Source organism: Argopecten irradians, chromosome 3, assembly GCF_041381155.1.
Source record: "Argopecten irradians isolate NY chromosome 3, Ai_NY, whole genome shotgun sequence".
NCBI lineage: Eukaryota > Metazoa > Mollusca > Bivalvia > Pectinida > Pectinidae > Argopecten > Argopecten irradians.
Genome location: NC_091136.1, coordinates 30,553,629 through 30,827,352, shown reverse-complemented (window position 1 = coordinate 30,827,352; position 273,724 = coordinate 30,553,629). Strand labels below are relative to the sequence as shown.

The 273,724-nt window shown below is 36.5% G+C and overlaps 7 protein-coding genes across 12 annotated transcripts; 6 read left to right on the top strand and 1 right to left on the bottom strand.

Moving 5' to 3' along the window:
• Positions 1–37,053: 37,053 nt before the first annotated feature.
• LOC138318175 (uncharacterized) lies at positions 37,054–111,918 on the bottom strand. Of its 4 annotated transcripts, XM_069260335.1 has the most exons (23): positions 111,748–111,918; positions 110,248–110,504; positions 109,087–110,048; positions 108,551–108,747; positions 107,967–108,073; positions 107,424–107,520; positions 100,941–101,007; positions 100,424–100,558; positions 99,988–100,032; positions 98,331–98,435; positions 96,096–96,221; positions 94,044–94,220; positions 90,712–90,868; positions 90,056–90,164; positions 89,529–89,687; positions 86,629–86,757; positions 86,181–86,249; positions 85,569–85,657; positions 85,194–85,334; positions 63,024–63,105; positions 56,899–57,050; positions 56,216–56,303; positions 37,054–41,649 (listed from the first exon to the last, which is right to left on the bottom strand). In XM_069260335.1, the coding sequence occupies exons 2-23, from the start codon at positions 110,487–110,489 to the stop codon at positions 41,542–41,544; spliced, it is 3,543 nt and encodes a 1,180-aa protein (XP_069116436.1). In that variant the 5' UTR covers positions 110,490–110,504; positions 111,748–111,918; the 3' UTR covers positions 37,054–41,541. The 4 variants fall into 4 exon arrangements, with proteins under 4 accessions (XP_069116436.1, XP_069116438.1, XP_069116437.1 ...); XM_069260337.1 differs by lacking the exons at positions 96,096–96,221; positions 98,331–98,435 and adding an exon at positions 99,724–99,765; XM_069260336.1 differs by lacking the exon at positions 98,331–98,435.
• Positions 111,916–114,501, top strand: LOC138319620 (cyclin-dependent kinase inhibitor 3-like). The gene is made up of 6 exons (XM_069262769.1): positions 111,916–112,104; positions 112,597–112,652; positions 112,945–112,989; positions 113,360–113,582; positions 114,247–114,278; positions 114,485–114,501. Exons 1-6 carry the CDS (start codon positions 112,001–112,003, stop codon positions 114,499–114,501), a joined length of 477 nt encoding a protein of 158 aa, XP_069118870.1. The 5' UTR covers positions 111,916–112,000.
• A 588-nt stretch (positions 114,502–115,089) lies between these two features.
• LOC138319619 (cyclin-dependent kinase inhibitor 3-like) lies at positions 115,090–152,081 on the top strand. Its single transcript, XM_069262767.1, has 6 exons — positions 115,090–115,337; positions 115,993–116,024; positions 116,237–116,340; positions 116,906–119,433; positions 122,338–122,435; positions 150,162–152,081. Exons 1-4 carry the CDS (start codon positions 115,090–115,092, stop codon positions 116,990–116,992), a joined length of 471 nt encoding a protein of 156 aa, XP_069118868.1. The 3' UTR covers positions 116,993–119,433; positions 122,338–122,435; positions 150,162–152,081.
• Positions 152,082–169,188: 17,107 nt separating this feature from the next.
• LOC138318174 (alpha-actinin, sarcomeric-like) lies at positions 169,189–197,024 on the top strand. 2 transcript variants are annotated; one of them, XM_069260334.1, is made up of 23 exons: positions 169,189–169,416; positions 175,884–176,118; positions 176,693–176,779; positions 177,324–177,411; positions 181,866–181,944; positions 182,872–182,953; positions 183,202–183,287; positions 183,537–183,629; positions 184,078–184,308; positions 184,817–184,893; positions 185,235–185,364; positions 185,735–185,826; positions 186,147–186,192; positions 186,773–186,835; positions 187,199–187,261; positions 187,679–187,756; positions 188,184–188,339; positions 192,051–192,335; positions 192,926–192,979; positions 193,187–193,255; positions 193,485–193,643; positions 194,053–194,211; positions 195,198–197,024. In XM_069260334.1, the coding sequence occupies exons 1-23, from the start codon at positions 169,318–169,320 to the stop codon at positions 195,354–195,356; spliced, it is 2,670 nt and encodes an 889-aa protein (XP_069116435.1). In that variant the 5' UTR covers positions 169,189–169,317; the 3' UTR covers positions 195,357–197,024. The 2 variants fall into 2 exon arrangements, with proteins under 2 accessions (XP_069116435.1, XP_069116434.1); XM_069260333.1 differs by lacking the exon at positions 181,866–181,944 and adding an exon at positions 180,371–180,449 and having other exon boundaries at positions 169,190–169,416.
• Positions 197,025–205,717: 8,693 nt separating this feature from the next.
• LOC138319618 (uncharacterized) lies at positions 205,718–222,935 on the top strand. The gene is given in 7 exon segments (XM_069262766.1): positions 205,718–205,730; positions 206,888–206,986; positions 210,326–210,466; positions 211,743–211,912; positions 211,914–211,931; positions 214,473–214,712; positions 218,445–222,935. Coding segments are annotated over 7 exon segments (2,124 nt in total). The 3' UTR covers positions 219,888–222,935.
• Positions 222,936–225,599: 2,664 nt separating this feature from the next.
• LOC138318173 (caspase-7-like) lies at positions 225,600–236,205 on the top strand. Its single transcript, XM_069260332.1, has 6 exons — positions 225,600–225,890; positions 226,365–226,425; positions 233,256–233,599; positions 234,016–234,221; positions 234,493–234,859; positions 235,270–236,205. The coding sequence occupies exons 1-6, from the start codon at positions 225,830–225,832 to the stop codon at positions 235,557–235,559; spliced, it is 1,329 nt and encodes a 442-aa protein (XP_069116433.1). The 5' UTR covers positions 225,600–225,829; the 3' UTR covers positions 235,560–236,205.
• Positions 236,206–243,237: 7,032 nt separating this feature from the next.
• Positions 243,238–257,568, top strand: LOC138318172 (uncharacterized). 2 transcript variants are annotated; one of them, XM_069260329.1, is made up of 6 exons: positions 243,238–243,792; positions 250,360–250,420; positions 250,990–251,390; positions 253,382–253,593; positions 254,044–254,626; positions 255,601–257,568. In XM_069260329.1, exons 1-6 carry the CDS (start codon positions 243,681–243,683, stop codon positions 255,855–255,857), a joined length of 1,626 nt encoding a protein of 541 aa, XP_069116430.1. In that variant the 5' UTR covers positions 243,238–243,680; the 3' UTR covers positions 255,858–257,568. The 2 variants fall into 2 exon arrangements, with proteins under 2 accessions (XP_069116430.1, XP_069116431.1); XM_069260330.1 differs by having other exon boundaries at positions 243,238–243,801.
• The last annotated feature ends 16,156 nt before the right edge of the window (positions 257,569–273,724 follow it).

Below are 273,724 nucleotides of genomic sequence, written 5' to 3'. Positions count from 1 at the left end.
GTTTTCCATCAGCCACTCTCTGCGATAATTTCAATAGATAGTCTTCCATTTATATTTTACGACTTGTGGCTGTAGTAGATATCGCAGACATACAAACAGACATATTACTGTCATGGCGATAAAAAACAATGTTTTCCGACGTTTAACGATTCAAAACACCAACATGACTCGACGGCAAATGCATAAGGTCAGAGTTCAAACGGATGGGTAAGGTGGATGCAGTTAAAACAGGCTACAGGTTATCACGATTTGAGACCTTTATTGTTCTGTCATGCCTTGATGCATTTGTAATTGCTTGTTTGTTTCGATTGACGCAAAATATTGAGCGTATAGGGTCATATGTGAAATGGCAAAATCACGAATTTGCTTTTCTACAGGGTTGCACAGAGGCAGGTAGAGGGAAGGAATTGTTCGCCACTTTCCAACAACAATACATGATCGCAGAAAGGATCAATGCAAGACAGGAAAAAAAATTATCGAAAAAAATGGAAGTTTTTTTAACCAAATGTATAACAGGGAACATGTTTATTAAAGAAACGTATGGAGCATTAACTATCCTTCGTTTTTTGAAGAGAAAAACATAGATTCATATATTATTCTATAAACGAGTGACGCGTCTGAAGCATTATTTGTCACGACTGCTTGAAAAAATTATCAGCATTGCGGAATAACTTTCCGCAATCTAAAATACCAGTAAGGTATTCAATATCGGTCGTGGTGAACAAATGGTTCAAATGTATGACTTTTTATTAATTTCCCACACCTAATTCGAAAATTTGAATGTTCCGTCCGCTAATTGTAATTGGTTGGTCATGGGTCGCTGATTTTTATCTCCATGAGCTCTGATCTCTTCTATCGCAACAATTTTGATAGAACATCCTTTAAATTTATTGGCCCTTTCAGACAAAATAAACTTATTCTAGATAATGAGTATTTTCCATCGTATCATAGCTAAGTACCTCACTTTTAAAGTTATCAAACAAGTTGTAGTTAATGTGATAATTACTTGTTTGGTTTACACACTTTAGACAAACAAACTCTGCGAATTTTTGTATAATACCACTTATATGAAACACTGTGCTTTATCGTCGGGTATCAGAACTCACAAGAAATTGGAAGCCTTTTGGAAACAATGTTAATATCAAAACGTTAAAATATACGATGAATGTATGTTGGAATGTTCTGAAAAATGATTGATTGAATTAGCTTACCTTTTACTGACGATTTAATAATTATACATTGGATGTCCTCGGCTGCCCTTCTTGACCCTCTTCTGATGGATGACTATGTAAACTTAACGGTGATGTCACTCGACAAACCTTTCAGCGTACGATAAGTTACTCAGCGTTATATTTATACTCGGTGAAATATGCTAAGAAGTTGACATAATGAGTTTGTGATGAGATTTAAACCATTTACGTTAAAGATAGGACTCCCCCGCGTCAGTGATAGACTATAAACATTTCCTGTTTAGTTTTGTTTCTATGTTAAAGGTACGTGGATTACCTGAAGGAGTTTACGTAGTAGAAAACATGTGTAAAAACCATAAAACATTCCAATGACATACCGTTAAAAATTAAAAAAAAAATGAAATCATCAGGTAAGATTTAATTTAAATTACCAATGTAGTGAAAGCTTCCACCGTATTGGTGGGACCCATCGCCTGCACGTTATTATATTCAAGTTTTTCTTTATGACCACAATCACCACACATGTCGAAGAATATCATATACGCCCCGAGTGACAAGATCAGAGATGATCCGGTCAAATCGTTAATGTCCTTATGAATATTCATATTGTTTACGTCGACGTCATATATCTTCATCGACAGGAGGATGATTGGACAAGGGGAGTAGTGAAAGAAAAGTGTGTCCTTTTCTAGACGTTGACTGGTGATCCATCTTAACGAAAGAAGAGATGGGCATTGGTTGATGGATTATATATTATATTACAGATTAGCATATCAGATTATTTTCTTACTTTTAACATACTTTTTTTGTATATAAATACAGTAGTATTATTATGCCAACGCTAAACTATTTGAGGCGGACTGTTATAGTAACATCACTATATTCACCGACCTTTGACAGAGTATCGAATATATATTAAAAACAAACACAAGAAAATATGACCCGTTATAAAAGTGACTTGGGTTTTTTCCCCAGAAGTATGGCGCTACCTTAAGACGTATCTGTAAGGACGGGGTACTAATGACTGACTTATAAAGTATTCGTACATCGATATATTAGAATGTAGGGAGAGAAGATTATTTGACTTACGAAAGAGAAAGATGATTTACTTTTCTTATTAAAGCTTTGATTATTTCAGATGTACCGTTTTCTTGACTTTTTTTTCTACTTAGTTAAATAGTACTAGGGATATAATAATTAAGAAATATAAATTACTTACCCCATTGAATCGTTATCTGGGCTATATTCCATTGTGACATGTTACTGTGTATGAAATGGTTATTACACTTTGTTTCCTGAGAAAAACGAGCATAGTAAAATAAATGTAGAGCAAAATTAAAACACATTACATCCATCTCTCTACACTATATCGTGACCCGTTACAATGAAATAATTGTCATCATCACTTGGTTAACAATGCTAGTTACATGATTGGATAATACATAACTTTATGTACTATCTAAATCTCTGCTTTCCATCACTTTTATTTTAATAATAAAACCCACCCATATATGACGAATTATTGTTTATGAATTTTTATTACCAGCGAAATGATATAATTGAATCCTTTATTTACAGTATTTGCTTTATCTTTGAGTCATCTCCATTATAAGATTTAGAAAAAATATAACTGATTGTACACGATTTTTATGTATTTCGTTGCAATATTAAATTAACAGTAAGATGAAGAAAATGTGGGGGCGGTTTTCATTTTTTTGTCCGTTTCATTCCCTTCTTGCCTTGTAAAGGTCACGTGTCTAGTTTGACGAGATTTCGTTTAGATGGTATCAGAATTGACTTAATGACATGAGAACCAGTGTTCGAGTGAATCAGAGGATGAACCGTGAATCAACCGAATTTTATTATCTTTTTTCTTTGTGCGTGTAAAATTATCAACCAGCATACGCAATTAAAAACATATTTATAATGTTTGACAGGACAAGAGGAGGATAGATTTTATTTTACGAAATCTGCATATTTCTGGTCGAGTTTGTTTGAGTGAGTGGTGGGGTGCTCACCGCGACTGATACTATTGATATTATCTACTAATGGTAGGCACACACCCTTTGACATGAGTATTCAGAATGTTTTAAAACATCACTCATCGCAGTGATTACCATACTCCGTCTGATGAGTCGACTAATCCCACTCCTCTCTTCAGCAATAGTTGCTTTATATACATGTTACATATCCCTCACAGTAGATAACATATTGCATCAGCGATGCAGGAAAATAAGTTTTAATACTAAGTATTTCATCGGCGATGTAAGAAAATAAGTTTTATTACCAAATCTTTCATCAGCAGCAACGAAGAAAAATAAGTTTTAGGTTACATCAGAAGAAAATAAGTTACAGATTTCAGAACTCATTTTACATGCGTGAATCAGATAGTGAGCGTAAGGGTTCGGAAATCACTTATATTATAGACATATATTTATTCTAGTCTGAATAGAAAATTTATAATTGGTATTGGGACCAGGGTGCATTTATAAGTACATGTATTAAGTTTCAAGGAAAGATAGGAAATCTAGCATACGGCATAATAGACTGACATTTTCTTCACTGACATCAGTGACATGCAATGCTTTGTGAACAATATATAATTTATGTGCATGCCCAGTTGTACGTTCGGGTAACTGTTTGCTGTTGGCGCGTCTATTGCGACCACAAAAAGTTCCTCTTTCGTGGAATAGCAAAAGAAAAAAATCGACAATCCCGTTTAAACGTATTCATTGATATTGTCAAACACATTTGTTTATAATCGAATTCCCCACTTTCCTTCTGTAACTGGTGACATCACAGACAGCTAGCCAATGAACGTCTATTAGACGGCCTGTTATGTGTTGCGATGTGTGATTGTCTATGTTTTGGGAGGCTGTAGTATATTATAAATAGACGGACCATATATATCCAAGGAAATCTTTCTAATATGGCTGATGCAGTAGGCGATTTTAAAAGCAAGGATAGTAGCAGGAAGTTGTTGTCTAATGGAATACTAGTCTAGCCCAAAACAACTGAAAGTGTTCTCCTCCAGCTACAACAGTCACAAACACACATTGTTGATTGTTGATCGGGGTTTACGGACGACCTCCTCTGTAAACTGTGTGGCTACAGTATCTCCTTGTAATAATGGGACTCTTTATAAAGCTATATTACTGTAGTGTATACCTATTTCCCACCTAGTCATACTATGCTCAGCGCTAAGCAAGACCAGAAACTAACACTTTGATAGACCATGGTGATCTATAGGCCAGACAAAAAATTCTTTCTTACACGTGCAAGCGCTTAACTAAAAGCCTAAAGTGAGGCAATGTCAATGGAGACGTTAAAAAGTGAGTTAGGAAAAATGGAAAAATAAAATCCCATATTTAGTTGCCTTTTATGATCATGCAATGAGAACACAGTAGACAGCAGGGGATACAAATTATAACGCTCTTACTTGTAGAGCCAAATAAAGCCAGTATAACCAACAATTCCCACGTGTCTGCTGTTTTGTATACTGAAGGCCATCTCATCACTCAAAGACACAACACTCATATACCGCAGTCTGCCAATAACACGCACCGCACACTTAATACACGCCGCATACATGGATGGCCGACCGTCCTTACATGACCCTGGCTTGACGTAAATAAATCAAACAAACAAACAAATCCATATTGCATTGTAAAAGGCGACTAAATTTGAGACTTTTTCGTCTTCCTCCCATGACACCTCCCCAACTTTGGTCTGAATAGAGCCCCTGCCAGTAAGGCACCGGCTTTTTCCTCAGGTCGAAACACCGTAATTTATTTTAAAAAGTTCCATGCACAGGTTTCTTCTTCCCTTGACCCGTGCCCGGTGAACTTTAGGTGACTTTCGGGGTTTTTGGTTTTTGGTCGTTTTCCATGAGTACTGTTTGTAATTATCGTGGAAATAGTTTAAAACCGAAATCTAGATGCAAACTACTTTCATAAATGGTATTTGTTATAACCTACTATCAAAATTGAGGTTCGAATACCACCGGCCGTCGAAAGGATTTGTATATTATATGAACGGTACTATCAAAATTGATATAGGAAATATAAAAAAAAAATACCTCAAAAGAATAAATATCCCTATATAATATGTTATCGTGACAATAAAATAATACATCATTCATAAATGACTTGCATTTCACACAAGAACACGCGTACCTAGAAAGAACAAGTCTCTCTTCCTGTTACAGTTAAATTGTGATAATTATTGTACTGGTTAATTAAATGTTGATGTCTTATTTCATTCTGATTGCAATACATATCCTCAATATCACTGCGTTGGATAAGAGGATCTGACAACATTCCATTAGGGGTCATGTCCAGGTGACCTTTGGAAATGGCCAATCAAATTACTGCTGCCAGAATCTTGAACGTGACTGTAAAGGGGCGAAATTGTTTGAAAAAACTTTCAGAATTATTTTCATATGCGAAGTCATCTCGCCCAAACAGCACAACAAAGCTAATTGTGTATGTAAACTGGGACGAAATTGATATAGTAACGTTACGGGTGGTATAAAGGTCAACCGAACATAACCCCTTATGTTGTGTTGTCAGATCCTCTATTGAACGGAGTGGTAATAAGGATCTGTATTTTAATCAGATTGGTCTTATTTGAATTGATATTAATTGAATTCGGTAAACACACACACATTTAAACAAAAAATCGAATTTTGAAGTAGAATGTTGCGATACTTAAGAGGGCGAATAAATCTGAAATATTTTTTATCTTCCTAAATGTCTCCTTTGATATTGTCCTACTTTTGATGAAAGGCGACTAAATTTGGGACACATTTCGTCTTTTTCCCTTGACACCTCAATTTAGGACTTGAGTGGAGCTTGTGCCCCTGCCAGTACATCCCCGTATAATTTTACTATGAGATAGTCCAGGGTGTAGAGATCTTAAGTGATCGGAACCCCTGGAGTATCGAAGATGCTGCCAGTAAGGCAACACACCATAATTTGTAAAACCGTTGGTTTCTATTTCTGCTTAGCGCTCAGCATAGAGGTTTGTTTGTTTGTTTGGTTGATTTATCAACGTCCTATTAACAGCTATGGTCATGTAAGGACGGCCTCCCGTGTATGTGGTGTGTTGCGTGTATGTTGTGTAAGGTGTATGTTTTGGGAGACTTCGGTATATTCATGTTGTCCCTTCTTAGATAGTGGAACTGTTGCTCAGCATAAAAGGAGTGGGACGACTGATTTTCAGTGATATAGTCCTATCAAAATGGGGATTTAAAATAAATTCCCATATATACCACAGCCTCCCAAAACCTACAGACGTTCACACATGCAGCACAGTACACACAAAGGAGGATATTCTCTAATGAGTTTAGATGTCAATAGGAAGTTAATTCTAACCAGATTTACAAACCCAAATCATGGTCGTAAAAATGTGTCTCAATTTGGTATATTATCTTTTCTCTTCTTGATTGAATTTCACTTTCCTACTTCCTTGACACCACCTCAAAATTGGACTTATGGGAAACATTAGAAAAAAGAAAGCCAATATAAAGTAGTAATTAGAAGAAAAAAATGAGATCCAAAATTTAGTCGCCTATTACAATCATTTTGACACCATATTTTAAAGACGACAATTGATTGATGAAACACAATCTATCAGCGTAAAGTTAAAATGGTGGTCGGGGACACACGTATCCATAGCGTGTAGTTAGTGATTTAAGTACAGGGTAATCATCAATAATGAGTGTGAAATTTGTCATGAAAACCGTGAATTTATATGTAAATTATGTGAACGGTAATATCAAAGCTGTTATAGGAAATATAAAATATATATCAAAAGAATAAATATCCATGTATAATTATAATAACAGTAAATCAAGACATACTTCATAAATGTCTTGCATTTCACACAAGGACACGTGCACCTAGAGAGAACATATTTCCCTCAGTGAAAAGTCGGACAAAGGAAGGCTAAAGTCAGTAAAATGGTGTTGATATATCCAGTATAATTTCTTATGAGACAGGAAAATAAAACATCCCATTAAATTCGCTATGCATGCGAAGAAATTAATTTATGTTACAGGAATCCTTGTTGACATTCCCACGCTGCCTCACTTTCAAAATTTATTTTTTAGAACTAGAAATGGACACGGGGCTTTTCCATAATTTCAATGTTCAAACCTGGACAACGAAGTATTTAGACTGGTTTTATTGACCGACTATTCACATTAAGTTATGATAAAAATTGTAGTTGCTAATCAAATTTTGATGTCAAATATAATTAATGATAATTAACTCAATAATCATACCCAACTTTAAACAAATAACCAAATGTTGTGATACTTAAAAAGGCGACTAAATCTGAAACAGCTTTTATCTCCCTAAACATACCCTTTGATTGTCCGTCGCCAGCATATGTTGCGCGTGTGGAGTGCGCCAACAAAACAGAACTTTGAAAGACTTCCAACTTGACACAGAGAGAGTATACAATCATACCGCAATCTCCCAAAACACATTATCTAGGTACACACAACACACCACCTCCTGGGAAGATATTCCTGAAATTACATTGTTGTTGCAGTGCAATGTGATGAGTTTGTGGATGTCTGCTTATTTTGAGAGTCTGTTGCAGATTAATGTTGCGTCTCCTTGTAATAGTGGAACTCTCGCCAATTTTGTAGTGCTATCTCACTGAAGCATACCAAAAAATATAATGAACAACGGGCAGAGCCCGCCTCACTAATGATAACATGCTAAAACTAAACCTTGGTCATCACCATACTTAAGTATAAACTAGTACTGGTGCATTTAGAAATACATATAACACATGCTTCTAAAGCAAGTAAGTATGCACCATACGTAACACATACAAATAATCAATCAAACAATAATCACTTTCCTATTATATGCAAAATAAACGAATGGAAAAGGAATAAAACAAGGAGCCGCAAAGCATGGCATTATCCCCTGCGCCCAGCAGTTGAAATAAAACCCAAATACATCAAGGTCAAAGTAACAATTATTTAATATAACTTTTAAAAGTATGCGGGTATTGTAAAACTGAACAAAATAACAGCAGGTAACAGAAAGAAACTGCAATTTAGTATTTTTGACTGAGTGTCCATGGTAACAGAAAAAAAAATCCAAAAATTGAAGGTCCGCAACAGCAAAAGGCACAACTCATGGAGCTGCGTTGAAAAGTTTTGAAGTTAAAGCCCGGAAACAACAAGAAACAGTAATTTGGTTTAGTTTCCATGCTTACAGGAAAAAAACCCACTTAACATGGAAGGTCGGCAATAGCAAAAGGTACAACTAGGGCAATTGCCCGATATATTCAGAAAACTTCCTGTAGCTGCGTTGAACGGTTTTGGAGCTAAGTCCGGAAACAAAAGGAAACAGAAATTTGTTATTTTACGACTAAGTGTTTCCATGGTAACGAATTTAAAAAAACAACACTACGGAAGTTCCACAATAGCAAAAATCTTATGTCGGATATATTCAGAAAGTTCCAGGAAGTTGCGTTAAACGGTTTTGGAGTTATAGTCCGGAAACAAAAGGAAACAGTAATTGTGTATTTCGACTAAATTTCCATGGTAATAGTAAAAAACCTCAAAATGTAAGGTCTAAAATAGCAAAAGGCACGACTAGGTTACTTGTCTGATTGATTCAGAAAGTTTGAAGGAGCTGCGCAAAATGGTTTTGGAGTTATAGTTCGGAAACAAAAGGAAACAGTCATTTGGTATTTTTGGGTTTCCATGGTAATGGAAAAAAAATAAAAAAAAAATGTAAGGTTTGCAATAGCAAAGGCACAACTAGGGCACTTGTCTGATGTATACAGAAAGTTTTAGGGAGCTGCGTTGATCGATTTTTGAGTTATAGCCCGGAAAAGATCTCGGACGGACGGACGGAGCACAAAACAATATCCCCGAAAACGCTTTTCGCAGGTGATAAAAAGACGTATACAGAACACGATATTACAAGCATTAGATAATGATTTTATTTGAGCCTGACTGACGACATCGCACGAAGTGAAGATGCTGTGTGCGTATACTCTGTCAAAGACATTGTCCACACGTGCTCATGCTGAATTATGGGATTGACTTCTTATTTGAATGTCATCAATTGAAGTATTTCAAACCCTAAAACAAAAGTAATTATGAATATGTGTTGCTGTCACGCCATAGCTTCGTTAGGCGGAGCAAGCCGCACGGGATCACGTCATCAGACGCCCAGCTGTAACGTGTCCGTTCAGCCATACCCGATTGTATCAATCTCTCCAATTGTTTTTTCGCTAATAGACATTACACAGTGATTGAGGACATGATCAGACAGCCGGTTTTTGTCAGGGCATATTCAGATATCTAGTCATTTACACAGTACATGCATTCGTCATTTTTTTTGAAAATGTGTTACACAAGAAATCGTATTCATATATTCATGTTTTTTTTTTTCAAAAAGAAATAGGACGTCTGGTAAAAACTAGTTTTTTAGGTACAAATTTTGCTATAATAGACAAATCTGTTGCAAACTTCTTTATTGTAATGCGAAGTGGATCGGACTGGTTAAACTTGCTTACTTTGTGTCGCTCTGCATATAGTGCTTAAGAATTGTATCTGCTGTTCTGGATTCAAGATAGTAAAAGTCGACTAAATGTAGGATATCACCGTCTATTCTATGAAAGGCTTCCTTATAACTGTTTTATACCGCTGCTCCATTTTTGTTTGGCCATGGATTTAAGCAATTCCTGCACTAGCAGGACTGTGGTCTCTCTCCTCTGGCAAAAACAAAGACTGAAAATCGGTTTTGTATAAGGAACTACTAGTACCATCACAAGAAGATATAGAACAAATTTACCTCAATCTCCACAAGAACCATAACAAGAAGACACAGAACAAGGGAGGCATTAGGAAAGATAAAGTCAGTTAGGAAGAAGAGAAAAGATAAGATCCTAAATTTTGGTCGCCTTTTACGATCTTTCCTAATGCCTCCCTTGGCACCGCCTCACTTTTGGCCTTGATTTGAGCGTTCGCCCCTGTGAGGAAGGCTCTGGGTTCTGTCCCCTGGCCGAGACACACCAAAGTCTATAAAAGTGGTAGTTTCTGCTCCTGCTTAGCGCTCAGCATACAGGGAGTGGGACGACTGGTTCGCCCGTTGTCAGTATAATGTGACCGGGTGGAGGCTTCAGTGATATAGCACTATTAAAAGGCAACAGTTCCACTATACAAGAAGACACAACATGAATATACCGCAGTCTCCCAACACACGCACCTCGCACAACATACACACTGCGCACCGCATACATGGGAGGGCGTCCTTGCATGACCATAGCTGTTAATAGGACGTTAAGTAATCAAACAAACAAACAAACAAACCACAGTTTCCACTAATACCATCACAAGAAGATATAGAACAAATATACCAGTCACCATTAGTACCATTACAAGAAGACACAGAACAAATATACCACAGTCTTCATTAGTACCATCACAAGAAGACACAGAACAAATATACCTCAGTCTCCAATAGTACCATTACAAGAAGATATAGAACAAATATACCACATTTTCCCCTAATACCATCACAAGAAGATATAGAACAAATATACCACAGTCTCTACAAGTACCATCACAAGGAGATATAGAACAAATATACCACAGTCTCCATTAGTACCATCACAAGAAGACACAAAAAGAATATACCACAGTCTCCCAATACCCACATATACACTACCTGATGCATGCTTCATTAAATGACACTTGTTGTTGATTTGAAATTGAGGAATACATTTTACAAGTAAAAAGAATTGGGATATGTGAATGTTGTTACATGACCTACATTTGGGATCTAACATCCGTTAAGGTAGACATTTGGAATCAGTTTACTAATGATTAAAAAAAACGGGAAGCGGGGGTCCTTTAACCACGATTCTTTCTGCGTTCTAAGCCGAAATTGGAGTGTTGGTATTGTGCTCGCTCTGCACGTAGGACGTAAAACTTGTACCTGCTGTCTCTATTGCATGAACGGAAAAGCGAGTTGAGGATCTTTTCTTTCTTCCTTCCATACTTTCTTCTTCCTAACATCTCCCTGGACACCTCTTCACTTTTTGGGCTTTGGTTGAGCGTTCGAACTTGTGAGAAAGGCTATGAGTTCTGTCCCCTGGCCGAGATACACCTTAGTCTATAAAAGTGGTAGTTTCTAATGCTATAAAGGGCTCAACATAAAAAGAGTGGGACGACTGGTTTATTGTCATATTGTGAGTTGCTTGGAGACTTCGGCGACATTCCTCACTGATATAGCACTATAAGGACAAGAGTTTTACCATATAAGAAGATACACAATGAATATACTGCAGTCTCCCAAAACACTCACCCACACTTCACTCACGCAAAACATCGCATACATGGGATGCCATCCTTACATGACCTTTGTTGTTAATAGGACGTTAATTTGATCAATCAAATAAACACATAATGGTATTGTGTCTGCTGCCCCCATTGTATATCATAGAAGGTGACTAAATTTGAGATTTTACATAGCCTTAGTGATGGTATGGAGTTGAGAAGGTGAAAGCTATGACTTCTCTTCTCTGGTCATAGTCTTCATAGTCTATAAAATTGTTGTTTCTGCTCCTACATAGCGACTAACATAAGGGGGTCAGTTAGACCATTTCTTTGTCCGTCATCAGTACAGCTTGACCGGGTAGAGTGTGCTGTTCACTGTCTTGATGGTATGCTTCAATAAGATGGTACTATTATAAATAGTTATAAAAAGGCGAGAGTTCCACTATTACAGAAAGATACACAACATGAATAAATCACAGCCTCCCAAAAAACATAGACATTCACACATACAGGGGACGCTTGTCTTAAAGAAACCTTAGTTGTTATTAGGATTTTAAGGTCAACCAAATACTACGGGTACGTCAATGAGTTCTGCCTGCTAGAACTTTTTTGTTCTACCCCAAATATCAAAATGACCCCAGCTGTTGATAGGATACAAAACCAAAACGAACGTAAAAACAACAAACATGATATGATCATCTGGGTCTTGAAAATGTTTGTCCTGAACAGGTTTATCTATTGACGATTGTTCAAAGCTGTTGCCAAACGGATGCACTCAAGCACACCAGGTCTGTTTCGCCTCACCTTCATCACGCGTATTCAAATATTAATGCACGTATTCTGTTTACAGTTATATAAACCTTTGCACCGTAATAATTTAATTTATTCTCCTGGAAGCTGACATACCAATGACACAAGCGCGCATGAAGGTGTCGGCGTAGTAAAAGCATATCCTAAAATAGTCCGGGAACCGGATGCTCCTTCTCTGGGTGAACAGGCCAACCCTGGCATCGCACCCATTGATGTCTTCGGTAAAGGTGTTTGCTTGGTAACTGCTTTAGCCATAAAAATTCCATCAAACAATATCGCATATTACTCTAGGTCTTTAATGTGTTCACCTGGCACTGTTTAAAATAGCATTTGAGCAGACGGCCATGTGCAGAGCGCGGGAAACCACCTGCGGGTCGCTATTCTGGAGTTCGCATGATGCAGTATTTTGACATCCAATGGCCAAGAGGATAAAATCACAGATGAAACGCCAAAAAGGAGAAAAGATTGCTTTTTAAAGTAAACAATTTCGTTTGTAAGATTGACTGCAGGTGTTTTAACACAAGTTAAAAGTCGTTTTGGAACATACGGTAAACAGCTCCCATCCCCCAACACGTGTACGCTGCCTAGTTGTTTTATTTTCTGGCTACACCATTCGAATCAGGAATTCTGGCCTATCGAGAGAGAAACAACAGATTGTCATCGAACCACTGTGTTCTCATAAACAAGAATTATTCACATACTCAGACACGCACGTTTGTCAATTTCGTGTTGAGATGATTTATTTTAAAAGTTACTTCCTAGTAGCACTTGACCTGTTTTATTCTGTACTACCAGATTCTTTGATGAACTAGTTCAAGGAGACATAATTGCAATCAAACATACATTTGTACCTATATTTGCACTTCCAATAAAGGTAAAGCTGTCATTATATTTGTTCAATCATTAGTACTTGTTTGGTGCCTTTGGCTCCGTGCTACAACGAGATAACACTATAAAAAGGAAAAATGTTTCCACTATTGCACAGGGACACAACACGAATATACCACAGCCTCACAATACATAAGACATTCACATATAACACGCACAGGCCGTCCTAATTTACCATAGCTGTTAATAGGACGTTAAGTCAACCAACCATCAATCATTAGCCAAGGCATTGATGTCATATAATACCAAATAACGTAAACAGCTCATAATATGACATTACTTGTAATATCCAGGTATGTATGAGCGTTTGTGGGGGATATTAAAGGCACCGTCTGTCCGAGGTTCTTTTAGGGATTATAACTGAAAAACCGTTCGACACAGTTTCTGTAAACATCAGACAAGTGCCCTAGTTGTGCCTTTTGCTATTGCGGACCTTCCATTTTGTGATTTTTTTCCCATTACCATGGAAATTTTGTCAAAAATATCAAATATCTTTTTTCTTTTCGTTTCCGGACCATAACTCCAAAACCGTTTAACGCAGGTCCATGAAACTTTCTGTATATATCAGACAAAAGCCCTAGTTGTGTCTTTTGCTATTGCGGACCTTCCATATTAGGAATTATTTCCGTTACCATGGAAATTTAGTCAAAAATACCAAATATCTGTTACTTTTTTGTTTCCAGGCAATAACTTCAAAACCGTTCAACGCAGCTCCATGAAACTTTTTTTTATATATATATCAGACAAGTGCCTTAGTTGTGGCTTTTGCTGTTGCGGACCTTCAAATTTTGTTAACATGAAAACTATGAAAAGTGCCAAATTACAGGTTTTTTTTTTGTTATTTGCTGTTCTTTTACAGTTTTACAATACTCGCATACATTTAAAGTTATACTTGAGTAATTGTTCCTTTGACCTTGATGTATTTTGGTTTTAATTCAACTGTGGGGCGCGGGGGATAATGCCACGCTTTGCGTCTCCTTGTTATTATGATAGAAAGGGAATTAATCGGATCAGATTTGCTCTATATTGTCTTCGAAGCTTCGTTCGTAGATGTGAGTGAGATTTTCCAATTGCATGGAATATACAAATAACCAGAACATCGTTGCAATTTGAAAGAAACCACTCAGCGATCCAGTTACTACGTACATGTATTTTCAATCTGATGGAAGCATAGGAAATTCCTTTATGTATTGCACAGATGGGAGGCCGTCCTTAAATAACCCTGAATATTAAACCTAATAAAACAAACAAATGTGTACGAGTAGCCGTACAATGTTGACTTGATAAACTAGTGAATATGCTACCGAATCAAACATACTGCAGTCTTCCAAAACACGCACGCTCTTCATACATAACAAAATGGGCAAGACTTAGACACAACACGTACCTTTTACTTCACACACATAAGACACTACCAACACAAAAGGCCGTCCTTACATGACCTTAGGTGCTAGTCTGCTTGTTAATCTATCAACCAAACTGAACAAGCAAAATACAATGTAGTAAATAAGCGATCAAATATCGCACGTCCTGTTCGTTTTCCCTTTGAAAAATGTAGAAAAAAACCTTGACGATTAGTACAAACATTGAAACAACGAATAGTAAATCTCCATGGATCTAATTCATTCACACAAATTAATTTTCATTGTAATTGTATTCCAATTTGAATTCTGTTCTGCTGAAAGAAATATCAGTATTCGAATTTGATTCTGGTGCGAAAATTGCTTAACAAAAATCTACTTTAACAAAATATTATCAATAATTGCATGACAAGAAGGGGTGGACTTGTTTGGCAGTTACTACGTACGCAGTTTCATAGAAAAGTGTACCGAGATATATTTATTTCTACATCTTTCTTCTCTCCGAGTTTGTTTGTTTATTACATTAGATAGTTTACATAGTGTGTGTCAATTATTTAGCTGCCATGCTGTTTTGAGCCGTTTCTCCTGACGAATTCCAACGGAGCAGTTACTGAATGTACAGTCAACAGTTGTTTCTCTCGTGATTCCGGCATCAATGGGAAAATCCTACCTTCACCAACAGACACGATGTGTGTTTAACGAGGAAACCCGTTTAATAAAAACGTAAGGCGTTTCCAGTATTCTGTTAAGCTAATTATCTCACACGTTTACCTGAAGGAATGGTTCGATGGCAGGTACTTTGACAAGGTTGTACCTAGCGACACCATGTCAATGTCAGGGTGTAGAAAGGCCCAACAGGTGGCGCGCAGGTCGAACGAAGTTCCGGTTCTACGTAAACAAGGGCAGATAATCACACATGTTTGGTTACCACACGTTTATGAATTCCTAACAATTTAATCATTGTAAACGATTCTGGGATAGTTAATATATTACACGAGGTAACGCATTTTCTTCGATAAAAAAAAACCCTGGCAATCTACGTATGTTATTGTATTGTAATGTAAACAACTCTCATGCCAAATCTGTGTTCAACACACAACAACATGCATGAAAAGGGGAGACATATAAGATGAGTGTCAATATATCAACTCATTGAGTTAAAAACTTTCATATTCCGTCTTTTCATATTAAATATTTACCTCCCTTGCGGGTAGGTATCGATTGTGACGTCATTATTTTGTGAGCGAAACTTACGTCGTTTTCTCTGAAAAATATGACTTTATGGTCGCAAAAAATGATGTCACAATCAATACCTACTCGCAAGGGCAGATAACTCTGTAATATGCAAAGAAGGAATGCTGAATTAATGAGATAATTATTAACGCTTATATAAATTTCGTACACCCACTGAGTAATGCCATACTCAGCATTGCTTTAAATATAGATTCTGTAAACCAACTTATTTTCGTGTGCGATCAAATTTCGCGTATTTTGCGAGTGATAAGGAACCCGAGTTATCGCTGTGAAAATGTTCAGATCATAGGTAACATACTCAACCAACTGTAAAATGCGAAATCAATTCTCTGTGAAAATGTTAGACATGAAAACGCGAAATTAAGTCACCGAGACAATAAGTTCGTTTACAATGTTGTTGACACAAATAAGAAAGCTTGTTTTATTCAAATAAAATAATTTTTAAATATTCATGTTTCATAAACTCAACTTAACACAGGACTATCATTCTCCCTCGTCGCTGCCCAGCCCAGTATATAATGAAAATGGTCCCTTGACAAGGTAAGTTATCAAATCAATGAAAAATCAGGCCTGACAACTATTTGGTATATTCGTCCAGAAGTTTTGCGTGTAAAGAAAAGATCGATTTAGATCAAAGGAAGATCAGGTTTAGGGCATTAAAATTGCCTAATTTGGTGATGTTGATAACATAAATAATCATCCCAATAGTGTTAGCCTTGAGCGGACAATGCGCTACATGTTATTTAGCATTCTTGTTATGGGTGGAGATCTTGCTGACCCGATCACGCCCTAACTCCCCTTTGTTGCCTAATAGATAAAACTTTGTCCGTGTAAGTGTTTGAAACCTTAATTATTCAGCATTTTACCGAGCAGTTAGCGGGTGTTATCAGCACATAATTAAGTCATATAGACCTATGAAGACGTACCGTACAAAAGGTGTCGGCAAACACCATTGCTGTCCCTTTCAGGGAGTTCGCGGGGTCAATCAGCCTATAAACGACTCTGATTAGGCTATCAACTCGGCCGTCTACCAAACCTGACAGATTTTGTGAAATTTGGAAGAATTTTAATCATAACAATTTGACAGCTGTTTGGTGTGTCTCGCTACTACTAGGTACAGATAGACAAACAGATTTGTCATTAAAAGAAAAGCTGGGCCAGATAAAATCTCTCTTCCTGCGTCATTGTTTCCAATTATAAGTGTATATAGATAGGCTGAATACAACCTTACAGAATTAGCCTAATAGTATTGGGCGTATAAAGAGCGCTCATTTCCTTAGTACAAGTTGTTTTGAAATATTTTTGTCCTCGATAAGTATATGTATATCTGTGTATATATATGCGGAAGTCATTGGGGCCATCCCTTTTTGAGTAAAAGGGAAATAAAATGTTAATCAGTAGCAATATATTTCCTCTGGTTGTCTGCTCATTTGATTTGATTCTTTCTTTTCTTTCCTTTCTTTTCTTTTCTTTGCTTTCTTTCTTTTCTTTTCTTTCTTTTCTTTCTGTTTGTTAATATAAACTAACGACAACGGATACTACTATAAACCAACTACTAAATTAAAGATTAACATTCGAATGGAAAATCTTTTCAATATGAAAGATGTTCATGATAATTCGCAGAAATAAAGTTCTCGGTACGGATTACTGAACTTAAACTAAGGTTTTCACATACGTGGCAATAACACAAATGGTCGACGTCTGCTTTATTCACGATGAAAAATTATTGAAATGATTTTATATTTATCGAAATTAAGGTAGATATTTAGAAGTTTCATGCAAAATTTGTGTACAAACGGCGTTGATTGCTGTATCCCACGCTCTTGTGTGTTCTGATACAATCAACACAATACACTTTGGGAAATAGAGATAAGTAGCCATGGTGATCTGGGTAAACACCTGTTACTGTATCGGTGGTCTAGACGCTTATATGGTAATACATAGTCTTGCTTTATTACAAACATATGCAAGTCCATGATGATGTGTAACTTTGAGAGAAGGTTTTAACTAGACTATGTAATTAAGCAGATACCATCTACTTTATCTTTCTGGGTGGTTTCCACTTTTAAACCATATAACTAAGCACTATGAGCATGAATTCATCTTATACTTGAGCTTTTGTTTAGGCCATTGAAAATGACTTGATGTATAGTTTGTACAAGGCGGATGAAGAATGTGTATTTTCTATATTGGTACAGCATGTATTTCAACTGTATCATCATAAGTTTACATCAGTCTGCGCCATGACCAAAAATCTCGTTCTTGTAGACATATGGTAATATACCGATATAGTACAAAGGCCATTTCGTCAACCGGAATGCTAACTCGGGCATCGCCATAGTCCGTCGTCATGGAGACTTCGCTTGGACTTGGCTAATTTATGTTTTCCCATTTACATCGAGTTTTGGGATTATGTCTTTTGGTGGTGTCACTTTTCCATTGGCAGTATAATGTGTTCGGGTGGGTGCATTTTCGGGTTCTTTGGCGGTATTCTCCGGTGAAATAGCACTATAAAAAGAGTAAGAGTTCCACTATTACAAAGAGCTCTGACACAAACATACAGCAGTCTCCCAAAATCACTTTCGTTTGGTTTGGTTTAATACATTTGCATCCTATTAACAGCCAGATACACGTATGGACTGATGAATGCGGTGTATTACGTGTTTGGAGTACGTGGTGCGTGATTTGGTAGATTTATACTTATATAGTGGAACTATTGGCCTTTTTGCTATATCACTGAAGCATACCGCCGAAGACACTAAGCAACACACCCCTACCGGTCACATTATACTGACAACGGGAGAACCATTCGTCCAACTCCCTTAATGCTGAGCGCTAAGCAGGAGCAGAAACTACCACTTTTATAGACTATGGTGTGTCTCGTCCCAAAACAAAACACACATGCACTCTAAATAAGTAAAGTACTATACGTACAAGATGCCGTAATTAAATGCCCCTGGCTATTAATAAGATGTTACTCTTATTAACCAGCCAACTAATTATACTGGGTTTTTTTCTTTATTAATTCTTCTCATAAAGTTCAATAAAAATGATATACTATATATATTGTATTAGCGAAATTTTCGAGTTGAATTGCAGGAATTTAGGACTATAAAATAGTTTTCGACTTTCACATTTGTTGATGCAAAAACACGCACGTACACATGCCATAACTGTGACGTTTGTGACGTCATATAAGCATACGCTCACGATGTGCAGTGAGGCACAACCACCAGATCCTCAGATTCAAGAACGACCTTGATCATTCACATCCAAGGTCACAAAGGTATTTACACATACTGTAAGAAAAGCACGAGTATTCTATTTACGTACAGGCCAATTAAAACCACATTAACAGATATCGAATAACCTTGTTATGGGATGTACAGGATTAAAATACGTAAGATTCCTTGCCATGGCAAGTGTTCTGGGGTACATTTTACACTAGAATAGTGAGTTGCTCGCAATTTGACCTCTTATACTCTTCAGTTCTACAGGTATCTTTCTGATGCTGCATTAAAAAGTTATCATTGATAATGTATAACTCTTTCTTTCAAATCAAGAATACAAATCTTTGTTTTTCAGCCAAATTCTCACTTAGATGGGATTTTATTTGTGGAAAACGGACGCACATTTTACATGACTTTCATAATTGATTTCGGAAGCTTCAAGAAGTTCTTGATTTCCTAACATGCTTGTTTTCGAAATCCGAATTAAGATATTATAGCGTTAATTACAGAGTGAAGTGAGAGGAATTACGATACTCTGCTTTGCCAAATGTCTTGATATAGGGGTTAAAATGTTTGAGATTGTTTGCTTTAGTGATTGAAACAGGTGATAGGAAAAACTCTTCCGGTGTTTTGTTTCTTGACTTCTTGTAGCATGTGATACCTGAGACTCCCACTCGTAAAATTGGAAGAGAGTAACTATCGGAATAATCTGATGAATTCAAAGTGTTGAGGGTTTGTAGATGGTATCGACACCGCTGTTTTCTTGTTCTACAAAGGTACGCATCTCTTTAAACGTGGTGGAAATAGCACATGCATGGATTAAGGGGATTACCACCATGGTAAAGCAGGACTTACTCCTTAATCCCTCCACAGATCGACCCAAACTATAGGTGTCGCTACACCTGCCACTTTAGCACTACCGGGATTACCCGGATGTATCAGAGGGATTACCCGGATGACAGAGAAGCCTGTCCCCACCACTTAATGGCGGCATATCATTACATCTCGCGGTTTTGAACATTGTTTTTGGCATCCAGGAACACAGAGTGTTTGAGAATTATGTTTCTTTTGAGCTTAGTCCACATTGTTGTGATAGTACGATATTGTGTAGAACAGAAAGGTCTTACACGTGATCTCGCCATTGTTACGTACGAGATAACGCGAGATAACGCAAGATACTAATTATAAGTACCATTACGCGAAGGTTGTGCACCAGCGCCAATATGATATAAATTTTATCAGTTTGTTTTGTTTCATACAGCTTGCAAAGGGAAGCCATATCTGGTATCCACCCATTTTACAATCGCGGGCTTCTTTGCGTTTTCAAAGGGATATAACTTGTAACTACTCTTTATGTATGGTGTAGATTGAAGAAGATAAACATTTACTATACAGTAGGGTCATTATGGAGTTTGAAAGGAATCCGACTTAACAATTCTATAACAAAGCATTGTTAATGTAACACTGTTGGCCGTATTCAATTATCAATATCATCGGTTATACCGGAAATGAAATTCTTCAAGTAAGAAAGTTGATGGCAATAAAATCATTAAAATTTAGCCAAAGTTGAAGAATTGTAGACAGTTTGAGTAACATTTGAGTAACTTGTTTAGCCCGTTTAAGGTGACCATCTTTCCTCTAACGCTGTATTGGAACTTGTTTTCATATATCGTTAATGGATGGGGGACCCATGTGTTTATAGAGGTCAGTGCATGCCGTGTCCTCATCAGAGCGAGTTCAGCATATCTCTGCTTGTTACTCACCTGTTTTCATTCTTTAGCCGCCCATACCTGACCAGGGCACGCAGGTGACCGCACTGGAAACGATCGAACAGATTGTATATTGTAAAGTAAAGGCCAGAAGACTAGCGAGGACTTTTTAATGGTTCGGATGAGCTAAATATACATGATGTTCAAAGCGTATACAGATTGGATACCCAGATCGCCCGCGCTAAAACACGTGCTGGCACGGCCCGGCGGTGCGCGTGTGTGGTGCAGGGGCTGGCAAACCCGACTTGGCATGAGCGCTAGTATAGCACCTGTTGCGTAGTGCTAGACGTGCGATCGATCACCGGCCGTGGGTTATGTGTGACATGTTGTTCCCCCTCCCTGGGGTTAGGGAAAACGGAGGGGATGGGGGTTACACCGCCGACAGGTGGCCGTGTCCCGTGTTAACACTTGTTTTGCAGCCCAGGACCCCACTGGAGTATTTTAAGACATGAAACATTCCATGAAACGTCCGTATTCATTTGTCTTGTACTTTGAATTGCTTCTACGACGATATCCAGATTGCTTGAACAGAAGCCAAGACAAAAACTTTGGACGACTGCTTTCATTGCACACAATGGGAACAGATGTACACTAAAGTGAACGTGTAATTCTCCCTGACTGCTATCGGCAGCTGGGAGAATAGCTTGCGTTTCGGATGCCAAGTCTACTTGAGACACAATGATATTACCACGACTAATTTTACTTTTACTTGATGGCTTCTGCAGCCCTTACCATCCCATTCTTCACGTACTTTTTCTGCGATGCTGTCAGGCGGTGTAGAACTCTTGTAGGTGGTACGGTATATAAGAAACCTTCAAACGAGCTCTTGAACGTAAAACAAGAAGATGTTTATGCACTATATTGTTAACAAACAGAGATATGGCGTAAATCAAACAAATTCTCAATCGTCTTCGTTTAGTTCTCGAAATAGATATACGATGCAGTTACCGGAAGTACTGTTTTACACATAATTTGATTACGTGTCAAAGAAGCAATATTGATTACGTTACACACGCGCTTTGCTACGTTTATCGCTAGTGACGTATTTGATGATTTTATTGTGTATTGCTTTTCCCACACTTATACGAGTAATTACACTTCACTAGAAAGATGGCGATTACCCAACCCTCAATAAACCTCATTTCACATCCTCTGCTCCATTGTATGCCTCCTTCGTCAGCATTTCTATCATTGTATATCGTGCAACCTACACATAACATGTAGTGCAGGAGCCAGAAACACATTTGTAAATGACTTAAATTTATGTATATATAGTGATGAACTGGTAACATTTCTCATCATCATTCTAGTGATGTTGGAGTTACATATAACATTAAACTGTTACATAGACAAACAGTGATGTCAATCAGATTTATGTGGTGGTTGGTAGCCCTTGACCAAGTTAACAGTGAAATCCTCGTAAACCACAATCTCCTTAAAACAAAAGACAGCTTTTCTCTCAACACATGTTGCCTTGTAAACTTTTGATTTTTGTATGGGCAATTCGCTATTCATATGGTACACCACTTACTCTACGATCGGCATGCTTTCACTCTTCTTATTACACAAGTTTCTTCCTGATATGACACACATTTCCTCTTGGTATAAATTCGTCGTTTGTACGTCATATTCCTTATTTTTCTATTCCTCCTATCTGACTCTCTTCTTCCTAACGTCTCCCTTGCCACCGCCGCATATTTGACCTTCTATTGAGGTCTAGTCCTTGTACGGAAGGCGTTGGTTTCTATTCCCTAGTCGAGACATCCATAGTCAACAAAAGTGGCAGTTTCTTCTCCCATCTAACACTCGGCTTACTGTCAGTTGATTGACAGTTTCGCCCGTTGTCAGCATAATTGGAGCGGGTGGGATGTGTTGCTTGGTGTCTTCGGCGGCATATTTCAGTGCGAAAGCGTTACAAAAAAAAAGGCACGAATCCCACTGTTACAAGGAGACACAACACGCAGTCCTATAGATATTCACACACACACCAGACTTTATACATGAGAGGATGTCCTGATATAACCTTAGCTTTCAAGAGGACGTTCAGCTAACCAAAATTTGTCTTCGCACGACAAACTCTCATTAGGCGATGGTATACAAACGTTTGCTAGTTTCCCTCGACAGTTTTGTGCTCTTCGAAATGCACGAGTCTTTCGATATAGTCAGCTCATCACACGACACAATATATACTACGACTCGAATACAGTGATAATTTCAATAGTGCGATGTAGCTCTTTTAAAGGAATAATGTCTTCATTTGATGGATTGTTGCTCTTAAAATGCTGTTTTCACATGCCATTCGCATTCGCAGGTACGTAACGGGAACCAAATTAGTCTCTGCGATGCCACTACATTGGACGTTTTTGGACCTATGTTACGGACTTTTGTCTTGTATCCCAATCCATAAAATAAATACCAGTTGATTGTTATAATTCAATTTACTATCTCGTGCAATTCAGCGAAGATATTCTATCTAAGCCCTAGTGTCGATATACCAGTCAATGATGACCCTTTTTACAAACGGCGATGCCATTATTTTACGTTTTGTTATGTAATATGACATTCATTCCAAAGGAACTGAATGTTCCTCACATACAAGATTAAATAATAGACACGCAATAGTCTTCAACTTCTGAAATGTAAGACTTGTGATTAAAGGGGTCGCTAGCACTTTAAACACAAAAAAAAATTAATTATAATTTATTTCGTGTTACAAAACCAATTAACTAACAAGTGTCATTTTTTGCCTTTTCAAGCTTGTAATCGTATCAGAAGCTACGTGATCTACATCTAAGCCACCCGGACGTTTGACAGTCAAATGCACTATACACGACATTCGCCATCACCGAATGGTACGCACGCCACTCACGATGACAAGGCTTTCGTGATTTGATCATGATGAGAAGTCAGGTGAGTGTCACAGAGAAGAAGGGTAGTTGTGTTACAAGTGTCTATATGGCAAAGAAGTCACCACGGACACAATAACGTGAACGTATGATAACAGCGCACAATATAGCAATATTTCAGTTAAACCGGGCTAGTTGTGCATCTTATAGTAATATAATAATATTGCTTTAAGATAAGTGTCCTGTAAGGAAAGCTCTGGCTTCTGTCGTTGGCTGAGACATACCATGTTTGTTTTAGTTACTGCTGCTGTTTAACCTTCCTAATAATGAGAATGGGGACGACTGGTTCGTAAAACATTATTCTTCCAAACCAATCCTTGCTTATTAATGCGTTGCGTTTTGCTGCCGGTACCATGAGTTAATTGTGTTATTGACGTTATTGTGGATAAGGTATTTACATAAAGCATACGAAAAATAACGATTTGTGGGATTCTTTACACCTTATTTAGTAGTAAATGTATTCCAGGTACTATGAATTCTTGTTGCTGCATTCGTTACCAATACATGCATCAGTGATATACACGTTTCATTAAAGTTGCTCCACCATTGACGAATGGCATATTTTTCTCTATCGAAAACAGGAGCAGACGATTAATATTTTTCTTCAGTTAAAAAAGTTACTTACTTTACACCATTACCATTATTGAAAAGTGTGAGCATCTTGTTTTACTTCAAGATAGAAATATGAAAATAATTTATTGCATCCTGAACAAAAATCCACGGCACTATGCTCTACATTGTATATGGAATTAAGTACTGAAGTTGTGCATTCAGCAAATTCAAAATATATTATTTCATATGCATTTTCGTATTAAAATGGTGAGTATCGTTTATGCACTATCAGAGGTGGAGCATCTATTATGATCACCTGCGAAATTCCACACAATGTTTCAAATACGTTCTGTAAGAGTTTTAAAAACCTAGATCCATCATGGGGTAGATCTTGCTCAATTATGCGCTTGATGCCGTCAGTTGCTCGTGTCATTTAGCACAGAACGTCTGGAGCGACCGGGGTGTGAAACCACAAAATGTAAACTCTTACGATGTGTCAGCTTCAATCTGAATAAACGAAAAAGTAGTTTGGAATCCTAAATTCATATGGTCTGTAGTCCCTTTCAGTTCTTAAGTACCGATGTGTGAATCAAAGTTTAAACCGCTCGTGTATGCATGCAACTGATATCAAAAGATGGAATGTATGATATTTGTGATTTACCTGATGTAGTTAAAGTGTGATGAACCTGTCCACCTCCAACGATAATGTTAGATGATACTACACACTAGTACGGAATAATTACCTTAACATAGCCTCACTGAAAAGTGAGAAGGCCCACAATAACAATACTAAATACTTAATGAAATGTTGAGAAAGTTGACTCCGGTATTTTCGTTGATGTCAACCTTCATTTTATCACTATTTTTTCAATTATATTTTAAAACGCTCGCGGACCTCCCTCGTGTGAAAGGATTGGAAGTATTATATTTAAAGTATTCGGGGAATACAGAGAGCACGGTTTGGATTGTGTTTCCACAGAAATTGACAGTTTACTGATTAAATTACGTGTCGATTTTTGCAATATACACATGTGTTTTATCATCTTACAACATTGCACCATTAAAGTGTGTTATTTCAAGAGTTTTGAATCAAATAGTTTAAAAAAAATAAAAAGTGAATATTTCTAATCTAGCTCCCATTGCATATAAATGGTTAAAAGTTTGTATTTTTGTAACGAATAAAACATTTTTAGAATTATTGTAATAGATTCTATATAATCACAGATTTGCAAAGTCATTGTAAAGCTGGAATCGCATTCATGAAATTATGTTGCATTGGATATCTGTTTATTCCTTTAAAGAAAGACGCCTATAAATAAAGATAAAGACATATTAAAAGATATTGTCGAACTATCCAAAGTTGCCCTTGTGTTTGGTAAGATAATTGTAACCATAGTTCGTTTAAATCTATGTAAAGGGTGGAATCGAGATATCAATTGCTCAGTTACGACAGCAGTGAAGAAATCAATACAAAGGGAACCAGTTGTTTGAAATTAAAACGCACAGTGAATTAATTTCGAATTACTTTGCTCTGAAGCCAAGTAGACAGTTTTAAACAAACATCATTCAATGGATAAGTTTGCAGTTGGTCGTCTTTGAGGTCTGATTCAGCGGAACAAGGGCACGCATGTTTCGTTACCTAATTTGGATATAGGTGGCGCCAGACGTCGTGTCAAAGGTCATAGTGATGCCCCGTAGTTCCGTATCCCGAGACGCCATAGACATTTGGAAGCTTCATTGGCCATCAAAGGAAATCTCAAACAATGCCGACGACTTGTCAATCAAGGTAAACTATGAAGTCGACAAAAACATATTTGTCATCGTCAATTTGTACTTTATTTGTAGCAATACCAATAAAAGTGTAGTAATCAGTGTACTTTTCACTCAAGATCAGTTTGTTGTGGACGTCTGACAGACGTTGAATGTGCCCACCCTGTCTCTTTGGCCTTATATCAGTGGTATTATAACGAAAGAGATACATTTACTTAAATGTAATTATAATCATCACTTCAAGCGGAAATAATTTTAAAATATAATAAATCATAATTTTCGAAGCCGGCATGACGATGGGACAAAACTCTGTCAAAACACGTTCTGACCAAGGCCATATTGAAATAAGGACTAATTCATTAAAGCTAGAAGTACAAGTCACCAAGAAGTGTCTTTCTCTTTACCTTACATATAATATCATACATGTGTTTAATATTTTTATTTTCAGCACGACGCTCGTGTCACATTCGGCCCCTTTGCACCAAGATTAATAAATTATGGTGAGTAGAAATTTGGATTAAGAACCGGAAACTCTGTATTTTTGCCTTTAGCATTCCTGCAGCTGTGACTGTATAATGTCTATATGTTTTATATTGCATATGTACCGGAAGTGTTTTTGTTAAGCACGTGTGGTGAAATGCCTTACCCCCGGGCACGGCACTCCGCGATTTTACTGTCAACATTCTGTGGGCGAACCTCTTGGTCGTGCAAATTGCTGACACTACCGCAACAAGATGAGATAGTTTTCACCGTTTAAAAATGATAAAACGCGAGATAAATATGATGTACATTTAAAAACACCAATACATTCATGGTTAATCTAAACAAATGTGTATTTGGTACTTTTTTTAAAATTCTAAATATTTTCAGAACTTTTAGAAAAAAGAAAGATGTGCTAAACTAACAAGTCTGCTCACATCAATCGCTGTCTTGTGAATTATATACATCTTCATATGATCGTTTTCAGTCTAGAAAATAACTAATGTGTACAGGTGTTTAGTATATATATCGCGCTTGTCTCTGTCCACGTGTTGACGTATAAATAACTATAGGTAGCCGGGATACATAGAATCACTAGAAATATATGGTAGTAGGTGAGAGAGGAGAGGCAGACCAGTATCTCCTGCAGGTGTGCAAATACAAGCAGCCAAGGTGTGAGAATCAGCCGACTTATTGGTTTACGTTTGCGTAACAATTTCGCAAAAACGATAGCTGAGTTTTTAATGTAGAATAAATGAGCGCTGTATCACATACTGTATGAGTTAGGTCAATCATCACTTCTGTATCAGGGTAATCAATAAACCGCAAGCGTAAAATGCAGAAAAAAACGTGATAAAAAAGTCGTTATTTCTTGGCGGAGAAATGCTTAGCTGACGTTAACTTTTGTTTCATTCAAAATCTCACAAAAATTGCATGATAATTTATCTCGTATTCTTGTTGAATGAGACAGCGCAGGTAATTTTTCAGCTTCTGCCTTCAGTTTTTAGCTCACCTGGCCCGAAGGGCCGGTGAGCTTATGTCATGGCGCGGCGTCCGTCGTCCGTCGTCCGTCGTCCGTCGTCCGTCCGTCCGTCAACATTTCCTTTAAATTGCTACTAGTCATAGAGTTCTGGATGGATTGTAACCAAATTTGGCCACAAACATCCTTGGGGGAAGGGGAACAGAACTTGTATAAATTTTGGCTCTGACCCCCTGGGGGCAGGAGGGGCGGGGCCCAATAGGGGAAATAGAGGTAAATTCTATAAATCGCTACTTGTCCTTGAGTTCTGCATGGATTGTAACCAAATTTGGCCAGAAACATCCTTGGGGGAAGGGGAACAGAACTTGTATAAATTTTGGCTCTGACCCCAAGGGGGCAAGAGGGGCGGGGCCCAATAGGGGAAATAGAGGTAAATCCTATAAATCGCTACTTGTCCTAGAGTTCTGCATGGATTGTAACCAAATTTGGCCAGAAACATCCTTGGGGGAAGGGGAACAGAACTTGTATAAATTTTGGCTCTGACCCCTCGGGGGCAGGAGGGGCGGGGCCCAATAGGGGAAATGGAGGTAAATCCTATAAATCGCTACTTGTCCTAGAGTTCTGCATGGATTGTAACCAAATTTGGCCAGAAACATCCTTGGGGGAAGGGGACCAGAACTTGTATAAATTTTGGCTCTGACCCCCGGGGGGCAGGAGGGGCGGGGCCCAATAGGGGAAATAGAGGTAAATTCTATAAATCGCTACTTGTCCTAGAGTTCTGCATGGATTGTAACCAAATTTGGCCAGAAACATCCTTGGGGGAAGGGGAACAGAACTTGTATAAATTTTGGCTCTGACCCCTCGGGGGCAGGAGGGGCGGGGCCCAATAGGGGAAATGGAGGTAAATTCTATAAATCGCTACTTGTCCTAGAGTTCTGCATGGATTGTAACCAAATTTGGCCACAAACATCCTTGGGGGAAGGGGAACAGAACTTGTATAAATTTTGGCTCTGACCCCAAGGGGGCAGGAGGGGCGGGGCCCAATAGGGGAAATAGAGGTAAATTCTATAAATCGCTACTTGTCCTAGAGTTCTGCATGGATTGTAACCAAATTTGGCCAGAAACATCCTTGGGGGAAGGGGACCAGAACTTGTATAAATTTTGGCTCTGACCCCCGGGGGGCAGGAGGGGCGGGGCCCAATAGGGGAAATAGAGGTAAATTCTATAAATCGCTACTTGTCCTAGAGTTCTGCATGGATTGTAACCAAATTTGGCCAGAAACATTTTGGGGGAAGGGGACCAGAACTTGTATAAATTTTGGCTCTGACCCCAAGGGGGCAGGAGGGGCGGGGCCCAATAGGGGAAATAGAGGTAAATTCTATAAATCGCTACTTGTCCTAGAGTTCTGCATGGATTGTAACCAAATTTGGCCAGAAACATCCTTGGGGGAAGGGGACCAGAACTTGTATAAATTTTGGCTCTGACCCCCGGGGGGCAGGAGGGGCGGGGCCCAATAGGGGAAATAGAGGTAAATTCTATAAATCGCTACTTGTCCTAGAGTTCTGCATGGATTGTAACCAAATTTGGCCAGAAACATCCTTGGGGGAAGGGGAACAGAACTTGTATAAATTTTGGCTCTGACCCCTCGGGGGCAGGAGGGGCGGGGCCCAATAGGGGAAATGGAGGTAAATTCTATAAATCGCTACTTGTCCTAGAGTTCTGCATGGATTGTAACCAAATTTGGCCACAAACATCCTTGGGGGAAGGGGAACAGAACTTGTATAAATTTTGGCTCTGACCCCAAGGGGGCAGGAGGGGCGGGGCCCAATAGGGGAAATAGAGGTAAATTCTATAAATCGCTACTTGTCCTAGAGTTCTGCATGGATTGTAACCAAATTTGGCCAGAAACATCCTTGGTGGAAGGGGACCAGAACTTGTATAAATTTTGGCTCTGACCCCCGGGGGGCAGGAGGGGCGGGGCCCAATAGGGGAAATAGAGGTAAATTCTATAAATTGCTACTTGTCCTAGAGTTCTGCATGGATTGTAACCAAATTTGGCCAGAAACATCCTTGGGGGAAGGGGACCAGAACTTGTATAAATTTTGGCTCTGACCCCCGGGGGGCAGGAGGGGCGGGGCCCGTTAAGGGAAATAGAGGTAAATCCTAAAAATCGCTACTTGTCCTAGAGTTCTGCATGGATTGTACCACCCAAATTTGGCCAGAAACATCCTTGGGGTTAACAGAATTCGTATAAATTTTGGCTTTGACCCCCTAGAGCAGTGGGGCTCAATACGGGAATTAGAGGTTAATATTCAAATTCCTTCAGAAAATAAACAATGAACTTGTATTCAGAACATTACTTGGCATTACCAACCAGGTGAGCGATACAGGCCCTCTGGGCCTCTTGTTTTAATATCCAGAGTTATCGTTCCTTAAATTCACATTTTAACTTTAAAAGGTCCGCTTTGTGAAAGGATTAAACAAACTTTTAAAACCATACACACAATTAAAAAAACAACACTTTTACGCAATTTGAGCTATGGTCATAGAAATATCTTACTGCATTTTTTTTCTTTTGGCAAATGAAACTTAAAATATCGGTTGTAAAATATATTTTTCAGACGAAATAAATGAATTTCGGAAGTAGATACATTGTGGTAGGCTTGAGATGTATTTCATTAACGATAAATGAAGAGTAAATGTCGATATTTTCTAAAAAAAACCACCGCTCTAATAGTAAAACATGGCACACTTTTATTTGAGCATGTAACGTATTTTCATCGATGTTGCTATTTTATTGATTGAACTACAAGTGTACTTAAATTCCAACTACATGTATATACCAAGTTTAATGTTTCTTTAAACGACTGTTTACTTCAAGGAAATTTTACTTTGTTTTGTTAGTTTCTTAAGTAACACACCTTCTTCATTGTCCTTATAGTAAAGTAGGGACATACATAGTTATGCTTCACTGCTCTATACATAGATAAACCGAATATGATACAGTCAAACTCAGCAGGACATCTCTCTTATGAACTTGAAGACCTAGTCTTTATAGACCCCATATAGAACTGAACGACCAGTGATTAAAACAACGACTTTGTTAAATGTCACTAATCAGGTCATTCAGAATCTTCGTATAAATCAAATTAATGGAAGTACAGCGGGAGGTATTTGAAAGCTAGTAACTTTCGTAACAAGAGATAACAATGTAGCGGCCACACCGCGGCTCGAACTCGGGACCTACAAACACTAATCCAAACACTAGTCGGTCTAACTGTTGCCGATGATCGACCCACACCGGTCCAGTCACGCTACACTTCATCTTATACCATTTTAATTACATTAACTTAATATATGAAGATGGAAGTACATAGAAATTGATGGAACCAAGGGTTAAGTCATTACATCGGGTCTGGAACTTCCCAATATGGGAAACTGAAAATTTGTCCGAGGTGAAAAACACTAATGATCTTCGGATCTAAATCGTTTAGTAAGCGGTGTCTTAGGAAACAGAAGAAAAAGAAGCGTCAGGAGAAAACGATACGGAAACAAACAATCAGCATAAGAAATGCAGTGGTACCGTAGTGTAACTCTTCAGAGACATTTACGGAAATGTATAAATCGAAACAAACGAGTATTATAAGTCGTCGAAGACACGGAAACAAACGAAGATTTAAGTCGTTAAAGAATATGTGGCTAAGTGATATGTGGCCAAACGAAAAGTTTAAATCGTCAAAGACACAGAAACAAACACACAATTTAAATTGCCAAAGGTTACAGAAATATACGAAATGACACCATACGATGTGCATCAATCGACAAATGTACAAGTACGGAAATTAACTATGATTTTGAGTCGTCAATGGATACGGAAACAAATGAAGAGTTTTAAATCGTCAATGGATACGGAAACAAAGGAAGAGTTTTTAAAGCGTCGATGGGTACAGACACAAATAAAGAGTTTTAAATCGTCAATGGATACGGAAACAAACGAAGAGTTTAAACGTCGTCAATGGATACGGAAACAAACGAAGATTTTTTAGAAGTCGTCAATGGATACGGAAACAAACGAAGAGTTTAAAAGTCGTCAATGGATACGGGAAAAAAACACGAAGAGTTTAGAAGTCGTCAATGGATACGGAAACAAACGAAGAGTTTTTAAAGCGTCAATGGATACGGATACAAACGAAGATATTTTAGAAGTCGTCAATGGATACGGAAGCAAACGAAGATTTTAAAAGTCGTCAATGGATACGGAAACAAACGAAGAGTTAAGAAGTCGTCAATGGATACGGAAACAAACGAAGAGTTTGAAAGTCGTCAATGGATACGGAAACAAACGAAGAGTTTAAAAGTCGTCAATGGATACGGAAACAAACGAAGAGTTTAAAAGTCGTCAATGGATACGGAAACAAACGAAGAGTTAAGAAGTCGTCAATGGATACGGAAACAAACGAAGAGTTTAGAAGTCGTCAATGGATACGGAAACAAACGAAGAGTTTGAAAGTCGTCAATGGATACGGAAACAAACGAAGAGTTTAGAAGTCGTCAATGGATACGGAAACAAACGAAGAGTTTGAAAGTCGTCAATGGATACGGAAACAAACGAAGAGTTTAGAAGTCATCAAAAGTACTGATACAAAGAAAGTGTAAAGGTCACAAAAGAAAACTGCAAAATTCCGATACAAACGGGAAAAAAAACCTAATAAGCACAGACCAAATGGTATGAAGTAAACTATCGCAGTGAACAGGAACAAAAGAATAAAAATTATAGCACAGATGAGTATTTTTGGCGTATGAAGCAAACAAAGGAATGCTGATACACGGGGTTTAGTCCTTTGGTACATGTGATATGATGACGTTGACAGTGTCATATCGGTCATAATTATTTTCACTAAGAGGCTGAGTATTAAATTATCGTTATGACAGAGTACACGGACCCCTATTTTTGTACGGGCGCATCATTCACAACCTTACGTCAACACCATAACACAATGGTTTAGAAATAGTCTTCCTTTTGGATATGTTCTCCTATTGAATTATCAAATCCTTTAGCTGTACATGTACTTCTGTACCAGAACCGTTACTGAAAAATACAAGTATCTTCATCTTTCTCCCACCCGAAAAATGAAATAATGCATGCAGTTTTAAAAAGTTGAACACTAGACAAGACTCTATCTACCTAATTGAGAAGTGATTACGTCTGGAATGTCTGGAATGGTCAGTAAGTACGAGAAGTATTTTGAAACTTACGTATCAGAATAATTACAGTCTACAGTAAAAGTCTATTGTTTTCTTACGTCAAGTTGACAAAGCGTGGATACTTGGGATCAGTAGGCCATCATCGGCGTGAGGGTTTGGCGGTGACAACACCCTCCCACAGGAATGTCGGCAGCGGCTCGATCCAATAAAGTCGGCGTCATCGCACATCTTAATTGGCGATTAATTAAAACAGAAAAGGGAAGTTTATTTGTGTTTGCTTTTTTAATCTGTCACATTAGTGCCCTTTTATAGATTAATGATGATTTTATAGGACGGTCGAGGTTTGTCGCGATAAGGGACATAGCCTGTAGGAGAGAGTGCCCCCTGTTGGCAACCGTCCGCCATCAGGTTACCTAGTGGTGAGCGGCGATGGGAAATAGAACTAAAGTTTATGTAAATCATCATTATATCTTAATCAAAGTGCAGACGACACATTTGTTTTGTCTTTGTCTTCTAAACAACGCTAGGCATTCAAAACATCTCTGAAGTATTTGTTTATATTTATCCCCAAATACTATAGATAATAATTAGTGGAAATGAATTAATCAATTTCTCCAGTGAAAAAAGAGGAGTATTCGGTATTTCTCATTCAATAATGGATGGACTGACCTAGAAACACTGAAATTAGTCAGGACAATTAAATTTTGTAAAAAAAACCAATGCCGAGTGCAAACTTCGTGTAAGTATGTTTTATTATCGATTCAAATCATCAGAACTTTGCAAGGTGATAGAAAATTTACTGTGACACGTAAACATAATTTAACGGAACAAAGGAGTTCTAAAAAAAGATGTGCTCGTAGCGTATTTAGATCTTTTTCGATAATTTAGATTTTATTTTAAAGTTTGCTTAAAAGGCCCATAAACGCCAAACATTCCCATTGATTTATTGAAGGACTATCAGTGATATTAGACAGCGAACCCGCTGAAACATTTGGTGATTTTGATAACGACATAGGTTAATTACTCATGATTGCTTTTTTATTTGTTCTTTAAAATGTCATTGTTTTATAAATATCTCATTTTCGTTGTCAATGCTGTGAATGGATTTAAAAATAAGTTGCATAAACCAAATCCTATTTTTGGTGAATAACGCAGAAGCAGCTGACCAATAACTGCCCAGCTTTGGCGCGGAAACGTCATGCGAGTTTCCTTGACGATGTATCACTGCGCAAGAACACGATGGCCACGTGTCTGAAAGTGCTAGGCTGATCAGGGACGCATGTTCGTCTGACAGCTCCAGAAGGAAAGTTAACTCGACTGATCCCAATTAAGCGGACATGTCGCTTGTCATCAGGCGATGTGTTCATAACATCTACCAGCACCCAAACCTTCTGAAGGAAAAGTCATTTGTCACGTATTTTCTGTTTTCTGTCTAAAATGTGAAGGCAAAATTTCAAGAATCTGACTTGGAGCGTTGATTTTTTATGTCTTTATTTTTATCGACATGAACGGTATTGTCTAAAACACTGTTGTAATTTCCATATTTATGTAGATCTAACTGCAGGTGTCATTTGTTTACACGTGGTTTTCTCTCTTTTTTCCCTCTCATTATTTTTTTTTTCATTTCACAACGATTTGTTACACGTTTCACAGATTTCGCTTCATCACCAAAAAACCTTTGTATTGAAATATGTATTTTCCGTGTTTGATTCACAGAAAGAGTTAATCGACAAAATTGACATGTATTTTGTTAGTTGTTCACCTGTCATAACTATCGGGAAGCCAGTGAATTGATTTATATGACGACAATAACTTAACGTGTTCCAGATTTGACCTTTGTTGTTGAGAGGTCAGTGATGACACGTGACATTACAGCAGCTTCTACTGTTCGCAGAGAAACGACAATACGTAATACCTTCAACTTATTTTGGATTACGATGGCGTATTGAAAATAGTATTGCCTTTATGATATTAGCAACAATAAACTCAAACTGATCTTTTATAACTTGGCACTATACACAGTTTAAACCCTCATATATGATGCAGATTTCTCACGCATGTCGCTTCCCTGTGTGGGAATAGGCGGTATACCATTTACAAAATAATTTTGGAAATAACAATTGTCAAAAGTCGTTCGCAGTATTATACGGTTGGCTGGCACGAGGAAGTGCTTCCTCTAAAATTTTAATAAAGTTACAACCAACTATACTCATTATAAAATTTAACCTTTTATAACAGGTCATCGACGTTCTGCTGCTAGCATTCCTAATCAGCCAAATGCAGTAAGCAAAATAGTTTTTTAGTTGGTAAATTAATAATTTGTTGACATTGTGGAATGAAAGAAATGTTACATAAGTTTATGACGTATGTTGTGTTAAGTAATTGGCATACACGGTGACATCAACAAGGCGTATTCACTGTCTGTCGTGTTCCCAGCCTTCAGTGGAGAGATAAACCACCAGTGCAATGATACACTGGATCATGTCGCGATGTTCTGCCGTCTTTCTTTCATAGCCATTATAATTAACACAAAACACTTTTTCTTAATTAACAGGATGGAGAAGACTGGACCGAATGAGATGTGATTTGCACGTGCTAGAGGGCGAAGGAACGACGCAAAAATGTCTTAACAAGATACAGAAATGACGGAACATGCTCACGTGAGAAGTAAGCACGGGCGGAGTGTAAATGTCGCGCGCGTATGTTCGTATTGTAGTAAACTTTGTGGTTATGTACTATGTACTACGTCGTGTGTGAAGTGCCGAAGTCGTAACTTCCACCGATACTCCAACACGTGCTTTGGCACGTACTTCTGTCAACTACAGCGTATTGATAGCGTGTATTGGCCTCCCCAAAACAATCCTCTTGATGCGAAAAGCACGTGTAAAAGATCCCCATCTTTTGTTTTCTGGCCATCAATAAACCTATCAATGGATACACTGGAATCTAGCATGTAGCGCGACGCTGACACCCCAATATCATACAGATGATAATATCAATTTATGGTACCCACGTGCATCCTCACATCCACAGAAAGCTCGCGCGGCTAACTAAATGCACGTCAAACGGCAACACAAGTAGGTTACTAGTGGGTGTTCTCTACCTCTCTCCAGCACGTGCAGCTGGCAAAATACTGCTAATTTATTAATATCTAGACATTCTATTTCTTCAGACATTTTTCATTTTTTGAAGGATATTTATATCGACACGAGTTATATTTAGGACTACACTAACAGTGTTATGCCTATCAATAAGACATATGTCATTAACATGTATAATTAAATAAATGAAAGTAACGCTTCTTGGCCTTCTCTTATCGTCTTTGTTAATATTATGTGAAGTATAAAGCTTACCTGACATCAGTTTTGATTTTTCTTTTCAGGAAAAGTAAGACTCAGCAAAAACAATGTGAAAGTACAACTTTAATTTCAACAACGAAACATTGGGCAAAAGACTAATACCAAAGGAATGTGTAACAAGAACAGGACCAAGTACTCTAAAAGGGTAAGCGTCTTGCTTGTTGTGATAAAAAAAACCATCCCCCCAATTATGTAAAACGAAGTCATGGCCTTAATACAAGAACCAATGTGGTATTTAATAAATAAATCATCATGCGGATAGGTGTCGTGATAAATTGCGAATTTTACTAAGGTTTACGACAGTTGGTTGTTTATACGCCGTCGATATCTGTCTATACGATTATCGTATCTTTCTCGAACTCTAAATCAACTAGCAACCTATTTGATTTGCTAATCATTCTTACAATAGCACGAGTCGTATGATGACCATTGTCAAGGCGACCACAGAAAATCAAAACAAATCATGTTATCTGTATGAAAAAACATCGTGGCTCTGGAAACGTCATAATGAAACTGTTCGGAAACCTAGCGCAAAATGTCACCATACTTTTCGTTCTGATATATGAATATGATATATGATATGTTTTCAATTAAATCTCCATTATCGCCAATTACATGTAGTTTCAATTTTGCACTATGTTTTTCACAAATGAAATTTTCAAATAACACAACACCAATTGTAGCTTTAACGTTTATTTATCAACGTAGTTTGATATTTGTGTAAATATTGTTTACCAACTGTTCCAATTTTTTATTCAATAGCATTTTGACACATGGATATCATACACAATTACATGTAAAGTTAACCTAAACTTATCTTATTCAGTACAAGGTGGAGTTAAATCCGTTATCGTGAACAATCCTATCTAACGGATTTACAGCTTTAGATTTAAAACAATAATACAAAATACTTTTTTATTCTAGTACCTGCTTTACGGTTTGCTTTTCACATTTTTTTTCTTATTTAAAAAATCCATAAAAATTTTTTTTCTTATTTAAAAAATCCATAAAAAATAATATACCAACTAAATTCTTAACTTGTTTCACATACAGGTAATTGTTGTGCTGTTAAACAAATGCACTGTCGTTTCAAACATAAACGATTCAAATTCCGAAATTGGAAATCTTCATGACGCCAGAACATCAGTAACCACTATATTTATCCTTAGAGATCTAACGACTATGTGAGTATATACATTTTCTGTTTTAATTATTTCTAAATTTACATTATTTGCAGTTAATCAATTTACCGGTATTTACTTACAACGCATCTAGATGTATCTAAAACGATTTTAAAAATTAGTGTAGATATATTCGTGTAAACCAACAAAATAAAAGACAAGTGGTTGTGTGAACAACGGAGATTCCAGTCGTCAGTATAAAACACAAAACAGCACATTATATTTGATAAACCAACTGCAGCACAACAACAACTAACACAAATCTTAACAGCAACGCTTAAACTCTCAAACGTGAAAAATAATTCTTAAAACGCATGCAATATAATGTAATGTAATTAATCAGTATTCTGAATGTTGATTGGTCAAAAATAAAGATAAGAGATGGACCTAACATCCTCTGTTCAAAATTTGTATTTGTAGTTAGAAATGAAAAGCAAAATGGTCGAAACAATGAAAAAGAAAGTAGAATGTGACATTACCTATCTTAAATCAAGATTTAAAAATTTCAATTTTCACTTTTGAAGCCAAAACTAAAATAATCAGAATGCTATAATTTTGGTGATTGCATTATGAAGCACAACTAAATGACCCAATAAAGACAAACAATATACACATCTTCGTGTTTATAAACAAAATCAAGTTTAAAGAACGGTTATGTACCCGTATGGACGTATCGTGTGAGAAATGCTTGTGTATCACAAATGGGGAATGCTTTGTATAATGTCAACATATCATCTTCAACAAAGTTTTGACTTCGAATACTGCTTTGAAGTTACATGTACACTATAATCAACGACTTAAAATTTGTTAATAGGAATACAACAGCAGTAATATATATTGTAACTGATGCTTTACCCTCTGAGGAAATTGTCAAAACAAAACAAATCCTATTATCAGGTAAGTGCATGTTCCTTTACTAAAGCTGTATTACGCATCCATGCGTAAAGGCACTGCACAAGTTTCTTGATAAATAAATATACACTTATAAGATATACCCGATTGAAAATATTTCCCAATATGACTAATAAGTTTTAAAATATAATTATATTCCTTATTTGGTTTTCACAAACAACCACTTCAAAACAAGGCACTTGTACACACACCACATATTTCTAAGTAATAAAATTGCATTTATACTAACAATGATTTTAACTATTGTAAAATACTAACATTAACAAAGTAGAAACAATTACCGGATGATAAACCCTCAGTAAAGCTGACAATGCAAGTTAAATGAAAACCGGTTTGAAAAGACTGCTGTATACCCACCAATACCATATCCAACTTCTTCAGATCCGATGACGGATATATACATTGGTCATCTATAAATCATTTGAAAGGGGCCACTTTTGCTCAACACGTTTTCTTAAATTTGCATTTTCAGTTTACAACACAAATGGAATTTATACAAATTGTAAGTGTTGTATTATTTGCCGAAGAGCACTTTCATTTATATAGTGAAGGCGTGTAAAAGTATATAATCATAAAGACAGCATTGATCAAAAATATATCACAGGCAGCAAAAAGCGATAAGATATATGATTTTTAAAAATAGATGCTATATGTAAAATATAATATATATCAAAGTTCTATCGTGAGACAGCAACTGATAGTAATAATATCAAAGTAAGACGAAACTAGACCATGAAAGTTTGAGATATAAATATAACACTTTTTCAACGTCAATTATCCTATCAAAGTAAATTTGCTTAGAAAATTTGTGAACCGAAATTTGGTCCTATTCGTACTTCAAATTATACTGAATATCTTCTCATTATGCACGATGAAAAGATTTTCAGCAAAATTTGCAGAAAGAATAGGACCCCTATTTGGGTCGGAAATTCACTCAGCAATTTTACTTTGACAGGATAATTTACTTAAAAAATAATGTCGCATGAGAATAATTATCTTGATCTGACTTAAATATAGATATCCATGTATTTTTATAAATCGACCCATTATTTGAAAACATATTTTTCGAAGTACCACACTCAAATAAACAAACATAGAGCTAATCAATTAACACAATCACAGCATAGATCACTGAGCAAGACTCGTTTGGTATTTAATCACAAACGTATAACCAACACATAATTGTAGTTATAATAATAATTCCTAGTTGTCTGATGCTTGTCATATATCAAATAACAGTCTTTGTCCATAATGAATAACACAGATTTTTTCGCGTGTGTTCATTGAGTATGAATACTAACGATATCAAAGGCACAATATCATAATTACATTTTATCATAAGGAAAGTACAATATCTAAAATTAAAGAATATTAATGTAACTAAACTAGTATTCTTTGATTTTGCTACTGTCCGCAGGACATTTAATCACATTTATTTACTAAGTAAACAATAACTACTAACAATAACACTGAATTCAGACACACATTCGCTGCTCATTAGAGTAGGCAAAATGAGGCATATCTTCGCACACACATGTACCATGAGATAAATATTTTTACATAAACATTACCTTATCCAATTCTGTGAAACAAACAATAACATAATATATATAAATAACCAGATTATATATGTTTTTATATATGGCAAAATATGCATAGATTCCTAATTGTGAGATTTAAAAAATTTTAAAGCTAGAAGTTTTGAGCGAGACAAGCGTCCATTTTCTTGGCAAGGGGAATCATATTATTAGTCCAACACGATTAAAAATAGATTGAAACAAAACAAACAGATAATAAAAACAGTAATAATTGTAATGGGCTATAGATTAACATATCTGGATTGAAGATACAGAACAAATTACAAACAAATTTGCCTACCACACAGTAAAATAATGTAATAACAGGAAGTTGTGGAGGAGAGAATCTATGGACAAGACATGACTAGAGAAGCCAGCAAAGACGTGATGGATACGTCGTAAATATTATTCACAATGAGACAATTGGCAACGTAAATTCTTTAAGCTGTTTCGAAATAAAATAAAGGTTGTGGGATGCCTAAGGCTTCATTGCCATCCAGGGGCACGATATGCGTCTAATACCAGAGAGGGGCGAGTTTTATACTGGAGAAAATTCCATTGCTGGTTGGTGTCCAATGCACGCAACTAGATCGTAAAATATACAGAGTCTGATGGAACCGTTCTCTTATCTTATCTTTCCACGGCTCTCTGCAGGTATGTCTCAAGTACCCCTTCTAAATGAAGGAATTGAAAATTAATAAAGCTGTTTAATGATATCATAGATAATATAAAAAAGTATATCAAACTAGATAATATTCTGCTTAAATCCTATTCAGTTAAAACGAAAACCACAATTTTTCTATTATATTTTTGATATAATTGACAAACAAAAAATATTGCATGATATACAAGCAACAACGCATATCACACCTTGAATTGGATGGCAAATAATAACATGATAATTAATCAAATAAATAAACAATAAATATAATGATAAATAAATATGTGCATATTCACGAATGTTCATAGTTTTACATAATGAATTTAACAAAAGTTTGAGCAAACAAAGAAATATACAGACTGTATCGGATATCACTTTCTGGAAGCAAGCTATAACGACTTTTCTAGCTGCTTAAATGAATGCCATCAAAATATGTGTTTTAAAACAATATTTGCTGGACTGTATCATTCAAGTTTAATTCTATACGGTTCTCTATATGCTCTAAGCTTATGTTTAAACCAAAATAAATCGGAGACCTTTAAAATCAATGTACAATACAAATTGTCTTGTTAGGCCAACCTTATACCACTCCGTATTTGATATTACTTAATAAATGAAAATAAAAAATCGTACTATGATTCGTCGTATATTTCAATATTTAACTTAATCAAACGCCAAACGCAACGATAGCACGTAGAAAGATACACGAATTAGTAAACGGGAAAGACATGTAGAAAAGAATATATCACAGAATACAGTATGAATTAGGATATATACTGATATGAAACCTCTGAGTACTTGAACGTTTTATTGAGAGAGCTCCTCACACGAGAATGAATCAAAGTGCTAGGACTCTTTACACTGATTACACTGAATCGAGCGATCTATACACTAAAGGCAGATTCTGTGTGTATATACAAAGCTCCTTATTTCGGGTTGTAAATGGCCAGGTGTGTACGAGTCTGGTTAGGGTCCCCGTACTGGCACTGATATTATATCGCACCTCACATCAAAAGAATGGAGTATTACTGCAGAGGTACTATAGCCGTCGGCTACTAGGGGAGATTTTGATCTGATAGTTATTGAACACCTGTGTCGACGAAGAACCGTGTTATTTCAATGGCAATACTATAGTCCTGTCAGCCATTGCCAGTGTACCCGCCGCCGGTCTGTTTCCGGCTGTCATACAGGTCCCAGATTCTGATGGTACCGTCATCACTGCAGCTGACGATCCGGTCCGAGGATACCTGGAACAGTTGAACGTTTGAAACACAATATATTTAAGAGCCCTAAATTAACATTTTTCTTATTAAATTCCGAAAAAAAACTATCGCTTTGCCTTAATAATCGTTTTTACTTCATCGTTTTGAAAAATGAACAATATCACATGAAGGCATTTTCTCATTTATCATTAAACTTACATTTTGGATTTCAACAAACCATGATTTCTTGTCTAACAAAAGATCTTTATTTATCAGCTAAAAAGCAACATTGTGATATTGTTCAAGTCTAACTTTCATCCGAAACTACCCGCTGTGAATCTAGAACAAAGTTTCCTAACCTATTTCAATAATATAATAATAATAAATCATAATGAAAAGTACAAAGCTGGCAATGACTTGAGTGTTTTCTTAAAGACATGAAATGGGACAGGCTTTGGTACGTCTGTTGTCGTGTGTTGGGTTTAAATCTATCAATCATCGTGAAACCTTAGCCGCACCTGTTCCTGTAAATACACGGCCAGTATTGTATACGGGGCACCTGAACGCTGGTATAATCACAGACATGGTCATATTGTCCTCACCAGATGCAAGGTACCGAGGAATCAAACAGCCTTAACACCTGAGCATGATTATACCTTGACAACGGTGTCGGTCCATGTAGAACCCAATATAATGTCAACCTGTCGAACATCTTGTCATACAGCAATCAACAGGTGTAAAACGACAACATCCCCACCTCTAGTCAACAGGTGTAACAATACAATCTACAATCGTTTGATATCTTCTAAGATTAACACATAAAAACTGTACAAATCATCCACATAGAAAATTGGTCGACACTAAAATGCTAAGCATCCTCCCGATATAATCGAATTGTATGTAATCATATGACAAGTAGCTAAGTACAAGGTGCCCTTTCAGCATTTCTTTTGGGGTCTAAGGCTGTAAATGTCAGCTGGGGATAGATATGTACCAACATAGGGACGATTTTATCAGATTTTCATTAGTTAATAGTGTGTAATCGGGTAGGACACCATCTGCAGTCCCGTGTCGGTAGGAAGACGTATAGGACAACATTCTCACACTTGTCTACACCATATTTTCAAATAAATCAAATACAAAATAGAATCCATCCTGTCTTGTCTGTATAGAAATAGATGAATTTATATTGAAGAAGCCATGTTCTTCATATTTTATCAATATAACTTGTGGTATAACATGATAAAACGATCGATTTTTTTCACGCTAGAAATTTTGCGCCAAAATATAATTCCGCCAATTCGATTTTCTACAAGTCTTTGATTACATCATTGTTTGATCCTGTTCAAAATCAAGTTTACGCTAAATCTTGATCACGTCTACAATACTGACTATATTCTAAAATTCCAAAATACAAATTCTTTACCTTTCTACTACTTTGTATTTGTGTTGCACTTCTTAAAACTCTTAATCATTGTGTGACAAGGACACTAACCCCGACTTAATGAAGGGTCTTTACGATTTACTGTTGAATATAATTATATATGTTCAATAATTTGCGGTGACTTGTCATTGTTTAAAACCTAAGCAATACTTCCTGAGTATATGTTGGCGGATAGAAAATAGATACTTGACATTTCACAAACTTTGTTCAAGATGTCTAAATATTGATTTATTACTCAATCGGAAATATTAATAAAGACATCGTCTGATCAATTACCTTGTGTAACAGGTATTTCTCGTCAGTCTTAATATAGTGTTTCATAATAGATAGCACTTGTATTTAGTCTAGGCCACAAAGCCACAAGGAAAGTCAATGACAGTGAACTAGCTCATAGGTATGTGAGAGGAATGAAAGGAATTTCTCAAATAAGTGCTTAAAAAGTTAGAACGTGAATAGAATTGTGGATGTAATTGTTTAAGTCCTTTGACTATTAATTTCATGAACAATTAGGTCTAAATTAAGACTGTTTCAGTAGCAGTAAAGTTTGATTATCTATGTAATCAACCACGACTTCAAAACCATTATGAGTGTTGGCAATGTCACCGTCCATTTGACAAGTATTCTTGAGAGTACCCGGTAGAGGAGAAAGCAGTCACTCCCCGCTCTTGTACACCTGTGTCTCTCAGCGGAAATGATTGACATCTCTATGTATGTCAAATAAAGAATGTTTCCTTGCCTGCATTTATCAGCAAAGTTCAATAGTGTAAACAGTTGTGATCGGCCCGATATACAATAACAATACCTAGAACCGGCTGGTGTCAAAAGCACCACGTTAGGAGGTCAACACTTTGGCACAGGTCAAATTTCACAACCATCTAAAACATATAGTTTACATACAGATAGGATCAAGAATTTTCTACTCTGTCATAAGCTTTGCCAACTGCAACGCATTCTTAAACATGAAATATTTTAAAGGCTGAGGATCAAGATATTTTCTCTTTGTCATTATATAGTAGCCTATCCTTTCACTAATTAACTATCATTTAACGTTGGTTTAATAGACATGTGCTGTTTTACTTGTATGTCATTATAAAGTTAAATGGTACTCCTTTTAAATGACTCAATTTGGATTAATGATTTTTACATATTCAGTTATGTTATTAGTAACAAGTCATTGCTTAACTCTCTGAAAACCCACCAGACTATGAAATATGTCATTCTTCCAATGTTTCTATAGTGAAACATTTTATAATAATTCTTTAGGAATTAAACTGTCATGATTTTAATCTCATATGGGTGCACAATAGAATAACTAAGATAATTAACTGCCTTGAAAGTAAGCATAAATACAGCGAAACGTTTACAGGACATTTCATTGCTTTTTGTGAAAATATAGAAACGCCCAAAAGGTTAAATAAAAGAATGAATTAAGACAACGTGGATTTACAAATCTCAGATCATTTTTCTGCTTTCAAATATGCAACAAAGTTCAATCTCATACGTTTTAGAATTAATTTTCAATTATCACAATGTACCCTGCAATTGCTTTACTTGGTTTAAAAGAATATGTCTAATAATTCAATGATAAGTTATTTAAGCAAAGCTTGATGTCAAAGTTCTTTTATTGTCAATTCTTCCCCAGTCTTAGGAGTAATGCTATGGAGTTTTATATAACTTACATACTTATCACATCTAATATATCGCTAGTATATGACTTAGGTTTTTTATCCAGAATGGCAAAGATCTGTTTATAAACACGTATGGCCTCGAATTAAGTAGGTTTTGTTGAGTGACTTCGTGTTGACTTTGTAACGCGTCTGTGCCATTCTCATTGCATATCTGTATCGATTTACTCCAATATATTATATTTGTTTGTTGACGGTGTTATTGTAAAATAAATGTACAATATCCTCTGTATACGCCTCTATCGATAATTATCTGTAAATTGTCGCATAAAATAAAAAAAAATATTAAGGGCAAACAGTGTTCCAAACAAAACCGAAAATATATCAAATGTATATATGAATGATCTTAAATACATTTATTGAAAGGCATAAAGATATTCTTTGTCATAAAGACTTAATTATGTCTATGGTTAAACAACGTTCTGTTATTTCAAAATGTTTTTATATAAATGAACAAACGTCCTACTTAAGTAATATAAATAACTAACGTTTTAAATATACTCATTTCAAAAGCTGAAAAGCCGATACACAATGTAAGGATATTAAACAAAATACTGCTTCATAATCTATTTTGCCCTTCAGAACACATCCGTAATGATGATCAGAGGTGACTAAATCCGAACTTCAAATAACGCAAAGGTTCGCGGGAATTGATAATGTTTTCGTAGATAGCAGGATATCTATGCAGTGAAATTTTTTCACTGTATTTTGAGATTTAATTTATGATTTAAGCGTTTACAGCCAACTCCTGGCTAATTCGTTGAAGCAAATTATTTTTTATTATCATTTTTACCTACTAAACAAATTACTTAAGCTAAAAGTACATTGTATGTCCCTCTTCTTTTTTTTAATCTTCTTTTTTAAATAAATGATCACCTCGGAAAATCCACATGTGTGACATTAGACTAATAACAATTACAGTGTTTTGTTCTTTACGATATCATTTTATTGTAATTTCTGATTGCTTTATTGGACCGATTTCCGTTGTGATTCACGACATGCTAAAGGAAATAATTTATCTAAACGAAATATTGGTAGTTTTACTTGACACGAAGAACACCTGCACGTACAAAAGCTTAACTTCCTTTCAAACTTTATTGATAATTTATTATGTTGTGCAACACTATAAACAATAAATAGTTATACAATTTCCTGTATTATTACAACGTTTTAATGTGCCCGTCAATTAACTCCAATATAAAGCTCTAATTAACACCTGTTATCGTTGTTGATTTATATGAAATCGCATCGTGTAGCCTATAGAAATAAACGCTTCAAGACCGTCAAAAATAGCTGTAAAAACAAGGAAATAATTTATAAAATAAAACCTGGTAATAACAATTAACATATGATATATCTAAAAGGGTTAATAGTTAGGGTCACTTATATCATGTATATAGCTTTGTAGATGAGTAAAGTCGGAGATCCAGGAGATTAAAACATCGACCAATACCTTGCATAGGCAAGTACCTTTCATAATAGCATTGGGGAGCCCATGGGTGTGAGGCTTCTATTAAAGTCAAACACCTTAACCATTTGGCCTTTTATACTACTATAATACTAGGATGACTAATCAGTTTTACTTACGCACTAAACTATGCCTTAATTACAAGTGTCACGTGCGATTTGAGCAGTGAATAACTATTTGATTTTTTTCAGAATGTGGAACTTGCATCACAGAGAGTATCATATTTATAATAAAAAACTCTGGAAGGACAAAAAGGTGTCGGCAATGCGGGGGCTATCATTTGTACTTCTGTTGAATGGACATATACAAAACACGAATCAAATCGAAACCGTGTGGCCCGGATATTGGTAAGCGAAAAACACAGGTTTTAACTTTTCTTTTATAAGATAATATCTAAATGTCTTATCTACACATAACATTACAAAGTGTATATATGCGAGGTCTGTCACAGATCGAGTAGAGATAGGGAGCTTGAAAATCAATTATCAGATCTGTTTTTCTCTCTTTTGTCAATTGACCTGGTATTAAGCCCAGGCCTCTACTCAGGACCCCATATTGGTAGTGACAATCACACGATACACCACTTGGTCTTGGAAGTTTTCATGTGCCAAGATCTAGAGTCAAGGTGAACCGTTCCTCGTCATACATTCAATTAGTTTGGGTCTGAGGGAAGTCTTTGCACCTGTTCACTGATTATACAACTTCTATGCTTGGCAAAACATATTTACTTAATTGACATGAACTTTTGCATAGGTAATCAGAATTAATCTATCAAAATATGTGCTGATGCATAAACTGGTTTAGCCTAGGCTATTGGTCTTAAAGGTAGGTATGCAAACAACAGGTGTTAGTTAGGGAGGCCCCTATTGCTCACACGTCTAACAAACGCGATTCTCGACTCTGGCAACGCTCATTTTGGCATGGACAGCACACATTTACGTGCATTTTGTACTGCTATATAGCTGGTACACTAAAACTAAACGTTTAGTCGTCCAAACTGTTTAATGCTTTGAATTACGACGACTATGTACTCTTAATGGTTATTGGTTGTAACAATTGCGAGACGTACTTGTCGTAGAAATATATAATATAAATATAGAAAATACTGTTTACATGTTGTGTAAGTTCGTCAACAGTAGAAACGGTGTAATAAATTACAATTACACTGCAACAAGTTATACTTGTTTGTATAAAAACAAAACTTTAATGGCGCTAATTCGTTAGCACGCTAATAAACCGCGTTAATACTTTGTAGCCAGTAAAACTGTATTTATAAGGCGGATTCATTGTTATTGTAGAGAACGCATACACTTATAGAACCCGTGGTCCCACTCTCCGACGCGTGTACAGTTATCCGCACCAACCTATAGCTTGCTATGACGTTTGTATGATTATCCGCAATACTCTCTAGGTCAATCTGACGTTTAGTTTGCTATGACATTTGTATGATAACCCGTATCAATCTATAATTTCCTCTTAAGTTTGTATGATTATCCGCATCAATGAGTAGGTTGCTCTGACGTTTGTATGAGGTTGCTCTAAATTTGTATGATTATCTGCACCAATCTGTATGCTGCTTTGACGTGTTTGTATAATTATCCGCACCAATCTGTAGGCTGCTCTGACGTTTGTTTGATTATCCGCACCATTCTGTAGTTTGCTATGACGTTCGTTTGATTATCCGCACCATTCTGTAGTTTGCTATGACGTTCGTTTGATTATCCGCACCATTCTGTAGTTTGCTATGACGTTTGTTTGATTATCCGCACCATTCTGTAGTTTGCTATGACGTTTGTATGATTATCCGCACCAATCTATAGTTTGCTATGACGTTTATATGATTATCCGCACCAATCTATAGTTTGCTATGACGTTTGTATGATTATCCGCACCAATCTATAGTTTGCTATGACGTTTATATGATTATCCGCACCAATCTATAGTTTGCTATGACGTTTGTATGATTATTCGCACCAATCTATAGTTTGCTCTGACGTTTGTATGATTATTCGCACCAATCTATAGTTTGTTATGACGTTTGTATGATTATTCGCACCAATCTATAGTTTGTTATGACGTTTGTATGATTATTCGCACCAATCTATAGTTTGCTATGACGTTTGTATGATTATTCGCACCAATCTATAGTTTGCTCTGACGTTTATACGATAACCCGTATCAATCTATAAAATGCTCTTAAGTTTGTATGATTATCAGCATTAACCTATAGTGTTTTCTTATGCTTGTATAGTTATTCGGACAAATCTGTTGTTTTTTAAGCTATTTGTTCTATTACAAATGTGAAACGTGCCAATTCTGAAATTATGATATGTGGTGAATTAGTACAAATGATCTTAGCTTGGATCTACACTACAGATAACTACACCGGTACCCTAATCAAACACCTGACAAATTGGTTACGGTTGATATTCTCCTCTCTCAAAGATCTACCTGTTCATGTATCCTATTCCACACAAACGGGTGTATGTACCTAAGACAGAGATAAAATCTACTAAAAGGAGTGTAACATCTAAACACGATAAAACATTGTACATTAGATAAGGTTTTTAAGATGTACATTACAAAATCTGACAAATCTACGTGCATCTCAATTGAGATAACTTTCACTTCAAAATTACCCTGAAGGAGATAAGAATACAGATAGGACTTTCACAAAGATCTATCTCAACAGACCGTTTATCATATCTCTACATGGAAAAAGGGTTACATTGTCCAATACGCATGGTAGGGGAAAAGGAACATATGCAAGCCGCTAACAATATAAAGGTTTGTGAATTCTTAGGTGCAAAATGTCTTTTAACAGGGTGTTTAGATATATTTCAAGTATACGGACATGCTATAATAGCCCAAGGCATGTGTAATATGTAAAGATTGCTTAACTCTTTCTTTGTAATGTAATGTCGAGTGTTTAGGTACAACATAAATGGGTCTATGAAAGTAATGAAAAGATAGCCAAGTCGTAAATTTAAGGTAATTTTATCATTTCTATGCGGCGGTCTATGCTTGTTCCCTCAATAGAGTTTGAAAAGAACACTAGTCCGGATACTGTTTAGAGAAAGACTGCTTACATTCCAATCCAAAATATTTCCTCGCAAATCATAATTGAACGATTGCCAGGCAATCAGCGATCTGTCAATACTGAATTAAATTTAATTTACTTTTTTCCGGTCTTCGGAAAAGGTGAGCTAATATACATTCTGTGATTCATTTAAATTGAAACGCAAAATGATAAAATAAAGATTTGAAGAAAAAAAATTACAAAAATATCCTCGGGAAAATCGAACCCGATCATAGAATTCACTTTCGCTTCACCAATTCTACTACTATGCGAATGAGGTGCAAGTTAAGACTGTAATGCCTGACCATCATGCAGTGTCAGAAAAACGTAAATGAAATTGGTAAACAGTTGTGTGGAATATTGTACCTGATCAGCAATACCAAAACAATGATGTTGTTATTGTGCAAGAGTTAAAAGAAGCGACAATGCATTTCAGATATTGCTTTTACTTTACAAGTAAAGGTATTGGAGTTGTAAAAATCAAGTTCTGGTTAGCTCCTACGATAATCGTTGACATATGCAACTGAAACTCAGTTTCGGCGCTAAAATGACGTCGCATCCCAAAAGGACCTCTAGAAACTTTGAATTTCATTTGGTTAGACTGAATAATAAGGAATTACTTTAAAACTCGGGAGTGTAACCGTGCGTTTAACCGCGCGTTTAGTACGTTCTTATAATATTTGTTTTTGTTATGTTTTTGATTTTTAAGTAAAGTACACCCTGATTGTGATATAGCTCCATACCACAAGAATAAACTCAAGTTAACACTTAATATTATTATGATGGAAAGACGGAAATACGAGAGGATACGTATCATATTACAATGTGAACTGATCTCGTCCCCTGTCTGACAAGGGCAGATTCGCCCCTCAGGATGAAAGTCGGATTTTTTCGAACTATTTGAGCTGTTACAGATGTAAGGTGGTATGTGTATCAAAGACGTTTGATAGGCACGATCCATTAAGAAATACGTGTAGCAGTGGTGTGTAAGATGGTCATATGGGTATTTCTTTTTATATCCGTGTACACAACGGTCCGATACATTTGCATATGTTCATAAAAATGAGTATAGGGAAACAGAATCTCTTTTGAGATTTATCTGTAAGGTATCATAAGATGTTATACGGGTACAAGTATGTGTCCTTTGGGCGTAGACTGATATGACAACCCACCGAATTAACTTTACACGGATAACAGGTTTTATAGGGAAAACTAAATCGCTTCATGAGATGAAATTTGAGATGTTTTTAGCAGTATCTGTGGTATCTGACGATGTTATCGATGAGATTGTTATCATCTATCAGTGCAGTTTACTTAACCATATCCCTATGGTTAGTACACAAGATAAAGAAGAACTTAAACGCATTCAAACTGTATACAGAAACGAGTTGCATGGTTTTCTATCAAAGGCAAGAAAAACGCTGATATGATTTCAACATTCATGCTTTGATCTTCCCTTTCAGGTAGTTCGACAAAACTCTTAAATTTCAAACCATTATTGTCATATATAATCAAAGCTATAAAAACTTACAAGCGCATTTGGCTTCAATATAGAATCAGATCAAAGTAGAAGGTGGATCTGATCGGGCCTCAAGAGAACACTAATGATGTGTAACTCCATAAAGTAAGCCAGGTCTTACACACCTGGCAAGAAGGGGAAGGCTGGGCCGGGTGGGTGACATAATGACCCAGTCAAGGACAAAACACGCTCATCAAATGAAGCAAACAAGCACACAATCTTGTTGAATCGTTTTGATGCTAGCTCCAGAATTAAGATAAGGAAATGGCGTTTAAATAATCACACCACTAAGCGTTTAATTAAACTTTTTGATCGGTTCTGTCAAACAGTCAAAGAAAGCATTCACACTGTAAAACACGGGACTGTACTACCCAGATCATTTGGGTTCTTACATAGGAAACATCAAAGTCTTCATCCAACCACTACCCAATCAAACATTGGGAAAATCACCAAGTGTGAAAGGGTGAAAGCAGCTTTTTACGGCGATATTTTTCATGTAGAATTTCAAAGCTATCACACCGCTCTCACGTTATCCATCATAAGCGTGAAGGGTCACCATTGGGAACCTGTCTTTATTCCCGTACGTCCCTCAATCACCGGAGTCCAAATTTCAGTTGACGATAATGACAGCTAAAAGGCTAGGCAAATGAGTTCCATACACGCTTCTCAAGCATAATATTCATATATCTTTTAACATGTTGACACCAAAAACATGTTTTATTGATAAAGTAACTCAAATGCTTTATTCGAAACGCTTTTGAAATAAAGGTTTTATTATTTAACAGGAGACTTTGGCGCTCTAGACAGATTTATTCGTTTCATTTCAGAGCTATTTTTCGTCTAAATATATTAGACTGCAATGTTTATAAGTAACTCGTCATTCGAAATTTGCATCGCGTTAGAGAAATCATTCTTATCGGTAAGAAATGCAAAGTGAATTGAACTGTTTAGTTTTAAAAATCTATTTATATACGATTTCTATTTCTATTCATTTTTCAGGTCTGAGAATGCAGAAAGGAGGAGGGGAATTGCTCTTTAGTTCCAACAGAACCATTAGAAGGATTCGACACCACACGCCTCTGAGGCGCTGCCAAGTGGACATCTGTGCTGGTATCACACCTGCATGGGATACGGACGTAATGCATACCCACCTTATATTCAACGGCATTCCTCTCTTACACTCTCCTTTCTGACCACTGCTGAACGCATCACACATAACCAAGTAAAAGATCTAATGACTTTTTAATGAGATAAAAAAACGAGAACCTATGGTTAGCGGTTAGTAGATACTAGCACGAGTATATGGGTACATTGTGAACTAAATTATCAAACTTATTTAAATGAGTGATGCTAACGAAAGCATTGACGAGGCCTTTCAGTCACCTAAAGTAGTGGTTGAGGTATGAGTTTCTTAGGCGATCCACCCTTGCACTCGTCCCCCTCCCACTAATGTGAGAAAAAAATCTGGCAGTTGCCCACACAAATGAGTTTGGTGATTAGGGTAGGTCGGTTAACACGTGATCCTCACCTGGCTACTTATGCTAACAAACAGTGTCATTAACCAACATTAGGCCGCAACACCTGTAGCTAGTCTATACAGTCCAGCTCTGCCCCGATAACATCCTAACACACAAACAACGCCGGCCCGATTAACTTTATATAACTACACCAGACAGGGAAATTTACTGTGTGTAATACATTTTAGAGCGCAGACATTATAGAATATTATCATTCATTACATACTAGTATACATTCTCTTGTATACGTATATATTTTCATTAGATCCGAGAAAAGTAGGGTTAATACTACAAACGTATACACTTTATGTTATGATACAGACAAAAGGTCCAGAGGACCTGTATCGTTCACCTGGTTTGTAATGCCAAGTTATGTTCTGAATAGAGGTTCATTATTTCTTTTCTAAAGGAATTTAGATAGTTACTTCTATTCCCCTATAGGGCCCCGCTCCTCCTCTCCTAAAAGGTCAGAGCCAAAATTTATTCAAACCTTATTCCCCTTCCCCCAAGGATAGGATAGGATAGGATGTTTCTGGCCAAATTTGGTTACATGCATGCAGAACTCTATGACAACTTGCGATTTCAAGGATTTACCCATATTCCCCTATTGGGCCCCGCCCCTCCTGCCTCCGGAGGGTCAGAGCCAAAATTTATGCAAACTTTATTATCCTTCCCCTAAGGACCTTTCTTGCCAAATTTGGTTAGAATCCATGCAAAACTCTATGACTCGTAGTGATTTAAAAGGTTGACATTTATTTCCTCTATTGAGCATCACCCCTCGTGCCCCCCGAAAGGTCAGAGCTAAAATTTATACAAACTCTATTACCCTTCCCTCAAAAATGTCTCTGGCCAAATTTGGTTAAAATCCATGCAGAACTCAATGACATGTAGCGTTTTAAAAAGTTTACCTCTATTTCCTCTATTGGGCCCCGCACCTCCTCTCCCCGGGGAGTTCAGAGCCAAAATCCATACAAACTCTTTCCTTTCCCCCGAGGATGTTTCTGACCAAATTTGGTTACAGTCCATGCAGTACTCTATGACTAATAGCGATTTTAAGGATTTACCTCTGTTTCCCCTATTGGGCCCCGCCCCTCCTCCCTACGGGCGGTCAGAGCCAAAATTTATACAAACTCTAATCCCCTACCCCCAAAGATGTTTATGGCCAAATTTGGTTACAATCCATGTACAACTCTATGACTAGTAGCGATTTTAAGGAAATGTTGACGGACGGACGGACGCCGTGCCATGACATAAGCTCACTGGCACTTCGTGTCAGGAGAGCTAATAAAAACCTACCGTACGTTTTATTACTAAAATGATTTTCGTTGGCATTTAAGGGATCAGGGAAAAATCAACAAAATTAGAACTTTTTGCGGAAAACAATAAACTTTGTATAACAATGTATTAGGTACGAAAATAGGGAATGACACTTACATGTAGTATCAAACAGAGCTAATCGCATAAAACGGGACTAGAGCGCCAAACTACGATATAATTTAGACAGGGCAAGGGAGGTAACTCTAGTATCCTAATCGGGGCCGGAAGTATGCACTGTGGTATGTTCATTTTGACGAATATTTTAGCGCTTAATTAAATGCTTACAGTATCGCATCACCATGATTGTGATGGGAACAAGTGTGAAGAATATCGATTATAAATAAAACTAATGTTTATTTAACTTAAAACCATCAAATAAAAATTGCAACTAAAACGTGAATTTTAGAAATAAGTGTAAGTAAATATCATTTCTTCAAGGAGCTGCGAATCGTTTTACTCATTAACATTAGAAACATGAAACTATTGGTAATGACGATTGTTATTTTCTAATTTTAGTTATTAAGTTATTTGAAAGAACTGTATAGTTTATAGAATGAAGCCATGTCATGTCTGAGAAATAACAAAACATCGGAAATTTCTGAATCTGCCAGTTGAAAAGAATGTTAACTTATACGCAAATGAAAGAAAACGGCGTATTTTTCCTTTAATAATTGAAGTTGTGACTAGGTTGACAGATCGACCTGAGATGATAGTGATCATCAGACATAGGCCTATCTAGGCACAACAGCTCAAAGTTTCCCTCTATAAACAGCACAGATAAGCTATCTATCACAAAAATCAAAATACCATCAATCTGGGCCAGAATCTCTAACTTTTATCTAGATAAGAAAATGCTTGTTTTCTCCAGTACACCAAAGCAAGGCCACCTGTTAAAGCACCCGGGCCGTATGTTTCGTCGCAAATTGGGCATTTCATTTTTTAAAACTTTCAAAACCTTTAATAGTATCTTTCTGTGAGATATGAAAAAGCCACAAAATGAAGATTACATTCAAAGCTTTATGTCGTGTAGAGTATTATTTAATGTTACAGAGTAAATTGAGCGTGACTGTCATAAGAATCGTCCCTGCTTTACCTGTAGTATAATCACTTCCTTCCCAGTCTATACAGCCGATGTTAGTCATTAGCACATCTTGTTTACACGCACACAGAATTGTTATTAACAACTTAACATCACTTTTATAACTGCTGTCTTGTTCTGTAGGCAAATATTCTGCTTACCCTTAATATCTCTATTCAACTATTCTGGTGTGTTGCCATTATACTTGGGGTAAGGGCGGAACCCAGACACTTATCTACAGATAACTTTAAATCATTTTACCACTTTAACAAAGGAAACAATAAAATTTGCTATTATAAAGATGGAATAAAGTTAAATGAAGGGTACTAGTCCGAAAGTCCTAAATACACTATTGTCATGGACCTTTGTAGTAGCCAATTTAAAGCCAGAAAACGTGTAATTCATATCTAGATTTATCAGCCAAGCATCAGAATTTGGGTTATCTACAGTTCTGTTATTTGTCTTCATGAAGTAAAATCATAATTAATTTTATAAATCTGGTTTATTCCTCTGTTGGCTACTGTGCAAGGATAGTTCGCTTACATGTTAGCTTTTCCTCTTCAATTTTAACTATACAGTGTATTTGGATAATGACAGAAAGCTAACTAAAACCTTAAAGCTCAGTAAAGCTGCTGTGTTGCATCATTCCAACAGCATTAAAAGAAATTTTCTAAAATATCCAGACAGAATATGAAACTTTACATAAATGACTTAACAACTTGTAAAATCTACATCTGGATCACTTATAACCTAAAACGCATGTGGCCTGTTTAAAAAGCCTTCGCCAGAGTTGTTTGGAAGGAGCTGTTGAAATCAATAAATATTCCTACATCAACATTGCACCTGGTCATGTCAGAAAGTTGTAAAATATAGGTTATGGTGGTAAAACGTTTGACATATTACGTAGCTTTTGATTGCTTCTCTTTCTACATTACACTACGAAAGCAAAAGTGTACAGATTTTGATTCCGCCGACAAGTGTAAGGAGATTCTAGTTTTGAACACCTGACGAGTTCCAGTATGTCTAAGGGTTGTAATATAGAAGTGGGAACTCAAATTCACCTTATCTCACCCAGCTCGGCTCTATAAACGGAATATTTGGATTTTTTGTTCAAACAACTTAAAACAATGATATGGTATGTCAGTTAACATACAAAAGTCAAATCTCTTGGAAAGTTCTTAGAAACCAGACCATGTAAGAATAGTTCAGTGAAATAAAGCACTAACCATGCCCTATACATCTTCCATGCCTTAAACATCTTACCATGTCTGAAACATCTTAATTATGATACTACGAACCACAGTATCTCCCAATTACATTATTGTGGGTATGTGAAATATTCAATCGCTAATACAATAATCCGCGACCAATAGCTCAGACTATTCAAACCTAAGTTACATACAATTATTCTCATACTATTGAAATTCGTGTAGATCTCTCGTGAAATGACGTGAAAATTTGTCTGTTGCGAAAATAAAGTGCACGGACAAAAAGAGTTTCTTACCCTTGCATCTCGCACAGGTCCCTGATGGCCCTGCAGCAGCCGCACGCTTGTCATTGTCATCATGTCCCATTCACGAATCGTTCCGTCCCTGTGGGATAACATTGAGCCATACATGGAATATCAAATAGTAATTATCATATCCTACCAATATACCAATTGTCAAAACAACAATAAAAACAGTACAATAGCACATAAGCCTTAGTTATCTTATTTGGAAATATTTTTAATTGACTAGATTATCGTGCGGGAATCTTTCTTCTATATAACAATGAGAAGTTGTAAGTCATTAGTATTCAATATTTTTGATAAGGAACTTGATTTCTGGTGGAATGATTTTTAAGGAAATTCAAATCGCACTGGAACATTTTGTGGAGTATTCTTGAATGTCGAAATTTTCGTCAGAATTGTCCTAAAGATTTCAATTTGCTTGCGTCCTTTTTCATGACGAGCAAACAGGATATTGAAAACATTTAACGATGTCAAAGCTCTAAATTTCATTTTATTATCTGAATGCAAATCTTATGATTTTAACAGAGCAAAAAATGACTATTTGATCTGATGTGTGGCCAAAAGAATTCATCAAAAGTAAACTGATTTTTTTTTATGTTTTGTGTGTATTGCCAAATTTTATTCTTTTGCAGCAATATCGTTATGAAAACAAGACCTTCCCCGTTGATGCTCACCCTGAAGCTGTGAGGAAGCGACCCTGGTTGTAGTGAACCTTGTAGATGGGCTTTTCGTGAGCTTGAATTGCAGCTTCACTTTCACCGGAAGTCTTGTTCCAAAAATAGACTCGACCTTGTAAGTCTCCACTTAGAATTAGTTCCCCTTGAATCTTTTAAAAAGAAAAAGAAAAAAATAGTGTTGAAATGTATTGTTCATGTAAAACTCTCCACGGGAACACCCACAAACCTCTATTTGTAGAATTATTCGTGGATAAATACAAAACGTATTTTATCAAACACCATCATAGACGTTTCACACTGAGCTTTGACAGGATTAGTTAAAAAAAGGGAAGGAGGGGGGTAGCATTCCAAACACAGCCAACCATCTTCATCATTTTACGAGCATAAAAAAAATCCTATAAGACTATGTCAGATTTTATAAAAGTTGTAGTACATTCACCATACTGCTACCTAAAAACAGACAGAACATATAAAGGTTGAAATGATTTAGGGTTTAAGTTGAAAGCATGTCCGACCATTTAACGCTTGTTCTGTTTTTTTCATGTGGATGGGATTTTAAGTGCTTCAGAATTTATTTTTGCCTGTTTGATTAATGAGGGCTCAGTATTTCTACTAGATAAGATGCCTGCATGAAACTTTGCCTTACTTCATAGTCAATGTTGAAGAGTCCTACGATAAAGTTAATCATAATAAATTTCTTTCTGAAATCAGACACAATTCATCTATCCATTCAATTCATTATGGCATTTTTCTTTCCTCAACACCTTAATTCTTTTAAAGTGGTTCCCGAGTTTGAAAAATGTTTCTTATCAACTCTTTTTTACAAGGTATTTTATCAAAATTTTATCCATTTTCAATCACATTCCACTTGATTTCAAATTGATGTTAAATTAAAAACGAAGGCTAATTACGATGTGGATCATGGATTACACGCCTCCTCATAGCAATGTTCTAAGCCTCCCTTCTATATTTCATTGTCTGATTGCCCTCCGATACTCCCTACAGAAATTCCACATACTTCGTATTCAATACCACGTTTCTGCTGTCCTACATATACGCCTCCCCTTTTCTCACTTCAAATATTATTTCTCTCAAGAATAACATCCTAATTTCTGATTTTTTTCTTCCACACCCAAATATTTTGCAGTTGCCTTGTCTTGTGCATGTCTCATTTACAACTGACTTCAATATTTCAGCTACTTTATTTCTCAGCTGTAGTCTCAAATGCATCCTCCATCTCGTTTTGTTAAATTCCAAGTGTGCCGCCTGCACTCCTTCTGTTTTAGTGACTGATGTTATGCCTCATCCTCCTTCCCACTCTTTATGGTTCTGTATGACAATTCATCTCTTCAACGTCTCTCTCTCTCTTACACTGAAACTATTTAACTCCCTCTATGTAGGCTTTGTTCTCACTACGAAGACCAAATCCCTATCAGGTCTAACCCTACTACTGTTAAACCTATTTGTCACTATAACTGCATATTTTATCTCCCTTTTTTCCTCCTGCCTCCCTTTATCACTGGATCCTTATTAATACTGTTTCCAATATATTTCTTTATCGTCACTTTAAGTTCCCATTTGATATATTTGTCCACCATTTCTTCGTTTCACCTTTTCCTCGTTTTCACATCATGACCCCTGTCTGTTTTCTAATATTGAAGCATTCCCTCTTAATCAACTCCTTTTCTACAGTCCCCACTTATACCAAACACTAGCATACCCCCTCCTGTCAAATTTGCACTCATGTTCTCTCAAAAATCAATCAATATCTGAGAAAACAATTAATCATAATGAAACTGCAAATTTTAAAAACAAGTTCATAATGACTTAATTCTAATTTGGTATTCCAGAGATCTTACCGTATTTATTTCTACTTTTAATTTTGATAGACAGTCGATCAGGATTGATTACTGACCCCGGGGTGATCACCTCTATTCCATCCAGGACTGTTAAGCTATCACATGATAATGGTCGTGCTTGGTACCACTTTTTAAAATCAATTACATTACTTAACAGTATTAAGACATCTCAATCATCGTTTTTAAAAACGAGATATATTTTTGACGAGGAATGCCCCGAGATGATATGATAACATTAATAATATGATGATTACAGTGTTCAGAATGTTAAAAGCCAAACTATTTTGCAAACATTTTAAATGATCTTAAGAAAAATGCTGTCCCTTTAACCCCATGTACGTCATGCAGATTTGGCAAGGAAACCTTATCTACTTGTGGTTTTACACATTAACGTAAATCTTGACAGCCTAATTGGGGCGTCCCTATCTATGGGAGTTAAACATTCACCACTATTGTCTGAAAATAACTAGTACAATACGGTTAAAATGAACAGTTGAGTTTGTCATGCAAACCTCGGTAACACTCTATAATAACATAATCGACAGTTGAATGAAATTCCAGTCAAAGTGACCAGATTGGTGCCTATATGTAGAAACAGATTTGACTAAAAGGGTTAAGGTTGCTAAATGAGTTTGGGCGTGGTAGAGATTTGCAGGTGCTGTGTTGATAATTCATACGACAGAACTAATGTTCCAATTCTACTTAATATCCTTCCCAAGTTCTGAATTTATTCTATCAAATGACAAACTTAATGAATAGGCTATATAACGTGGAAGGACATAGATTGAACAGATTTTTTTTATACTTTCCACTGAAATATGTCTCTCTTTACTTAACAAAAGATGTTCTTGAATTCATTTAGATAACACACAGTGTTGCGCTCACAGCTGTGAAGATAAAATACATCGGTGACAGTGTAAGTCTGTCAGACAAGCTCACAGCATACAGTAAAGCAGATATTAAAACCGAAGAGCTCTTTTCCATCTTTGTGTATATCTGTCATAAAGATACCACCAAGCCCAGGTGTGTTGCCAGAGGTGAGCTGTGACAATTAAACCTTATCATACTATAATCACAGCATCAGTTTAAACATACACTGACCATAAATGTCAATCAAACACCGAAATTCTAAATGAGAAAGTTCTGTAGGAGAATATTTTGATAACGTTGCCGAATGACCTGAATCTATCATATTTTCCATCTTTCACAGCGACAGTTGATCAACATCAACTTTACCTGAATAAGATGGGCATTAGTTTTTTTCCCAAACAATTATAGGTATCTTGTTCACATTTCATATTCAGTTTGAAATGACACTGTAATGATACTTCATAGGTTAAAATACTTGCATTGAGATTTAAATGTCGAGCCAAAGTATTTTAAAATGTTGAAATGGTCTTCCACAAGTGTCATTGCAAATTCTAATTTTAATTACTTAGAATTGTTAATAACATGGTGTACTTTTACACTTAAGCATATCCAATCATTCAATGTCTTACATAGATAACACCATACAAATCCCTACGTGTAAGGAGTAAGAATTGTACCTGCTGCCCCCAAGATAATAAATAATAACTTAACTAGGATCAACTCGAATTGTCTTTTCTCTTTCAGCTTTGCACGGAGGGCGTTTAAACTGTACCCTTGCACTATTGCATGTCAATAAAAAAAACCGACTAAATTTGGAAAGTGATTTCTCTACGTCTCCTTGACATCGCCTAACTTTTTGACCACAAGTCGAGTGTTGGCCTTTGTGAAGAAGGCTCTGGTCTATCCTCTGCCTGAGACATGCCGTTACCCAAAAACAGGAACCACACGAATGACATTATAAACAGTGGTAACTGATGCTGAGCATAATAACCAACCAACTTTTCTCCTCCTTTTAAAGAGCATTACTATTTGTTTTAACTGCCTCACTTTTGACTTGTATTTTGTTTCATCCCCAGACCTAAACCAGACTGTCTACTTTTTTCTGAATACCCAATGTTTCAAGAGTGGGACAACTGTTTTGGTTGTTGATACAGAGTTTGATGTCTTGACAGTATGCTTCAGTGAAGAAACACTATGAAGTGGATAGGAGTTTCTGCTATCACATTGAGACACAAACCACTCCGCATACACAGAACAGAGGACGCTGTACCTAATGACCTTATCTGTTGATATGTCGTTGATATAAAACCAAGTCCAAACCCATCAAGGAAATGAAAACTCATTTTTTATTAACAGGTATTTTTTTGGTCACAACTTTATATTTTTACAAACAGGATAATGTGTTATTATTCATTATGATACCACTAACACATTTAATATTTATCAAAGATGAGAAATACATTTTATACCCTGTTAATATTAGTACCTTACTGTTTTAGAAATATATAATCTTAATGTATAGACTCTAATTGGAATGTGTAAAGATCTAATATACCTTAAACATATTTATATGATTTATTTTAATATCTTTAAAAAAGTTTTCTATTTAAAGACCAATTTCTGTTTGGAAGAATTAGTGGATAAAGCAGAAAGGCACACCTACAATTAATTTGAAAGTGAACACAATCTTGTCTGTATCATTGAGGTCCTATATATACACACACCAAATGAACCCCCGGGGCAGGCCGTCATTTACATAGTAAAACGCTACATGCGTTCATAAACAGATTACGAAAACATAAAACACTTGGACGAAGACCCAATCCTAACGACTTGTTCTGCTAACTTACATTAATGATATACTACTGGGATATTACCTTATAACGCAGATTTGGAAACTTAATATAGATGTATAGTTTCAATTCAATTTCATTCTATTAAAATTCAAATCTTAAAAATCTTATTATTCAGACAGTTTCTATAGTTTTTATAAGGATATTACAACAAAAATGTTGGATCCTAGAGTCAGTGTGGTATTATACAGACAGGGTGGTATCATACAGACAGGGTGGTATCATACAGAAAGGGTGGTATCATACAGAAAGGGTGGTGTGATGCAAAGACAGGGTGGTATCATACAGACAGGGTAGCATTATAAAGACAGTGCTGTATCATACAGACAGGGTGGTATCATACACAGACAGGGAGGTATCATACACAGACAGGATGGTATCATACAGACTGTGGTATCATACAGACAGGGTGGTATCATACACAGACAGGGTGGTATCATACAGACAGGGTGGTATCATACAGAAAGGGTGGTATCATACAAAAAGAGTGGTATCATACAGACAGGGTGATAGAATACAGACAGGGTGGTATCATACAGAAAGGGTGGTATCATACAGAAAGGGTGGTATCATACAGAAAGGGTGGTATCATACAGACAGGGTGGTATCATTCATAGACAGGGAGGTATCATAAACAGACAGGGTGATATCATACAGACAGGGTGGTATCATACACAGACAGTATGGTATCATACAGACAGGGTGGTATCATGCACAGACAGGGTGGTATCATACACAGACAGTATGGTATCATACAGACAGGGTGGTATCATGCACAGACAGGGTGGTATCATACACAGACAGGGTGGTATCATACAGACAGGGTGGTATCATACAGAAAGGGTGGTATCATACACAGACAGGGTGGTATCATTCAGACAGGGTGGTATCATACAGACAGGGAGGTATCATACAGACAGGGTAATAGAATACAGACAGGGTTATATCATTCATAGACAGGGAGGTATCATAAACAGACAGGGTGGTATCATACAGACAGGGTGGTATCATACACAGACAGGGTGGTATCATACACAGACAGTATGGTATCATACAGACAGGGTGGTATCATGCACAGACAGGGTGGTATCATGCACAGACAGGGTGGTATCATACACAGACAGGGTGGTATCATACAGACAGGGTGGTATCATACAGAAAGGGTGGTATCATACGTAAAGGGTGGTATCATACACAGACAGGGTGGTATCATTCAGACAGGGTGGTATCATACGTAAATGGTGGTATCATACACAGACAGGGTGGTATCATTCAGACGGGGTGGTATCATACAGACAGGGCCTGGTGTGACACTGGCAGAAAGTATTCAGACACATACTTATTAACTTTAACACGAAGTACAGAATCTTACAGAATGGATTGAAGATGTCTGTCGTTGGTATTATACATCTATCGGTAGATGTCATTGAGTGGTGTGACGACTTTGTTTGGATGTGGGAGGTAAATCTGACGATGTTTGTTAGTCGTGTTTACTAATTACTCCCTAGAAGAGAGAGTGAAGGGAGCACAACTGACTTACCGACACCGTTAATACTTGGTCCTGGCTTCCATCAAATACATATAAACACTGTTCAGAGTGGATGTTCACCAATCTCAGGGTCCTGAAATAGATACATACACATTGATGCTACATCACAAGTAATCTTCATTCATTATACCAATAATTTAATGCGCTTTTCCTGTGTCTATACTACATATAGCTGTTTCCAAACAGGATAATCAGTGTTGACAGCCTCCTACTGAACTAGAGATGCCCCGAGGAAAGTTTACAAACAACACAAATAGATTTATTATCAGTTTCCACATCCCATTAGTGTAACCTTTGGGATTGTTGCTTACATCAAGGTGCATCCCCCTCCATGCATGATTAGCTTAATCAGGAAAACAAAATCTAAAACAAACCATTATACAACTCCCAAGGAAACAAATTATAATTCCCTCATCTATTATCATATATTAATTTTCAGATAGAAATAATTCCTTGCTTTGTAGATCTATGTTAAAAGCTGTGTCCCTATGGTGCCATTTTAAGCGTCAAGATGACCAGCCATTGGCCGAAATGTCCCTGACGGGGCTAGAACCAGACCCTAGAATGAACCATCCCCTGGTACAGGTGCTCTCTCCCAGACAGCCCAACATTATCCTTTACAAGGAGAAGGCACTTAGAAATTAATTGACCAAAAGCAAATGTATGTGGAACTATTTGACAGGCAATGATTTAACTGTTTGACCCTTGTGTTTGGAAGTAAAGACAGTGTGTAAACATTCCTTGAAATTACTGACTAATGATGAGACTTGAAGGGATTGGAAAATGTAACATGTCAAAATGATTTTAAATCCACCTTCAGGAATCCATGATGGATTCCAAATCTTCCTTGCACTTTAAAGGAGAGCAGTCAAAAAATGAAAAGGAAAAAAAATCAAACCATGTACCGCTTAAATTCCTCTTAGATTCTGGCATTAAATATGAATCTATCAATTAAGAAAGCATTCCGGGGACAATAAAATCAAAATGAAGCACAATTTTAAACAGATATGCGATAAATCTTAAGATGAAACTATAGGCACAGATCTGTCTTAATTTTAATATCTAATTCAAGTGATATAATGCATATTACAAAAAAAATGGAATCTAAGAGCTGTAAATGTGATAGTGATTCAAAGCTATTAATTATGATATTATAATGATTGAGTGGGCAGGTGATGTAGATATTAGGGTATTGATATATGTGGATAAAAGAAGGATATGAGGGGAAGGAAATATACGGATAAAAGAAAGATATGAGGGGAAGGGAGAGATATGTATATAAAAGAAAGATATGAGGGGGAGGGGGAGAGATATGTGAATAAAAGAAGAATATGAGGGAGGGAGAGAAATATGTGGATAAAAGCATAATATTAGGGGGGGGGGAGATATGTGGATAAAAGAAGGATATGAGGGGGAGATATGTGGATAAAAGAAGGATATGAGGGGAGGGGGAGAAATATGTGGATAAAAGAATTATATCGGGGGAGGGAGAAATATGTGGATAAAAGAATGATATGAGGAGGGGAGAGATATGTGGATAAAAGAATGATATGAGGGGGAGATATGTGGATAAAAAAAGGATATGAGGGGGAGGGAGGAGATATGTGGATAAAAAAAGGATATGAGGGGGAGAGATATGTGGATGAAAGAAAGATATGAGGGGGAGGAGATATGTGGATAAAAGAAGAATATTAGGGGGGAGGAGACATGTGGATAAAAGAAGATATGAGGGGGGAGATATGTGGATTAAAGAAGATATGAGGGGAAGGAGATATGTGGATTAAAGAAAATATGAGGGGAAGGATATATGTGGATAAAAGAAGGATATGAGGGGGAGAGATATGTGGATAAAAGAAAGATATGAGGGGGGAGATATGTGGATTAAAGAAGATATGAGGGGAAGGAGATATGTGGATAAAAGAAGGATATGAGGGGGAGATATGTGGATAAAAGAATGATATGAGGGGGGAGATAAGTGGATTAAAGAAGGATATGAGGGGGAGAGATATGTGGATAAAAGGATATGAGGGGGAGGGAGGAGATATGTGGATAAAAGAAGGATATGAGGGGGGAAGAGATATGTTGATAAAAGAAAGAAATGAGGGGGAGGAGATATGTGGATAAAAGAAGGATATGAGGGGGAGGAGATATGTGGATAAAAGAAGGATATGAGGGGGAAATATGTGGATAATGAGGGGGAAATATGTGGATAAAAGAAGGATATGAGGGGATATGTGGATAAAAGAAGGATATGAGAGGAAGATATGTGGATAAAAGAAGGATATGAGGGGGAGGAGATATGTGGATAAAAGAAGGATATGAGGGGGAGGAGATATGTGGGTAAAGAAGGATATGAGGGGGGATATGTGATGATGGGGAATAGTGGATAAAAGAAGGATGAGGGGGAAATATGTGGATAAAAGAAGGATATGAGGGGGATATGTGGATAAAAGAAGGATATGAGAGGAAGATATGTGGATAAAAGAAGGATATGAGGGGGAGATATGTGGATAAAAGAAGGATATGAGGGGGGAAATATGTGGATTAATGAGGGGGAAATATGTGGATAAAAGAAGGATATGAGGGGGGGATATGTGGATAAAAGAAGGATATGAGAGGAAGATATGTGGATAAAAGAAGGATATGAGGGGGAGATATGTGGATAAAAGAAGGATATGAGGGGGGATATGTGGATTAAAGAAGGATAAGGGGGGGGGGAGATATTTGGATAAAAGAAGATATGAGGGGGGGAGGAGATATGTGCTTAAAAGAAGGACATGAGGGTGGGGAGAGATATGTGGATAAAAGAAGGATATGAGGGGAAGGAGATATGTGGATAAAAGAATGATATGAGGGGGAGGAGATATGTGGATAAAAGAAGGATATGAGGGGAAGGAGATATGTGGATAAAAGAAGGATATGAGTGGTAAGGGGAGATATGTTGATAAAAGAAGAATATGAGGGGAGATTTCTATGATCATGCAATTCTAATGCTCTACTACTAAGATTTGATCTACCTCCAAAATCAGTATCCAGTCTTAAAATCTAAAAATTGTAAGAAGCAACAAATTCAAAATTTAATTGTTGAATTTCAAGATGGCCAACAGTCATTGTTTTGAGACTGCCATTTTTTTCCAGATAAACCTAAAAATTCAACATATTAAAATGGCTGTGAATGAACAGTAAACAAGATTCGGAATTACAGACGGAATGGCATATGATATCATACATTAGTTACAGACAGAAAGGATATGATATCATACATAAATTAAAGTTGGAAGGGCATACGAAATCATACATGATTTACAGACGGAAGGGCATATAATATCATACATGATTTAAAGATGAAAGGGCATACGAAATCATACATGATTTACAGACGGAAGGGCATATAATATCATACATGATTTAAAGATGAAAGGGCATATGATATCATACATGATTAAAAGATGGAAGGGCATATGATATCATACATGATTTACAGATGGAAGGGCATATGTTATCATACATGATTTACAGACGGAAGGGCATATGATATCATACATGATTTACAGACGGAAGGGCATATGATATCATACATGATTTACAGACGGAAGGGCATATGATATCATACATGATTTACAGATGGAAGGGCATATGATATCATACATGATTTACAGATGAAAGGGCATATGATATCATACATGATTAAAAGATGGAAGGGCATATGATATCATACATGATTTACAGATGGAAGGGCATATGTTATCATACATTATATACAGATAGAAGGGTATGTGATATCATACACGATTTACAGATGGAAGGGCATATGATATCATACATTATATACAGACGGAAGGGCATATGATATCATACATGATTTACAGATGGAAGGGCATATGATATCATACATGATTTACAGATGGAAGGGCATATGATATCATACATGATTTACAGACGGAAGGGCATATGATATCATACATGATTTACAGATGGAAGGGCATATGATATATACATGATTTACAGATGGAAGGGCATATGATATCATACATGATTTACAGACGGAAGGGCATATGATATCATACATGATTTACAGATGGAAGGGCATATGATATCATACATGATTTACAGACGGAAGGGCATATGATATCATACATGATTTACAGATGGAAGGGCATATGATATCATACATGATTTACAGATGGAAGGGCATATGATATCATACATGATTTACAGATGGAAGGGCATATGATATCATACATGATTTACAGATGGAAGGGCATATGATATCATACATGATTTACAGACGGAAGGGCATATGATATCATACATGATTTACAGACGGAAGGGCATATAATATCATACATGATTTACAGACGGAAGGGCATATGATATCATACATGATTTACACTTCATCTTATCACAAGGAGCAATGAGTGTTTAAACTTCAAAACATCTTAACAACTTTACAGAACATGAAGAAGATGTTTGTGTTCTCTGTTGGATAACCAAAGTGGCTGGTGGATTCTGGGACAAGCATCTATGTGAGTGGTATACTTGTTGAGACAACCTGTACACTTGTAGGTCAGAATTAGATGAAAGGTAACCCCTGTAAGTTAGGAGCATATGAAAGGACCTAGTTACTTAGACACAGCTTATATAACATAACATTAGTGCTATGGTATTACCTACCCATTCTATTGGTGTAAGATTTACTTCCCTTGTCTAAATGAGCTATAAACAATTCACCAACCTTCCAATTACAAAACCTCTAAAGCCAGCAATCACAAACACCAGCATTTTGAATGAAATGTCTTCAAGTGGCATATACAAAAAATGAGATTCTTGCCATGTAACACTGAAATTCCAGAAACCCATAAAGCATTCCCTTATAGTGTTACATAGAAGTATTCCTCAACACTCGGTACAAAACAATCTTACTGATGCACTTCAGAAGCTTACCCGCAAAACATGGACAAGACATTTTTAATTTTATTTCAGCTTTAAATCATTTACTTCCTAGGTCAAGCCATTGCTGCCTAGGTTGAGGCTTTGGGTTCAACAGCAAGTGCAAGCAAGTGTCCCATTAAGATTAGAAGAAGTTGCTGATAGATTTATCAAGTATTTTGTGAAACTGGACATGCCTGGAAGTAGCTTTTTCGTAGTTCAGTAAGTGTCTCTTGCACATTTTACATTTTTATTTTCTATATTTAAGCCTATGATTTTAAAATTTTCAGCAACTTACGGAAGTTTGTATTAAAGAAACATCATCATTGTCACTTAGAATGGATATTGACTGCTTAAGTGTGCAAAGTTTAATTTAGTACCTATTTCCTAAATGATGGATTCAGACAGGAATTTAGGAATTAAGAGTATAATGCCCTTGTAAAAGGCAGGGTCATTAGAGGGCAAGTAAATTGTGTGACAAAACATCGAGAGGATGAAACAGGTCATACAAGGGCATGTAGGAATGAGTGAATGGTGAAACAGAACAGGGGATGAGAGGATAATTATAGGTTGAAACAGATCAAACTAGGATATGTAGGGAATGAATGAATGGTGAAACAAAACAGGGGATGAGAGGATAATTATAGGGTGAAGTAGGTCAGAGGAGAAAGTGTAAGGAAGGAGTGAAAAAGGAAACAGAACAGGGACTAATATCAAGAAGAACAATATGGCTAAGAGACAAAAGGATGGTAAGTCATAACAAAAGGTGTCTAGTGGGACACAACAGTTTGGGTTATACAAGGGTAGGTGTCTATTGAGACATAGCAGTTAGGGGCATAGAAAGATAGGTGTCAAGTGGGACACAACAGTTAGGGATATAGAAAGGTAGGTGTCTAGTGAGGCACAGCAGTTAGGGTTATAGAAAGGTAGGTGTCTAGTGGGACACAACAGTTAGGGTTATAGAAAGGTAGGTGTCTAGTGGGACACAACAGTTAGGGTTATAGAAAGGTAGGTGTCTAGTGGGACACAACAGTTAGGGTTATAGAAAGGTAGGTGTCTAGTGGGACACAACAGTTAGGGTTATAGAAAGGTAGGTGTCTAGTGAGGCACAGCAGTTAGGGTTATAGAAAGGTAGGTGTCTAGTGAGGCACAGCAGTTAGGGTTATAGAAAGGTAGGTGTCTAGTGAGGCACAGCAGTTAGGGTTATAGAAAGGTAGGTGTCTAGTGAGACACAGCAGTTAGGGTTATAGAAAGGTAGGTGTCTAGTGGGACACAACAGTTAGGGTTATAGAAAGGTAGGTGTCTAGTGGGACACAACAGTTAGGTTAGGGTTAGTAGAAAGGGGTAGGTAGTGTCTAGTGGGACACAACAGTTAGGGTTATAGAAAGGTAGGTGTCTAGTGGGACACAACAGTTAGGGTTATAGAAAGGTAGGTGTCTAGTGGGACATATCAGTTAGGGTTATAGAAAGGTAGGTGTCTAGTGGGACACAACAGTTAGGTTATAGAAATGTAGGTGTCTAGTAGGGTTAAGAAAGTGTCTAGCAGTTAGGGTTAGGGTTATAGAAAGGTAGGTGTCTAATGGGACACAACAGTTAGGGTTATAGAAAGGTAGTGTTAGTGGCACACAGTTAGGGTTATAGAAAGGTAGGTGTCTAGTAGTTAGGGTTATAGAAAGGTAGGTGTCTAGTGGGAACAACAGTTAGGGTTATAGAAAGGTAGGTGTCTAGTGGGTAGTGCACAAACAGTTAGGGTTATAGAAAGGTAGGTGTCTAGTGGGACACAACAGTTAGGGTTATAGAAAGGTAGGTGTCTAGTGGGACACAACAGTTAGGGTTATAGAAAGGTAGGTGTCTAGTGGGGCACAAACAGTTAGGGTTATAGAAAGGTAGGTGTCTAGTGGGACACAACAGTTAGGGTTATAGAAAGGTAGGTGTCTAGTGAGGACACAACAGTTAGGGTTATAGAAAGGTAGGTGTCTAGTGGGACACAACAGTTAGGGTTATAGAAAGGTAGGTGTCTAGTGGGACACAACAGTTAGGGTTATAGAAAGGTAGGTGTCTAGTGGGACACAACAGTTAGGGTTATAGAAAGGTAGGTGTCTAGTGAGGCCGCACACAGTTAGGGTTATAGAAAGGTAGGTGTCTAGTGAGGCACAACAGTTAGGGTTATAGAAAGGTAGGTGTCTAGTGGGGACACAACAGTTAGGGTTATAGAAAGGTAGGTGTCTAGTGGGACACAACAGTTAGGGTTATAGAAAGGTAGGTGTCTAGTGGGACACAGCAGTTAGGGTTATAGAAAGGTAGGTGTCTAGTGGGACACAACAGTTAAGGTTATAGAAATGTAGGTGTCTAGTAAGACAAAGCAGTTAGGGTTATAGAAAGGTAAGTGTCTAATGGGAACCAACAGCTAGAGTTATGGAAATGTAGATGTCTAATGAGACAAAGCAGTTAGGGTTATATAAAGGTAGGTGTCTAGTGGGACACAACAGTTAGGATTATAGAAAGGTAGGTGTCTAGTGGGACACAACAGTTAGGGTTATAGAAAGGTAGGTGTCTAGTGGGACACAACAGTTAGGGTTATAGAAAGGTAGGTGTCTAGTGGGACACAACAGTTAGGGTTATAGAAAGGTAGGTGTCTAGTGAGGCACAACAGTTAGGGTTATAGAAAGGAAGGTGTCTAGTGGGACACAACAGTTAGGGATATAGAAAGGTAGGTGTCTAGTGGGACACAACAGTTAGGGTTATAGAAAGGTAGGTGTCTAGTGGGACACAACAGTTAGGGTTATAGAAAGGTAGTGTCTAGTGGGACACAACAGTTAGGGTTATAGAAAGGTAGGTGTCTAGTGGGACACAACAGTTAGGGTTATAGAAAGGTAGGTGTCTAGTGGGACACAACAGTTAGGGTTATAGAAAGGTAGGTGTCTAGTGGGACACAACAGTTAGGGTTATAGAAAGGTAGGTGTCTAGTGAGACACAGCAGTTAGGGTTATAGAAAGGTAGGTGTCTAGTGGGACACAACAGTTAGGGTTATAGAAAGGTAGGTGTCTAGTGGGACACAACAGTTAGGGTTATAGAAAGGTAGGTGTCTAGTGGGACACAACAGTTAGGGTTATAGAAAGGTAGGTGTCTAGTGGGGACACAACAGTTAGGGTTATAGAAAGGTAGGTGTCTAGTGGGACACAACAGTTAGGGTTATAGAAAGGTAGGTGTCTAGTGGGACACAACAGTTAGGGTTATAGAAAGGTAGGTGTCTAGTGGGACACAACAGTTAGGGTTATAGAAAGGTAGGTGTCTAGTGGGACACAACAGTTAGGGTTATAGAAAGGTAGGTGTCTAGTGGTACACAACAGTTAGGGTTATAGAAAGGTAGGTGTCTAGTGGGACACAACAGTTAGGGTTATAGAAAGGTAGGTGTCTAGTGGGACACAACAGTTAGGGTTATAGAAAGGTAGGTGTCTAGTGGGACACAACAGTTAGGGTTATAGAAAGGTAGGTGTCTAGTGGGACACAACAGTAGGGTTATAGAAAGGTAGGTGTCTAGTGTGGACACAACAGTTAGGGTTATAGAAAGGTAGGTGTCTAGTGGGACACAACAGTTAGGGTTATAGAAAGGTAGGTGTCTAGTGAGACACAAGCAGTTAGGGTTATAGAAAGGGTAGGTGTCTAGTGGGACACAACAGTTAGGGTTATAGAAAGGTAGGTGTCTAGTGAGACACAGCAGTTAGGGTTATAGAAAGGTAGGTGTCTAGTGGGACACAACAGCTAGGGTTAGAAATGTAGGTGTCTAGTGGGACACAACAGTTAGGGTTATAGAAAGGTAGGTGTCTAGTGAGGCACAACAGTTAGGGTTATAGAAAGGTAGGTGTCTAGTGGGACACAACAGTTAGGGTTATAGAAAGGTAGGTGTCTAGTGGGACACAACAGTTAGGGTTATAGAAAGGTAGGTGTCTAGTGAGACACAACAGTTAGGGTTATAGAAAGGTAGGTGTCTAGTGGGACACAACAGTTAGGGTTATAGAAAGGTAGGTGTCTAGTGGGACACAACAGTTAGGGTTATAGAAATGTAGGTGTCTAGTGAGACAAAGCAGTTAGGGTTATAGAAAGGTAGGTGTCTAGTGGGACACCAACAGTTAGGGTTATAGAAATGTAGGTGTCAGTTAGGGTTATTAAAATGTAGGTGTTCTAGTGAAAGCAGTTAGGGTTATAGAAAGGTAGGTGTCTAGTGGGACACAACAGTTAGGGTTATAGAAAGGTAGGTGTCTAGTGGGACACAACAGTTAGGGTTATAGAAAGGTAGGTGTCTAGTGGGACACAACAGTTAGGGTTATAGAAAGGTAGGTGTCTAGTGGGACACAACAGTTAGGGTTATAGAAATGGTAGGTGTCTAGTGGGACACAAACAGTTTAGGGTTATAGAAAGGTAGGTGTCTAGTGGGACACAACAGTACAGTTAGGGTTATAGAAAGGTAGGTGTCTAGTGGGACACAACAGTTAGGGTTATAGAAAGGTAGGTGTCTAGTGAGGCACAAAGCAGTTAGGGTTATATAAAGGTAGGTGTCTAGTGGGACACAACAGTTAGGGTTATAGAAAGGTAGGTGTCTAGTGGGACACAACAGTTAGGGTTATAGAAAGGTAGGTGTCTAGTGGGACACAACAGTTAGGGTTATAGAAAGGTAGGTGTCTAGTGGGACACAACAGTTAGGGTTATAGAAAGGTAGGTGTCTAGTGGGACACAACAGTTAGGGTTATAGAAAGGTAGAAAGGTTAGGGTGTCTAGTGGGGACACAACAGTTAGGGTTATAGAAAGGTAGGTGTCTAGTGGGACACAAACAGTTAGGGTTATAGAAAGGTAGGTGTCTAGTGGGAACACAACAGTTAGGGTTATAGAAAGGTAGGTGTCTAGTGGGACACAACAGTTAGGGTTATAGAAAGGTAGGTGTCTAGTGGGACACAACAGTTAGGGTTATAGAAAGGTAGGTGTCTAGTGGGACACAACAGTTAGGGTTATAGAAAGGTAGGTGTCTAGTGGGACACAACAGTTAGGTTAGAAGGTAGAAATAGTAGGTAGGTGTCTAGTGGGACACAACAGTTAGGGTTATAGAAAGGTAGGTGTCTAGTGGGACACAACAGTTAGGGTTATAGAAAGGTAGGTGTCTAGTGGGACACAACAGTTAGGGTTATAGAAAGGTAGGTGTCTAGTGGGACACAACAGTTAGGGTTTATAGAAAGGTTAGGTGTCTAGTGGGACACAACAGTTAGGGTTATAGAAAGGTAGGTGTCTAGTGGGACACAACAGTTAGGGTTATAGAAAGGTAGGTGTCTAGTGGGACACAACAGTTAGGGTTATAGAAAGGTAGGTGTCTAGTGAGGCACAACAGTTTAGGGTTATAGAAAGGTAGGTGTCTAGTGGGACACAACAGTTAGGTTATAGAAAGGTAGGTGTCTAGTGGGACACAACAGTTAGGGTTATAGAAAGGTAGGTGTCTAGTGGGACAACAACAGTTAGGGTTATAGAAAGGTAGGTGTCTAGTGGGACACACAACAGTTAGGGTTATAGAAATGTAGATGTCTAATGAGACAAAGCAGTTAGGGTTATATAAAGGTAGGTGTCTAGTGGGACACAACAGTTAGGGTTATAGAAAGGTAGGTGTCTAGTGGGACACAACAGTTAGGGTTATAGAAAGGTATAAATGTGTCTAGTGAGGACACACAACAGTTAGGGTTATAGAAAGGTAGGAGTGTCTAGTGGGACACAACAGTTAGGGTTATAGAAAGGTAGGTGTCTAGTAACACAACAGTTAGGGTTTATAGAAAGGTAGGTGTCTAGTGGGAACAACAAGTTATGGAAAGGTTAGTGTGGACACAGCATTAGGGTTATAGAAAGGTAGGTGTCTAGTGGGACACAACAGTTAGGGTTATAGAAAGGTAGGTGTCTAGTGGGACACAACAGTTAGGGTTATAGAAAGGAAGGTGTCTAGTGGGACACACAACAGTTAGGGTTATAGAAAGGTAGGTGTCTAGTGAGACACAACAGTTAGGGTTATATAGAAAGGTAGGTGTCTAGTGGGACACAACAGTTAGGGTTATAGAAAGGTAGGTGTCTAGTGGGGACACAACAGTTAGGGTTATAGAAAGGTAGTGTCTAGTGGGACACAACAGTTAGGGTTATAGAAAGGTAGGTGTCTAGTGAGGACACAGCAGTTAGGGTTATAGAAAGGTAGGTGTCTAGTAAGACAAACAGTTAGGGTCAAAACAGGGTAAGTGTCTAATGACGCACAACAATTAGGGTCATAACAGGGTAAGTGTCTAATGACACACAACAGCTAGAGTTATGTGAACAGGGTAATGTCTAATGACACAAGTGCAGTCAGGGTTTATAAAAGTTTAGGTATAAGTGTCTAGTGACACACAACAGTCAGGGTTATAGAAAGGTAAGTGTCTAAGTGGGACACAACAGTTAGGGTTATAGAAAGGATAAGTGTCTAGTGACACACAACAGTTAGGGTCATAGGAAAGGTAGGTGTCTAGTGGGGACACAACAGTCAGGGTAATAGAAAGGGTTAAGGTGTCTAATGACACACAACAGTTAGGGTTATAGAAAGGGTAAGTGTCTAATGGGACACAACAGTCAGGGTCATAACAGGGTAAAATGTCTAATGGGACACACAGCAGTTAGGGTCATAAGCAACGGTAGTGTCTAGTGGGACACAACAGTTACGGTTTATAGTCAGGTTAGTCATAGAAAGGGTAAGTGTCTAATGACGCACAACGTAAGACAGAAACAGTTAGGGTTATAGAAAGGTAAGTGTCTAATGACACAACAGTAGGGTTAGGAAATGTAGATGTCTATGAGGTCACAGCAGTCTAGGGGTAATAGGTGTGTCTAGTGACACACAACAGTTAGGGTCATAGACAGGGAGTAGGTGTCTAATGACACACAACAGTATTGAGTGGTCATAACAGGTAAGTGTCTATGCCACACAACAGTCAGGGTCATAGAAAGGTAGGTGTAAGTGTCTAATGACACACAACAGAAATAGTCAGGTGTCATAGCAGGGTAAGTGTCTAAGACACACAGGGTTATAGTCAGGGTCATAAGGGTAAGTGTCTAATGACACACAACAGTCAGGGTCATGCGCAGGGTCTATGACACAGGGTAAGTGTCATTAACAAAGGTGACACAATACAGTCAGGGTCATAACAGGGTAAGTGTCTAATGACACACAACAGTCAGGGTCATAACAGGGTAAGTGTCTAATGACACAACAGTCAGGGTCATAACAGGGTAAGTGTCTAATGACACACAACAGTCAGGGTCATAACAGGGTAAGTGTCTAATGACACACAACAGTCAGGGTCATAGCAGGGTAAGTGTCTAATGACACACAACAGTCAGGGTCATAGCAGAGTAAGTGTCTAATGACACACAACAGTCAGGGTCATAGCAGGGTAAGTGTCTAATGACACAACAGTCAGGGTCATAGCAGGGTAAGTGTCTAATGACACACAACAGTCAGGGTCATAGCAGGGTAAGTGTCTAATGACACAACAGTCAGGGTCATAACAGGGTAAGTGTCTAATGACACAACAGTCAGGGTCATAACAGGGTAAGTGTCTAATGACACACAACAGTCAGGGTCATAGCAGGGTAAGTGTCTAATGACACACAACAGTCAGGGTCATAGCAGGGTAAGTGTCTAATGACACAACAACAGGGTACAATGACACAAACAGTTAGCAGCAGGGTAAGTGTCTATGACACACAACAGTCAGGGTCATCACAGGGTATAGTGTCTAATGACACACAACAGTCATAGGGTAAGTGTCTAATGACACACAGAGTAAAGTGTCTAATGGGTCACACAATGACACACAGTCAGGGGTCAAGTAGTCAGATAGTAAGTGTCTTTTGACACACAACAGTCAGGGTCATAGCAGGGTAAGTGTCCTTTTGACACACAACAGTCAGGGTCATAGCAGGGTAAGTGTCTTATGAACACACAACAGTCTAGGGTCATAGTAAGTGTCTAATGACACACAACAGTCAGGGTCATAGCAGGGTTAGTGTCTAATGACACAACTGTCAGGGTCATAGCAGGGTAAGTGTCTTAAATGACAAACAACCATAAGGGTCCAAGCAGGGTAAGTGTCTTATGACACACAACAGTTAGGGTCATAGCAGGGTAAATGTCTGATGACACACAACAGTCAAGGTCATAGCAGGGTTAGTGTCTAATGACACACAACAGTCAGGGTCATAGCAGGGTAAGTGTCTAATGACACACAACAGCTGGTTCTTTAACACAAAACAGGGTGGATCATGTACTGTAAAACACATAGCAATTAACTCTAAAGCTCTACTAATGTTCTTATCATACAAAGCCCCATCATCGTTAAGGTAATGGTTTACGAGGGGGAAGCTATTTGTCCATTTGATTACCATCTAGATTTGAAATGTAGGCTTTACACTTAAGTTCATTAAAAAGACCACAGGATTCCCTCCCAGCTCAAGGGGGTTGCCATGTATCCTCTTCCAGCATATTATTCAATAGGAAATTGGCACATAATTCAGATGTTTTGGAGAATTTATTAATTTACAAAGATCCCTCCATCTGATTCACCCACTATGGTATGCTATAAACCTCAATATTAGATTATCACCGAATTTCATCTTTTATTTTTGATTCAGATGCTGACATTGTAGCATCTAATCCTACAGGAACCCCAGCAGACACCCCTGTCCTGTGGTGTTCTCCCTCAACACTACATCAGCTCAAGTCAGATTCACCCAGGTGCTTGAACACTTCAAACATCTCTGGGAGGCAGACTTCATGCACAACAATTTTTGTTTGGCAACTAGAGTTTTCTTTGCTGCAGGTGTGTTGTGGATTACAGTGTACTGAGATAAACTTTGGGTCTAAGATAGCAGTAAGACAACTGATAAATGACATGTTACATATCTAAAATGGTTGTGGCCTTTCTTGGTTCATGCTACGCTTCCAATGCTTTTGCCATTTCATTGCAAACACGACTCATTTTTGAGACCACAGAACGAAAAATACGACACACTTCTCCACACAAATAGTAATTAGATTGCTATCGCCACATGATCATACCTGGATTTAGAAAATATTTATCAAATTAAACCCTCTTGGTTATTTTTAGGATCAAGATTTGTCTGGTTTAGTGGTGAAGAATTATATCAAATTTGCCATACCACGTGCTTATATACATGGAACATGTTGCCTCTGACAAGAGACTGCAGGCTGCACATCCCAGTAGTCGTAACACATTATGGGCCTAATTACAACATCTTCTAAAACCCATTTATCAAAGTCCATATGACAGATGAACATCCCATCATAATATTTGGATAGAGAGTCTGACTTAGAAGCTTTTGTGGAACAAGCAGAACAAAGTTCATCATCTGGAAATACTGAGATAATTGTTGGTGCACGGCAGAATTTAGCCTTTAAATTTGACATATGAACTTTGGTTTTTACAATTATGTTTGGAACTGTCTCCATATCAAGCAGATTATAGAATCTCATGCCGACGAGATCCGCTTCTGTGACCTAATAATGGCCAGGGAATCGGAAATGGATAGAAGTATTTAAACTACTGTGTCAACAACATAATTCATGTAACATGATTTAGTAACAGAAACGATATCACTGGTGAGCTGAACTACACTAATTTGAAATCTCCAACTGCTGAATATACAAAGTAAACTATAAATGAGTTAATCTAGTTATTAACGATTTCAAATAAACTTTCTACTACAAATAAAGGACTTGATTTTGCTACATACACACCAATAACATTATGTTAAGTTGATAAACCCATTAAGTAACAAGAAACCATAAGACATGTAATGTTTGTGGGGGACTTTGTATACTGGTATTGTTTGTGGGGGACTTTGTTTGTGTGGGACTTTGTATACTGGTAATGTTTGTGGGGACTTTGTATACTGGTAATGGTTTTTGTGGGGACTTTGTATACTGGTAATGTTTGTGGGTACTTTGTATACTGGTATACTGGTAATGTGTTGTGGCCTTTGTATACTGGTAATTTGTTTGTGGGGACTTTGTATACTAATGTTTGTAACTGTATTGTGGGGAAACTTTGTATATGGTAATGTTTGTGATGACTTTGTATACTGGTAATGTTTGTGGAATGTATACTGGTAATGTTTGTGATGAACTTGTATACTGGTAATGTTTGTGATGAAACTTGTATACTGGTAATGTTTGTGGATGGACTTTGTATACTGGTAATGTTTGTGATGACTTGTATACTGGTAATGTAATGTTTTGTGATGTATATGGTAATGTTTGTGGATTTGTTTACTGGTAATGTTTTGTGATGACTTGTATACTGGTAATGTTTGTGATGACTTTGTATACTGGTAATGTTTGTGATGACTTGTATACTGGTAATGTTTGTGATGACTTGTATACTGGTAATGTTTGTGATGACTTGTATACTGGTAATGTTTGTGATGACTTGTATACTGGTAATGTTTGTGACTTGTATACTGTATATGACTGGGTAATGTTTGTGGAAACTTTGTATACTGGTAATGTTTGTGATGACTTTGTATACTGGTAATGTTTGTGATGACTTTGTATACTGGTAATGTTTGTGATGACTTGTATACTGGTAATGTTTGTGATTGTACTTGGTATACTGGTAATGTTGTGTTGTGATGACTTGTATACTGGTAATGTTTGTGGATGACTTTGTATACTGGTAATGTTTGTGATGAACTTTGTATATACTGGTAATGTTTGTGGGGAAACTTTGTATACTGGTAATGTTTGTGATGACTTGTATACTGGTAATGTTTGTGATGACTTTGTATACTGGTAATGTTTGTTTTATGGTAATGTATACTGGTAATGTTTGTGGGACTTTGTATACTGGTAATGTTTGTTTGGGTAATGTTTGTGATACTGTATACTGGTAATGTTTGTGATGACTTGTATACTGGTAATGTTTGTGATGACTTGTATACTGGTAATGTTTGTGGATGACTTTGTATACTGGTAATGTTTGTGATGACTTGTATACTGGTAATGTTATGTATGTGGAAACTTTGTTATACTGGTAATGTTTTGTGATGACTTGTATACTGGTAATGTTTGTGGATGACTTTGTATACTGGTAATGTTTTGTGGAAACTTTATACTGGTAATGTTTGTGATGACTTGTATACTGGTAATGTTTGTGGATGACTTTGTATACTGGTAATGTTTGTGATGACTTGTATACTGGTAATGTTTGTGATGACTTGTATACTGGTAATGTTTGTGGAAACTTGTATACTGGTAATGTTTGTGGGGACTTTGTATACTGGTAATGTTTGTGAAGAACTTTGTATAACTGGTAATGTTTGTGGGACTTTGTATACTGGTAATGTTTGTGGAAACTTTGTATACTGGTAATGTTTGTGATGACTTGTATACTGGTACTTGTATACTGGTAATGTTTGTGGAACTTTGTATACTGGTAATGTTTGTGGGGACTTTGTATACTGGTAATGTTTGTGAAACTTTGTATACTGGTAATGTTTGTGGGGACTTTGTATCTGGTAATGTTTGTGGAACTTTGTATACTGGTAATGTTTGTGATGACTTGTATACTGGTAATGTTTTGTGGACTTGTATACTGGTAATGTTTGTGGGGACTTTGTATACTGGTTTGTGATTTGTATGGTAATGTTTGTGGGACTTGTATACTGGTAATGTTTGTGATGACTTGTATACTGGTAATGTTTGTGGGGACTTGTATACTGGTAATGTTTGTGGGACTTTGTATACTGGTAATGTTTGTGTGGGACTTTGTATACTGGTAATGTTTGTGATGACTTGTATACTGGTAATGTTTGTGATTGACTTGTATACTGGTAATGTTTGTGGGACTTTGTATACTGGTAATGTTTGTGGGGACTTTGTATACTGGTAATGTTTGTGAATGACTTGTATACTGGTAATGTTTGTGAGACTTGTATACTGGTAATGTTTGTGGGGACTTTGTATACTGGTAATGTTTGTGATGACTTGTATACTGGTAATGTTTGTGGAAACTTTGTATACTGGTAATGTTTGTGTGGACTTTGTATACTGGTAATGTTTGTGGGTATACTTTGTATACTGGTAATGTTTGTGGGGACTTTGTATACTGGTAATGTTTTGTGTTGAACTTGTATACTGGTAATGTTTGTGATGAAACTTGTATACTGGTAATGTTTGTGGACTTTGTATACTGGTAATGTTTGTGGGGACTTTGTATACTGGTAATGTTTGTGGGGACTTTGTATACTGGTAATGTTTGTGGGGACTTTGTATACTGGTAATGTTTGTGATGACTTGTATACTGGTAATGTTTGTGATGACTTGTATACTGGTAATGTTTGTGATGACTTGTATACTGGTAAATGTTTGTGATGACTTGTATACTGTAATGTTTGTGATGACTTGTATACTGGTAATGTTTGTGATGACTTGTTATACTGGTAATGTTTGTGTTGAACTTTGTATACTGGTAATGTTTGTGTATGACTTGTATACTGGTAATGTTTGTGAGACTTGTTATACTGGTAATGTTTGTGATGACTGTACTTAATTTTGTATTATACTGGTAATGTTTTGTGGAAACTTTGTATACTGGTAATGTTTGTGGGGACTTTGTATACTGGTAATGTTTTTGTGGGGACTTTGTATACTGGTAATGTTTGTGGGGACTTTGTATACTGGTAATGTTTGTGGGGACTTTGTATACTGGTAATGTTTGTGGGGACTTTGTATACTGGTAATGTTTGTGGGGTACTTTGTATACTGGTAATGTTTGTGGGGACTTTGTATACTGGTAATGTTTGTGGGGACTTTGTATACTGGTAATGTTTGTGGGGACTTTGTATACTGGTAATGTTTGTGGGGACTTTGTATACTGGTAATGTTTGTGGGGACTTTGTATACTGGTAATGTTTGTGGGTTTATACTGGTAATGTTTGTGGGGACTTTGTATACTGGTAATGTTTGTGGGACTTTGTATACTGGTAATGTTTGTGGGGACTTTGTATACTGGTAATGTTTGTGGGGACTTTGTATACTGGTAATGTTTGTGGGGACTTTGTATACTGGTAATGTTTGTGGGGACTTTGTATACTGGTAATGTTTGTGGGGACTTTGTATACTGGTAATGTTTGTGGGGACTTTGTATACTGGTAATGTTTGTGGGGACTTTGTATACTGGTAATGTTTGTGGGGACTTTGTATACTGGTAATGTTTGTGGGGACTTTGTATGCTGGTAATGTTTGTGGGGGCTTTGTATACTGGTAATGTCTGTGGGGTATGGAGATTCCAAATTCATTTGGGGATAGAAATATTCATGATTAGCCAATTAAGAATAATACATAAAACAGATTTTGTATTTTCATACTTTTGGTTCTGCAGCAATCATGAAAACAGTCAATGGCAGGCGATTAATAATTCACCAGGTTTTAAATATAAGATGTGACCCCCCCCCCAATATTTACATTTTTATTTTTTTTATGGCAATTGTGGTTTTTTGTATTTTTCTTAATCTGTTACACTGATTTTTTAAAATTGCATTAAAGGTGCACCTTCAGTATTTAAAGTGGTAGCTAATGCCAAGTACATAATACTGATAGCTTGTGTGGGAAGAAAGACAACTCTGCTTTAAGAAAAAGAACATAGTAATTTTTATGTTATATTTACATAAAAAATATCAAAAATAAAAGAAAGTAGTAGTAAAAGGATTATATATGCTTTGTGACCTTTTTGCCCACCCAAAATACATAAAAGGATGTGTTGCATATAGGGTGAAAATCCGCACACGATAACTTTTTGATTTTTGAATTTAAATTACCTGGTAGTTAATTGCATTTATACACATATGTCTATAATACTTAGAACCTGATTGGACCATTATTAGGACTACAGCGCCCCCTACATTAACACTGGTAAATTTAATGTCCATTGGGCCTTTTACCTGGCATAAGTCATAATAAAAACACTTAAATCACGTTTTTCTTGTGATTAAAAAAAACCACATCAAATTTCCTTTTTAACAACATATCACACTTGGCTGTATTCAATATCATTTGATCACAAATCGAACGTAAATATTGGATATGCCACATTTTTTAGGTTTATTTCATCTATTTAGTTATTTAGAATTTCACCTTCTATCTCATTGCATGATCGTAAAAGGCGACTTAATTTGGTATTTTTTTTTTGCTGGCGTCAATCAGACATCAAACGAGGCGCTATTTCTCATTTTACCTTTAGTAACCTATAGGTATCACGAAATAATACCACCAAAAAAGTTTACCAGGTACTGATTACAAGTTATAAGTTTTTCTCATCCAACATCCTTCATGAAAGTGCATGCTTTCTAGCAGCTTCATATTGCTAGATATTTTCGTCTAACTTCTTAGAACAAAAGGAGACCGAAATACCTGTATCAATAAGTTTATATAAGAATTGGTCGGTCAATGTTTATATTAGATTCGCTAATTTCAAAAAAATACTATTGTTACTAAATTAATTATGGAAAAAAATCTTTGATGAAATATCATCGTTCTGTCCTTTGATAGGGCAACACCATAGAATATATGAAAGGACATACACGGGATGCTGTCCTTAAATGACTATAGCTGTAGTAGTGCGTCAGTGAAAATCAGCGAATCAACCAGTTTTCTTTCGTGGTAGACCGATTCCTGTATTCTTGACTTTATAAAATTGTTTTCATATTTTGTTTGATTAAATCAACATCCTATTAACAGCCAGGATCATGTAAGGACGGCATGTATGCAGTGTCTTGAGTGTATGAAATGTGTAATGTGCGATATGGGAGACTGCGGTATATTCATGTTGTGTCTTCTTCTATAGTGGAACTCTTGCCCTTTTCATAGTGCTATATCACTGAAACATGCCGCCAAAGACACCAAGCAACACATTCCCATCCAGTCACATTATACTGACAACAGGCGAACCAGTCGTCCTACTCCCTTAATGCTAAGCGCTAAACAGGGTGTGTCTCGGCCAGGTGACAGAATGCAGAGCCTACCTCAAAGGGGCGAGCTCTCAACCGAAGGCCAAATGTGGGGCAGTGTCAAGGAAGACATTAGGAAGTATAAATTAAGTTAGGAAGAAGAGATGCTATGATACGATCCTAAATTTAGTCGCCTTTTATGATCATGCAATAGGGGCAGTAGGTACAATTCTAACGCCCTACCTGCAGGACCGCATTTTCATCGTTATTTCATTCTAATGTCATAAGGTCATCTAACCCGAAGGGTCAGAATGACCTATAGTCACCATGCTTTGTCCCTTGTCGTGCGCTGTTCGCATTTCGTCGTTCTTATAAACTTTTCATTCAAACAACTTCTTCTCAATAATTGAAAGGCATCGAAACATGATGTTATACCTAACATATTCTTATATAAAGGGCTACAAAGTTGTTTATCAAATTTGATATTGGGTAAGAAATAAAGGGGGTAGAGGTACAAAAGTGCAAAAAAGTCGGCATACCCAGTAATTCATCGACACAATATTTTCATATTGAGTCAATAAATTATATATGAAGATAATTTTGATTGCTAAAATTTTAGGGTACTCAGGGTTTGTCATTGTTATCTAAGGAATTTATTAAAAACTAATGAAATGAAATTCCTCTATTTTCATGAAAAATTAATAGCAAAACTGGAAATTGCAAGAAAACCCCAACAGATCTAATGAAGTATTGTATATCGTTAAAAAGATAATATGAAATGCTATGTTATTACACCAAAATAATTTATCTTTTGGTTTTGTATGCCTTAATATGATACATTAAAGACGCACAAGTAGGAATCGGACATAAAACTTACAAAAGGTGGCTCTGTAGTCGCATGATTAATCTATTCATGGAATAAGTACTGTTCCGATACGTATTATGTGCCGATTGATGTGCATAAATTACGAAAATTTAGAAATTTAAGAATTTTTGGCCATTTTTTGTCTATGAAACTATAGAGTGCATCCTTGAACAAAATTAATATTCAGAGAATATGTATGCACTTCCAATACATTGTTAGGAGAAATATAAAGTTTGTTCAATGATGCGCTCTATGGTTACTAAAATAAAAACCAAGCAAAAAATGGTCAAAATTGTAAAATTTCATCCTTTTCATAATTTCTGCATATTTTGAGTAGTTACCATGGCAACTGAAGCTGAGAAATAAGAAAACTATTTATAAGTTAGGGATGTATTAAATATTTCAAATCCAACAATTTTTAAAAATACTAAATAACAGGTTTGAAAATTTGATGGATTTGGGGGCCAAAAAACCATACATAGTCTGATAATGTTATTTTAAGCATAATATAAGAAATAACATTCAAACAAACAAAAACAATTACCAATACAGAGAGGAAAACATTTAGAAACATACTGTGCAAGTAAAGATATTGAAAGAAAGATAACTCCTGTTGAAATCCAAACATAGCTGTAATAATTTGTTACTACAGCGGACCGGTAAATTTACCAGTCATTTTACCTAGTACCTTGGATTTTATTTCCTGATTTGATGTAATCAGTGCTGATGGAATCAATAAACTGCTTAGCTAGTGTGGCAGTTTACTTTAGGATTTTCTGGCACAAAAGCAAATACATGTTTGACTTGTTCTATGAACAACTTTAGGAATTGGTAACTGGGTTTTAGTAGTGGAGAATTGCCAGAGCTTCAGAGTAACTAGAAACATGTGATACCATATGAACTCTGGATGGGAGATGAGAACTAGTGGTAGAATATCAGTAGATTAACTACATTGTATAACTAAACTTCCTTATCTGCCAGCTGCCCCAAAGTATCATGGATAACCTACCCCTGACAAAATCAGATTTTCAAGACCTTGATTCTGTATCCTCATACAGGAGCCAACAATTGTATTTGACATAAATTTGAAAAACTTGCTTCAAAATGGTTGTAAAAAAGTTGACATTTTACATGTATACAGTCAAACTTGTCTATAAGACCACCCAAAGGACCAAATATAATTGTCTTTATAGCCAAGTATTCTTTATACACAGGTCAAACAAAATTGACCATGTGTGACCCTGATAAAATGATCTCATTAAACAAAGGTGGTCGACAAGGCAGATTTAATTGTATGTTATATTGTCTATGGGTTTGTCCAAAAAGTAATGAACCAGTCTACTTACATGTCACTTGAGCCTGACACCACATTCTCGCCATCAAATGCGACACAGTTGATAAGTCCCTTGTGTCCTCGTAAGACCTTATACTCTTGGTACGTAGGTCGGTACCACACTCTCAGAGAAAGGTCGTGGGAGCCTGATATACTGAAAGAGATAAAAACAACAATAGGATACATGATTCATTGGCTTTTTTCAAGGATATACGATCCTTGAAATATCAAATATTAAATGTTGTACTATTGTCAAAGTTTTCTAAACTAAAATTTAACTAAAATTTCTCCTACACAAAACATTTTGTTAATATATAAACTGTTTTTTCCAGTACACCTTATTATTCCCCATCCTCCAACTCTCTCAAAGAAACAAACAACTACTTACATGTATTCATGGTTCATTGTTACACAGGACACACAGCCTGTATGTTTGGCCATGGTAGCTCTCTTCTCAAAGGAACGCAGGTCCCACACCTAGGTACAAGAAAGTAAAAATGATATACCTCTCAACAAAAACCTAAAATGGAGAATGGGTTTCTTAATTTGACCTCTACTAGAAATCTAAGTCAAGACCTCCAAATTACAGAAAACAATTCATAGTAAAGACATTACATATTCATCAAAGTAAACTATATTTAAGTAGTAATATATAACCTGTCCTCTTTGCAGACTTATCACAAACTTTGGGTTGTAAAAACATGGTCGCTTGTCACGTAACACAGGGAGTCGCTGAATACAGACCCATTCCTTGTATATAGCAAAATAGATTGCGGGCTCTCAAGTCTGTCACATAAGACAGGGAGTCGTTACATACAGGGGGTCGCTCAGACAGTTTCGACTGTAGAATGGTTTTGGGTTGATTAGTTTAGCATCCTATTAACAACCAGAGTAATTTAAGGATGTGACAGGTTTATTGGTGGATGATATCCTGAGTACCAAAAGAAAAACCACCAACCAGCAGGCAGTTCCAGGCTTGTGATACTTTTTTTTTACTTACAATAAGTGTGGTGTCCCAGGATCCAGTAACCAGAGTGTTCTCCTCAAAGTGTAAACATCGGATCCCTCCCTGTACACAACACAATACGGTGTAAATATAGCACCTCCACAATCAAACTGGGTAAATACAATGTACTATGTATTTGATGAAACGGGGACATATTTCTGTTCGAGGCATAAGGGGTATTCAACGAATAGCTGTTTGAGCTATCTGGGGTTTTGTTACATCGGTTATATAGGGACATGGTCGGAACCGTAAGACCAGTTCGACAAATAGGGGGTATATTCGAGGAATCCGGGTTCGAGTTTGGGGTTATACTGTATTTTATTGTGCATGTTTTGTTTATTAAGTGTTTTCTTTATGTCTTATTTTATTATAAATATCAAATCCTCATACATAAACTTTGTAAAAATATCATATCAATCCTTATAAACACTTAAACACTGACCTTATGGCCATACAGCTTGTGGATACTACGGCCACTTCTGATATCCCACACTCGGACAGTCCTGTCCAGTCCAGCTGATATCAGTCGTCGTTTGTCAAACTGGACACATAAAACACCATTCATGTGGCCCTGTGTTAATAAAGAAATCAGATGTGATCATATTCTCAAACTCTGAATCCACATCTCCCCTCTGGTATATCTGTTATCTGACCAAAGTAATCACTGTTATTTAGGGTTTGATATCTGAATAAAATTTAAGTCCCAGTGAACAAATATCCAATGGAAAAAAACAACTTTCAACTCAACAGAAATGTTGTACACATAAAACAGATATTTTCTACATGACAAGTTCTACTTCTTCCTGTTTCTATAATTTAATAAACACAAGACACCTATTTATAGATTACTTTGGCCAAATGACAGATGTAAAAGACAGACAACATTCAATGTTTGTATTATAATGAAAAACCATGAAAATGAAAGCATGCATCATGATCATTATTTCAAGAAACTTATAGACAAAAACCTGTTAACATTTTAAAGCAATATGACAGCCATGCATATTATCAAAAATATATGCTCATGAGATATATGAACATAGTTTACAAAGTGATTTCATGTAGTTATATGGGAGCATGCAATTATTGTAATACTATTGAAAAAATATCATAATAGCCAGTTATTGCCATGCATATTTTGAGTGCTCACATATAATTAAATTGTCATGCTGGTTAGATTCTAACTGTATTTTACAACATTCCCGTTAAATGTTATAGACTACTTTCTGAATTATGATATTAATTTACAAAATAGAGTTGACTGAATTACCCTTTGCTATGAAATCTGAACTATTTCCTGTCATCTGACTATATCCCTCACACCACCCACCAATGTTTTAGTGTTATCTACCAAAATTAACTCCGCATATTTAATGTCTATCATTACCAAAACCAAAATATCTCCCTTTCTTTGCTGTCTACTATCATTTTAAACAAATTATCTCCCCTTCTTTGCTGTCTACCATCACCAAAACCAAATTATCTCCATTCTTTGCAGTCTACTATAACCCAAAACAAATGATCTCTCCTTCTTTATTGTATGCTATAACCTAAAATAAATTATCTCCCCTTCTCTGCTGTCTGCTATCATCACCAAAACCAAATTATCTCCCCTTCTTTTCTGCTTATATTCACCTTATCTCAATTATCTCTCTTTCTTGACTATCTACTGTCACTGTCTACTGTCCATAACATGTATCAATGAAGTCAATTACATAATAATGCTTTGTAAAGAATATTGGCAAAGCAAACATAAAAGCTGCACCCCTTTTGTTAATTACAGACATAAAGTCAGTCCTTTTTGTTCTATATGTAATTGATGTTGGTGTTGGTGTAGTTTTTAATTATCATTCTAACCAAACAAAAATGAGTTTAATATGGTGAAAACATGAATAAACATGAAACAAGTTATCAGCAAACATTTTGCTATTCATTATGTGATAGTTAGAATAACATTGCAAATTAATGATCAAATTAATGAACACATTAACTCGCCAACCACAAGTTAATACATGTATCTAAATCATTAAACTAAAACTGCAACGTTACCATTAAAACATCCATTAGACCTAGATTGTAAACACGTTATGAAGCTATAGTGTTTAGTATGATTTGATCTTATCAATGAATCTCTACCTGTATTTATTTCTACTAGGGCATCACTTTGTAGCGCTTTCTTGGTGGAAGTCATCAACACATCTTTATTCCGTCTTTGCATAATACAGAGTTATCTACCCTTATGGGTAGGTATTAACTGTGACGAAATATGACGTTTTCCTCAAATAATAATGACATTACAATCTTTACCTACCTGAAAAGGCAGATAACTTTGTAATATGCAAATATACCTAATAGGAACACCATTTAGATTTTACATATGTTGAGGGGCTGTCATTAAGACCATTAAACTGGCAGACATTTCAAACATTCTAATGGACTTTTAATGGATCTGTGAAATTTTCCTTTTTTTTTTAATATAGGATACAAATTTCATATCAGTATTCCAGCCACCAAACATGGTTATGAAAATGATGCCACCTTATAAAATATACAAATATAGATACATGTATAGGCTGCTATACCAAACCCCCTACTCCCATAAATGGTAGAAAATAGTGTTACCTAGTAACCACGCAGCCTGCCAGGTGGAAATAAGAACATAAACAATAGTTTACATACCAGTCATATACATACTGTACCTTACACACAAAACATCAACTCTTTTAATCACAATGTTAAAGAAAGTTCTATTAAGCCCCATGGCTCCATGGCTACATGTGAAAAAAGGTAGGAATATTAAACCATGACTGATCACTGTAGAATATATGAGAAGCAAAATCTTAAATGTTTGGAAATATTCCTTGGAAAGTAATTGCAAGGTACCAGATATTAATGATATGGGTATAGGATATAGAGTCATAACAGAGATGACATATCTACAAGCTGAAGAACTGAAGTAACCTATCAAGTAAAATTAGTCAATTATTTACAAATACAACAAAAAAGACAGTGATTCCTGGTATGCTGAATATACAGATGAAAGAACTGATTCATCTTCTGAAATTAAAGGTGAGAATAGCAATCATTGCCAATGAAAAATAGAACAATAAATGGAGGAAATATAAAGCATTTGAAGAATCATTCAACAGATATTAGTTGAGTGTATGTGTAACAATATGAAATAGAAACAATGATCTTAACCATAGTGATTCAATAGAATATCATACACTGCACCCATCCATGATACACGAGTGCACAACTGTATGCACAAAATTATAAACCATTTTGACTCACAATATACAAGTGGAAACAATAACAATAGCATGCTATTGTTTTAATTACCTGTAGTTTTCTGACCCTGCGGACACTCTTGACCACACCAATATAACGGCCAGTCATGCATGAAGATTTGGTCATGGAGGATTTCATCGACTTAATTGAACCTTTATCGTCAAGGTTTGGTTTCTGCCACTCCAACTGCATACTGGGATATGTTTTACCCTTAAAAAATCAAATCAAATCAGTATTCCGACTATTTCCAAATCATGCATATAATATGACAAAAGATATAATTAGCTAACAACATGTCCGTATCAATTATCAAATTTTCAATTAAACATATTGTATTTACATATTTAGGTATTGCCAAAATATGATGTATTTCGATAACCTCCAATTTTTCCTTGCTAACCTGAAGAAGAAAAGAAACTCCCATCTGTGGTATTTAGATAGCAGTTTTTCTACCTACTGTATGAGCATACCAGCAGATTGTAAGCTAGAAGCAGCAATGGCTAAAGTTCCTTACAAAATCAGATTTGATCAATATATTCCAAGTATATCTCAGTAACATGCTGAGTTGTCTCCCTTACCAACAGGTCACTAGCCTGCCGTAGCTCCGTCCTGATGTCATATGCTTTCTCTTTGATCTCAAACTTCTTTTTTACAGGAGATTTTTCTTTCACTTTTGCTGTCAGAAATCTTTAAATAAATAAAAAACACATTAATTACAATATTCATTTAAACAATAAGTTGAAGATCATGGTACAGACAAAGGATGAATATCTTTGTTTAACCTTACATATCAGATGTCAGTTAAGATCAATTATTCATACAGCTACAGCTCTTTTAAAGGCAGGACTTATTACGTAAAATAAAATAACTGACAATATAGAAATGATAAAAGACTTTTCAAGAAACTAATTCATGTTAGGTATAGTATTTACATTTTAATTTAAAAGTATAATAAATTATGGTGGCTACACAGTATGGTTTATAACTAAAAGAAAGGCCATTCATGTTTATGGACATGAGGAGAACAATGCCACCATGTCACTGCTGAAATTGTAATTGTAATTGTGTATTACATAAGATTATAAGTACCGATGTGTATTGGTTATTTACTCGATTTCACCACCATTCTTAATTTCTATAGAAGTTTTTTGGAAACTCATATATAACTTTGAGGTAATGATCAATATGACTATATGACTAAGTCACTTTAAGAAGATTTCATTACAAAACTCACTTGACCCCAGTGTCAGCTCGGGTGATCTGGAACTGCATGTCCTCGGAGCGTACTCTCTCCTTCTTCAGTGGGGTGGCCATTGAGTCTCCTTCCTCATCGATCTGACTGCTGGTCTGCTGTCTCCGCCGCCAATCATAGGGAAGCTTGTTTCTTCGGACTGAGGACATAAGGGGTTAGTAAATATAACTAGGAATTATCTGTAGGAATACAGTAATCCAACTTCTTTCTGCAGCAACTAAATTTTGTGTTTTCATGGCTAACGACATTTACATGGTGACTTAAATACTCACTAACGGGTTGGTCCTCTGTCGACTGGAACACATAATCCCTGTACTGGGACAGATCCTCGGAGATCACACTACTACATACTATATAACATTACTTACTGACGGGTTGGTCCTCTGTCGACTGTAACACATAATCCCTGTACTGGGACAGATCCTCGGATATCACACTACTACATACTATATAACATTACTTATTTACTGATGGGTTGGTCCTCCATCAACTAAAACACATAATCCCTGTACTGGGACAGATCCTCGGAGATCACACTACTACATACTATATAACATTACTTACTGACGGGTTGGTCCTCTGTCAACTGGAACACATAATTCCTGTACTGGGACAGATCCTCGGAGATCACACTACTACATACTATATAACATTACTTACTGACGGGTTGGTCCTCCGTCGACTGGAACATATAATCCCTGTACTGGGACAGATCCTCGGTGATCACACTACTACATACTATATAACATTACTAACTGACGGGTAGGTCCTCTGTCGACTGGAACACATAATTCCTGTACTGGGACAGATCCTCGGTGATCACACTACTACATACTATATAACATTACTAACTGACGGGTAGGTCCTCTGTCGACTGGAACACATAATCCCTGTACTGGGACAGATCCTCGGAGATCACACTACTACATACTATATAACATTACTTACTGACGGGTTGGTCCTCTGTCGACTGGAACACATAATCCCTGTACTGGGACAGATCCTCGGAGATCACACTACTACATACTATATAACATGACTTACTGACGGGTTGGTCCTCTGTCGACTGGAACACATAATTCCTGTACTGGGACAGATCCTCGGAGATCACACTACTACATACTATATAACATTACTTACTGACGGGTTGGTCCTCTGTCGACTGGAACACATAATCCCTGTACTGGGACAGATCCTTGGAGATCACACTACTACATACTATATAACATTACTTACTGACTGGTTGGTCCTCTGTCGACTGGAACACATAATCCCTGTACTGGGACAGATCCTCGGAGATCACACTACTACATACTATATAACATTACTTACTGACGGGTTGGTCCTCTGTCGACTGGAACACATAATCCCTGTACTGGGACAGATCCTCGGAGATCACACTACTACATACTATATAACATGACTTACTGACGGGTTGGTCCTCTGTCGACTGGAACACATAATCCCTGTACTGGGACAGATCCTCGGAGATCACACTACTACATACTATATAACATTACTAACTGACGGGTAGGTCCTCTGTCGACTGGAACACATAATTCCTGTACTGGGACAGATCCTCGGTGATCACACTACTACATACTATATAACATTACTAACTGACGGGTAGGTCCTCTGTCGACTGGAACACATAATTCCTGTACTGGGACAGATCCTCGGTGATCACACTACTACATACTATATAACATTACTAACTGACGGGTAGGTCCTCTGTCGACTGGAACACATAATTCCTGTACTGGGACAGATCCTCAGAGATCACACTACTACATACTATATAACATTACTAACTGACGGGTAGGTCCTCTGTCGACTGGAACACATAATTCCTGTACTGGGACAGATCCTCGGTGATCACACTACTACATACTATATAACATTACTAACTGACGGGTAGGTCCTCTGTCGACTGGAACACATAATCCCTGTACTGGGACAGATTCTCGGAGATCACAACTACTACATACTATATAACATTACTTACTGACTGGTTGGTCCTCTGTCAACTGGAACACATAATCCCTGTACTGGGACAGATCCTCGGAGATCACACTACTACATACTACATAACATTACTAACTGACGGGTAGGTCCTCTGTCGACTGGAACACATAATCCCTGTACTGGGACAGATCCTCGGTGATCACACTACTACATACTATATAACATTACTTACTGACGGGTTGGTCCTCTGTCGACTGGAACACATAATCCCTGTACTGGGACAGATCCTCGGAGATCACACTACTACATACTATATAACATTACTTACTGACGGGTTGGTCCTCTGTCGACTGGAACACATAATCCCTGTACTGGGACAGATCCTCGGAGATCACACTACTACATACTATATAACATTACTTACTGACTGGTTGGTCCTCTGTCGACTGGAACACATAATCCCTGTACTGGGACAGATCCTCGGAGATCACACTACTACATACTATATAACATTACTTACTGACGGGTTGGTCCTCTGTCGACTGGAACACATAATCCCTGTACTGGGACAGATCCTCGGAGATCACACTACTACATACTATATAACATTACTTACTGACGGGTAGGTCCTCCATCTGAAACATAATCCTGTACTGGGACAGATCAGATCACACTACTAAATACTCATTACTTACTGACTGGGTCAGGAACACATCCTGTACTGGGTCAGATCCTCGAGATCACACTACTACATACTATATAACATTACTTACTGACGGGTTGGTCCTCTGTCGACTGGAACACATAATTCCTGTACTGGGACAGATCCTCGGAGATCACACTACTACATACTATATAACATTACTAACTGACTGGTTGGTCCTCTGTCGACTAGAACACATAATCCCTGTACTGGGACAGATCCTCGGAGATCACACTACTACATACTATATAACATTACTTACTGACGGGTTGGTCCTCTGTCGACTGGAACACATAATCCCTGTACTGGGACAGATCCTCGGAGATCACACTACTACATACTATATAACATGACTTACTGACGGGTTGGTCCTCTGTCGACTGGAACACATAATCCCTGTACTGGGACAGATCCTCGGAGATCACACTACTACATACTATATAACATTACTTACTGACAGGTTGGTCCTCTGTCAACTGGAACACATAATCCCTGTACTGGGACAGATCCTCAGAGATCACACTACTACATATTATACAACATTACTAACTGACGGGTAGGTCCTCCGTCGACTAGAACACATAATCCCTGTACTGGGACAGATCCGTGGAGATCACACTACTACATACTATATAACATTACTTACTGACTGGTTGGTCCTCTGTCGACTGGAACACATAATCCCTGTACTGGGACAGATCCTCGGAGATCACACTACTACAAAGGTCGCTGGTCTCCCGTTCTATCTTTTTCCACTGTACCATTTTGTTCTGATCGTCTAGTTTGATACTGGACATGGTACCACACTGTATCTCCAGCTCCTCTGTAAATAACAATCACAAACGTTTCATTTCTACATATTAACCAATGATATGTAACGGGGTATTCGGTGAATGTGTAACACAGGAAAATAATTAAAGACAAACATTACAAGGAGTGATAATCCACATTTTGTGGAAGTGATTCACAATGTGCAGTGAATGATGAATGGAAAGTTTACAATAAATGTAGAAACATTGAAAACTATTAAATTTCTACTTTTGCATCATGATTTAATACAAAATATCAGTTGAAAGTCATATATTGCAAGATTGAAAGTCAATATAAATTCTTTAGTTGATTAGTTTTAGTAAATTGAAAAAAAAAAAACAGAAAAATATGTAAAAAAAATTATCATCTTTGAAGAAGTACCATGGAAAGTTATTTCAGTGAAAAGTGTTGTGATTAGAATAAAGAAAGTGACAGTGAAGAAAATGGTAAAAATATGGGGGGGAAATGGGTATGTCAATTCAACAAGATTTGAAAAGGATTTTGAAAACTGTAAGGCAGTGTTATTGGTGGCATAAGGTCATGGATCAAGGTCGTAGGTCATGGATTCATGCATAGGAAAATACATAAGGAATGACAGATGACTGCCTGCATGCAATTAAATTTAATCATTCTAGTAAAAAGTTGTAAAGGTCAGAGGTCAAAAGTCAACATAAAATATAGAATAGGATTCAAAGGTTAAAGTTCATAATCATGGAAAAATAAAACATTAACCTATATCATATTGGAATCTGGCATATTTCATTACAGCATGCATTTCATGATTAAGTTAACACACTGATATCTAGCCTTCTAATGCTGAAAAAAGAAGGCGTATGATAATGTATCAATGTTATATGGAAGCTAAACTGGTGAAAATCAGGATTCTGTGTGAAATTGCGTCAATTCTGTATCATTCGAAATTTTTTCAAGATTTATTGGTCACTAGATTGGAAAAGTTCCTGGTAACTACAATAGATATATATGCAGAACAGAAAATGTAGATTATAGCAGATGTTTTATTAAATTTTGAAATATTTTCTTAAAATTTCATTAAGAAAATGCATTAAATGCCACAGTCATTGTGTCAAATAAAGCACTAGGTTTTATTGTTTAATACCATTCTGTTTTTATGTTTGTTAATGTTTATATAAAATATTAATCCTTAATGCTTAATAAATAGGGAAAAATATGATTTTAAGCATTATAACCACAATACTCATTTTCAATGTTTAATTTGCTAGTCATGACTATCCTATCAATCTACCTCCATTAAGTACACTAAATACACCTGGTGATATAGAGACAGCTGATGGATCATTGATCAGCGATATATACACAAACCTCTACCTATCTAACCTATATTACAGTACACAAACCTCTACCTATCTAACCTATATCAAAGGTATTTGGTCCACTTTAACTACATGTATGATAGCCCTATCGGTGAGGTCTAATGTAAATTTAACTGCTTTTTAAAAGACGTTCAAATCAAGTAATCAATATCAATATGAGATCAAATAACTCATTGATTCTGCAAATGTACAAAGTCGATCAGAGACACAACTCCACGGTATTGAGAAAGATCATCATCATTATTTAGTTTAGAAAAAGATAACAACATATATCTATTATCTATCAACAGATGTATACTGACTTGACACAACTAATTTTATTTCCTTCCTGAAACTGCAACATTTCTTTCAATCTTAATTATTTTGTTTTGAAATAGGAATTCTGAGCGTAATTTGTGTTTTAATTAATTATGCCTTCTATCATATATTGTACCTGTTCAAATAAAAGAATAAAGCAGAGAACATGCAGGTCAGCGTAGGGTATAATATATACTGAAGCATGCAGAGGTACATAGTAAGCCATGCACACTATATACCTATCCCTTGTCCTGCGGCCCCCTCGCTGGGGGGTGGGGCCCCCTCACTAGGGGGCGGTGGTGTTGGTGGTGATGAGGATGGTAATGGGGATGGAGGTATACTCCCTAAATCACTTGGTGTCGCCGCTACAAACATGGGATCAACACAGTTTTACCATGAACAGTGGCAATCACATGACATAACAATACCAAACGTTATACCTTTAATCACAGTAAAAATGTCTAGGACATAATCCATCGTCTTCTTCAGTGGAATAATAATGTCACGATAAAGACAAACCTAATGCAATGATAACACATGATTTATACTATTTTATCAGCACATAATAGTTGGTTTACAATCTCTCTATCGTAATTATATCAATTACTCTATACCAACTTTCTTCCACATGCAATCTTCTTTTCACAAATTATATAATTAAAGCAAATTTGTAAAAGTTGATCTCCATCAATATATAATTTTTACTTATAGTAATAGGTAATTTCATTTGATTTTTAAATCACTGAAAGTTAATTTAGTATTTTTTTGCGAGCTTGTTTTGAAATCCCAAATTTTTTTATATGTGAAAGTAAGTTGGTTTTCAGCGCATAATGTACATTATGTACTTCACTGTTTTTACTACAGGGTAAAATCAATTGTATGGTAAAGTATTTGTTTTTTTTGTATAACTATTCTATATCATATCAAAAACCAAATTCAGTAAAAATTAAAAAAAACTTTGATATACATTATCATAGATCCACTTCTAAATAAAACTACCTATACCAAAGCGTATACGTAAGATATATGTGGTGATTTATGTATTCATATTTTGGCAGTGTGTAGATAAAAGCTCCTGTTGTGAAACTACCAGAAAGGTTAAAGCATTAGTATGGAAGTCATATTTCTGCTGAAATTTTGATAATCTTCTCAGAATGTCAGATTTAAAAATGGCCATTAGAACCTAGAGTTGGAAGACAACGTCAAAATTAATTACCATTTGGCTACTTTGACCCAGGGGAGGAAAGTTTGTAGAAGAATGTCAGAAACATCAACCACATAGTTATGCTAACCAAAATGTAGTCTAAGTGAAACTAAATTCAAATATAAAGATAAGCTTAATTTGTCTTTGATATACAGGAACAAAGTATTTCTAGACACTAAATGTAGGTCAAAATGCCTCAGGTTGGTACGTGACTGTTCATCTTGATCATCTCAGATAAGAGAAGGAAAAAAAGATGGTAGGATGGACAATCAAAATGTTAATCTACAGATGGATCCACTCAGAACCAATAGGGCTCACTGGTATTATCCCTCTGATGTAGCAAATACAGTCAAACCTATCTATAATGACCACCCAAATGAACCAGACTAATAAAATCTGTTACCTGTAAGTGATCAAGATTGGGTTATCTCAGACGAGGGCTAAAATTTTGTAACATAATTCCTCGCCTTAGTTGGGATGTTACAACATCTTAGCCCGAGATAATCCGATCTTGATTACTTACAGGTAATTTTGAGGCTTAAAAAAACCCATCTATATACGCGTTCAGAGTGTAAAATTAAACCATCTTGGACTTCCTGGTTCAAAGCCAATTAACCATTTCATCTGTGCTTCGTAGTCATTACACCTAAAACTATAGTTTGTTTTTATCCAAAAAAAAACCGATCAATCGGTACATACTGTTTTAATAATTAAAAACAACAAACAAACAATGCATGGTAAATGACTGAATGCACATATTTCTAATAATATTGATTTTCTGAAGCGTATGAAGTCACTGATTTGTGAGTATGACGTCACATGCGCGGACTGTTACATAAATGGCTTAAAATTCCACAAAAATCAAGTATAGGTACCAGACAGATCGGATGAGATAGAAAAAGCTAGCACTGGGTATCATGTGAGATTTCCCTGTCAAAGGTGCGAGAAAAATTTGTCTCTATGGCCTGTATATGTGGTCTTAATACACAGGACAAATTATGTTGAAAATGACCATTTGGGAGCCTGAGAAGTGGTCTAATTAAGCAGATGGTCTTTATACAGAGGTAGTTGCTAAGACATATTTGGCTAAATACTTTTGATTTAAAAAGAAATCAATATTGAGGATTGTGGAATGTAAAATAAAAAAAGTGAAAAACAGTTAGCCGGGAGCTACCGGTAGTTTTTTCGCTGTGTGCGGCAGATACTATAAAAACTGAAACAGTGCTGCTAAGTATCCATGACTGTGGTTTGTTCACAATAGAGTGTGTACCTGTATGTACATGAAACATTGTGTTGTAGACCTGTAGTACCGCCACACTCTGTGATTGGTCCATTAGAGGTGACATTTCTACTCTACTGTCTGTAGGTGTCTCAGCTGAAAAGTGTCATCCAAAATGATTCTGGTCTACACATTTAAATCTAATTTAAATCTACACATTCTAAATTTAGTTCAAGTGCACTTAATCTAGTGCACATGAACTTAATCTAATGTGCAATGTGACTTCAGTTGCATTTTCAATTCGCATCACATAAACTGATGTACGGGGTACCTGGAATGAAGAGTCTTTTTCACTTTGTTATTAAAAAAGACGTACCAATATTATCTCCAAAAACACAACTACAAAACTGCAACATTGTATTAGTCAAAAATTTCAAAGTTTCAAATAAATCACATCTAACACACACAAAATCTCCTTCACCTCCATTGACATTTTTTATTCTTATGTATATGCAGACGTTTCCATTTTAAGCTTAAAGACAAAAAGAATCTCCTATTCCCATCCTATGAAAGTTTAAAAAGATCCAAAAGTATCCATACAAAGGCAAGCAGAGTAATATAGACAATCAGATAACCATGTGACTCAGTTAAATAGTCACATGAGGTCTGTCTGTTCACATATGTTGTTCATACATGCATGTTATATATGTTGCTGCATCGATGCAAGCAGTCAAACATTCATAAATATCACAAGTCATGAGTCTGGTGTGTCCATACAAATAGTCATATATTCAGAAAGGTCACAAGAAAAGGCAATAGACAATATACATTAAATGTATATATCCACATTATGCAATGTCCACTTAGAATGTTCAGTCTGTCCATACAAAGTCACAAAGTCAGAAATGTCACATGATTCTGATCTGTCTATATATAGGCAGAAATATAAGAAGTAAGTATATAATTACCCGAGAGGTCACACTATAAGTTTATACATTGTATTACCTATACACTAGGGACAGGTCTCTGCTGTTTATCTGGCCAATAAAACATAGTTTTCACATCTCTCATGAATATCAAGTCTTTGCATAATACAGAATTATCTCCCTTTTAAGTAGGTATCCATTGTGAATTCATTATTTTGTGAGTGAAACACTATCATATCATTTTCTCTGAAAAGTGACATGTTATGCTCGCGAAAAATTGACATCACAATCAACACCTTCCAACAAGGGAAGATATCTTTCTAAAATGCAAAGTCATAAAAATAGATTGTGGAATAATTAGAAAACTTGGTATTTAATTTAAACAAAATTTTCAGACAACAAACTTAGTTTACGATGATTTATAAAATCCCACTCAAACAGTTAATTTCATTAAATAAAATCAATTCAGACTCAACACCAATCTCACGAACATCAGTATCAATCACTTTGCTACTCACTGATTAAGGTAGGTTGTCGATGCAAAATGTGTCGTTTTCTCTCTAACATGGACATACGTACAGTGACGTTAACAAATTGTGTCAGTTATCTCAGAAAATTAAACAAAAACACTTTCTTTAAAACTAAAATCATGAAACTACTGCCTTAAATTTATCTTCAGATTTTGTGTTTCTAACAGTTAATTAAGACAAATACAACAAGATACTTCATTATACAGTGCTATGTAGATCAGATATCACTGATATAGATATACAATGTATTACCTTCTTCTCTCCTACGCTGTCTCTCCGCTTCATATTCAGCGTCAGCTACAATACCACAAAATACATCCACATTACAAACCTTTTTCAGTATTTCATTTGATATTGTAAGTGCAGTGAAACAGATTTTCAAAAATTTTGAGTTAATGATTTAGAAAAAAGATCTTTGCATCCTTCTTAAGAATTCATCTCTGTTGCATGCAAATAATTAAATCATAAAATTAATGATAAGATTTCAAGGAAACACAATTTCTACAATATTTATTTTGCTAAGAGATTTGAGAATGGTTTTAAAAGTCTACCATAAAAGTAACTAAAACCTACTTGAGTAAACTCCACCCCACAAATTGTATTAATTCATATACATGTACTCAGGGGTACATGTATGTATATGTACTCAGGGGTACATGTATATGCTATGCATTTCGTTTCACCCTACCTCTTTCCTTGGCCTGACGAGTAACACTGGTGATACGACGTAGTTCTATGTAAGCGAGACGCCAATCAATCCCCATCTTGTTGATGTTGGCCTTCACAACAATATCCTCCATATTCTCAATGCCTTCCTCCACACCTAAACACCAGCATACATGTATTAGCTAGGTCTTCATTGAAACTGGATGTTCCCTTACATTAAAATAAGTCATCAATAAATATCGCATTTTAGAAATCCGTTTAGAATTAGAGCTCATTCTTTTATATTTACTGATCGAATAAAAAAAATGAAACAATATCATTTATTTTACTATAGTACATGTGTATTGGATAATATTTTAAACATGATTATGAATCTGTTATCAGATTCCATTCTTCAATTTGTGACAAAAAAATTAAGATATCATGGAGATAAGCATGGAAAATGTAAACCACCACTAAAAAACCTTAAGATAAACATATGATATAGGCCTGCTGTACCTAATACAATGTATCAACCCTATACACTTAAGATTACTTACCGAGCTCGTGACACTTAACCATCCATAAAGAATCTGTAGCACACAAGTATCTCCACCTTCTGCATGCCTACAACATTAACACAAGATAAGAATACAAGTATCTCAACCTTCTGCATGCCTACAACATTAACACAAGATAAGAATACATCTCCACTTTCTGCATGCCTACAACATTAACACAAGATAAGAATACATCTCCACCTTCTGCATGCCTACAACATTAACACAAGATAAGAATACATCTCCACCTTCTGCATGCCTACAACATTAACACAAGATAAGAATACATCTCCACCTTCTGCATGCCTACAACATTAACACAAGATAAGAATACATCTCCACCTTCTGCATGCCTACAACATTAACACAAGATAAGAATACAAGTACCTCCACCTTCTGCATGCCTACAACATTAACACAAGATCTCCACCATCTGCATGCCTACAACATTAACACAAGATAAGAATACAAGTATCTCCATCTTCTGCATGCCTACAACATTAACACAAGATAAGAATACATCTCCACCTTCTGCATGCCTACAACATTAACACAAGATAAGAATACATCTCCACCTTCTGCATGCCTACAACATTAACACAAGATCTCCACCATCTGCATGCCTACAACATTAACACAAGATAAGAATACAAGTATCTCCATCTTCTGCATGCCTACAACATTATCACAAGATAAGAATACATCTCCACCTTCTGCATGCCTACAACATTAACACAAGATAAGAATACATCTCCACCTTCTGTATGCCTACAACATTACCACAAGATAAGAATACAAGTATCTCCATCTTCTGCATGCCTACAACATTAACACAAGATAAGAATACATCTCCACCTTCTGCATGCCTACAACATTAACACAAGATAAGAATACATCTCCACCTTCTGCATGCCTACAACATTAACACAAGATAAGAATACATCTCCACCTTCTGCATGCCTACAACATTAACACAAGATAAGAATACATCTCCACCTTCTGCATGCCTACAACATTAACACAAGATAAGAATACATCTCCACCTTCTGCATGCCTACAACCTTAACACAAGATAAGAATACATCTCCACCTTCTGCATGCCTACAACATTAACACAAGATAAGAATACATCTCCACCTTCTGTATGCCTACAACATTACCACAAGATAAGAATACAAGTATCTCCATCTTCTGCATGCCTACAACATTATCACAAGATAAGAATACATCTCCACCTTCTGCATGCCTACAACATTAACACAAGATAAGAATACATCTCCACCTTCTGCATGCCTACAACATTAACACAAGATAAGAATACATCTCCACCTTCTGCATGCCTACAACATTAACACAAGATAAGAATACATCTCCACCTTCTGCATGCCTACAACATTAACACAAGATAAGAATACATCTCCACATTCTGCATGCCTACAACATTAACACAAGATAAGAATGCAAGTACCTCCACCTTCTGCATACCTACAACAATAACACAAGATAAGAATACAAGTACCTCCACCTTCTGCATGCCTACAACATTACCACAAGATAAGAATACAATTATCTCCATCTTCTGCCTGCCTACAACATTAACACAAGATAAGAATACATCTCCACCTTCTGCATGCCTACAACATTACCACAAGATAAGAATACAAGTATCTCCATCTTCTGCCTGCCTACAACATTAACACAAGATAAGAATACATCTCCACCTTCTGCATGCCTACAACATTAACACAAGATAAGAATACATCTCCACCTTCTGCATGCCTACAACATTAACACAAGATAAGAATACAAGTATCTCAACCTTCTGCATGCCTAAACATTAACACAGGATAAGAATACATCTCCATCTTCTGCATGCCTACAACATTAACACAAGATAAGAATACAAGTATCTCAACCTTCTGCATGCCTACAACATTAACACAAGATAAGAATACAAGTACCTCCACCTTCTGCATGCCTACAACATTAACACAAGATCTCCACCATCTGCATGCCTACAACATTAACACAAGATAAGAATACAAGTATCTCCACCTTCTGCATGCCTACAACATTAACACAAGATAAGAATACATCTCCATCTTCTGCATGCCTACAACATTAACACAGGATAAGAATACATCTCCATCTTCTGCATGCCTACAACATTAACACAAGATAAGAATACATCTCCACCTTCTGCATGCCTACAACATTAACACAAGATAAGAATACAAGTATCTCAACCTTCTGCATGCCTACAACATTAACACAGGATAAGAATACATCTCCATCTTCTGCATGCCTACAACATTAACACAAGATAAGAATACAAGTATCCCCACCTTCTGCATGCCTACAACATTAACACAAGATAAGAATACATCTCCACCTTCTGCATGCCTACAACAATAACACAAGATAAGAATACATCTCCACCTTCTGCATGCCTACAACATTAACACAAGATAAGAATACATCTCCACCTTCTGCATGCCTACAACATTAACACATGATACGAATGCAAGTACCTCCACCTTCTGCATGCCTACAACATTAACACAAGATAAGAATACATCTCCACCTTCTGCATGCCTACAACATTAACACAAGAAAAGAATACATCTCCACCTTCTGCATGCCTACAACATTAACACAAGATAAGAATACAAGTACCTCCACCTTCTGCATGCCTACAACATTAACACAAGTCAAGAATACAAGTATCTCCACCTTCTGCATGCCTACAACATTAACACAAGATAAGAATACATCTCCACCTTCTGCATGCCTACAACATTAACACAAGATAAGAATACATCTCCACCTTCTGCATGCCTACAACATTAACACAAGATAAGAATACAAGTACCTCCACCTTCTGCATGCCTACAACATTAACACAAGATCTCCACCATCTGCATGCCTACAACATTACCACAAGATAAGAATACAAGTATCTCCATCTTCTGCATGTCTACAACATTAACACAAGATAAGAATACATCTCCACCTTCTGCATGCCTACAACATTAACACAAGATAAGAATACATCTCCACCTTCTGCATGCCTACAACATTAACACAGGATAAGAATACATCTCCACCTTCTGCATGCCTACAACATTAACACAAGATAAGAATACATCCCCACCTTCTGCATGCCTACAACATTAACACAAGATAAGAATACATCTCCACCTTCTGCATGCATACAACATTAACACAAGATAAGAATACATCTCCACCTTCTGCATGCCTACAACATTAACACAAGATAAGAATACATCTCCACCTTCTGCATGCCTACAACATAAACACAAGATAAGAATACATCTCCACCTTCTGCATGCCTACAACATTAACACAAGATAAGAATACATCTCCACCTTCTGCATGCCTACAACATTAACACAAGATAATAATACATCTCCACCTTCTGCATGCCTACAACATTAACACAAGATAAGAATACATCTCCACCTTCTGTATGCCTACAACATTACCACAAGATATGAATACAAGTATCTCCATCTTCTGCATACCTACAACATTAACACAAGATAAGAATACATCTCCACCTTTTGCATGCCTACAACATTAACACAAGATAAGAATACATCTCCACATTCTGCATGCCTACAACATTAACACAAGATAAGAATACAAGTATCTCCACCTTCTGCATGCCTACAACATTAACACAAGATAAGAATACATCTCCACCTTCTGCATGCCTACAACATTAACACAAGATAAGAATACATCTCCACCTTCTGCATGCCTACAACATTAACACAAGATAAGAATACATCTCCACCTTCTGCATACCTACAACAATAACACAAGATAAGAATACAAGTACCTCCACCTTCTGCATGCCTACAACATTACCACAAGATAAGAATAGAAGTATCTCCATCTTCTGCCTGCCTACAACATTAACACAAGATAAGAATACATCTCCACCTTCTGCATGCCTACAACATTACCACAAGATAAGAATACAAGTATCTCCATCTTCTGCATGCCTACAACATTAACACAGAATAAGAATACATCTCCACATTCTGCATGCCTACAACATTAACACAAGATAAGAATACATCTCCACCTTCTGCATGCCTACAACATTAACACAAGATAAGAATACAAGTACCTCCACCTTCTGCATGCCTACAACATTAACACAAGATAAGAATACATCTCCACCTTCTGCATGCCTACAACATTAACACAAGATAAGAATACATCTCCACCTTCTGCATGCCTACAACATTAACACAAGATAAGAATACAAGTACCTCCACCTTCTGCATGCCTACAACATTAACACAAGATCTCCACCATCTGCATGCCTACAACATTAACACAAGATAAGAATGCATCTCCACCTTCTGCATGCCTACAACATTAACACAAGATAAGAATACATCTCCACCTTCTGCATGCCTACAACATTATCACAAGATAAGAATACATTTCCACCTTCTGCATGCCTATAACATTAACACAAGATAAGAATACATCTCCACCTTCTTCATGCCTACAACATTAACACAAGATAAGAATACAAGTATCTCAACCTTCTGCATGCCTACAACATTAACACAGGATAAGAAAACATCTCCATCTTCTGCCTGCCTGCCTACAACATTAACACAAGATAAGAATACATCTCCACCTTCTGCATGCCTACAACATTAACACAAGATAAGAATACAAGTACCTCCACCTTCTGCATGCCTACAACATTAACACAAGATCTCCACCATCTGCATGCCTACAACATTAACACAAGATAAGAATACATCTCCACCTTCTGCATGCCTACAACATTAACACAAGATAAGAATACATCTCCACCTTCTGCATGCCTACAACATTAACACAAGATAAGAATACATCTCCACCTTCTGCATGCCTACAACATTAACACAAGATAAGAATACATCTCCACCTTCTGCATGCCTACAACATTAACACAAGATAAGAATACATCTCCACCTTCTGCATGCCTACAACATTAACACAAGATAAGAATACATCTCCACCTTCTGCATGCCTACAACATTAACAAAAGATCTCCACCATCTGCATGCCTACAACATTAACACAAGATAAGAATACAAGTACCTCCACCTTCTGCATGCCTACAACATTAACACAAGATCTCCACCATCTGCATGCCTACAACATTAACACAAGATAAGAATACATCTCCACCTTCTGCATGCCTACAACATTAACACAAGATAAGAATACATCTCCACCTTCTGCATGCCTACAACATTAACACAAGATAAGAATACAAGTACCTCCACCTTCTGCATGCCTACAACATTAACACAAGATCTCCACCTTCTTCATGCCTACAACATTAACACAAGATAAGAATACAAGTATCTCAACCTTCTGCATGCCTACAACATTAACACAGGATAAGAAAACATCTCCATCTTCTGCATGCCTACAACATTAACACAAGATAAGAATACAAGTATCTCAACCTTCTGCATGCCTACAACATTAACACAAGATAAGAATACAAGTACCTCCACCTTCTGCATGCCTACAACATTAACACAAGATCTCCACCATCTGCATGCCTACAACATTAACACAAGATAAGAATACATCTCCACCTTCTGCATGCCTACAACATTAACACAAGATAAGAATACATCTCCACCTTCTGCATGCCTACAACATTAACACAAGATAAGAATACATCTCCACCTTCTGCATGCCTACAACATTAACACAAGATAAGAATACATCTCCACCTTCTGCATGCCTACAACATTACCACAAGATAAGAATACAAGTACCTCCACCTTCTGCATGCCTACAACATTAACACAAGATAAGAATACATCTCCACCTTCTGCATGCCTACAACATTAACAAAAGATCTCCACCATCTGCATGCCTACAACATTAACACAAGATAAGAATACATCTCCACCTTCTGCATGCCTACAACATTAACACAAGATAAGAATACATCTCCACCTTCTGCATGCCTACAACATTAACACAAGATAAGAATACAAGTACCTCCACCTTCTGCATGCCTACAACATTAACACAAGATCTCCACCATCTGCATGCCTACAACATTAACACAAGATAAGAATACATCTCCACCTTCTGCATGCCTACAACATTAACACAAGATAAGAATACATCTCCACCTTCTGCATGCCTACAACATTAACACAAGATAGAATACATCTCCACCTTCTGCATGCCTACAACATTAACACAGGATAAGAATACACTAAGTGATGTAAAATGGAGAGTAAAGTACAAACTAATGCTGGTAGACCTGTTTCTTTGCCAAATGCTTTGAAACTTATTGTCTTAAATTCCTTCAACCGACTTTTGGGTTATTTTCTTTTCTACTTAATTTTTATTGTATTTTTTTTTTCCCTTATTATAATTTTGGTAAGGGTAATCAACATTATTTCCAGCACTTACTTGAGCAGCCAGACAGATGTCTCTCGGCTTGAGATGAGAGAAGATGAAGAGGAGTAACTTGTCAGATAGACGGTTAATGTCACGGGCATCTCGTAACCTACAATCATAACACACACGTGTGGGAATTAAAAACTAAGTAACACAAACCATGAACAACATAATCAACTGGAAATACAGTGAGTATGAGGAATTCACAGAATTTGATCAAGAGTATTATACACATGAAATCTTACACAAGCGTCAGGTAAGAAAATGTGCTGTAACTGAACCTATTGTTTTACGGTTGGTTGATCACAATATAGCATTCCATATAATACTCCTATACAACAATTCCTTCCAAGATAGTGTGGTTTTTGGCCAACATCGATACATAGCGTGGTCCTGGATCTGTCAGTTTTGATGGGATCTGTCAGTTTTGATGCATATGTTACTCTACAAGTGTATTCACAATATCAAGGTGGACTTATACAAGATTTCTCCTAATATGAGAGTGGTAAATCATTTTTACATTGTATTTGAAAATCTCAGATAGTCATGTCTTACTTCTGTTTGATGTAACTCATCAGGAAATTGAGGGCATCTGGGCTGGATATCTTGAGAATCACGTTTAGAAGGTTAATTTTCTCATAATCTTCCCATTCTCCAAGCCACTAGAACAAAGATTAAAAGAGTTACTATTTTCTCAAATTCAACACTGTTTACAAGGTTGATGTAGCATACATTGAAATGCATTTGATATCTCTTTTTCATTCACATTGATATCTCATTTTCATTCACATGAAGTTGTTGAATAAGCTATAAATAAAATAAAATTCATTTATAATCATTTATATTTTGGGATTAAAAACACACCTCATATTCGAGGGTACATGTCTACTACTATAAGAAACATTTTGCAATGAGACAGGCTTTATGTTGGCTAGAAGTCTTCCTCATTCTTGTGATGTAGCTTTATCTTGATACTGTGGTAAGCAAGTGTAAAAATCAAAGTTGAGACGTTCAATAAGAATTACTTTGAAATGAAATTTGTTTTGAAAGAGTGTGATAAAATAGTTAGGGTCAGAGGTAAATGTTAGGGTAGGTAAGGATACCTGAAATTTACATATTTTTGGGGGGTCTACACCTACTGTATAAATTTCTGTTAGTTGTAGTTTGTAGTTGGCGAGGAGATCTCCCTTTGAAGGTTTGTTGTAGTGCATGCCCTCGTGAGGCTGGGCAGGCCACCATTTATAGCCTTTGTACATTCTCTGTAGTGGTACTGGGAGGGAGCCGAGAACGGCCGACTTAGAGTCAGCACTAAACCTTACACCTCTCTGCATCTCACCTACAAATAATAACATCTCAGTACAACAACATCATAAACAAAATATGACATTGTTAGAACAGATGAGTAGCATTGGCATTCCTCCCCACTAACTTTAAACTGGTTAAATACTAATTGAAGACTTCACAATAATAACTAGCACAAATATATTTAAATAGATTTTAGAATAAATTAAATATTAAATTGATTTTTGGTCAATCCACTTAACAAATGTTTGTTACTTAGTCAGAGATGCCTTCCGCCCATACACCAGACATGGACAAGTCTAAAAATCCTAGTCTGGTATCTGGGTTACTAGATACTCAAATCAAACTAAGGTTCCCGTTCCCAACTACTTACCTGACTTTTCCACACCTTCGGTGCTGAAAAAATCTGGAGTACTGACGGTGGTTCTGCCAAACATCTGATGCCTTACAAAACTCACACTCCTTTTGGAAATGTGAGAAATGTCAGAAAATCTTGTGTGTTCTCTCCACATGAAGTCACTACGAGAGAGTGGTGCTAAGGTCACATTCCGACCTTTTGACAACTGTGGCATACCTCCATTTCTCATCCTCTTCACCTTAACTTTAGAATTTTTTGAAGCTGTCTGTGACATTGATTTTGACTTTGACGTCTGAGGTAGAGATCCCTTTGTTGGTTGAGGAAATGATTCAGAAACCTCAGACATTTTCAGGTTTGGCATGGAATGCACCTTTCTTCCTTTTTGAATAGAAAACCCTCCCTGCTGCTGAATCATAGTTTTACTCTTAGCTTTTTGACGTATCTTTTTAATCATATTTTCTTCTGCAACTCGTTGTTTTCTCAAGTCTCCTAAGACACTATCTAGGATAGCATTAGAAAGTTTATCAGCATAGTCTACAACATCTGGTTGAACTGGGGGTGGCTTCAGAGGATTATTGAAGACACCATGTTCGTGAACAACCTCCAAGCGAGGGTACCGACCTCCATATTTTTTAACTGGGACCTCTGACTCCAAAGAAGGTGAGATAGATGGTGTGTAGTTAGTGATGCCACCGTCGGAACTGACAGATTCTGTTTCGTTAAACTGCTTTAGTGGACTAAGTGTCTGGTACTCAGGTGGCTCAAGCTCACTTAATTCATCTGTGTATATGTCAGAAAACTCAGACATGCTGTCATTCAGTGTTTCCTTTGAAGTGTCTTTACCAGGTTTCCCCTGTCTCATCTTTAACGTCCTGAATGGAGTGGACGGATATCGAAGGAGATGAGCTGTGGTGAAATCCCTGTGTTTCACTGGCTCCAGTGATGTTGCCAACATGTCTAACTGTCGAACAGTGCATCTGAAAATACAAGTTTTGAATCAATCTCTGCTAGATCTCAATTCATAAGAACCATGCAGGGTATATGAATATGGGTCTTTTTTATTAGCAAAAAACATTTGCATTAAACCTTTAGTATATACAGGGGTATACATTTTGAAAGTTTGGGACTTTCAAAGGAATAAGTTATTCGAATTATATTCAAGGTACTGTATATTACCTGTCTGCTATCCCACAAAGTAGAACACACTGTTGCCATGGTCGCCATGTTTGATACCATTCAGTCACCTTCCTGTAGATCTGTTGGTTGTTGATCAAGGAGAAGTTCTGCATCCCCACCCTGGGGCCTTGAACCAGTGGTGGCAGGTGAACCACACCCTCAAAGTTGCCATATCTAAGGCCTGTCACTGGCTTCAGGGAATAATCCCTTGTTCTAACAATGGGCACAATGGAGGCTGGCATTGTTTTATTCCACAACTGAAATTGGATAATCAGCTACAGCTAAGGTTTCTTGAACAAATCTGATTTTAAAGAGGTTAAACATTGTCCCCTTTGTCTAATGGTAAAACATCCTTTTATTTAAAAAGTCTCCATGAATTTCATGAAAGTCTAATTTCATAAATTCCTAAAATTTATATACATGCACATGCAGAGTTTATGCTAGTTGTTCCACAAGTGGGGTTCTTCTGAGATAAAATTTGTTATTATATCTGCATACTATATCTTACCTATTAAGAACACCTCCTTAAATGAGAGGGCCCCCAGAAAAAAGGTTAGTCTTTCTTTTCTTTTCTATGCTTAAAACAAATATGGTAATGGCATAAACACTTATATGATTATTTGATATTTTGTTTAAAACAAAATGGAGAATGCCATCTTGTGTATAGAGTATGTTAAAAGTAAGTCATAGCTTTACTGCTTTAGAAAGTTGTTTATTCAAAAAATGATATTATTTACAACAGGGATATTAAGCTTACGGATAATAAATAAGTATAATGTTATGATTATGAGAGTAAGACATTATTAAAAGTTCATAAAGATATCAAGTACAATGTAACCAATATTGAATTAATAACACCTATAAGTATTGTCCTTTTTGGTATGACACACATTATCAAACAGCTGCTATTCATATAAACTTCATGTTAATCAAAATGACTGGTTCCCGTTCATTTAATATAAATGAGTACATTCAGATAGCATTGGTTTGTTTAGTGGGTCATAAATTTAATCTTTTCTGACAACAAATGGTCTATTATGGTCTTGACAGTATCGACCCTACATCAATGATGTGATAATGTCACAACAACAATCAAAGAAATATATCATTTAAAGAATCAGTACTGTGTGATGTAGACTAAGATGACATGCCTGGTTTTCATTATTAGAGAAGAGGCAGTGAAGGTTTCGAAGTTCTATCCATTTTTATATTATGAAATCGATCTGTGATATTTGGCACCAACACATGACCTCATAGATTTTCTTTTGAAACAATATTAATTAAGGAGGTTCGCTTAATCGCAAAGGCACTGGCGGGTCGCCAGTCCGACCCAACCATGCATTTCTTCGGCGTACGACCTGTTGGCTGTTGGCCATCGCACAAAATGTTAACTTAATTATTTTTACAGTTAGGAGCATTTCAACAAAACAGCACTACATCTTAAGGTAAACCGTTAGATTTGGTGTTAAAGTATGGACAAAATTCTGGTGAAATACGAACCTGAACAGTGGAAATGTATTCCTCATCTCTGTAACAAGCGAATGTTTACTATCATTGCCGCCATCTTGTCGGGTTTCTACGGAAGTCGCTTAATAGAAAAGTTCCGAAGTGAAATAAGCGGATGAGTCCAAAGCAATCTCGAAAGCTCGCACTTGGGTAAGTTGACCAATCACTGGACAGTTTACATAAGCGGGAGAATCAAACATAAACAAATTCAGACATGTTCAAAAATGCCAAACGATTTTAGATTACAATGAAAACACCGGAAAAGCAAGACGTCGTATCTTCGAGTTTCGACTCCTCCGACGAAGAAAGTAGCGCTAGTGAATTAGATCTATCTCCATTTAAAATATCATGGTGAGATTTGTTATTTGCATACATTGAAAAAATTACCATAACGGTACTTGCTGTCAATGAGTCAATGCAGATGTCAGTCGATCATGTCCGACTGTTAGTCTACAGTTTCGATCTGTAGGATATCTGACTCCGTTATAAGACATATTGTATTGTTTACATGTTAAAAAAATTGGATAACTACAAGATCGACGTATGAGATCATTAGAAAAACATATATAATGTAGTAATAAATAAAAGCTGCAGATCATTCAGACCCCCACTTTTTTAAGCTTTCTGATTACATCAAAGAGTAACAATAAACTTATTCATATGTACATTATGCGTTAAGATCTAACATCAGGACACCAGACTTCAAAAGAAACAGTCTCTGCTCAGAAAAAAATGTGTTATGTCTCTGATGGAATAGCCTACTCGCCATACTGTATATATTAAATTTAAATTACCTGTGCTATACTTCCTGTTTCATGTAATATTTTTATTAATCATACACAGGTTGGATTTATCGTTTCTGAACTGCAATGCAAAGTTTGGTGTGTGTGCACTTCCAGGTGAGTACGTATAGCATATTGAGATATATATACCGTATTCGACCTAATAAGCACCCAGGGCGTTTAAAAAAATGGCTTTGGGTTTTTTTTTCATTAAAATAAGTATAAGCATGAAAATTGAAGCCCATTTGGCAGTAGTGCTGTCATCGCATAACATCAAACTATTTAATACTTGTATAATAATTATTCTTAAATCATAATTTAATTATTAACTATATATATATGATTTAAGATCAAAATGCCAGGGTATACTGTATATATCAAAAATAACAATTTGAAGAAAAAATTACAGGTTGCAGATTTAAAGACACTTGGAGAAGTTTGGAAAATGACATAAGTAAGTAAATAAGTATGCTTATGCATCATGATCAAGAAATCAGTGGCTAAAAAACAACCACTATATTGTCTAAAATTACATAGCAATGGAATAATTTAACTGCTGGACAGTAAATATACACTAGCTGTCTTTCTCTTTCTTTCTTTTTATACACATGCATGTTATGATTATAGTTTCGTTAAGGTACCTGTGTAGTATGTACATAGCTTGCCGATAAATTAGTGTGAATTTCTTATTTACTCTAGACTTGTGGTAGGAATGGGATATGTTCCATTACGGGTGCATGTATATATTTTAAGATTCAGGCTGTAGCTGCAGCATTATACTATATGACTTCTTTTATTAATGTCACCATTTTGTCATGATGCAGAGGCCATCAAACGAGAAGAGGTGACCGATGTGTTCTGTTTGTGTAGTAAGGGTGAGCTCAACAAATACCGTTCGCCCTGGCTACTACATGAGCTGTCAGCTGCTGAAATCACAGTTCACCATCATGCCTTCCCTGATGGACAGGTACCTAGCTTCCCATTGCTGATGAAGATTGTCGACGAAATTCACACCAACCTCATGAATAATAAGACATCACTTATACAGTAAGTTTTTAAGTTACAAATGGTGATTAGTGATAAAAGATAGACACATATTATATTTTCATTCAGAACTCCTCAGTGTTATTACATTTTTGGAGACCCACCGTTGATTTCACTACATTACACTATACTTTTCACAGGTGTAGTGCAATCAACTATGGGTCTCCAACAATATATATAGTGTTACTGTGACATCTGTGCAAGATGATCCCTTGATTCCATTTGAATGGATGTCGTATATTGGACACTTAAATTGTATTCGAACTATCTTAATTCTATTCATTTTATATGTAAAAGAGGTTTGAAATTGATAATGTGAAGAAAGCAGAGGATATAAATTATACTTGAAGTAGAAAACGGAAAAGCAATTACAGATTGAATCTCTATAAGTTAGAAAAATGAAGTATTGGTATGTAGATATCAATTATTTATATAATTTGCATTCTTCTCAAGCATGAACAAGGTTGGAATTGTTTTAGAAAGTCAAATAAATCAATATTATACTATATAACATAGTTTGGTTTGTTCATAAAACAACTATTTTTTTGTTGTGGGCCTTAGATGCTATTTTTTCCTGAAAAAAAGTCATATTTTCTCTGTTCTTCTCTAATTTCTGAAGTGCTTTTCTCTCCGACTCATTCAATAAATTATATATTCTGTATTACAGTTGTTATGGAGGACTTGGGCGATCATGTCTTGGTAAGTATAGTTTTCATCATAAAAAGAAATGGACTGATAATTTTGCTTCATAATTTGTCTACTTTTGGATACTTTGCATGCTCCTCTTTTTTTTTTGGGGGGGGGGGGATCTCAATACAAATACAACTGCAAAGTATTGAGTGTTGCATAAGTTTGAATATTGTGTTTTATGAATAGTTTAATTGTTACATTAAAATCATGTACAGTGACGGCTGCTTGTTGATGGTGATGGACCCCAGTATGGAGCCTGAATGTAGCCATTCAGAAGATGAGGGATTTACGAGGCCACGCAGCCGTACAGTCTGTCAAGGTATGAATGATTCCTGACAATACATTGGGTTTTTTTTGTTTTTTTTTTTTTTTTAATTACCAAGAAAATATATCTACTCAAAAACAATTTTGCACTAAATCATGAAGGAAAGTAACTTCAAACATTTTTTGTTTAACAGTGTATTGTAAAGGAAGTGTAAATATATTTACTGGTACACTGCTTTTAAAAGATTTTTATATCTGATATAAACAGTTCAAAATAAATATCACAGTATGTAAGAATTTGCTAGAAAAAAATACTTCCTCAAAAAAATTTACTCTCCTTTCTATCTTTCTTTCTTTTTATACACATGCATGTTATGATTATAGTTTCGTTAAGGTACCTGTGTAGTATGTACATAGCTTGCCGATAAATTAGTGTGAATTTCTTATTTACTCTAGACTTGTGGTAGGAATGGGATATGTTCCATTACGGGTGCATGTATATATTTTATGATTCAGGCTGTAGCTGCAGCATTATACTATATGACTTCTTTTATTGATGTCACCATTTTGTCATGATGCAGAGGCCATCAAACGAGAAGAGGTGACCGATGTGTTCTGTTTGTGTAGTAAGGGTGAGCTCAACAAATACCGTTCGCCCTGGCTACTACATGAGCTCTCAGCTGCTGAAATCACAGTTCACCATCATGCCTTCCCTGATGGACAGGTACCTAGCTTCCCATTGCTGATGAAGATTGTCGACGAAATTCACACCAACCTCATGAATAATAAGACATCACTTATACAGTAAGTGTTTTAAGTTACAAATGGTGATTAGTGATAAAAGATAGACACATATTATATTTTCATTCAGAACTCCTCAGTGTTATTACATTTTTGGAGACCCACCGTTGATTTCACTACATTACACTATACTTTTCACAGGTGTAGTGCAATCAACTATGGGTCTCCAACAATATATATAGTGTTACTGTGACATCTGTGCAAGATGATCCCTTGATTCCATTTGAATGGATGTCGTATATTGGACACTTAAATTGTATTCGAACTATCTTAATTCTATTCATTTTATATGTAAAAGAGGTTTGAAATTGATAATGTGAAGAAAGCAGAGGATATAAATTATACTTGAAGTAGAAAACGGAAAAGCAATTACAGATTGAATCTCTATAAGTTAGAAAAATGAAGTATTGGTATGTAGATATCAATTATTTATATAATTTGCATTCTTCTCAAGCATGAACAAGGTTGGAATTGTTTTAGAAAGTCAAATAAATCAATATTATACATGGTTTGGTTTGTTCATAAAACAACTATTTTTTGTTGTGGGCCTTAGATGCTATTTTTTCCTGAAAAAAGTCATATTTTCTCTGTTCTTCTCTAATTTCTGAAGTGCTTTTCTCTCCGACTCATTCAATAAATTATATATTCTGTATTACAGTTGTTATGGAGGACTTGGGCGATCATGTCTTGGTAAGTATAGTTTTCATCATAAAAAGAAATGGACTGATAATTTTGCTTCATAATTTGTCTACTTTTGGATACTTTGCATGCTCCTCTTTTTTTTTTGAGGGGGGGGGAGGGGGGATCTCAATACAAATACAACTGCAAAGTATTGAGTGTTGCATAAGTTTGAATATTGTGTTTTATGAATAGTTTAATTGTTACATTAAAATCATGTACAGTGACAGCCTGCTTGTTGATGGTGATGGACCCCAGTATGGAGCCTGATGTAGCCATTCAGAAGATGAGGGATTTACGAGGCCACGCAGCCGTACAGTCTGTCAAGGTATGAATGATTCCTGACAATACATTGGGTTTTTTTGTTCTGTTTTTTTTTAATTACCAAGAAAATATATCTACTCAAAAACAATTTTGCACTAAATCATGAAGGAAAGTAACTTCAAACATTTTTTGTTTAACAGTGTATTGTAAAGGAAGTGTACATATATTTACTGGTACACTATATAAAATTTAGCTTTTAAAAGATTTTTATATCTGATATAAACAGTTCAAAATAAATATCACAGTATGTATGATTTGGCTAGAAAAAAATACTTCCTCAAAAAAATTACTCTCCAATAATATCATAACAACAAAAATAAACTTCAAACATACCAAAAGAATTCAATTGTCACGATCAGTTGTTTTTAGGTTTAATACCTTTCAGTATAATTTGAAATAACTAGTCAAGTTTTGCTTATCAGTAGTCTGAGTCTTTGTGTACCATTGTTGACAGCTTATTCATAGTTTGGAATAAATGTGGTTTTGATTACTTAGCTTATTGTACCACAACATAGAAGGCAAAGATCACTTGTTATCATAGACTAATGTGTTATTCTATTTCATTTCAGCAATACAACTTTTTACATGATTTCCGCAAATCTCTGGAAGAATACAATAAAGACTCACAAGAAGGAAAACGTTCATTATCACGTTAAGGAAATGATATATTTGGAATATGTCGAAGGGTGCTTGATAACTGAAAAGTATTTTACCGGTGGATTATTCAACAATTATCAACACAATTTCTACCAGAAATACAGTCAAATATATATTTCTAAATCTTTTAAGCTGATTACTGTGTAAATTATGAAATGCTTATTTTTGAAGTACTGATACTACTATAAAGGTTTAATTAGCAGTATAATAATTAATACAATGTTTACCCTGCAACAAGTGCCTGATAAGTGATGATAAAAATAGCTTTTTATAGAATACATTTAGTATATCAAAGGAAAGGAGTTTTTATACATGTGTTAATATTAATTTTACTCGTAAAATTGTATATTGTTTAGCTTACCTGGTCCTTCGGGCGGCATTAATTGCTAGCACAGGGTCTAGTATCATCTCTCAAATTAGTTCTGAAAATAGATGGGTTTTTTTTTTTACATCTTTTTGGGTCTTGATTCTTAATGTATAAGTGTACATTTTATCAACTTTACCAAGAAATGGTAGAGGTAGAGGGACTCCAGAATGGTATGAATGGAAATGAAGAGCTCAGTAAAAGTAGTTTGTTTAACTTTATTTGTCATGGTAGGCAGTAAGTTATTGTATATGGTAAACCACGCTATTTTCAATATTTGATATTTTTGTTATTTTCAACATATTCAGGAAAACATAAATTTGCGATCAAAGCTCTTACTGACAATCATGCATTCAAATGCCCCATAGTATACATTTTATTCATGACAGTAACATTCATATTACATTTGATTTCATGTTCGAGCAACATGGAAATTTGTGTCTCATGTACACTTAACGTAGATCTCATTATCTGTTTCATTTTCATTATTTCATTTCTGTTCATTGTATTATTTTTAACCTAAAGTAAAACATAATTCAGGATTTACAATGTTATACTACAGAGGACTCCATAATGTCATTATTCTTGTCCGCCGGTTGGACTGTGTTTTATGATTTATATGACAGGTAATACTTCATCTATGGTTTTGTTTTAAAATTTGGATAAGAGAGTCTGACAAATGGTTTTGTTTTAAAATTTGAAATCTGACAGAGAATTAATCAAAATGTATTGATATTGTGATTTTTTTTCTGGCAAGACTTGTAGAAAGAAAATATGAAGTTTTTAGCCAAACTTATGTCAGCACATCTTGTTGTGATCTAAATAAAAAAAAAATGTTTTATAGTCTTAGTACAGAATAACATACTTTCCTTTTTTAAGAAAAAAAAAATTAAATAAAATAAGAGAATTCATTAGGTGCTTAATCATTATGAATATTGTTGTTACAGTTGTTTTTTTTATAACGAAGTAAAATGTAATACATTTTGTACCTTTTTAATTGTATTTGTTAAGGTTCATATTCACTAATTACAAACCCCTTGATGTGTTCCGGTTTTATCACTTAGCCAAAATAGAAGTTAAAAATCAGTATGTAGAATTATATATACACGCAAGAAGTTGTAAAACATGAACTAGTAGATTCATTATCAGGATGCATTTGCAATGAAGATGATTAAACTTCATTGCTATTTGAAATACATGTAATTATTATTAATTACACGGGGCATTGCAATACCTGTAACCTTTCAGTTTGATTGAAACATGTAAAAATGATAGATATCTTAATATATAATGCATGTGGACATTTCCATTATACATAATAAATGGAGCAAAAGTGACCTATTATTTCTGTTGTTGTTCTTGATTTATTTCCATTAGTGAATATCAGCTTCATAGTGAGTTAGAACATTTATATTATATATACATATATATCTTTTCGTGATTTAAAATACTTGTATTTATGCCCTGCTTTAAAATTCACCATACATGTAAACATCTTGACTTTGAGAAAAAGATAAATTCCTTAAGATTTTTTACTGGTATTTTGTACAATGAAGAAGAATTCTAAAAATACATTGCAATTGTGAATCGCTACTTTTTATATATGCATTAAAATGTACCTTTGAAATATGTTTTTCATAAAAAAACAATGGGAAATGTTGGTGTTCTGGTTGCTGGATTCAAGATATTTTTTTTTTTAAAGCATTCTGAATTTTGCTGAGGTCTGGATAATTACAAATTGAAAAAAAAACTCTCGCCAAAGAATCATATGTTTGGAAATAAATTATATGTTTAATGGTTTTATATTTATAATGTATATCTACATGTCTATGCGGTGTCTCGAACCATTTTGTCACTTCAGTTCGTTTCAAAGGGGCGATAATTTGTGAGTTACCTCCCCTTCCAATATGGCGGACTTTTAGAGTCACGTTGCTAGAGACGAACTATAGCGAACAAGAAACCATGCCAAAGAGCATACATCACACGTTGTCACGGACACTGTTTGGTCTGTCGATTGTGTTTAGCGTGACCACTGCAGGATATGTCATCTGGAACTACCAATATGCCGAGAGAGCGGTATGAACCTTGTGGTGACATTGCCCCAAAGTTGCATAATCCCAATTATAAATCCGATCTTAGTGGCATTATCCTGCCTTTTACCTGTTTGTGAGATATTGTGGAGAGGTTTAATAAGTGAATAGCTATAACGTTAACTAAAGATCATATTGAAAAAATTCAAATTGGAATCGTGTGATTTGTTGCATTTTTGAAACACCTGAAAACCACTAATATTCAAATGCCAAAATGGCTTTATTTTTGTCAAAGTTTGCAGTTTATTTGACTTCAAGACTTCATTGATTAATACTGAGTTCATATGGAATGGTTTCATTGCAAAATAATACTCAATTATATATCGATACAAAGTCTATGATTACATGCACTATGATTATAGAGCGCTAGGTTTTAATTTTATTTCACTAACATAAATAACTAAGAAAATGCTAAAATGTTTGTAAGTAGGCTAGGCCTAGGTTGCATATTTTTCTGTCTTCTTTGATCAGACTATCGAAAGACGATTATAATTAGCTGTAGGAGTAATGTTGTGGCATTTATAGGCATCTAGTATTGTAATGTAAAGGAGAAGAAGAAATGTAGCTGCTGCCCTGATTTCTCAAAGCAAAATATGAAATTTGTAAAATATTGACTTAAAGTTTGTTTTTGACTTCTCACATTAACTAGCTATATATATAGATGCTTTACTGATAAACAAACTTGTTCACTGATGATTGATTTATGATCAGTCAGATAAACAAACTTGTTCACTGATGATTGATTTATGATCAGTCTGTCCTACTACAGTCCTCCTTTCAGTATCAAAGTCTTTGCAGAAGACCCATATACTGCCACCGCTGGTATTTAGTTCAGGGGGTCACGGTGGCAGAGTGTTTAAGATGTCCCGACATATTACCACAAGCCCTCACCTCTGGGTTCGAGTTCTAATCCAATGTGGGGCAGTTGCCAGGTACTAGCCGCTGGTCAGTGGTTTTTCTCCAGGAACTTCGGCTTTCCTCCGCCAACAAATCTAGCACGTCCTTAAATGACCCTGACTGTTAATAGGACGTTAAACTAAAAAAATAAAAAAAAAACTCGTATTTAGTTCAGTGTCAGAGGAGAAGACACAATGTTGCGACCAGACTGAGGTTCAAACCTGGAACGTTCAAACACTAGCTCGCTGCTCTACCAATATAGCTATAGGATTACAATGGGTGATCCACAGATGTTTGATTCAATAGTTATACAAATGAATACATATAGACCTGTGTCTGATCAGCCCTCTACAATATTGATCATAGTGATTTGACAGAAGAACAAAACAGGATTGACATGATGATTGAATTGTTGACATCTTGTAATAAAAATCTGACCACTGTGTACAGTGATTTCAAGTTTGCTCCTCGAAAACAGGGTGCTTAGAGAAACACTTTGGCTTCCGCTTTGGAAATTCCAGGTTAAGGTGTTGGTGCAAGTGTTGTAATACTGTTATCTGTCACAACTGACATTGATTTCTACATTGATTTTGAATTTTAATTGTTGTGATTGGTATGGACAATCACTTAAAATGCTGAATTTTCAGAATTTCAAGAGGCCAAACGGTCTGAAAAGTTCAGTTATGTAACGGCATTGCTATATTTTTAGCCCACCATCTATTCAAATCACCTTTCATCCGTGGTTCGTGGTCCGTCTGTCCATCCTTCCTTCCGTCCGTCCGTTAACAATTCTTGTTACCGCTATTTCTCAGAAAGTACAAAAGGGATCTTTTTCAAATTTTTATATGTAGGTTCCCCTCAGGCCCTAGTTATTTGAGACTGATCGATCAACAAGATGGCCGACCAGCGGCTATCTTGGATTTATATAACTAAAGTTTGTTACCGCTATTTCTCAGGAAGAACTGAAGGGATCATTCTCAAATTTCACCTGTAGGTTTCCCTAGGGCCCTAGTTGTGCATATTTCATTTTGGGACTTATCGGTCAAAAAGATGGCCACCTGGCCGCCATCTTGGATTTTGATAGTTACCGCTATTTGTCAGAAATTACTGAAGGGATATCTCTCAAATTCCATGCATAGGTTCCCCTTGGGCTTTAGTTGTGCATAGTACCTTTCGGACTGATCAGTCAACAAGATGGCCAACCGGCTGCCATCTTGGATTTCACCACTGTTTCTCAGAAAGTAATGAAGCGATATATCTGAAATTTCATATTTAGTAATTTTGAAAAAGTTTGAAAAGCAGGGAAAAGATCCCTCTTTCCATTGTCAGACATAGATCATTCTTTGGTGGGCGCCAAGATACCTCTGGGATCTCTTGTATAATATTGGTAAATTACAATGAAAACAAAATCCCAGAGGTGAGTTTTGCTCTTTTTCTTGAAGTACTCTGACTTTCCTCCACCATCTTAACCTGATACATCCTTAAATGACCCTATCCTCGATACTCCAGGGGTTCCAATCACTTACGATCTCTACACCCCTGGACTATCTCATAGTAAAACTGGAGGCAACAGAACAGAACAGGTAATTTAGTCATTTGATGTACATCAAAAGAGCCGTATAGCGGTACACTGTAGTTGACTTTGTGACTTCGATGTTGGGCGTCGCTCTCTCTGTAGTCTTCAATGGAAATCTTGGCTGGCCTGTGATTGTTCAAATGTTTTCCGCTGAGCTGCCTTCAATTTCACTACACTGTATAAGATAGTCCAGGGGTGTAGAGATCGTAAGTTATCGGAACCCCTGGAATATCAAGGATAAAATGACCCTGACAATTAAAAGGACTTTAAATTAATTAAACCAGAAACCTCCCAATGATAGCACTCATTGCTAATTCAACTGTCAAACTTTGTCAATGATGAAATTAAATTTTGACCTAGAAACATATTACTCAATTCGCGACAGCCATAGTTTGATTTTTTTGTTTTCTACGACAGGCTATGAGGGCTACAGTGTATCGGGACTATGAGAAACACACACAAGAAATGGGAAAATTGGAACAGATTTACAGAAAACAGGAAGAAGACATTATAAAGTGAGTATTATTGAGGATTTTTCAAATCAATAGGACATGTACAAATGTAGTATTTGTTGCAACAGCCTTTTTTTGCATCTGTTTTCACTTTTGTTTTGAAAAAAGTTTAGATTAGAACCAAACTTAGAATTGAGTTCAGGAGTAAATTGCATATTACTAAATTGAAAGTTTGCATAAATTGTAAATGTTCAAACATGAAGGTTTCATTATCATTCAGGACAGATGGTACAATTGCAATTTCGGGGGTACTTATCTATATTATCCAGGGGTTTCAATATTAGGCAGTACCTGGTACGTTTTGCTGGTTGAACCTGGCTGTGGTACCTCCTGATTTGGTCTAAATTACATTAAATAGCATACAGTATAGAAAATAGTATAGAAAAGTACCCCCTAAAATTGCAATTGTACCGCCTCTCCTGAAAGATGATGAAACCCCTGACTATCTGAGTGCTATCTAATGTAATTTAGCCCAAACCCCTGAATGACATGTATGTTTGAATTATCTGCCAATTTCAGTTAACTAGTTTTACCAAGGTGGTCTTCATAGTTGGCATTTATCTTGTAATAAGCCAAAGTGATATTTGTGAAAAGAACATCTTGATGTGTCATTATTTGTAAAAGAAACATGTTGATGTTGAATTTTCCATTGATAGGAATATCGTGGCTTTCTGTCAAAGTGACAGTAAAATGATAATATTTGTTTTGTTACTTTAACACATCTAGTAATTGCATTCGAAGATATCTACAGCACTTTTAATTTATGATATTGAATTAATAAAAACACATTTACACACATCTGTGTTGTATGTGGTATCTATCCACACCAAGATAGAATTTGTTTGTAACAGTTATTCCCCTTGCCATGGCTAGGGTCTAACATACTGTTATAGTGTGCTTTTCTTTCCTCTTAAGAATTACAGAGTGTGTTTTGAAGTATGTTCTTTCTTTCATGGAAATTTTTACATCAAAAACATCAATCAATTTCACAATTTTATGAAATTAGTTCTTAAGTTTAATTCTTGGAAGACTATATTTTAATGAAAAAGGATCATTAATTAAAGATTTTTTTAAACTTTTTAATACATGACTCACATTTCGATTTATAATAAATTACTTATTCATTTTTCAATTTTCTAATTTAAATTAAGTTTTTCATTCAGTATGAAAACAAAAACAATATGATAAAAAAAATAGTCTTAAAGAGTTTTTTAAAGCCGCTGATGGCTGAGTCAAGAGGCTTTATTAAGATTGGTGCGTGTTGGACCCATCTTTTCTGCTATTGACAATTCGCCAGATCACCAAGCTATACTCAATCATGGCACCAATCTGTTTATTATTATAATCATTACTTGATTTTTTTGCAGTTCACAAATATAAATTGTATTTTCATGATGCATTTGAACTTCTTCTCAAGTTATACCAGTGCGATTTGGCTGAATCTTGCATGAAATGATCCTGACATGGTCCCGACAAAGTGTTGTTACATCTCTGGTTGATCCCAAATCGAAGATGGCTACCATGACACTATATCTAATAATTTCCTATATGATTATTGCCAAGGTAGTCAGGTGACCGTTAAAGCCCTTGTACTGTATCATTAGTATGCTACATGGTCGGTACGTGGCTTCAGACGATGACCTAGTTTAGGTGGCTCACAGTAGATTTTTGAAAATAAGGCAACATTGGTTGTCAGTCACTTTCATGCTATTTCCTGGCCATTTATAGAATATGTATAAACTTATATTTCATCGAAAATACAACAACATGGTTTGACAAAACCCTAGGAAATATGTTACACCAGTTGGCCGATCAACATTCATAGCATCGTTTTATGGTTGCCGGTAAACATTTCTTGCAGATATATTGTTATCTAAATATTACAAATACCTCGTATTTGTTTGGATATTTTACAATTTTTTAAAGTTTAAATTATTTATTTTCACCAACCATCCCACAGAAAAAGAGTTCTCCATTGTGTTGTAATTGTAAACAACCACGCTTCAGTCTGTCAATTTTTCGTGAATTGAAGCAGTTTATGATTGAACATACTTTTGGTACGTAATGACGTTAATTGTTATTATATTTCCAATGCATATTATATCTTCTTTTTTCTGTGATTATTTGGATGTTAAAGTACAAAACTGGCAAGAAATACCTTTTTTTTCTCAAAACATCATCTGATTTTAGTTTTTGTCTAACATGTTGAATACATGATACATGTATATATATATATTCTGCGAAAAAGGTTATACTCAGGAAAATACGGCAGTCATTTAAATGTAAAACATACATGGACAAAAATATATAAAGTACCGGTATAGAATCTATACATGTATAGTTAATCGGCACAATATTTACTTCAATATGATAACATTATTTAGATAAAGATTTGTCAAGTCTTTGCGCTTATTCGTTTCATGCATGTAAAAAATTGTGGTAACTACAGCAAAATGCTTGAAAAACTTCAAAATATCATGAATTTTGACCCATAGTTGCAGAAAATTTGCAGAATGCTTGTCCGACATATGAGTACACTGCAAAGTTTTTTTTCCCTTGCCTTGTACGATGAATTTCAGCATTTTTATAATGAAGCAATTAAAATTTGTTGTTACAGCGGCTTTTGATGTCATACTGACATAATTCTAGTTTAACTTTCCTGAAATCAAAACATAATAAGAATATTATACAATGTTCAATCAACTTCAGATTTTCAAGTATATGATTTTAAAAGGTAAAACATATAAAACACCATAATGAAAAAAAAATCTTGTAGATATATAGCAATTGTATATATCTGTATTGTCTTTAGTGCTTCTGTGAGGTAAATGCAACAGGCAGTCTAGCTATGTAGTACATGTTCAGGTGCCGATGACTAACAGGAGAACAATTCTCCAGGTAATTATGTAACAGATGGAATCCTATAAATATATACCACCATAACCATCTTCAATGTCAGATTGTACATCTAACCCAAGCCTCAAGTAGCCTCTGGCACATGTTTGACCCCCAAGTAGCCATTCAGCATCAGGAAGTGGTCAGACTCAGGATCAATACAGATTTACATTATATAATAATATGTCTGAAGGATGTGGGGATGCATCTTTATTATAAGTTGTATATGTAATGAACAGAGAGGTAATTAATTACCTTAGACATTTACATGTGTTATATGAATTTTCTTATGCATTATGTTTGTGTTTCAATCATCTCATGCATATCTCTAAGCTGGAAACTTGTATAGAATTTTAACACCTGTCAGTAGTGGAGGTATCTGTAGGGTATGGTCTCTATTGATTTATCATACAGTCCAGCATTTGTTCTCCTACAAATTTGTCATATTTCATCTTTATAGATTACCGGGATATTTGTATTTTGTCCACCTGTGTCTGAATCAATACTGAAGTTAAATTGAATATAAGTAATGTGTCAGTTATGTATTTTATATCAACAGTTAAAACTGTTCACCTCAGTGTATTGATACAGGAAACATTTCACCGCAACCAGAGGCTGAGGGAAACTGTTAAAACTGTTTTGACATTGATAACACCCCATTTTGATTTTTTAATGATTTTGAAAGAGAAAAAAAGTTATGAAATTTTGCCTACTAAATTCTACTAATATATTTTAGTAAATTAAAGATTAGGATAAGAAATATAAAAGTGGTCCAATAAGATGCATACAAACATACAAATGTAAATAACTTTCAAATATTTTACCTGACCTACTAGCAATAACCTTTGATAATAGGCACAAATTGTAGCCCTGCAGAAATTCTAAGATAAAAAATTGATTATTGCCCTATTCTGTCAAGGTCACAGAAATAAGTTACTGCAAACATGGATACTATAGTCATAGAATTCTATTGGCATGTAAAAACTTAAACATGTTTATGGGCATTATTTGTGGAATTTTTTACATGAAACAAAAATAAGCCACTTATAATACCACTTTAACATTATCAACTTGCTCCTACATTTTGAATGTAAACAGCAGGGCATTTTAAAATCATCTTTTTTAAAGGATATGTAAATAATAAATTAGAATTTATTACTAATATTTGTCTATTTCTACCTATGAATGGATCGTAAATATAAGGTACCAGCATATGCCTGTCTCTGTCATAAATTTTAATTTATAGGGACAATTAAAAATAAGAGTGACCTGTACATTAATCTCTACAACTAGGTATGTTATACATCCTTGCAAGACTAATGTTAATCTTACAATGATAAAGGTAAGACTTTAAATGTTAATCTTACAATGATAAAGGTAAGACTTTAAATGTTAATCTTACAATGATAAAGGTAAGACTAATGTTAATCTTACAATGATAAAGGTAAGATTTAAATGTAAGACTAATTTTAATCTTACAATGATAAAGGTGAATCAGTAAGACTAATGTTAATCTTACAATGATAAAGGTAAGACTAATGTTAATCTTACAATGATAAAGGTGAATCAGTAAGACTAATGTTAATCTTACAATGATAAAGGTGAATCAGTAAGACTAATGTTAATCTTACAATGATAAAGGTAAGACTAATGTTAATCTTACAATGATAAAGGTCAAAGACTAATGTTAATCTTACAATGATAAAGGTAAGACTAATGTTAATCTTACAATGATAAAGGTAAGACTAATGTTAGTTTTACAATGATTAAGGTGAATCAGTAAGACTAATGTTTATCTTACAAAAATGAAACAGTTACATATTGTATGTCTGTCTACGTCCTCTACTTTTACATATAGAATTAGCTGAAGACATATACTTAGTCACAGTAAACAGTTACTTATGTGCTCTTGTATGATTCGCTGCAGATCTCATTATCTAACTTTTATATAAATCATCCAAATGTGTTATACACATCTACAAAATATAGTCCTGGATTTAAGTTCTGCATTTATCTCACTATGTAGACAAATGAATATGTAATTGTTCAGTATGTGATAATATTTCTATGCATTAAGATTTTTATTTGATTTTGTAAGTACCCTTTCATGACTCTGCATGTGCATACAGTGATGCCATGTCTGTCATGTTTTGTCTTGTTTTATCCAGAAGTGAGTATTAGGTCTTACAGATATTACTAGTCTTCCAAAGGCTGATTGAAAAATAATATCTCAATCAATGTTAAACGAGACACAAGGAAAATAATCAATGAAAGCTCTCATTATTCAAGTTCAAGGTCACAGATCAAATAAATCACGTATTGTTCAAGGTCATAGGAATATTCTTTTCTGAAAGCAATGTATTAGAGGTCCAGGTCACAGAAAACAGTCAATTCTGTCAATTACCAATTATCAAAGGTCAAGGTCAAAGTCAGTGTTTTGAATCAAAGGTCAGGGTCACAGGAGGTGTTTAGAGCTAATCTATTTATTTGGTACAAGTTGTCATCAAAGTCAATCGTTCATAAGTTCCAGTTTAGGTGGATGTTCTATGAAAAATGTGAAATTTCATTTTGAGATTTGTTAGAGTAAGCCAAAGTTTTCATCCTCAAGAAACCTGGTCACCAAGCAAGTATGGATGAAAACGGAAAGTTACATTGATGGAATCACAGGGGAGTCTGTCCTTAGTGTTATCATCACTTCTGTGGCCAGTATATCATTGAAATGCTAGGTAGACAGAAAAAGTCCTTTATGGCTGACATGTGTGTGTTGATGTAGCACACAGACCCGGGAGAGCCAGTGGTAATCACACCCGTCTGTGCCTTATAGTCAGTATGTAATTAGCCCCAGATAATTACTGATGGTCCACAGACCCAGGTACTTCTGTAATTCACACAAGCTGTGCATCGGACAGGTCAGCACCTCAGATGTACACTGACTTTCAAAGACATCCATGATGTCCTTCAATGCTGAGTTAAGTAACAAAGCTTGTTCAGTAGGATCAAAAAGTCACTCATTCTAGTCAATGAGTTACTAAACATTTCAGTAAAAATACAGAAAGACAGGATATTCTTGAGATCTATCTGGTAACAGTTTAAATGTAGCTGGTACACATAACTCCATAATTCTGAATAACTTTTATGATAAGCCATTAACGAGTTTAATATAAAATGGAAAATTGAGAAATTTATATGTCCATGTTCAGCTTTGTTGTCTATTTTTAGTGCTATCTCACTCAAGCTGTACTTGAGACAAACTTACAGCAGTTTCCCAAAACACACATTTACTTACCCAATGTATCATATTGCATACAGGGAGGGAAGACCTTATAAAAATGGCCCTAGATTTTTAAATATTCTGTCAAACTTTATTTTAATACTTCAGAACGTTGATTGCATTTACCTCTAATCTGTTGATAGTGAGGTAGCCAATGGCTACTTCAATCTCACTATTCAACAGTTACTGCTAGCTAGTTTTTGCAGATAATTTAAAGGACCAGTATTTGTCTTTTATGTTGTGCTAGCATGTCAAATTACAAGAGCAGCTATAACATTAGACTGACCACCAGGAATATTAAAAACATCACTAAAATTTGGCTTGATAATTTTTGTCTTTACAACATATTTGATTCCAGAGGTTCAAACTAGGCAGATGATCTGTGACATGTATCAGAATGCTGTTGAGATAATCTTATCATTAACTTAGGGTCTGGTGGCCATTTTTGTGTCGCCTGCAACGCAACAGCAACACTTTGGTATAACTATGTCGGCGTCCGGGAATTTCAACAAAATTTGGTATATTGCTTTATATCAATGAGATCTCGTCTGAGTTCGATAATGGTCAAAATCCGTCAATATTTGCAAGAGTTACGGGACTTTAAAATCGTCAAAACAGATAAATCCATCGTTTCTTGATTACTTAAATATTTATTGTCCAATTTCAAACAAATTTAATAAATTGCTTTTAGGACTTTTTTTCAGCATGATTTGGGGCCGAAATTCGGCCCAATTCCCCATGGCAAAGCTTTATAATTTTTCCCAATTCAAGCCTTAAATTTCCCAAAATCAAAGATTCTTGGTTTAATAAGGATTCAATATTTGTGAATTAGCTTCAGAAAAGTACATTTTTAATAAGGATTCATTATTTGTGAATTAGCTTCAGAAAAGTACATTTTTAATAAGGATTCAATATTTGTGAATTAGCTTCAGAAAAGTACATTTTTAATAAGGATTCATTATTTGTGAATTAGCTTCAGAAAAGTACATTTTTAATAAGGATTCAATATTTGTGAATTAGCTTCAGAAAAGTACATTTTTAATAAGGATTCATTATTTGTGAATTAGCTTCAGAAAAGTACATTTTTAATAAGGATTCATTATTTGTGAATTAGCTTCAGAAAAGTACATTTTTAATAAGGATTCATTATTTGTGAATTAGCTTCAGAAAAGTACATTAACTACACTGAAATAAAAAATCTTATTTGTTATGATTTATTTCCTATTTCATGATTTTCCCAAAATCTTGGTTTTGTTGCACATTTTCCCAAATTCAAAGACACAGGCCCCATTCCCAAAGCAGTGAGATAAAGCTCTGTCTTTATATCAATGAGATCTCAAATGAGTTAAATAATGGTCAAAATTCTTCAATATTTGCAAGAGTTACGGGACTTTAAAATCATCAAAACAGATAAATCCATGGTTTCCGCTCGATAGCTTTAGTATTTATTGTCTGATTTCAAACAAATGTGATTTATTGCTTTATATCAATGAGATCTTAGATAGGTTGGATACTGGTCATAATCCGTTAATATTTGCAAGAGTTACAGGACTTTAAAATCGTCAAAACATGGTTTCCGCTCGATAACTTTAGAATTCATTGTCCAATTTCAACCTAATTTGGTGTTTATATCAATGAGATGTTAGATGAATTCGATACTGGTCAAAATCCATCAATATTTGCAAGAGTTATGGGACTTGATAACTTCCCCTAATTATTAACAATATTTTCAACTGTAAAAAAAACTATTTTTTGTGATGCTGTGCAGGGGACACATCCACTTCCATGGAATTCTTGGACTATAATATCAACGAGAGGATAGTGTTGCTCAAGATGAAACAAGATTTATTTTACATTGAATGTATCAAACACAAGCTAACGGAGCTAGTATTTCATAGGCATATGGTGTAATCCTATAAATAGTGAAAAAATATATTGATAAAAAGAGTCAAATCTGTAATTACTGTAACACAACATGTCCATACATTTAGTTACAAGCATAAAAATACGGTTCTAATGGATGCAATGAACTACAAATAATTACACATAATAGCAAAATAAATCAAATATCAAAGTGCTAATTATCAACAGATAAAGCTTTTATCCTGGAAGTCTATGTATGATGCTTGCCAGTATAATGTTTGTGTGTGTGTGGAATGATAGCTGTAAGGTTTTTAGGTGTCATTATGATTATTAGAATGACTATCATTTATATACTGTATAAAGAGATCTAATCTGGGATACAAAAAAACAGGAAGCTAAGTGACATTTCAGATCAGGAAACAATGGTGGCTACTATTTAATTTCCTGTCTGATACGTACTTCTAATACAGAGAAACTAGTCATGAATTGGAAAACAGGCAATTCAGGAAGAATTGTTTTTATAAACGTACAGTGTACTCTGGTAATGGGTTTGTTCTAAATCAATTTTAGGATATAATATTCTTTTCCAACAAATTTCCAAAACATTTTATTTAATATTATGATGGTGGCCAGGTACATTTGAACTGACACTGGTTGGTGGTTTTTCTCCAAATACTCATGCTTTCTTCCACCAACAAACTTAGCACGTCCTTACTTGACCCTGGCTGTTAAACTAATAAACACTAAAAAAAAAAAAATGATTAAACTTCCATCTTTTAGCTCCCAATTTTTCCAATTAAACATTTGTCACACTTGTAGCATACTAGGATGAATGGCTACAAAGTTTGTTCAAGTGAGTGAAGTACCTTTACCTTCATTTAAGGTTACTTCATGCGTCACTCTATAGGCACCTTCTCATTAATCAAGATGCCCTACTTAGTCATGTTTAGTGATGGCAAAAGGACTACCATATATGTGTAATTGAATTACCTTGACCTTCACTCAAGGTCACCGAGGTCAAATATATAATATCTCCTTCTCATTAACCAAGAGGCCTAGATATCTAAGCATTTACTGTATAATAGAGTTATATGCTTGGATAAAACAAAAAGTTTGATTAGATGAATAACTTTGATGTTCATTGCAAGGTTACAGGAGTCAAGAACTTTTAATAACTACCTAGCAGGCACATGGCATTGGGCATGACGCATACATCAGAATCATCAAATACATTGTAGTTTAAGAGGATTTTGGTCCATTGGACTTTTTTCAATGCTTTAAATGAAAAATACATTGATTGTTACTTCCTATATCAAAATAACATTGTTCACAGCTTTATTGAATGAGTTAAAACTTCATGCCCGAATACCAGACTAAGACATTCTGACAAAGAAATAAATGAGAGGAGGCTTATCTATTTATCAAAATGTCGGAGTTTGGTATCAAGTCAAAGGACAGCCAGGCTATGCATAATTATAGCTTTTTGCACTGTGTAATTGAACAACTATGGACAACATATTATGAACTGTATTAGAATACACACATGTACCATGGATACCAAGGTCCTTGTGCAATAATTACTGTACCTAATACATCTTTTCATCAGGTACTGATTACTGATGGTCAGCAGTGGTCAGTATAATCCAGCTCATGTGACCTTGCGTTTATTGACATTGGCTAGATGATTAATTGTATTAGTGGATTCAGTTATGACATCTAGAGCAGGGCCAAGATAGCAATGACTTGTGTTAACAGGAGCCACAGAGAACCACATAAACAGTGGTATCAGATGTGTGATATTGGCACGACCATGGTATTGGTAAAGCAATGGTAAACATGTCTACTCTTATTGTTCAATATACCTACAATGTACTTCATTAACAGGAGATATCCTTAAATTATCTAAATAACAATAGTTGATAACCTGTAAGCATGATTGCATAAGGAATAGAGTTCAAGTGAATAATTGTATTGAATACATCTGATAACCTTTGAGAAGGTTAATACAATGTTTTATTAACCATTGCACATTTGTCCTCTCTACGGAGAAAATAAACAATGAAACTAATAAACAGGATATTGTTTCGTTAATGAAATAGAAATTATATTGAAGAATAATGTTTTGCTTTGGCTTTTTATTTGTAAATAAAAGAAAGATTTTTTTGTCATGCTGAATAGTTTAGAATATTGTTTTAGCAGTATTTTCTACAGAAAGTAATTAGCAAGTCAAGCATTGTGACAAGTACATTTACTTGCTTTATGATCAGCTGCCCTAACTAGAATTCCTCTTCATTAGCAGTACAGCAAAGAGAATGCTGGAACACCTTAAGTTCTGTAGGTAGGTAGATGTAGAATGTCTATAATGCTTGTAGACCTCTAAAAGATTCTCACGATCAAAGGTCGCTCTGGGGTCAAGGTGATAGAGGAGGCGGAGAGGATTTGAGTTGACATCTGATGCCTGTAAGGGTATGTAACTGCCAGTGGGTATACTCCTCACCACCTCACATAGAGAGGGCAGCTGTGGTAACTGTGGTGTACAAGTACCCTAGGGATAGGGTGCTACAGATTGGTATCTGTGGCTACCCCAAATCCGGCTTGGGCTATACCTATTAGATGGTGGTCAAAGTATACTCTATAGGTGATATACTTACAGATACTAGTTGATAATATTGTCTAATGGCAACTCCAAAAGCTGTTTGAGCTATACCCAGGAGATGGTTGTTAACCTTAACTCGAAGCCAAACCGGAGATGGTTGTTAACCTTAACTCTATGGGTGATGCCTCAGTAGGAGATATGTCTGCTATTCCCCAAGTCTGACCCTGACACCTATGGTGCTCTATCTTCTCCCATCAGTGTTAGGTAATCATCTCCTAATGGAACATACACCATGGTAACCATAGGGCTATATCTGTCTGGTCCATATTATATAATCCCAGTTCATTAATTTTCTGAATTCCATTATTGCAAGTTACCTTTCTTTATTGATGTTTAATCCATATGAATTAGCCACCAGCTACTACAGGGAAATACTACCTTCAAATACTGTACCTTTGCGTGTCACAAGGGTGGTAGAAAATCAAAAAAATGAAATGGTTACTTCCACTTTAATATTAAGTTTTTTTTGTAAAGCAGAATATCAGGTGTATACAGAGGTCCTGCGATAATCCTGACACCAATAGTCTGAAATACAATCTCAACAGAAATGGCATGAAATGGATTTGAGTATTGACTAAGTTGACTGAATTTGGCTGTCCGAAAAATTTGCAATCCAGGTGGGTTGGCCTGGGGACGAATTTGTCTATATTATCAAGGTTCAACAGTGTCCCTGTACTTATTCTCACTACAGATAGTTATTGATATTGCTGTTTGATGATGATTTTGTGATAATGTCTTGTTTGGTTATATACTTTATAGATACTTCACCTACTATTGTGTATTTATACATCACACTTCTATCTAGTGCACTCATAAACAACATCTGTGCCTCTTTCCTGTCTGTGTGATATGATAAGCTGTCCTCAGTGATGGAGTGTCTCTGTACAAGTGTCCTCTTCATCCTCAATTTCATAACTATGTTGGCTCATCCTCTCAAATTAATCACTGCTCCAATCACCTTTTATTTCTATGAATTATTCTATGAATTGCAAACGTCTTAAAATGGGATTGTATATTTTTGTCTTTTTCATTTTGATAGGAAAGTATCATTTTATACAAAGGGAAATAACCTGTTATGCCTTTGAGTAAATGTCTATTTAGTTTTCATTCAAGTTGACTGACCTCACATCAACTATGGTATTATCTAAGGACTTAGTAGGGATATTATAGGTGCCTGACCTCAGATAATATGCTAAGTGAACTACAGGGGGCAGACATCCATTCTTATAGGACCAATTGTGATTGTAATACCTCACATTGGGCAATTAGACAGGCTCATTGGGGGAAACACACTAAGAAGTATAGAACATAATTTCACAGTACCTTAGACAAAGTACCAAAGATATATACAGAATAAAGCTCTTTCACACAATAATGTCCAGTACTCTAGATCAGTGATGCTTTTACCTTATATCTCAGGGGACATAACTCTTGGTGGTCAGCATTGACTGATTTTGGTATATAAATTTAAGTGATTTTGCATAAGGTTAGGTATCTCTGTAGAGTATATATACAATTTATCAGCAGATATGAATTAAGATGTTTTTGTGGGACATCTGATAGTGAGCTCTCAGGCTATTGGTTTCTGGTAGTGACTCATTATTTTGCATTGTGTCCTCTGGGCCAGATAACCTTGTCTAATTTCTTGATCAGAATTTAAATTAATGGTAAAAATCACTGAGATCAGGAATCAAAGACCCAAGCTTACTCACTTTTTACATTCTTGATTATATTAACGCTTGAAACATATCGATTAATCAACAGAAATTTCAAATAACATTGTTTAATATCAAATTCTATGTTGAAGCATTACTTTGAGGAATGAAATTGTATTGTACTTTCTGCCTGTGTATACTGGGCTCCTCACTGTAAATAATTAGTTTAAAACCTTTTTCTAAAGGCCACTTGTCTAAAACGGTCACTTTTTGTGCTTAACTGTTGTACTGCTCTTTCCCATGTTCACCTGTCAATCTTAATCACTTAGATAACAACTCATTATGAGTTAGTCAATGCACTTTTTGTGTGCGTGGTGTGACTCCCAACCTAAATATGAGTAAATGTTCCATCAAATTAACACTAACCTTATATCTTTGATTTGAGTTTGATATCCATTAGATAGAGCAGTTATCAGATATTTACACCTAGGTCAGTGGTTTCCTTGGGATTCCAGCTTTTTTCCTCCTCCCTAAATTGACACATACTAAAATGACCTTGGCTTTTATTAGGATGTTCAACAAAGTAAACCCTAAACCTGAAGTACAGGTTAAGTAGAACCCTGTGGAGAGTACAATAATCTCCCTACCTAACTATGAGTAAGTGTGTACCCTGTGGTATGTGTATTAACTCCCTACCTAACTATGAGTTTGTGAGTGCCCTATGGTGTGTGTATTGACTCCCTACACTAAATATGAGTTTGTGAGTACCCAATGGTGTGTGTATTGACTCCCTACCTAACTATCAGTTTGTGAGTACCCAATGGTGTGTGTATTGACTCCCTACCTAACTATGAGTTTGTGAGTACCCTATGGTGTGTGTATTAACTCCCTACCTAACTATGAGTTAGTGAGTACCCTGTGGTGTGTGTATTGACTCCCTACCTAACTATGAGTTAGTGAGTACCCTGTGGTATGTGTATTAACTCCCTACCTAACTATGAGTTTGTGAGTACCCTATGGTATGTGTATTAACTCCCTACCTAACTATGAGTTAGTGAGTACCCTGTGGTATGTGTATTAACTCCCTACCTAACTATGAGTTAGTGAGTACCCTATGGTATGTGTATTAACTCCCTACCTAACTATGAGTTAGTGAGTACCCTGTGGTATGTATTAACTCCCTACCTAACTATGCGTTAGTGAGTACCCTTGGTAGTGTATTAACTCCCTACCTAAATGAGTTAGTGAGTACCTATGTGTGTGTATTAACTCCCTACCTAAATATGAGTTAGTGAGTACCCTGTGGTGTGTGTATTGACTCCCTACCTAACTATGAGTTAGTGAGTACCCTATGGTGTGTATTAACTCCCTATCTAACTATGAGTTAGTGAGTACCCTGTGGTATGTGTATTAACTCCCTACCTAACTATGAGTTAGTGAGTACCCTATGGTGTGTATTAACTCCCTACCTAACTATGAGTTAGTGAGTACCCTATGGTATGTGTATTAACTCCCTACCTAACTATGAGTTAGTGAGTACCCTGTGGTATGTGTATTAACTCCCTACCTAACTATGAGTTAGTGAGTACCCTGTGGTATGTGTATTGACTCCCTACCTAACTATGAGTTAGTGAGTACCCTGTGGTATGTGTATTAACTCCCTACCTAACTATGAATATGAGTTAGTGAGTACCCTGTGGTATGTGTATTGACTCCCTACCTAACTATGAGTTAGTGAGTACCCTGTGGTATGTGTATTAACTCCCTACCTAACTATGAGTTAGTGAGTACCCTGTGGTATGTGTATTAACTCCCTACCTAACTATGAGTTAGTGAGTACCCTATGGTGTGTGTATTGACTCCCTACCTAACTATGAGTTTGTGAGTACCCTGTGGTATGTGTATTAACTCCCTACCTAACTATGAGTTTGTGAGTACCCTGTGGTATGTGTATTAACTCCCTACCTATCTATGAGTTTGTGAGTACCCTATGGTGTGTGTATTGACTCCCTACACTAAATATGAGTTTGTGAGTACCCTATGGTGTGTGTATTGACTCCCTACCTAACTATGAGTTAGTGAGTACCCTATGGTGTGTGTATTGACTCCCTACCTAACTATGAGTTAGTGAGTACCCTGTGGTATGTGTATTAACTCCCTACCTAACTATGAGTTTGTGAGTACCCTGTGGTATGTGTATTAACTCCCTACCTAACTATGAGTTTGTGAGTACCCTGTGGTATGTGTATTAACTCCCTACCAAACTATGAGTTTGTGAGTATCCTATGTTGTGTGTATTGACTCCCTACACTAAATATGAGTTTGTGAGTACCCTATGGTGTGTGTATTGACTCCCTACCTAACTATGAGTTTGTGAGTACCCTATGTTGTGTGTATTGACTCCCTACACTAAATATGAGTTTGTGAGTACCCTATGGTGTGTGTATTGACTCCCTACCTAACTATGAGTTTGTGAGTACCCTATGGTGTGTGTATTGACTCCCTACCTAACTATGAGTTTGTGAGTACCCTATGTTGTGTGTATTGACTCCCTACACTAAATATGAGTTTGTGAGTACCCTATGGTGTGTGTATTGACTCCCTACCTAACTATGAGTTTGTGAGTACCCTATGGTGTGTGTATTGACTCCCTACACTAAATATGAGTTTGTGAGTACCCTATGGTGTGTGTATTGACTCCCTACCTAACTATGAGTTTGTGAGTACCCTATGTTGTGTGTATTGACTCCCTACACTAAATATGAGTTTGTGAGTACCCTGTGGTGTGTGTATTGACTCCCTACCTAAATATGAGTTAGTGAGTACCCAATGGTGTGTGTATTAACTCCCTACCTAACTATGAGTTAGTGAGTACCCTGTGGTGTGTATTGACTCCCTACCTAAATATGAGTTTGTGAGTACCCTGTGGTGTGTGTATTAACTCCCTACCTAACTATGAGTTAGTGAGTACCCTGTGGTGTGTATTGACTCCCTACCTAACTATGAGTTAGTGAGTACCCTGTGGTATGTGTATTAACTCCCTACCTAACTATGAGTTAGTGAGTACCCTATGGTGTGTATTAACTCCCTACCTAACTATGAGTTAGTGAGTACCCTGTGGTATGTGTATTAACTCCCTACCTAACTATGAGTTAGTGAGTACCCTATGGTGTGTATTAACTCCCTACCTAACTATGAGTTAGTGAGTACCCTATTGTGTGTATTAACTCCCTACCTAAATATGAGTTTGTGAGTACCCTGTGGTATGTGTATTAACTCCCTACCTAACTATGAGTTTGTGAGTACCCTGTGGTATGTGTATTAACTCCCTACCTAACTATGAGTTTGTGAGTACCCTATGTTGTGTGTATTGACTCCCTACCTAAATATGAGTTAGTGAGTACCCTGTGGTATGTGTATTGACTCCCTACCTAACTATGAGTTAGTGAGTACCCTATGGTGTGTATTGACTCCCTACCTAAATATGAGTTTGTGAGTACCCTGTGGTATGTGTATTGACTTCCTACCTAACTATGAGTTAGTGAGTACCCTGTGGTATGTGTATTAACTCCCTACCTAACTATGAGTTAGTGAGTACCCTGTGGTATGTGTATTAACTCCCTACCTAACTATGAGTTAGTGAGTACCCTATGCTGTGACAATGGAGTGGCAGCCTGCTGACAGATGGAGACTATATGAATCACACAGCCCTGATAGTTTATCAGTAATTATAACAAAACCCCAGGTCATCATTCTAAATCATGATTATTCTCAACTCCATGTTGTAGTACATTTCAAATATTTTAAATGCACGCACAAGTAATTAGTACAGCACAATTATACATTTGGGCTTTAAGCTAATTAAAAATTTGAATTACATGCCTGAATTGTCTTTTTGTGTGTAATGTTGGGTTTGTTGGGACTGACTGTATTCAGGGCATATCTGTGGCCATTGTTTAAAAACCTGGTACATAACATTGATCAGTACATAGGCCGTACAATAAACCAGACACTATATTTACACCAGACTTAATCTTACAGAATTACACCCAAAACTAAATTTAACAACAGCCGAGCTGCTCTATTATTCTACAGTTACATCAAATGTTATTCGGTCTTTAAAAGTTTAAAAAAGAAGCATTTTTACTGTGCACCCTTAAATAACTAATTTTGAAGAAAAAAAATATACATGCGATTACATGTACCTACTTTTATAATTGAATACAATGGCGAATAGAATATTAGTGACATGATTATCCACTAACTTAATACAGGTGCAATAATTCTATTGTTTATGGTAACATTTATTTATGTAACATTATATACGGTATTAAGTGATAAATCGTTTTTATGTTGGATAGTCTAAAGCTTCTCTACATTATAACAATCCAACTGTAAACGGATTTAATTATAGAATGCTCAGCGGAATTCAATATGTAACAGTGATATGTGAACCATTGCATTAAAGAAGAAAAATTAACTTGTGTGCCATGTTTTATTAGTTATGTCAAATCTTGGTTGACATGTACCGTGAATTGTCTACGGACACTGTGACACTTGTAAATTCCACAGAATGCAGACGGTGCTGAATTAGTTTAGTATTGACACAAGTAGATTGTACGAGATAGACTATTGGCTTAATGTTTTAAATGGTGTCATGTGTTTCTTTAGTAGAATTTTTCCGTCTGTGAATTTCGTGTCGCATTAGTTTGGGGATAAGATACCCTACAGGTAGCTGGATTTTTACCTGGGAATCTGCATTGTCACCTCAATCTAACCTACATTCGGATTTAGTAATAGCTCGTAATTCAGGAAAAAAACATTAGTTGTAAAACTGTATAGACACTCGTACCCATTATACTTCTATAGAACTGGTTGTGTTGGTATTGAAGATTTTTAAATTCCTTTTGTCAGCGTTAATACTTTAGTATTACGAGATTGTATCTATTGTGTTTGGTAATTTTGATATAGGTATACATATATATATATATCTGAATGAACAGGCTGACCCAGGGTTAACTCATTCACCCCTGAAGACATATTTAGACTCTTCTTAATCAAAGACTAGACCAGTCCATTATGAAATTTCAGGGGTGAATGAGTTAAAACACACTGAAGGTTATACAGGTTGATGATTTAGTGTAGTAACATTGATATGAGGATTAAGCTATATTGCTACACATGGTTGGAGAAGGCCTTGAAGATTTTCTGTCCACATCAGCTATTTGATTGAGCTACTCGGCTAAATTACTTGTAAAGATAAACACAAATAAAAATTCTGGCAGTTTGAGGCTTCTTATCTTTGTAGCTTCTATTAATAAACAATGTATGATACACATGGTATATCTACTTATATACACCACACCACTGACCTTACACTAACAAACCTCACTGATAAAAACCATGTAGGTTTTTCTTAAGGCTGTATGCTACCTCTGTGTGATTGGAGATCTCTTTTCCAAAAGAGTTCCAGACCTTTCAAATGTACTTAAAGCTGTATGCTACCTCTGTGTGATTTAGGTCTCTTTTCCAAAAAAGTTCCAAGCCTTTCCAAAAAAGTTCCAAGCCTTTCGTATTTACTTAGGGCTGTATGCTACCTCTGTGTGATTTAGGTCTCTTTTTCCAAAGGAGGTGCAGACCCTTCAAATGTACTTAAGGCTGTATGCTACCTCTGTGCAATTTAGATCTCTTATCCAATTTACTTCGTCTTAAGCTACTGACTGTTGTATGCTACCTTTGAGATTGAGATCTCTTTTTAAAAAGGATTTACAGGTTAGGCTGTAGGTACAGATAATTCCAATTTCTATAAGGCTGTATGTGTTACAGACCCTTCCAGTATGAATTTTACATGTGTTATCTATAATTATACAACTTTACTGTCCTTCATTGACGGTGGGAGGAGCACTTCTACCATCTCCTTTGATCCTTTGACTGTAGTAATTGTAAGCCATTATGTTTAGAGGTTAACAAAATAAAGGGACACGTACAATATATCTTTAATATGAAAAATAAACAAATTTCCCAGAATAGGTTATCCCTGGGTTAGTTCTAATACAGGGTCCACTATAGAGTATTTAAGGCTCTATACCAGTGATAGATAGCTCGGGGCCATCCTTACATTTCTCATGTTCATTTTATATGAACATGAATATTATGCATGCTATAAATGTTTTAGCATGTAAAGATTATCTTTTAAATATAAGGAAAGGCATGTTAGAGTGTTTAACAAATAATCCCCTTCTTCCATCCCCCTATACGCCAGCTTTTATCTAACAACTTCAGAAGGTGTTCTCCAAGGTAAAAATAAACATCTTAATTAAGTTGTAAGAGCTGTGCGAAGTGGGCGTCTGTTCCTTACATTATTCTTAATTGTAATCTTAAATACCAACATGTTAAGAGTGCAGTGTGGTTGGTACAAAAAGCTTTCAAAATTCACCATATATCATAATAATTATTGTAATGGTTGAAATCTGTTTCAAGATGAAATTATTTACGATGTAATTTCTAGCGTCTGAAGAGTGGCCTATAATACAACCCTTCAGTTGAAATGTAGACTTCCATAGCGCCTGGGGCAGTCATTAGGGAAATTTAGCTGTACGTAAAACATGAAATGTAATTGCTCTGTAATTTGGCAATCGGTATGTTTTAGTTGATATAGAAAAGTTCAAATGAGTGAACTATTTCAGAGATGTCACTTCTTTGACATGTTTTAGAGAATATCTGTATCTAACACAGCATTTCATCAAATAACTGAACCATTTTCACTATGATGTTCACAGTCAACTAAACTTTGAATTGCTTGTTGTTTAAATTCATTTATTAGTTATGTAAATATAGTGACCCTAAGAGTTTAGATTTCTGTCACTCTGCCTTGCTCCTCTACTTCTTGACCATGATTGCTGAATGGTTAAGTTGTATAGTGCTCCATCTCTTGTAGAATTGGCTAGATGGGTAAAGTGTCTTGCGTGCGTGTCTTGTGTACATTCAACAATTAGCCCTACATATCTTGAGTTGCAATGGTTTGGATGTATAACATTCTCTTGTTAGCCTTTAACCTTTTTAAGATGTAAACAAAACCATTCTTTATCTAGTTCCCCTTTTGATTTAACTAACCTTTCAAATAAAAAATTACAATTGGAGAATTTCTTGCTTTTAAAAATTTCATGAATGTTAATAAAATTTGGACTGAGTTCTGAAATGTTTCCCACATGGACAAGTAACGTGTACACAAGGTTGTATGATTGTAGTATTTTGTGTGGTTGCTATGGTGTAATGGTGTGTTGGTGTGGTACAGCACAGTAATGTAGTGCTACCACTCCATTACTAATGAGAACATCCAATCCCTTGTAGATACCTGAGGCAGGACGCCACCAGTTAATTATTTACCATGTAAAGTTCAGAAAGTTGTGCTGCACTCGTACAATAATTGCTGAAAATTTGTTTGAACATTTTTCCTTTGGATTTCAGCCTTTGATCATAGATTTTAGGAGGCATGATGTATGATATATTTCTCTTCATGCTCTGGCCAAAAAAATTGGGAGGGGATAGTGTCCCACTTTCAAATTTTGTGTAAAGGGTTTGTATAGAGGTGAGGAGGAGCAGTGATGTCTTACAATTAATCTAGTTTCAAATAACCTAACATACCTTGATTACGGGTATTCAGTGAGTAAATGTGACCTTGAAATATTTTTGCAGGTGTATATTTTAATGGTATCTTATTTTAGTATTTGAAATACTGTGCTAAAATATGATTTAACTAATTTTATTTTCTGTGTATGATAATTACACAGCCATTGTATGGTGATCGTGCTAATTCTTCACTGGGCTGACTTTTGCACTAAGATTTGATGGCATCAAAATAAGTAAGTGTACAGTATTTTACTAATGTTATAAGAGCTGGAGTAATTTATTTTAAAACTCTGCACTGTAACTTATTTTGTTTTATGTAAAGAGCTTACAACAGTATACTCTCAAACCATAAGTACATGGCCTCATTTGTACTTTTGCACTAGAATAACAGTTTTCCAAACCAAGTACAGTAAAAGGAGCTTACCTAGACATGTACAACAGTAGCTCTCCCAAACCATAAGTACATGGCCTTTGACCACAAGGAACTTTGCAATGTCATGTTGCACCTAGACATGTCTACTGTTTGTACCTTGGACATATTTTTTCCCCGGTGTTGGTGTACGAAAGTTAGATAAATGTAGTAGACTCTGAAGGCCCCTACAGCATTACTTATGTATCAGGGAGCTGTAAATGATTTTTACCACGTTCTTTCATCTCCAACAGTAGTAAGGTATATCCATTACATGTAAACACTGAGAAATAGCTCACCTTCAAAGAAAGGGGTTAGATTGATAAATGTTGTAATGTCTGAAGTACCTGTAGCCAGCGAGGATTTTCACAGACCCGAGAGCAGGATAGCTGTCCGGCCTGTGTTATTTTAGGAAAACTTATCCTCTGGCATAATCTCACTTTAATTGACAGATGAAACTCCAAGCTTGGAAATTATACATACCTGTGCCTGATGAATGAGCCCAGGCTTATAGTGGAGGAATTTTATACTTGGGTATTAAATTTGAATATGTTAACATGTATTGTCTTTTGTCTGTGAGGAGTTTCCCCTGTAATATTTGGTGTAAGTTCAATGTCTAGCTGTCTGTTACCTGTGACATCAGCATGACTGAGGACCAAGGATGGAAAGCTTATCAACGGTAGCTTCTGAAAAAAAGAGAAACCATTATGGTTTATGATTGTTTAAAGGGACAATTCAGTCACGCTAATTCTGTTACATAACTACGAAGCAAAACATAGCATAAATGTATTGTTCTACATTCCTCATGAAACATATAACATAAAATATTGATAAATTCCACGTTATTGTTAAGTAATTTAATTGATACCGTTGAATTCCAAATGGTATAGCAATACGATGAAGAAGGTATAATATGTATGTGGCACCAATACCAGAGCCAATATGACGTACGTTAAATAAATGAAATACTTAACCATTAAGGAGTTGATGAAATGATTTTTTAGGTAAGACAATTTACCTAATAAGGTAAACACACAACTGTAAGAGAGATTTGAGTAGTTTTAGACAAACATTGCATTACTCCATGAGTAAGGGCCAGGGTTAGGCATGCAAGACGTCTGACCACAATGTGTAATGGCATATCACAATAACACCAACTACTCTAACTTCCATAACAACTGGTTTGTTTCCAATATATGTGCAAATTTTAATGTACTTTCACACTGAATTGTCCCTTTAACAAATATATTATTAAAGAGTTTTCTTATACATGATTTATATTTTTTTATTTAAATTTTAAAAAGACAACTCATTAGCTGTTTCTGTATTAGTTCATTTACTAATTCATATTGGATCCTGACTGATCACCTTTTGCAATCAACAGCTTCAGAGTGAAAAATTCTTAAATTTACATATTCATTTACTGTCGACGGGTTTTGCCCTTTCAAGCTTCTTCAGGACAACAAGTACAATTATTTTCTTTTGATTAAGTACTGTACTAAAAGTCCAGATTAAAGTATACCATACAAAATAACGCAATATAAATGATAAACAAAAACTTTTTTTGAATAATTACATATGAAGTAAGATAGATTGATGTTTGTGGTACAATAAATTAGATGTAAATCATACACTATTGACTTGAAATGTCTAAAATATTCCAAAGTCTCGCCCTTTTAACCTGCGCACATTAAGGTGTAATGTATTTGTCGGAGTGACAGATTAACCTTTAAAAGTAGGCTTTTCTGTGGAGATATTCAGGACATCCTGTCAGTTAAGCTTGGGCATCAGCTTGTCTTTGGCTTTCTGAAGGTCAATAGTCCCTCAGTTATCCAAGCTAGGTCCTCGACTTTCCAAAATATCAATAGGTTAATCGGGTATACCAGGAAGATCCCGTGCTTCCAGTTCCCTAAACCTTTGCTTATCAATGAGCTTCCAGTTTCAGTACCTAGGTGCTAAGCTCTTGGTTTCTCCAGTGTCCAACTCTATGACTAGGTCATCAGCTTCCCATATACAACTGTAACATGAAATTTGTATTAAGGTCCCCATGATCAGGCTATGATTTGCTCCTGCTAGCATTATTTGAAGAAAAAATAAATTATATCATCCTGTCCCTCATAGGACTGTATTGTAGACTTAAACTTAACGGTAAACCTGTCCATCATTATGTGGTCCATCCTTTTACTCATCCTTTTTTCCCCCAGTTCATGATAAGACAAGTCTTATCTGTAATGTTGTTTACCTGGCCATCATTTTGCTTTAAGCTATTCATACTGGTCTTTTACTTGTCTTAGGAGAGAGGAGAGAAGAAAATGAAGGGACCAGACAGAGGTTTGAACCCGCAACTTTTGAGCAATAGCCAGATGCTCCAATCCAATTCTGCTACGCTCCCCCCTCCTCTCTCAAAGTCTTTGCCTTCAAACAGACCCTTTTACCAAGTTGGTCGCTAATTCTGTAACAGGAGATGAGAAATTGTAGGGGGCAGATTAGGCTTCAAACCTGGGACCTCTGAACACTTGCCAGATGCTCTACTGGTTGAGGTACCTGGTCACCGCTGATCGACCCAGTCGCGCTACCTTACCTAACCCATCATTTGAACCAGTCTTTGTATACCCATTACTTGGTTGTCCCGCACTGATCATACCACAGGTATGTAGGCTCTTAGAGTGAAAGATAGAGCTACTGTTGTTGTTTTATAAATCATAGGTAAAACGGTAAACAAATCTTATATCACCATGTACAGGTGTAACGGTCAAGGTGTACCACACCTGTAATCACTCTTACCTGTGAAATAGAACTATTGATGGCCGATTATGACTCACTTGTCATTGTTAGATTGCTCCTGACTAGGAGGGGATAGGTCTCTATTCATAGATAGATTTGTATTAATTCTACTATTGCATCATTTCAAATAAAGCTTTTATAATTTCCATTTCATCCGTTCAAAGCTTACTGCTGTTTATGTCCGAGTCTAGTCAACTTCAGATGAATCATACCATGAAGAAAATACATATTTCAATGTATTCTAAAAATTGCTCTGAATTGTTTCTTTAAGCAGGAAATGACACAAAGATGAAAGGAAATATCAAGGTTATATGCTCAAAAGAATTCATTTATAGTGGAGTGTGTAAGGTCTAGGGATGTATAAACTGAGAAGTTATACAGACAGGAAGTCATAACCTGTCACATAGAGGTGGAAAAATTGGACAGAAGTCAGTCCCAGACAAAAACACAATTCCCATATTATCCTGGGATTTGAACCCTATTATTTTTGGTTTCCATGGCAAAATTCCACTTAGAACTGGAGAGTGTTGATTTTGTTGTCACTAAATTCAATAGCGGGCATGTTTTATGTGTGTTGGACCAGAGGAGGTATAATGCTGGACTGCTGGACTTGGTCTGTGACAGTTTGTGTAGCAGATGTTTGACAGGGCAGTGTTTGAGAGTTACAGTACAGCTATGTCTCTCCTGGCACTCACTCTACTCTCTTGTTAGCTACACAGATACACACTATCCTGGCAAGCTCTCCCTATCCTGTAAGCTTCAAACAAACCTCAGGGACAGCTAGCTTGTAACAGTAATCAGACAAGAAAAGTATTTTCTCTGTACAACAATGACAGTTCCCCCACTGGCACCATTATTAAATGATCGTTAAGGAGAATTATGGCAATATTTTATTGGTATTTTTGGAGAACATTAATAATTGATTGACACAACTGAATATAAGTGCAAGGTTTCTTCGTCCTCGATTAGAGAAAAGTAAATCAACTGAGGGAGTACTGTGTAGGTGGAGGGTACATAGTAGACCGTGATGTCTACACTACTGAATACAGAAGGTGTGACTTTTATTCCTGGTCTGTACTATGTTTTACAATGTAGCACTAGTATTCTTTTTACAACTCCTAGTATGAACATAGCATCAGAACACAAAAAGGTCAACGACCAAATATTACGAGAAATGGTAATTCTTAATTGTGTATATGTTTACTAAGCATTTTTAACATGATACCGTATAGCCAGTTATTTGTGCGCGTAAAAGTTTTTGCTGAAAATATCACCTGAGTAAAAATACTGAGTATTACACTGAGCCAGGTACCACTATTGTCTGAGTGTCAAGGTATAGGACGGTGAGATCATACTACACTGCGTGTTAACTCAAGGACAATGGGACACTGTGTCAATATAAAGATATACAATGTTATCTGATATTACGGTGGGATAGAACTATAAACTCTATAGCAAGGAAGGCATGCATAGGGCAGGGATTTTAAATGACTGGAGTGTCACTATAAACTCTATATGATGGTACACAGGCAGTATTTCTTCACGTGAATATCACATGAACAGGGTCAACAAAAGAGAATTTCACGTGAATTTCATGTGAAAGGACCTTCACCACATGAATGTATTGGTAGGTCAGTATATCTGATATTACAGTGGGGTAACACTAGGAAAATGTGTATCCACATTAGGAAACATGTTGCAAGGTATATCAGTACCATATACATGGAAAGGTCATCTGAAAAAATTGTTTTTAATTAGGATTTGATAAAGACAAAATTTAATGGCCAATGTTATTTCATTACCATTTTCAAGACATTTTTAAATAAGCCTGTTGGCAGAATATTAATTTGTATCAGTTTATAATGCTTTATGTAAAAATATACACAAAAAAGTCATAAAAAACCTGTTATACTGTAAGTTATATGTGTTGTGTAGAGTTGTCTGTAGAAATCTTTGTATGTGTATGAATTTCATTCCTCACGCAGATAAATTAAAATTCATGTCTGTTGACAGACACGTATGTGTAAGTGACAAGGTTTGTATTGCACTCTCACTTTCTCAATACAGAATTATTCAACTCATGATAATAAGTCGGCATAATTACTCGCTTGTCTGGCTGTGTCACAGATAGGTTACTTGGTAGTCGACCTTGTGGAGGTCACAGATCCCTCAATTCCATTTAAACTTCCCAAGTATAGTGGGATATATACATCACAATATCAGACTAGTTGTCTTAGGATCTATGATTTATATACAAGGTCATTTATATCTTAGCATCATAGTGTACAGGTTCATATAAATAAAATGCTGTTTTACACATAGTGTCACACATGTGCATGACACATGCAGTTGATACTTGACACATAGTGTCACACATGTGCATGACACATGCAGTTGATACTTGAGTGCACTTTTGCCGATACATCTACAGAAATAAAGTTTAGGAGATTTGTGATACATTGTTCAACCTTTCTGTTACTGTCAAAATACTAAATGTCTTGTTAATTAAAAGTTGCAGTAGTTAATTACATGAATAAAAGTTATGAATATTAATTTGTTGAATATACAGTAAATACACTTATTTAACATCCTTGCAACAAATTCATAGTTTACAACGTAGTTATCTTCATTCTCTTTCAATGTTCCTATAAGGTGTTTGTAATAAGTGTATAATGAACTGTGATTATAATGAAGTAATAGTCCCGAGTGGTTCGTTGTAACCATGCATTTCTGTATTTCATTCAGTTCTCTGTTTTATTCCAAGAAAACATTCAATGAACAATACCCTCCATTATAAATGTATTTTTGCTATATGGTGTTTAATTGCAAACAAGTCTGTCTCCTTAATACATACAGATCTGTCTGGATTACATAGTAAATCCACTTGTGTATGATAAGCTTGTGTGGCTAGTGACCTCCTCTAATATTACATTAGTCATGAGTGGAGACATGGAATGGATACAGATTATAATGAGCATCTCATACTTAGGTTGTTAAGTGTGATAAAATGTGAACAGGAAAAGTATCAAGTGATGTGTTGTGTCTCGAGTGATATGTTAATATCTCAAAGTCACAATAGGATGTAATCACTGCTCCACATCACTAGGGGTTAATCAACTATTACAGGCTTATTAACACCCAAACCAAAACACCCTACCTTGATACACATAAGCCCTACCCTTTACCTTGGTACACATAAGCTCTACCCACTACCTTGATACACATAAGCCCTACCTTAATACACATAAGCCCTACCCACTACCTTGATACACATAAGCCCTACCCACTACCTTGATACACATAAGCCCTACCCACTACCTTGATACACATAAGCCCTACCTTGATGCAGGCATAAACCCTACCCTCTACCTTGATGCAGACATAAGCCCTACCCTCTACCTTGATGCAGATACAAACATGACCCCCTACCTTGATACACATAAGCCCTACCTTGATGCAGGCATAAACCCTACACTCTACTTTGATGCAGACATAAGCCCTACCCTCTACCTTGATGCAGATACAAACATGACCCCTACCTTGATGCACACATAAGCCCTACCTTGATGCACACATAAGCCCTACCCTCTACCTTGATGCAGACATAAGCCCTACCCTCTACCTTGATGCAGGCATAAACCCTACCCTCTACCTTGATGCAGATATAAGCCCTACCCTCTACCTTGATGCAGATACAAACATGACCCCCTACCTTGATGCACACATAAGCCCTACCTTGATGCAGACATAAACCCTACCCTCTACCTTGATGCAGACATAAGCCCTACTCTCTACCTTGATGCAGATACAAACATGACCCCCTCCCTTGATGCTGACATAAGCCTTACCCACTACCTTGATGCACACATAAGCCCTTCCCCCACCTTGATGCACACATAAGCCTTACCCACTACCTTGATGCATACATAATCATCCCTACCCCCTACCTTGATGCACACATAAGCCTACCCCCTTCCTTGATGCAGACATAAGCCCTACCCCCTATCTTGATGTAGACTTAACCCATACCCCCTACCTTGATGCAGACATAAGCCATACTCACTACCTTGATGCAGACATAAGCCTTACCCACTACCTTGATGCACACGTAAGCCCTACCCACTACCTTGATGCACACATAAGTCCTACCCCCTACCTTGATTCACACATAAGCTCTACTCCCTACTTTGATGCAGACATATGCCCTACTCCCTACCTTGATGCACACATAAGCCCTACCCATTACCTTGATGCAGACATAAACCCTACCCACTACCTTGATGCAGACATTAGCTCTACCCTCTACCTTGATGCAGACATTAGCTCTTCCCCCTACCTTGATGCAGACATAAGCCCTACCCCGTTCCTTGATGCAGATACAAACTTGACCCTCTACCTTGATGCAGACATTTGATGCACAAACAAACCTGTGGCATCACGTCATCTCTTCCATCATACAGAACCCAGCCACTACCCCATGTGTGATATTTCATGCCAGCTCTGCTATACTTCCCCTAATGTTGGCCTCCCTCAGCCTGTATTAATCCTGTATTTGATGTGTTTTCAGAGAGAAGAGCTCTAACCAGTAGTGACGGCCCTGGTACACAGACATGTGTGGTGATGGCGAGAAGGATGTAGGGAGAAAGAGGGGAAGAAGGAGAACCTACGTCATCCCTCTGTCTAGAAAATGTTAGGTGAAAGATGAGATACACATAAAACTATTTATATACCTCTCCGTCTTGATTGAACAAGATAAAAACTATCTAGAAAATGTGAAACATTCAAGCTTTATTTTCAAATGTTTCTCTGTGAACTGCACGAGAGCATGTAAACAGGTTTCACTCAACAAAAAACAGCTGACTTTGGGCGATTATGACGTGAGGTTTTTTGATGATTCATGTGAATTTTGGATCTGTGTGGAATGTATATAATATTAAAGTTTCTGGTATTATAACATATAATTTATACCTTATAAGTTCTAATCAATGTTTAACTTATAAATTGATTGACTTGAGTATTCTCTGAGTGTATAAAAAGCAATTGAATCAAGACATTTATATAATTATTTACATTTGTAATTGTACCCTACTTTATCTGATCCGTAAACTGACGACCCTAATAAAGCAGTTCCTGTAGTTTATTAATAGACTGGTGAACCTACAAGGGCACCTGTTGTCAGTGATGAGTCGATATTTGGTTACTTTTTACCAAATTTAAGTGTGAATTGCTGTATGTCCTGATAAGCTATCTTTTGATCAGTTTTAGAAAGTTATCTAAACAGTTGTAAATTGTGTGTGAAAGCATCGTGCCATCTGTTTTTTTTTGTACGATAATGTGACGGAGTGGAATGATGGTTAATGGTATAATGAATGGCAGATTATTCATGTGAGGTAAGACAAGGTTTGTTCACAGATGTTCGCAGGATGGTGTCTTCTCCAAGGTTCTACAGAAACTCATTGTTCTTATAAAAGACCTAAAGGGCCCCATCATTAATTGGCCTGCAAACCCAAATGAGCCCATGAATGTTAAATTTAATAAGTTTTTTTGTTTTTTTTTTTCATTTCTGAAAATTTACGTTTCATGCATTTTAATTCTATGCATTGCAAGGTCTTCAAGTATTAATGCTTTAATAAAGAGGTCTTATACATACATCTACTGATATTTCTGATATCTTCATTATTGGTATACAAACAGACACATGTATAACAAAATGACCAGAGAATGGATATTGGACCCTTCAATATAGAGGTGATAGGAGAACACATTTTATTAAAGAAATAGAACCTTCAAGGTCAACCTTGACCCTACTTCAAGGTCAAAGGCATAAAATGAACCTTAATTTTTTAATGAAAAGGCACAAAAGCTTTATATTAGTATTGTAGACTCTTAGTGTGAAGGACGGCTTGTCCAAATATTGTTTATGACTATCAGTCAACATGTATAAAATAACTTCTACAGTATTGCTAGGTCACCCAGAAAAATAGGTGATCGATACAGGCCTAATGGCCTAATGAGGCCTTTTGTTCTGATACCAGAAGATCATGAAATACAAGGAGTTCTGTATTGTTTCCAGAAGGACATCTATTGTGATGCATGTTTATTCTGCCGACATCTGTTACATCGTATATAGTCTTCATTTGACAATCGACAGTCGTACATCACTGTGCATGCATGAAACCCAGTGGAGAGGGATGCAATCTTTTGAGAATTTTTTGAGGGAGAGGCTGAGCGCTGTCTGAGATATAAATGCATGTGTCTGTGATAGGATACAATATGTGAGTGGGGAGTCTGCTATGTGTATAATGTTTATTGACAGACTGTATAGGTAATGGGTGTTTCTGTGCTGTTGGGTGACTTTAGCACTCCCACATGAAGCTGATATGCATGATTGAAGATAATGTGAAGAGTAATGTACTGAGGTAGTGTAGAACATGCTGTGTTCATTATGTAATGCTTAGTGAATAAAAAAATAAAAAGGTAAATATCATTTCTTATTTTTCTGTTTTTTGTGACAGTTCAGATATTTTCGTGAGTATGATAGACAAAGCTGGTTGGTTTGAAGTATGGATTCCACTTCTACGTACATCACATATACTGTGTCATTTCTTGTATCTTCATAAGAGAATGCAAGAAAATTATGTGTTTTCTTGTCAGATCCTGATGGTATGGCATAATCATTATATATAACAGTACATATGTGTATGATGTTTTGTGTTGTAATGTTGAGAGCTTCTGATGTATTGTGTAATAGTGAGTTGTATGTAATGTTGAGAGATCATGATGTTTTGTAACACAGTATGTGATTATCTGTAATGTTGAAAGATCCTGATGTTGCATGACAATAAGCTGTATGTAATGTTGAGAGATCGTGATGTTGTGTGACAATGAGTTGTATGTAATGTTGAGAGATCCTGATGTTGTGTGACAATGAGTTGTTTGTAATGTTGAGAGATCCTGATGTTGTGTATCACAGTATGTGATTATCTGTAATGTAAAGAGATCTTGATGTTGTGTGACAGTGAGTTGTATTTAATGTTGAGACATCTTGGTGTTGTTTATCACATTTCATGAGTTGTCTTTAATATAGAGAGATCTGATGCTGTGTATAAGTGAGTTGTATGTAATGTTGATAGAGAGATCCTGATGTTGTGTGACAATGAGTTGTATGTAGTGTTGAGAAATCCTGATGTTGTGTATAAGTGAGTTGTATGTAATGTTGAGAGATCCTGATGTTGTGTGACAAGTGAGTTGTATGTAATGTTGATAGATCCTGATGTTGTGTATAAGTGATTGTATGTAATGTTGAGAGATCCTGATGTTGTGTATAAGTGAGTTGTTTGTAGTTTAGAGATCCTGGTGTTGTGTTTCACAGTACATGATTATCTGTAATGTTGAGAGATCCTGACGTTGTGTGACAATGAGTTGTATGTAATGTTGAGAGATCCTGATGTTGTGTGACAATGAGTTGTATGTAATGTTGAGAGATCCTGATGTTGTGTATAAGTGAGTTGTTTGTAATGTTGAGAGATCCTGATGTTGTGTATCACAGTATGTGATTATTTGTAATGTTGAGAGATTCTGATGTTGTGTGACAGTGAGCTGTATGTAATGTTGAGAGATTCTGATGTTGTGTGACAGTGACTTGTTTGTAATGTTGAGAGATCCTAATGTTGTGTGACAGTGAGTTGTATGTAATGTCGTTAGATCCTGATGTTGTGTGACAATGAGTTGTATGTAATGTTGAGAGATCCAGATGTTGTGTGACAATTTGTTGTATGTAATGTTTAGAGATCCTGATGTTGTGTGACAGTGAGTTGTATGTAATGTTGAGAGATCCTGATGTTGTGTGACAATGAGCTGTATGTAATGTTGAGAGATTCTGATGTTGTGTGACAATTTTTTGTATGTAATGTTGAGAGATCCTGATGTTGTGTGACAATGAGCTGTATGTAATGTTGAGAGATCCAGATGTTGTGTGACAATTTGTTGTATGTAATGTTGAGAGATCCTGATGTTGTGTGACAATTTGTTGTATGTAATGTTGAGAGATCCTGATGTTGTGTATCAAGGTATGTGATTATCTGTAATGTTGTGAGATCCTGATGTTGTGTATCACAGTAGTAAGCTGTCTTTAATATTGAGATATCTGATGTTGTGTATAAGTGAGTTGTCTGTAATGTTGAGAAATCCGGATTGTGTAGTGAGTGTAGGTATGTGAGAAATCCTGATCTGTAATGTTGTGAGATTCTGATGTTGTGTATCACAGTACGCAAGTTGTCTTTAATATTGAGATATCTGATGTTGTGTATAAGTGAGTTGTCTGTAATGTTAAGAGATCCTGATCTTGTAAGGCTAAGCTGTACATGTATAATGTTGTGAGATTTTCTGTTGTATTGAGTAGCATGTTGGAATGAAAGGCTAAGATCTGTTCAAATGAATGACATTGACTTTCTGTTATGGTAACAGAACTCTAAATACATACATATGTTAACTATTTAGTTCCTGTTTTTAGAGTCGGTTAAAGCCGTGAGTTCCTCCTTTATATGCAGGGAGTAGAGCCAATCTTGTCCTACGACCTCTATATGGAATATAAGTTACATCACATCACTGTTTTATGTATTTTAATGTCTGATAGGTACAGGTAAAGAGTAATTTACATAAAATTAATGTTGCATGGTCACAGCAAGTACGTTTGCATTTGTTTACAGGTGTTGGCCTATATTTTATATTTCTAAAGAAAATTACTTTTTAAATGTTTCCCAACACATTCTCTTGTAGGTTGTGAAACTTTATTTCTAATGTTTGTACATAAGAAATCTACATCTGTCGTGTACCCACCTGAAACTCAATCTGCTACTTGTTGATATGAAACTCAATATCTGACAAATGTGTTGACATGAAACTCATTATCTGACAATTACTTACTTGAAACTCAATCCCCTAATGTTTGTTAATTAGAAACCCAATTTTCTGTCGGATGCTCACCTTAATTATATCTCTGATGAGTGTTGAATTCAAACTCATGTTTACTTGAAATCAATATCTTATGTATATTGCCTGGAATTTACATGATATCTACTAACTTAAAGGTTGATCAGCATAAATTTAATTCTCTGTCATGAATTAGATTTGAATATCAATCTCTAATGTCTTAGGAGTCAATATATTTCCTATTCCAACTTAATGATTTCTTACTTTAAATATTCAGTTGTGTTCAATTTAAATCTATTCTATGGATCTTTTTGACTTGCAACATCATACATCTTAGAGAAAATAAAACTGAAAATTCGGCTTAAGATCCTATAAATACCTGGAATTGTATGACTGTAAACCGGTACTATTTCATCACCCACGTAAGTAAAAAAAGACTTATACCCCTACTGAACAAATTACATAATAACTCCATAAATAGGGACATTGCAGAACCCTATATAGTTTACTCAACTCCCCTTTATGTCAGAGTTCTCTGTACCAAATTATATCAAAATCTGTCAAGCATTTTAGGAGTTCGCCGGACAAAGTTGTGTCTACGGACAGACAGACGGACAACCCGATTCCAGTAACTTCGTTGCTGGGGATATAACAAGTTTTACCAACTCCACCGAGCACAGCAAGCTCATTATAATCAAGGAAAGGAAAGGGAGTGTTGGTTAACCTAGAGTCAAACTATGTAATATTAACCGTCAGACATCATCATCATCATCATCATCAAGCTTTGTTTCCCCCGTTAGACCAGTTGTGACCTCTGTGTGACCTCTACATAATCAGAGACAAAGGGCTTTGGGTAATAATAGGGAATGTATTAGAGCCTGTAATACGGCAGGCCTGTTAAAGCATTGTCATCTTCTAAGATTCCTGTCAAAGATGGTCCTGGCGGTTTACCGTTAGGGTTTGAAACAGTATTTCAATTAAAATTAAAGATGTTGAGTTGTGAAAAAAGTAGCGAGTGATTAAGCAGATAAAAATGTACTAACTATTATTGAAGTGAAGTATTAAATGGCGATTCCAAAGATCTTCTTAACTACCTTGGTGAACTGGACCATGGATTAGCTACAATTCTGCAGTAAGACCAAGGAAATACTGTAAATGCTTACGTTTTGGTGGTAAAATATTTTCACATGCACTTTCTCCGCTGTAATGCTAATTAAATAACAACTGGCTGTGCTAATCATACTTGAAATGTGCAATAACGCCGTCATAAACCATGTATTGCAGCAGTTGCGCCATCAATAACTAGGGTCATATGTGTTGATTACCAGTGATATTATATTTAAATGTAGAAAATGTTTTCTAGAACCGTTACCGGTATGCACCCCACTTGCCATGCATCTGAAAGGACATTTCAGCCTTTCTGATATAAAATTATACAATTCTCGTAACTATCTAAAGAACCAGTTAGCGCTATTCATTGGTTTCACTAATAATGTACATGGTTAATCTAGCACAGGTGTTGTATTAGCTGCTTCGTGAGGCATGTTATTGAAGCAATCGCTCTCGTGTCTGCCTTGCAGTACAACCAAGTAGCTCACAAGTAATGCTGATTATGGAACTATTGCAAATAATTGTATCCATTAGTTAAAACTAATCGACAGAGTCTGTGTGATAGTTGAAACTAATCGACATGGTTTAGTTACTTGATGTATGTTGAGTAATTGAAATGTTGTGTCTTTATTGCTATTGCGGATTTTTTAAAGCTGCGCTATCTGTACCTTTACATGGGCCTTACTGTGATTGTCTAAGTTATGCAGTATTGATACACAACATATGCACTCTAAACCCCACATACTGAACATGGTATTTCAGAAATTTGACTCTCCATCGCTTGCCCATACACCCTCTTAATAACTTTCCCACATGGAGAAAGATAATAAGCATTCAGATAAAAAAATAAATGCCTGAAATACATTAACAAAGTCAGAGTATTATAGACATCATTACATTGTACATGGTATTTTTAATCTAACACCAATGGAACATTTCAATACCAGAAACATTTATATCAAGTGTTCATATTTTCAATAGTAATTTGCAGCAAAGATGACCAGATGCATAGGACTTTCGGTACAGATCTGCCTAGATTGGCTACCAAACTGAAGTTTTTGGTAGATTTTCTCAGCAGAATGCTAGATTATCTTCCACTAGTTTGACACTTAGGGAATCAGACATGAGAGAAAAATAGAGCAAGCTAAATAGTGATATTTTATATGCTAAAGACTGGTAAAATATCATCTGTCCCCTGTCCTCACTTCTCTACCATTGCCCCACACCCTTGTTGCCCCTGTCGCAATGATCTAAACGATATGAATCCTTTAATTAGTATCCAATCTAGCTCTTAGATCTACTATTTATTATTATTTACTAAGACATGTTGATGACGGATATGGGAGTCTGCTTCCTGTCAATATCTTGACCTTAGTTGTGTAGAGGTCACTGGACTCCGGAAGACTGTATAGAACATCGTGGATATTTCTCACTGAGAAGAGAAAGACGGGAGTTTGTGTGTTCCGGTTTCAGTCCTCTTCCTGTTGTTCACATTACCAGTTTTAGACATAGTAATGTACATTTTATTGCAGCTTTACAGCCTGTGGAGCGTTACCAACATCCTATCTTTGTTTCATCATTAAAGAAAGAAATGTGGTTAATGTTCCGCTAGAAATCACGTACTTGTATCTTTAACTACATGATTGACAATGAATGATATTTAAAGGTTACATATAACATTGGTAGTGAAGGTCACATTATAGACGGGCCTGCAGTTGCAGAGGTCACATTTTACAGGTCTGGGTTATAGAGGTCACGTATATACAGATCTGGGTTATAGAGGTCACATTTTACAGGTCTGGGTTATAGAGGTCACGTATATAGAAGTCTAGGTTATAGAGATCACGTATATACAGGTCTGGGTTATAGAGGTCACGTATATACAGGCCTGGGTTACAGAGGTCACATTTTACAGGTCTGGGTTATAGAGGTCACGTATATAGAGATCTAGGTTACAGAGATCACGTATATACAGGTCTGGGTTATAAAGGTCACGTATATACAGATCTGGGTTATATACATCCTATCTTTGTTTCATCATTAAAGAAAGAAATGTGGTAAATGTTCCGCTAGAAATCGCGTACTTGTATCTTTAACTACATGATTGACAATGAATGATATTAAAAGGTTACATATAACATTGGTAGTGAAGGTCACATTATAGACGGGCAGAGGTCACATTTTACAGGTCTGGGTTATAGAGGTCACGTATATACAGGTCTTTATAGGTTCATAGAGGTAGAAGTCTAGGTTATAGAGGTCACGTATATACAGGTCTGGGTTATAGAGGTCACGTATATACAGGTCTGGGTTATAGAGGTCACGTATATACAGGTCTGGGTTATAGAGGTCACGTATATACAGGTCTGGGTTATAGAGGTCACGTATATACAGGTCTGGGTTATAGAGGTCACGTATATACAGGTCTGGGTTATAGAGGTCACATTTTACAGGTCTGGGTTATAAAGGTCACGTATATAGAGGTCTGGGTTATAGAGGTCACATTTTACAGGTCTGGGTTAAAGATGTCACGTATATACAAGTCTGGGTTATAGATGTCACCTATATACAGGTCACGTATATACAGATCTGAGTTATATACATCACGTATATACAGGTCTGTGTTATAGAGGTCATATTTTACAGGTCTGGGTTATAGAGGTCACCTATATACAGGTCTGGGTAATAGAGGTTACGTATATTCATGTTTTGGTTATAGAGGTCACGTATATACATGTCTTGGTTATAGAGGTCACGTATTTACAGGTCTGGGTTATAGAGGTCACGTATATACAGGTCTGGGTTATAGAGGTTACGTATATACATGTCGTGGTTATAGAGGTCACATATATACAGGTCTGGGTTATAGAGGTCACATTTTACAGGTCTGGGTTATAAAGGTCACGTATATAGAGGTCTGGGTTATAGAGGTCTGGGTTAGAGGTCACATTTTACAGGTCTGGGTTAAAGATGTCACGTATATACAAGTCTGGGTTATAGATGTCACCTATATACAGGTCACGTATATACAGATCTGAGTTATATACATCACGTATATACAGGTCTGTGTTATAGAGGTCATATTTTACAGGTCTGGGTTATAGAGGTCACCTATATACAGGTCTGGGTAATAGAGGTTACGTATATTCATGTTTTGGTTATAGAGGTCACGTATATACATGTCTTGGTTATAGAGGTCATGCATATACAGGTCTGGGTTATAGAGGTCAGTACGTATATACAGGTCTGGGTTATAGAGGTCACGTATATACAGGTCTGTGGTTATAGAGGTTACGTATATACATGTCTTGGTTGTAGAGGACACGTATATACATGTCTTGGTTATAGAGGTCACATTTTACAGGTCTGGGTTATAAAGGTCACGTATATAGAGGTCTAGTCCGCTAAACCTGCCTATATTATTAGGCTTTTTTATTTTTATTTTTTTTTTTTTTTGCCTAATATATAGTCTATATATTAGGCAAAAAAAAAAATAAAAATAAAAAAGCCTAATAATATAGGCAGGTTTAGCGGACTAATAGAGGTCTAGGTTATAGAGATCACGTATACACAGGTCTTGGTTATAGAGGTCACATTTTACAGGCCTGGGTTATAGAAGTCACGTATATACAAATCTGGGTTATAGAGGTCACGTATATACAGGTCTGGGTTATAGAGGTCACGTATATACAGGTCCGGGTTATATAGGTCACGCATATACAGGTCTGGGTTCTATAGGTCACGTATATACAGGTCCGGGTTATATAGGTCACGTATATAATGGTCTGGGTTCTACAGGTAACGTATATACAGATCTGGGTTATATAGGTCACGCATATACAGATCTGGGTTATATAGGTCACGCATATACAGGTCTGGGTTGTAAAGGTCACGTATATACAGGTCTGGGTTATATAGGTCACGTATATACAGGTCTGGGTTATAGAGGTCACATACATACAGATCTTTGTAATGTCATATGCATCTTTGTGGTCAGATTGTATATGATTTACTGTGTATGTCTAATTTTTACTCGGGTTCATTTTTCAAACCATTCACTCGTCCGATTTATCTAAGCTGAGTTCTAACTGTGATTCTGACAGAGGTGACGGTTTCAGTGGCTGGTAAACTTATCGTTCTATCTCTACTTCCGTGTACCAGTGTTATCGTTATGATCCAGTGTGCTACTATTGTTTATCTCCTGAATTATATCCCGAGTTAAAAAAATACCGTATCATATGGTTTGTATACATGTATAGTTGTTCGAATTTCGGGGTCCTGTATGGGCGGTTTGGCTTTCCATTTGGATACGTCTAATTAGTTATTGAATGAAAAGAGTATAGCTTTTATATCTGATAGAAATAATAATTGTCGTTTGTTCCTCTAGTTGCGTTTCATTTCCATTGCATGAAGATTTAAAACATACTAGCATCCATAGAAATATTTTGATACACCTGTATGTTGAGTTTTGAAATCTTCCGTGTAAAGCCGTTTAAGATAACACTGATATATTAGGCCTTTGTACACCTCACAAAATACGGTGATTCATAATCTGAAGTGACCATAGTTGTTGATAATACGTTAAAGACTTGAGTGACCTGACAAAGGTCCTCTACACACAGTAGCTATTCCTGTTAACATTGTTTATCATAACAAACAGTAGGAAATCACGTCGAAACTAAATATCCGTCATAGTCATACAACTTCTAAAAGCATTAGCAAACTTGCACCGGAAATTGGTAAACTTCACAAACAGAAGGCAAACTACACCGGATCTTGGTAACTCTCATAAACTAGAGGCAAAGTATGCAGGGTCTTGGTAACTCTCATAAACTGGAGACAAAGTACACAGGGTCTTGGTAACTCTCATAAACTAGAGACAAAGTATACAGGGTCTTGGTAACTCTCATAAACTAGAGACAAAGTATACAGGGTCTTGGTAACTCTCATAAACTAGAGACAAAGTATACAAGGTCTTGGTAACTCTCATAAACTAGAGACAAAGTACACAGGGTCTTGGTAACTCTCATAAACTAGAGACAAAGTATACAGGGTCTTGGTAACTCTCATAAACTAGAGGCAAAGTATACAGGGTCTTGGTAACTCTCATAAACTAGAGACAAAGTATACAGGGTCTTGGTAACTCCCATAAACTAGAGACAAAGTATACAGGGTCTTGGTAACTCTCATAAACTAGAGACAAAGTACACAGGGTCTTGGTAACTCTCATAAACTAGATACAAAGTACACAGGGTCTTGGTAACTCTCATAAACTAGAGACAAAGTACACAGGGTCTTGGTAACTCTCATAAACTAGAGACAAAGTATACAGGGTCTTGGTAACTCTCATAAACTAGAGACAAAGTACACAGGATCTTGGTAACTCTCATAAACTAGAGACAAAGTATACAGGGTCTTGGTAACTCTCATAAACTAGAGACAAAGTATACAGGGTCTTGGTAACTCTCATAAACTAGAGACAAAGTACACCGGATCTTGGTAACTCTCATAAACTAGAGGCAAAGTACACCGGATCAAAGTATACAGGGTCTTGGTAACTCTCATAAACTAGAGGCAAAGTATACAGGGTCTTGGTAACTCTCATAAACTAGAGGCAAAGTATACAGGGTCTTGGTAACTCTCATAAACTAGATACAAAGTATACAGGGTCTTGGTAACTCTCATAAACTAAAGGCAAAGTATACAGGGTCTTGATAACTCTCATAAACTAGAGGCAAAGTATACAGGGTCTTGGTAACTCTTATGCATTGGAGATAAACTATACAGGAACTTGCATGGTAGTTCTCGTTTAACAGTAATTTTATCTTTTAGCGTCAAATACCTATGTCTTAAATATTGCTGAGTTCACTTATATTCAAATTCAAAGGATTGGTGGAGACTCCTATCGTGTGTCAATGAATCGAGAGACGTAACCACTTCAACTAAAGACAACCTTTTGAGTTCCTGGCAATACGGACAGTAGCAATACTGTTCGACCGATATCGATCCGAACGAACCCATACAGACCAATTGTGTACGAAGACCATCAGATGATTCTCTGCCAGGAACTAGTGACACTATAGAGAACGCTTATAGAATTGCTCTATTACACGGTATGCGGATCTAATTTAGTATCAGAACATCCGGCTTTATTGACACGTGCATTGCATACCACAATGACGTCAGACAGTTGCCGACGTGCGAATCCTCATTGCCAATTTGCACTTTGACGAATATAGCAAGATTTCTACCTGTTCTCGTATGGGAAAGCAATTTACAAAATTGTTGCTTTATCATTGTTGGCGATCGCGACACTCGATGTCTGCTCGTTGATTAGATTTACCATGTCTATTAAGTCAATAAAGAGTTTAAACATTTGCTTCTTTCAAGATCTCTTGTCTTTGGCTGAGTTCGCTTCACTTGGAGGTTGGAAGCAATGCCATTCCTTTATAGAGTCAATATTTCAAATTCATATCGTCATACATGTTTTAGGCTCCGCTCGTAGTGTCGGAGATTATCAAGAAGATCTAGATTCATTTCCTGCTTGGGGTGCGCTCCAGGTAAAATTCATTGTTTCCGGAAACAATATGGTAACCAACAGTAAGTATTCTTGAGTGTTAGTGCAAGTGTACTACACGTGTGTATATGACAAGCTTTGCTGACAAGGTCTCTCGTCCCGGAGATCCTTGTCATGTAACAATTTCATAAAATATTGAAAAACTAAACTGAGTCTTTGTTTATAAAGTTATGTATTTTCGCGTGCGACAGATGCTATGTACTAAACTATAGGTCGGTGTATATTTTCAGGATCGTCTGGCTTTTCCTAACAGAAATGATCAGTGAAAAAGCACCAATCTGAATAAAATTATACCCTTTATATAATCGGAAAGCAAAGACATAGTCTACATTTGTATACTTTTTACTCGTTCCCATCACAGCCTCCCCAATTAGATGGGCATGCAATGTTTACAAGATTAACACTGTTGTCGAGAGTTATCTAAAGCTTTGGGTGAAATTTGTATGCATTTTCAATTATTTGTTTGAAACGGAGTCAAGGTCGTCACAAAAGCATTCTTTTTAGATTCATGAAAAGCCATTTCAAGTCGACCAAATCATGGATCATTGTAGGTAGAGGAGGAGTAAGACTGTTTAATAGGAGAAAAATTGTTTTCGTTGTGATGATGCCAGACTTCTCGTTAGGTTCCTGGCAGTGTGCCTCTGTGAGTGGGAGGAATGTATGCTCAGGGTAAAATAACGAAATATCAGGACAGTGTTTACGGGAAAACCGTACAGTACGTACACCATTATTTCATCATTGTCAGGAAAATTAAATCTAAATCCAAGGTACAGTGTCCGAAATAGTATAGTTTTTGGCAGACGTCGGTTTGATATACGGCAGCGTGCTCGATTGGGTTAAAATACCAAGAAAGTCATGTATATTGTGCTATGAAATAGGTTTATACCATATTCTTTTCGTTTTCCAGTAACATTTCAGACACATGAAAATGAAAAGCAGATTTTGAAAAAAATGTATTGACTACCGCGGAATGTTTTTAGTGATTATAATCTCTAGATCGTGTATTGATCTCGCTGATTATGTTAGAATACTTTGCACTGACCATGAATGACATACTCGTGTGTATTATCTTTATTAGGTACTTGACCAACGGTCACTGGGAGGGTTATGTCACGTATGTTGGCCCGAGTGGAAGCCATGCATCCTGATATTACACTACCCCCGTTCTCGGGGTAGGATCTGTACCCTTATCACCTGACAACTCGACGATGTGTTCGACATATAGTGTCAATTAGGACAAACACGCGATACATGCACTGATACTACCGAAGTCACACCAACGCGAACCCTGTCAATGTACGTGTAACTGTATGTACGTGTAACCGTAACCACTTCAAAGCGTGCCCTGTCAAGTTACGTGTAACTGTAATCACTTCAAAGCGTACCCTATCAAAGTACGTGTAACCGTAATCACTTCAAAGCGAGCCCTGTCAAGTTACGTGTAACTGTAATAACTTCAAAGCGACCCTATCAAGGTACGTGTTACCGTAGTCATTTCCAAGCGTAACATATCCATGTACATGTAACCTAATCACTTCAAAGCGAACACTGTCAAGTTACGTATAACCATAATCACGTCAAAGAGTACCCTGTCCAGGTATTTGTAAACGTAATCACTTCAAGGCGCACCTGTGAAGTTACATGTATCTGTAATCACTTCAAAGCGTATTCTATCAAGGTACGTGTAACTGTAATCACTTCAAAGCGTACCCTGTCCAGGTATTTGTAAATGTAATCACTTCAAGGCGCACCTGTGAAGTTACGTGTAACTGTAATCACTTCAAAGCGTATTCTATCAAGGTACGTGTAACTGTAATCACTTCAAAGCGGCCCTGTCATTGTACGTGTAACCGTTATCACTTCAAAGCGTATCCTGTCATGGTACGTGTAACTGTAATCACTTCAAAGCGGCCCTGTCAATGTACGTGTAACTGTAATCACTTCAAAGCGTATTCTATCAAGGTACTTGTAACTGTAATCACTTCAAAGCGGCCCTGTCAATGTACGTGTAACTGTAATCACTTCAAAGCGTATTCTATCAAGGTACGTGTAACTGTAATCACTTCAAAGCGGCCCTGTCAATGTACGTGTAACCGTAATCACTTCAAAGCGTATTCTATCAAGGTACGTGTAACTGTAATCACTTCAAAGCGGCCCTGTCAATGTACGTGTAACCGTAATCACTTCAAAACGTATTCTATCAAGGTACTTGTAACTGTAATCACTTCAAAGCGGCCCTGTCAATGTACGTGTAACCGTAATCACTTCAAAGCGTACCCTATGAAGGTACGTGTAACCGTAATCACTTCCAAGCGTACCATATCCAAGTACGTGTAACCGTTATCATTTCAATGCGAACCCTGTCCCGGTACGTGTAACCGTAATCATTTAAAAGCGTACCCTGTCCAGGTAGTGTATTCTTGATTATTTTAAAGCGAACCCTTCCCAAGTAGTGTAATCGTAGTCATTTCAAAGAGAATCCTGCTAAGATACGTGTAACCGTAATCATTTCATTTAAAGAGAATCCTGTCCTTGTACGTTTCAAAGCGTACCTTGTCCAGGTATGTCTAAGTTTCAAACTAGGGGAGATGATATAATAAAGAGCTCTGCTGAGAAAGTCTTATCAACAACCAAGGGTCTGCTGGCCAGTCAAAGGAACCATTTTAAAGCGAACCTACCCAGGTACGTGTAACCGTAATCATTTCAAAGCGAACCCTGCCAAGGTACGTGTAACCGTAATTATTTCAAATCGGGTCCTGTCCATTTACATATAACCGTAATTATATCAAAGCGAACCCTGTCCAGGTACGTGTAACCGTAGTCATTTCAAAGCGAACCGTGCCCAGGTACGTGTAACCGTAGTTATTTCAAAGCGAACCCTGCCAATTTACGTGTAACGTTACCGTAATTATATCAAAGCGAACCCTGTCCAGGTACGTGTAGCCGTAATTATATCAAAGCGAACCCTATCCAGGTACGTGTAACCGTTGTCATTTCAAATCGAACTCGGTTCATGTACCTGTAACATTATTCATCTCAAAGTTATCACTGTCCAAGTAAGTGTAACATTATCCATCTTGAAGTTCATAGGTACTTGTTGCCGTAGCCACTGTATAACCCGAGTACTAACCAGGTAATTGTAAATCTAGTCACTACAATTTGCACAAACCCTGTTCAGGTACATCTTTCCGTAATCACCGAACCCTACACAAGAAGGTGTTACCGTAGTTATCCCAATGCTACTCATGCCCAGGTAGACGTCGAAACGCAACGTGAACCATATCCACGTACGCGAAACCGTTGTCACTGCAACGCGACATCTACCCAGATACCGTAGTTACTTCATAGCGAACCCCTTCAATGTGCATGTTTCCGTTATTGTCTCAACGCGAACCCAAGAAGTATATGTCTTATTGTAGTCATCACAAAACAAACTCTGTAGAGATAAATTGCAATTACCTTAGTCAGTATGACGCGAGCTCTGTCTTAGTGATAAACTTATATTGTATTGGTGTTACCGTAGTCAGTCTAATGCAAGTTCTTCTCGGTAAATATACGATGATACTGTTATAAGTTAACCTGGATGCTCGTGGTCCTGCATTTCATCCTCTTAATTCAATAGTAAAGAGCATTTCTATTAATATTTCAATGTTTTATTGCAATAATTACGGTACATCTGAGACTGTATCAATACAACGCTGTATAGACAGGCTATCGTCTTTCTCGTCAGCTATTTTAGATGTAGACGACGAGTATTAGCGATTGTTATATATATAGATAACTGTAGCGTGCGTGGAGTACACCAGGGGAAACATTATTTCTGCAGAATCAGCCGAATAGCCTTTCCCTGATCAGAGACATGTGTTGGTTCCGTCGAATCTTGCGTAGGAGGGGGTGCTTCACCAATAACGTACCCCGAACATGCTGGAGCTGTATGGTGTGCATTAATTACGTTAAATAATATGCACATCAATTAGCATCTCCACTGAAACGTAATGATGATCAATGGTTATACAATATCTTTGTTACTCAAGTTTCAAGTACGATCGTTCAACATATCCTGTTTATTGTCTTGGTTGGTTTCTTCAGATGAATGACCTTGACATTTGTAATGTTTATCAAACAGGAACACCAGTGACATAAATCTTAACTCTTCCGTCACAGGGACCTGTGTAAATAGCAGAGGCACATCTAGATGAAACATCGATAAGGAGAGTCAGACAAATAATAAAATGAGTTAAGATAATTTCTAAATATTTACCAGCCGAAACTGAAAAAGCTAGTGCAGCTTATGATAATGTACTTCCATGTTACCACAAGTCAATGCCGCAAAGGATATCACAATTAATTTCTTGGTTTAGTTACAGTTTACATATTTTGACATGTTCTAATTAAGAGGTGTGATTTTACCTAGACACCCTAAACGTCACAAAATGATCTATGTACACTTAGACTAAAACAAAATGTAACAAATCATCATGTCCCTGTGGCTAATGTAACTTCGCTCTTCGTTATGGTGCATACTCTGTGTCGCAATTTAGAAATCCACGTTTGGCAATTGTCCGCTGCCCTTAGGACGGAGAGTATATATCGTAGGTCGGTGTTTTCTCTCTTGAAAATAATCCCCAACCCCAATTTCATATATGTCTAACAATTCTTTACATTACCCTTGCTGATAAATGAATGCAAAATATACGAAATAATACATCGAAAACGAAACATTTCTCTTGGTCGCGATTTCGAATCATATGTGGGTCAGTTGCCAAGTGTTGACCGCTGATCGGTGGTTTTTATGCGGGTACTGTGACTTTCTTACACTCATAAACCTGGCTGTTAATAGGACGTTTAACTAATCAAACCAGACCAATTATATAAGAATACTTTTTATTCGTAGTTTGGTTCATTATACATTTTAGACGGTCGATTAGCCTCATAATATTAGTGAAATCCTGTCATTAGTAAATTGACGCATCATGTCATAGATTTTTTCAGTAAAGTCGAGATTTATGAAAATCACGCTGGTGGTGACACACGTCTTTAGCAAACGCGGTGTATATAAAAAGCACTTGTAAACTCTTTTTATAGAAAACACTTACTCAAAGTGGTGTCACGCGTTTCTGTAAAGCGATGATATTAGCCAAAGCCTTTATATATGCAGATTATTGGGGTCACGAAAAGGTGTAGAAATGTGCATAATTACTGGAACTGGGTCATAGTCATTAACAAGAATAACAAGAACTGAAATATTAATAATCGCTAATGACCTTTGACACGCGCAGTATCGTTGACACTATCGTAACTATCACTTTGAGAACATGACATTATTATGAATCGGTGAACATCGGGTACAGGTATGGTACATTGCTTGTGAAGTACAGTACCATATTCTACCAACGGTTCTGACTGTTGTCATCATCTATATACTTTAGACGCATGCACTTCTTACTTCGAAACGAGATATTACGTAAGTGAAGTGAATTATTTAGGTTCCTTTTATACACCCATTAAGGTCTTATTCACAGGTAATTCACAGGTAGTTGGCCTCGTTGTAAGTCTGGAGGCTTGTGAAGAGCATCGATGTGGCTCCAAAATTTCGATGCTGATTTTTTATGTGTCAAACAATGTTCTACTGTATTCCTATTGCTAGAAGTCGTGTAATTCGGACGTCACCAAGTACTGTCTTCCTTCCAATGGGTTTTTCGACTCACAGAAAGGACGGACATTACCTATTTTTGAAAACCCGTTAAGATCGACTCCATGTCCTGAGTTCTACTTCTTGTCATAAAATGTGTTCAGTTTGATTCTGTATAGGAAACTCTTCATAATAATGATTGAAAATGAACTATGTATACTTTATGGGTTCTTGGTTACAGGGATCTTGGCACGATTATTATTATTATTATTATTATTATGTATTACAACACACACACACATATATATACTGTTGGTTGAAACCTCGTGAAAACACAGGTCCATGTGTTCTTAAGGAAGTGCAGTAAATGACCTTGTCCGTTTTAATTTCCCCCAATGTTTCCAATATCAGGTAATGCTGAAGCACTCACGTATATGGCTGTTGAAAACATGCTGAATGGTTGTCAACTAGGCTGCACTTTATTCGAACTCTATTACATGGAAATTGATATGATTCATACATGCATATACTCGTGCATTACAAGTCTTTGCTACACAATTGATAGATTGGCTTTGAAGTTACTCATTCTGGCGAATAAATCTACCTTGCGAAAAAAATATATGAAAAAGCATTAAACAATGCACGCATACTGACTGAATCCATGATTTCGCATATGATTAGTAGCTTTTCATGTTTTAAAATATCAGTTAAACATGACTGCCATTTAGCGTGTAACAGTGTACAGTTATAGTTCGTTCCAGGGTCAAGTTTAACTTGCTACGTTTTTTGTTTTTTTGTTTTTGTATTTGAAATGCTTTCGTACGTCCATTGGCTGATTTGGCTTAATATGAAAAATCTCACTAGCCTATTTAGATTAGATAGTTCCACTACAAAATATCACTGCAGAAACATATATGATGGGTTTGTGCTTAATGCATGAAAAGGGAAACCTTATTGGTTAATAGTACCCCATGGATAGTTGAAATAAAACATACAAGTGTATTTCATTTGAACTGAATTGATATTGATTTAGTAATAATCATTTCTTGAAAAATATACGACAATCATATTTTCTACAATCATTTCATATGTACAGTTGAAATTAATACAACGATATAAAGTTAATTATTGATGTGATCCTGCAATATGCGGGCTTTAATGAATATTAGTATTGTTCTTCAATGTAATGATAATTGTTTCGTCTGTAATAGGGCCAGTCTACTACATAGAAAGGGGGAGTGGCTACTACATAGGAAAGATGTGTATAGCACTCAGCATGATACTATCAGAGAGGTTCCGAAAAACATTGTCTCTATGATCAGAGACGATAAACACCGAATATCTCCGGAAGTCGTCACGTGATCGATTACCTCTGGCGGGGTGGAAAGAGAGACCCCGAGAAGATATACCACCTGAATTTTTCTCTCGTTCTCTTCGCTCATTGCCTGTCTAACATCGAAGAGAGGAGCCAAAATGGCGGACGGATACTACGAGGATGGTTACATGGAGGAAGAAGAAGAATGGGATAGAGAAGGCTTATTAGATCCCGCATGGGAAAAGCAACAGAAAAAGGTCAGTTTCCCTGCTGTCATCACCCGGCATTCTACCTATTTATTCTGTAAAGTACGACAGGAATGTAATTCAACTCCCCCTTTACATGCCATGCCAACACATAGGACTGCGCTCTTTTTGGAATAAAGTGGAATTAAATCAGTTCGAGAAAGTTATTTAGCCGAGATGGCACTGTGTTGTGACTAGTGGCAGCCATGTTTTTCAAATATGGTAGCCATATAAGGAAGCGACGTAAATAGGGCGGAGTTAGTGTGTTAATCTCATAATGGATTAATCACCGCGTGTGTATCGAACTTTCTGTTGATGTTTTATCAAAATGTAAAATCTGTGTTGTTTGCTTCATTCGTGCACCATGGATATACACTGTGGATCTGCGTAGCAGTCACAAAACAAGTGCTGTCCTGTTTGTTTTATACAAGGATAGGCGTTCCTTCATTTTGGGATATTACACCGACCTCGGTCATTTAAATTATGTCAGATTTAGTGGCACGCTTCTGGATAAAATATTAGGCATCTCAAATGTGGTTTATTGTCGGTTTAAAGTGATATGTTGATATAAGATACAGGTAGGATTGTTAAAGGTAAGAAACATTTGTGAATGACAGTAGTGAAATATCACACCGGTAGTTTAGTTTACGCATGCCCCGTAGAGTGTAAGATATCGGACATGTGGATAAATATTGCATACCAGAAATAGTTCTGTGAATAGTTCACGTATACAACGTTATTGTTCCAATTTATCTGTACTTTTCCATGTTGTCGATAAGAATACGATGTTATAGTTTAAAGCCCAAAATGTTTTAGTTAGCACAGGGGCTGTAATATTATGTATGTGTAGCAGAAGTAATGGACTAGTCCATGCCCAAACAAGGCTGCAGCCTGGGGGAATCCACACCTCAGGTAGCAGGCAAACCTGTAAGTCATTAGACTAGTGTCATCAGTAGGGTGTTAGGGATCGGATGGTATTTACAGGGGATCAGTGTATACTCGCCTTGATATACTGAGGTGTATTATACTACTTACAATATGTAATTAATGCAAGCCAGAGAAAGGCCAACAGAAGCACTTTTCCCCAGGTGGTCCTACAGCTGACATAGAATACCCCCACCCCATTCCCCTCCCCCTTTATAAAATATAGAATACAAGTAGACACCCAATCTATCTCCACATCAGTAGAATAAAATCTATGATTGTTTCAGTCTTATAATGAATAAATGTGAAATAATAATATTCATTCAATTAATTGACCTATATATATCATTGATCAGACATTCAAACCCATTCTAGGTGGATTATATGACAGAGTAGTGCAGTCATTATATGCATTTGAAGTGCTCTTTAACTCCACATACATTAAAAATTAAAACCTGATTCATTGTGTAATATTACTCATGAAATCAAAGTTTATTAGGTGCACGACAACGCAGATTTTGAGAGAATGATTATGTCTGATATTATTCAACTTTGTTAAAAGCTTAATTGTCAACTGGATACTGTGCTTCCTGGATAATTATTAAAGATACAGTATTTACTCAAAACAATGTAATGAATATTGAATTTTGAACAAAAAAAGGAGAGAATGTGATTTTGTAAACTATTTAGATTTAAATTGAAAAAGTAAAAATTCTACTTTTTCCGATGGTCTTGAACGTTTTATTCATTTATACTCTTCCTTATTTAAAAATTACTTATTTTCTTTGGCCCTGCTAGTAAATAATATGACTTAGTTCAGGAGTTTTCTATTTGTATTATAAAAGCAAAAAGTTTTAAATGTTTCCAGACTTTATATGCTTTAATTGTGAAAATTGTCCATGCGTTTTGATTTTATCATAAGTAGATCTAAGTGAGGCTGTTAATTAGTATCAGTATCAGCTACTGGACAGGGTGTTTGTATGCATTTGCTGTAGGTAAGATGTGATGTAATTCTGTGTATTTTCTGGAGGCTGAGATCATAAACACATGCCACTATCCATACTGAGTGGAACCATACTGCTAAGTCAGCTTATTGCCAATGTATACAGGTTCATGTAGACATGCATACCACAATCAACAGAATAAGCACCCCAGTTCATAAAAGTACCCTTTGATCATTTCCAGACCTCAAGTTCACTGAACAAATTATAAGTTAAGTCGCTGAACTTGGATTTACATTTTAATTTGTTCACTGATTTTATGAGAGATCTGAATTTGGTTCCATTAAGTGTTCAACTGTCCCATCAATGCCATCATATTGTTTTGATTTTTAAATGGCGTCTGCGCTTATTGAGTTGAGTTTCTAGATCCCAAAACGACGTGGGCAAAGTACAATTTACGTTGATTAGTCCCACCATCCAGTTATAATGACGTTATCATTTGACGTTAGCTTCGTGACGTCATAATCACCGGAAGGTGGGACTGATCGACGGTAAATTGTACTTTGCCCACGTCGTTTTGGGATCACGAAACCCCTGTATTAAGTTCCATATGAGGTAAATATTCTAGTATCTAAAGGTGAAAGTTTTACATCCATTTGAGGGATGAAAATTAGAGTAACACATGTATATTACTGGGTATGTTTTTAGCATAGACAGACTGAGAGTCCACAATACCAGTCCTTGACAGAATGGCATTTAACGTACTTACTTTAGTGTGAATGAACAAGTGTAATGAAAATATACAAACAGTAAAATATGTAACAGACACTTGACTGACATTGGTATGCTGAAATAGCTGTAGGTGAATGTTTGAAGTTCCTGTAGCTAGGTAAAATACAGTGACGCAATGGTTATTCACAACAGGATATAGGTATTTAAAATTTTGACGTAATTCTTTGATTGCATTCCGTACATACTTCAAGTAGCTGATCATGTTCCAGGTGTAGGAAGATAAAATTTATCACCGTGAAGGTGTGTCTGATACAAATACTAATGACATCACTTATACCGAAGCTGTTCCAAAAATAGATTTACCATCAGGTATACATTTACTCTATAATAATATGTACAGCCTTGACCTGTTCGGAGGTCTATATATTGACATGTGTGCCCAGTAGTACTGCTGAATGAGGGTGTAGTTTTAGTTAACATTGTTAGTATTCTACTGTTTAACACTGAGTGGGACAACAGTCCTCTGACAGCTGGATCAGACGCTGTAGTATAGTACAATATCCACATGTTAATACACTTAATGTCAGCTGTATGTGTGTCCATGTGTACAGTACATATGCTTACACATTATACACAATTAGTGTTAATTAGCTTATCATGTTTAGAAGATCTCCTCATGGTCATCCTAGATATTAGTATCATATACCATTGATAGTGCAGTCACTAATTATGACATGGCTGTGTGTTAAGTACTGATAACTGTACTTCAGATAAAAGTCATAGTCATAATGATCCAGTTGGTGAGTCCCACAGGAAAATCATGAGTCCAGCACTCATCTAGACGAGTCCGTAAATCACTAAATTAAGGTGAATTCCATGCCAATATTAAGTTATGTAAGTAAAAAAGAACCGTGTCCATGTAATGGTTTCCATATACATAAAAAGAAAACACAACTATAAAACAGTTTTTTCCTCCCTATTTATTTAGTTATGTTGCATTTATAAACACATATACATGGTAATACAGTTGAATATGTAAGTCATGTATATAGATAGAAGCACAGTTTTTAATATGATCATAATAAAATCAATGTCTGCTGTTGGTTTATACTGATCAGTAATTAATTAAAATATAACATATGTTCCAGGAAAGGTAAAAGGTTGATATAATTTCTATTGCTACTCATCATCTCAGCTAGATACTACTCCATATCAGCTGGAAGAGATACATTTTAATTTTGTCAAATTGTGAATGTTTGCACGTTATGAAATTCAGATAATTTAGTGAATGTTATCATGTTAGGAAATTAAGATAATTTAGATGTAAATTCTATATTCCTCGATAAAGCTACAGGTTTCTTGGTTTGCTTAATATGCTATATGCAGTTGACTGGGAATGAATGATTATATTCATGATCTCTGAACATAGCACCTTAAGATGCACATATATTGTTTACTTAACACACATGACATAGGAGTGTTGCCTTTAGTTATGTTGCATTTATAAACACATATACATGGTAATACAGTTGAATATGTACTAGGCCTGGTACATCCAGTTATCAAATTAACATTCAAGATGTTTTTAACTGCTACAAAGGTCTGTTTTCTAAACTATGTGTGTAGAAAACCAGCGAAGCATTATATATAATGGATTATATATATAGATCTAGAGTGGGTTGACTGGGTTTTTAATATATGAGTTTATATATGTGTAAATAAATATGATCCAAAAGAAAAGCTCAAGTTTGTGACTGTTTTACTTGATAATGATATAACAGGATGCTTCTTTATCTATACTACTATATGCTATATAACAAGATTTTATTTGTATAAAAAAAGGGGGCGGGAGGGTCTAAAAAAGTTTTTTTCTATGGGACTATTACATAATTATCACAATAAGACGGTATTCCTGTATCTATAAAATTGATATTCTGCTCTTTAACCTATAGGTATTTATTAATTATATATAAGGCATTATGAGTTTATTGACTGCCTGGTCTTGTGTGTGAAGATGTAATTGTAGTATAGTGAAGACAAATCCATGTATTCATCAACTGATGGTAAACCGTATGATATAATATCAAATGAATGTGATTTTTTGGGGGTTCGAGATTGTCATTATCTGTACATATACCAGCTATTGACCTTTAAAGCTTATATTTCCTGGAAAGTCTCCCTTGGTTTGTGTATATACTACAAACTTTGTACTATATCTGTAAAGCCTTAGGGTAACATTCTAACATGTATAACATACCATACTAGACATATTTTTAGCTGATGCTACATCTTTTGCCCTTAAGATAATACAATCTATGTTTAGAGATTAGAATGAATGAAAATATATCTCAATACACATACCATGACCAGATTTGTGTACAAATGAATATCTGAGATCAACAGGGTTTTATGTATACCTGTAAATAGATTTTTTTTTCTTCAAATTGGATCATACAACATCTCCTACATGCAAATGATCTTGATATAAAAACCCCTGACTTGGAAAAACTATTCTCTATTGTCTATCATGTTAGTGACACTGTGACAGTCATTAAAAAGTCAAAGTAATTGAATTTGTTCACATTAAAAAGGAACTGGATAGTTTAAATTTGCACATCTGATATCTCAGCATTCAAATATTTATCACCTGCGCCTAAAGCTAGATATCAATCTAAAATGCTAAATTCAATATTTGCACATGAACAATGACAGATTCTGTGGAAGCTTGCATCTGCTCTCATTATAGATGCTCTTATTGATTATCTCTCGGGTCTACTTCAGATTTTGGATAAAGTGAAAAAACAATCTTTGTATTGACAAAGTTAAAATTGAATATGAAATGTAAATACAAGAAAGAAATTATAACATCATGTTACGATCTAAAAATTCATATGTTAATTTGAAGACTATATATAGTTAGATGTATACTGCCTCAACTTAATGCATAAATATGATACCAACTTATAGAGTATTTATGTAGTTGTTTTGGTGACAATTAATTTGTCTTCTTTTAAGAATACGAACATGTATGTATAACTCTACTACATGTATACATATGTTACAGATATGGAAATTTGTGTCTAAAAATAACTGATTTATTGTTAGTCCTAGTTAAAATATTATACATGTAACATTACATTGAATGCCCAAGGCTATCCTAGGTGAAATTTCTTGTTGGTACTATTAAGATCTACTTCCTAAAATAACTGCACACCATGTGTTAACTTTGCTAATAGAAGTGATATCATAATCAGAATTTGATTTTGAATGTATGATACTTATTTTGAGTCATATTCCCTTGTATGAAAAAGTAGTCGAATCTAAAAGGTTTTCAAATGAATAAGTAAATAATGATGTTAACAGGATTTCAGATACAGTATATGATGTTTGATCATCCATGTCTCTGTCTAATCTTTGTGTGAATAGACTTGTATTCTGGTAGAACATCACACCTTTATGTCACTGTTTGTACATATCTGTTCAATGTCAATTATACTATCCAGAATTTGTAAAGCCAATCTTTAAGCTTTATCAAACCACTTTTACATTAATGTACTTAAACGAAGTGATGTGTTGAATCCCTTCATAGCTAACTGGAGCATTATACATGATACCAGATTTAGAGGGTGTTTGTTGTATGTAGGTATCGTTAAACATATTACTGTCTCAAACAATGTCTGCTATTAAACATTTACTGAATATGTGTTTTGAGTCTTTTGACCATATTTTTCTCACTGTTTGTGAATAGCCCAATATGTATATGACTTTAAACATTATTTTTTGCTTTTTCGGTTTTGTTTGATTATTGAGCTTTTATAAATATATTACGTAATAGGAACAACACATAGTACTGTAATTAATCTTTTGTCTCTTGTTTTCCAGACATTTACAGCATGGTGCAATTCTCATCTAAGGAAGGCAGGAACTCAAATAGAAAGCATAGAAGAAGATTTTCGAAATGGATTAAAATTAATGTTATTATTAGAAGTTATATCCGGGGAGCAGTTACCTAAACCTGACCGTGGAAAAATGAGGTTTCACAAAATTGCAAATGTCAACAAAGCCCTTGATTATATTGCAAGCAAGGGTGTTCGACTGGTCAGCATTGGCGCTGAAGGTAGGTTATATCCATGGTCAGTCAATATTTGTGATGGTCAGCTGATCATGATCTTGAAGGTACGGTAGGTGGTCTGTCATGACTGTCACTTATTAGTACTGGTATTTGCCATGTACCGTGTGCTGCTGTAGATAAAGTTGCAATGATGAAGAATGACAAGAGTTTACAGCAGTATAAATTATCCCCTTCTCCCTAAAATCTCCTGGGATGAGGGGCTTTTTGTCAGCCTTTTATAGTTAGGAACATGTTAGAATTTAAATTTGTTCCTATGTTTGTTAAATAAAGTTATAAATATAGGCAAAATATAAATCATTTAGACTAAATGGACCTGTATCATCTGAGACCCATGGTTGATTTCAATAGGCTATGTTGCTCTTATCACCATATAATCAACCATGGGTGTCCAACAATGATAGACCTAAGATTTCTGCCTAATGCTTATAACACCATCTTTATATACTTCACACCTCCATAACGTATTAGATTTCCCCAAATAAATGTTATCAATCTTCCATTCTGTTGTTTCATATATATATTTAAGGTCCCTTATATATGTATGCTGTTTGTTTTACAGAAATTGTTGATGGCAATGTAAAGATGACACTGGGTATGATATGGACCATTATTCTGAGGTTTGCCATCCAGGATATTACCGTAGAAGGTACAGTACAGTGACAATATGAAATAAAAATAGCTCTATAAATAAAAGATTAACTCATTCACCCCTGAAATTTCATATTGGACTGGTCTAGTCCTTGATCTAAAAGAGTCTAAATGTTTTAGGACTGAATGAGTTAATTGATTACATCATCAATCGTGAAATTAGAGTAACAATTGTTTTGAGATGATATCACGTCGTGACTTGATAGCCAAGATAACATTATACTGATGATTTAATTGCACAAACTACAGTATAACTAATGTTGTACATTTGTATGTAAACAAATATTTTATTCTAAATGGAACTTCATTCATTACAAATTTGTAACACCTTCAAATGTTATAAAGGTTGCAATGTGTAGCAGATCATGTTGTTTAAATGCAATTTAAAGCATTAACTTGAATGTTGTAACTTTACAGCAACCTCTTTTCACTGGGAGTATGTTCAAATACAAGTATATTTCACATGGTACAAAAAGTATACACATAGTTTTAATTTTTATGATGCCCTGTGTATATTACTTGTAAGTGTTGTTTCCTTGTAGAACTGACAGCAAAGGAGGGTCTGTTGCTGTGGTGTCAGAGGAAGACTGCTCCCTACAAGAACACCAATGTCCAGAACTTCCATCTCAGGTAGATTATCCCACCATCTGAGGCTAAACATGCAAATTGTCTCGTATTACAAAAAAAAAAAAAAAAAAGATGAATGGTGTCATCAAAGATGTTAAAATATGTTAGATGATGTAACAAAGACTTAATTTTGCAAAATTTTCATGTTTGTTTTGTAACCAGTCAAAAAATTTAGAATTTGAATTATGTGATGAAATTACGGTACCCCTATATCATATGTATCTCTAATGATTTAGGTCTGATACCATTATGATCACAATCCATTTCACATCATAAGCTGAAGAAGTTTGTTGTATATGAAATCATAGAAAATAGGGTTTTTATCACAATGTCAGGATGACGATTCTTTTGTCTTTCCTCGTTTATATGTCTTTGTATATGATGTTGTCTATTTGTGCACCAGTTCTCCACTATCACCTTGTTACGTGACCATGACACTGACACTCGATTGTTACATAAAGATATAGCCTTACCATATAACCACCAGTTTGCTGTAGTCAAAACTATGGTTATATAGCCATCCTGGTTATCAATGCACATACCACAGGGAGTAGGTGTTCTGTTCAAGTAGTTAAGATGTCCCGACATATGTTCTGGCCGAGTAGTTAAGATGTCCTGACATATGTTCTAGCCGATAGTTAAGATGTCCGGACATATGTTCTGACCGAGTAGTTAAGATGTCCCGACATATGTTCTGGCCGAGTAGTTAAGATGTCCCGACATATGTTCTGGCTGATAGTTAAGATGTCCCGACATATGTTCTGGCCGATAGTTAAGATGTCCCCGACATATGTTCTGGCCGATAGTTAAGATGTCCCGACATATGTTCTGGCTAATAGTTAAGATGTCCCAACATATGTTCTGGCCGATAGTTAAGATGTCCCGACATATGTTCTGGCTGATAGTTAGATGTCCCGACATATGTTCTGGCCGATAGTTAAGATGTCCCGACATATGTTCTAGCCGAGTAGTTAAGATGTCCCGACATATGTTCTGGCCAATAGTTAAGATGTCCCGACATATGTTCTGGCCGATAGTTAAGATGTCCCGACATATGTTCTGGCCGATAGTTAAGATGTTCCGACATATGTTCTGACCGATAGTTAAGATGTCCCGACATATGTTCTGGCCGATAGTTAAGATGTCCCGACATATGTTTTGGCCGATAGTTAAGATGTTCCGACATATGTTCTGGCCGATAGTTAAGATGTCCCGACATATGTTCTGGCCGATAGTTAAGATGTCCTGCATATGTTCTTGCCGATAGTTAAGATGTCCCGACATATGTTCTGGCCGATAGTTAAGATGTCCCGACATATGTTCTGGCCGATAGTTAAGATGTCCCGACATATGTTCTGGCCGATAGTTAAGATGTTCCGACATATGTTCTGACCGATAGTTAAGATGTCCCGACATATGTTCTGTCCAAGTAGTTAAGATGTCCCGACATATGTTCTGGCCGAGTAGTTAAGATGTCCTGACATATGTTCTGGCCGATAGTTAAGATGTCCGGACATATGTTCTGACCGAGTAGTTAAGATGTCCCGACATATGTTCTGGCCGAGTAGTTAAGATGTCCCGACATATGTTCTGGCTGATAGTTAAGATGTCCCGACATATGTTCTGGCCGATAGTTAAGATGTCCCGACATATGTTCTGGCCGATAGTTAAGATGTCCCGACATATGTTCTGGCCGATAGTTAAGATGTCCCAACATATGTTCTGTCCAAGTAGTTAAGATGTCCCGACATATGTTCTGGCCGAGTAGTTAAGATGTCCTGACATATGTTCTGGCCGATAGTTAAGATGTCCGGACATATGTTCTGACCGAGTAGTTAAGATGTCCCGACATATGTTCTGGCCGAGTAGTTAAGATGTCCCGACATATGTTCTGGCTGATAGTTAAGATGTCCCGACATATGTTCTGGCCGATAGTTAAGATGTCCCGACATATGTTCTGGCCGATAGTTAAGATGTCCCGACATATGTTCTGGCTAATAGTTAAGATGTCCCGACATATGTTCTGGCCGATAGTTAAGATGTCCCGACATATGTTCTGGCCGATAGTTAAGATGTCCCGACATATGTTCTGGCCGATAGTTAAGATGTCCCGACATATGTTCTGGCCGATAGTTAAGATGTCCCGACATATGTTCTGGCCGATAGTTAAGATGTCCCGACATATGTTCTGGCCGATAGTTAAGATGTCCCGACATATGTTCTGGCCGATAGTTAAGATGTTCCGACATATGTTCTGGCCGATAGTTAAGATGTCCCGACATATGTTCTAGCCGAGTAGTTAAGATGTCCCGACATATGTTCTGGCCGAGTAGTTAAGATGTCCCGACATATGTTCTGGCCGATAGTTAAGATGTCCCGACATATGTTCTGGCCGATAGTTAAGATGTCCCGTCATATGTTCTGGCCGATAGTTAAGATGTCCCGACATATGTTCTGGCGAGTAGTTAAGATGTCCCGACATATGTTCTGGCCGATAGTTAAGATGTCCCGACATATGTTCTGGCTGAGTAGTTAAGATGTCCCGACATATGTTCTGGCCGATAGTTAAGATGTCCCGACATATGTTCTGACCGAGTAGTTAAGATGTCCCGACATATGTTCTGGCCGATAGTTAAGATGTCCCGACATATGTTCTGGCCGATAGTTAAGATGTCCCGACATATTACCATAAGCCTTCCACACTTGGTTCATAGATGGCATAATGCTAATATTCATTGACTATTAAAACAGTAAACAAATCATTCTGCTTTCACCCCAACACCTGATATCTGATTTTAGAGCTATTTGACTCGCGAGCTAATGTTATTGACTGAAAGTAATGGTAATTATTTGACAACCAACGCAACGACTATAGGGGCTCAAAGTGATTTGAGGGCTTGTGTGATTAGCCACTATTCCTGAACAGATGAGCCGATATGTAGCCTAATATTGCCTATTTCAGTTGGAAGGACGGCTTGGCCTTCTGTGCCTTGATCCACAGGCATCGACCAGAACTTTTAGATTATTACAAGCTGACCAGGGTAACTTCATCAATCCTTCAGCATCTGCCTGGAATGACCCTGTTTTATACTTTTAATATATATTTCTTTTTTTTGTGCAGATCCACCCCTTTGTAGTGTAACATTATTTTACCTTAATATGTTCTGTATTATTTAGTTTCCTGAATGCAAATGTTTATTGTCACAGCTGGCTGGGAAAAAAATTGAAGTATCAGTCATTTAAAAATGCCTCACCATATAAAGCACTTAACCATCAAATATCAAAATATTTGATTGTAAAGTAGATACTGCTCAGCCAGTGGTGACATGCTTGATATTTGTCCCACTTTGTATATATCTGCTTTAATTCCTTCATTACTACACCCTTCCCTTGTATATGTTACTGTGCATTCTACATTTTAGGTCCTACTACCCTAATACCATATTTACTGTAACCTTTAACCTTCTGACCCTTTGGATGGGTGTTTATGTTGATGTGTGAGGAATTTGTTTGAAACCTTTTAAAACCGAATATTCTAAATTTTCCTAACTTATCCCTGAACTGCGATAAATTCTTTAATTATGTATGTGTGCAATTAATCAGTAATATTTTGTGTGAAAATTTGGCTATTTGCCTTGTCGCATGGCTTTGATTTTCAGTGTTGGATTGTGCGAGTTTATCATCGTTTAAATGATGTACATGTTCACAACTGTGTTTTGACTACAGAATGGATATTGAATGTACTCTTTAGTTTGCAAATATTTTCAGAAAAGAAAAAAATGCAAGTGCCATAGCTATGTTTATGGGTCTTTTTGCTAATCACTAATCAGGAAAGAAATTGATGTTCTATATCAATTCCCAGTTCTGTTTTAATTTGAACTCAGTCACCATATGGTGCTCTATTATATGGCTTTAAAATGGTTATAACCCATATGTTGAATTTTCCACTGGATGCAAATGACAACATGTAGTAGATTTCAATCTTATAGGAACTTCTCTTTATTTACTTATAGAACTTCTTTTTTAAGCTATTTGATTTTGTGTTTTCAAACATTATTATTTAATGTTTATTTATGGGTTTTTTATGTTACCATTTCCTTCAATATATTGTATTACCATTTAAAAGATGAGAAAGATATTAAATATTATCAACCAAAAAGGGATTAATACAAGAAATGAAACTTTGTGTAAACTATCAATGCTAGCAATATCCATTATCCATTCTGTAACTTGTACATATTGTGCAATTAAGTCTATATTGATAGACAAACTAGCTTGTGTTGTGCATGTAACTGCTTGAATGTGGAGAGTGGAGTATGAAGGATTTTTGCCCCTTATCAACATTTAGGTGGAAAATATTTTCCTCTTTTATTGTCACCGTCGGAAAACCTGGCAATGTGTGTGCGAGCGTCTTGCCCATTTCTGCATGTAACCAACTCAACCCTTATTTTCTTCAGCTTTAAAGATGGTTTGGCGTTCTGTGCATTGATACATAGGCATCGCCCTGACTTATTAGATTACCACAAACTGTCTAAGGTGAGTCTAGCCTGGAGCTAGCACAGGGTGATACCACCTGCGGTCTGTACACTTTGTTGTCAACACTAATGATCTCACGTCACTAGCTGTACCACCATCAAGTATAGGTAAAAAATGTAAAAATAAAATAGTCTTAAGGTTTTATATAGGCAAAATGAAAGTAGACCTTTTGTATGTTATATCTATCCATATTTTTTAAAATTTTGTTTGACTTGTGTATTTTCCTTTTTAATGAAGTTGTTCAGACAAATTTGTGTTGTCGAAAAAATGACACATTGAAAGTTATATAGGGAACTTATGCATGCAGTATCATAAATTGTTACGTTTCGAGAATTGCTACAAGTACACCAACGGCAAACCAACCTTTTCATATCCTGTTCATAAATTACTCATTAGCATTTCTGCTATTTACTAATACAGTAAAATTCCTGTATACATATACAATATATAGTAAGATTTCTAAGACCCATTATAAACTTTTAGACTACCCTTAGTTACCCATATATTTCATAATATATACCCCTCAAATATTCACTTTAATAATGTAGATAGATCCTTTTCCATATTAATGCATGTTGTAAAGAATATGTTGATGTTGATCAATTGAAATTTTTTCATTTGGCATGTTTCGATAATCTTTTGTAGCCTTGATATTATTTATGCACAACTTTTTAAAATATCATCTTGATGTTGTGAATGTTGTGTTGTTAACGTTTAATATACAATTTTGTAATGAAATATTATATTTTTAAACTTTTGTTTAAAATTAAAAGTATTTCTTTTGTTTGAAAAGTATTATTTTACATGGTAGGAAATAAAACTTCACCAAATATTGTACATACATGTTGAATGTTTGAATATTATAGAACTAAATTGAAACATAAAGGATTTAGAAGCAATGTAAATGTTGAATGTTTGGCTATTCAGGACAGACCAATGGAAAACTTGAACCTGGCTTTCGATGTCGCTGAACAACACTTGGACATCCCAAGGATGTTGGACGCTGAAGGTAAATTTTGATCTTCAGTTTGTGTTTTGTGTTATTATATGGACATTAAGCAAGTGTCGTAAACTCGAGGGGAAAATCCACTCTGAATTGGATGACTTATCAGTTTTAAGATACAACACGAAAGCACTGAATAGTTGTAATTGAAAAGGCTGTGCATTGAAAAATTAAGGCTAGTAAAGAAAAGAAAAATTAACATAGAAATGAAAGTTTAATTTTGCAATGACATAAGAAATCCTTTCTGTCCACAGATATGGTCAACTCCGCCAAACCTGATGAGAGGTCCGTCATGGCTTATGTATCTTCCTACTATCACGCTTTCTCAGGAGCTCAGCAGGTTAGTGCTATGGACAATCTATTACTGCTGAATTAATGTTTAAATTTGTCTACATAAAAAGCTATGTTGTTGAAATTTTAAGGCAATCTGTTAAACTTCCTAGATTGGTAGTTATCTTTTAAATAATTTTCACAACAGGAGATGAAGACAATGTCAGTAACAGATAAGAACTGATAATTTTCTACCAAGATATTGAAATATTTTCTTTGAAATCGTTTTACTTGTATCAACGTTTTATTTCCTCCACAGGCTGAGACTGCAGCTAACAGAATCTGTAAAGTATTGAAAGTCAACCAGGAGAATGAACGTCTAATGGAAGAATACGAAAGATTAGCAAGTGAAGTAAGTGCCAGTTTAAAAATCAAATGAAGATTTACATGTACTATAGTCCTGGTCATGAAATTAGGCAATTTTACCATGCAGTATTACATTGGCTTAAATATTCTCACCTGAGTAATACCATTGTAAGTACTCTTTATGCTATGACACAGAAGCATCCAATTGGAGCCAGAAGCCCCCTGTCTTCTTTGAAACGTGCCAAATATGAATTTATGAAACTTGTTTAATAATTCAATATACCACTTACCTTAAGGCTTGTGGCTTTAATATCTAATTCAATTAATAATTCCATGCTACACAGCATTGATACTGATTCACAAAATGATGACGCATTCCAAGCATTCACAGATTTCAAATTTCAAAAAGTCTTAAAATAGAATCTTTTGTCTCTATTATACATTAAGGAAAGTATCTCCATAGAAAAACTTCTAAATTTTCATTTTCATTTCAGCTTTTGGAATGGATTGCAAGAACAACTCCCTGGCTGGAAAACCGAACAACTGATAACACACTACCCGGAACACAGAGGAAGTTAGAGGAATTCCGTGACTACAGAAGGAAACACAAACCTCCAAAGCTGCAGGATAAGGCTCGTCTAGAAAACAGCTTTAACACATTACAGACTAGACTCAGGCTGAGCAACAGGCCCGCTTACATGCCAACAAACGGAAAGCTGGTTTCAGTGAGTAATAATCAAACACAAATCTGGAGTTGTTTCTAACAGGTCTTTTAAAAGAATTTTGCAGATCCAGCTAGATTTCTTTTCAGTATCTCATCAGTCCAACATCGTTTTAAAGGCATAATTGACTTATAAAGATATACAGTGATAATTACATAAATAGTTAAAAATGCAACACTGCTAATCAGGATTTGCAAATATCTTGATATATATCTTATTTATCTTAGTATTGATAGGATGTTTAATAAGTATGTTGAAATGTACTTCAAGAATATTTGTATTATTGACAAATATGTATAAAAGTAGCAAGCACAAATCAAAATTAGGCAGTTCAATTAAAGGATGATTGGCTTCCAAATGCACTGTATTTTACAATTCATTTTTGAATTTAAAAAGAATCTTTTTGAAAGTTAGAAAATTAAGTTGAAAGTTATATCATTGAGGTCTTATTAACTATTTCTGTTTTCTTGTACTCCAAAAATTTATTTATATCTACTTTATACTATTTCAGGATATTGCTAATGCATGGAAAGGTCTGGAACGAGCAGAGAAAGGATTCGAAGAATGGCTCCTCTCAGAATTACAAAGGTAAGACTGAACAGAATAGTAAGTAATAATGATAAAACACATATCCTGTTTGGGTAAATCAATATTACAACTGTAAGGTTTTGATGGAGTAATAAATAACAGTGATTAAATTAAACAAAATAAGCTCTGGTTCATGTGGTATTAACACAAACAAGGAGCCAAAGGTGTGCAGAATTCACTTTCTATTTTTGAATGTATTTTTATAGTTGTTTATAATGTTTTTAAACCAGTAATTCTTTCTACAAACAAAAAGCTATTTTTAATTTTGTTATTTTGAAAATCATCTAGCTTTTCTACAATATTTTGAAGATGGTATTATTTGTTTGTGGTTTTGACTTCAGGCTAGAACGGTTAGATCACCTTGCACAGAAGTTCCGCCACAGATGTGAGATCCATGAGGAATGGGCTGTCGGCAAGGAAGACATGCTGCAGAGTCAAGATTACCTTAGGTCAAGTCTCAACGAACTCAAGGTACGTACTTGCTGCAGGTCAGGGCATAGCAAACTCAAGGTCATATCTCAATAAACTCCATTATGAGTTACTTGTAGAGTCAGATTACAGTGAACTCAAGGTCAAGGTTAAGTTTCATTGAACTCAAAATCTCTGAATATGTCTGTATAGGAAACTGCGAAATATTGACCCCACAAATTCAAAGTGATCTACAGTATGTTCATTAGTATATGCACACAAAATACAAAAAAGGTGTTAAAATGATCTAATGAAACTTCAGACAAAAAGTTCCTATGTGTTTTTCCCTCTTAGACTAGTTCGACGTTGTGTTCATGCTTTAATACAGTAGCTAAGAGATTTGTGTTTGACCTATTTATCCTCTGACCATTAGGCTATGAAGAAGAAACATGAAGCGTTTGAGAGCGACTTGGCTGCCCATCAGGACAGAGTAGAACAAATTGCAGCTATTGCCCAAGAACTCAAGTAAGTTATAGTTACATGGCTATACCATAAATGGCCTTAGCTGTTATGAGACGTTAAGCATATTCAATCAACAAACCAAACAAAGATCGGAAGCAAGAAAACAATTTCAAGATAAAATCTCAATTTGTATGATGCTTAATGACCGTATTTTGTAGAAACAGATGTTGTGTTAGACAACCTACTTACTTGTGAAAAACAGAAGATTATCTTATAAGTAGAATGATCAGAGAAAAAGATGGATTTACACATTAAAATTGTGTTTGTATGACTGACTGACAGTTACTAGCGAGATTTTTCAATGTGATGTTTGTATATTACAGCGCCTTAGGTTATCACGATTGCGTCACAGTAAATTCAAGATGTCAGGTAAGTACAGAATCAAATTCTAGATAGAGTCTTTAAATTCATTTTGATCAGTGTTTTCGGCAATGTCTTCAGATAAGTTAAGATTTCCTATGAAAATGGCATTAAATTTCATAAGGTCTCTTTTATTGCAAATATTTAAAGGAAAAGTCAAAGCTGTTATTTTTCTTAAGGGTTATCAGTACCAATATAATTCCAAAACTTCAATTTTCATAACATAGGAAATTATTAAGTCAAAATGTTGCAATAAAACATGATTTTTAAGGAAATACATTCTGAATGAAAAGTCAATGGTAGATTTACACTGTCTTTCTTTTAAACCACTGATACCTGGTATTACCTGTATGTATTGTGTATCACATGTATGTGTTGTGTATTACCTGTATGTGTAGTGTATTACCTGTATGTATTGTGTATTACCTGTATGTGTTGTGTATTACCTGTATATATTGTGTATTACCTGTATGTATTGTGTATTACCTGTATGTATTGTGTATTACCTGTATGTATTGTGTATTACCTGTATGTATTGTATATTACATGTATGTGTTGTGTATTACCTGTATGTATTGTACCTTTCCAGACCATCTGTGACCAGTGGGACAGACTAGGAACTCTGACACAGCAGAGAAGGCTTGGACTAGATGTAAGTTTATACTGATGTACAAAAACTCATCCATACAGTTGTAACCAACTCTTCAAAATCATGAAAAATCATGAATATTTAATTTCATAGAGTATTTCAGTGTGCTGTGATGAAGAATCTAAATAAATCTACAGGAAATAGAGGAGCAAGTTTATTTTGAAACAAAATTACAATCAGAAGAAAAATTGAAGCAAAGATAATAATTAAAATTTCATAATAAAAGCAATTATATATAGAGAGAGCTACGGTCAAACATCTTTATGTTGGATTTAAAAAAAGTAAATTGACCCTGCTACATAGATTTTGAGGTGTTGTACACTCATGAAGATAAATGAAATGTGACTGTCTTACTATTGTTTACAGGAAGCTGAAAAAATTTTAGAGATGATCGACAGATATCATTTAGACTTCGCCAAGAGGGCAGCTGTAAGTAAAGATGATACAGAACAATATGTTGGTAAAGGGCCTTTGTGGCTGGTGCCTACAGTGGGACATCTAGGACATGCAAAAATGTAGTTTTCTGTAACATGATCAAGGCTTCAAAAGTGTCTAGTGCTTGAAATAAACAATACAGAAAAGGATATTTGGCATATCCTGAATGTACCACTATGGGTGCCGATGTAATTTCACAGTCATACTAGTATTATCTCTAATTTTTCTGAAAATAAAAGAATCAAAAGTATTTACTCCAGGAAACAACCTTTTAGATAGCTATTTTTCAAGTTTTGTATAGTTGTACTTAAAAAGTCATATTTTTTTAAATATATATCTAATTAATCTCTTTGTATAAAACACTACTGTTGATTCTAGACTGCCTTAATATATATGATTGTCTATTTACAGCCTTTCAACAACTGGTTGGACGGTGCTAAGGAAGATCTCCTCGACATGTTCATTGTACACACCACAGAGGAGATCCAGGTACAATGATCATGTCATATTGACATGACGACATAACTCACACACTCCTTAAGACACATTAAGACACTTCTAAATCAAAGACTAGACCAGTTCATTATGAAATTTCAGGAGTGAATGAGTTAAAAGTTCTATCTGCACTTGGACTACAAAAAATAATTTATATTTAATTGTTATTCCATTGATACTAAATTAAAATACGGCTATTAAGATCTTCTGGAGACCAACATGATAACTTTGGTATAAGCATAGTTCATTATACAAATATTACAAACATCATATATGAACACTGCTGGGTAATAAAAAATGCTATGTTATTCATTTGTTATCCGAGAAATTTCAATGTATTCTATTGTACAAACAGATTTTTTGTATGTTGTAATGAAACAAACAAGGTTTTGGGATACTCATGCCTTTTATATTCACGCAGGAATTAATGGGAGCTCACGAACAGTTCAAGCAGACTCTGGGTGAAGCTGACAAAGAATTCAACTCGATCATGTCCCTTGCCACAGAGGTACACAAGCTTGCCCGTGATCACGGCATTCAGCTGGGAGAGAACCCCTACACCACAGTGGCAGCACAGGTATGTTACACCCTCTCTACCCTCAAAATGGCTTGGTGTGGAGTTAGAAGAGTCCTGTAGATTTTAAATGCCTGATCATGTAAGCTGGTTCCTCCTGTTGTTTGGAATAACAGTAAACAAGTTGTTAGATTTTGATTTTTGAAGATGTTGAGCGTGTGACAACACAATATTGCTACGGCATGTAGTTTTTCCCTTTACACTGTGACCACTGCATGCTACATTGGATTAGGTCAGCGCATAGGATGGGGCTTCTCACCACTCAATCACACACTTACTTTGTGTGGCACTATAAGCCGCCATTCTGAAGCTTTACTTCAAACAATCATATATTTAAAAATCCATGTATAATTTGTTTTGGGGTTATTGAGAAACAAAGGAAAAAATTCTTTTCAGGTGATCTTGTGGCTATGTTATCATTTAATGAAATCGTATAAGAGATAATAATTGCATGATATCGCTATCCTCTGGGCAAAAGCAGGATGCAAATACTCGAGACAAATCTAATAATGTACATGTAAAACATACAGTAGATTTAAGACAAATCTAAATAATGTATTACATAAAGGAGAAGCTTGATTTAATGGGTCATGATATATATATTAAAAAAAATTCTTTTGAACTTCTGTTTGCATAAAGTAAAGGGTTGAAGTTTGACTATAATTGACATAAGTTATTTTAATGATAATTACTATACTTGACAAGTTATTTTTATGAAAATGGATGAAAGTTGCCACTATAAAAACTACTTATTTTGTATTAGAATGAATATACGTACCCGGCCTACTGTATCTTTCAGCTAAAGAAGACCACAATTTTCTGTCTAAAAGTCTTTAAGCTACAATATTGCAGCTAAGTTTGTGTTGATGATCATTTATAAATGTTAAAGAATTTGGTGAATGTCTAGGATAACATCAGAAAAAAATGTCATAAGTTTTATTGGGGAAAAAATATTAAAAACATCTGAAAGAGTGGGGGGAGTATTGTGTGTCCTGCTTGTAGCCTATCTATATATAATAAATTGCCCACAGCATTAAAACATTAACCCACGACACACATTGCTGGCCTGTGTTTGGGATCGTATGTTCAAGTTTGTGCTCTGTTTTACCACATGCTCTTTGCTGCGGGGCTGTACGGACTTTAGGAGGTTAGTAACGCTCTGTAATAACTTCATGTTGTGGTGATGGTGGCACGTTTTATATTTACCCAGGTGTTTTATGTACTCGGAAACTAATTATATATCTTGTAACACTAATTAGGTTCATTGGAGTTCATTGGTAACTTTTGACAATGATATTATTCAGTATACTTGTGAATGATTGCAATGAGGCATCAAAAAAAAAAAAATTTTTACAATAAAGATATGATTCAGAATGCATTCATAATGGAAATTATTTCATTGAGACATTGCAAATGCAAACTTATGTTCTAAACTTATCTACTAAATACATAATAAAGTTTTCAATTTATTCTGATAATTTATCCATAATTGAACCATAATATTTTCAAACTGATGCTTCTGTCCTTCCAAGCTAAGTTGAATCATATGATTTTTGGCACCAAGTTACCAATGTTGAGGGTTATTTCAGTAAAATGTCTAACCTATCCATGAGATTTCCAAGTTTGCTTTTGGAGAACCATCCACAGACTTCATTTAATAAATCAAAAATAAATATAGTCGATGTGTTTCATATTTCAGTCCATGGGTCTGATTAGACATTTTTCTGGAGTAGCCATGAGATGAAAGTTATTTACGGTAGTTTGTATTTCTTACTCAGTTTTTTTTTTTTATATAACTGGCAAGTACTTAAAGTATTTTTCCCATATTTTTTTTTTTTATATAACTGGCAAGTACTTAAAGTATTTTTCCCATATGTTTGTATTTGTTTTAATCACTCAGATTAAAAAAAATGGTTTATCTATTTTGTTTAAAATAATCTTTTAAAGAGCTCTGATAAAATGTGATTTCCTTAATGAGAATGTTTTCATGCTTTCTAAAGTAGTACAGATATCTCTTGTACATAACAGAACAATGTTTGTATTCAGAAAGCTGTAATCTAACTTCAATGACAGCATTAACGTAACATGTAAAGTAAAGATCTAATATTGCAAATAAAAATTACTGAAGGTTAATTGTAATTCTTCAACTAAGTGATTATTTCTACACAATTTTCTTCTGTCCTCAATAATCGGCATTTTCTGTTATACCTAATCATGTCAGTTTGTCCTTACATATATTGATATAGTTATCTGCCCTTGTGTTAAGGTATCAATTGTGATGTCATTTGCTGTGCTTTCAAATATAATATATTATCTTTCAGAGAAAACAATGTGAAGTTTGCTCACAAAAGTAATGACCTTGCAAAATTGATACCATCATGCAAGGGCGATAACTTTGTACTATGCAAATACAGAATATGTTCTACATCAATTCAGGCACATGAGCATACTGGTGGGTCTTTTATAATGGTCATTTTCGTTTTTATGATTGGACCAAATAGACCATAGATATTTGTTTTGGAAATAACGATGAACCTCTCGATTCTAAAATGTTATCTGATGAGTTTTGACAAAGACTTCCAAGGCCTGTATTCAAATCTGCAGGTCTGTAAGGATTTATACCATAAATTAATTACTTATACGAAAGGTTGTCAGTAGCATCAGATCTGTTACTGTTTCCAGATTATCAGTATTATGTATATTTAAAAAAAAATAGTGGTTCACTCCTTCTTAATGTGTAAAGCTTATTTTCGAAATTGATAAAAAGTGTCAGAAATAATCATTTGAGGACCAAGGTTACCTTTAAATCACTTTTGAGTAAGCTCATTGTTTAGACCAATTAAACCTAGTAAAGAAGCTCCATATACATTGTACAGTGCTTGTTTGTATTGATTTATTGTAATAGACTGTTGTTGTCCAGTGCCTGAATTGATGTTACAATAATGAAATTTAGATTCTATATTTAAATTATGATTGATCCTGTCTGTAAGGGTATTGATGGCTATAACTAACAGTATCTTGGCCATAAATATGGTTCTATCTCTCACAACCAGGATAAGTGGGGTATTCTTGGTGAATTGGAACAATTTGTTTCATATATATGGGAGACTAGCATGTAAGCAGGGTATTGTCTGTGACAGAGCATAAAATGCTTATTGATATGGTAATACTCTGTAACAATATGTGTAACTTGTTTGGCTGGAGATAAAATGTATGATCAATATCATGTGGATCAAGGTGACTTTACATCAATGTGTAGCATTTGTTAATATACAACTAGGAATCACTTGGTCATAATGTCGTGTATGATTAGTGCAAGGTTATGATAGTTGCATCTTACTAGAGATAAGTGAAACCATAACTACTGTTTGAATGAAAAAATACATTGTAATGTGATCTATAGTACCTTAGCAGTAACTGATTATTGATATAGCCATTGTCTGTTAGAGTTTGAAGGTAAGTGTATATAGACACATTTGTTTGGTGTTAACAATATTCTGATGAATAAAATTGTGTTAAAATTTATTTTTGTGATTTACTATGTATCTGTATCAGACTGAAAGTTTAAATTGGTTTATATGTTTGTATAGCTTATTGAAAGTACAAGGTTTTGATCTACAGTACATTACAGGGTAATCACATCAGATCCGGATATAACTTGTTTGACATGACATGTGGTTGAATTTAAGTGTAACATTCTTGTGTACGTACTAGGATATTGCCACCAAATGGAATGAGGTGAAGCGTCTTGTACCCCAGCGTGACAGAACCTTACAGGATGAGATGGTGAAACAGCAGAATAACGAACACCTGAGGCGCCAGTTCGCCTCCAAGGCCAACACCATTGGACCCTGGATCGAGAACCACCTTGACGCCGTTGCATCTATTGGCGTCAACATGAAGGCCTCTCTCGAGGATCAGCTCAACAAACTGAGATCCTATGAGAAGACGACCAACTCATACAAACCTAACATTGATGAGCTTGAGAAAATCAACGAGGTAAAGGGTTATCCTAGAACTTGTGACTTTGGGACATTTAAAGATTTGATCATTCACAGTATTCAACATAATGTTTAGTCCTATGGTGATTTTGGCTGATTGATAAATTCTAGAATTTTGATGATATCATGAATTTTCTTGTTACCTTTGAGTAAATGGCAATGAGAATTCTCTTGTTACCTTTGAGTAAATGGCAATGAATCTCTTTTGTAAAAAGACAACCATAAACACAACCCTCTGACTTTTTATACCTGTAGAAAATAAGTTTCAGTTTATTTTAAGATATGACCAAATGTTAACTAAGCTCTGGTAATAAGTTTGGTCTACTTCTTGGTTACCATATTTATTCCAATAAACGCCCCAGGGTCGAGAAATTTTTCAAAGAGTGTGTCACTCAATTCCCTGAGCTTATGCCTGCAAGTTAGTCCATTGAAATTTAATCATGCTCATAAGCTCATAATGCTCAAGACAAATGCATTGTTATGATTATCAAACTGATTCTCTATTGATTTATCACCTTAATGTGTGAACATTAGACATTTTGATGGGAAGTTTTGTGAATTAGGTTGGTTATTGTTGAATTTTTTCAGGCGGTACAGGAAGCAATGATCTTTGAGAACAAATATACCCAGTACACCATGGAGGTAAGAAATTATTTCAAAATTTTGAAGCAAACCTATTTTGATTTACATTAGTACTCTAAAATTCATAAACAAAGTCTATACATATTTCTGTATAATATTCATCATGAAAATGTAAATCTGGAGAAAATAGTCATTCTTACTGGAAGGGCCTAAAGGTCTAGAGCAAAGATTAAACAAAGTATATAATATGTATGTTTACTGTTTCAGACTCTTCGTGTGGGATGGGAACAGTTGCTGACCGCTATTGCTAGGAACATTAACGAAGTAGAAAACCAGGTATGAGCTATTAAAGAGAATTTTCGTACATTGCAATGAATATATAGTGATAAGTAATTTTATCCCATATCAGTGAGAAGGGCGACACATCGGTTGCACTTTTAACTTTCCAAATTTTTATCACAAATATCCTTTTTTAAATTGTTAAATTTACTTCAGATAGCTGATCCAATGTCGATATACGGTTATTATAGTCAATTTTCTTATGTCTTTTTATAATCTTGTGCAGATTTTGACAAGAGATTCAAAGGGAATCAGCGAAGAACAAATGAACGAGTTCCGTATGTCCTTTAACCACTTTGACAAGGATAGGAGTAGGAGACTTTCACCCAAGGAGTTCAAGGCCTGCCTCGTCAGTCTTGGCTACAACATCCGTGAGGACAAACAGGTCAGTGAGGAGACAGTGGGAAATGTCAAGTATACAGGGATGAGGGTAGAGAAGCAAGGGACCTAGAGTGGGTTTGTTTGGGAGGGGTCATATTCAGTTGAGGACGGGATATGGGATGGGGTCAATAACAGGAATATAGAGTGAATTGGTAATGTTCTGAAAATGTTCTTACTTCGGACACACAATGAGCATCCATTGATAATACTTGATGGTAACTTTGAATGCAGTATTACAGAAACTGCTTTTAAGCAAAGTCAACATATTGCAGAATACTTTTAATGCAAAAATGTCAATAGAAAATTAAACTTTAGAAATACGTTTAAAAAATAAAAATTGACATCAATAGAATTATTGCAATAGTGATAAGAAATATTTATGTTTACAACCATAAAAAATTATTTGTTTCCAGGGAGAAACCGACTTCAATAGAATCATGTCGATAGTGGACCCCAACCATTGCCAGTACATCACATTTGATGCCTTCCTGGACTTCATGACACGTGAGACTGCTGACACAGATACAGCTGAACAAGTGATGAAGTCATTCAAAATTCTGGCCGCAGACAAGGTAACGTTTACTCAACTAGGAGTAGGGAGGAAAACTCACTATAGATTAAAATAAATAATTATACAGAGAAACATGGAATACTATGGAACAGGTTGATTTGCTGAATTTGACATTTTGCCAGATATGATGTTAAAGTTAGTTTATGTCAGCACTGAATCTGGGCAATCAATATCATCCTTCCACTTCTCGATATGTTTGATTCATTGGTGATTGTTAGTTTCTCACATAGCTAGCCATGTAAGATAGAGTTGTCCCATGAAAGACAGCTATGTAAGATAAATCTATCTTACATAGCTGTGACGTCACAATTGCCGAACAATCAGATGACGTCATATCAGCCAAAGTTGACGTCATTTTTCTTCTATTTCGATTGATTTGCCGGATTTATTTACCATTTCATTTGTTTAAATTGCATTTCAAACCGTCTACCTAAGATTTCTTGTTTATATTTATAAATATAAACCAAACTTTGATGAGCTCTTTCGAATGGCGTTCTTATTTTTAAAATCGATCAATTATTTAAGAAGTTAAGATTTTGTAACAAAATGGCTGCCTCACCTTTCGTGCAAGTAACTCGACAAGCAATGTGAGAAAATAACTCTTTCATATGTAAATTATGTAGGATAGAACTATTCCACCCTCGGGTAAAGAACTTTGGGTTGGAAACCTCGGCAAGCCTCGGTTCTGACCCCAAATTCTGTACCCTCGGGTGGAATAGTTCTATCCTACATATGTACATATGAAAGAGTCATATAATCATCTTGTTAGTTCTTTATTTCATGGTACATATATTGAATTACATCGGACACACTATTGTAGGATTATAGGTAACTGACGTAGGATTCTTCTGATATTTAGAAAAAAAATCAAATACGAATTTGCATTCTCCAAATAAATTAATGTTTGCATCATGTGCAGAAGGTGTTATGAAAAACAGAATTATATGAGAATCACTTTATAATATTAACATGTTTGTGTGTTTTCAGCCATACATTACTGCCCAAATCCTACGCCAAGAGCTTCCTCCAGATCAGGCTGAGTACTGCATCCAGAGGATGGCCCCCTACACTGGCAGGGACGGTATTCCCGGCGCCCTTGACTACATGTCATTCTCAACAGCCTTATATGGAGAAAGTGACCTTTGAGAGCTTTGTGTTGACCTCAAATAACACAGAATTAATGACCTTCCATGCAGGACGTGCAGCATAGATATGTCCACTGATACAGCTGACGGCTAGTGCCATCCTCACTGTCTTTTTTATACAAAGAAGTGTTTGTATGCAGTTGTTAATGAGCAGAGTGTACTAGAATTTTTTATGGCATATTTGTTAAAAAAAATACATATTTTATTGAAATTTCTACTCTGACGGCAGATCACGGGGATGTAGAGTAGAACCATATGGGGACAGTTATTTCTGCTGCACGTCTACCACTCATCAGGGGTCACGATGTTCGCCTGTAGGACAAATTGTGTGCCGAGTGCGACGAGACGAAGAGCTGGCAACCAACGCCAGCATTTGTACAAACCAAAATACAAACCCTTTATCTATGCATGGCATTCATGGAGGAAATGCTGTTATGATTGAGCAATAGAGTGTAAAATGTGTGAATGAACAGCCGATACAGCTTTCCTACAACTACACAAAATCCTGGACCTGTAGTGGCGCCACCTGCCTGGAAAGGTTCCCTCACTGCTTGGACTATAATCAAAACATCTTACGGTGGAGTACTTAACAAATAAAACGCGTATCTGGGTGTAGGGACTTTTCCATGACGGGCTGGTGTGATATTTGCAATGATGACTATTATGATGAAATTCACTGCCAGCTGATGTGACCTTGAGAACCTGTGAATGTTAGCAGAGTATGCAACAAAAGGGAGGCAAATCTCTTCCTGTTTTCTGTTCAAGTATGCAGGGAATTTTTCGTGTAGATATATAGACTGTAGAATTTTATTTGAATTATTTCCATTTCTTATATTTATTCCACGAGATATAAGTAAATTATAACTGGGGGCAGTGTCACAGAACTCAAAAATTTAACACTAGCAGCAATCAAAGTCAACATTTAAAGTATTTTATTTGTATAGTTTAATATACCTACAATGTTGACAAAGCCATTCATTTCTGGAGAGTGAGCATTGTTTTTATTATTTATATATATATTGAATGATACACAAAAAAAACACAAGGGGCATAGAATATATTCCAAGTGACCTATGTTTTATGGTCCATGCCCTTTGACCTGTGACATTGCTGTGGCCTTTGCCCTTTGACCTGTGACACTGACTCCATGCTAGCAGATGTTTGGGATGTTATCTGTGAACTTGTTACCCTGTATTTACTTGAGACAAAAAAAACTTATTTAAGTGATGTTTATATATACAATATAAGCCTCGACAGGTCTTTAACCGAATCCTCAGCAGTCTATATGTAGTCTCCTGCAGTTTTATTATCAACTGGCATTGAATATTGTGGTTTTCTATGGGTGTAATTACAGATACTGCTTTTAACTTTTTATACTCGTTTTTATAGAATGCCAAAAGAACTATTATTATAAAAAATAGTCCTACAATTTATTTTCTTTGCCTGCAAATTGTTGTGTTATTTTCTAAGAGACTTTTTGTTAACCACTAACCAGTAAGATAAAATGATGGAGAGGATAAGAGGACAGTTATACATAATTTACATATTTAATGATGTAGGAGCAGCAGATGGAGATACACCAGCATTTGTAGCCTGAACAATATACAAAATACAGATCATGGTCCTGGTTTATACTTCAGATTCCATTAAAGATTTCTACCCAACGAAACCTCGAATTTTCTTGTGATTTTAGTCTGGTTGATTTATTGTCAATTATAAAATTGATGGCTCCATGACACAAGTATTTATTTAAGTATGTAACACTAACACTCATCAACCACAGCGAGAAATCGAGAAATTGAAGTGTCATTTTAATGTGGATGATGTTACAGGCACCTCTTTGTAACAATTTACTGGTGGCTCATTTTATACTAAGTTGGTACATTTAGGGTGTAGTGTCTTTAACAAGAAAGTATTCACAACAGCAAAGGTCAGGCAGATTTTCAACTTCAAAGAAATGCAAAGTATGTTGTTGGAGAGTATGGCTCAATGCACCTCACCTTAGGCCACCACTCAGAGTTATTGAGTTCTTGCAATATATGCAAGGACTGGTTCTGTCAGGTTTGTCTCGAAACACATGCTCAGAGCCCACCTGCATTTGCACTTTTCTACTTCTAGAAAACAAATTTTGTTCATTCGATCTGTAGCTCTTCTGCTTTTGGAAGCTCTTCCATCTATATGCTGGAAGATCTTCTTAAAAGATTCCTAATTAGAAAAGTACAGATGAGTTAGCCTCTATTCTGGTGTAGGGATACCGAGTACTAGCTGCAATATTGTAGCTCAAAAAGCATAGTAGGTTGGGTGTGTATAGATAATTGTTCTATCCGAGTACTTTACCAATATGAATTTGGTTTATTTATGTTTTACATCTATTTTATATGGAGGCTTTGATGGTGATAAGGAAAATTGCAGTACTGTGGAGAAAAACCATATAGTCACTACCTGAAAATTTACCAACACGTGGAACTTAAAAACTACCCAGACACCTTGACGTCTGCATCCCCCTACATTTGAGACTTCATTAATCGGTAGCTGCTTTATTGCTATCGTCCTGTGACAGGAAAGCAATTTGTGACGTGCAAGAGACTATTGAATTAGCTATTTTTAAAAATCACGGTAGGGAGTCCGGAGTATGTGGAAATGATAGGTCCCGCCGGGTAGAATCCTCTATTTTGAACTTCTTCTCAAGTCTAACCGGTAGGCGTATTTGGCCTGGAACTGAGTATTCGGGTTGAGAATCCAAGATGTAGAACATCTTCTCAAATAGTGCGATTTGTGAAACTATGAAATGATCCTGACATGGTTTGACAAAGAAAAAGTGTTGTTATTTTTCGGGTCTCGAGTCCGAAATCCAAGATGTCTGTTGGTCAAAACTTTAACCTGACATGGTCCATCTTAAATCCAAGTGTCATATTCTTCTCAAAGTTTAAACTCCGTGGCGATTTGCTGACTTGTTTAAATATTTATGTGAACCCCCATCTTGAAAATGTTGCTACTAGTGCGATCTCTGTGGTGGCAAAGTGTTGTTATTTTACGGGTCGATCCGATGATGGGCCGCCGCAGCATGTGTCAGTGCGATTTGGCTGAGTCCCGTCGTAAACTTTTCTGCTTTTGAAACTTACATGAAATGATTATGGGCCGACACAAAGTGATTTTTTTCCGAATGGCCGCCACAAGCCGCCATTTTTTTTTCTCAAGTTTGAACATGGTCCGGACAATCAAAATCCATAGAAACAAAGAAACAGCCGCCATAATTTTGAACTTCTTCTCAATAAGTGCGAGGCATGTTGACATACAAAGTGTTGTTATTTTTTCGGGTCGATCCGAAATCCAAGATGGCCGCCGCAGCCGCCATCTTGAAAACACATTTTGAACTTCTTCTCAAGTTCTACCGTGCGATTTGGCTGAAACTATAGTCACATCAATTCGATCCGTCGTCGTGCGCCGTCCGCCGTCCGTAAACTTTTCACATTTCAATCTTCTTCTCAAGTTTGACTATGGGATTGAGCCTTACATGAAATGATCCTGACATGGTCCGACAAAGTGTTGTTATTTTTCGGGTCGATCCGAAATCCAAGATGGCCGCCACAGCCGCCATCTTGAAAACACATTTTGAACTTCTTCTCAAGTTCTACCAGTGCAATTTGGCTGAGACTTGCATGAAATGATCCTGACATGGTCCGACAAAGTGTTGTTATTTTTCGGGTTTGATCCGAAATCCAAGATGGCAGCCGCCAGCCCGGGGGGGGGGGCCCGCCATCTTGAAAACACATTTTTGAACTTCTTCTCAAGTTCTGCAAGTGCGATTTGGCTGAAAACTTGCATAAAAATGATCCTGACATGGTCCCGACAAAGTGTTGTTATTTTTTCCGGTCGATCCGAAATCCAAGATGGCTGCCACAGCCGCCATCTTGAAAACACATTTTGAACTTCTTCTTTCTTCTCAGTTCTAACCGGTGCGATTTGGCTGAAAATTGCATGAAATATGATCCTGACATAGTCCCGACAAAGTGTTGTTATTTTTTCGGGTCGATCCGAAATCCAAGATGGCCGCCAACAGCCGCCATCTTGAAAACACATTTTGAACTTCTTCTCAAGTTCTACTAGTGCGATTTGGCTGAAACTTGCATGAAATGATCCTGACATGGTTGACAAAGTGTTGTTATTTTTCGGGTCGATCCGAAATCCAAGATGGCCGCCACAGCCGCCATCTTGAAAACACATTTTGAACTTCTTCTCAAGTTCTACATGTGCGATTTGGCTGAAACTTGCATGAAATGATCCTGACATGGTCCCGACAAAGTGTTCTTATTTTTCGGGTTGATCCGAAATCCAAGATGGCCGCCACAGCTGCCATCTTGAAAACACATTTTGAACTTCTTCTCAAGTTCTACCGGTTCGATTTGGCTGAAACTTGCATGAAAGGAGCCTGACATGGTCCCCAACAAAGTGTTGTTACATCTCTGGTTGATCCCAATAGAAGATGGCAACCATGACACTATATCATAATTAATTTCCTATATGATTATTGCCAAGGTAAAGGCCCATGGGCCTCTTGTTAAAAATCACGGTAGGGAGTATGTGGTAGGGCCTAGAATCCTTATGGATGAGTATTCAGAATTGTAGAAATGGTGCTACTGACCCCGGGGCTGTTGGTCAATTTAACCCATCTTAGTGTCATATGTTTTACGTTTAAATATTTATGTGAACCCCTAAAATGTTGCTCTCTGTGGTGGCATGAACATGTGTCAGTAGTCCGCTAAACCTGCCATTATTATTAGGATTTTTTTTAATGTTTTTTTTTTGCCTTTTATATTCACAAATCAAAAAAAAATAATGTAATATAGGCATGTTTAGCGGACGACTGTGTCAGGAGAAATAACTCTTGCAGGTGCCCATTTTCATCAATAGTCCACTCAAATGTTGAAGTTTTATTATTATTATTATTCCTTTGGAGAGTTTACTTCAGTAAGGAATATTGATGGAAATGGAGCCAGAATTTAGAAACTTGCTTACACAAACATATAAACGCGAAAACAAGTGGCGGTAGACCTGAAAATAAAGAATTAAGGAAATAAAATAATTCAATAATAGATATCAACGTCTGTTGGTAATTCCTTCGTTTTACTCAGTACTGACGAAATGAAATGAAGTAACTCTGGTAGATCAAGATGGACAATGGTAAATCGATATTCACGAATTAACTAACAAGACAATGCTTCAACTCGTTGAATTACAAAGAAACAGGATATTTACTAACTGGAATTTTACAATGACTAGGTTGTAACATGCATTTTCTGTGTACACTTTATCCATACTACCAATTTATTATAGTCTTGCTTCCTTCAAAGAAGTCCCACGGGAGTCAAATATCCGTCCTTAGGGACTCCACTATTTTTTTCCAACACCAACATGTTATTTGCGTGAACACCAACATGCTATTTGCGTGATGGTTTGATATCTGGGAGTTACAGTTTTCTATGATTATTTGAACCTAACCTATTTGTAGTTACCATTTCAGACGTTTTAAGGGTGTAAATCAAAATTCGATACCTCTTTTGTATCGTATATGAATATAGAAAGAAAATATAACGTATCCGGCCTACTATGCTTTCCGGCATCAGTATATAAGTCATTTGACTGGAAACGATCCTTGAACAATATGAGCTCAAAAATCAAGTATAGAGCGGGGTGGGGGGGACATGTAGCACAGGTACCTGCATCAAAAATAAGTAAAATATATAATCTGACAGGTATCTTGGTCATTCTATCAGACCAATTAAAACGGCATCAGTTGTTATTATTGTTTCTTTAATTTTGTCAAATAATTGATGTTATTTACATTGTCGAATTATCATACCGAAGATCCAGGATTCAGTTGAAAACAAAATGCTAATATTCCGTGTGAAATGAGTTTTCTGCACATTGTTATTAACTCACTGGAAATATAAAAAAAATGCTTTAGAATTATCCTTGTCAAATGCACAACCTTCAGTGTTTCTGTTTTTAAAGTAAATGCCACCATTTCCAGAATTTGTACATGATACTTCAGATCTTTACAGCAGTTCTTAAAGTTGCTCCACCGCTGACAAATGGTATTTTTTCACTATCAAAAACAGTGGCAGACGATTTAGTATTTTTCTTCAGTTACAAAAGTTACTTACTTTACACCATTACCACCATTGAAAAGTTTGAGCTTCTAATTTTACTTCAAGTTAAAAACATGAAATATAATTAATTGCATCCCGAAAAAAATCCGTGTCACTATATCCTATATGGAATGAAGTACTGATTGCGCATGCACCAAAGGCGAAATAGATTATTTTATATTATTTTTTTGTGTTAATTACACATATATATACACGATTAAACACCATTTATTGTTCAAATAATGAATATCATTTATGTTCTGTCGGCGGTGGAGCATCTTTAATGACAGTCGGCAACTATGGTGTTTTAGCAGTTTGGGATTAATTTGTTACGTACCATAGGTGTTTAGCACGCTGCTAAGTCGGTGTTTAGCACGCTGGTAAGTCGGTGTTTAGCACGCTTAAGTCGGTGTTTAGCACGCTGGTAAGTCGGTGTTTAGCACGCTGGTAAGTCGGTGTTTAGCACGCTGGTAAGTCGGTGTTTAGCACGCTGGTAAGTCGGTGTTTAGCACGCTGGTAAGTCGAAGACCCACTGTAGACTAATATATTTTAGTTGACTTACCAGCGTGCTGAACAACTATGGTCCTGGTAGTAAGAAAACTGATCAAAGAACGGCATAGAGCCGGATGGGCTTTTTGGAAAGCCGGAGTACCCTTATCAAACCACCGTCTTACAGTCAATATCTGTTTTCGAACTCGCAACCCGAATTTGGAGGGTAATTAGTTATATGTCGGGACATCGTTTACAGACAGCCACCAAACTAAGTAGCTAGCTATTGAATTATTAATTTCAGGTCTACCGCCATGTACTGGGTGAAATGAGTCATCGTGTATTAGGTTACAGGATTGTTCATTCGTCAAAGTTTTTACAATAAGTATGGCGATAGTTCTAAATGATAAAAACAGAACTCCTAACGTCAAACTCTCTAGTTATATGTGTCGTAACTGGGCAAACATTTTGACATGTTACTTTTTCTTCTTCATTAATTTATAGTAAACTATAAGGTAAGGTTTGATTCGAAGTACGATACCTCCGCCAAATTCTCGTTTCGTTCAAATTATTTCATATTGGAATATATTAAGTAAATATTGTTGTTAATCGCATAGTCAAGATTTATCGACAGAAATGGAACCATCTATTATTTTCTGACAAATAAAGATTCAAATTGTGCCATTTTTGAGTTAGGGATTTCTGCACATGAAACAAATACCGCATTAGGACTACGTACTAAGATCCGCGCTCAGTAAATTGAAATATAATTAAACAAAATGTTCTGACCGATATAATATATTCAGTTTAATTGACGTGTTATATATTATCAGGTCACTTATTTTATTTTAAAAATAGCTTTAGCCCTTCTCGTCACTATATGTTAATTTTCTTCTAGTGATCACTTTTTGGAGGAAATTCAGGTTAAAAAAGACGCAAGTAAATCACCTAAAAAAAACAGTTCTCAACCAAAATGAAAATAAATCGAAAGTTGTGACAAGTTTCCAATCTTTTAATAGAACATGATAACAGACTAAACAGTGACAAAGTTGCCTACGCTAATCAGTTCAATTTTCAAGAAATATGTACAACCACACGAATTTTGACAAGATAGAGCAGTTTTTTGTTATTATTTTTTTTTTATAATTTTTTATTATATTATGTTTTTTTTTTTTTTTTTTTTTATTTTATGAACCAAAAATCCTTTAATTTTTTCATTGAAAAAAAGAGTGGAGTATTCACAATAAGAGTTATCTACCGCTGAAAATTATGAAAGATGTAGACTTCAGATGCGCATTTTAAATGTTTGTTACAATACAGAAAAGAATGCACTGAAATCCTGTGAAAATGTTATTTTTATGTCGTGAAAATGTTGATTTTTTTTTTTAAGTCGTGTGTGTTGGGGGGGGGGGGGGGGGTGCATGTAGAAAACTGTAACACCAGTTGGCTTCAGTACTGTCAAAATCATTTTCAGCTCTTATTTGAACTTGTAAAATTAACACCTATGCGTTGAAATTAGGCTTACTGTAATTCTCAAAATGTTGGTAACTTTTTGGTTTATGAACAAATATAACATATTAAAAGCTCATTTTGATTCGTGAGCATGAAAAATACGGGGACACATATAACTTTTTCAGGTATCTCTCATGTCGTTTTCTTTGGCTTTAGTTTTCATGGCAGTTTTTAACTTTACTATGTAGCTCTAACCCGCAAACCCTGGACTTACTGGTTCAAACTAAGATCAACAAGAAACTAGAAAATCTTATTAGAATTAGACTATAATATTGATTTAAGAAAATTATAATTGCATTGTAAGTTAATGTCAATTTATATTGTTGTCCTATTTTGACAATAAAAAAAAAACCAACAACTTTACCTGTAATAGCTAGGCCGATTGGGTTTAATCACTCTTGGAGATTCATGATAATTAACCTTTTCGAGCTATTTTGGTATTGTTGGAAGTTTTTTCGTAGCCCTACAGAAATTGAATGTTAAATATACATCAATTTGTGCGTCGACTGAACAGGAAATGAGATAAAGTAAATAAATTCATAAACAACTAATTAGACTAGTTGCCGTCGCTAACAGTAAAATGAATAAATACTCTCAATTATTATACAACTCGCCCCCTAGGCCGTCAGCTGATATCAGGAATTGAATTAATTCTATATAATTATCTATACTTAGTACAGACTATACGACATGTGGCGTCTCAGCTCAACATGTGAAATTGAGATAAATATATAGAATATTATACATCTGAAATATCACAGGTGGGCGGTCTGCCTAACAGGAAAGATGAATGATTTATATCCTTATGCTATACATATATGTCCGTTGGGGTGGCTAACTGGAAATGATTGCTTACGCAAATTAGCGTTTCTGAGTTGTGATCCCCCTGTGGAAAAATGGTACTATTTAGGAATGGCTGAAATTATGGGGTATTTTTAGATAACGATGCCTATTTGTAGAGATCTTCATAGCGACAAATGGCGCATGATTTTTGGGAGTATGTGGGATCCCGGGGGGGGGGTCGTCCCCCGATAAAAAAAAATTAAACGATTTAGGAAAGGCTGAGTTGAGTTTCTTTAAACGATTGTTATTTTTTAACTAAAAGTTAATCTTTCTAAGTAGCTAATTTTTGAAAAAAAGTGAATTAACCCCTTTATAAAGGTCAATTTTATTCCAATTTCGTGTGAAATAGAATTTGCATCATTGTAAATGGGGGTGTTGATACATTCTTACAGCGGCATACATACACGCTTTTTAGAAGGAAACGCGTCGCGCAGCACGGTGTCTAAAGATTTCGCTAGAAATTCGAAGTCACACAAAATGTGCAGGGGGGGGGGGCTTTTTTTTTCTATTCAAATGTGTTTTTTTTTTTTAACAACAATTAAATTATAATTACAATGCTATATCAAGTGCCGCGAAAAAGTGTTTTGACCTGCTTGTCCTAGAATAACTTAATTTGGTTCTAAATTCAAAAGATATAAAAAGAAATTTCTAAAAAAACCCGATATAATACTTTAATTAACAAAAGTATAGGAGATATTAACAACCGAAATAGAAAATTAATATGCAATGGATATAAACAGCAAGGTGGACTTATAAAAATAAATGCGCCAAATTTTCACTATTTAAATAAAAAATATTGAAATATTTCTTGTGTTCACAGTAAAGAAACTAATATCAATAAAAGTCAAAATAATATGCACCGATTGTGTGAATCCAAATATTATTTAGTACTATCATGGAAAACAGCAGTGACATAATGAAGACCAATCCAGTTACCATTTAGATGAGAGTCAGAGGAGATATAGATATATGAATTGCATCGAGCGTCACCGTTAAAATACTCCTTGGAACGTACTAGTGCGCATTATTTCTGCCAAAAGTAATCGAGGTCTTGTGATCTTACTTCCTCCGTACCCGTTTCTATTCGTTAGCTTGGCCTACACTGTCTCGATAACAGCGACACCATACTGTCAGATTTTAACGCAGGCTCAAGAATGCATATTATGATTCGCGCCACAGTTGGGAATAATTGAGTTCCAGATTTCATCAAATTACACGATATAATTTTCATCATGTGTATTTGACATAATTTTTTCAAAAACAATGTATATCGCCCAAAGAGTGAGTTTTTGTGGTTATATCTGAAGTTCCGCTTGATAATTTTTCGCGGAAATTTTTATAGGCAAAATAACACAAGCCAACAACAAACATGGCGGACACCCGTGAATGGTGTTTTGGAAATGACGATTGCAAACATGTATTGGGGGCAGGATACCTCTATCGTATCGGCTTGACGGTTTACAAATTGCCCATAAAACGATGTTACCGATGATGATATTTTACAACAAGCATTAGAGAAAGAAGACACATCAGACAATTTAGATGGACACAAGTTTAATTTAACGCATCGCAAGGCCCTGGAAGACGGCAAACTGTTGCAGTAAAACCTTGGCAGATACTGTTATGCAATGATGGGACTTTCGAAACACATCAGAAAGCAACGGTGCGTTTGTCCCCTGCCCGAAGTGACGTTTGATAATGTGACACAATATTTCTGATAAGTTACTGATCTGATTAAAATGTAATTGTATATGCAACCACATCAGTTACGGAGTGTTGGAAAGGAACCGGTCGGGACAGTTTGGTCCCTGAGGATGGGTTCCTCTACATACCAGCAATCGGCACAATGGAAGGAGGGGGATGAAGATTAAATGAGCCTTATGAGGCCACTGTGGGAACACGCTCTATACACTTTACACAAGTCTCAGGTGTTTCTGTTAGACTTGTACCTGTTAATCAAGGGAGTGGGGCACCACTTATTTGTTCCAGAGTCCAAATCCCATACGTATAATTCCACAGGGTAATCTGTATACCCCGTGTACAGCAACCTCACTACATGAACGAGCTATCAAACAGATTATGGCAAGTGTTTCATTAGCCAGCGAGTGGCTAAACGTAACAGGCACAGGATGCGGATTTCAAGTATTCTAATATAACCCTCATACCTAATACTCGAATAGTTATAGCAGAGTTATGTATCCCCCCTTCTGAACTCCACACAAGACAGCAAATAGTTGTACCCCCATAACACTTCAGTCACAGGGAACAACAGACTTGTGCTGCTAAGTCAAAGTAGTTCGCAGAACCTTACAGTAAAGCAAAAAAAAAAACGCAAAATTTAGAAAGAAGATCTAGATGAAACAGGGAATGATGACCTGATTTATTCTACAAGAGGAGAAAAGAACTTAGGAAAAAAGCCTAACACCGGGCCCCCCACCCGCCCGCTTACAAGATCTGGTAGAAATTTCAAAACCACCCAAACACAAGGTTGAAGAGACCTATAAACACATATTCATGTTTTATGGACTGGTTAGCTAAGATTATGATGATTCTGATGGTGGTTACTCTGACTTTAAATACAGTGAAGATGAACGAGAAGAGAGGCAAGGATCTGAGTCTCTATGGGGCATGGAGACAGGTATATAGATTTTTACTGAATCAAATTGTCAACCAATGAGATCAGGCAGGTGGGTGCTATTGTAAATCATTATGATGGGTTAAGCTAGTAACCATACCGTTTTCATAATAAAACACACTTAACTGTGTGTTTGCTTTTAATAGTAGTGCCGCCTGTCCCTCCCCTTATAATAAGCACCCAACCACACTTCTGAAGTAGAGAATTATGAAGTTGTATAAAGAATATTCCCGTGGCCACACACGCCCCATCCCATTGATAATACATTATTTTAACAACTTTGCTTACTTAGTGTTTTATGCTTTAAAACATTGGGCAATATAAAACTAAATTAAAAATTTCAGCCATTGTATCCCATATTACATGAAATTCTCAAGATATAGAGGGGGGGGGCGGGGGGTGTGGGGGGGTGGGGGTCTATGGCATTGTGTGATACAAAAATTCTATTTGGGGTGGAGTCCCATTTTATTTGCATTCGGTCGGGGGGGGGTGTGGGACAATCCACCATAATATTGCATCTCAAAGGAAAAGTGAAAATTCAACATATGTTAAAAAACTAACGAAGGCACACTGGGGTGGTGTTTGGGGGGGGTGGGTGTGTGTGGGGGGGATTTGTAGTGCCAACCTATGACATCAGAATGACAGTGCGTTCCCCGCGTGAACCCAACCTCTCGCTCTCGATGTTGCCAGCAAGAACAACCAATTGAAATATATCAAAAGAAACTGTATCACACGAATAAAAGACCCACCTGTCGTAGCATACAACGGAAAGGAACAAGAAACCCAACCAACCGTATGCCGTATCACTGCAGGCCGGGCCACCACCCCCTCCCCCACGCCAACGCAAACTAACCTACCCCCCCCCACTTTTTGTTTGTGGGTTTATTTTGATATTTTTTTGTAAGTTTGGTGTTATCGTGTGGATATACAAGTTGTCGGGATTTTCAACAAATAACTTCAGAAACTTTTTCCTATTTCTCTAAGCAACGCCCCCGGCCCCCCAGGGATGCTAAACCGAAAAAAAAAAAACAAAAAAAAAAAAAGGAAAAAAAAAAAAAAGAAAAAAAAAAAGAGAAAAAAAAAAAAAGAAATAAAAAAAAAAAAACAAAAAAAAAAAAAAAAAGATTAGGAGACTGCGCCCCCAGAACCACACTATCCCCCCCGACTTCCATCCAGTTACACTCTTCCCCCCGAGCACTTACCCCTGTGTTGGGAGGGATTGAGGTGGGGTGAATGGTTTGGTTAGGGGCCACAACGCAACAAGATCCACCCAGCTTCTTGGTACATGCATATGGCGACAAGCTAGTTAATTGCACTGTGAGAGCCTCAACAAAAATTGTGTCCTCATATATAGTTATTGTAACCGCTGGTTGGATTGGTTTGCACCCGACATCTATGTCTGTAAAATTGAAAAATAATTTACATTTTTAAAGAAGAACAAAAGTGGGGGATCCTTGTATTTTCAATTTCTTGTACTTAAAAAATGATTATGTGGAAGGCTTAATCTCAAACCCTGCTTGATATATAGGGTACCTAGAAAACCTGGTTAAAGAAGTAGCACTGTATTTAGAACAAAAAATGAATCAATTAACATTTTTACATTTTTCACTGTGAAATATAAGGTTTTATGGTGAAAATATAAGTGAGATATTCACTGGAGTGTGTTACGTATCATTTTTGATATTTCACTCACTTTTTGTGACCAATTGGAATGCAGCATCACAAAAATGCTCACAAAAATACAATGTAATAATCACAAGGGCAAATAACTCTATACAATACAATGGCGTATAACCTTTGACGGAACTAGTAGTGGTGGTCTTCTGTAAATGGAAGTGAGAAAACAAATGTAATAAATAGAATATTCCTTGTGTCTTTGTCTTGATAAATACCAGTAATATTTCATCTCGTGGGGTGGAAGCTTTGATATTTTTCACTCGTGCTCGGCGCTTGTGAAAAATTTTTGAAGTTTCCACCTCACTAGATGACTCTCTCTCTTCTCTATATATATATATATATATAGCCACTAGCCAGGAAATTTTAGGTCGGTCTGTGGTATGTGGTACATATTTTACCAACTGTAGAATGTAGTCAATGATGGTTGCACAGGTACTAAATTTTATCCCTGGTTATCCAGATTTTAGTACCCGACCTGTACACTTGACATATATATAGTCTCTATAATGAATTATGAACTTCATGAGTTATGGTACATTTACCGTATTTACATTTACCATATTTGAGAATTATCCTTCAATATTCTAACACTACTTTTCACTGAATTAGTATAGGTAGATGACTGATATTAATCTTGTTTTGGTTAATTCACTAAAAAAAAATTCACACATTAGTAGGTGTGCCATCATTGAACTCATTGTGTATGTAATTCTTTGTTACAACCAGCAAGTAAGTAAAATATTTAATTGCTGTCATTTCCAGATTGTAAATTAAGGATGTTCGATGTTTTACATTTTCAAAAATCTTCAAATAAGAGAAATTTGAAGGTGATATGTTTTTTCCCATAAATTTTCTGACAAATTAGGGAAATCTGAGATGGGCAGGATTTCCAATTGAAACTGGCTGAATGTTTTGTAGTTGCCTGTAAAGGCTAAGCTGATCAATATCTGGTGCAGTGTACGTACAGAGTACTAGTGCAGACAGTATAAGCATCTATAGGTTCTTGTTTTATTTTTTTTTTCAGTCTTTATCATGAGCTTCCTATAATCCAATAAATCATTTTGCACACTGCAGTGTTTAGCAGACCTGGATAATGTATACTGAAATAGAGAATAATATATAACAGTGTGGTGATTAACTTAGCTACTAACACTAAAACAGGCAGTATTTGTGTTTCAATAACATTCAATGAAATTTTTTTGTCCAGTTTTAATTTTTTTGTCCAGTTTTTTGTGAGGGCCAGTGCACATGGCTCCAGGTTGATATTGAATTTTCTGTAATTTATTGGTTCTAAGATGATCATGCACTGTCTATTTTACATTACCCAAGTCCTACTGTGGATGTTCCAGGGTATTGAGTAAGAAGTGCTTAGTGCTATATATTCATAAATGTATACAAGTGTTCTTCATTTTGTAAGCATTGTCATTATCAGTGTAGAAACTTTCTGTTTGGATCAATACTTCAAGGCTATTCCCCTAGTGTTTTGGCAGCCTTTTTACTGTAACAAGTACCTGTAACAAGTCTCTCAGGTCTACTTATTAACTTAAAACTTTCATTTCTCTTGTGAATCTTAATATGCTGATGCATCCTGGAATAAGATCGTATTATTTTTTTACTGAATTTACATTGTGACAATGAAGATGTCTACTTTGTCGTTATCTGTAGGTGTTGGACATCCTCGGCCTAAGAACTGGAAGTGTGAGACCTGTCACAAGTCGTATATTGGACGTGGTGGACTGGGTCGACACTACCGACTCAACCCTGGACATGGATCTGTTGATGATCTGCCGGAGGAAAACCTACACTGTAAGTATGAATATTATAATATTTCATCAAAATTGATATTACAGGTAAGCATTATTTAGAGCTTGGTTACACATCATATAATGCTGAAAAGCTAATGTGAAGCAGTCTTATTGTTTCAAAGATTTAATGTTGCACAAAAGGATGTTAAATCGATTGAATATTTGATAAATTTTTAGTGCGAGTGTACTCGTACTTTTATTATTAGATTCCAACTGCGCATGCGATACCGGAAGTCAATGTCTTATAGCGTTTAAAAGATTTCGCCATGATTTAGTGACACCAAACTTTCAAAACATATATTAAGATATACTTGTCAGCGATTATCTACTATAAATTAACAACAGTGACATTTCACAGTGCTAAACGCATTTGTTTTGTGTAAACTTCAAGCTGCGTATCATACAAATTCTTGCATCGGTCACGATTTTCTAAGCATCTAATCGACTTTGAAAACTTCTGGAACAATACAATGCAATTCAGGTTTTTGTAGTCAATAAAAGAAAGTGATGAAACGGATAACTTTTAGTACCGGCCACATATTTGATTCATTTCACATCATCCTAGGCCCTAGGTGTACGTTGCACTATCGCTTGCTAAACCATGTGACCATAGACAGCATTTTCTGCACTCCTAATTAATATTTATAAAATTACATAGCTTTACATGAGCGAAACAGAATAAAAAAACACATTATAAAATATCATTGAGTGTCTGAGCTCTAGATCTAATGTACCTCAGAAAGGCGTTCAAGTATGACACAGGTAAGTCACCATGCGCACGTGCACAGAGACTGGATGGTGTTCTAGTGGACGACTATTTTGAATAACGAAACAAGTTTATCGTATCAATATCAATATGTATGTAACAAAGAACTTCAAAGTAATTTCCCATTTAAAGTTCTGATGAAGTAAAGGAAAGTATTTATTACAATGCACCAAGGGCGTAAACCATCTCCTTGCAATAGTCCCAAGGATAATGAGCGAAAGTGCTACGTACACCTGTTGCAGAGGATGATTTCATAGTGGAAATTAAGGTTAGGAAGTATTTAGCGAGCACTAAATATCTAACAGACATGTTTCTAATTTTTTTTTTTTTTGAATTCTAAAGAAACCTGAAACCCTTATTATGAAAATTATTTTTGAAATTATTTACAGAACTGCTTCTGCTTCTTTGTAATTTCTAATGTAAGAGTTTAAATAAAATTTATAAGCATGTGAGATTATTTTGCTTTAGTATTTGGTATACATCTATCTAACCATGTAAACGATTGTTTTAGCTTTTGGAAGGTCTTCTCACAATGGATTAGGTAACAATACGGGTAACTTATCGGAGGACAGCAATACTCAAGACTCCATCTCCGGAATTCCTTCTGCTGGAACGCCCAACAAAATGTTCCATTATCGCGGAGGGTATCGGGGACGCAACTTAGAAAATCCAATGAAGAGGAAAAAACAAACTTCGTGATGTATGTAAGATTACTTCATATTTAGTGTAGGTTAATCAAGCCAGATGATTGGTTACCTACAATTTACATGTCTGGACAACTCATAATTATAAACTACTTGATCAATTTCAGTGGAACTTGACAGCTAACTTTGGGAAGCATGTAGATGCTGAAATTTTGGTTGCCATGGCAAGAAGGTCACTGTGCATAGGTTTTGGAAAATGACCTATATTGTTCAAACATATGAATATCTATAATTTGACACATCACATATTCAATTATGGTTACCATGGACATATAATGGGGATATTGGTCATTATGAGTTTCAAAGGAGTAATTGAAGGATCAGTCTTTGTCTTACAATGCATCTGATCTTACTAGAACCAGCTTACTAGAACAGTAGCTCACCTGGCCTGAATTTGGCCAAAAACATCCTTGGTGTAAGGGGAATAGAGTATGTATAAATTTTGGCTCTGACCCCCTGGAGACAGGAGGGGCGGGACCCAATAGGGGAAATAAAGGTTAATCCTTTAAGTTGCTAATAGTCATAGAGTTCTACATTGAATGTAACCAAATTTGGCCAGAAACATCCTTTGGGGGAGAGGAATACAGTTTGTATAAATTTTGGCTCTGATCCTCCAGGGCATAGGGGCGATAGTGGAAATACAGGTGAATCCTTCAGATTGCTGCTAGTCATAGAGTTATGCATGGATTGTTACCTAATTTGGCCAGAAACATGCTCTGGGGAAGGGGAACAAAATTTGTATTAAGTTTGACTTTTACCTACTGCAGAAGAATGAGTGGGACCAAATAGGGAAATTAGAGGTAAATATTTAAATTCCTTCAGAAAAGGATCAATGAACCTGTATTCAGAACATTACTTGCATGGCATTACAATCCAGGTGAGAGATACAGGCCCTCTGGGCCTCTTGTTTTTAGCCCACCATCATCAGATGGTGGGCTATTCAAATCGCCTTTCGTCCGTGGTCTGTGGTCCGTCCGTCCGTCCTTCCGTCCGTCCGTCCGTCCTTCCGTCCGTCCGTCCTTCCGTCCGTCCGTCCTTCCGTCCGTCCTTCCGTCCATCCGTCCGTCCGTTAACAATTCTTGTTTACCGCTATTTCTCAGAAAGTACTGAAGGAATCTTTCTCAAATTTCATATGTAGGTTCCCCTAGGACCCTAGTTGTGCATATTGCATTTTGGGACCAATCAGTCAACAAGATGGCCGACCGACCGCGGCCATCTTGGATTTTGATAGTTAAAGTTTGTTACCGCAATTTCCCAGAAAGTACTGAAGGAATCTTTCTCAAATTTCATATGTAGGTTCCCCTAGGACCCTAGTTGTGCATAGTGCATTTTGGGACCAATCAGTCAACAAGATGGCCGACCGGCGGTCATCTTGGATTTTGATAGTTAAAGTTTGTTACCGCTATTTCCCAGAAAAGTACTGAAGGAATCTTTCTCAAATTTCATATGTAGGTTCCCCTAGGACCCTAGTTGTGCATATTGCATTTTGGGACCAATCAGTCAACAAGATGGCCGACCGGCAGCCATCTTGGATTTTGATAGTTAAAGTTTGTTACTGCTATTTCTCAGGAAGTACTGAAGGGATCTTTCTCAAATTTCATATGTAAGTTTCCCTAGGACCTCGGTTGTGCATATTGCATTTTGGGACCAATCAGTCAACAAGATGGCCGACTGGTGGCCATCTTCGATTTTGATAGATAGAGTTAGAGTAACTTGTGCAGCTTCTATTCCCCAGAAAGAACTGAATGAATCTTGTCTCAAAGTTTCATATGGTAGGATTCCTATTGAACCCTAAGTTTTGTGCATATTTTTCATTTTGGGTGTGAATGGTCCAACAAGATGGGATGGCGACCGCGGCGGCCATCTTGGTTTTTTGGATAGGTTATTGAAGCTTTGGTGTACCGGCTATTTCCTAGAAATTAACTGAAGGAATCCTTTCTTTCTCAAAATGTTCAATATGTCGGTTGCCTCTTGAACCAAGTCAGTTGTGCTTATTGCCATTTTTGGGAGTGAGTCGGTCAATTAGAAGGGGGGTGGGGGGGGGGGGGGTGGGGGGGGGCGGGGGTTGGGGCGCGGGGGGTGGGGGGGGGGGGCCATATTGAATTTTGATAGATTAAAGTTTTGTTTACCGCTATTTCTCAGAAAGTACTGAAGGGATCTTTCTCAAATTTCATGTACAGGTTCCTCAAGGGGTCTAGTGCATTTTCGGTCAGCAAGATGATCGACAGGTAGCCATATTGGATTTTGATAATTGAAGTTTGAAGTTACTGCTACATATCTCAGAAAGTACTGGAAGGATCTTTCTCAAGTTTCATATATATTTATATAGTATGCAGTAAAAGTTTGAAAAGCAGGGAAAAGATCCCTCTTTCTGTTGTCAGACATAGATCATTCTTTGGTGGGCGCCAAGATCCCTCTGGGATCTCTTGTTCTTTTTGTCATGTGGAATTCAACATTACTGTAAAGCTGGTCAGGCGAGACAAATAACTACATGTGTAATTCTGGTTGCTGTAGCCTTGTTGATTCTGTTGTTACAGCTGATCCGACAGTGTGAAGATGAGGAGCTGATGGAAGTGGTCCTACCTCGCCTCGCCCAGGTCATCACTCTATGGGAGTTCCTACTAATGAAAGTGGAGAAGGGCAAACCATCACTACCCCATGTTGACGACATCTACCATGAGTTTGAGGCCCTTTCCAAACAAGTCCAAAAATTCTGCAAACTGTATCTCAATCCATCAAACTCGGAAAATAACATCAGTAATGCTAGAAAATTAAAGGTAAACATCATCATTATACAAAAATCGAAGAAGTGTGAGTTAAGTTTAATGTATGGAGAAATTGAGTTTAATTTACTGTATGGAGAAAGATTTTAGCGATTGTAATGTATGTTTACTAAAAAATATAATAATGATGTAAAAATGATTTATATTATGCATTTGATTTGCATCATCTTAAAGGGACAATTCAATGAAGCCAATTCTGTTACATAACCACGAGGCAAAATATGACATAAATGTATTGTTCAATATTACTTATGAAACGTGTAACATGAAATATTGACAAATTCCACAACATTCTTAAAGATGCTCCACCGCGGACAAAATATGACATAAATGTATTGTTCAATATTACTTATGAAACGTGTAACATGAAATATTGACAAATTCCACAACATTCTTAAAGATGCTCCACCGCGGACAGAGCATAAATGATATTCATCATTTGAACAATAATTGGTGTTTAATCGTGTATATATGACAAATTAACATTAAAATTAATCAGTAATCAGTACTTCATTCCATACAGGATATAGCGCCACAGAATTTTTAGCCCACCATCATCAGATAGTGGGCTATTGAAATCGCCCTGCGTCCGTGGTCCGCCGTCCGTCGTCCTTCCGTAAACAATGCTTGTTATCACTATTTCTTAAAAATTGCTGCAGGGATTTTGTTCAAACTTCACATGGAGGGTCCCCTTGGTCCATATTTGTGCCATACAGATTTTGAGGTTGATCGGAAAAACAAGATGGCCGCCAGGCAGCCATCTTTGATTTTGGCAGTTGAAGTTTGTTATCGATATTTCTTGAGAACTACTGAAGGGATTTTGTTCAAACTTCACATGGAGGTTACCCTTGGTCCCTAGTTGTGCCATACAGATTTTGAGGCTGATCGGAAAAACAAGATGGCCGCCAGGCAGCCATCTTTGATTTTGGCAGTTGAAGTTTGTTATGGATATTTCTTGAGAACTACTGAAGGGATTTTGTTCAAACTTCACATGGAGGTTACCCTTGGTCCCTAGTTGTGCCATACAGATTTTGAGGTTGATCGGAAAAACAAGATGGCCGCCAGGCAGCCATCTTTGATTTTGGCAGTTGAAGTTTGTTATCAATATTTCTTGAGAACTACTGAAGGGATTTTGTTCAAACTTCACATGGAGGTTACCTTTGGTCCCTAGTTGTGCCATACAGATTTTGAGGTTGATCGGAAAAACAAGATGGCCGCCAGGCAGCCATCTTTGATTTTGGCAGTTGAAGTTTGTTATCAATATTTCTTGAGAACTACTGAAGGGATTTTGTTCAAACTTCACATGGAGGTTACCCTTGGTCCCTAGTTGTGCCATACAGATTTTGAGGCTGATTGGAAAAACAAGATAGCCGCCAGGCAGCCATCTTTGATTTTGGCAGTTGAAGTTTGTTATCGATATTTCTTGAGAACTACTGAAGGGATTTTGTTCAAATTCACATGGAGGTTACCCTTGGTCCCTAGTTGTGCCATACAGATTTTGAGGCTGATCGGAAAAACAAGATGGCCGCCAGGCAGCCATCTTTGATTTTGGCAGTTGAAGTTTGTTATCGATATTTCTTGAGAACTACTGAAGGGATTTTGTTCAAATTCACATGGAGGTTACCCTTGGTCCCTAGTTGTGCCATACAGATTTTGAGGCTGATCGGAAAAAGAAGATGGCCGCCATGCATTCATCTTTGATTTTGGCAGTCGAAGTTTGTTATCAATATTTCTTGAGAACTACTGAAGGGATTTTGTTCAAACTTCACATGGAGGTTACCCTTGGTCCCTAGTTGTGCCATACAGATTTTGAGGCTGATCGGAAAAACAAGATGGCCGCCAGACAGCCATCTTTGATTTTGGCAGTTGAAGTTTGTTATCGATATTTCTTGAGAACTACTGAAGGAATTTTGTTCAAACTTCACACGGAGGTTACCCTTGGTCCCTATCTGTGCCATATAGATTTTGAGGCTGATAGGAAAAACAAGATGGCCGCCAGGCGGTCACCTTGGATTTTGATAGTTAAGGTTTGATATCCCCATTTCTCAAAAAGTGCTGAAGAGATTTTTCTCAAATTTAATATGTAGGTTCCCCTAGGGCCCTTGTTGTGCATATTGCATATTTGGACCAATCAGTGGACAAGATGGCCGCCAGGCTGCCATATTGGATTTCGATAGTTAAAGTTTGTTATGGCTATTTCTCAGATAGTACTGAAGGGATCTGTCTCAAATTTCATATGTAGGTTCCCCTAGGGACCTAGTTGTGCATATTGCATTTTGGGACCGATCGGTTAACAAGATGGCCATCAGGCAGCCATCTTGGATTTTGTTATTCAAAGTTTGTTATCGCTATTTCTCAGAAAGTAACTGAAGGGATCTGTCTCAAAATTCATATGTAGGTTTCCCTAGGGCCCTAGTTGTGCATATTATGATTTGGGATCGATCAGTCAACAAAATTGCTGCCAGGCAGCCATCTGTGATTTTTATATGCAAAGTTTGTTATCGCTATTTCTCAGAAAGTATTGAATGGATCTTTCTCAAATTTCACATGTAGGTTCCCCTAGGGCCCTAGTTGTGCATATTGTGATTTGGGACCGATTGATCAACAAGATGGCCGCCAAGGAGTCATCTTGGATTTTGATAGTTGAAGTTTGTTACCGCTATTTCTCAAAAGGTACTGAAGCGATCTGTCTCAAATTTTATATGTAGTATGCTTGAAAAAGTTTAAAAAGTAGAGAAAAGATCCATCTTTCATTTGTGAGATATAGATCATTCTTTGGTGGGCGCCAAGATCCCTCTGGGATCTCTTGTTTCAGGATGCAATTAGTTATTTTTTTATATTTCTAACTTGAAGTAAAATTAGATGCTCAAACTTTTCAATGGTGGTAATGGTGCAAAGTAAGTAACTTTTGTAACTGAAGAAAAATACTAATTCGTCTGCTCCAGTTTTTAATAGTGAAAAAATACAATTTGTAGCGGTGGAGCATCTTTAAGTATTTTGATTGATACTGTTGAAATTCCAAATCGTTGATTAATACGATTAAGCAGGTACAACATGTACGCTGTACCCATACCCAAGCCAAAGTCACGCACTTTAAACAAATGCATTACATAACCACTGAGGAGTTGATGAAATTATTAAAAGAACATGAATCTAATAAAGGTAAACACACTACTGTAAGAGCAATTTGAATAGTTCTAGACAAGCATTTCTTTACTACACTGGCAAGGGCCAGGGTTCGGCATACAAGACATCCGATCACAATGTGTAATGGCAGACAGTAAGCGAGTTTGAATATTTCACATACATTTCACTACAGTGGGCTTTTCTGGCATATCACAGTAAAACCAAGAAATCTAATTTCTATGAGAACTGGTTTGTTTCCGATATATGTGCAAATTTTAATGTACTCTTAGACTGAATTGTACCTTTAAAAATAAACATTGTATCACAATTGCAAAAGGTCAACATAACATGCGCGTAAATCAAAATGTACAGACTTCTGGGATAGCTTTAGATATCAGAAGTATTAGCCAAAACCAGTTGCTCTCATTGAGTTTCCGTTTTATACATACACAACTGTTTAATTGAAGGAAAATCATGGACAGGTCAAGACCTTTGCACTACAGCAATTGCCACTTAAGTGCTGCATTAAAATCATGAAAATTTTGACCCTTGTAAAAAACGGGCTTTACAGCAAATGTTAAACTATTTTCCCTGTTACAGGTGGACAACAAGTACTTGGCAGATATGCTGGGTTTGGAGTTAGATACATACGATGTGAAAGAAATACCTGCCAGTGATTTATCAACATTCCAGTATAGAAAAATACCTGCCGACCCCCCACATATAGACACTAGCATCAAACCACGGGTAAAACGTGTGGAGTATGTCACGCAGAAACAGTTGCTGTCAAAGATGGCTGCTGGCAAACAGCTCACAAGAACTACATTGAGTAGCTCAAGTAAAAACAATTTTGTTTTAGCGACAGGACGGCCTGTTGTTGTGGAGGCAAGTAATGGTAAAACATCTTCCTCTTCAGCAGTGCTTGACAATCAAAAATTAGGTAAGATAGACAGCATCATGGAATCTGTCACACCAGTGTCCTCATCACAGCCGCGGTTTGTGACGGTATCAGCATCACCTAGTCATGTTAACACGGTGCTCACATCCTCAGGTACAAACAATTTGACCCCAGGAGTAAGTAAGCAATCCAATAATGCACCAGTAGTTATCCAGACTGTGGAATCCAAGCAAGGCATTAAACAAAGTGTTGTGGGTGGTATTAGTTTACTACCACCAAATCTAGCCTCCCTAGCAAATGCTCAAAAGGCATCTACGGCACGACCAGTGACTGTGACTGTGAATACAGCGCCAAATTTGAATGTGAATACAGCTTCAAATCTAGTTCAGTCCGGGCCAGCTAATACAATAGTGATTCAACAATCCATGTCCAATCAACCTCTCCCAACTCCTATTATAGAAAATTCAACTCCTGTTGTGGAAAATTCAAATCCGATCGTAGAAAACTTGTTGGACTCTAATTCAATAGACAGATCGACAGTGGACAGCCATGAAAACATTGTTACCTCATTGACTGAATCTCTTCCCACCGTACCGATGTCCGTGGTGACTGGTCTGGTGGTCGAGGAGTCACAACTCCAGTTGTCTGCGCTTCCTACAACTGCTAATGTTCCTGCAGCCATGAATGGGGACAAAAGCACAGATATAGCTGTGGTGGTAGATGAGCAGCAACAAGAAAACTCTTCACAGCAGGAGGTGCAAAAGTCCCTAGATACCGACACAATATTATGTAAATCTGATGTAGGGAGTCTTGAAAACATTATGGACACAAGTGATACAATTGTGGAAGCTACTGGAGACTTTGAGGAAGGGGAAATGGTTCAACTAGTGCAGGATCAGATTCTAGAGGAAGGAGGGGTAGAGGGAATACAAGTACCCTCCGACCACATCATCACTGCCTCAAACATCTATCAAACTCCCGAAGGTATTATAATCATCCAAAACCAGGATGGAAGCACCGTACAACTCCAGGGCGGTGATGGAGAGCCCATTCCTTTAGAGACTGTTCAAGCCTTGTTGGCAATGGACGGGCAGCTGTTGCAGACCACTATGGAGGAAGGGGAACAACTGCAACTGGATCAGTGAATAGGACCAAGGAAACCATATCGTATCACAGCAGTCATAGGATCACAAAGACAGGATGATGATTAAGTTCTGAAATGATAATTCTAGGTCAAACATTTTAGCCAATACATGTAGTTTTAAGTTGTAAGTGTGGTACATATAGTAATATTGACCATTCCACAATTTTTGTTTAAATACACAAACCCACAAATGATGGAAAAAGTATATTGTTTAAATATATTTTACTTATTTCGGTATATCGATAAGTTTATCGATTCCATATGGGCTAATAATGGCAAGTAAGAATATTACAGATGTTTCATCAATTGTAGGTGGTATAGGCCATGGTAGTAGCTTGCATGGTAGAAGCAAGCTACATTAAATTGTAGAAAATGTAATAAGGTTTAGTTTTTCTGAGATAAGATGTAGAAAAGGGGTTGTAACATAAATTTTGTGAGGGGTATTTAACATTTTGGTGAAGTGATGATTTTAGAATATTGAAGACAGAACACATGCATTGGCACTACCGGGGTAATTATATATAACTAATTAACGCACTGAAAGAGAGCATTTAAAATATTTTATCAAGCTAACAGCTTTGCCTCCAATCACTTATCTGTAAATCTAACAAAATCTGATACAATTTCTTTATTTCTTCATAGGGTCTTTATATCCAAAATATTAAAAGTTATTTTCCCTGTAATTGGAAGTTTTACAAATTACATGGCATCTCTCTGTGATGACCACCTCTGTAACCATATACCGCAAATATGGATGAATTCAGGAGTGTTAAATTTCTCAATTTGTGTTTGTAAACATTTTTGCAATAAATATGACTGTTAGCCTTTTGCAGCAGTTTCATAAAGACACAAAATCTTGCGCGAGAGGGAAATTTTAATAAAAAGTACTAGTCCTTCACTTAATTAGTGTAAATTAATTTCCATGTTGGCAGTAACATCCCCAGTCTAGCTGTTATGCCTAGTGGCTGCATGGTGTCCAATATTATTGTGAACCAACATTTTTTCACAGCTGTTAAATTTCTTAATTATTAAGACAAGCAAGCGTGTAGCTGCCATGTAAGCACAAATCCCATGCATGCTCATCATTTTCCTAAGCATGTGTATAAAGTCGGGAAATTTCCAATATTTGATGGATGTTTAATGAGTACCTTGTGTGTTCATGACAGTCTATATAAAAGAAATGAATAAAGAAGGTAGACTGTATTGTTTTACCTGCTAATATTTCCGGCTAGCCATGCAAGCTTGCCTCCGTATCAACAATAAAGAGGTGTAGGTCAGTTCATTTTAGGAGGTATTAAATCAAGATTAATGAGATTTATTGCCTGAGAGGAACTTTGTCTAGGCATTTCAGGTTTGGAAGTCGTGGATTAGAGATAATTTTATGGCGAACTTAATAAGTGTTTGAGTTTTGGTGTGGTGATGGTCACTCAGTGTATGGATATGTATTTTATACACTCATACGTTCCCATAAACAAGTTGTCTCTGCAGGTGGAAAATTTGAAAGGTGGAATCAAAACATGAGCATTAAAGCTAATGTACCTACCTGGAAATGATGAGTCCATATTTCAAAATGAATTAATTTCAAATCACATGAGACTAAAACTGCCAAAAGTGACCAAATGGCACCTTTTTTTCCCAAGGGAACTCCCCCGACCCCCATCAAAACTATTTCTCCTGCCTGCAGCACTTGCCTCAAAAAAGTGCTTACACATCCAACATCCTTCAGCTACACTACTGACAAGTTCACAAAGATTAACATTTGGGGATTTCAAAATTGACTGAATTTTCTATCGCCATAAATGATGTAGATGTTATTCATGGGGCAAAACTTTTTTAATTCATTAATTCGTAAAAGTTTTTTCATGAAAGTAAATAGCTTGTGTAAATCAATCACGAGAAACAGTAGTTGGTTTCAGTACTATTACAGTATATATTTACTTAGAGATAATTGATTAAGCATCCGTCCATCTGTCTTTACAGATGAAAGATTAAAATTCTGAATAAAATTTTAAGTGAAACACTACATCTCTTTGAATTTCTTTTTAAAAAAAATGAATTACACACATCAACAGGTACTCTACAGATAATTGAGATTCAATTTCAGTTAAAAGTGTTATGTTCTCAAATCAAGGTTTGCACTGGGTGTTTCAAATCTTTCCAGTAAAATGAGATTTCTCTGTATGTAATTGACTGATGGAAAAAGATTTAGGTCATTTTCATTTTCTGTGCTTAAAAAGGATACGGGGATGGTGTAACCCACAAACCCTGCTTGTATAATAAAAGTACCAGTAATCAAATGCAAGGTTTACATACATGATCTACAGAATTTGAGTTACAGATATTCAACACTTTCAAAATGTGTTGAACATTACACTGTTTTATACAATTATTTAGCTGTACAAGAGAGACAAACTATATATGGCTGTAAACCAAATGATCACTATACATATTATCATTATTCTATTTTTGCACCTTAATTGTAGTTAGTGCAATTACAATGTTATGAATTCCCCTCTGAGTACAGTTTATATTATGGTTTACGTGGAGATAATTTATTAGCATTGTACATATTTATATAGTGCTCCAAATTGATGCCAAAAGTGCTAAATTAAGTGACGTTATGTTGTTGTCTGGATTGGACTCTGTTTATTAAGATTAAAAGTAACTAGAGTTTCTGAGGACAGTGATCGTATGATCATCACTGAATTACAAGTTAAGTAACTCGAGTTTCTGAGGACAGTGATCGTATGATCAGGACTGGACTCGTGGCTGTGGAGTAAATATGCTATAAAATAATAAATTTAGCAATACATGTATTGTGTTTTTATACTAAGATGTATTCTGTTAATTGTCTCTGACAGTTGATACAGGAATTATATAATTTATTGGCGACAAATATAAGTACTATGAAACAAAGCAAGACCTGTCTATGCTTTAAAACCAGAAAATGTTGATAAGATTTTCAAAGAGCAGCTATAGAAGTTTTTAATAAATATCTGAATCTTTTTGCATTGAAAGTTTAATGTATTAAAAATTCTTACTACCTGGATATCTGCTGATGTGTTATCTGTTATTTCGACCATGTATATTCATGACTGTAGTTATAACTATACAAAGGTATTCTCTTTTGTAGTCTTTAGGTTTATTGTACCCCCTACAACAAAGTTATGGGGGGTATACTGGAATCGGGTTGTCTGTCTGTTAGTCTGTAGATACAACTTTGTCTGAAAAACTCCTCCTATACTACTTGACAGATTTTGATTACTTTGACAGATTTTGATTACTTTGGTACACAGAACCCTGACATAACAGGGAGTTGAGTAAACTATATAGGGCTTTGAAATGTCCCCTATCAATGGAGTAATTATTGGTGTAGCGGGGGTATTAGTTGTCCACTTCTTTAGGGACAATTTGATTAAAATACATACCCTTATTGTAATATCTGAAAATTGAGTTTGAGTTCTGGTTACATAAGGATTCACCAATCAAATACGAGTAAACACTTTAAAAACTTTGTGTGAATTTAATATAAACTTTATTTCATTAATTTGTATCAAATTAATATTATTATACAATTTAGGAATTTGCACAATATTGCAGAATGATATATATATATATGGAGTCATTTTATCACAAGCAGCCTTCATATCTTATGTGGCTATTGCGCCAGTAGATGGTAGGCCGTCCGCGCGCCCGTTGATCTTGTTAATCAATTCTTGTTAACCGCTATTTCTCAGAAAGTACTAAAGGTATGTGTATCAAATTTCATATATAGGTTTCCCTGGGACCCTAGCTGTTCATATTTCATTTTGGGACTGAACAGTTAACAAAATAGCCGACAGGCAGCCATGTTGGATTTCGGTAGATAAAGTACTGACGGGATCTGTCTCAAATTTTATATAGATTCCTCTATGGCCTCAGTTGTGCATAGTGCATTTAGGGACAAATCAGTCAACATGATGGCAGAGAGATCGCCATTTTGAATTTTGATAGTTCCATTGTCAAACGTAGATCATTCTTTGGTAGGTGGCAAAATCCCTCTAGGATCTCTTTTCTTGAAAAAGATGTCAAATAGTTGACCTTTCTATACGACTATTCATGCCCATCCTCGATACTCCATTGCTTATAATTCGTTATATCAACGACAGTGATAGTAATCCCTGAAGTATCGAGGTAGACTCGTGCCTAGTATAAGGATTATGAAGGGTATCTAGACCACGGGGTGATGAAGAATTCGTAAGGAATTTCTCTTTTTGGTTTTTGTCACTGACATTTGCAGCCCGAAAAAATAATCTGCCAGCGTGTCTTGTTATAATAAGAGAATACTACCGAGACATCTATTATAATTGGAGAGAATTTATATAGGTTTTGCCTGTTATTTAATCCATTTGACTTGTAACATCTTTGTCAATAAAATTTGTTGAAATGAAATGAAAACATCTATTATAATATCTTTATTATTATATTACGGTTTTCGACAAATAATAGTCGTTTGCCTGCCAGAAACGTAGCAAAAAAACACGTTAATGTTGTAAACAACAGTTTCAGAACATGTAAACAAAATATGGCGCCGATCGTCCCAAACCTATAAAGGTACAGAATGCAACGAAACTGAATACGCCAATCCTATAACTTGCAATTGTTATTATGAACTGATGTCCTCAGTTGGATGTTGGGAGCGGGAACTTACGGAAGTATTTATATGTTCATAGTAATCGTTTCCCTTCGATCACTCATAGGTATTTAGCACGCTGATAAGTCAAAGACCCACTATAGACTAATATCTCTATATATTAGTCTATAGTTGGTCTTTGACTTATCAGCGTGCTAAATACCTATGGATCACTTATCGCGTCTGTTTGTGATAATAAAATTGATCACGCTTAATTTCTCCTAAGACTCGAAATAATCCAAATACAATGGAATGTTATGTTAACACATGCAATGACTAGCTATAATATTATGTGTTTTACAAATAGGACGGTTATTGGTCATGTGAAATTTAGATTTTTTAAGTATAATTATAATATTCCTTATTGGAGATAAAAATAAATCTCTCTGTCCTGATATTAAAGATGCTCCACCGCCGACAGAGCATAAATGGTACCTACCATTTGAGCAATAATTGGTGTTTAATCGTGTATACATATGTCTAATTAACTCAAATTATAATATAAAATAATTGATTTGCTTGCGGTGCATGCGCAATCAGTACTGCATTCCATATAGGACACAGTGCAACGGAATTTTTTCGTGATGCAATTAATTATTTTTAATATTTTTATCTTGAAGTAAAATAAGAAGCTCAGGCTTTTCAATGATGGTAATGGTGTAAAATAAGTAACTTTTGTAACTGAAGAAAAATACTAAATCGTCTGGTCCTGTTTTTGATAGAGAAAAATTATCATTTGTCAGCGGTGGAGCATCTTTAATATATCGAATTACTGACGTTTATATTTAATTTTTGAAAACAATAGATTCGAATTATTACATTGTTATCAATATCACTATCAAATATTACGCGCACATATATTTTCGATTAAAGATAAAATTATATTTTGATAAATATTGATCTGTAATCTTTACATAGATCTTTACCGAGAAATCTTTAATTATATACCTTGTCCAAAGCATTAACTTTCGCTTTTATGTTGTATCATGTGTATAGCGGAATTCTCCGAAAACGGTGACTCACACTGATACCCGTCTCAATTATCAATCGATGTGCTTTTTTTCATAGGTGGGCGATTGTATACGAGTGTGAAGAAATACTGCTGTGCTGTAAGTCATGGGTCTATTTATAATCTATGCCAACTGAAGTGTGACGCTCCGTATACACCCATTGCTAGGATGTTACTAGTACATTAGATGGTTGACGGCCGGTTTTTTTAGCTTGTTTTATACACGCTCGCCAGCAGCATTCAGTGACCGAACCCAGAGGCCATGGCCGCGCCCAATTCGTCGGACGACATGCACAGTGATTCAGATATACCCGGAAGTGACGGTAAGGCACGCACATGGTACCGCTATGTACAGGACATCTTTTGGCGTAGCTGGGTTTTACCGTTTACAGATCTGTGACGTCAGATACTAATTGACTGACCAACGGACTGCTGTTATATACAGTAGTACGTATAACAGTATACGTTTGTGTATGATCTATGCAATTACATGTATATTCACATGTCCGTCATCAAGCTCTACCAAGAGTTGTCTTTCTTTACACGCGCTTGCACAGGACTCTATAATCGTAAAATCTTAGGTGTTTCCTGCAAACATATTATAGATGCTACTACCTCCTATGATTTAATTTTACTGATTTCTTTTAATGTGTCAGGCAATTGATGATACCTAATCAACTGTTTACACACGATGACAAGAATGTTAGATCTAGCAGGAACATGGTATTGATTTCTTTTGATTATTTTGAAAATTTTGTTTACATTTTATACGCCATGATGAATATTTTTGTTTTCAGTTTCACATCCTGATGTCGGGTTTAAGAAATTCTTTTCAAGTGTGAAAAAATTGACGAAACGGTAAGTACCATAGCTACACAAAAGATGATGATATATTCATATCCCACCGTTGCCACCAAATGCAACAGCTCGCTGTGACAATTGGCCATATATATAAACCGTCACAAGTTCTATGTGTGCAGACTCAATTTTGGCCTGGAACTGAACACTTGCCTTGTGAGGCAGGCTCTGGTTCTGGTCTTCGGCACCATGTTTCAGTGATATAGCGATATAAAAAGGGAAAGAGTTCCACTATACAAGAAGACAGCACGAGCATACCGCAGTCTCCCAAAACACGCATCTTGCACTTCATAGACACCACATACATGGGAGGCCGTCCTTACATGACCCTAGCTATTAATAGGTCGTTAATTAATCAAACAAACAAACTGTCCCCTGGACGAGACATACCATAGTCTATAAATTGTTAGTTTTGCTCCTTGTTTTCCCGTTGTCAGTATAATGTGATCGGTGGGGTGTGCTGTCCGGTGTCTCTGGCGGTATGTGTCAGTGAGATACCACTATAACATGGGTAAGAGTTTCCACTATTGGAAAGAGACACAGCACAAACATACTGCACCCGCCTAAAATACAAACAGGGGAGGCCGTCGTTAAATGAACTTAGGACGTAATGAAGCTTGCCATCCTCAGCAGACATTGTTCCATCTCATGGTAATAGCGGCGCCGCCTCATACATTCAATGAAATATTGTTCTGTCCATGCTGCCAGAGGACCGACTGGACGTCTTCATACCGCCAGGGCCATTTGTAGTTATTTATCGGTCTATAGGCAACTGACAATCTCATATCCATCAATTGTTTTACCTTTCCACCAATGATAAGAATTAACATGTAAAATATAAATATATATTAAGAAACTCCTCTGTCATTAAGAAACACACACTTGATTTCTACTAAAACGTAGCAGATAGACTACATATATCAAAGGAACTAATAGGAGATTTCAGAAAAGATGGCGATGACGTCACACAAAGGTACATCCGGGCGCTCAAAGGTACAACTCTGTATATCTGTACACATTAACATGGTGGGAACACAGCCGCTTCGATTTTTGTTTACATTTTATTGTAATAAATAGTACGACCATCCGAGAATTGTTACTTTATCTTAATTTCAAAAGGTGTAAATAAAAATATGTAACAAATAATATACAGATATAAATATATGGTATTCATATATTTTACGATGTTTATGCTCCATTTTCGGCCGCCACGAGGAAAAACACGGTCGCCATTATATGTCAACATTGACAGAATATTGCAAATATCAGCTTGAAATTACAAATTAAATTCCAAGTTCCGCAAATATTGAAATTTTAATAAGCGATCACTGTTTTCTTAGTCTTACTTTGTAAAACACCTTAAGATGTGTGATTGTCACCAAATTAAAGTTTGCTTTCGTAGATCACCCCAAGCGCACGGCAGCCATTACGTACAGTACTGCCGAGATCTCACAAAATTACGTATTCTAGATAATTTGTTCGTCAGAAATTTTGGATTTTAGCTCATGACATACAAATGAGTCAGTTTTTAGTTACTTTTTATCGAATTTTTAAACAAACTTTTAGTATTTTAGGATTTTCGAAGCCGTGCGCAATGTGTCCTGGTCGGCATTTACAGTATTACGATCTGCATTCATTGTGTAGCAGCGATGTACGTATCTGTTATTGTTTTTTATTAGTCGCCATACTGTGTTTGTACCTTTGAGGACCCGGATGTAAACTTTCTGTGACGTCACGCCATCTTTTCTGAAATCAAAGGAACTAATATCCTACTACCCCAAGAGATTGCAGTGAGCTCCTCGTGTTTCGACAAAGACAAAGCAACACTTTCAATACATACCTTGGATGGGGCATCCTCGATATTCCAGGGGTTCCGGTCACTTACGATCTCTACACCTCTGGACTATATCATAGTAAAACTGGAGGCAACAGAACAGAACAGGTAATTTAGTCATTTGATGTACATCAAAAGAGCCGTATAACGGTACACTGTGGTTGACTGTGTTGCTTTGATGTTAGGCGTCGCTCTCTCTGTAGTCTTCAAAGGGAATCTTTGCTGCCCCGTGATGGTCAAATGTTTTCCGCTGAGCTGCCTCCAATTTCACTATGAGATAGTCCAGGGGTGTAGATATTATAAGTGATCGGAACCCCTAGAGTATCGAGGATGTGGATGGGGTACCGGTAAATACAAAAGGCGATTGATAAAACACTTAAAGGATTTGTGCAGCCATATTTTTGTTGTTGATGATACGTCAGGATATTGCTTTGGATGAATGAAAAATTAAGTCCCACCCAACGAATCGCCTAGTTTTTAGCGCTATCGGTTGGTTTTGGTAGTGATTTAAGGGTAGTGTCGACTACGGTTCAGAGATAATGAGCTAGTTGGTCACGTGGTCGTGTGATGTGATTCATGATAGTTCATTCGTTTTATTCCGTAGGTCTTTGGACCTATAGGTGAAAATAACAACATGTATTTATTAATTGCAACGTACCAATCCATATAAGGAGAGTGATCAACAAATATTGGAATATTACATAGGTTCATAAAAGTAAAAATAATATTCATATAGTAAAATAATATATTATGAATTCAATGCGAGACAGTTGACAGATTTCAAACTCAAATCTAATAAATGAAAGATAATTAACAAGGACACTTATATATATATATATTACATTTGTTATATACTAAATATATATAAATAAGGCTTTCAATTCCTCCTTTTGCATGCTAAATATAGATATTTACCTAGATTGGATAATTCTCTTACATTATTAATACTTAGGAGCTGTATTAATTTGAAAACAGATGGTCTTTTATAATAGTATTTTTTTATGTATTTCAACCTTAAATCATTATAAAAAGGACACATCAGAATAAAATGAAATTCATCTTCTACATCTCTTAGGTTACACTTAATACATATTCTATTTCTACGTAAAATGTTATGGTGTCTACCAACCTCAATATTTAAGTTGTGACATGATAATCTAAATTTGGTTATTACATGTTTGTATTTGACCTCAATAGATTTACGTAGATAAAATTGGACACAATGATTGTTTATCAAGTGTTGGTATAATGAACCTTTTGGTGAGGCAGATATTTTTGCTAAGATGTTTTGCTTAGTGCTATCAACTAGTCTCTGTTTTATTATTTGAAATGTAGTCCGCGGCTACACAAGGTAAGCGTAGTACTATACATGTATACAGCATATATACGTATACGTTAGATCTACGATTTGAGTTTTTCGAGTAAATGGTTATTCTAGCTTTATGATGTAGATATTTTCAGTTTCAAAACATTCCATTTACACCATCTCAATAAATCAAACAAGCGTATATCTAACTTTAGATTAGATAATCAGTCCAATTTAATAGCGATATCAAAATGATGTTCGGATCAGTCTGGACTGAGATTTAGATAGCATATGATGTAAATTTCAATGTAATAAAAACAGTATGATGTAACACTATCTTTTTACGAGTAAAATCCCAAAATTTAGCATGAATATATCTAGAATCCGTGTTTTTATTTCAAACTTCTGCTATAACGATGCAAACACGGCACAGTTTTTGAGTAAAAATAAAATGTGGACGGTTATTAGTTATGTGATATTGGAGTAACAGTACCGAACTTATACCGAAAATAATATGTATATATATATTGTTGCCTTTGAAACTTTATCCATAACGTTTACTAAAAAGCAGAAATACATCAATGGTATTTCTGATATATGTTCCTAAATTACAGTTTAAGTGTAAATTCAAATTTATTATTTAAAAAGTATACTAAATCCTTAAAGTAGTATATTCATTGTCGACCGTTTTGTTATCATACCGAGATTTAATAGTATGATATATGAAAATTTATCGTATAATCCAAAAAGTAACGACGTAAAGTGTTCAAATGAAAATTGAAATTACTTTTATACAGGCTTTATAAATAGATATAATATCATGTACCTTTTTAAAAAATATACTAAGTGATATTTCAATAAGTATATTTTGTGTGATAATGTTGTAGCCGTTCTTGTATGACTACACATGTACATTTAGATTCGAAACGGTGAAAATACATCCTTAGAATTTTTACTAATACCTTAGAAATTACGGAAGATTGCTATATGCCACGATTCCGTAATAACAGTACTAGACTGGATTAATTTTTAAGGTTAAACCTTTAGTTGAAATAGTTCTTAAAACCATTTTTGTTGCTGAATAAGTTATCTTCCATTTTTGTTTTACCTGTGTAAGATATATATATGTGTGTGTATGTAATATATATTTCCATTTGCTTTTACATCTTCATTTTAAAATTGGAGATGACAATAAAAAAACCTAGAGCATGGATGCACGGGGTTTCCATAATTCAAATCACGATCCAATTAATGGATGTCCTCACCTGATTGACAGTAAGACAATAGCAAATACCCGATATAGTCCACCGAACAGCAAATTGCCCGCGGCCAGGTAATTACAGGTGAGCTCGATGAATGGCTCGATAATGTGAAGAAATGTATATAGATCCCGTCTTACATTTTACTACTAAGTGTCAGCATACAAAATTGGACAGGATTCAATTCATGGAGAAGGTTCTCGCGACATATGGACCGGAAGTGTGCACTTATATTGATGATATATCCCACGAACAGTTTTTGAGAATACTGTTCGGAATGGACTGCCAAGAATTCAAAAATATGTTTACCTCAAGGGCAGAATATATGCTGTTTCTTAAAGACGGCGTACAATTTCTGGAAATTTCGTCAAGACATTTTCACCAGTATAAAAACTTGTTCTAAAGAAGCCTTGTTAAAATATCCTGTATGTAGACTTTAATAGAATCTGGCTACTCATTTGATATGTAAAACTGTAAAGTTTTGAGAAACCCTTTTATTTTGTAAATCTCATCTTTGAGGAATAAAAGAATTGATTGATTGATTGATTGAATGGCGTTGTGTACAGGTAAACAACATCCTGGTCAAGGTATTACATAATATATATATCTATAATATCGGTGTATCTACTCGTATATCAATTAAAAATTGAAAGCGACCGCACGGTCTGAAAAAATAGTTTGTTTTGCTTAATATCTCAATTATTTGATCTTATATAATATCAAAAGTAAATTCTTTCTACCACATGTTGAAACGTTTTACGGTATTGCAATAAATGTATCTCGATTTATTCGGTTAGGATCAATCATCGGTGTGTACGTATGTCAAGCATCATATCCTTGATGCTTTAATTAGGGATTTCTTAAATAGTTACAGTTATAAACGTTGTAATTCACAATGTATCAAAGATACAGACTGCAGGAAAATATTATCTTATTAAAGCTTATTCGTTTCTTAACTCCTCGACAAAAAATCTGAAACTTTTATTTATGTGTGGATTTTCTTTCATAATTACACGAAGATACCTGCTATTAGAGCATAAATTAGAGTCTTGAAACATCGAATTTCACTCTTTAGTTATTTATATTCGAGACAAAGTTATTGTAAGATTGACTTCACTCAAAAGTAATCATAAAAAAATCTTTGATCTGCTTTTCCTGTGACCGTCGATATAAGTGATAGCACATCAGTTATAGTACAGCTATAAGCCACGGACTATTATGACGTCACACGGTTTAGAGCTAGAAAATATGCATAATCGGGTGGTCAGAAAATTTGACCTCGATGTCGGCGGTTTTCAGGTTATTCCGGTCGCGCGCGGCACGGAGAGGTTTCTACACGGTCTAATAAAGCCATTTCCACCATAAACTGAAATTATCATTTTTGACTGCACAAATCCTTTAATTATGGACCACATACCCATTACATTAAGGAGAGGTTTGATTACTAAAGCTAAATCGTATAGGGAACATTGTGGAGAGTAGAATATTTACCCCCATGTACAATGCATTGCGTATGTGGATGTCTGTTTGTTTTAGCCAACTGTATTACATTTATGTTGTGGCTTCGTGTGATAGTGGATATTCTCCCGTCTTAATAGTGATATCAGTATCTCACATAATCATGGGGCCGCGGTGGCCGAGTGGTTAAGATGTCCCGACATATTACCACAAGCCCTCCACCTCTGGGATGCGGGTTCGAATCCTATGTGGGGCAGTTGCCAGGTACTTACCGCTGACCGGTGGTTTTTCTCCGGGTACTCCGGCTTTCCTCCACCAACAAACCTGGCACGTCCTTACATGACCCTGGCTGTTAATAGGACGTAAAACTAAACAAACAAACAAAACATAATCATGTCGCTGAAGATTCCGATAATATTTCCAACCCGGTCACATTATACTGACAACAGGCAAACCAGTCGTCCCACTCCCTTTATGTTGAGCGCTTTATGGGCAGAAAATTACATTTTTCTGAATTTGGTGTGTCTCGGCCAGGGAACAGAGCCCATAGCCTTCCACATGGAGGGCGAACGCTCAACGCCAGACATTGCGGCGGTGTCAAGGTCGTCTGAAAGAAAGAAGAACGTTATTATTTAGGAAGGAGAGAAAAGATAAGCTCCTTAATTTAGTCGCCTTTTACGAACGCCCTTTGCTGGCAAACGAACACTCGTAGGATAAATACGATATTAAGCTGTCTTTAGCTAATTTCTAGTGATTCATTCACTATATACCATTTATATAGCTGAACGACTCTTAGTGTGAACAGACCTTACTTGACCCACAGACATGTGAAAAAGAAAGAAGAGATTACAGCGGAATTAACTTTTCTGTAGTCGGTAGAAAGTTTGAGATTCTTGAACAATACCATAGTTGTCTGCTTCTGGATCTGTCAAAAATCAGTTCTATATTCTAACATGTCTGCTTTGTATGACAGGGTTGGAAGTCTGAGTGAGTCTCCAGTTCCTAGTCCGACCATATCCAGGAAGTCTCCCACCGTCTCCAGCTCTCCAGAACAATCTTGTGACGTCTTCTTCGGAAACCCTCGGAAAACACGGGTAATATCTCCTACACCGGAACATGTATATGACTTTAACTATAGGTCACGTGGTGTGGCCGTTATGATTGTCAATATCACCTTTTTGGACAAGAAACTGTGCCCGGACAGAGAATATGCAAAGCACGACATTTTGGTGTTCCAGGAGCTATTGAAATCGTTGAATTTTACAATAATTAAATTGGAAGACAAAACAACTGACGAGTTACGCAAAAGACTTGAAGGTGAGTCGTTTTACATGTTGACACTATTTTATCTATGTTCTGCTCAGAATTATCTAAATACCTTAAATTTTCACTAGTTTCAAACATTTATTTGGTCACCGTCTTGGACGAAGGGAAGCTTTATTAAAACCTTATGAAGGTGATCTACGATTTTAAATGATTGGGTTTGTATTATAAAGCTGAACTCACTTTAATTCAAATTCAGGTTCTTATGTATAATACAATAAACAAAGCAAAAACATGGTGATGCAAACAGAACAAACAGAATTAATAATGCAATAGTGGCTAACAGCCAAAGATACGAGTACTTCGTGGATATGCTGTATAGTTGAGAGTTCCGATCTTTTTTTACTATAACAAAGTACTATTTTGTAGACATATTGGATTTCATTGATTATTGAAACAATTTTACCCAGAAATCCAGACGTCCTTGACCGCTGACTGTGATTGTTTCCTGTGTCTGATCAGCTCGCACGGCCTGGAGACGAGGATAAAGTATAATAAACGGAAGCGACAACACACCACCTTCACCAAAGATCGCTGGATATCCACAGACAGCATTATAAGGAACTTCACTGATTGTCGGTGTCTTAATGGAAAACCTAAACTCTTCTTCATACAGGTGAGATGTTCTACCCTCTCCCTACCCTGCAACTGAGTATATCCAGGGATATACTGGGATCAGCTTGTCTGCCTGACAGTCCAACTGTCGGAAAAAATATTTGCGGACACCTCCTCCTTCTAAACTACCGAGTCAGTTGTAATGATTTCACTGAAATGTAGGGGACTAGGGGGCCTATGTCTACATGTACATGTATGTTTGCTTTTATCAAAAGTGTGGTTATCACCACGTCACTAAACACATTTTAAAATGTCTACATTGGTGTTTACAGGCATGTCGAAGTGTCCATAACGCAAAGGACGCCGACTCGGTAGATAAAGGAGTATTTACAACGGACACGGTACGTCAGATACCTACACAACGTGGAGACATTTCTGCCAAGAAGGAAACGAGCAGACACCACCAAGACAATCCTAACCACTCATCAGAGGATCTGTCTAAGTCTATTACAGGAAGAGTCAACTTGTTAGATGTTCCTTTCGCTGATGATTCAGACAACAATGATGACATTGACCTTTCATCAGCCGACAATATCCTTGCGCCGTATTTCCCGCCCCGCCCACGACTGGCTGATGATGATGATTTTTGTACCATTCCTTGTTATCGAGACTGTCTCGTCATGTATTCATCTGCCCCAGGTAAATTCTTAAATCAAACAAAAATAAACTTTTGGTAAGTACGGTAACTTAGTCAGAAGAGAAAAGATATTACCCGAAAATAATTGCCAAATTCGTTCATCTTGTAATAAGTTAACAGGTTCTAACGCCCTATCTGCTGAGGATTTTGAAGAGATTATAATGTACCAAATCACAAAACAAACGATACAGTAAAACATTAATTGCATATTTTTTTCTTACTTGAAGCGGGCCTGATATTTTCCCTCTACGGTACCTTTTGATAAACTTAAACTCCCCACATTTAGATTGTGACAGGCGAAAAGTGACACCTATTGAGTATTTGTTCGTATACCAATTATCATTCCCTAATCACTCTACAATGCTATTAAGATTAAGTACTTTTGTTAGACATGTTTAATCTTTCATTACAGAACGACTCGCATGGTCCAACGACCTCAAAGGGGGATGGTTGCCTTACTGCATGTACAAAGTAATTGATAAAATGACACAACATGGTTTCCGGATCGACCTTCTAGACGCTCTTACAGAAGTGAACGAAACCATGGCGAAAACTTTGGAAACGAGCTCACCTGAAGATAGGACTTTTCATGGACTCAAATCTGCCGCATGTATCTACCATATGCTTACCAAGGATATTTATTTCACACCTAAATACGCGCCAGTACCAGTGCTTGACAGGGTTCAAGTCTCTGCCGTGTGATTGAAAGAGGTTTAGATAAATATTACTGGCAATTGGTTGTGGCATTCACGTTCTTGGCAGCTTTTCTTGCAAAATTAAGAAAATGATTTCCGATTGCAGTATACTAGACAAATCGGAAGACTGTTTGTGAATTAAACAAAACTCGCTGCAAACTGTGCTGCAAAGACTTTGATAGGATCTTGATTTGCTTGTAATATGTACATTTTCTTTTACAAACTTTCATTTTTTCATTTCAACTCTCATTTTCTATTGATTCATTTATTCTTTATCATATACATGTACACCATAACAATAAATTAGGCCTTTTAAAAATAACAATAAACTTCCAAATCATTACCCTAGGCATGCGTTGGCCGCCTATCGTCACTTTCACGGGGACAAGAGTTGGGGTGATTACCTAACCATGGGCGTTTCTACTCTAACTATTGTTTTATTGTTTTCGTCGGCCGCCTATCGTGACTTTCACAGGGACTAGTATATGGAGTGGTTACCTTAGCATTGGCGTTTCTTCTCTAACTATTATTTTATTGTTTTCGTCGGCCGCCTATCGTCACTTTCTCGGGGACTAGTATTCGAGTGATTACCTAACCACGGGCGTTTCTTCTCTAACTGTTGTTTTGGTCGGCCGCCTATCGTCACTTTCACGGGGACTATCATTGGAGTTATTACCTAACCATGGGCGTTTCTTCTCTAACTATTGTTTTATTGTTTTCGTCGGCCGCCTATCGTGACTTTCACAGGGACTAGTATATGGAGTGGTTACCTTAGCATTGGCGTTTCTTCTCTTAACTATTATTTTATTGTTTTCGTCACGTTCTCGGGGACTAGTATTCGAGTGATTACCTAACCACGGGCGTTTCTTCTCTAACTGTTGTTTTGGTCGGCCGCCTATCGTCACTTTCACGGGGACTATCATTGGAGTTATTACCTAACCATGGGCGTTTATTCTCTTACTATTGTTTTATTGTTTTCGTCGGCCGCCTATAGTCACTTTCACGGGGACTCGTATCAGAGTGTTTACCAAACCATGGGCGTTTCTTATCTAGCTATTGTTTTCGTCGGCCGCCTATCGTCACTTTCACGGGGACTAATTTGTTTGTTTGTTTGTTTAGTTTTACGTCCTATTAACAGCCAGGGTCATGTAAGGACGTGCCAGGTTTGTTGGTGGAGGAAAGCCGGAGTACCCGGAGAAAAAACACCGGCCAGCGGTCAGTACCTGGCAACTGCCCCACATGGGATTCGAACCCGCATCCCAGAGGTTGAGGGCTTGTGGTAATATGTCGGGACATCTTAACCACTCGGCCACCGCGGCCCCCTCGGGGACTAGTATTGGAGTGATTACCTCTCCATGGGCATTTCTTCTCTAACTACTGTTAGTTTTCGTCGGCCGCCTATCGTCACTTTCACGGGTTTAGTATCGGAGTGATTACATAGTTACCATGGGCATTTCTTCTCTAACTACTGTTAGTTTTCGTCGGCCGCCTATCGTCACTTTCATGGGTCTAGTATCGGAGTGTTTACCTAACCATTAGCGTTTCTTCTCTAACTATTGTGTTTTGTATCGCCATCATCGTCATCTGTTGTATGGCGTCTGTTACCTTTTCTAATTTCAACTTCTCAACTGCCATCAGTTGAATATCGAGACGATCTTAATGAAGTCATGTTATCATCCCGATCGGTCTAAAAAATTTGATGGCCATCTCGGCTTTAAAGTCTTACATGGAATCTTTATAATTTTCAGCACCCCTATTGTATGAATTCTTTTGTTATCCCCCGCCCAACGAAGTTGGCGGGGGATATACAAATGGGTTCCGTCCGTCCGTCCGTACGAATGGTTTCCGGGGCATAACTCTAAAACCAGTAGAGATATTTCCACGAAACTTCATACACACATTGGTCTTATGGTCTAGTAGTGCCTTTTGCTATTTTAAGGTTTTCTTTTTTTGCATTTTTTTCCGTAACCATGGAAACATTGCTGAAAAAATATCATATTTTTGTACCAGGTTCGTTTCCGGGGCATAACTCTAAAACCAGTAGAGATATTTCCATGAAACTTCATACACACATTGGTCTTATGGTCTAGTAGTGCCTTTTGCTATTTTTAGGTTTTCATTTTTTGCACTTTTTCCGTAACTATGGAAGTATTGCTGAAAATATCATATTTTTGTACCAGGTTCGTTTCCGCAGCATAACTGGAAAACCGGTTGAGATATATGCACGGAACTCCATAGGCACATTAGTCTTATGGTCTAGTAGTGCCTTTTGCTATTTTAAGGTTTTCACTTTTTGTACTTTTTTCTGTAACCATGGAAACATTGCTGAAAATGGCAGATTTTTGTGTAAGAATCGTTTCCGGAGCACAACTCTAAAACCAGCAGAGATATTTCCATGAAACTTCATAGACACATTGTTCTTATGGTCTAGTAGTGCCTTTTGCTATTTTTAGGTTTTCACTTTTTGTACTTTTTTCTGTAACCATAGAAACATTGCTGAAAATATCATATTTTTGTAACAGGTTCATTTCCGGAGCATAAACTCTAAAACCAGCAGAGATATTTCCACGAAACTTCATAGACACATTCTTAATTTTTTTATGGTCTAGTAGTGCCTTTTGCTATTTTAAGGTTTTCACTTTTTGTACTTTTTTCTGTAACCATGGAAACATTGCTGAAAATGGCAGATTTTTGTGTAAGAATCGTTTCCGGAGCACAACTCTAAAACCAGCAGAGATATTTCCATGAAACTTCATAGACACATTGTTCTTATGGTCTAGTAGTGCCTTTTGCTATTTTTAGGTTTTCACTTTTTGTACTTTTTTCTGTAACCATAGAAACATTGCTGAAAATATCATATTTTTGTAACAGGTTCATTTCCGGAGCATAACTCTAAAACCAGCAGAGATATTTCCACGAAACTTCATAGACACATTCTTAATTTTTTATGGTCTAGTTGTACATTTTGCTATTTTTAGGTTTTCATTTTTTGCACTTTTTCCGTTACCATGGAAACATTGCTGAAAATATCATGGTAAATGGTAAATGTTACTTTGCAAAACTCCCCCCATCTTTGTGTATATAGTCTAATATAAATGTCAAGGCTGTATACCTGATTCAACAATTGAAGCCCCGCTCTACTTGAATTATACTCCATCTTTCTTTAGCTCAACTTCCTTTTTCCTGTTTTTTTTCATACACATAAGTCTCCACAATCAAACTTACTTCAGCTTTGATATCTCCATTGGAGGGGGATCTGAATGACTATGTCCTTGTTTGATTAATTATCGTCCTATTAACAGCAATGGTCCTGTAAGGACGGCCACCCATGTATGCGGTGTGTTGCGTGTATGTTGTGCGAGGTGCGTGTTTTGGGAGACTGCGGTATATTCATGTTGTGTCTTCTTGAATAGTGGAACTGTTGCCCTTTTTATGGTGCTATATCACTGAAGCATACCGCCAAAGACACCAAGCAAGTCAACACACCCCACCCGGTCACATTATACTGACAACGGGCGAACCAGTCGTCCCACTCCCTGTATGCTGAGCGCTAAGCAGGAGCAGAAACTACCACTTTTATAGACTTTGGTGTGTCATGGCCAGGGGACAGAACCCAGAGCCTTCCTCACAGGGGCGAATGCTCAGCTCAAGGCCAAAAGTGAGGCGGTGCCAAGGGAGGCATTAGGAAAGATAAAGTAAGTTAGGAAGAAGGGAAAAAATAAGATCCTAAATTTACTCGCCTTTTACGATCATGCAATAGGGGCAGCAGGTACAATTCTAACGCCCTACCTGCAGGGCAAAAAAGTCGTTTGTATATTGCAGAAGGGATTGTTTTATTTTGTTGGACGCCATTTTACAAATGTATATGGGTGTAAATACATCCTCACGGCACATATACATGTACAAAACCCCTAGGGCTGTAACGAGTATCCGAGTACTCGAGTATTCACGAATTATTGAGAAAGATCGGATACGAATATTCGTTACTCCTGATATTTGTGGATCGCGATCTTTTCAAAAGCAAAAAAAAGTACCTTCTTTAATGCTGTCATAGCTCAAAAATGTGAAGGATTGTATACACTAAAGTCTGATATCATCGATGTTTTCACTTTGAAGTAGACGGAAGTACACATGAGCTGCGTGAAGTAAAGCTAGCAACATGTTATTTTCGTACCCACGCTCGATGCAATGTTGTGAATTCTTCATGAAATAATAATGATAAAACATAATTATTGACTTCTAGAGATGTAAAAGATTATTATCGATTTCGTTTTCATTACGGGTCGGAAATATGTAAAAATACGAATATATTATATTAGGCAACTGAGTACTGTAGATGTGAACCCCATGTCAAAAACGAAAGGTAGGCTAATTATGAGTCAAAATCATAAATCACCTGATTAGAAATAAAAACTATAGGCCTAGAACCAAAGTAAATTGTAACTACTCTTAAAGATTTTTTTTTTTCTTAATTTCAATGTTTTTCTGTATTTGACTAAAATAAAAGTAACAATGAAATGTTTTGATATGGTGATTTATGACTTACCATGATAATGTATATACAGTGTACCTGTTCACAGATGGTTTGACTTTGATTCATGCCGTAATTGATGTGCAGTAGTATTTTTGAGATGACGTTATTTCAAAATTCAAATGATTTGATTTTTTTACAGTTACAGTGACTGAATCCACAGGGACCTGGCACGATTTTTTTTAACTAACAGTATACATATATATATATTATAGTACTATAATATATATATGTATACTATTGGTTAATTTTTTTCGTGCCAGGTCCCTGTGACTGAATCCTACTGTACTTCACCTGTAACTCTATTGCTTAATGATAAGGAATGTAAAACTGCTAAAATTGGTTTTATTATCAATCAAGCATTTATCAATATATATGACCATTATTGATTTATCAATAAAAACAGTTTTACTGCAATTGAATCTTTTGCTTGTATCTAACTGGTGATTCGTGGTCCGATCTGTGAATCGTCAACCCTGAATCGTGGATCGGATCGGATCGCCACATGTTAGACAATCCACAGCACATATACATGTACAACCCCGGTAATAGGGACTCGAATAAGGGAATGTCGTCGAATAAATATGCTCTTGTTTCCATGAATTCCTTTTTGTGTGTGTTATAAAATCGGAAACAGAACGCGGTGTGTAGATCGAATGTGATCAAGTTAAGTGTAAGGATGTTGATTCCAGGTTGTCAGTTCTTGTCCTTTCTATAGCAGAAACAAATAGGTGTTCTCTGTAGTTTCTACGTTCATTTCCGGGACAAAGTTAAGACACAAGTGTAATCAATAGCCAATGACTAACTCCCACGTGCCTTTCTTCACGTCATCTACGATTATATACTAGTATGTACATTCCTGTGTTGGCTTTCGGTTCTTTCAGGGTAAAACGTGTTGGTTTAAGAGTTTGATGTGATTCGGTTTATATATTTACACAACGGTATTCGTGTACGTAGGCGTAAGGAATACTCTCGGTCACGTGTCTGAACCAAGACTTGTATGATGAAATTCAATAGATAACATTTAACCATGTGAGCGCGGGCTGGAACTACAGCGTCATTAGTACAGGGAAAGATACCAAATCAATAGTTATCGATAACATTATCGTTACCCATACAATTAACCAGGAAGAAAAATCTAAAAGACAAAGTACTTATTTACAATACCACGTACCAGATTAGATTTGATGGTTGATAGATTGATTAACGTGCTATTAATATCCAGGGTCATTTAAGGACGGTAGCCCGTGCATGCGGCATGTTGCGTGTGTAAAGTTGCGAGTTTTGGGGGACTATGGTATGTTCTTGTTGTGCCTCTTTATAGTGCTATTTCAGTGACACATACCGCCAGAGACACAGAGGAAGCACACTCTCCCGTTCACAATGACATCGGGCAATCCAGTCGTCCCACTCCTTTTATGCTGAGCGCTAAAGCAGGAGGCTATGGCGTGTCTCAGTCAGAGGACAAAACCCAGAGCCTTTCTCACAGTGGGCCAAAAGTAAGATACGGGAAAAGTACAATTACTGAAAATTAAATGGGATGCGACAGCAGTACTTTTGAGCTAAAGCTGCAATTTGATTGACCGAAAACCGGACACATTGAAACGTTGCCATCTTTATTCATCCGATCATATTGTAGCTCCCACTGGTATCCAACTTATCCCGTCGGTTTAATGACGACACTTTGCACGATATATCACAGGCGTCTGCATCTGGTTTTGGAAAAATAAAATATCCTACCCCTACTATATGAACAAGGTAATATACTCCATGAACCGGAAGTTGAGGGTACGCTCCAATTTACTTTGAAATTAAACCAAATTTGACAAAAATATTGAGTGTCCGCTCGTTTAATCAACGTACCTTAATTAAGAATCCTCTTTTTGCAATGTATGCCAGGTTTTTGTCACGAAGTTACGGGTTTTTAATATAAAACAGGACACCAAGTATCCAAGTAGCGGACGATGCATCAACTATGGAACGGAAGTAGATCTTTCAAGCAAGCAGTTAATCTGATAGGTTAATTAAATTAATCAGATTGCTTTGTGCAACTGCTCTATTGAAGAGTTCCAATTCCGTTCCACAGTTGAAGTATCGGAGTGTCTCACCTTGTTCATACAGTAGGGGTTTTATCAAACCAGAAGCAGACGTCTGTGGATATATCAACCTCCGAACAACCATTGAAATATAAATGTTCTTTTATTGGTTTGTTCTCTCGCGTGCTGTAGTGATAGTCAACTTGTCTACTGTGCTGTAATTAGGACGACGTCGGGAAACATAAGACGAACCGCGTTATATGAATTAACATTAATTTATAGATAAGTAATAGAAATTACCATTATTATTTTCATATTATGATACATATGTTTTACTGTAAACCAACTATTTTCGTGGTGGCTAGTTTTCGCGTTTTCGTGTCCAAAGAGTTCCCCCCACCCGGGGATTTAATTGATTCCATGATTCACGATTTCTAATAATCCGCGAGATACACGAAAATTAATCTCATGCAAAATCAGTTTTGAACAGTATACGGTTGTTGACTGAGGGCGAGGGCAACAGGTGATTTGTTGGACCCGAAGACAAACTTTTACCCGAAGCCGAGGACAACAGTTTGTGTGAGGGCCCAACAACTCCTCTGTTGCCCGAAAACCAAGTCGATAGCTGTTTTGTTATACCCCAATGACTTGAAATATTTGACATTACGAAATGTAGGTGTGACGTCACATCGGTCCAACAACACATTTTAACTGTTCTTTGGCCGCTCAACGGAAGAGTTCATTATTGGCATTTTTGTCAATAGAGTTTATATAGAAACTATTTTATATGGGTAGAGCACTATACCCTGTTGTGACCTCCTGATATTGCCTCTGTTCATCCTGTACATTTGTGACATTTTCAAAATGATTATAAAAGATATACATGGTATATGACAATGTTATCCATGTTTCAAGTTGAAATAACATCACACGGTACTGAATATATACATACATTTCTGTACTATTACTCATATACCCCTTTGTCAAACACCAACTGTGTTAGTGAATAGAGATAAAAACCATACAAAGCGCCTACGATTATTAGTACTGGTAGATTTGAAAATTTTTTGAAAGGCTGCTTATATCAAAGAAATGTTTAAAAATAGTAATCTTTTGTAATCAAGTGTAGTTTTTTATGTGACAAAATCGAGCGGCAGACAAATTTTTCCGTTTATACAAAAGTGAAACCACGTGACCAAACGGTATTACATACCCTACAACATTAGTAAGTGTGTATAGTCTACTTAAAAGCTTGATTAAACACACCGGATCATTGCACATGGTTCTATTATCGGAAATTTCCGAACTCAATGGATATCGTGGACGGGGTGGATTTCCGAGTAATTTCGTTATGATGTATTGGGAATTTCCGACCAGTGTACTAGATAGTAGAGTGTCCATACACATGGAGAACGGTGTGTAATTGAGCCGGTGACATCTCTACTAAGGCCATTGTATAGTTAATACTGTATTTGGATAAGGATCGTCTGTCCTCATTGGGTCAAGGCAAAGAGTAAATACTTCCGCTCAATTTATACTGGCGAAATTATACTAATTAAACATGGCGGCTACTAACGAGGAGAAACCCCTTCGCAGTGAGACCGTCCCCTCCCCCGGGGAAGAGACGAAGGAGAGGTCTGTGGATACAGAGGAAGCCATGTCTGACATCCCTGGTAAGTAAGGTAATAGTTACATGACGCTGGTTGTATTGTTCCTTGTCAATGTGTTAATAATACATGAAGAAAAGCAGGTTGTCTGACGACTCACTTGAACATTATAACTGTAACACCTTGGAAATATATATAGATACACTTGTTTACTGCGGTATCTACACAAATCTTTTAAACTTTATCCACGTAAATTCTAATTAGGATTCTTTCTATATTTGATGTAGCTAATATTTGTACGCACCAAGGGACTAAGTATTATGATCAAGTTGTGTTATGTTCGTTGACAATACAAATATGTATTTCACTGCGCGGTAAATCAATAATATACCCGTCAATAAGTGAACATATGGCTACATAAGTAGAATATTTTAATATATTTCTAAAAATTTAACAAACGAACCAAGCACGTCTATAACATAACCTATCTATACACCGGCTATACACTATAGATAAAGCTTTAGGGACCTTATTATATATTCTGTCTAAATAAAATATCTCAATCTCGTACGAAGATAATCCCCACATGACTAGGTCACACGTCCTTTATTGAAGTATGGAACATGTGACTATGTACATGAAGGTGTAAGTGTACCGCCAGTTTAGCCAGTGTTTGTAATTCCAAAAATAAGTCATATATGGAATTGTGGAAACTTAATCGTGATTTCGGTAGACTTCGTCAATGTACATTATTAAGTCTTCTTGGGCGAGCTCGTAGTCCACATTGTTGGTGAAACAAAGGGTATGGAATTTTCACACCCGCCTGTCTATATAGTTACACAGCATAGGTAAAGCGGCGATATGAAAAATATCACTCGTTTTAAGACATTTCCCCGTGAATTGCTAACATGTGACAACAAATGTTTATATAAATATAGGACACATTCCAGGTAATTATCTAGGATATCCAGGAAGATAACATTACTGACCTGTATACGTATTAGTTATACAGATAACGAACTATACAATTCGTCTAACAACAATAATATAGCATAAACAAATAAATAAACATTTGTGTATTGTATATATTACATCACAGGCTTTTGACTCCCTCGGACACCTGTATACTTAGTATTTATAATACTGGACCCCGTATTACACATATAAGAGTCAAAATCCTGTGACTTTACACGGAATGACCACAGATGTCAAACGTTGCCAACACGTTTATAGATTTGGCTAACTAGCACCCTTTTGGAGGGTTACATCTATTTGCAGCCATGTAATTTTGTTTAAATAACTGGCGAAGGTAATATTTAGCAACCCCCCCCCCCCCCCCGCCGACCCTTTCGTCTTTTTTTCTGGACCCTCGAAACAATACCGACATTTGCATATATGGCATTGTTTCCATGTACATGTATACTTTATCACTAATATGTTAGAATCTATCATGATGAAGTTATTTCAAAATATTAGATAAATGATGCCGTGTAAATGGACACCAAGACTCGCAAGAAATGGACACCAAGAGTCGCGTGTAAATAGACACCAAGACTCGCTTGTAAATAGACACCAAGACTCGCATGCAAATCTCATGTAAATGGACAACAAGACTCGCGTGTAAATCGACACCAAGACTCTCATGTAAATAGAAACCAAGACTCGCATGCAAATCGATACAACGACTCTCATGTAAATAGACACCATGACTCGCGTGTAAATGGACACCAAGACTCGCAAGCAAATCGATACCAAGACTCTCATGTAAATGGACAACAAGACTCGCGTGTAAATGGACACTAAGGCTCTCATGTAAATGGACACCAAGACTCTCATGTAAATGGACACCGAGACTCTCATGTAAATGGACACCAAGACTCGCGTGTAAATGGACACATAGACCCAAGACTCTCATGTAAATGGACACCAAGACTCTCATGTAAATGGACACCAAGACTCTCGTGTAAATGGACACCAAGACTCGCGTGTAAATGGACACATAGACCCAAGACTCTCATGTAAATGGACACCAAGACTCTCATGTAAATGGACACCAAGATTCTCGTGTAAATGGACACCAAGACTCGCGTGTAAATGGGCACATAGACCCAAGACTCTCATATAAATGGACACCAAGACTCTCATGTAAAAGCACAGGGGCCTGGCACGATTTTTTTAAACTAACAGTATACATATATATATATTATAGTATCAAGGGTATGAACTCGGCGGTCGAGAAAAACGGACCTATTTTTTTAAAACCGTGATTATTTTAATAAATGGGTTCTATACAACATTGACGGATATCTTACCTTAAAGAGAAATAATTTATCTTTCCATTGAATGCTTGATGAACAAAATTGGCCAAGTATTGAAGAAGTTATGGCTTGATGAATCGGGAAATTTACGAAAAATATGCCAGGTAGACATTTCCCTGTCCGGTCGAAATGTCGTCTCGGCTCTAATGGGCACCTCAAAAACCAAGCCAAAATCACAAAATCTACGCTTGTGGTGGTAAACAGTACCCATAACTGTGTTCATCCACAATCTCTTTTGGAAGTGTCATGACCCGTACTTTGTAGAAACTCCATTTAAACATCGTGTAGCTCACTTACTTTAACCGTCACCGCCATGTTCATTTGTTCTTCGGAACGCTTCTCGAGTTTACACATAAGCACAACATTACATAATTTGCATAATGAAGTCACGATATGTAAAGTCGAGAAGCATTCCGAGAGAAAAATGAACATGGCGCTGACGGTTAAAGTAAGAGAGCTACACGATGTTTAAATGGAGTTCCTACAAAGTACGGGTCATGACGCCTCCAAAGGAGATAACGGATGAACACTGTTTACCACCACAAGCGTAGATTTTGTGATTTTGGCTTGGTTTTTGAGGTACCCATTAGAGCCGAGACGACATTTCGACCGGACAGGGAAATGTCTACCTAGCATATTTTTCGTAAATTTCCCGATTCATCAAGCCATAACTTCGTCAATACTTGGTCAATTTTGTTCATTAAGCACTCAATGAAAAGATAAATTATTTCTGTTTAAGGTAAGATATCCGTCAATGTTGTATAAAACCCATTTATTAAAATAATCACAGTTTTAAAAAAATAGGTCCGTTTTTCTCGACCGCTGAGTTCATACCCTTGATACTATAATATATATATATCTATTGGTTAAAATTTTTCGTGCCAGGTCCCTGTGTGTAAAAGGACACCAAGACTCTCATGTAAATGGACACCGAGACTCTCATGTAAATGGACACCAAGACTCGCGTGTAAATGGACACAAGACTCTAATGTTAATGGACACCGAGACTCTCATGTAAAAGGACACCGAGACTCTCATGTAAATTGACACCAAGACTCTTGTGTAAATGGACACCAAGGCTCGCGTGTAAATGGACACATAGACCCAAGACTCTCATGTAAATGGACACCAAGACTCTCATGTAAATGGACACCAAGACTCGCGTGTAAATGGACACCAAGACTCTCATGTTAATCGACACCAAGACTCTCATGTAAATGGACACCAAGACTCTCATGTTAATGGACACCAAGACTCGCTTGTTAATGGACATCAAGAGTCGCGTGTAAATAGACACCAAGACTCGCTTGTAAATAGACACCAAGACTCGCATGCAAATCTCATGTAAATGGACAACAAGACTCGCGTGTAAATCGACACCAAGACTCTCATGTAAATAGAAACCAAGACTCGCATGCAAATCGATACAACGACTCTCATGTAAATAGACACCATGACTCGCGTGTAAATGGACACCAAGACTCGCAAGCAAATCGATACCAAGACTCTCATGTAAATGGACACCAAGACTCGCGTGTAAATGGACACCAAGACTCTCATGTAAATGGACACCAAGACTCTCATGTAAATGGACACCAAGACTCTCATGTAAATGGACACCAAGACTCGCGTGTAAATGGACACATAGACCCAAGACTCTCATGTAAATGGACACCAAGACTCTCATGTAAATGGACACCAAGACTCTCGTGTAAATGGACACCAAGACTCGCGTGTAAATGGGCACATAGACCCAAGACTCTCATGTAAATGGACACCAAGACTCTCATGTAAATGGACACCAAGATTCTCGTGTAAATGGACACCAAGACTCGCGTGTAAATGGGCACATAGACCCAAGACTCTCATATAAATGGACACCAAGACTCTCATGTAAAAGCACAGGGGCCTGGCACGATTTTTTTAAACTAACAGTATACATATATATATATTATAGTATCAAGGGTATGAACTCGGCGGTCGAGAAAAACGGACCTATTTTTTTTTAAAACCGTGATTATTTTAATAAATGGGTTCTATACAACATTGACGGATATCTTACCTTAAAGAGAAATAATTTATCTTTCCATTGAATGCTTGATGAACAAAATTGGCCAAGTATTGAAGAAGTTATGGCTTGATGAATCGGGAAATTTACGAAAAATATGCCAGGTAGACATTTCCCTGTCCGGTCTCGAAATGTCGTCTCGGCTCTAATGGGCACCTCAAAAACCAAGCCAAAATCACAAAATCTAAGCTTGTGGTGGTAAACAGTACCCATAACTGTGTTCATCCACAATCTCTTTCGGAAGTGTTATGACCCGTACTTTGTAGAAACTCCATTTAAACATCGTGTAGCTCACATACTTTAACCGTCACCGCCATGTTAATTTGTTCTTCGGAACGCTTCTCGAGTTTACACAGAAGCACAACATTACATAATTTGCATAATGAAGTCACGATATGTAAAGTCGAGAAGCATTCCGAGAGAAAAATGAACATGGCGCTGACGGTTAAAGTAAGTGAGCTACACGATTTTTAAATGGAGTTCCTACAAAGTACGGGTCATGACGCCTCCAAAGGAGATAACGGATGAACACTGTTTACCACCACAAGCGTAGATTTTGTGATTTTGGCTTGGTTTTTGAGGTACCCATTAGAGCCGAGACGACATTTCGACCGGACAGGGAAATGTCTACCTAGCATATTTTTCGTAAATTTCCCGATTCATCGAGCCATAACTTCGTCAATACTTGGTCAATTTTGTTCATTAAGCACTCAATGAAAAGATAAATTATTTCTGTTTAAGGTAAGATATCCGTCAATGTTGTATAAAACCCATTTATTAAAATAATCACAGTTTTAAAAAAATAGGTCCGTTTTTCTCGACCGCTGAGTTCATACCCTTGATACTATAATATATATATATATCTATTGGTTAAAATTTTTCGTGCCAGGTCCCTGTGTGTAAAAGGACACCAAGACTCTCATGTAAATGGACACCGAGACTCTCATGTAAATGGACACCAAGACTCGCGTGTAAATGGACACAAGACTCTAATGTTAATGGACACCGAGACTCTCATGTAAAAGGACACCGAGACTCTCATGTAAATTGACACCAAGACTCTTGTGTAAATGGACACCAAGGCTCGCGTGTAAATGGACACCAAGGCTCTCATTTAAATGTACACCAAGACTCTCATGTAAATGGACACCAGGACTCGCGTGTAAATGGACACCAAGACTCTCATGTAAATGGACACCAAGACTCTCATGTTAATGGACACCAAGACTCGCGTGTTAATGGACACCAAGACTCGCTTGTAAATGGACACCAAGAGTCGCGTTTAAATGGACACCAAGACTCGCTTGTAAATCGACACTAAGAGTCGCGTGTAAATGGACACCAAGAGTCGCGTGTAAATGGACACCAAGCCTTGCTTGTTAATGGACATCAAGAGTCGCGTGTAAATCGACAACAAGAGTCACGTGTAAATCGACACCAAGGCTAGACTGGTTCCCTTCCCTTAGTTCTCTACTCTCCGCCAGGCTTCGCTCCGCTCACTCAGTGAAGCGTATGCAAGGGAGGTAACTGAGGCGGGAACCAGTCTACACCAAGACTCGCCAATCTCTCCCCGGGTGCATTGCGGTCCCCAGCAATTCGTGTTCCACAATTTCACATCTGGGGACCGAAATTAACTTTGGGTGAGATTGCAAGACTCGCATGTAAATCGACACCAAGACTCGCGTGTAAAACGACACCAAGACTCACTTGAAAAAACGACACCAAGACTCGCGTGTAAACCGACACAAAGACTCTCGTGTAAATCGACACCCAAGACTCGCGTGTAAACCGACACAAAGACTCTCGTGTAAATCGACACCCAAGACTCGCGTGTAAATTGACACCATGAATCGCTTGTAAAACTACACCAAGACTCGCGTGAAAATTGTTAAGTAGGATGGTAAAAAAAGCATGCCCAAAACGACCAGGACCCGAAACGAAATGATGTAAAAGTCCCGAGTGAAATGGGCGGTAATGGCTATTAGTTGACCTTATTAAATTAATTTAGTCTCTATTTTTGGTGCATTCTCCAAAAGAACATGTAAATTCTGAAATATCGAAGAGTAATGATAATGATGAAAAAAATCGATATTGGTTTAAACATGCACCACATCAATGTTTCCACGTAATTTTATTAAGAATAAAGTTTACGTATATATATACGAAACTAGCTATATAAGTTATGTATGTCTATACAATGTGTGTATAAAACAAATAATAAGTTACTGTTTTCATCCTTAAATTTAGAGACGATGGCTGACGGATTTAAAAGCCGTCTTACATCACGGGTGAAAAAACTAGTGAAGCGGTAAGTTACTTAGTTACAAGCTGCAATATCATCATCATAGACTTCAATAATTTGTGAAATATACCTAATACCAATTTTGTCTGTGAATCTTTTCAGAACCACATTTATGCATCGTTTAGATTTAATTTGCACCACAATGATGTATAACTACACTGTTTGGGAATGAAATAATATATCTTAACAGCATATCGAGTAATATATGTGAAATTATGTGAAAAAGTGGAGGAAATGCTGATGCGTAAGTAAACTTTCCTGTGTCCGTGAAGCATATCAAAGCTCAAATTGCCGATCGCATGATCTTTCTGAAGAATGTTCTCCAAAACTACTATGATTTCCTACACGAGAGTACACAGTTAAATAAGTACTAATACACAGGTGGTTTTAGGCTATAAATTGTAATGTTCCCGGAAGATATACCTGAAGTGGCAGGATTTTCGCCATCTTTCCTCGAAACTATCATTTTGAGTCACGTGATTCCAACCCTGATCTAATAAATTTCCTATGTTACTTTTGCCAAGGAAGTCAGATGACCGTTAAGGCCCTTGGGCCTCTTGTTTATGTTATTGTAGGATAAAGCATGGAAATAAACCGAAACCAATCAAATCGACTGATGTACCACTTATAGAGGAATGTCCGAGGTTAGAGGAGGCTGAAGCCGGGTTTGTCTCCGAAGATAGTACCGGAAGTGACAGTGATATTGACATTCAGCCAAACGAGGCTTGTAATGATTCACCGGAAGTGTGGGAATGGAGAGGCCCAGTGACTGTACCCAAGGATGCGTACGATTGTAACCACTTTCGGCGCGGGGTTGCTGTCCTAATTGTTAACACAGAATTTGCAAATATTAAAGGCAACCGTCCCGACGCTGAGCACGACATTGAAAATTTGAATCTGTTATTTAAAGTTCTCGATTTTGAAGTGATTGTTTTGAAAAACAAGACCACCAAAGCTCTCATGGACTCGTTGATAGGTAAGAAGCTAATCGGTAGGTTGTGGTTAACTTTACGGAGTTGTATCCCTTGCAGTAGGTGATTATGGTTGATGTATTATATATGTATATTGATTATAGTCATGTGTGCTGTAACTGTGTGATCATTTTGACATCTTATTTTTCCCTTAATAATTTATTGAAACCCAAAAGGTCTGATGAATTAAGAATCGAAAATAATATTGAAATGGACAGACAAGTTGTATTCACTTTGAGTCTGCTGACTCACCAGTTACATTAAAAAAACATTAATACATGTCATTTAAATGGTATACAATGTATCTTATAATATAAACAGATAGACAGTAGTACATCCCGAAGAGTATAACTAATTGATTAATGAAGATCTTTTTGCGCTCGCAGCTTTAAGGTATTTTGCTTCTGTAATTCTTTCACATCTGTTACATTAAAAAGTTGTATTAGTTTATACATACTTTGTTTTTTGAAACAATAGTTTTTCATGATTTTTTTACGGATATCAGAGTAACATGGACATTTCAAAACGAAATGAAATTCATCTTTAACGTCATTTAAATTACACAAAGTACATATTCCTAACTGTTGCTGTACATTTTGGTAACGACACTTTTCTACATTAAGATGGTGCGCGGAGATTCTTATTTTGGAAATTTCTTTAAGAAGATCTTTTAAAATTGGTTTTCTTAAATAGTATTGTAGACCAAAATCGTGGTCAAGACACGGGTAAAATTATCTTTTTGAAAATGTTCTTATCTGTTCAAGACAATCGTGTTTATATATATCCATTAACCTTTGCTTGATTATACAATAAGAGTTGCTATCTATGTTATCTGTTTGCCAAAGATAACCTAAACCTATTCTATACAATTCATTTTTGATATTTATTCACCCATACATCATTGTGGTCTAACAATTCTTGATAACATGATTTCAAAACGCAATTTTGAGTTTCCTTTATTTTCTGAAGAGCATTAAAGGATATCTACCAAATTCTAAGTAAACCAAAGTATACAAGTATGTTTACTTACGCCAAGTAAACGTTTACAAAACATAGTGTGTATCTTTTCAACGTCTGATGCTTTATGAAAACCCCATATTTCTGAGCCGTAACTGAAAATACTATCGGCATTAGTATTAAAAACTGGTAACTGAGTGTGTTCAGTAAAACAATTTTTACAACATACATTCATAACTGCAAGTAATGCTTTTCTTCCTTGATCTGCTATTTCTTCTTCTTCTTCTTCTTCTAAACTTTCCATCAAAATTTAGTAACATTCCCAGGTAATTAAATTCATTGACAATATTCAAATGGCATCCATTATGTGTCCAATTTTCATTATTTCTCATAATTCCACCTTTTCTGAAAACAATAACCTTTGTTTTATCTGTATTGACTGTTAAATTCCACATTTTAGTGTACCTTGCTAATGAATTCAAATATCTTGTAAGCCTTCTGGTGTTTCTGAGAAGATCACCATATCATCAGCGTACTTAAGCAGGAACAAACTTAAGGTCTGGATTTCTATCGAAGGACAATTGTCAATTAAAAACTGCATCTCACAATCATCAACATGTAAGGTAGTAATGGTAACAAACATGTATGGTGCCCTGTAAACATTGGTTACAACACTGACCATTGTACTATACAAATCTTGCTTTTTATGCCATATGTATGTTTTGATGGAAACATATTGCAGAAATCGCTTTACAATTAATAATAACACTGAACAAATGTGAAATGAAGACCACAATTTGGTATCACGGTCTGACAGTATGTACTCATTTCACTGCGCTGTAGAACTGAACGTATTAAAACCTATATATTGTAGGTATTGTAATTCTAAAAATGATGGTATTTTTATGTTGAATAAAACACCAAAATCTCTCATTGATTAGTGAGTATGAACCTGTTTCCACCACTTAGAAAGTACACTACTACTTAATGTGACACGACTTCCAGAAACACGTCATTAGACCGTGCTATGTATTTTCAGACATCCGGTCGAAGCTTGAGGTGGACAGTGACTGTTTTGCGTGCCTAATCAGTACCCATGGTGAGGAAATACCTGTCCCAGACTACTACAATCTTCGGCAGCACGCGCTTCACACGTTCGACGGCACGATATTAACGGACGACATTGTCAGCACATTCAACGACGACAACTGTCCAGCTATGAGGGGAAAACCAAAACTTTTCTTTGTACAGGTAAGTAATTATCCATTTTTTAAGAAATCAAGTAACTATAATTCAGTATTAACTTTATACAAGCTAGTGCATTTTTTTTGACTAAACGTTCGAATTAACGCCAACACTTTCCTATATTATATGTCGTATGTCAACATAGGTCTCCATCCATCTGGAATCTGCGATTACTGAATCGATGTACGTTCTATCTATCTACTCTGTGATTACGTTTGGAAACTAATTACAAGTTGTGCACAAATGTCATGATATGAGATCACTTTCAGAAAAGCACAACTTGATACTTTAAGTTGTAATGATTCCATTACACAGGGACCTGACACGAAATTTTTTTACCAATAGTATACATGTATATATTATAGTATCATATATATATATGTATACTATTGGTTCGTGCCAGGTCCCTGTGTTCCATTACGGACGTAACAGTACTATTGTATGTAACTATTTCAGGCCTGTCGAGGACGGTTTGATGTTGTCGAGGCCGAAATGGCGGACCAAGGCGTCAATGTAGATATCATCGCCTATGACATTCAACATCCCGTGAAAGGAACGGGGGAAGGGGTACCTCACACGTCACAACATCAGGGATCTAAGAACACACACAACTCCTCGAGCAGACATCGGGATGGATCGCAAAAGGACGGCGGTAGTCCCAAAAGTCTTCCGTCTACAGAATCAGTGTCAGAGGAAGAGAAAGTTCGAGAAAAAGTAGATAACCTTCAGATCACAGGTGAGGAATATGATGTAACTTCCAAACCCGATACCAAAGGCATGAGTGATGACAATCCAGCCAGGAGGTATGCGCCAGGCGATATACCTTTTATAGACGACGAAGTGAACCAAATCGACGAGGAGGAACGAAGACGTTACCAAGAAGCATGCCTTCGCTATCAAAAGGAGGTACAAGAGTTACAGGAACAGATATTACGAGATCGGAACTTAGCTCTCCAGCTGAAGCATTGGATGAAGGATGGTGACTATTGTTCAGTGCCGTGCTATAAACATTGTCTCGTTATGTTCTCTTCAGCTCCAGGTTAGTAACCGTTGTGTTAAACATTAAAGCCCCACTACCTTTCCGAAACAAAAATGAAGTTTCTTAAAAACAACAATAACAGATGAAAATGTATATGGTGGCCTAAGATGAGGTTACAACACCAAATAAATGCAAGATCCTCTCCGTAATCTGTGGGAACAATGAATATTTATTTGGCTGTTTTCCGTCTAGAGCAGTGATAGTCAACTAACGTGCGGTAATTAGGACGACGACGGGAAACGTAAGACGACCCGCGTTATGAAAATAAACATTTAATTTATTTCAATTAAATTGGTCAGAAGATGATGGGTGTAGTAATAACGGTTAGCTAATAACTTTTGTTACTCTACAAAATAATCGATCTCGTCTTCTTTTTTTAAACATAAAAGCCGTTTGGAGAAGGTTTTTGACCTTTAAACTGCATAATTAGTTTTGATTGTCAATTTTGGAAGGACGAGTGTCTACTGGAGAACAGCAAATTCAACATGACGTGTTATTTTAAAAATTCTCCGTTGTCCAATTGATACTCGTCCTTCTATAATTGTCTCCTGAAAGCAGTTTAATGCTTATATATATTTGTATTTGATTTCCAGTACAATATGGTGACGTTACAACGATAATAACCTTAAAATAGCGGATGGCAGTTATGCACTGAAAAATGCCAACTGCGTTTGGAAATGTTACATATAATTATATTATAGATCTAGTGGAAATTTTAACAAGAGTTATCTTCCGTTGAACTATCAAACCATTATTATGACCTATATTCGGTCTTTCCATTTGAATTGAAATGCTATCTGTTTCTTTAGAAACAAATTGATATATATATATTGAAGTTATTTTAATACTGAACGAATTCCGATTTTCTACGTCTACTTTCATCGTTTGGTTTTGATTTGGTTGAATCATCTCGTATGGTTTTGTTGTGCATTTTATTGATTCTAGTTGCTGATTTTGTTATTTCCTATTTACAGAGCGACTAGCCTGGTGTGATAGTGGTATTGGTGGGTGGCTGCCACATTGTATGTATATGGCGGTATATAGGCTCCACAAATGTGACTTCCAGGTAGACCTATTACAAGTGCTGACGGAAGTTAACAATTACATGGCGGTGACTCTCCAAACTAACATCCCTATTAAGCCAGAGTGGCACCAATCTAAGTCAGCTGCCTGTATTTACCACATGCTAACCAAAGATGTCTACTTCCGGATAAGATGGAACAGAAATTAGGAGCTAGTAACGGACGTGTGAAATAATTGATGGTTTAATCGGAAAAACTGGATGTTTCGCCAGTTCAACCTCCTGATACAGTGTCGTAGTAAAGCGTAGTGTGTATCACTATCCATTTACAGAATCGTGGTACAACGTCCTGATTCTGTTCGCACTTGGTGCCTTGGTACAAAGTTGTAAGACATTTGATAACAACTACATGTTGCTTTACATGCTGTTTAAACGATGTCGCGGTATGCTATCGCTGTTGTAGTGTTGAGACAGAGATCGACTGAAAGGATATAACACGCAGTACAATTAAGGCCATATCTGTCGCCTAACGCGAAATAAAACTTTTAAACTGATGCCTTATTAAATTTGAGGACTAAGAACGCGATATTGTGGATTAAGAAAAACATTGTAGTTTTACCAAATGTCTCAATATAGGGACGTCGACAAAGGTACCGTCTTGAAATGAAATATATGTGCCATATTTTCTATCTTCAGTAATATGCTGTATCCCTGATCGAAAAAGAAAAGTGCAAAATGTTCTCAATCGATAACCATTCTACGCATAATAATGGCTACTCACTGTAGCACTTCTTTCTATGTAAGTTAGTGGGATTGATGCAATTCAATTGGAGCAGAACCAATGCATGCTTGACACTATACAAAAGCTACGGACGAAGACCGGGTTTTTTCGGGGTGGGGTGGGGGGGCATTTGTTTTTTAAATTATTAAATTTGGCTATTTTACAAAGTACTCTAGTACACAGCTGTTTCGTTTTACTGTCAGTACTTGCCCATATATAACATTGCTGCGTCTTGATGTTTGGCGTGGAACAGAGGATATCGAGAGAATGCCCCAAACCCGAGCCAATTGTCACATGGATATAACGTGGTGACTTCATAACATTGATTTGTTGGCTTTGGATCAGAAGTTTCCAAACACGAGCTGGTTCTGTAAAACTAAGATTAGTTATTCTAAACAGATGTGACGAAGTCTATTTTGTTTTGTACTCACTAATAATATCATTACTTACATATCACATGTCTTATAAACCCGGCGGGTTTCGCGATTTTTGATAAATAGGTACATTTTTATTTGGTAACTTTTTAAAATAATTGTATTAACTATACGTTTCTATTTAAAACAGGGTCATGACAACTACTTCAGTCTTGAGATTAAAGTTAAAGCTATGAACGAATTTGTCTCTCAATTTGTGTTCATATTGTTGATTTTTTGTTAGTTTAGTAATGTTTAATTTTATGGTTTTACGTTTTATCTATTTTTTAATGTTAAACACATGTTCATTAGTGTCCCGTACATGTTTTAACGTTAACGAGTCGAAGTCTGTCTCAGTGTTATTCTAATCATGTTGATGTTAATATAAATAATGAACCATCGTAATTTTATTTCATAAATACTTTTTATCTCCCTTTTGACTTGCACAACATATTTTCTGTTCATTTGGATTAGGCTGATTTTTGGTGGTGTTCATGTTAATCATATCTATATATTTTAATATTATTCGTCAACACTACTTTTGTCTCAATTAATATCTACGTGTATATTGAAAAGTCAAAGTTCATTTTAAAAGGTAAATTATAAAAAGCTTTCATTTATGTTCAGTTGTTTTTCATGTCAGCTCTTTTTACAAAATTTACTTTGACAAACGTTGACTGTATACATGTGTTTTGAATGTTACTAAAATGATGCAGCATTAAAATCAATAACATAAAAAAGAGGGGTTCCTTGGTTTTCTTTGTTGTAAAGTTATCTCCTATATGACACATATTTGTTTTTCTTAGCAACACCAACTAAAACAACAATATCCCAAAGACATTCTGAAATGACGACGAAGAAACAATACGGCGGTTTCGAGATCTTGAAACCCTCTTATTGGAGTGGACATGAGTTTGTTTTTGTGATAAAATCGACCTTTCCAACGACCTCGTGTACAATTTAGTAATCTTGTCCGAAATATTGCTGTTTGACAATTATGATTTTTAGTGACAGTGATTTCCTCCACCGTTTGTTTTATATCGAAAAAATGTAAGATGTACAGTATGTATTCAGTATCTCTTGCGAATGACAATGTGGGATACTGTGGTATGTTCGTGTTGTGTCTTCTTGTATAGTAGAACTGTTGCCCTTTTTATAAGGCTATATCACTGAAGCATGCCGCCGAAGACACCAAGCAACATATCCCACCCGGTCACACTATACTGAAAATGGGCGAACCAGTCGTCCGTCTCACTTTATGCTGATCGCACAAGCAGGATCAGAAACTACCACTTTTATAGACTATTTTGTGTCTCGGTCAGGTGATAGAACCAAACGCCTTCCTAACAGGGGCGGGCGCTCAACCAAAAGCCAAAAGTGAGGCGATGTCAATGGAGACGTTAGGAAGAATAGAGTAAATTAGGATGAAATAAAAAGTATCATAAACTTAGTCGCCTTTTATGATCACGAAATAGGGGCAGCAGGTACAATTCTAACGCCCTACCTGCAGGAGTACAAACAGGGGGCCCATGGTCCTTAACGGTCACCTGAGTCCGGATACAGAATGAAAGAAAGACATTTAAATACTATGTATTGGTCTATCAGGTCCTTGAAGTCAGTCAGTGATTTATCATACTAACAGTGGGCAAACCAGTTGTTACACTCCCTTAATGTTGATTGCTAAGCAGGAACAGAAACTACCACTTTTATAGACTTTGGTGTCTCGGCCAAGGGACAGAACATAGACTATACCTGACAGGGGCGGGCGCTCAACAGATGGCCAAAAGTGAAGCCGTGTCAAGGGAGTCGTAATTGGAAGCAGAAAGTTAGTAACAAAAGATCCTGAATTTAGACGCCTTTTGCGATCTGTTAATAGGACGTAAATCTAATAAAATGAAACGAACCAAAACAAGTCATTTGTGTTTGATTATATTAACGTGGTTTTTGTGCTACCCATTAGAGCCCTTGCCTTGTAAATAATCATACTTTTTCTGAAATAAGGTGGTGTTATATGGCCGGCCGAGTTATAGACTTTGACAAAATATTACATATATATAGAGAGAAAAATGTCTATAGAGTCAAACGCCTGTTTCAGCCAGGGGACAGAACCTAAATCCTTCCTCACAGGGGCGAACGCTCAAGAGAAGGCCAAAAGTGAGGCAGTGTCAAGGGAGACGTTAGGAAGAAGAAAGAAAAGATAAAATCCCAGATTCAGTAGCCTTTACGGCGACCATGTAATAGAGACTGAAGGTACAACCTGTGGGACTTGACATTCACACCGTTCTGCCACCATAGTGTTTGATTTCGATCATGACCTTTGGATAACGAAGAGGTGTAAACATGTGACAACAATGAGGTCAAATAGCTCCTCACCAGCAGTCCAGTTACTTCATTTTCATGAGGAAAAGGTTTCTTTGAAACTTCATTTGAGGTCTTTCAGGGGAAATTCTCTCCTGCACGTTTAGTCTTCTGTTGCAGGATGCCTTCTTCAATGAGACACATAAAGGAAAACTTATTACATGTTACAATTTCTCCTTGTACTGCAGCATGTATAAGCAAGTTAAGACGACCACCAAGGGCTGCTGCAGGCAACATGCAAACGCAATTCTTCCTCATGAATGAAGGCCTTGAATTACAGGAATTTGACCCTTCACCATCCATTTTGCAATGGATGAAAATGGGAAGTGGGACTAGGCATATTCAGGGCCACAAACATCATAAGGAAACATGACCAGCACTTCACTTCAGGTGTCTGGAAAATAGAATATTATAATTTATTATCATAAAACTAGCAAAACTAGCATTCAATAATTCGACTCCCTCATCAACAAGTTTGTAAACGTAATGCATCAGTATATAACTGTATACCTCTAATATATGAAATTCGGGTGATCGGGTGGTGTAGTGGTTAAGCCGCTCGCCTTTCACCTACCCTCCGGGGTTCGATCCCCGGCATTGACGTGAAAAGGTCAGGGGTCACCTGCCCGATCACGTGGGTTTTCTCCGGGCACTCCGGTTTCCTCCCACACTAAGACCCCTCGCGCGCTTACATCCGGGCCATCGAGAGTGATTTATATAAGTTGTGTAACTTTTTTCTCAATCGATGAAAAATAAATGAAGTTAATAGTAATTTATCTGAAATTCTTAACTTTGCAGCAGCATTTTTCGAATATGCCTCGAAGAGCAGTGGTAGCGCCTTGGAAAACAGATTTGTTTTTTTCCCTTACTATTAATAACAAAAAAGTTCATATCAATATACGTCAATATGTATCCAACATTCATCTATTAAAATTTAAACTTAACTCAGCCAATTAAAGCCGGCCCCAAGTCCGGGTAAAGGAGGAAGGTTCGATTTTGTAATCTCACGAACTTTTTGCAATGCAACGTATTTGTTAAATAGCTTTTGACTAAAATTCTACTGTATCTTTTTCCTATTCTTTGTTTAAAACATTGATGAGGTAAACAATTCATCCGAAATTATCGGTACAAGAGCATTTATATGTTTCGGTCATGGTGGGTTTGTTTGTTTGTTTGATTAATTAACGTTCTTGTCGCAGCCAGGGCGGTGTGAAGCGTGTGGTGGGTGTTTTGGGAGACTGTGGTATATTCGTGTTGTGTCTTTTTGTATAGTGGATTTCTTCCCCTTTTTATAGCGCTTGAACTTGGTATATCCCAAGCTGAAATATTACGTTTTTAGCAATATACTAAACAAAGTTATGAAAAGCAAATCAACTTTAAAGCCGTTTCTAAAGCAATTGAACTGAACAAGATGGAAACAGTTTTCAGATTTAAACTATGTTTTAATATTCATTTTGAATTTCAGCATTCCTGACGTCACGGATATATATGACAAAGGTCTTGACCGTCCATATTAAATTTGGATTCCGGAATCCAAATGTGATAAGTTTGGTTCCGTTTGTGTGTTTGTTTCATTGATTAACGTCCTAATAACAGCCAGGGTCATGTAAGGACGACCTATCATGTATGCGGTGTGCAGTGTGTATGTAGCGTGCGGTAGTTTTTGTGTGAGAATGTGGTATATTCTTGTTGTGTCTTCTTGTATAGTGGAACGGTTAACTTACCCTTTTTATAATGGGATTAATTCACGTACCACGTAAAACCCGATAACTATGGTGCGGGACTTGTATCTCCAGTGGTGGTGAACCTAGCTCATTGAAATCTTCCCGCTAAAATGATGTGTATATCGATATCGCGTGACATCATCTTTTGACGTCATTCCATCACCAATAGAAACAACAGTCCCGCACAAACGTCATCGGGTATTTATAACGTGGTACGTGAAGGAGTTTGTTCTATTAACACGAGCCCACAGGTTTACGACGCGCAAAAAAAAAAAAAAAAAATAAAAAAATACTGAAAGGTTGTTTACTGGGGATGTAGCGTGTACTTTTCCGACTAACGATTTTTACACGAATCCTCGTAATTCAACTTTCGATATGAAATGAAATTCGCCCATAATCCCATCATATCATATACCATAGTGACCAGTAAGGAATTGTCTCAAATGAAAGCTAAAACATATTCAGATCGGATGATTTTTGGGGTGTTTAGAGCATTTTAAAATTAATTACCCCATTTTCTGGAGATGGGATACAGGGCTAAGTAAATAACCTTTCAGTACTTTTTCATGTGACGAGCCTAATCGGGTTTCCCGTTGGACCATGAGATTTCAATATATGTGAGAGTGCCATCTTTAAAATATTTTAAGGATTTACCGTTACCAGTTTGAAAATAAGTAGTGATCGGCTGAGGGAGGGATATTGTTTTAATTTCGTTATTTCCAAAATAAAACAGTCTGCAGAACAAAGCCCTGCAAGTTGGGCGTTAGAAATAGAATTGTACGTGCTGCTTGTAAAAGGCGACTAAATTTAGGATATTACTGATCTTAGCATAACGGGAGTGAGACGACTGGTTCGCTTGTTGTCTGTATCATGCGACCGAGTGGGGCCGGCGTGTTGCTTGGTGTCTTAGGCGGCATGCTTCAGTGATAAAGCACTTTAAAATCGGTAGCAGCTTCACTATATAAGAATATATCACAAATATACCACAGTCTCCCCGATCTGATTAAAATACAGATCCTTATGACCACTACGATCAATAGATGATTTGCATGCCATAAGGGGTCACGTTCGGATGACCTTTTTACCACGTGTACTTCAGATAAAATGCATTTTTTATACATTGATAACACTATTTCGTCCCAGTATATATTCATTTAGCTTTATTGTGCTCTTTGGGCGAGATGACTTATACACAAAAATAATTCTGGCAGGTTTTTACAAACTATTTCGTCCCCAGTCAAGATTATGGCAGCTGCAATTTGATCAGCCATTTCCAAAGGTCTCTAGAACTGACCCCTAATGGGATGTTGTCAGATCCTCTTATCAATGTGGTGATAATAAGGATCTGTATTTTAATCAGAATGCAGTCTCCCAAAACATTCACCTCGCACACATACTCGCAATACAAAGCATACATGGGAGACCGCCCTTACATGGCCCTGGCTGTTAATAAGACGTTAATAAATCAAACAAAGTATTGTGTAAATGTTGTCTTTTTACCAAGCAACACACCCCACCTGGTCACATTCTACTGAATACGAGCAAGCCAATCGTCCTTCTCCCTGTATGTTGAGCGCAAAGCAGGAGCAGAAACTACCACTTTTAAAGACTTCAGTGTGTCTCGGCCAAGGAACAGAACCCAGAGACTACCTCAAAGGGGCGAGCGTTCAACAGAAGGCCAAAAGTGAGGTGCTGTCAAGGGAGACGTTAGGAAGAATAAAGTAATTTAGGAAGAAAGAAAAGTTATGATCCTAAATTTAGTCGCCTTTTAAGATCATACAATAGCGACAGCAGGTACAATTCTAATGCCCTAACTGCAGGACACAAGAAGACACAACACGAATATACTGCAGCATGCCAAAACACGCATCGCGCACTTTATAAAAGTTATACACTGCATACATGGGAGGCCGTCCTTACATGACCCTGACTTTTATTAGGACGTAAACTTAATCAAACAAACTGCACGACAAAGTTTTACTGCTATATTCAAGAATTAGCAGGCAAGATAATAGATTACAAGTCCGAAAATTTGAAGATAAAAACCATAAAAAATAATTTGTTTGTTTGTTTGTTTGATTAATTAACGTCCCATTAACAGTTGTGGTCATGTAAGGACGGCCTCCCATTTATGCGGTGTGTTGCGTGTATATTGTGCGAGGTGCATGTTTTGGGAGACTGCGGTATATTCATGTTGTATCTTCTTGTATAGTGGAACTGTTGCCCTTTTTATAGTGCTATATCACTGAAGCATATTGCCGAAGACACCAAGCAACACACTCCACCCGGTCACATTTTACTGACAACGGGCAAACCAGTCGTCCCACTCCCGTTGTGCTGAGCGCTAAGCAGGAGCAGAAACTACCACTTTTATAGACTTTGGTGTGTCTCGGCCAGGGGACAGAACCCAGAGCCTTCCTCACAGGGGCGAGCGCTCAACCAAAGGCCAAAAGTGAGGTGGTGTCAAGGGAGACTCTAGGAAGAACAAAGTAATTTAGGGAGAAAGAAAAGATAAGATCCTAAAATTAGTCGCCTTTTACGATCATGCAATAGGGGCAGCAGGTACAATTCTAACGCCCTACCTGCAGGGCCTATAAAATTAATAGATGACGAGGTAGAGAAAGCACTGTATGCATTGCATACTAAATTTAGAAACATGTCATTATTAATAAGTTATCAAATGTGTGCATCAGACATCTGAAAATATCCGCGCTTCCAGCAGAATTATTAGTCCCGATGTAAAGGAATAAATCCTCAACAATTCCATCAACAACAACACGCACATACACGTTTTCCATATCCTCTCCAGTAAAGTACTTCTATCACAGGTGAAGCTCACGTATTTGGGAGGGACATCAGTAATAGTCTCAATATTAAGGTCCTTCGCTTTATCAAGCCTGCACATCGTGGTGTAGAAACGGAAACTATGATGGGATTTAGCTAATGTGTTGGCTGTCCTAAACTGGATAACAAGTCTGTCATATTCTTATTTTTAAGCTTTAGAAGGCAGTCGACTCGCTGCCTGGCTTTTTCCCCAACTGCTTTGGCCTCAGATATTTCATAGGATTTCTTATGAATATTGGTGTTCTCATGCTGCTTTATAGTCAGCTTAAAATTATTTATCCCGATGCCGGTCGTTTCATTATCACAAAATATTGTTTGTTTGTTAGATTATTTTAGGTCATGTTAGGACCGCCTCCCATGTATGCAGTGTGTAGTGTGTATGAAGTGCGAGGTGCGTTTTTTCGGTGGCTGCGGTATGTTCGTGTTGTGTCTTCTAATAAAGTTGAACTGTTGCCCTTTTAAGTGCTATATCACTGAAGCATGCCACCGAAGACACCAAGCAACACACCCCACCCGGTCACATTAGTAGTACCATAGTATATATAAGCGTGCTCCTTCTTAGCGTTCAGCAGTCTCCCAAAACACACACTACATCAACGTTATACACCGCACATATGCCGTCCTTACATGAGTGTTTGATTAAATGAACGTCCTGTTAACAGTCATGTAATAGGGGGAGCAGGTACAATGCTAACGCCCTACCTGCAGGGTAAACTAAATTTAGGATCTCATCTTTTCTCTTATGCTTAGCTAACTTTATTCTTCTTAACGTCTTCCTGTTTCGTATCGTTTTCAAGACAGTGGTATTTGGATTTCGAATAAACATATAAATACATTTAATGTTTCAATGTCCACGTTTTTATCTAAATAAAAAATTATGTCTTTAATTCACACAAAATATTGTGACACCACCAAAAAACCCTTATGTGCTGGGAATGAAAAAAAATCCAAATGATTAGGCTGACCCACGGGGCCTGACGGACGTGGTCAAACATGACTTTTGCATGGCCGAGACAGACCTTAATAGATACCATTGGTAGTAACTGCCTGTTGCCAGTATAATTGGACTGTCGTGTTTGGATTGCCCCCCTTTCTTCATTATTTCTAAACTTCCGTTGAGCAATATCGCTTATAACGTTTAGATATAACGTTTAAACAAAAGATGCTCCGCCGATGACCAATGGTATTTTTTCACTATAAAAAACAAAACAAGACGATTTTGTATTTTTCTTTAGTTACAAAAGTTTACTTTAGAGCTTAAAGTTTGAGCTTCTAATTCTACTTTAAGTTAAAAACATGAAAAATACTAATTTGCATCCCGAAAAATAATCCGTGGCAATACATCCTATATGGAATTAAGTACTGATTGCGCACCAATGGCAAACAAAATTATTTTGTGTGATCTTTTCGTGTTAATTATTAATACACGATTTAACACCAATTATTGTTCAAATGATGAATATCGTTTATGCTCTGTCGGCGGCGGAGCATCTTTACTTATCGATAAGAATCATAAGATAAGATAAGATAAGTTTATTTCTGGATCAGGACTTGTGTGAGTAAGTCCTCTATACCAGACTCAGTTATACAAATTCATGACAAACCATATGGATAGAACAATTCATGTTTCATATAAATTATCAATAAATAATAATATTATAAGGCCAACAGTTCCACTATACAAGAAGACACAACACTAACATACCGCAGTCTCCCAAAACACGCACCTCGCACTTCACACCCGCTACACACTGCATCTATGGGAGGCCGTCCTTACATGACCCTGGCTGTTAATACGACGTTAAAATAATCGAACAAACAAACAATATTATAATATAATACATGTACATTGTCAATTAAATAACTTCAACACTTATGTGATTTCGGCTCTGTAGTTAAAGAATAGTTCTTGGTTTCTCCAGTTTCGGTCCAACTCATTTTTTAACATATTGATATTTGTTGCCGAAATAACTCGTTCCAGACTGTTGCTGATCTTATTGAAAAAAAAGTTTTTACGTAATCTAGTTGAGGCTCGAAACGGCGACTGTGGCGTTGAGTGATATCATTCCATAAAACAACTGAACTGCTGCATTCCTTGTCGTATATTTCACTTATAATTTGGTAACGGTCTATCATGTCTCCCCTTACTCTTCTGAAGGCTAACCTTGGTAAACAGGTTTTCTACCCTCTGGCTGTAATGCAGGTTGTACATGCCGGGGAGGCATTTAGTTGCCCTTCTTTGTACGCTCTCTATCTGGTCTATATGTTTTTTACTGGTATGGAGCCCATACGGACCATTATTGCATCCATTTTTTGATTTCCTTTACTTATAAATCATACTGTAAACACGGAGATGTTCGCGGGTGGTTATTTTCGTGATTTCCTTCAGTAAACTATACTTGTGGGGTTATTTTCGCGATCTAATGATTTTCGCGTAGATTATTAAAAACACCCTTGTTTCCTGTTTTACCTTAGATTCTTACAGATAGTGTATGGTATGAATGTAAAATCTGAATACATATCATGTCATACAGTTCAGACTATCATTAAATAACGTCAATTGTCCCTTTAGTCTGACCAATGTGACCGGTGTTTTATACATACCTGTCGTGCAGCGAATTACTGGACGCAGGAGAGGCTTTCAGTCTTTTGTTTTCTAATCGTGCAAGATTTACGTTTGACGGGAGAGGTTATGTAAATATCAGTCTTATATAAAAATGTTCGAGGCATGATCCGTTTATATTTCTTTTTTTTTACCAATACAAATCATAGATCGGCTGAAATAAAGTCTAGATTACAAAAAACGTTTTTTTTTAAACGATACAGTTACAGTACACGCCAAATGGATAAATCTTTCTTTCAAAGTTAAAATTTGTTCCTATCTGTCATTAAGTGATTGATTAAATGTCGATTAAATAAGAAGGAGATAATAAGAATATCTGGAGGAAATTTTCTTGACCGAGCGATCTTCGTGTAATTAGCGTAAATTTCCCTCTCTCGTAAGTATCCACGTGTACAGTAACTGTCGTTTTATGACAAATACTTATTTAATTTTAAGGCCACTTCTTAGAGAGGACGATATCGTCAATATTTCAATTTGCTGTATGCAAGCATAACTTGAAAAACTTCAAGATGTGACAGGTTTAGTTATTTAAAGGATTTAACTATCTTCCTATGGCATATATGGTCTATATATATGCCAGAGTTTTGTAGACAATCTTCATAATGCGCTAGCGAGATGACTGTCTGCAAAGCTCTGGTATTTATATAGACCATAGATGCAATAGGAAGATAGTTTAATGATTATTTTTACATTATCTACTCATTTTAGGGTCTCTGCATTAACATTGTGTAAGCAGACCAGGAAAACCGTTTATCAACGACGATTTAATCCACAAGATGGAACAGTAATTTTGACGGTGATCAGTTGACGTCACCACGTCAACATTAGTGACGTCATGATGGGTGTCAGTTATATCGTCATATACTTCACTTTGACTTGGTTAGTTTATATCGTAGAGGTGACAAGGAAATGTAAATATTTAGTTTATTAATGTTAACATCATATTAACCTATAAGGTCATTTAAGGATGGCCTCCTCTATATGCATTCTAAGCATTTCATCAAAATTGATGAACAAGTACACATCTAAAATCGTATAACTAGGTACGAAACCTTGTCCATTTTAAACGCTTGTTGCGTCAAAATATATCTTAAATAGAAATCTTAAAACAAGAATGTCTCATTTCGATTGTACTTGATTTAAACAAAGGTGTGGTAGATCACTCACAAGTCAGGTGTACTATGTATAAGATACTGTCCGATCAGCGATCCTGAGGCATGTGTCGTGTCGGCGGGTAGCCATTAAAACCTCATTAGTGATGTCATGTAGTCAAAGTTTCAACAACTCAATAATTTTCTGTCAGATTTATTGCTAAAAAGGGATAAATAAAAAAGATGTGTGACCAACACGTAATACATAGATTAGTAGTCCCTTTGACACACGGTCTGACCCCACCCCGCATTCTGGCCTCTGTAGGGTCGCAGATTCTTTTACGTTAACGCTGTATAACAATCTGAATGGTTTATTATCCCCTCAGTGAAACGCGTTTATTGGGATATTGTATTGGGCTCCGTCCGAGTTGCTTTTACACAGCTACCATTTGATGTATTTTTGCATGTCTTTGGTTTCTGGTTGTTTCTATTTAAAACTGTTTGAATCACCTTCCCAAAATATTCTTTATGCATAAGGTTAGTCCCTTAGTTGTACCTTATGCTATGGATATTTCATTTTTGTTCACTAATATATCAATTAGTATTTATGCAAGTTTATGCAATTATTACTGTTCATAAAAGTATTACTTTTTACTGTACTGTATATGTATGATTTCCTTCGGTGTTTTGGTGGTCGTACCAACAGCGGGAAGATAATGTCACTTGTAGTTTAAGATTAGTTAAAGATGCTCCACCGCTGACAAATTGTATTTTTTCACTCTCAAAAACAGGAGCAAACGATTTAGTATTTGTCTTCAGTTACAAAAGTTACTTACTTTACACCATTACCACCATTGAAAAGCTTGAGCTTCTTATTTTACTTCAAGTTAAAAATATGAAAAATAATTAATTGCATCCCGAAAAAATTCCGTGTCACTATATCCTATATGGAATGAAGTACTGATTTCGCATGCACCAAAGGCGAAATAAATTATTTTAATATTAATTTTTTGTTAATTAGACACATATGTACACGATAAAACATCAATTATTGTTCAAATGATGAATATCATGTATGTTCTGTCGGCGGTGGAGCATCTTTAAATGCATTAATGATAGATCTGTACTAGATAAATTTAGTATTTTTCATTTTTCACTCTGAGTAACCAAGTATTACTAATAATTTAGGGCAGGACTATCTAAATACTGGCATTAAAGATGGAATGACTATTATTATTGCACAATTGAGCTACATTCCTGACCCTGCAGGTAGGGCGTTAGAATCGTACCTGCTGCCCCTATTGCATGATCGTAAAAGGCGACTAAATTTAGGATCTTATCTTTTCTCTTCTTCCTAACTGACTTTATCTTTCCTAATGCCTCCCTTGGCACCGCCTCACTTTTGGCCTCGAGTTGAGCGTTCGCCCCTGTGAGGAAGGCTCTGGGTTCTGTCCCCTGGCCGAGACACACCAAAGTCTATAAAAGTGGTAGTTTCTGCTCCTGCTTAGCGCTCAGCAAAAAAGGGAGTGGGACGACTGGTTCGCCCGTTGTCAGTATAATGTGACCGGGTGGGGTGTGTTGCTTGGTGTCTTCGGCGGCATGCTTCAGTGATATAGCACTATAAAAAGGGCAAAAGTTCCACTATACAAGAAGACACAACATGAATATACCGCAGTCTCCCGAAACACGCACCTCTCACAACATACACGCAACACACCGCATACATGGGAGGCCGTCCTTACATGACCATAGCTGTTAATAGGACGTTAATTAATCAAACAAACAAACAAGCTACATTCCCTAATTAAACACCATCTTAATTCACGCCGACGTTACATTCTATCAACAACTGTCCTGCAGATATGATCGTAACAAGCGACTAAAAGACTGGTATCACTTTGGACCGTTGTAAAATTAGAGTATATTCATCCCGGTAACCATTAAATTAAGATTTCTAGTCGCCTTTTACTATCATGCAATGGGACAACAGGCACAATCCGAACAACCTACCTTCAGTAAAGGCATTGCTGGAAATAAGCTAATTAAACAAGCCTAAATAATTTAAAATCCTGCTTTAAACATTGGAAAAAGCGGATGTTTAGTGAACAGATGACACCATTCATTGAATATGACCTAATTTATGCACGTGACCAAACCAATGTGACCATAGGATGTAATTATCTTAAGCAGGTCATGTCAAGATCCAGATGCAGTATCAATCATCGATTTCAAGCTATAAAATAGTTGAAAAATCCTAGTTTTCAATTAAAAAATTAAAGATTTTAATGCTAAAATAGAACAAATACTTAAGCAGGTCACTGTGACCTACTTTTTGATTTAAAAAAAATCAGTTTTCTGAACTCCGAATAGCATACAATATGTAGCTGACCCTTATGTATCTTCATGCAAAATATTTGTAAAACGGTCCAAAGTGATACCCCTCCTCTAGGATATTATCTTTTGTATTCTTCCTAACGTCTCTCTTTATATCGCCTCATTTTGGCCTTGCTGAGGTAGGCTCTGGGCTCTGCCCCCTGGCTGAGACACAACAAAGTCTATACAAGTGATAGTTTCTGCTCCTGCTTAACGCTCAGCATAAATGGAATAGGGGCATTGATTCACCTGATGTCAGTATAATGTGACCGGATGAGGTGTGTAGCTTTGTGTCTTAGGCAGCATGCTTCAGTGATATAGCACTATAACAAGGGCAACTGTTCCACAAGATGAATAGACACAACACGAATATACTGCTGTCTCCCAAAACACGAACTACACACTACATACACGCTACACATCACATACATGTGAGGCCGTCCGTGCATTACCCTGTTTGTTAATAGGACGTTAATTAATGAAACAAACAAACAAAATTAAACATTTAAACGCTGTTTCGTTCATTAGATAAGTATATGTACCTTTAAGTCCCACCTGAATCACTAGATATAATGTAATGTTAAGGTTAAAATTATTGTGCCAATGAATATATAACCACAGTGTCAACATTTTCAAGCTCCTTAATTAAAAGAAAAGAGACTATATACTAAGGATATATCGGACATTTTCTAATACACATGGACTGCTATATATTCTTCACTTAAGACGACATCAAACTTTTTAAAAGCTTTTCGGTATTTCGCACCAAATGTGTAATATGTGCGGTCAGTAAACGTAACACTGTGATCGTTTGAATATAAGGATAAGATTTCACGTGACGATGTGCGGAAACTACACTTGGTTATCAACAAGCATATTTCTTTTCCTAGTTCTTGTTATCTCCACGTTTTATCTAGTCATATTCTCAGACCAAACGATGTGACGCTAAGGTATTTAACTCACCAAACACCGTGTTTGTGACATAAACCATTATTCAGAAGGCCACCCGGACGACATGGATTTCTTAAACTGTAGTGTAAACGTATCCGATCAAATTTCAATTACAATCTGAAGAAAGTGTTTATCATTATTTGATATTTTAAAGTCTTTTTTATCTTAAAGATACACTTGACTATTGTGTTATCATATCGTGTCATCTCTGATTTTTATCAACTTTGACTTTCCCCTGTAATGACGGTGATACCGATAACGCCATTTTCTATCTGATTCCGTTACATGTTTGTTAGATAAGGGAGTTCATTACATACTTGCAAGAGTGTCTGTGATTAAGACTGTTTATTGATGTTGATACGATACGACACTCCTTACATTCCAACGTTATATAATAGTGCACTGTTTTCAAAACGGGCAAACAAATAAAATTTACTACGTTGTGCGAATTCCATATGTTAATACGAACAGTTACTTTACCGAGTACCGGTTTTGATAATATACATTTGTATAATAAGGTGTTAAAAACTATTTCATTTTGAAATAAAACCTTTGATATCAAACTGTCAGTGAAGGTTTTGACCTTTTTTATAGCCGTTCTGTTGTGAAATATCTCTCTTGACAGAATACTGGATTATATCCCGCCGATTCAAGTCAGACATACCTCCTCATTAAGGGATATGAAACTTCGCATCAGTTCGACACCACATATTTAACATGCTGACATTTTCATCGTTTTAATAAATGAAATCAGGCTTCACTCTGTAAACGTACACCCTACCTAGGTGTTTATATACAAAGCATTTGATTTGGACTCATTGTACATGTCGACCACCCTGATTTATGGGTGTGTCTTCCCACTGAACCCATACGGCATAGAAAGGGGGCGTGGCCTTCTAAACAACAACCAATAAATTTATCAGGTTCATCCACTGGTCAGTCGTGCAATACCGGACGACTCATCTGCATAATTGGTATATATCTAACCCCAAGTTGACCATTTAAGATTATATCTTACAGTTCATACAATTAACGTGTGATCAATAGCCCAATAGCACCATATTTTTAATTGGTTCTAAGGAAGCTCGGCTTGAAGCTTTAAAATTCGACCTATGATTGCATTTTAATTACAAATTATTTATAACGCTTTTATAGCGTGTATGTGATTACCAAATTATTGTAAGTTAGTTATTACTCGATGTGTAGCATTACTTATCTCATTCAATAGCATTTGTTCGATTAACATTATCCTGAATTTTCATGTGTAAAAACAATAAACAATTGAAAAACCTGAGATCTGAGAAGTAGTTGATGTTGATTTAGTCTCGAGGCGAATTTTGTATTGAAAGTCGCTTAAATTAAATAGAAACTGTTCATTCCCTTGTGAAATAAGTCAGAAACGATAGCTTTAAGACATGTTTTGGTTATTTATGTCATATCCCTTATTCTGTGATGTGTGCTTATTCCATGTATTCGGTGGTATGCTTCAGTGAAGGGTATGAGTTCCAATATTACGAGAAGATACAACACGAATATACTGCAGCCTATCAAAACATACAGACACCCACAAATATACATTGAACCAAATTAAACTGTGATAAAATGGAAAACTCTTTTATTCCACTACTTAGCGTTAAGATTTACCTGCTGTCCCAATTGCATGATCGTAAATGGAGATTAAATCTAATGTCCAAACCTTCTTTTTGATACGTTTCCTTGCAAACGGTCTCGGTCTCGCGTTCTGACTTCAGATGAGCGACAGTTCCAGGGTTTTGGATACTGCTTAGCGCACAGCACAACGGGACTGTGGTGCCAGTAACTGTTTGGCTCTCTTACTCTGACAGCATGTTTCAGTTAGATTGAGCTATGCAATAAATACTATTACAAGGAGAAACAACACAATGAAAGAAGCATACCGCAGCGCATAACGGTCCTATAATATAGTCTTGCTGTTAATAGGTTAATCATAACCAATCAACGCATTGCTTCCAAATCGATGCCCGGTCATTCACACTTGTGACATGTAATTTGTCAATATTTCATTGGTGATTTCACATGCGATGTATGGTATTATGATATATACATATACGATACATTGTTTATAAATCCTTTTTACTTTTATACAGGTGATATGAAATTCCATAAATAAGCCTATAGATATTTATATCTTGGTGCTGTATAGATCTACTGCCCTAAAGACCGAAATTCCACTCATTACTATTCAAGTCATGTGTAAGGAGAAAAAAAATCATGAATTATTCATATAAGAAATTTTGTTTTGAAATCATTTGACACTTTAGAAGTGAGTTTGATTGTTGTATCTGACATGTAATTCAGTGAGAGAAATTTAGTTTACTCTATGCTTGTATCATCAGCCTCCATGTTATCAAGAGGTCGGCGATGAGCGGAAGATAACATACCAGTTACCGAGTCAGTATTCTGTTTAATTCAGCAACGTAAATAAACTTCTTCTATTACCTATATATTACGACAGTAAGGTATTCCGCCAGGTATTCCTTACCGGTTTTGTTATGACAATTTTAGGTATCCGTTTACGTTGAAAAGGGCTATTTTCAAATGTGTATGTACTATACTGCTAATCCATGTAATTGGATGAATACATGAACTTAATTTATTTTACATCGATTACGAAACAAGTTTCACTCTCGATGGCCCGGATATAGGCGCGCGAGGGATCTTAGTGTGTGAGGTAACCGGAGTGCCCGGAGAAAACCAGGTGACCCAAACCTTTTCACGTCAGTGGCGGGGATCGAACCCCGGCCGGCTAGGTGAAAGGCAAGTGGCTTAACTACTACACCACCCGATCACCCCTTTGGATTCACATAGCAGGGTATGGTTTGGCAATGTTTCATCTTCAAAATCTAACTGTCATTTACATGGATGTCAAATCATTCAAAT

Excerpts from the sequence above, each read along its gene's own strand:
- LOC138318175 (XM_069260335.1), bottom strand. The coding sequence starts at position 110,489 with ATGCCAGCCTCCATTGTGCCCATTGTTAGAACAAGGGATTATTCCCTG. Across the intron at positions 101,008-107,423 it reads ACATCTGTCTGGCTGCTCAA|GCATGCAGAAGGTGGAGATA; the intron begins GTAAGTGCTGGA and ends TTAATGTTGTAG. Across the intron at positions 86,758-89,528 it reads GCAGGGTCAGAAAACTACAG|GGCCACATGAATGGTGTTTT; the intron begins GTAATTAAAACA and ends TTATTAACACAG.
- LOC138319620 (XM_069262769.1), top strand. The coding sequence starts at position 112,001 with ATGAAAACACCGGAAAAGCAAGACGTCGTATCTTCGAGTTTCGACTCC. Across the intron at positions 112,105-112,596 it reads TCTCCATTTAAAATATCATG|GTTGGATTTATCGTTTCTGA; the intron begins GTGAGATTTGTT and ends AATCATACACAG. Across the intron at positions 112,653-112,944 it reads TGGTGTGTGTGCACTTCCAG|GTTGCAGATTTAAAGACACT; the intron begins GTGAGTACGTAT and ends AAAAAATTACAG.
- LOC138319619 (XM_069262767.1), top strand. The coding sequence starts at position 115,090 with ATGTCACCATTTTGTCATGATGCAGAGGCCATCAAACGAGAAGAGGTG. Across the intron at positions 115,338-115,992 it reads AATAAGACATCACTTATACA|TTGTTATGGAGGACTTGGGC; the intron begins GTAAGTGTTTTA and ends TCTGTATTACAG. Across the intron at positions 116,341-116,905 it reads CAGCCGTACAGTCTGTCAAG|CAATACAACTTTTTACATGA; the intron begins GTATGAATGATT and ends ATTTCATTTCAG.
- LOC138318174 (XM_069260334.1), top strand. The coding sequence starts at position 169,318 with ATGGCGGACGGATACTACGAGGATGGTTACATGGAGGAAGAAGAAGAA. Across the intron at positions 176,780-177,323 it reads CCAGGATATTACCGTAGAAG|AACTGACAGCAAAGGAGGGT; the intron begins GTACAGTACAGT and ends GTTTCCTTGTAG. Across the intron at positions 185,365-185,734 it reads CAAGTCTCAACGAACTCAAG|GCTATGAAGAAGAAACATGA; the intron begins GTACGTACTTGC and ends TCTGACCATTAG.
- LOC138318173 (XM_069260332.1), top strand. The coding sequence starts at position 225,830 with ATGGCCGCGCCCAATTCGTCGGACGACATGCACAGTGATTCAGATATA. Across the intron at positions 233,600-234,015 it reads GTTACGCAAAAGACTTGAAG|AAATCCAGACGTCCTTGACC; the intron begins GTGAGTCGTTTT and ends AATTTTACCCAG. Across the intron at positions 234,860-235,269 it reads CATGTATTCATCTGCCCCAG|AACGACTCGCATGGTCCAAC; the intron begins GTAAATTCTTAA and ends CTTTCATTACAG.
- LOC138318172 (XM_069260329.1), top strand. The coding sequence starts at position 243,681 with ATGGCGGCTACTAACGAGGAGAAACCCCTTCGCAGTGAGACCGTCCCC. Across the intron at positions 243,793-250,359 it reads AGCCATGTCTGACATCCCTG|AGACGATGGCTGACGGATTT; the intron begins GTAAGTAAGGTA and ends CCTTAAATTTAG. Across the intron at positions 251,391-253,381 it reads TCTCATGGACTCGTTGATAG|ACATCCGGTCGAAGCTTGAG; the intron begins GTAAGAAGCTAA and ends ATGTATTTTCAG.